The sequence below is a fragment of the Hyaena hyaena genome, unplaced genomic scaffold, assembly GCF_003009895.1.
Source record: "Hyaena hyaena isolate Hyena2069 unplaced genomic scaffold, ASM300989v1 scaffold_31, whole genome shotgun sequence".
Taxonomy (NCBI): Eukaryota; Metazoa; Chordata; class Mammalia; order Carnivora; family Hyaenidae; genus Hyaena; species Hyaena hyaena.
The window spans coordinates 2,938,145-3,166,570 of NW_024080664.1; the positions used below are offsets into that span (position 1 = coordinate 2,938,145).

At 50.1% G+C, this 228,426-nt stretch overlaps 3 protein-coding genes and 1 long non-coding RNA gene across 20 annotated transcripts in view; 1 reads left to right on the forward strand and 3 right to left on the reverse strand.

The window, feature by feature from the left end:
• Positions 1-2,476, reverse strand: part of RAMP1 (receptor activity modifying protein 1) — a 46,726-nt gene extending 44,250 nt beyond the window's left edge. Inside the window, exon 1 of the mRNA XM_039228603.1 lies at positions 2,399-2,476. Coding sequence (XP_039084534.1) covers positions 2,399-2,450 — 52 coding nt within the window. The 5' untranslated portion in view covers positions 2,451-2,476. The remainder of the gene's footprint in view (positions 1-2,398) is intronic.
• An 8,659-nt stretch (positions 2,477-11,135) lies between these two features.
• Positions 11,136-43,345, reverse strand: RBM44 (RNA binding motif protein 44). 2 transcript variants are annotated; one of them, XM_039228486.1, is made up of 15 exons: positions 43,273-43,345; positions 38,831-40,443; positions 38,491-38,549; positions 36,956-37,132; positions 36,285-36,468; positions 36,169-36,191; positions 35,952-36,036; positions 33,812-33,926; positions 32,477-32,605; positions 30,585-30,664; positions 30,408-30,478; positions 28,136-28,382; positions 18,763-18,908; positions 18,483-18,627; positions 11,136-11,675 (listed from the first exon to the last, which is right to left on the reverse strand). In XM_039228486.1, the coding sequence occupies exons 1-14, from the start codon at positions 43,343-43,345 to the stop codon at positions 18,498-18,500; spliced, it is 3,132 nt and encodes a 1,043-aa protein (XP_039084417.1). In that variant the 3' UTR covers positions 11,136-11,675; positions 18,483-18,497. The 2 variants fall into 2 exon arrangements, with proteins under 2 accessions (XP_039084417.1, XP_039084416.1); XM_039228485.1 differs by having other exon boundaries at positions 36,956-37,147.
• On the forward strand, positions 15,885-43,276 carry LOC120229475. 2 transcript variants are annotated; one of them, XR_005527745.1, is made up of 3 exons: positions 15,885-15,961; positions 33,504-33,652; positions 42,877-43,276. It is a non-coding gene; the product is annotated as an uncharacterized LOC120229475 (long non-coding RNA). The 2 variants fall into 2 exon arrangements; XR_005527746.1 differs by lacking the exon at positions 42,877-43,276 and adding an exon at positions 36,988-37,042.
• A 17,585-nt stretch (positions 43,346-60,930) lies between the features above and the next one.
• LRRFIP1 (LRR binding FLII interacting protein 1) lies at positions 60,931-198,925 on the reverse strand. 15 transcript variants are annotated; one of them, XM_039228636.1, is made up of 24 exons: positions 198,796-198,925; positions 129,538-129,624; positions 123,302-123,319; positions 120,032-120,079; positions 118,725-118,769; positions 117,722-117,772; positions 114,484-114,516; positions 109,289-109,348; positions 106,683-106,748; positions 101,348-101,413; positions 97,010-97,087; positions 89,127-89,162; positions 88,586-88,711; positions 86,322-86,393; positions 84,685-84,855; positions 81,712-81,804; positions 80,203-80,295; positions 79,031-79,123; positions 77,373-77,514; positions 67,431-67,480; positions 65,533-65,650; positions 64,619-64,698; positions 63,484-63,588; positions 60,931-61,801 (listed from the first exon to the last, which is right to left on the reverse strand). In XM_039228636.1, exons 1-24 carry the CDS (start codon positions 198,889-198,891, stop codon positions 61,691-61,693), a joined length of 1,938 nt encoding a protein of 645 aa, XP_039084567.1. In that variant the 5' UTR covers positions 198,892-198,925; the 3' UTR covers positions 60,931-61,690. The 15 variants fall into 15 exon arrangements, with proteins under 15 accessions (XP_039084567.1, XP_039084568.1, XP_039084566.1 ...); XM_039228635.1 differs by lacking the exon at positions 60,931-61,801 and adding an exon at positions 62,827-63,274; XM_039228623.1 differs by lacking the exons at positions 60,931-61,801; positions 63,484-63,588; positions 64,619-64,698; positions 65,533-65,650; positions 67,431-67,480 and adding an exon at positions 71,952-74,977.
• Between the last annotated feature and the right edge of the window lie 29,501 nt (positions 198,926-228,426).

Genomic DNA, 228,426 nt, shown 5'->3' on the forward strand with positions numbered 1-228,426 from the left:
GGAGAGCCCACCGTGCTGGGTGGCCTGGCCTTGAGAGGGATGGGCCCGCCTCCCAGGCGGGGGCACGCTGGCAGCCGAACCTGGGGGCTCCCCTACTGGGGGCTCAGTGTCGGCATTCACAGCTCCAGGGGCCACCACATCACCCGCTTGGCCAGACCCCCATCTTCACTGAGTAGGGGCTGTGGAGTCGGCTCATTCTGGGGGAAAAGAATCTGCATGAACAGAACCAGCTATTCGGCATAAGGAAGGATTCCACTGAAGACACCTCCTTGGCGGGAGGCTCACTACCACTTCCAGAGTGGACATAGCTCCCGCAACAGCTCTGGCCTGGGACCGACTGTAACGTGCACGACTGGCAAGGGCCTATGGAAGGGAGATGAGATCCAGAGATTTCTCCCTGCGGTTAAATGCATGGGGAGAGTAAACAAACACGCAAACAGTTTGATCAGCAAACAAGTGTCCTCCAGCTTTGGATTCCGGAGTCAGAACTGCCTCCAGGTTTAAACCAGCGTGACGATCTAAAACAGTCACATAGAGTGCATTTCCTGCGACACCCATCAGTCCCAAACATTTAGACTTATATTTATACTGTGTCATGTATTTCAATAAATACGGCAGCCTTGCAGGAGAACCCTCGATGCCCCCTTTCCCCGCCGCACGCCACGGAGGGCACCTGTTTCCCAAGTCAGGTGACAGACAAGCACGTCACTGAGGACGGCCACACCTGCGTGAAAGTGGGCTCACAGATACAGGGGCTTACAACGAACATGGCCATCACAGAATAACCCCGGCTCCTCAAACTTTTCGGTGGCTATCTATAAAATTTACGAGATGCATGTGGTCATGTCTGAGTCTTCTGCAAACAGAAGCGCACACACAAAGCCCAGGTTTAAGACTGCTTGATTGTAAAAGTGTTACAGATAAGTTCTTGAGCCTATGGATGAGCATACTTTAAAAAAAAAAAAAGAAAGAAATTCCACACTGCTATTTTGGGTAGCAGAATCTGCATCACCAAGGAGATCTGGCTACTGGTAGAAGTTGGGAAGAAAACACTGTGTGCTCTGTAATTCTACTAATGACTGCTGGTCTCCAACGACATTAATTGACTGATCACCTCGTGAAGTGGTGTTTACTTGGAAAATAAAGATGTAACATTAGCCAGGCCACTCAGAATAGTGTTAAGATTATAGGACTCTGGGCTTCCAGAACGTGTGTTACTTTCTTGGTAAATAAGGGAGGACTTCATATGTGATGGTGACAATCGTGTTTATTTGCACGGGCATTAGAGGGTGCAGCTTCTGGACAGCACTAAGGAGATGTAGTTAGTAGTTACGTTAAAAGAAAAAAAAAGACACATCCGGGCTTCCTGGCTCCTTAGCAGAGTCGTGTTCATTTCTTTGGAAGCTAAGACAGTAAGTTCCACGTCAGGCCAGATGGATCCCAACACAAGGAGAGACAAATACTCTAAGACTTTGCTTTACACATAACTTCGGCCGAAATACTGGGAGAGGCAAGATGGGTTTTCAGGTTACTTTGCAGGGAGGCAGACGCTAAGGGCTTTAATCAGTGCAGAGAGACTCGGTGGCCAGCCTGCAACTGCGAGGCTCCCCCACGGCCCTGAGTCCCTCTCGTCCGGGTGCCCTGGGCCACCTCGGGGGACAAGCCCCCACTGCCCCCAGCTGCCGCCCTCCCCCCTTATATAATCAGCGCGGGTCATCCCTCATCAGGACTCGCACTGCGGTGCTGCCCCCAACATCACCTGCTCTGGGGAGAGGCCGCAAGTACCAGCTGCAGGCCTGTGTCTCCGGGCCGCTGGGTTCTCGGGCTTCAGTGCCCTGCATTTAGGTTTTCGTAAAAAGTAACTCAGTACATGAAATGAGTCCAGTGGCTAAAGCAGTTTGGGAAGGTTTCTTAGCGCTGCTGAGGACGGCTTCATGGAAAACTATGCGCGGTCTGCGGGCGCCTCCCTGCAGTCCCTGGGTTTCAGTTTTATAATCTCTCTCCAAGCAGAACGCCCAGGACGTTCCGCCTCCTCACCGAGGGCCCCTCTTTGAATTCCCAGGAGGCAGAAGCGCCAAGTTCACAAGCAAACAGAAGAAGGTTTGGAACCGTCCAGAGGAAGGAGGCAGGTCCCATTTTCGCAGAGGACATCCTAGGGGGGCTTGTTTGCAAATCAGCAAGTGCCGCGCGTGACCGCCAGTCTCGGTCTTAACTAGTTTCTAGAAAAAAGGGCCGTGGACGCGGTGCCCGGTGCGAGCCCGGAGGTGCCTGCTACCCGCGGGGGCGGCGCGGGGCCGGGCAGCGCAGGTGCGGGGCAGTGAGCTCGGGCCGTGCGCCCCTGCCAGCTCTCCGGGCCCCCAGCCGCCCCCCTCCCCGGGGGGACCCCGCTCCTACTCACCCAGGAGCAGCCAGAGGCCGCGCCGCGGGAGGCCGCCGAGGCTCCGGGCCATGGCGCTCCGCCGAGCCGAGCCGGGCGCCCCAGGACTGAGGCCGCCGCGGCGCCGGGGCGGGAGCGGGGAGCCGCGCGCCTGGCCCTGCCCACCGCGGCTGGGGGCGGGGGGGGGCGGGGGGGGCGGGGCGGGCAGGTCGCGGGGACCCGGGGTGGGGGCGGCGGCCCCGCACCTGCCCGCAGCGCGCAGGGAGGGGGCCGACCCCGCGGCGAGCAGCCCGCCCCGCGCGCGGGGAGCTCTGGGTCTCCGGGACCCTCCGCTGGGACGCGCACTCGGGCTCTCCCGCAATGGAGCCCAACAAAAGGACAATTTTAAGCCAGAGGGGGTCTCCTAACGGGGTACCTCAGTCTCAACCCGAGCCCCGTCCTCTTCCTCGGTTCCGGGGGTGTCCTTTGCGAAGCGCCGAGACCTCCTTTCTGCACCTCTCCCCCCCCAGGGTGCGGGCGCTGCGGACGCTCTGGGAGCACAACCGGCCCCGGGGCTGGGGAGCCGCTCACAAACCCCCAGGACACACAGCGAGGAGCGGGGACACGTGCTGGGACCTGCGCTTCGAGCAATGGCGTGGGCGCGGGGGGAGGCGGGACCCGGCGCGTACGCCCGAAGGTCCTGGGGCCGAGGGAGCAGGGCTCTTGCGGGGCGGCCCCAGCGGACGGCCCTGCTGCCGGGACGGACGGGAGAGGCAGGGAGGCTGGAGAGCCCCCGGCGCGGTTCATCAGGCTCTGAACTTGAGTGGAAAGATGACGGCGTCAGCCTCGCCTTAGGAGGCGTCACTCCGGAGAGCCCCCCGGGCAGAGGACCAGACACTTGCGCGTATTCGTGGCGCAGGGGAGAAGGGCTCCGGGGATGCACAGGAGTGCCCCGGGGACGAGGTTTTCCCGCGCAGATGTGAGGAGTGGTTCCGACCCGGAAGAGCCGAGCCAGGGGGACCCCGAGGAACCCAGCAGACTGAAGCTCACGGCGCGAGGGAGGGAAAGAATCACCACCTGGAGCGCACTGGCCACATGTCCTTTGCGGCGGTTCCGCACACTCAGGTCCGGGGGAATCCGCTCCCCGGTCACACGAAAGGGAACAGAGCCACCTGCCGTCTGTCCAGGGAACAGGAGGCGGCCCACGACCCGGTGCTCACCCACCCGTTCTCCTGAAAACAAGCTGGAGAGTGGGGGGCTGGGGGGCGAGACTCAAGGCCGGCACACCTACACCTGGGGCACCCCAAGGGTCCTGAGAGTGAGGGGTTTGTGTCAGATGGGGGGAGGGCATAAACTCTCTTGACCGGATTAGCCTCTCTTCCTGAACCTTCGGCAGATACTCTACTGGGTGGCCTGGCCGCACATTATTCATAAGACATTGGATTCCCTACTATGTGCAAGACTGTGCCTTGCTCTTGAGCTTGTGACTCTAACCCGCCAACGAAGACTCCCAATTACAGGACCTGTGTTGTCCATACGGAGCGTGGGGCGCTCGGCTCACCTGTATTGGGAGTCTCGGGGGCTGGCTGGGAGGGCAAAGGCCAGAAGGCACGGGAAGGTGCGGGGAGAGGCTCCATGCGCCTGTGCTGGGTGACAGCAGTCCCCAGGGAGGGAGAAGGGCGAGCATCGCGGTCAGCCTTGCCCCCCCCCCCCCCCAGGTACAGCCGCCCCTCCCACTCTTGGCTCATGGACCCCCTGCGACTTCTCATTGGGCCTTTTGTCACCCAAGGCACTTGGGACTCCTGTATCATCGGCGGGCTGGGTAGGAGCCATGTGCCATTTCTCTCCGTTTTTTTTTTTTTTAATATTTTTTATTTATTTCTAGGAGAGAGAGAGAGAGACAGCGTGAGCAGGGGAGGGTCAGAGAGAGACGGAGATACAGAATCTGAAACAGGCTCCAGGCTCTGAGCTAGCTGTCAGCACAGAGCCGGACGCGGGGCACGAACCCATGAACCGCGAGATCATGACCTAAGCGAAAGTCGGACGCTTAACCGACTAAGCCACCCAGGCGCCCCTTTTCTCTCCGTTTTCTTGCACACACCCCCTAACGGGTGCATGGACCTAACAAGTCAGTGTATCTCTCAGGTTCATGTACTTTGGAAGTTCACATTTCCCTTGGGAATGCGTGTGTGTGTGTGTGTGTGTGTGTGTGTGTGTGTGTGAGAGAGAGAGAGAGAGAGAGAGAGAGAGAGAGAGAGAGAAAGAGACAAACCCTCCGGCACTTTCCTTCCCCGTGGTCTCCACGTCTGCAGCTCGGGTCTGGGTAAGAGACACCCAGTGATGACCGCAGGCTTCCTCCTGGAAGGGCAGGAAGGGGGCTCTGTTGGCACTTGCCCCACGGCCACGACACACAGCTGTTGGCAACTGCGCCCGGCCTCCCTCCTGGCTGGCGCATGGGGACACCTACTGGGTGGTAAGGAGCACGGGAAATCGTTTTTCTCCCCAGGCACCTCCAGCTGCGTGGACGTCACATTAAACAAAGGAAGGGGTGAGAAAACGGGCAAATGCTTCGCAGTGTGCACAGCTAGGGTTAAAGACACAACCTAGACAGGTCAACGAGAACTGGTCAACATTACCAGAAATTCAAAATTAACATCAGACTTCTGCTCCCAACTTTGCTCAAGTAACAGGGCCGGGGCTCATCCTCTCCCTTTAAACTGCAGACTGGACAAAGCCGATGAAATGACAGTGGTCGCACCAGATCACGGGCAGCAGGGGAACCAGGGAGGGAAGCCCCTCGTGTTCACGGCCAGCAGCTTCCAGCCCACAGAGCCCGGGGTCTTGGAGTCCAGGAGAAAGCTGGGAACCGGGGAATCCCAGGCAGGCAGGGGGCGGGGCTCCAGAGGGCCCCGGGAGTGGGGGTGGGGGGACAGCGCACAGGCCAGGTCTGCACGGGGCTCCTGGAGTCGCCGGCTAATGCCAGTCAGCACATGCACGGAAGGACCCTGCCCGGGGCACAGAAATGACAGGTCAGAACAGCCCTCAGAGCTCACACAGGGCCTGGAATAGCTCCAGTTCCCACCAATTATAGTGAGAAGCCCTCAGATAAGAGAACATCAGATACAGCAATTAGAAGGGTACTGCCTTTGTAGTCAGAAAAAATTATACAGGCTGCCTTGGGGCCACCCGACAAAGCTTCAAAGCCAGAACTGACAAAAACAAATGATGTCCAGGTAAGCACTGCATCTCAGAACAGAGACTTCAAAATAAAAGAACAAAGCACCAGAGAACCAGAGATCCACGCGCGATCGTGAGTCCTGCGACATGGGGGTGTGTGAGCTACTACGTAAACCTGTTCTATGAACCGGCACGGTCAAGAGCACTGACAAATCCTGAGCACAAGGACCATGAACACACATACACCAGGCACATCGCAATCAGATGGCTTAAGACCAGTGATAAAGAAAAAGTTTTAAAAGCAGCCGGACACAAAGCCCATTCCGTACAGAGGGACAGAGATTCGGGTGACGGGCGCTCACATGGCGAACAGCACAAACCAGACATCGACAGTGACCGTTAAGTGCTGGAAGACAACAATAATGAAAGTTCTACAGAGTTTTCAAGGATTTGCTGATACGAAGGGGGAGACTTTGCCGGTGTCCTCGCCACTGGGCCAGTCGTAGTGGTTAAGGCTGTAGCCCTGATCAGTGATGAGTTAGTGGCTCCAGAGCTGTTCATACGCCACAAAAAAGTGGTTCTATGCTTTGCCTGCAGCCCCCGACTGTTAACCACTGAGCGGCGGCGGCGGCGGCAGCTCAGGGGCTCTCGGCTCCATCCAGCTTGTCTTCAAACCCCCACGGGGCCGTGCTGGCGAAACCAAACACCTGGGGCCTGCAGGCGGCTGAGAACCGCTTGCGCATTTGGGTTCCCCCAAAAGCTCTCTCCAAAAAGCAAGGAAGCAAAGACAAGTGAAAAGTCAACTCCACACCGAGCACGCGGCCGGCACACCTGCGGGGTCAGAGCTGCGAAGCAACGGAGGCGGCCCGGCAGCAGACGTGGGTGTGAGCGCTTGCCCGCCCCGCCTGCAGCCGCCCCGCCTCGGCGAGAGCAGGGGCAGCTTGACCGGGAACTGGGGGCAGAAGAGGGGGGCTGCCGAGGCCCTAAGATGAAAGCTTAACATCCAAGATATAAAACATCCAAGAAATAAAATTTTTAAAAAAATCCCAACACTACAGAAATTAATAAGACAAGAGTCAGTCTCTCCAGAGCTACTGCATCAAATCAGGGGAGAAGATTTCACACACAGACTGAGGACCCCTCTACCCTCTGTGAGACTGTGTGACAAACGCGTGACATTACCACACGGGAGGGGATCAGGAATAAAAGACACACCTAATTTAGAAAATAGTATTTCTGACTGCGTGCTATAAGGCTAAAGACAAAACACCTGTATGCAAGTGCTGTCCTCGCAGGGGTGGCTGGGAAATGCTGTGACTAGGACTGAACAAACAGGGCTGTGTGCTTGTGTCCCTGGACCCGTGGGCACACGCACACCCCCTGTGTCCCGGGACCCGTGGGCACACGCACACACCCCTGGCTCTGTCTGCTGAGAGGACCTCCACCAGCAGGGAGCACATCGGCCGACCAGACCAGATCCTGGTTTCCACACGGAATTCTCCAGTAAAAGAAAATGGAGTTTGCTGGAGAAGTGATGGATCCCAGGGTTGGGGCAGGGATGGGTAAGATGAGCCTAAGATATCCCGTGGTGCCAGAAAATAAGCACCTGAAAAAGGATGGCAGTTTTTACAAAAGACCCAGAGCCCAACCCGACGAACTGCCTAATCACTAAGGGCTAATGGCTCCTGCTTCCTTATGGAATAACTTGAGTAAAAATAGTAAGAAATGATAGGATTGAAGTATAACTCACAGAACAAAATAAACCTCACCGAGCCCACACTGACACAAATAAGTGAATAAGCAGGGGAGAAGGACAGCTTTTCCTTGCAGGCAAATTCTAAGTAAAACATGTGGAAGGAACGAGAGACCTACAAAGTTGTCATCAGACAAACACCACAAGAATGATCGTTTCAGGCGAGATCTGCCAGTGGATGCTGAAACTGGTGAGCAAAAGTTTTAGGAGAAACAGGTGTTTTCACGCCTCCACAGATCCCCCCCAACTGCGAAGGAAAGGCAGTGACTTCTCAGTGGAGAAACCCAGCAGAGGCCATCGTAACTAAGTGAAGGGTGCGGCCTGTAGGCCGCAGATCCCGTACCCCAGATAGGGTGTACCGGGGACTCAACACTTCTGTGGGAACTCTTTTCCAACAATGCATAACCCCGTCTATTCAGGAGAAAACAGCTGATGAACTGTAACTGAGAAGGCATTCAATAGCCAATCAATCCTCATCAAAAGCAGCAAGGTCATGAAAGACCAGAAAATACTATGACGGGACTGTCATAGACTAGAGGGGACACTACACTTGATCTTAGCCAAAGGGCGGAGACTAAGAAAAAACACTAACGAATGCAGTGGGAAATACTGGATCGGGTCCTGAAACAGAAAAAGGACATTAGGGGCAAAGACTGGTGACAGCTGAGTAAGCCTTAGGGCAGTAGTCGTGTGCCGATTAGTGTCCCGGTTCTGATCATTAGGCACAGTTACATAAATGATCAGCATGAGGGGAGCTCAATGAAGGGCACACAGGACTATTTTGGAAGTCTAAGACTGATGCTAAGTGACAAGCCGAACAGTGGTATACCAAACCCGCCATCTGCACACCGCTTGCACTGCTTGTGCGCCTGTGTCCCAGATGGCCTCAGTGAACGCTAGTTACTTCAGGAGTGTGTGTACGTGTGTGTGAGACAGAGACACACCGAGAGAGAGAAAGAGAAAGAGAAATATGCAGAAGCCTCTTGAGCCAGTCACACCGGAATTCATTTCTGGAGCGGCCAATTACAAGCTGATTTTCCTTTTTCTGTGCTTTTGTTAGAGTTGTGTTTTTATCATTTGTAGTCAAGCGCCTTCTCGCTAACGTATTAACTGCTTCGTTTTAGAAATACTGAGGCAGGTTACAGCCATTCACAGAAAAGGAAAATAATACATCAAGAAAGTGAAATGAAAATAAAGCAGCAGGGGATACGACAGAGAGGGCGGGGCCACACAGAAAATGCATCACTGCACACGGCCAGACGTGCGGCAGAGCCTCACCCTCGTTTACGCTAACGAGCGCTGTGTTTCACTTCACGCCGTCTCTAGGAGGGCAGGTACTTACCTCCACTGTACACATCAGACGACTGAGGCACAGGGAAATTACCTCACTTGTCCAAGGCTAACCAGCTAACAAGACTGGAACAGGGATTTGGACCCAGAAAACCTGGCTTCAGTGCCTGCACTCTTAGACAGTACACTATTAGGCTTTCCGCTTCCTGGCAGCAAAGGCAAAGGCCCTTATAGCAATCAACGACCATGATATATATATAGTAATGATATTCTCTGACCTGTCAGGAGCTGCCGCTCTCAACCCTACCTGTCATGCTTGTATTAGGACACCGTCCCATGTAAGTAACAGCAGCGGAGGATTTATACAGCACTCACAGCTCAGACAGAACTGTTTTTACCCCCAACAGTCAAAATTGAGGCAAATACACAGAACCTGTAACCAATCTTGTATTGTTCCTGACGGTTTCCTAGACAACAATTACAGCTGCATTAGCTTCCTATTGCTAATGTAACACATTCCCACAAACTTGGCAATTTACACAGTACAAATTTATTACCTTATACTGGAGATCAGCAGTCTGACACAGGTCTCAGGAGACTAAAATCAAGATGTCAGTGGCCTACATTCCTTCTGGTGGCTCTAGGGGACAATCTGTTTCCTTGCCTTCTCCAACTTTCTAGAGCCCACCCCCATTCTTTGGCCCTGGCTCCCTTCTTCCATCTTCAAAGCCAGCAGCAGCAGGTAGAGATGCTTCTAGAAGGCTTTCTCTGGTTCTCTCTGGCCCACCTGGATAATCCAGGGTCATCTTCCTGTCTCCAGGGCAGCTGTTTAGCAATCTTACTTCTGCAACCTGAATTCCCTTTGCCAAGTAACACATTCAATGTTTGTGGGTGAGGTCAGAACAGCATGGAGGGTCATATCACTGTTGGCCACAAGAGCTAACACTTATTAAACATTCTATGTGCCAGGTGAATATTTGAAAATAAGTAACAATGGTAATAGTGAAAAAGCAGTGATATTAACATACACAGAACGCAGGCTGCAGAACTATTCCTTTATAAAGAAACTCTTGATTATACTGCATTTCTCAGTTACACATATTATCTCCTTGGATGAGAAAGAACACTGGTATCAGACAGAGCCAACTGGGAATTTCTGGCCCCACATTTTGGTGACAGTCTTAGGGTATTTGCAACATTCCAGACCTCTGGTGGCCTCCAAACGTAATTGTTGGTATATTCTAGATGGTACAGCTCAAGTGCCCTTTGTTGTCTCAATCATACAGCAAGAATGAAAAGAGATTATGAGCAATGACATAAGTATGAGAAAATTATCTGAAGCAGCCTTTTACTATAAATAACCATATGATTTAACACGGTTACTAACAGCAGTGATCACGGCTGAAAGCCTTTTTGATACAGAAGTTATCTGAGCTTTACCTTTAGTTTTTGAACAGGATGTCTTTATTTAAAAAACCTGAAACTTAAAACATCAAACGAACCTTCCTATATTTTCCCCAAACTGAACGTAGTAAATTGGTCTCTGTGTATTCTGAAAGGGGATTCCACTTCTTCAAATCCTTTTGGAAACAAATGACTAGATTACGGTAAGTTTCTTATTGTTGCCAGCATGTTGAAAAGAATGTCTAGTCCAAGTTCCAACTTTACTCACAGTTACCTCTGAATGCAGCATTCTAGTATAAACAACCTATGATTTAACATATGAGAAGAACTGCCACACTTCTCAGATTCCACTAATTTGATGTATGACCAAAAGCAATGATTCTCAAGTTTCATTTAAGAAACCTTTTAAATTACTTTTTTTACATTCTGAAGCCTAATTCCTGCTAGACATTTGGGGTGGATCTGGTGATACCTGGAGACAAATTACTATATGAAATAAAACCCAAAATCCCTTAAAAGAGAAAAATTTTGAAATCCAGTCGTTTGATCGTTAGCCTTCCCATCCATGTGTATCCCACATGGACACTACACTGGAAAGCTAATTCACACTTGGAAAATGCCATCAAACCTGAAGAAAGTATTAAATTTACAATGGCACTCTAGATTCTGCCTTTATTAACTACAAATATGTCAAATATAAATGTTAAATGAGCAACTTTTAACCAAGGATAGCTACTACTAAATGCTCTACAAATTTTAAACATTTGAAGAAAATGTATATTTAAATGTTCATCTCAATATTGGTAAAGCTGCAACTTTAAACAGTATGTTACTTTGTTGTGGGGATGAGCACTAGGTGTAATATGGAAACCAACTTGACAATAAACTATTTGTAAACCCCCCCCCCAAAAAAAAAACCCAGTATATTACTTTGAAAAAGTAACCAAATGTATATGTTATCAGATAAGGCATAAAATTAGGTTTGGAAAATTGTTGCAATTTACACTTTGACCACTAATAGAATTTACTACAAAACACAGATGAGGACTTTGGTGACTTCGTAAGTGCTTTACCAAGTGCATGTGGGCTCACTCTTCCTCATGGAAACAGGAAAAATACATCTGAACGTTTTACATTAAAGTCAGAAACACATTCAATGGATCACAGCATTAATTTAATTACCATGGAAGCTTAAAAACAGACACATTCTATACAGCTACAAATTCAAATTCAGTTTATTTAACTGTTATCCTGTGGCCCACTAGGAGTCTTAAACTAAAAACTGGAACTAAGAATTTCAGGCAAAGTATATTTTTCATGTATGGAAACCGTTTAATGGACTCTGAAACAATAAATCTTCTCATGGTCACTGTTTTAAAAAACAGTGATTTAACAAAGGTTTTTAAAATAGACACGACCATTTTTTCTAATCCAAAATATGAAGCTTGAAGTCTCTAAGTGACAAGTTGGAATATAAAGTTTATAAACATTAAAATTTTGTTTTTAATATAGAGAAAACCTTAATATTGCAAAACAACAGCTGCTAGATTTTAAGAGTAGGCCACAATGTCGATTATTACCACACAGCGAAACCCACTTACTGAGCCCATTTAATCACATCATCTTGCCACTACTGTGGTGTTTTCCTAAGTGCTGTAGAACATTCTTTGTAGGAGGGAACTCCTGCTTTCCAATCTATAGAGATGAAGAAGAGAAGGGAGAAATCAACAATAAAGCACACGGACTGCGCCAAACCCAACACGGCCGAGCAGCAGGCAGTAGCCCTGCCCCGGTCTGCGGCCTCCCTTCCCGAGGCTCCATCGTCGGTGGTCAGGGCGGCCAAGCACGCTGCAGCAGCAGACGGTCTTCCTTCTGAAGCACCATCAGGAGGGCAGGGGTGGCCCAACGCTCCATCCCAGTGCCTGCGCCACTCCCTCCCTCCGTCTCATCACGTGGGCACTGTACCATCTCCTCATCACAAGGAAGCTAGGCTACGTACAACGTGAGCTAATTTGAGAGGACCACATTCATATAACCTTTATTATACTACATTATAATGTTTTATTATTAGACTGTTGTTAATCTGACTGTGCCGAATTTGCAGATTAAACTTTATCACTGGTCTGTAGAAACAGAAGAAACACAGTGTATCGGGAGGGCCTGGCTGGTACTGAGGTCTGAGGCATCCACCGGGCATCTGGGCAAGTGCTCCCTGCAGATGAGGGGGGGCCACTGTCGTTATGTGTCAGTACACTCTAGTGCTAAACCAATTACTGTCATTAAATTCACTTACCATAAATGTGAATATCAAAACCATGCATTTACCATTAAATTCTATCATCACTAAACTCTACTACTCTATCAAAGCAGAAATAGGCCACCGGATATTACACACAGAGAACTATTCAGACTGTTTAACAGAGGAAACCAGATTGTTCTTGTGGTAGAGATGTGGCAATGTCTTGAACAGATCACTTAAGTGAGAGGTTACATCTATTCACTATGAAGCACCTCAGCTAGTGTCATAAAAGTAGAGTTGCAAACCGGCTTAGTAATGAACACCTACTACATGAAAATGATTACATGTCCAGTATAACAAAGATATCTTCCTCTATGACAAAGGTCTGGCAGGCTTGCCTGCAGTCCAAAATAAAATACCTGGGTTCCCTAAGCTTGGGGTTTTTCCTGTAATGTAACTCACTGTATGTGCAGCATCACCGGGCCCTCCTTGAGTTGCTTTATGAGAACTGAGGCTCCAAGAACTAGGCAAGAAAATCATATTCTGGCTACTGCTATTGCTGTGGGAAAAAACTCTTTTGTCTCTATCCCAGGAAGCTCATGTCTTTTACCAGCATTAATGAAATTGTGGCAAGTTGTTAGTTTCCAAGTACAATAAAATCTCAAGATCCTGGGATTCCCATGAAGAAGAAAAGATTTGACATTCTACTTCTCGTTTGTTCAGAATTTTATCACGTATGAGTGGTGAATTTTATCAACTGCTTCTGCCTTTACTGAAATAACAATTTTTCTCCATTGTTCTATTCAGAGAGTGAATTACACTGATTTCCAAATGTTAAATGAACCATTCCTGGAATGAGGTCAGTTTGGCCATAAACTATTATTCTTTCTACAAATTGTTGGACTCGGTCTGCTAATATTGTTAAAATAATTTTTGCATCTGTGTTCATGAGGTTGATCTGTAATTTTCCATTCTTCTAACGTCATTGGTCTGGTTTTGGTGTCATGACTATACTCATTTCTCTAGGAAACTTAACACTAATATCCCTTCTTCCTGAAATGTTTGAGGAATTTATTAATATAGCCATCTGAACCTGGATTTTATTTTGTGGGAAGAGTTTTATTTATTTAATAAATATAGAATGAGTGAGATTTTCGATATCTTCTAGAGTCTGTTTTTGTTAAGGCTGAATTGTCCTAGGAAGTTGCTTGTTTCATCAAAAATTTGTATTAGAGTCGTTTGCAGTGTCCTCTCACCTTTCCAACGACTGTAGGATCTGCAGTGATACTTTCTTCCTGAAAACTATTCTTTTTTTTTTAATAAAAATTTTTTTACAATTTATTTTTGAGACAGACAGACAGACCACGAGTGGGAGAGGAGCAGAGAGAGAGGGAGGCACAGAATCTGAAACAGGCCCCAGTCAGCACAGAGCCCGACACGGGGCTCGAACCCACGAACCGAGAGATCACGACCTGAGCCGAAGTCAGACACTCAACCGACTGAGCCCCCAGGCGCCCCTGTTATTTCTTTAAGTATTGTACCTACCCATTAATGTTTTCCTCTTATTCTGGGGCTTGTGTGTTAGATCTTTTCATTCTCTTCCATTTGTTTTTTGTATTCTTTAAAAAGATTATTTTTTTAATAGTTTGTGTATTTTTGAGAGAGAGACAGCATGAGTGGGGGAGGGGCATTGAGAGCAGGAGACACAGAATCTGAAACAGGCTCCAGGCTCTGAGCTGTCAGCACAGAGCCTGACTTGCAGCTTGAACCCATGAACCGAGAGATCATAACCTGAGCTGAAGTCGTACACTCAACCGACTGAGCCCCCCAGGCGCCCCTGAAAACTATTCTTTACCTAATTTGTGTCTTTCACTTTTTTGCTTTGTCGGTTTCATCAGGGGTTTATCAACTTTATTATATTTCTTCAAGAATCTTTTGGCTTTGTTAATCCTTCTTATTGTATATTTGTTATTTCAGTAGTTTCCCCATTTCTTGTACTTCTTTTGGATAATTTTTTTTCTTCTAAGTTGAGTTATATACTCTGCTCATTAATTTTGTTTCACTTTTATGACGTAGGAACTTAAGGTTATCCCTATCAGTCTACAAAGCTCTAACAGCTTCCCTCAAGTTTTAATGTGGAGGGTTTTATTATCATTCTTTAACTGAAACCCACCTTCTAGTTTTAGTTACGTGATTTCTTTGTTCACTCACTGTTTAGACATTTATTTCCAAACGCGAATTTCCTATTTATCTTTCCATTGCTGATGTCTGGTATTCTGAATTGTAGCCAGAAAGCACATTCTTTCTCAGTCCCTGGTATGTACTGGGACTTACTTTATGGTCTAGAACATAGCCATGCCGTGTAAACATTTCAGAAGCCCTAGAGACCTGACTTTGCAATTATCATGTGCATTACATTCTACATAATGTCGAATAGGTCAGCTTGGTTACTTGGATTATTCAAATCTTCTATACCATTACTCACATTTTTGCTTCGTCTATCAGAGAGGTATTTTAAAATCTCCCATTGTAGTTGTAAACTTGCCAATTTCTCCTGATAGTTCTGGAAATATTTGCTTTATATGGTTCAAGGTGTTTTACTAGATGCATACAAATTTCAAACTGTTACTTATTGCTGGTAAATTAAATATTTCTTCAGTAATTTTACTGAAATTAACCATATGGTCCAGAGCCTATTTTGTCTAACGTTACTATAGGGTGGTTCTTTTTCCCATCCGTTTATCTTCTGATATCCTGTTTTTAAGATGTGTTTCTAGAGATACTATACAGTTGGTTTTTATGTTTTAATGTTTATTTATCTTTGAGAGAGAGAAAGAGAGAGCGAGTGTGAGCAAGCATGAGTGGGGGAGGGGCAGAGAGAGAGGGAGACACAGAATCCGAAGCAGCTCCAGGCTCTGAGTTGTCAGCAGAGAGCCTGACACGGGGCTCGAACTCATGAACTATGAGATCATGACCTGAGCTGGAGTTGGACGGCCAACTGACTGAGCCCCCCAAGTGCCCCTTGGAGAAATGTCTACTCAAATCCTTTGCCCATTTAAAAATATGTCTTTTTAAATTTACTGTTAAGTTATAGATGTTCTTTACAAATTCTAAACATTGACCCTTATCAGGTAAATGATCTACAAATACTTTTTCTCGTTTTGTGGGTTGCCTCTGTTGAGAGTATCCTTAGATACACGTTTTTAATTTCGATGAAGTCTAACTTATCTGTCTTTTCATACCCAAGAAATCACTGCCAAGTCCAGCGTCATGAAGCTTTTCCCCTCTTTTCTTCCAAGAGTTTTATAGTTTCAGCTCATATGCTTAGGCCTTTGATCCACTTTGCATTAGTTTTTGTACACGGTGTAAGGTAAGACGCCAATTTCTTTCTGTGTATGCTTCTAAAAATTGTTCTTTTAGTAATGACACCACGGATTACAACATGTGTCCGCTATTTATCAAAGTCTGGTATAACTGGTACGTGTGTAAGAGGGGACTTAACGCACCAGGACGGGGACCGCTGTCCTTTGGAAGATGTGCTCGCAGGGGTGGCCCCTGGCTAGTGGTGCCAGAAGTGGGAACAGTGGCTCACTGTACCGGAACTGTAAAAACAATGTGCTTATGTTCTGAGAGTCTGGAACTTTGGTATGTGCGAGGCAGAGGATCCTATGTGACTGGTCACCAGTAAAAATACCGGGCACTGATTCTCTCATGAGGTTTCCTGGTAGACAACATTTCATAGGTGAGTCAGAACTCATTACTGGAGGAAACAAGCATGCTTGCGGGGCCCCGCTGGGAAAGGACTCTTGGAAGCTTTTGTCTGGTCCCTTCTGGACATCACCTTCATGGTTTTTCCCCTTTGTGGACTTGGCTTTGTGTAATTTTGTCAAATCACAGCCATGAGTACAACTATATATGGAGTCATGTGAATTCTCGAAGCAAATCACTGAGCCTCGGTGGGCGAGTACTGGGGACCCCCAACAAAGTACATTTTACCCTCTTCCTAACCTACAAGGGGTTTAGAATAGTTAACGGTACTAATCCTCTTTTAGCTTATATACTACTGTCCTAGGTTTATACTGGACGCCATAAAAATACCCTTATTCTTGTTTTACACAGTACTAATTGATATCTACCACATTTCGCTCTTCATTTCTCCTGCATCTCTGGCCTTTCATCTAAAATCATTTTCCTCCTTCCCAGAGAACACTCTTTAGCATTTTCTTTATTGTAATGAGTTTTCTTCTAAGAAACAAATTATCTTAGTTTTTAATTGAGTAAAAGTATATTTATTTAACACTTATTTCTGAAGGCTCTTTTTGGGAATAAAGAACCCAAGGTTTGCGGAATTATCTGATAGCTTCTGTTAAGAATCAGACGTCAATCTAATTGTTGTACTCTTGAGCTAAATTCTTTTTCCTCTAGATATTTTATACATTGTCTTTTTAGCTTTGTTTTATTACGTAGTTTTTCTCTGATTTACTGAAGTCTTTTTATTTTTCCTGCTTGGGATTTGAAAGGGTTTTACTGAATTTGTGGCTTGATGTTTTTCATCATTTAAAACTTTTCGGCCATCTTTTTTTTTTTTTAAACAAAAATTATGTCTGTTCTATTTTCTCTTCCCTTTTTAAAAGTTTCTTTATTTTGAGAGGGGGGATGGGGGGGGAGAGAATCCCAAGCAGGCTCTGCACTGTCAAGAGTGGGAACGCAATTGGGGTTCAATCTCACAAATCGCAAGATCATAACCTGAGCTGAAATCAAGACTGGGATGCTTAACCAACTGAGCCACTCAGGCGCCCCTATAAGCAAATATTTTTTAAATGTCTGATAACTTAAATATTTGGAGTCCCTGTGGATGATTATCTAGTGTTTATGCTGATTTTCATTCATGTGGTCTCACTTCATTTATTAGTTATTTTGGACTGTGCACTCTTATTTACAAAGTAACTGGTATGTGCAAAATTGTTGGCAGAAATAATTTAAAGCCTAAAATGATGCTGCTTTATTCCAGAGAATTCTTGTCTTCACTTCCTCTAGGTGCATGTCAGAAATAACACCAGATCACTCCAACTTAGGGAATAACTTCTGAAGCTGAGTTCCAGTCTCTGAGGAACTCTCTCTTTCTGGTTCATAGTTACTTAACCTGTTGAGGTTCCAACCCACTGCTGAGAGTTCACCAACGCCCCATCTCCCTGGCTTCAAGGCCATCAGAGGGTCCTTTAAACTAGCTACCCCTCTGCAAATATTACCAGGGAAACAGTGGTCCTGACTCTGGGCATGTTTCCCTGAGCCTCACCGTGCACCCTGGCCCATTACCTCGAGAGCTGCCCAGGGCCTTGTTTAAACAGATGTTCTTCAAATTTATTCAGCTCTTCTAGCTGTTGTCTATAAAAGTTGGCTTTAATCACCTAGATGGCTATAACTGAAAACAAATCCCCATTCCAGCTAACAAAGGATCCTATGTTTATGCATGTAATTAAAAAATACATACACAAATTCTCTGATATACTTTTCTGCAAGAGGGGAACTTAATTCCCCTCTTCTGGAGTGTGGATCGCACTCAGTGACTCATGTCTAAAAGAACGTGACAGAAAGCATGGTGTGTGACAGGTTACAGACACCGCAGTTTCCACCTTGCTCCTCTCTCTGGGGAAGCCAGTCCAGCAGCCCCAGGGAGAGCCCCGTGTGGGGAGGCCCATGAGGCCCACAGTCCCAGGGATGAGCCGTCCTAGCAGCAGGGCCTCCGGCGTCTGTCAAGCATCCCGCTGGCTTCAGCCTAGGGACTCCTGTGATGCCACAGCAAGGTGTTGCCTGGGCTGCCTAAGCCACTCTGAACCCTGACCTGCAAACTATGAGATAATAAACGTTGTGTGAGGCAGGATCTGGGTAACTGGGTTTGCACTGATATCTTGGTTTTTAATTTTATAATATTTTTAAATTTAATACTATTTCTATTTGAAAAAATCAACAGTTTAAAACAATGTGTTTTAATCTTAGAGAATGAATGAGCACGAGTGGGGGAGAGGGGCAGAGGGAGAGGAAGAGAGAGACAGAGAGAGAGAGGGAGAATCCTAAGCAGGCTCCACGCCCCGACATGGGGCTCGATCCCATGACTCTCAACATGGGGCTCGAACCCGTGACTCTGAGATCATGTCCTGAGCCAAAATCAAGAGTCAGATGCTCAACCGACTGAGCCACCCCAGCACCCCAATAGCTTACGATCTTCAAGTAATATTTAAATATAAAAGATATGCTTAATTTACCTCTTGTTGCTTCTTTTATTCCTGACTGGAATCAGGGTTTTTCAAAACACATGAAGTCATTTCCACAATAGTATTAATAGATAAGCCATTCAGAAAACCTTTATGATTTACTCTTACTTCCTGAAGAGCATCTATAATATGGTCTCTACGCAAAAGGAAAACACACATAAGCACATATCCTTTCCAAAGTAACACATTCTAAATATGGATAAGCCATTGCACTGAACCGTATTTGTCCATAAAAATATGACCCCACTGAAAACACCATTGAAGTCATTACCTGCTAACTTCTGGATGTAGTTCAGCCAGTCTCTTCATGATTTTGGTAAAGCTACGCAGATTCAATGTATTTGGAGGTATGAACTGAATAGGCGTATCAGGTAATAATTTAGTAGATTCGATCTGTTTACAATTCTTCTTGACACCCTAAATAAGCATTTTAAAGTTTTCTTAAAAGCAGTAACCATTAATTATATAGACACTCCAACGTATTTAATTAAAATAGAATTTAAAATTATAAATGGTAAAGTCCCAATTCCTAAGAAATTTACTTTGATGTGGTATTATTTATATCAAGCAGACTTACTTGAGCCCTGTTCAGAGTCATGTTAGTTAAAAAAAAAATGCCACACCTGTTCTCTAACAGCAGTGACAAAACATTTGAAGCTATGTCTAAATCAGCCTTTCTCAACTGGGGTGCTTCATCTGAACCACAGAACACAGATACTATTTTCTCAATCTTCCCAAAGATAGGACATAACTAGTTCCATTTTCAGTGCACAGGAGAAAGGTTAATTCACCACATACAGTGGATATCTTAGGCTTAGGGCATGGAGGCTTAATTCTCTTACCCAACCTGACAAAGAAAGGCTGGTTTACAGAGTAATTATCAATACTCTATATTTTACTTACTAAATATGTAGTCAATACACTCTATGCCCAGAAGTGGGCCACATACTATGGAGGGAAAACTAGTGATATAAAATTGAACCCCTTCCACTTATGAATTGTACAGTCCAATCAAACAGACAAAATTAAAATGATTATTTACTATTAACCAGGCAAGTAGGCTATAAACTGTATGACGTCACTGTATATCCCATAAAAAGGGAGGGCTGAGACTTTAAAGTCTAGATAAAAAGACAGGGCAAGATACATAAAATATCATATTTATGCCAGAATACTACCTATTTTACTTAATTGCTTAATATCGTATCTACTTCACTAGCTTTAGGCTGTATAAGAACACATATTTTTTGGTCTGTGTTGTTCACTGCTGCCTTCCCAGTGCCTAGAATACTTACGTATACAACGGATGTGTAGTAACATGAATAGATAAAAGTTTGGGACACAATTGACAGTTCAACCACAGAAAAGAGGAGATTTCTAAGAAACAGCCAAATTACTGGTAAACAACAACAGTAGCAGTTACACTAACTGAGTACATTCTCTGTGCCAGGCACAGTTCCAAGAATTTTTCTGTGCTAACCTCATTTAAACCCCACAACATCTGCGAAGTAGAACTATCATTCCCATTTCACGATAAGGAAGCTCGGACAGAGGTCAGGGCATGTGCCCAGTCACACAGCGAGTAGGCAGCAGAGCTAGGGTCTGCCTCTCGCCGTGGACGGTGAGTATCTTCTGCACAAATGAATGTAACGAATGGATCTTGAGAATCTGAGAAAAGAAAGGTGAGAATATCTCACATACTAAATAAGAATGAACTCAGAGGGAGGGGTTGAGACGGCAGAGTAGGAGCACTCTAAGCTTGTCTCATCCCTCGGACACAGCTAGCTAGTTATCAACTCACTCCGTCCACCCTAGAACTCAAGTGGCGGTCTGAGCAAACAAAACCTGTGAGTCTACAAGTAGGAAGAGTCTACCACCTTCTGGAAGGTAGCAGGTGTGGACAGTTGACTTGGGGGAGATATAACCGTGGGTCCGGCCGTGGGGAGGGAGGCTGCTTACAGAGGATACTGCAAAGTCGTATAAGCCGCAGATGGCAAAATCTGGATTTTCAGCATCCGCTATGGCGGGGGTCGCAAGAACAGGTGGTGACAGCGTGCTGCACTGTTCCAGGCACAGGGGCGGGACTCCGGCTGAGGGCAGCGAGCAGGGTGCAGGCTGTCTGCTCTGTTTTGCCATGAACTCCAAACCACTGGGGGTTGCGCCACCACTTTTCTTGCAAGGCAGGTCGGGGTGGGGGGGGGGAGGAGGGGTGGCAAATGGCAAAAGTGCGGGGAGACCCTCTCCCAGAGGAACAGTGCTGATCTGAGCTGCAGGGGTCCCTAAGATGTGGAGTTTTGAAACACAGTTGCACACCTGAGATAAAAAAGCTCAGACACAGGCAGGGTGAATGCAGGGTTCTGACGGAAACTGGGGGACGCAAGAAGGGTGGGTGATTACCCTTCCGTGAGGGTTCCGGGAAGAGCGGGGATGCAATCTTTCATCCTGGGGCTAGAGAGCAGGGCGTGGCCATATTCACCACACCCATCAGCCCTGAAAGCCTTCAGGGGGCAAGACAGTGGAAGACAGGGCCACTTACACCTGTCTGCCTGCACCCTGCTGATGCATCTCCACTGAAACAAGTCAGCCTGAGATGGGCACAGCAGCCCCTCCCCCAGACCAGCATAAACCCCTCTCCTGCACCAAGTCTAGTGACTGCAATGCTGCGAAGTTTCAGCCCTGAGGGAAACAGGACCTGACTTCTTGTTTACTTTTATTTTTTTTAATCATTTAAAAAATTCCTTTTTAATTTTTTATTAAGATTTATGTACATATTTTTAGATATGTTTTTGATTTCTTTATTTTGATTTCATTTATTTAATTTTTGGATCTAAATTCTTTTAACAAGCTGACCAAAACACACCCAGGATCTAGCTTTGTTTTTTCCTTTGTTCTTCTTCTTTTCTGGACAGAATGATGCGATGAAGGAATTCACCCCAAAAGAAAGAACAGGAAGTAGATCTCATGGCCAGGGATTTAATTAATACAGATATAAGTATGATGTCTGAACTAGAATTTAAAACAACAGTTATAACGATACTAGCTAGGCTTTAAATAAAGCATGGAAGACACCAAAGAATCCCTTCCTGCAAAGATTAAAAAAAAAAACCCAAAATCTAGTCAGATCAAAATTAAAAATGCCATGAGATGCAAACCCAAATGGGGGCATTAAAAAAGCATGGATGAAGCTGAGGAGCAAATAAATGATACAGGAAATGAAATTATGGAAAATGATGAAGCTGAAGAGGGAGAGAGCTAACAGATAACGAAGGTATATTTAGGGAACTAGTGACTTTATTAAAATGGAATAACATTTGTATCATAGGAGTCCCAAAAAATGAAGAGAAAGAAAAAGGGGCAGAAGGTTTATTCAAACAAAGTATAGCTGAAAACTTCCCTACTCTGAGGAAGGACATACATCTAAATCTAAGAAGCACAGAGAACTCCCACTGAATTCAACAAAAGTTGACAATCGCCAAAGGCATATCATAGTCAAATTCACAAAATACTCAGACAAGGAAAGAATCCTGAAAACAGCAAGGGGAAAAAAGCCTTAACCTATGGGGAAAAAAGCCTTAACCTACAGGGAAAGGCAGATCAGATTCACAGCAGATCTGTCCACAGACACTTGGCAGGCCAGAAGGGAGTGGCAGAATGTATTCAATGAGCTGAACGGGAAAAATATGCAGCCAAGAATTCTTTAACCAGCAAGCCTGTCATTTAGAATAGAGTTCCTGAGACAAACAAGAACTAAAGGAGTCTGTGACCACTAAACCAGCCCTGCAAGAAATTTTAAGGGGGACTCCCTGAGTGGAGAAAAAAAGACCAAAAGCAACAAAGGCTAGAAAGGACCAAAGAACATCACCAGAAACACCAACTCTATAGGTTAACACAATGGCACTTAATTTCTATCTTTCAAGAATCACTTTGAGTGTAAATGGACTAAATGCTCCAATCAAAAGACACAGGGTGTCAAAATGGCTAAAAAAACCCAAGACCAATCTATATGTTGCCACCAAAGCCTCATTTTAGACCTAAAGACACCTGCAGATTAAAAGTGAGGGAATGAAGAACCACCTATCATGCTAATGGATGTCAAAAGAAAGCTGGAGTAGCCATACTTTTATCAGACAAACTAGAAGATCTAACAATTATAAATATTTATTCCCTCAACGTGGATGCTCCCAAATATATAAACCAATGAATAACAAACATAAAGAAACTCATTGATAACAATGCAAGAATAGTAGGGGACTTTAACACCCTACTTACAGCAATGGACAGATTAAGCAGAAAATCAACAAGGAAACAGTGCCTTTGAATGACACACTGGACTGCATGGGCTTAACAGATATATTCAGAGCATTTCATTGTAAACAGCAGAATATACATTATTTTCGAGTGCACATTGAACATTCTTCAGAATAGATCACATACTGGAGCACAAACCAGCCCTAACTAAGCAACTATAAAAAGACGGAGATCATACCATGCATATTTTCAGACCACATGCAATTAAACTTGAAGTCAATCACAAGAAAAAATTTGGAAAGGCCTCAAATACATACAGGTTAAAGAACATCCTACTAAAGAATGAATGGGCTAGCTAGGAAATTACAGAAATAAAAAGCACTTGGAAGCAAATGAAAATGAAAACACGACAACCCAAAACCTCTGGGATGCAGCAGAGGCGTCCTAAGTGGGAACTGCAGCTCAGGCTGATCTCAAGAAGCAAGAAAAGTCTCAAATACACAACCTAACCTTACACCTAAAGGAGCTAGGAAAGGAACAGCAAATAAACCCTAAAACCAGCAGAAGGGAAATAATAAAGATTAGAGCAGAAATAAACAGTATAGAAACAAAAAGACCCAGTAGGACAGACCAACAAAACTAAGAGCTGGTTCTTTGAAAGAATTAATAAAATTGATAAATCCCGATCCAGACTTATCAAAAAGAAAAGAGAAAGGACCAAATTGATAAAATAATGAATGAAAGAGGAGAGATCACAACCAACACCACAGAAATACAGTTATAAGAAAACACTATAAAAATTATGTGTTAACAAACTGCACAATCTGGAAGAAATGGACAAATCCTAGAAACTCACAAACTACCAAAACTGAAACAGGAAGAAACAGAAAACTTGAACAGATCCACAACCAGCAATTAATTGAATCAGTAATCAAAAGTCTCCCAACAAACAAAAGTCCTGGGCCACACCACATGGCTTCCCAGGAGAGTAATTCCTATTCTTCTCAAACTGTCCCAAAAAATAGAAATGGAAGGAAAACTTCCAAACTCATTCTATGATGCCAGCATTACCTTGATTCCAAAACCAGGCAGAGACACCACTAAACACACTAAAAAGGTGAACTACAGGCCAATATCCCAGATGAACACGGATGCAAAAATTCTCAAACACTAGTGAACTGAATGCATCAGTACATTAAAAGAACTATTCACCATGATCAAGTGGGATTTATTCCTGGGCTGCAGGGTTGGTTCAATATTTGCAAATCAATTGCCATACACCACATCAGTAAAAGAAAGAAAAAGAATCATATGATCTTTTCAATAAATGCAGAAAAAGCATTTGAAAAAAATACAGCATCTGTTCTTGATAAAACCCCTCAACAAAGTAGGGATAGGAGGAACATACATCAACATCATAAAGGCCATATATGAAAGACCAACAGCTAATATCATCCTCAACGGGGAAACACTGAGAGCCTTTCCCCTAAGCTCAGGAACAAGACAAGGATGTCCACTCTGACCATCACTATGTAACATAGTACTGAAGTTTTAGCCTCAGCAGTCAGACAAAAAGAAATAAAAGGCATCCAAATCAGCAAGGAAGAAGTCAAACTTTCACTATTTGCAGAGAACATGATACGCTACACAGAAAATCCGAAAGACTCTACTAAAGAATTGCTAGAACTTATACATGAATTCAGCAAAGTAACAGGATATAAAATCAACATGCAGAAAATTCTGTTGCATTTCCACACACCAATAACAAAGCAGAAGAAAAAGAAATCAAGGAATCAATCCCATTTACAACTGAACCACAACCAGTAAGATACTTAGGAATAAACGTAATGAAAGAGGTAAAAGATCTGTAGTCCGGAAATTATAGAACACTTATCAAAGAAACTGAAAAGGACACAAAAAATAAAAAAGTATTCTATGTTCATGGCTTGGAAGAACAAGAACAAACATTATTAAAAATGTCTACGCTACCCAAAGCAATCTACATATTTAATGCAATCCCTATCAAAATACCACCAGCCTTTTCCTCTGAGGTAGAACAATCCATCCTAAAATTTGTATGGAACCACAGAAGACCCTGAATAGCTGAAGCAATTCTGAAAGACAAGACTGGAGCATCACAATTCTGGACTTCAAGCTATCTTACAAAGCTGTAGCCATGGGGACAATATGGTACTGGTACAAAAACAGACACATAAATCAATAACACAGATATAAAACCCAGAAATGGACCCACCAACTGTATGGTCAACTAATCTTCAACAAAGCAGGAAAGAATATCCAGTGAAAAAACGATGGTCTCTTCAACAAACGGTGCTGGGAAAACTGGACAGTAACATGGAAGAATGAAACTGGAGCATTGTCTTATATCACATACAAAAATGAATCCAAAACGGATCGAAGATCTAAATGTGAGGCAGAAAGCCATCAAAAGCTTAGAGGAGAACACAGGCAGCAACCTCTATGACCTCAGCCACAGCAACTTCATACTAGACACAACACTGGAGGCAAGGGAAAAGCAAAAATGAACTACTGGGACTTCACTGAGATAAAAAGCTTCTTCACAGGGAAGGAAATGATCAACAAAACTAAAAGACAACCTATGGAATGAGGGAAAATATCTGCAAATGACATATCTGATAAAGGGTTAGTACCCAAAATCTATAAAAAACCTATCAAACCTAACACCCAAAAACCAAATAACCCACTAAGAAACAGGCAGAAGACATGAATAGACACTTTTCCAAAGAAGACATACAGATGGCTAATAGACACATGAAAAGATGTTCAACATCATTCATCATCAGGGAATACAAATCAAAACCATAAGAGACCACCTCACACCAGAGTGGCTACAAGTAACAACACAGGAAACAAGTATTGGTGACGATGTGGAGACAGGGGAACCCTCATGCACTGCTGGTGGGAAGGCAAACTGGTGCAGCCGCTCTGATAAATAGTGTGGAGGTTCCTCAAAAAACCAAAAATAGAACTACCTTACAATTGAGCAATTGTATGAGTAGATATTTACCCAAAGAATAGAAAAATACAGAATCAAAGGGGCACCTGGACCCTGAGGTTTATAGCAGCATTATCAACAACAGCCAAACTATGGAGAGAGCCAAATGCCCATCAACTGAAAAATGGTAAAGAAGATGTGGTACACATACAATGTGATACATATACAATGGAATGTTACTGAGCCATCAAAAAGAATGAAATCGTGCCATCTGCAATGACATGGATAGAGTTAGAATGTACTATGGTAAGTGAAGTAAGTCAACCAGAAATAGACAAATACCAATTTCCTTCATATGTGGAATTTAAGAAACAAAACAGACAAACATATGGGAAGGGGGAAAAAGGAGGAGTGAAGAAAACAAACCACCAGAGACTCATTTTAACAATAAGAGAACTGAGGGCTGATGGAGGGAGGTGGGTGGGGGATGGGTATTACGGAGGGCACTGGGTGTTGTACTTAAGTGATGAGTCATTGAATTCTACTCCTGAAAATAATACTGCATTGCATGTTAACTAAAATTTAGATAAGACATTAAAAAAATACAGAATTAAAAATCTTTGTGACCATGGGTTTTGTAAAGATTTCTTAGATACGACACTAAAAGCACAAGTTAAGAAAGAAAGAAAGTTAATAAACCGTATGTCATCAAAATTAAAAACTTCTTTGAGAAAGACAGTATTACAAGAAAGAAAAGCCTAAGTACAGGCTAGAAAAAGTATTCCCATATTATGTATCTATTTTATAAAAGATTTGTATTCAGAACATAAAAAACTCAAAACCCAACAAAATAAGCAATCATTTATCAACTGATGGACACCTGGGCTGTTGCCATAATCTGGTTATTGTAGATAATGTTGCTATAAAAATCAGGATGCATGTATCCCTTTTATTTTTGTATTCTTTGGGTAAACACCCAGTAGTGCGATTGCTGCATCATAAGGTAGTCCTACTTTTAACTTTGTGAGGAACCTCCACACTCTTCTCCATGGCCGCTGCACCAGTCTGCATTCCCACCAACAGTGCATGAGGGTCTCCTTTCTCCATAACCTCACCATCACCTGTTTCTTATGTTGTTACTTTAGCCACTCTGACAGGTGTGAGGTGATATCTCATCATGGTTTTGATTTGTATTTCCCCGATAAGTGATGTTGAACATGTTTTCATGTGTCTGTTGGCCATCTGTGTTTTTTGAAAAAATGTCTATTCATGTCTTCTGCTCATTTTTTAACTGGATTATTCATTTCTGGGAACTGATGAATGGAAAAAGATGTACACACATACATAATGGAATATTACACAGCCAGAAAAAAGAATGGAAGCTTGACATTTGCAATGACACAGATGGAGCTAGAGAGGATTACATCAGGCGAAATAAGACAAAGACATATGCCATATGATTTCACTCCTAAATGGAACTAAAGAAAAAAAAACCCAAATGGGCAAAGGGGAAAATAAAGGGAGAGAGGCAAACCAAGAAACAGACTCTTAACTACAGAGAACAAAGTGGTGGTCACCAGAAGTGGGTGGGGGATGGGTGAAAGAGGTGATGGGGATTAAGGAGTGCATTCGCCATGATGAGCACCGGTTGATATAAGAAGTGTTGACTCACCATACTGCACTATACTGCATACCTGAAACTAATATTATACTGCATATTAACTAGATGGAATTTAAAAGAAAACCTAAAAAAGTAAAAAATCAAATTAAAATGGTCAAAACACAAACAGCAGTGAAACGCTATACACACAATATGGGTCCATCTCAAAGCACCTCAGACAAATAAGGTTACAGGGTATCATTTATATGACACTCTGGAAAAGGTAAGATCATAAGAAAAGGAACTAGAGCAGAAGACAATGTCCTGGAGCGATGTTCTGGAACGCCAGCCACTTTGCTGAGCAGTGGAGAGATGAGAGTGCCTGAGGTGATGTCATCACTGTTCATGTGATGAGGCACATCGGGGGCATATATAACATGATAACTTTATTTGGTGGTTTTAACAATTTTGAGCTAAGATTAAGATTAACTGTGTAGAAAGGATGAGGGTGTAACTAAGTACTTGCACAGCAATACTGCCCAAGAATCAAGAGACAAGAGAGACTGGAAAGCACTGGTGAAGGGCCTAATGCACGGTGTTTAAGAGTCTCTAGCCAGGTCCGCAGAGACCTACATTCCCCTCCCCCGCCAAGAGCAACTGGACTCGTACAATCAACAGATTAGGGTGGGCCCAAGGCTCAGCTTAACATTCTCATTCCCACGTCAAGATCCCTGCTTCTAGAGTTACCTGTTCTGCAAGCTCCTCATTGCAGGAGAGCATATACAAAGACCACGTAAGGGATCCATCAAGAAAACTCACCTCACGGTCTGGCTCGGACCCCAGCTGCCTTGGCCTAGTTCTGGGCAATCTCGAAATCAAGGAGGCTGAGCTACTTTCTTTGCTGGTGCCCCTCTCCATTCCATTTTTGTGGTAAAGTGATGAGGTATATTCTCCAGGAGTTTTCACAAGCCGCACCTTTACTGACTTTCCATTTATTTCTTTCCCATTCATTTCTTTCACAGCCATCTTTGCATCAATGTTTTTTTTAAAAGCAAGGGATGCATACCTAACATAAAAGCAGAAAATCAAAAGGCTGTTAATGACTTTAAATTGCCCCAACCCTCACTTTGATCTACTGGATAAATACTATCTTTTACAAGAGAGTTGCTCTTAAAATTAGAAAACTTACTATACTTACCTTGGGATTAGGAAGAACATTTATTTAGAGTAACTAAAAAAAAAACAAATTAAAGATGGGAAATAAAAGACAGCATTTCTTATGAATTCTCTATTAATTTTACATTAAAATTTCCTGTGAAACACTTGCAAAGTTGCCATCTGACAGACTAACACAGAACAGTAGTTTCAGGACAGCTGGTTGTCCATTCTAAAGACATTACAATTATTCTCTGCACACAAACATAACCACAAAGTGGATAAAAGGCTTACCTGTGAAAGGCAAATTTTAAAAACATTTGGCAGAATACGTAAGAGAATGTCCTCAGGACCTTGCTAGGGGAAAAATATGAGGACCAAAAAAGAAGTCAGAAAATGGAGCCAGAATTTTAACTGTCTAACTGAGAATGAGTCATCCTTCTGCAAGCACCAGCTCCAGACGTGTCAATGGAAGGATACACCTCAAATCTGAGAAGGAGTTGTTTTCAAGGGACAGGACTGTGGATATATTTTATCGCCTCTTGTATTTTTCTTTTTAAGTTTTTTTTCTAAATTTCCACACAAAATGTATAATACTTCAAGTAATAAAAAAAAAAAAAACCAAAGTTTTTTTTTTAAAAGGATGCAACAAGTACTAAAAGAATATTTCACATCAAGTAATACTTCCACGATTACAAAACTAATTTAACATAGTGAAATGTATTAACAACATATCAATAGGTCAAATTAAAAAAGCACATAATCTTAAGTGACTCCATTTAAGACAAAATTCAACTATTTTTAATAAATTTCAACCCCAACTACATACAAGATTTTTTCTTAACTGGTAAAGACTTTTAGATCTGATAAACAGCTATTATCATTACTGATAATACAGTTAAGGCCATTTCCACGAAGCTGTCACCATTATTATTTGATACTTTCGAATGTTCCTATAGCGATCACAAAACAGAAGGTGGCACGATACGTACTGGAATGATTATATGCAGATGATGTAAAAAATATAAAAGCAACAACTAAAAGGTAATTAAAATTAAAAAGACTAAAAGTACAATTTTCTGAGCAATTTTTTTTAGATGCTAGGATATCGCTTTACTTATTTAATGCTGGTTTCACAGCTTTGACGGTACTATTATTACGGTCACTTTACAGATGAAGAGCCTGAGGTACAGAAAAGTTACGTAACTTGTCCAAATATATCCAGTAAGCTACTGATGCACCTGCGAATGAAGCCCAAGCCGTAAGCCATCTAGCTAAACTCCTGCATTCTACCGCCCGTATGAAATGGTATGAAACAAGATTAAGTGTACAAAAATCAATAAGCCATTAACGGCAAATCAAAAAGTATAATGAAAGACTGGATTGGGAAGAGCACCAACTGATTTCAGCTCAGGTTATATGATCTCACAGTTCATGAGTTTGAGCCCCACATTACGCCCCATGCTGACAGTGTGGAGCCTGCTTGGGATTCTCTCTCTCCCACTCTCTCTGTCCCTTTCCTGCCCGACCAAGTAAATAAATAAACTTAAAACAAAACAAAACAAAAAGAACAGCACCAACTGGGGCAACTGGGTGGCTCAGTCAGTTAAGGATCTGACTTGGGCTCAGGTCATGAGCTCATGGTTTGGTTCGTGTGTTCGAGCTCTACAGTAGGCTCTCTGCTGTCAGCATGGATCCTGTTTCAGATCCTCTGTCCGTGCCCCAACCTCACTCAAAAATAAACATTAAAAAAAAAAGACCATCACCAATTAGTGACTGTAGCTATCTGTCGATATGTCTCCCTCTACCAGGCCGGGAAACCTCTGTGGCAATGGCCCCCTTGACTTTACCACCGCTGTGGCTGGCGTCCACTACAGGCCTCCTGGCACACAGCAGACACCAGCAGATGCACACTTACTGAATGTGGGAAACATACCTATAATTAGTAGAATCATAGACTGAAATTTCAGAAACTTGGTATTTCTGGAAATAAGACCTTAAATCAGCCTGAAAGAAAAATAATAGTTTGTGAAAGGTAGGAAAAAAAAAACCCAAAATATGAACAATTCATAGATTTTAAAAATGAAACTCAAAAAAATCAGTCCCGGCATACCTCAGACACTGAAGGGCAGAGACCACCAACATGAATCAAATAACCTTTATCTTTCCGTAAAGTTTCGGTATTTTTCGTTTCTGCTTGAAGAGAAACAATATAGAACAGAAGATGGCCATTACTGTTTTGATACTTGAAAAGAACCCTGAAACCTTTTATATGATTGTTATTACAAAGCTTACTATGACGTTATTACCAAGTATCAGCCCTAGACTGAAGACCAAGAGCCTAGAGTACAGTTGTAAGATTTTGGGGTCTTCCTCATGTCATCTTCAAAATAAAGAGACTGGATTGGTTGATTTTAAGTCTCGTAGCTCAAAAACAGGTCAATAACCTCTAATCAGATAATCAATTACATCATAATCAAGAAAGGTGTCTTTCACTGTCATTGGTTCAGAGAAGCGCTATCGAAGATGTTGGACGAACACAGGACCCTGAAGGCCCCAGGGTGATACTGTACATGTATCACGTATATTCCTTTGCTGGGGAAATATCCCACCAACAAACCCTTTAAATCAGAAAAATATCAGCAGGTGGCAATGGTAACGGCATATGATAAAAGGGGGGTACCTGATTTACGTAGCACTTGTTGGAAACCACAAATATTAGGATTATAGATACATTTTTTGTTTCAGATAATTCAAAACTCTTAGAATGTATTTTCACGATCTCTATTTTGAAAAGAACTTGGTCTGAAATCAAAAAGGATTTACTGAATTGAGATTCTTTCAACCTATCGCTGGCACATCAGTGGTCCACAACAAATAGTTGTTGAATGAATTCTTAGAGTAGCTTTACTTGTTTCCATGTTTGTATAACAATGGGAGAGCTATACGCTTAATTTCCTATTTCTCCTTCTCTAACATGCCCAGCACTTCACACGTGTCATCTCACATAATGCTCACGAGCGCCCCGTGACCCAGCAACTGCTACCATCTCCTTTCTGCAGAGGAGGGTGCCAAGGTCTTAGGCATTTAGGTCACGACTCTGGTTAAGTGGTGCTGCTGGGTGGGATTCAGGCAGAGTCCTTCATCTCTAGGCAACGATAACTCAGCCTTCTTCATTAACTTAACCTCTTTCAATCTCTTGGTTCATAACGTACTGTTTGTTGTAGACAAAACAGTGAAACTAATTACCTGTACAGTTTTACATTGGGGTGAGGAGGGAGCAAAGAGCTACAGTGAGCAAATTATCAGGAGACATACATTTGACTCATCCCCTCCTCTTTCACTAGTTCAGTACATATATGACCACCAAACACCCCACGGGCAGAACACTGCACATGGCACTGGGTATGGGTAGTGAAAAATACAGAAAAATCCGACCTCACTGAGCTGCTATATGATGTGGGAGGGCAGTCCACAGACCAAGTAAGCTACGTACACAGTGGGTGCCAAGTGATGTAGACAAAATTAATGCAGGGAAAGGAAAAAAAATTAGTTACCATAAAAGTAGATGAAATAATGTCATTTTAAGCTGCAGATGTGTATCATGTATATGCATAAAGAAATGCATAAATGAGTGGTAAAGTATATTGAGAGTGGTTAATGCAAAATTGGTAATTTAAACTTTCTTATATTTTATTTAAAAATATTAGTAAGCATGATTTACACAAGCAAAAAAACACACCCCCTGAAAACCACTGCCATTATGTCAAATAGAAGAAAAAAATCCAGGAATACATATAGGAAAAAAATAAAAGTATCGTATATTTAGAAATGATAGAACGGCAATGATGACAGACACTAGAGGAAATTACAACTGTTATAAGCAACTAAGACTATCCAAAGGTGCAATAATATTAAAAGTTTAGTACCCAGAACAGCACAAGAGATGGTTACAGAACGAGCTACAGTAATTCAGGATTTCTCAGTAAACCGTTCGCAACCAACCTTGTGTAAACTTGGGATCCCCTCTGTCCTTCTCCAGCTGATTTTCCTGTGTTCCTGACAAGTCAGCTCCGGTCAGGTTTTCTTTAGCATCAAACCAGTCTTCACTTACTTCTCGGTCATTTCTGCAGCCTGAGAAATTGAACAGAAGTAGCTATGAATTGTCTCTGATGTTAAACTCTCTGAGAAATTATCTAACAGGCTTCTCAGAATGAAATAGCATGACGGCAATTATTAGTTTTATGTAAAAATGTCAGCAAAATATAAACCAAGCATAAGACTCTTTGAGAAGGGGTTTTCAGTAGCCCCTGAATAAAAAGTACTATTCTGAGTGACCTGCTTCCCAGTACTTATTACTTTTTTATTTTTAAATATTTTATTTATTTCTGAGAGAGAGAAAGTGAGAGAGAGAGAGAGAGAGACAGCATGAGCAGGGGAGGGTCAGATAGAGAGGGAGATACAGAATCTGAAGGAGGCTCCAGGCTCTGAGCTGTCAGCACAGAGCCCAATGAGGGGCTTGAACCCACGAGCCTTGAGATCATGACCTGAGCCGAAGTCAGACGCTTAACCGACTGCGCCACCCAGACGCCCCTATTTTTTTATTTTAAAGAAAGCAAGTGAGCACGAGCAGGGGAGAGAGGGAGAAAGAGAATCTTAACCAGGCTCCACGCTCAGCATGGAGCCCCATGTGGGGCTTGATCTCATGACCTTTGTATTAGGACCTAAACCAAAGTCAAGAGTCAGACACTCACTGACTGAGCCACCCAGGTGCCCTTTCTAGATTTTTTTTTTTTTTTTTTTAATTTTAGAGACAGAAAGAGAGAATGCTTGAGCAGGGGAGAGGAGCCACTTTTCCTTTAATTAACAATGATTCCTTAGTTTATTGAAAGCATTACTTTTCTGATTTTTAAATTTTTATACACAGAATAACAGTAAACATTTAAAAAAAGGGATTAAACAATACCGCAGCTCTATTTCATAAAAACTGAATTAATGACCTTTTTGGAATGATTATAATCTTTTTTCACAGAGGGCAAAACTAAAACCAAAGTACATCTTATATAGAAGCAAACTGGACAGAAGAAAGAACCTTCAGATTGGAAAACACGAAGCAGAAGAGTCTGGATGCTTATTTGGCATTATCAATATCAAATAATCTATCAAGTAAACTTACAGATGGTAAGTAGATGGAACAAGAACGTACTTCACATTCATAATCAGACTGATGACGTTCAATAAATTACAAGTAGTTACTCTGATGTAATCACGGTCACTAGGAACGTTTTAAACTTGATTTAGTTTTCCGGCAATGACGCAGGACTACATCTTTACACTGACCTTTTTCATCAAGTTTCAGTTGACTAAAGTCTAAGTCTAGGTCACCATTTTTTAAGCCATCTTCCTTGGGTAACGTAGCCTGTTTAGGATGACTACTGTCCGACAGTAAGGACATCTGAGGAGAATAATAAAACAATAAATAAGGACCAACAGCTATGGATGCTGTGGGGCAGCAGGCATCCCCATGGGCACTCGCTGGCCTGCGCAACAGTGAGGGCGGCAAGTGCTCAATCATTTTCTCTGCTGAGCAACTGGACATGAGCGACCTGTTGCTCTACGTTGGTCACACTTAACAAGAATAAGGTTTGAAGTCAGCCTGTGTATGGCGACCGACACTATCGATATTTAGCAAAGTGTGGCGTGCACACACACGAGAAGTACTTGAGAGGCTTTTCAGAAGTGTACATGTGAGTATTTTTCACGTTAACAATTAACAGTAATAGATTTAATGTGTGCTTATATATGCCTTTTATTTATAAAAAGTAGTATTTCTTTCCCATCTATAACAGCTACTCTTTACACATAATTTTAAAAGAATCATTTAAAAAAACACAAAGCAAACAACATCATAGGTAACACACAGCTACAAAAAACTGTGAAGATAGTACATGAGTAGCTGAAACTTAGAAACACTATCTTACATTATACTGGTTTGCACACAGAACCTGTTAATTTAATTTCATCCTAACTTTAATAGGTATTGTCTGAAAGCCCAAACTAAGATTATAAAAACTGCTGTATCTGCATCTTGTATTTTTAAAGACATCTTATTGTTTTCCCCAAATAAGCAGGTTATATCCCTGTTATATATATATAAGATGTTCCTCCAGAACCATATATATAATTAAATGAACATGTTTAACAATCTATGTAAGAACTGTGAGGATGTTGGGGCGCCTGGGTAGCTCAGTCGGTTAAACATCCAACTTCGGCTCAGGACATGATCTCATGGTCAATGAGTTCGAGCCCCATTATCGGGCTCTGTGCTGACACCTCAGAGCCTGGAGCCTGCTTCAGATTCTGTGTTTCCCTCTCTCTCTCTGCCCCTCCCCTGTCTGTGCTCTGTCTCTCTTGCTCTCAAAAATAAATAAAACATTTAAAAAAGAGGATTAAAAAATGTTTTGGGGCGCCTGGGTGGCTCAGGTCATGAGCTCACAGTTCGTGAGTTTGAGGCCCGCATCGGGCTCTATGCTAACAGCTTGGAGCCTGGAGCCCGCTTCAGATTCTGTGTCTACCTCTCTGCCCCTCCCCCACTCACGCTCTGTCTCTCAAAAATAAATAAACATTAAAAAAAAAGAAATGTGAGGATGTAAAAACCTGGTTTTAGAGCTGTTAAGTTCATTTGTGGATAACTGAGATTTTGTTTAAACAAGTGGAACAATGGAACACATAATTTGCTGAAGTAATTTAAACACGTGTAAATAGAAAGTATATAACTCAATAATAAGTACTTAACTTTCAGCCTTGAAATGCACCCTTTTATGTAAGACTACCCAAATAATAACACGTCAGGGGTAAGACCAAAATCAGAGAACTAAAGTGGCTTTTCTGCCCCCTTGCCTCACTTGACAATGGACCACACCCGATGCCTCTGCGTCAGTCCCCAACTTGCAGAGTGCTCCCACAGACTGCCATCTGACAGACAATTCCTTAGGGGAACAAAAGAGATCAAGAAAACCTATGAAAGGCATTGAAAAACTATTTTTTATCATTTCACTAAAGAAGGAATTAAACCTCTGCCCTCTCTAAAGTGAATGAGACATTACTTTACCTTCAGAGACACAGGCAACAATTAGTTTTAACCGCACTGGACCAGGGGGACAGTGGTCACACGGCCTGGTACGGCTCGGGTTACACCTCCTGTCATGGGGGATTAGTAACACCACTACCTGTCACCCTCAGAGGTCTCCTGGTTTGACGCAACGTTACATGGTCACCCCACTAAATGTACACTATTGGCATCTGTCTGATCAGGACATGAAATTCCTTCTAATCAGTTACACTGTGTCCCTCCAATGGTCGTACACAAAGGGAGCTGAGTGAAAAGAAAGATGTGAGAGCATACGAAAACCATGGTTTACTCTGCCTGAGCCATAAAATTAAAGATTTACAGCAATCAACTACTTTTTAAAAATCTCACTTGAGAGAGTGTCTTTTTCAGGCTTGAAGAGACGTCAACATCACATGTATTTTGATTATCTAGTTCAGAATCTGCTCCTGAGAAGCTAAACAGATAAACATTTCATTAAGAAATTTGTCAACGTTCTGAAAAAAGGACCAAAAGAAAACTTAAAGCTAACTGAATTAAACAGTTTTTAAGATCTAACAATTCTACATTGGATGAACCAGTAACTTACACGTGTGGTTCCTCTTTCATTAGCTGGAAAGAGAGGAAAGGGAAGAAAAATCTTTTAGTTTAGAATGTATTTTGTGTAAATGAGGTAAAATCATCATTCTAAAACAACAAGCCTACCATGGAGGCCAGGGTAGAAAAGGTCGATAATAATTTTGACTCCACGGACAGCGGGAGCAGCTCCTCCAGCGGCTGGCCCTGGACTATTCTGTTCTTCAGGCTGTCGTACCGCACCTTCAGGTCTCCCAGCACAGACAGCAGCGCTGACCCCAGCTCCTTCTGAGTAGAATTTCTCCGTAAGTTCCTGTTTGGAAGTTACATTTACAAAACTACTTAGGTACAGGTCACCCACTGAATATGATTATGTTACATTACACACAGATCTTTACAGATTTTTCCTTTAAATGTTTAGTAAAAGCAAGTGAGCCAAAGAAGAGGTTTTCTAGGGGCAGCACCAAAACCCGCCATGTGTAAGCTAGAGAGACTGCGGCAGAATGTCGTGCCAAACTCTGCAACTGACTTCAGCCATACTTGGGACTTTATTTAAAAAAAAAAAAAAACCACCAACGCTATCTTTTGACTGGACTCCTCATCCTGACATACACTGCTGCCTCTCCATGAAATTGAAACGTGTTACTTTTGGAAGCCCTCTACCCCCAGGCCAGCTAACAAAATTAGTTACAATCTACCCCTCATTTTGCCTTTGGAAAATAAAAACTAAAGATGTTTTCTGGTATAAATTTAAAGCTTGTCGTAAACTTCCAAGACACAGATTTAAAAGGAACAATCACCTGTTTACTCCTTCCCTGTTGTCTGTTACAAGCTTGTAAATATCCCCGCAATGGCGCTGGCACATCTGGTAGTGAACGTTTAGAAGGTGCAGCTCTGCCCTCACTGCCCTCTGCATGACCTCCTCACAGCACCTGGAGGGCAGACTCCTCCTCGACTCTTTATAAAGTGGACATTCCCTTGAAAAGAAAAGACTGGATTCGGTAAGATTCCAAATATTTTTCTCTGGTTAATGACACGCCTTTCAAACAGATTTTAAAATTTCTTATATTTTCCCATCAAGCTTAAATCAATTTCTACTAAAGATGGAAAGGCTGTAGGAGCACATTACATCTTCTGAAAACAAGGATGACATGTAAAGTTCTAAAAGTCAGGGAAGTAAGAAATTCTCCAATGTATAGTCTCTTTTACCAAAAAGAAGGATTCCAAAGTAAAATATCAACTTCATTCACCCAGAATCAATAGATTTTCAACCTAAACCAAGCTTTGGCCAACATTTTTTAAAGTTGTAAGCATTCTGGATGGAAATGCTTCTTAAATGTGTTATCTCTTTGGGGTGCCTGGGTGGCTCCATCGGTTAAGCATCCGACTTCGGCTCAGGTCATGATATCATGGTTCGTGGGTTCGAGCCCCACGTCGAGCACTGTGCGGACAGCCAGCTCAGAGCCTGGAGGCTGGTTCAGATTCTGTGTCTCCCTCTCTCTCTGACCCTCCCCTGCCCACACTGTTTCTCTCTCTCTCTCTGTCAGAAATAAAACATTAAAAAGAATTTAAATTTGTTATCTCTTTAACAGAAAATAAACATAATTTACATGTTTCTTAATTAAGGGTTGTTACTATAAGCAGATATTTTACTGTAAATAGATCAAAAAGCCCCAAATCACTAGTGTTCTCTGAATGTTAATAGTTCCTCCCTTGCGGCTACTTGCCACTTCGTGCTGTTGTCAGTAGCCCCGCGTGGGAAACAAGCTCTTCCACTGAATTTCAGAGGATTGGACACCAGATTAAACTCATTAGAATGAAGAGCGAATAAAGGAAAAAGTAAATGACCTCATGCATGACAACGAACTTGGCTTCTCAGAGTCCTTCCCTTTCCTCTCCAAATCCCCATCCCAGTTCTCCATGGATGCAGAGTAAACTACACAATGAATTAAAATCAAGACTAAAAAACTCCAGTGAGAGTAGCTATTTACTTCTTCAAATGTGTAAAGTTTTCCATAGGTGCTATGGGTCTATAGGGGTAGAAAATGAAAGAAAATGGAGTAATTAAATTTGTATAGATTTGAGTTGAATCAACAGAGATAATAAGATGCTATGAGTTTCTGAGGGAATTACTGAGACTGAATTAGTAAGTGAAAAGCTTTAACACTATATATGTTACCCTAATGTTTATTTGACAGCAAATAGCCAAAGCAGATGGCCCCTTAAGGTCCCTTATAGCTATTTTTCTACGTGGTTAAACACCTTACAAAAAAGCAAATTATCATTTTGCTTCTTTTCCCCATGTACATCCGTTAAGCTTATACATCTGACTTACCTTTCAGGATGTTTCTTTAAGTCTGTGATAGCAGATGTTTTTCTTAATTCCAGGGAATCCTGGAAAACATGGTTTAACGTTAAATTAGAAATAAATACAAACAAATGCTGTATCTGGAGTTCCAAATTGGTCAAACGCAAAGCCCCACTTCTAACGGACTCTGGCAGCAGCTGCCTCTCAGGAAGGCCAGAGTTCGGGGGCACTCTGTTCTCCGTCTCCTCCCAGCCAGCATTTTCTCACAAACGCCTCAGGAACCCCCGTGATAATGTGCTGAGTTATAACGTATGCTGCCTTTCTAGAAGGTCAAATAAAATCTTATTATTAGTCACACTGGCTTTACCTTACTTAGGAAATCTCCATCAGGTTTTGATCTGTCAACTGAGAGAGATCTTCCCAGCAGCCCTCTGCTCATCGCCGCTGGTGTGTCTTCATGACCTTGGCCGTGTGGCCCATCTGTATTACAAGCTACACTTCTTTGTCTTGCACTCTGCCAGTCCCCAGGCCACCTTCTGTTCGTCATGGTTATGTCTGTATTGCTTGACGTGGATACTACAGACGGTCCCGCACTTGTTGCCCTGCTGGTTGTGAAACAAGCCCTAAAGTCAGTGCAAACGTCCACGGTCTGATTAACGGTGACTGCACCGCCTGCCGCACACATCCTCAACTCGGGGCGTGTTCCTTCTATGCTTTGAAAACATGGCTTACTTGTGGTGCTGCCCCGGACCGCTCTGAGGGGGGAGTCTGCTACCGCCTCAGGGGCTCGGACTGCAGTCTTCGGGACAGTGACAGCAAAATCTGAGGCTAAGCTGGGGGCATTTTGTCGGCTTGTGCAATGGGAATATCCACAGGAGGAAATGACCGAATCATCAAAAACAGAGGCCCAGGGAGGCTGACAATCTTCACAGGGCTGGAGGAACACCTGTAAAGCTCTGTCTTGTCGCAACGTGCTAGGATTTCTAAGGTGGTGCAACTTGCTGCTCTCAACGACTTCATCCTCACAAAAATCTTTACTTTCAGTTATCTGACATTTCACCTTGCTGGTATACATTTTGGTTTTTAGTGCTTTCTGAGGGTTCAAGAAACTGCTCTGAGATCGAGATGCCTGGTTTTCAAGGGGACTGCTCCCTAGTACAAGGTCATCAAATACCGTGTGGTACATCAAACTAGTCTCTTGTTCCTTACACCTTTCCGGCTCTGGTTCATGATACTCTCTTACCACAACGGAACTCTGAAACCTGGAGCCATGAGGTGCATCTTCTTGTCCATAAACATCAACTGAATCTAAAAAGATGCTAGAATCACTTGCCACTGTAACGTGATTTCCGTCTAGAGGGCGAGCACACGTAACCTCATGAGCTGAATTCCTCGACCCAACCACTTCCAGATCAGGTATGTGTAACAGTTTCGTGTGGTCAGAAGACACGCGGGCGCCTGCGCCTTCCTGCTCCTCGGCGCTGTGGTACTCCTGCTGGGAGTCCTCATCCAGCTCACGCTTCCGCGCGTCTCCAGCAGTTTCTTTACAATCGTCATCCGAGATCTCGTAGGCTCTCTCCAAGCTGATAACCTTCATACTGTGATGGTCCAAAATGTCAAAACACACCCCTGCTGTGCTCTGTGTTTCAGAATCCAATTCTGAAGGTAAGTGAGTGAGACTTTCATTCTTCTGTTCTGACTCGGAATAACGTATGGAGTAGGTTTCACTCAAGAAAGCAGAGTCCGCACTCTCCTGGAACTCAGTAGACTGGGAGTGAGCGCTCTCTCCGCTGGCGTCCAGGCTCCCAGCACAAGAGGGCTCCAGGAAACCCGCCATGTCAGGCCGGCTCACTTCTGGGCCATCAGCTCTTTGTTCTGCTGCCAAGGAATGCGAGTCGTCCTCAAGAAAAGCCAATTTGGGTTCATTACAAACATTGGAAGATAACAACACATGCGCTTTCTTAGGATTAGAAGGTTCATCTGATTAAAAAAAGAAGAAAATGTTGACAGCAGTAACATTACAAGTTCAAAACACTAGACGTCACCCTCAGACATGATCTAATCAAAGCTCTTCCCAACAGAGGGCTTCTTTTTACAACGCCCATGACAAATACCCCTTGCGGTTCTGCTGTGGACTCAATTTTGTCCCCCTCAAAATTTTAATGTTGAGCCTTGACTCCCAGGGTGACGATAACTGGAGATGGGCCTTTGGGAGTTAAGTGGGGCTACAGAAGGTCATGAGGATGGGGCCCCCAGGACGGGATACGTGCCAGAGAGCTTGCTCTTTCTCTCCACCATGTGAGAACACGGCGAGAAGGCAGCCATCTACAAGCCAGGAAGAGAGCCCTTCTGGGAACCTGACCATGACGGCACCCTGATTCTGACTTCTACCCTCCACAACTGTGAAAAAATGTGTGTTGTTTAAGCCGCCCAGTCCACTGTATTCTGTTACACCAGCCCCAGCTGCCTGAGGGAACAGCCAAGATGCTTCTTGAACTCGTTCAATGGCAAGGGGTTTACTATTTATAGGGCAGCCACTCTGTAATCTCTGGGTGCCTAAGGACACCTCAGGCATTGTAGAGACAAGGAAAGAAGACACAGGCACTGCACCCAGACACATCCGGCTTCCAGAAGGGACACAGATAAGAACCATACATGTGAGTGTGACCCAGCTGCAGGGTGCTGACAGAGTTGTGTTAATGAGCAAGCAAATGGCCGAGAAGAAAGGAGACACAAACTTCAGAGAAAACTTTACATTAAAAAGTGTTGTGAAACAAAACGGACAGTTTTTAGGCAAATCAAACTGCACGGTACAAAGTTAGCTACGTGAAAGACACGGCATTTTCGGGAAACCGTAAGCCACTCTGTGGGAGTCAAACAGCTCCGTGGAAATGACAGGAGCTATGAGCACAAAGAGGCCTTTCTCAAGGTGCTCCGGAGTCCGGCTCTCGCGCTAAGGCAGCAGACAACTCCGAAGTCAGTTAAACGCCGACTTCGGCTCAGGTCACGATCTCACAGTTCGTGCATTCGAGCCCCACGTCGGGCTCTGTGCTGACAGCTCAGAGCCTGGAGCCTGTTTCAGATTCTGTATCTCCCTCTCTCTCTCTGACCCTCCCCTGCTCATGCTGTCTCTCTCTCTCTCTCACAAATAAAAAACATTAAAAATTAAAAAAAAAAAAGGGTGGGCTCATGAATGGAAGTCGGTGGACACCCCTGGCAGCGTTAAGGACAGAAGCTTGAAGGGGGGATGGAGGCACAGAGACCGAGCAGAGGTGGAAGCGAAAGTGCCCCAGCTGCCACGATCGGCTCATCCACTAGGAATGGTCGACAAGGCAGAGATAATGGCTTTTAAAATTTTGTTGACGGGGATGCCTGGGGGGCTCGGCCAGTTAAGCGTCTGACCCTGGCTCAGGTGATGATCTCACTGTTCCCGAGTTCAAGCTCCACACTGGGCTCTGTGCTGACAGCTCAGCACCTGGAGCCTATTTCGGACTCTGTGTCTCCCTCTCTCTCTGACCCTCCCCTACTTGCATCTGTCTGTCTCTTTCAAAAATAAACATTAAAAAATTTTTTTAATTAAAAAAAATGTGTTGACTAAGAACATAATCGGAACCACGGTTTCTAGGAAGACCCAGTACACACACAGACACACATACACACACACCTATGTGCATTAGTGAAATAAAAATCGTACAAAACAGTACCCTATGTCTGATACATTTTGGTAGTTTCTGGTCTATTTAATATATTTCAAAAAAGCCCATCACAATCAGCTAAGCTGATTTCATGACTACCAGCTGGGTACCACCTGCCTGAGCACCATTCTGAGATAACGTTAAAGTTGACAGTGGGGTGCTGCAGTTGCGTGGGGGAACGCGGGGCTGAAGAGACCGGCACTTTATGAAGAGCAGAGCAAAAGTGGGGGGTGGGGGATAAGGAGGAGTTCAGTTCCAGGCAAGCAGAGTTTAAGGTTAGGGGTAAGACACCCAGATGTGAGTGTCTAATAAACTATTATGAACATGGGGCTGGAGCGAAGGACAGGGGGCTGGCCTCACTTTCACATTCCTAAGTTTTTCTGAGGGATGTGTTTAGGACTTTGCTATGTATTCTGGGTACTAATTCTTTGTTTTTCATATTTATAATAGGAGTGACTTTTTCCAAGTTTACTGCTTATCTTTTCATTGTCTATAAAATCTTATCACACCATGGTTTTTAACATTAGTTGAATGCATCAGTCTTCTGTGACTTCTGGGTTTTGTCTCTCTGGCTTTCTCTACCACATGGTTATAAAGGTATTCTTCCATGTTTTATTTGAATTCTGTGTGTGTGTGTCTGTTAAAGCCACAAATGTTCACAGGTACATAAAGCTTAATCATCTTGCTTTTTATGCTCGTTTTTTTCCTGTTTTCTCAGGTACCATTATGACGGAGAAGGAAGTTTCAGGTCTGTGTGAAGACAAAACATCCACAATCTGGGCGGCGGAGGCCGAGCCGCCCACCTTCCGCTCACGTCCACTCGGCACCCAGAAGGCCGCTGTGCCTGCCAGCAGTTCCCGAAGGCCCGCGTGCACAGACACCCCTCTGCCTGTCCACCTGGTCTTCCCTGACCCCTCCATTCACCGGAGCGCTCCCGCGTCGGCGGCCCACACTCCCCAGGAATCACCTGAGTCTGCCAAATTACAAACACGCGGACTCTCACCACCTTACTAGAAGGCAGGCTTAAAAAATAGCAACCGTGGAGAACTACCTAGCCCAATTACATTACGTACCCCTCTCCACCCACAATAAAGCCAACTGGCTGGCCCCTTACCTTTCTGGATGTTTCCTCCATCGCTGCAGTAGCCTTTCCCGGAAGCTACCTGCTTCATGGCAGAAGCCTGCATCTCTCAAGGGCTTGCACTCTGGGAGAGGCAGAAACACTGAACTATTATCATACTTGGCGTTACATTTAAAAACACTATTAGAAAATCAAGAATGTGACAAAATGCCAATTATAGGCAAAGATTCACATATAAGAGAGCTAACAAAGGTGGCAGAACACTTGAGTCACTGTTATAAAAGCATGAATTGACAGCTACATAATAGATTACACTATTTAAAGACACATGACACATTCTTTTAAAATTTCCAAGTGACGTTTAAGGGAAACAATATATTAGGCCATCAAAAAGTCGTAATCCAAAAAAACAGTGTTAAAAGCTATAGTATGGCCCTCTGACGTCAAACCTGGATCAAAAATGTTTGGACCTGGCTCAAAGTTATAACCAGAAGAAGCCACAGCTTTAGATGCTTATTATTAAGTCAAACTCAATGAACTCATAAGCAATCAACTCAAACCTCAGTCTGTAGAGCATGCAATTCTTGAGCTCAGGATCCTGAGTTCAAGCCTCACGTTGGGTACAGAGCCTACTTAAAAAAAAGAAGAAAAAAAAAAGAAAATATAGTAAAGATCTAAAATATTTAAATCAAAAAATAATTAGTTAAGACAAAAGCAGAAGTGACCAATTTAAAAAGAATAAAAAATAATAACTAAAACCACAAGCTATGCTTTGAAAAAATAAATAAATACCTGACAAATCTGAGAAAGGACTGAGTCACAATGAAAAAAGGAGCATTTTAATAAGAGATTTTTAAAAAGTTCTTTGGGCACTTGGGTGGCTCAGTCAGTTCAGGGTCAGACTCTTGGTTTCAGCTCAGGTCATGATCTCATAGTTTGCAAGTTTGAGCTCCACATTGGGCTCTGCACTGAGAGTATAGAGTCTGCTTGAGATTCTCTCTCTCTCGCCCTTTCTGCCCCTCCCCTGTTCATTCATATTCTCTCTCTCTCAAATACATAAACTTAAAAAAAAGTTCTCTCAAAAACAGATTGCTCAGGTGTCTGGGTGGCTCAGCCAATTAGGTGTCTGACTTCAGCTCTTGAAGTCCATGAGTTTAAGCCCCATGTGGGGCTCTGTGCTGACAGCTTAAAACCTGCAGCCTGCTTCCAGATTCTGTGTCTCCCTCTCTCTCTGTCCCTCCCCCACTTGTACTCATGCTCTAAAATAAACTTTTAAATAATTAAAAAAACCTGAGACTGCTATACACACTTCTGATGGATAAATGAAAATATAACCAAAATAGGCAATTTTTCTAGGAAAATTATATATATAAAAAAAACTTAACATAAAAAGCTGAATGGAGAACCAATCAGAAAAAAACTTGTAAGGCCACCAAAGATCTACCCTGTATCAATTCCTATCAAGTCTACTAAATTCTTAAAAAAAATTTTTTTAATGTTTGTTTACTTTTGAGAGAGGCGAAGACAGAGCACAAGCGGGGGAAGGGCAGAGAGGGAGACACAGAATCTGAAACAGGCTCCAGTCTCTGAGCTGTCAGCATAGAGTCTGACGCGGGGCTTGAACTCACAAACCATGAGATCATGACCCGAGCCAAAGTCAGACGCCCAACGAACTGAGCCACCCAGGTGCCCCAATTCTTCTTCTTTTTTTTTTTAAAGCAGGTTCCACACCCAGCATTGAGCCCAATGTGGGGCTTGAACTCATGATCCTGAGATCAAGACCTGAGCTGAGATAAAGAGCTGGACACTCAACTGACTGAGCCACCCAGTCAGTGGTACCTCAAAGCCTACTAAATTCTTATTTCATCAGTATTAGCAGGAAAATTCTAGGTCAAGTGAACAAAATTCTCACCTGAATCATAAAACAGAGTCCTGGCTCCTTAATCAAGTCCCAGAATTGTGCTAGTTTAGACCCAGAAGCCCTCGAATTTAGGGGAAGCAGGGTCCTCTTGAGGAAGGACCCCTAAAATACACTAAAAAAATCAGAACTGTTAATCTTTCTCCTAAGGGACTTACAGCCTTTTACTAGGCTAGCTATACATGGGCAAAAAGGAAATAATCAGACCTTTCAGGGACTACTGGCTCTGAATGGACACTGATTTTATGAGACTCAAAACGTCACTGTGGCCCGGCCCTATACTCAGAGTAGGAACTTCCGGGGACCAGATGATCAGTGCAGTATCAGCTCGGGTCCATTTTGTAGTGGGTCCACCGGGTCCCTGAGCCCATCCCGTGGTTATTTCCCCAGCTTCTGAATGCACAGTTGGAAAAGACATACTTAACAGAATCCTCACACTGCTTCCGTGACCTGTTGGGTAAGGACTATTATATGGGGGGAAAAGCCAAATGGAAGGCATTAGAACTGCCTCTACTTCGGAAGAAAGTAGTAAATCAAGGCAATATCACACCTAAAGGGACTGCAGAGATTAGTGTCACCACCAAGGACTTGAAAGATGTAAGGGTTGTAATTCCCGGGTCCCCACTGAATTCCCATATTTGGCCTGTGCAGAAGACACATGCATCTCAGAGAGGACAGTGGGTTTATCATAAGCTTAACCGGAGGTGACTCCAACTGCAAGGGAGTCAGCCAAGCGCGGTCCGTGGCCTGAGCACGCCTGCAACCAGCATCCTGCGTCCTGCAGCCAGTGGCGCAGGGTTTGAGGCTGCTGATCTGGCCAGTGTGTTTCAGGTAGGAAGCCAGACTTCCACAGGGTTCATGTGGTTTGTTTTCTGTCCTTCAAGAGTCATAGTCCTGTACTGCCTCCTGTCCACTGTTGGGAAGCAGCTGTTTCACACACGTTGCCTGATTTATGGTAACATGACGAATCTAGTCTGTTACTACATTGTGGCCAGAATCTTCCATATGCTTGAGAGTATATTTTCTGACTACAGTACAACTAAGAATAATTAAAATGATAACAATTTCCCAAATATTTAGAAATTAAACAAAACACTTGTAAATAATTCATGGGCAAAAAAACCCCCCAAAACCCAAAAAAAACCCCGTATCATAATGGAAATTAGAAAATATTCTGAACTAAAATGATTATGAAAATACAACATATCAAAAGTTGTTCTGTTTAGAGGGAAATGTATAGCTTTAAGAGCTTATATTAGAAAAGAAAAAAAGGTGTAAAATCAATTATCATTTTAAAATATTTGAGAGAGAAAGAGAAAGAGCAGGGGAGGGGAAGAGAGAGAGAGAGAGGGGGAGAGAGAATCACAAAGAGGCTTATATCAGCACAGAGCCTGACGCAGAGCTTGATTTCACAAACTGTGAGATCATGACCTGGGCTAAAACCAAGAGTCAGATGCTTAACCAACTGAGCCACCTAGGCATCCCTAAAATCAGTTATCTGTCTTAAGAAACTAGAAAAATTAGTGGTGTCTGGGTGGCTTAGTTGGTTAAGCGTCCGACTTTCGCTTAGGTCATGATCTCACGGTTCGTGGGTTCGAGCCCTGCGTCGGGCTCTGTGCTGACTGCCAGCTCAGAGCCTGGAGCCTATTTCAGAGTCTGTGTCTCCCTCTCTCTCTGACCCTCCTCTGCTCACACTGTCTCTCTCTCTCTTAGAAATAAATAAAAATATTAAAAAAAGAAACTAGAAAAATTAGAATTAAGCCCAAAGTGGGATGGAAATGGGAGGTAAACAAAAATAAACAAATAGATAAAAATGAACACATCCAAATTTTTAAAAAAGATTAATAAAATTCGTAAACCCTTCACAAAACATTTAAGAGCAAACACAAATTGCCAGTATCATACATGATAAAGGGGATGTTATTATAGAACCTATAGACATTAAAGCAATGGTGAATATAATGGACATTATCTGATAAATTCTACAATTCAGACATATTTCCTTGGAAACCACAACTGTCCAAAACAGACATAAGGAGAAATAATGTGAATAGTTCCATCTCTCTCTTTCTCTTTTAATGTTTACTTATTTATTTTTGAGAGAGAGAGAGTGCGCACAAGTGGGGGAGGGATGTAGACAGGGAGATACAGAATCCAAAGCAGGCTCTGAAGTGTCAGCACAGAGCCTGAGGCGGGGCTCGAACTTACAAACCATGAGATCATGACCTGAGCCAAAGTAGGGTGCTTAAAGAGCCACCCAAGCACCCCCCCTTTTTAAAATTAATGAATAGGCCCACATCTCTTAAGAAAATTAAGTCTGTAATTAAAATTTTTCCCTCAAAGAAAATCCCAGATGCAGATAGTTTCACTGATGAATTCTACTCATCAACTAAAGTAGAAATAAAGGCAGAATTCAATTTTAACCAGTCTTTTAGAAAAGCGGGGAAAAGGGAAGACTCCCCAATATGTTACAGATCCAGCATAACCCTGTTACCAAAATCTGAGGATGCTCCAAGAAAAAAATAAAAGGACTAATAGCACAGAGACTTCAATATCCTAAAGTAATTTTTTGCAAAACAAATTCAGCAACATAAAAAAGCAGTAAGTTACTGATCAAAGTAAGGGAATAAAGGAGAAAAATCACATGATTATCTCAATAGATGCAGAAAAGGAATTTGATGAAACGTGTTAAAACTCAGAACCTATTCATGGTAAAAGCTCTCAGTGAATCAAAAACAATAAGGACTTTCCGCAATCTAATAATAGGTATCTACAGAAAACCCAAAAGAATAAAAAACCATATAGACAACATACTTGATGGTGAAAAATTCAATAATTTCTGTCAAAAATGAAACACTTGTTCTCTTACCACTTATTTCATGTACCAGAGATATCAGCCACTGTAATCAATCAAAGGCATACAGACTGAAGAGGAAAAAAAAAGTAAAACTATCTTTATTCACAGACCACATGATAATGTACACACAAAAGCCAAAAAGATAAAGAAACTACAATTATTAAGTAAATTCAGCAAGGTTGAAAAATAAAAGATCAAGCGCAGGTCTATATTCTAGCAACAAACGTCTGGAAAATGAAAATTTTAAAAGAGTATCATTTACAAAAAACATGAAAAACTTTGTGGTTAAGTGCAATGCAAGATGCTAAGACTTTTATGTTGAAACCTACAAAACACTCCCGAGAGAAATTAAGGCAGAACTAAATAAAAGGAAAGATATACCACGTTCATGGGTCAAGAGACTCAATATTGTTAGATCTGTTTTCTACAGATTGAGCTACAATTTGCATTCAAAATTGCAGATGACTTTTTTTGGGTAGAAGTTGACAAGTTGATTATAAACTTATGTGGAAATGCAACAAACCTAGAATAGCCAAAATAATTTAGAAGAAAGTTAAATGACACATATTTCAAGACATATTATGAAGCTACAGTATTTGCAATGTAGTATGTTTGACTAATAGATTATGGGGCAAATTATGAGAGTCCAGAAAGCTACTTGATTTTTGAGAAAGACACTAATCCAATTCAATGTGGAAAGGAATGTCTGATGCATATTCAATAAATGGCGCTGACACAACCAGGTTTTTGAAGGGGAGAAAAAATATACCCAGACCCCTACTGTACACCGTACATGGGAACAGACGTGAGACAGATCCTATTTCTGAATGTAAAAAATCAAACCTGTGAAATTTCTCAATATAGGAAAATATATTCATGATCTGAAGTAGGCAAAGATTTCTTAGAATATTCTTAGAATACAAAAGATATTAATTAAAAAAGTGTTAATTTGAACTTCCACAAAATTTTAAAACTGCTGCTCATCAAAAGATATCACAAAAACAGTGAAAAGACAAGCCAAAGACTGGGAGAAAATATTTACAATTTATATATCCAACAGGGGACTGTTACCCAGATTATGTAAAGAACGCACATAAACAAAATTAGAAAAAAAATTCTTTAAAAAGCTTCACTTGGACATTATTTCACACACATAACGCAAGGCATATTAAATGTACTTAAATGTACGAGAAAGTGCTCAACATCACTAGTCATCAGGGAAGTGCAAATTTACACCACCAACATACCACTTCACACTCACTAGAATGGCAAAAAAGAAAAAAAACACCGATTAACGCCAAATATTGGTGAGGATGCAGGCAAACTGGAATTCATAACAACACTGCTAGAGGGACTGTAAATTGTTGAAACTTTTTTGGAAAACTGGACGTTTCTAATCATGTTAAACATACACCTACCCTATAACCAGTAAGTTATGTTCCAGTTTCAGGAATGTATGACCTTCTCTAGAGGATCATTCTTAAATACATAATTCAATAATATTTGAATTATGAACCTCTGTTTGCTACGTCATATGCTAAGTGTTGAGGATACAGAGTTGATCAGTCTCTGCCCATATTATGCCCAAAAGTGGGATGGGAGAGTGGAGAGGGAGCACATCAATTATATTATGGGGTCCCTTTTCTCAAACTTGCCCAAAAAGAGAATCACTTGGGACGCTCCTTAAAAATATACATTCCACAGCCTATCTGGGGCCAAGAAATTCCTATAATCTGGAGATTTGGAAAGACAGAAATTGCTGTGTGACATAAAAAGACCTACCCTAGTCTAGGAGTTAGGGAAGGCCTCCCTGAGGAACTGTCATTTAAATTAAGATCTGAAAGACATGCAAATAGGAGTCTGCTATCATACTGACCACTAGATCAATTTAATATTGATTTTGACATAAAGGATATAATGTCTTTCACACACACACAAACACATTTGGAATTTTTAAAACTGAGAGTTACATATTTTTTTAATTTTCTTAAAATTTTTTTAACATTTATTTTTGAGAGAGACAGAGAGAGAGAGAGACAGACAGACAGAGCATGATCGGGGGAGGGGCAGAGAGAGGGAGGGAGACACAGAATCTGAAAGCAGGCTCCAGGCTCTGAGCTGTCAGCACAGAGCCCAACGTGGGGCCCGAACTCATAAACTGCAAGATCATGATCTGAGCCCAAGTCAGACGCTTAACCGACTGAGCCATCCAGGTGCCCCAAGAGTTGCATTTAAAAAGCAATAAAAACTAATATTCTAGCCTAGTAAGAGAAATATAATCTAGATCTACCTTGGACTTCACAGATAATTAAGTCGACAATAATACAGCATGGCTGCACTGATAAAGGAAAACGGAAAGCTTATAAAGAAAGCGACATCCAAGAGAAATCATAAAGGTCACAAAGGGGCTAACCACTAAGAAAGAGCATCTCAAAGGGAAAAGAGCATCTCCAGTTAAAAGAACAAATATGGGATGGACCCCAGGTAAAAGATGGGTAAAATGAAGAGACAAGATAACTATACTTAACATGTATAAAAGTGAACTCATTATCACTGATGGTACACTCACTGAACTAGGAACCAAAGAGAAGGAATAATTTTATATTATTTTTCTTTTGGATGGGAAGCCACGGAGATGAGTTCATTTTATACACAGTAAGTTCTAAGTGCCTATAACATCTACAAACTGAAACAGATATACAGTCGTGAAGCTTATGGAAAATCTGGACTGGAAATATTCAACCTCTAATTTAATGTTTCAGAAATTCTTTTTTAGCTAGGAACATAAAAAAATTGGCTTAATACCAAGAGTTTAGTAGCCTTTTATTATTTTTACTGCTTTAAGAATAACTCAAGTTATTAACCTTTGGGGTTATGGAGTTCCCAAAGATTTGATAAAAATCACACATTTCCCTGAGAAAATGCACATACACACACATATAATTTAACAGATTTATGGGCTTTATGCTACATCTGAAAATTCCTAGTAACTCCTGGCTTATAGGATTTTACTTAAGTCATTAAAGATTCTACTCTAGAAATTCCAGGTAAATACTTAAAATAAAGAGTAAGATGAAAAGAAAGCTGGCTTATCAAAATAACTGACATTAGAATACATCAGTGGTTTATTTTTTGCACTCAGGACGTCTTCACATTCTTAAAAAGTATTGGAAACCTCAAGGAGTACTTGTTTATGTGGACAGTATCTATTCCTACTTATCACATTAGAATTAAAATAGTTAAATATTTAATAAATAAACCCAAACTTAACAAAACATTTTAGATGTAAAAATGTGTATTTTCACAAAAAAGGAGCATTAACATGTTGCACATCTCTTTAATCTGTTTTAGCAAGCTGGGATCTTGTGTATATCTGATTCTGCATTCAAATCTGCATTCGGTGTGCGGCAGGCTTCATTCTTAAATGTGAACAGATAGATACCCAACGTCAAAAACTTCGACAAAAGGAAAAAGTATAGTACAACAAAGACACTTGTAAATCATTATACCTGATAAGGGTCTACTATCCATAATATATAAAGAACTCCCACAACTCAGCAACAAAGACAACCCCATTTTTAAAATAAGCAAAAGGTCTGAATAAACATTTCTCCAAAGACATACAAATGGCCAATAAACACACGAAAGGATTCTCACTATATCGGTACTCGTTAGAGAAATGCAAGTCAAACCCACAGTCAGATACTGCTTTATATTCACTAGGATAGCTACATCACTATTATTTTTAAAGCGCACACAGAAAACAAGTGTTGGCAAGGGTATGTAGAGACCGGAAGACTCATACACTGTTGGTGAGAATGTAAAATGGCGCAGCCGGTTTGAAGAACAATCTGGCAGTTCCTAAACAAGTTAAACACATAAGGACCACGTGACGCAGCAATTCCACTGCTAGGTATATACCCATTTTTATCGTGTCCTCCCAGTTCTCATTTACCAAACGATTCCCTCCTCTATTTTCAATCCCAGAACCAAGCCAGAAACCAGAGGACTCGCCCTTGACCCCTCCTTCATCCCTATCAGGTCTTGTCACTTTCAACCTCTGACACCGTGTCCAGAGCCAACGGACTCCCACACGGACGGCGGCAATAACCTTTCCAAAAGGCAAATCCGATCAGTTCCACCTGTTGCTTAAAACTCAGCAACAGATGGTCGTTGTTCTTTGCGAAAGGCCTAAAGCTCCGCAGGCTCTCCCGCGACACCCTCCGAGCGCCCGGGCTCCGCGGCGGCCTTGCCACCTCTGTTCCAGACACGCCCGCCTCCTTCCCGGCGCAGACGGGCCACGTGCATCCCGCGGCCCCCTCCCCGCCGACTCCCCAGGACCCCCGCTCCCGCTCGACCTCTGGGTCCCCCCAACCGCGCGTTCTGCGGGGGACCCTCCCTGCCCCACCCCCGGGCCCCAGGAAGCCGTGCCAGGCTCGCGAACACCCCACACTTCCGGGGGCCTGGTGTCCGCCGCCCGTCTCCCTGTCCCGACGCGCCCCCCAGCTGCGGGGGCTCCACGCGCACGTGTCACAACCATGCGCACACGGGTGACTGTCCACCTGCCCCGGGAAGTAACCGCACCTGCGCGACAGGTGCCGTAGCTTCACTCTAGGCCCGCTTTTGGGGTGCAAGTGCGCCTTGGCGCTTGCCAAGTGGGGCTGGCGGGCCACGCCTGGAGCCGAATGTAAAGGTACCAAATTGGGGGATTCTGGAACGCCCGGGCCACCGAGCAACGCGCCAACCCGGGGCCATAGCGGCCGACGCGAACCCGGCCCCCGCCCCAGGCCCGCGGAGGAGCCGCCGCCGGGGCGCCCTCCTTCACACCTCCGGGCCATCAGCCGCGGAGGGTCCGCGCCACCACGCCCGGCCACCGCTGGGCTTCGCTGCTGCGGGTCCCCCAGGTCCCCGGCCGGTGCCCCGCGGGCTCGCTCCACGCCCGACGCACCTCAGAGCCGCGCCGCCGCCGCCGCCGCTACGCGAGGAGCACCCGACCGCAGCCCCCTGCCCTGAGCGAAGCCGGCTCCACGTGCGGCCGCGGGGCCCGTCGGGTAACGGACGCCAGCAGCCCGCCCACCGCCCGGCGGGCGCCCCCATTGGTCGGCGCCGGCAGGGGCGGCGCCGTGATTGGCCCAGCTTGTGGGCGCGGAGGCGGGAACAAGGGAGCCGGCTGGCGGCGTGCGGGGCGAGCGCGCGCGGAGACGGTGGCGCGCGCGGGACTTTTCCTTGCGCGGCAGCCCGCGATCGCGGTGTGGACGGCGCGGGTGTGGAAGCCAGCGATGTTGCCGACACTGGCGCAGTCGCTCCTTGGTGCGGGGCCAGAGCCCGCCGAAGCGCCGCCGGCAGTGGCGGGAGAGGCCCCCGTGCCGCCGTGGTCAGGCGTCCCTTCCAGGCACGGGACAGGTGTCGCTTCCCGCGCCTGGCACGCCTCCGCCCTCGGGCAGTCCTCGGGGTATCCCCGCCCGGCGGGCCTGGGTGAGATGCGCAGCACTGAAGGAAGCACCCAAACCCAGCACATTTTAATGCAGTCCTTTAAGGAAATCAAAATCCCGGGGCGCCTGGGGGGCTCAGTCGGTGAAGCGTCCGACTTCGGCTCAGGTCATGATCTCATGGTTCTTGGGTTCGAGCCCCACGTCGGGCTCTGTGCTGCCAGGTCAGAGCCTGGAGCCTGTTTCAGATTCTGTGTCTCCCTCTCTCTCTGACCCTCCCCTGCTCACACTGTCTCTCTCTCTCTCAAAAATAAAATAAAAAAATTTAAAAAAAAAAAAGAAATCAAAATCCCAAGTAGTGGAAAATCCCAAGTATGGTTCTGCAAGGCACAGCAGTCCCGTCTTTAAAATGGGCATATGTTTTCATCCATGGTGAATTTTTTGGCGTTAAATTTTTTTTAAGTTTATTTTGAGAGAGAGAGAGAGAGCACCAGAGGGGAAGAGGCAGAGAGAGAAGGAGACAGAGGATCTGAAGCAGGCTCTGTGCTGACAGCAGAGAGCTGGTTTGGGGGCGCGAACTCACAAACCCGTGAGATGACTACCTGAGCCAAAGTCAGACCTTCACGGACTTGGCCACCTAGGCGCCCCCTTGGACACTAATTTTGATTTTTACTTGAATCATTATGTTTTGAATTTGTTTATTTTTTAAAAGTTTTTATTTTGAGAGAAAGAAAGTGGGGGGGGCAGGCAAAGAGAGGGGAGGGAATCCCAAGCAGGCTCCACACTGAGCTTGGAGTCCCACGTGGGGCTGGAACCCACAGACCCTGAGATCACCTGAGCCGAAGTCAGATGCGTAACCAACTTAGCCCCTCAGTCGCCTGTCTTTATTTTTTTAAGATTGTTTCTTTTTGTTTTTCCTTAGGTTTTAAATTTTATTTTTTAAAAGTTTATTTATTTATTTTGAGAGAGAGAGAGAGAGCATCAGCAGGGGAGGGGCAGAGAGAGAGAGAGAGGATCCCAAGCAAGTTCCCCACTGTCAGCATGGAGCTGGAGGTGGGGCTTGAGCCCACAAACCCCAGGATCATGACCTGAGCCAAAACCAAGAGTCGGAGGCTTAACCGACTGAGCCACCCAGGTGCCCCAGACTATTTTTTCCTTAAAGATTTTATTTTTAAATAATCTCTATACCCAACATGGGGCTTGAACTTATGACCCAGAGATCAAGAGTCTCATGCTCTATAGACTGAACCAGCCGGGTGCCCCTAAATTTGTTTGAAATCATTTAAGATTGTGGGGGAGCCTGCGCGTGGCTCAGTCAGTTGAGCATCCAACTTTGGGCTCAGGTCTTAATCTCGTGGTTTGTGAGTTGGAGCCCCGCGTCGGACTCTGTGCTGACAGCTCGGAGCCTGGAGCTGCTTCGGATTCTTTGTGTTCCTCGCTCTCTGCCCCTCCCCCACTCATGCTCTGTCTCTCTCTCTCTCTCTTGAAAATAAACATTAAAATTAAAAAAAATCATTTAAGATTGTGTTAAAAGCTTAATTTTCTTTTCCTGCTTGTTTATTACATATGGAGAAAGTGCAAGCTGGGGGGGGGGGGCACGCAGGGGGAAGGGGCAGAGAGAGGGAGAGAGAATCAACTCGGAGCTCTATCCTGCCACCTTGAGATCACGGCCTGAGCCGAAATCAAGAGTCCCAGGCTTAACTGAGCCACCCAAAGGCTTAGTTTTCTGACATCATCTCCACATTCCCCACCGGCCCTGGGGCAGTGGGATCCTGGCTTCTCTTAATCAGAGAAGTTCTGGGAGCCTTAGAATGTAGCCTTGGTCACCACCTTCTCCGCCCGGCAGCTCTAAAGGGTCTGGACTCACATGATTGACTTGGGGCTTCGATTGCTGTGATGTGAAGTTTTATATTTTATGGACTCCGTCAATCTCTTTGTGATTTATTGCCGTAATTTTTTTTCACCCCATTCCGAGTTCAGGATAATGGTATTTATATAGCAGGTTCTACCCGCCTTTTGTGATTTGAATTTTTACTTTTAATTTCTTCCTTATAACTTTTCAATAGTTCAACATTATGGAAGTGACTTGTGGTTCATGTAGAAAATGCAGAACCGTGTAAGGAGGAAGCTAGAAATCCCGTGTCAAGTTCTCACAGAGCCTCACGTTAGAAGCTTTGGGGGGCACCGCACGGAGACACCGCTGAGATCCTCTCTCACGCCCCTTTGGGCCCTCGTGCTTGCTCACCTGGCCTACCGGGAGCTGTTAACACTTCTTCCAGAAACACCCGCTGACCTGCTGAGGATCAGGCGGGCTGAGGAGTACAGACCTTATGTCAGTCCCTCTGAAAGGACACAGTCTGGCTGACAGCAGCCTCAGTGGCACGGAGCCGTAGCCTGGGAGTCCTCCGGGAATGCAGCCAGTGCCCTCTGCCAGGCTGGCTGTCCCCCCGCGGGGACCTGTCTCTTCACGTCTGTCACATCTGTCGCACCTGGCAGAAGCCACTCACTGCCCCCACAGGGGCTTTTATCAAAGTTATGGGAGCTGGTGGTATTTTTTTTTTTTAAACTTCCACATGACTGTTAGAACAACTGTGAGATTCACACCCCGCCCCCCAAAAACCTCAAAGTGATTTTCCTAAGAAATGTATTAAATCTATACATTTGGGAGAAAGTTAACATCTTCATGATATTTGTTCTTACTACACATCTCTATCGTTTTTCATGCTGTGTATCTCATAGCAGGATGCACAGATTTCCTCTAATACAGGCTCCTAGGTATTAAAAGCTCGTTCTGGCAAATTTTCCTTGTCTTGATTCGGCTCTGTGGGTCACCGGTGCTGCCGCGGCCACCTTTGCTGAGGTGAGGACTCGCGTCGTCGCCCAGCTAAGTCAGATGCCCACATATTTTGTTTTCACAGTCACGTATTTACGGGCGCGTCTCCTGTGTCTTACTTTGCTAAACCTTAGCTGTGCTAAATCTTGGGGAATACTTTTCTGGGTCTGACCTTTTGTTTTATATTAGGTATGCAGAAGCAAGGCATCTTTTTTTTTAATATCACCCCACAGACTTGGAGGAGGGAGTAATGACTGTTTTGTTCTTTTTGTGTTCCTTTTTCACATTATAACTAGGCTTTTAAGATGATAAATTAGGGGCACCTGGGGGGCTCAGTCGGTTAAGCGTCCGACTTCGGCTCAGGTCATGATCTCATGGTTTGAGGGTTCGAGCCCCGCGTCGGGCTCTGTGCTGACAGCTCGGAGCCTGGAGCCTGTTTCCAATTCTGTGTCTCCCTCTCTGCCCCTCCCCTGCTCATGCTGGCTCTCTCTCTCTCAGAAAAAAAAAAAAAAAAGATGATAAATTAAAGTGTCTCGGCGTGGAAACATTAAACCACATGATCTTCAGCCCCACTTAGTGAAGTCTCGGCGGGTGAGGAATGACTGCTCTCAGGGGCTACAGAACCGCAGGCCAGGTGAGGTCGGTGAGAAAGGCCAGCAGACCAGAGTCAAGAGGCACAGGGGGCTTTGCCCCGGGGTAACTTGCACGAGAAGCCCAGGCAGCAGAAGCTCTCGAATTGGGAGTGAGGCAACAGTTCATTCAAAGCGGAAGAGCCCGACAGGGGTGCCACCTTCGGAAGGCAGAGCCGGGTGGGGGTGGGGACGGGGACGCCGTGTGTGCCCACGGTGGTGGCAGTGGCCCCCGAAGGCTAGTGGCAAGGGGCAAACACAGACCTAAAGACCCCTCCTCCCGTATCCTGGCACCCACATCTTGAGATTTAGGGAGTTCTTTTAGCATTCTTGGAACCAAAGTTTGTGCTGGGGTCTTCCCAACACAGAACTCCAGGCAACGTTGACACCAGCGGGCACGAGCTGGCTTCTCACACGGCCAACCCCAGATTGCGTCCACCGGAAGAGGGGTTAGTCCTACAAGACTCCCCGCTGCCAGCCCGCACCCCCCAGGCTGTCCCCCGTGCTGCTGACCAGCTGGCTACAGACTGGAGGGCTCTAGCGGCCTCCTCCTCGGGTTCAGCGAATTTGCTAGGGTGGCTCGTAGAAGTCAGAGAAACACACTTACCGGCTTATTAAGGGATATGATAAACAGTATACAGGAAGAGATACATAGGGTGAGGTCTTGAACAAAAGATCTTCTGTCCTTTGTGGAGCTTGGGGCCTAGGTTGGTGGCCACCCATGGGTACGGGCAGCTGCCAACGGAGACACCCGGCCACTCGGGATTAGCAGAGCCTGCTTGGCATTCAGTGCTCTTGGGGGCAGAGTAGGAGCCACCGGGCAGGTGGGGGGGGGGGCTATTCTGGCAGAGAGGGGAAAGGAACGAGCAGTGGGTGTTAGGAACCCACCGCAGAGATCGCACCAGCCCGCGGAAAGGCAGTGTGGTAGCACGTGGGGGGCTGCGGCTTGCGACAGCTGGGAGACCGGGAGCGGGGTGGACACCTAGTCCTGGACGCTGCGGGACACGGGGCAGTCCCCGGCCGCTGCGCTGGGGGCCTCGAAATCCCCAAGTGTCTGCACACCTGGCTGGGGTCAGGCTAACAGGTGCAGGAAGCCGGCAGGTCCGCAGACGGCAGCTCTCATTCCCAGACACCGGGCAGGCGCGCATGGGCCACACGCGGCCTGGCCGTTTGGAGAAACACCCCAGGTGCTTCCGCCCCAGGCTGAAAATCTGAACCCGCTGCCTCCGCCTGGCACTGCCCCAAACCCCATCCCCCGCTGCCCTCTCCTGCGGCTATCAGTGTGCGCGGGTTTCTATTCCTTGAGATGGGCCGCCGTCCGGTGCTTCCCAAGAGCTCAGCGCTGCGCAAAGCAGAAACCCGTATTTGCTATAATAACGTAAGTTTTCAAAAATATCAACAGTAAGTTTTGACTCTTTAGTTTACACTTCAGATGATCAAAATGGGAAATCAAAAACAAAAAATGAGGGGCCCCTGGGGGGCTCAGTCGGTTAGGCGTCCACCTTCAGCGCAGGTCATGATCTCACAGTTCGTGAGTTCAAGCCCCGAGTCGGGCTCTGTGCTGACAGCTCAGAGCCTGGAGCTGCTTCGGATTCTGTGTCTCCCTCTCTCTCTCTGACCCTCCCCGTGCTTGTGCTCTTTCTCTCTCAAATATAAATAAACATTAAGAAGAAAAAATGAAAAATGGAAAATAACACCTCACAGAAACTCTGAACTGCATTTGATTTACTTATTCATTTGTATCATCCACTTATAATGTCTTAATGGGTCTGTGTATATCCTAAATGCTGTTTTGTTTCTAAAAATGAGGGGCGCCTGGGTGGTTCAGTCAGTTAAGCATCTGACTCTTGATTTCGGCTCAGGTCATGATCTCACGGTTTGTGAGTTCAAGCCCCACATCAGGCTCCACACTGACCGTGTGGAGCCTGCTTGAGAGTCTTTCTCTCTCTGCCCCTCCTCTGCTCATGCTCTGTCTCAAAATAAATAAATAAAACTTTAAAAAAATAATAAAAATGAAAACACTTTGTAGGATACATACAATAGGGATCCTGGCCCAGGTTTTCAACCATCTCTTTTCTCTTTGCAATTTTCTGATGTGAGTCAAAGCTGTGGTTCCCATGGGGGGTGCTCTGCCCCCCCCCCCCCCGCCGCCAGCAGACATTTGGAAACATCTGAAATATTTTTATTGGTCACGACTTGTGGTGGAGCCTGTTTGCATCCAGTGGGCAGAGGCCAGAGGAACCGCTCAATAGCCCCTGATGCACAGAACGGCAGCCCAGCAAGCAAGCGCCATCCCGCTCAGGGTGTGGGTAGTGCGGGGTCAAGAGACTCCCGGGTGAAAAAAGCCGGTGACAAATTCTACAGCTGTATCTGAGGAAACGCTGCAGTACGTGAAATAAATTGGACAATCACGATCTGTCTTCCTCTGGATTAGGAAGCGGGCGTAAAATGCATCTGCTATTTCTGCAAAGAGGGGCATGCAAGGGAGACTCTGAAGGGTTGACCTGTGTGGAGCCGCGGTGCGGGGGAAGCGCCACCTTCCCGGGACAGGGGACACAGGGAGCCCTCCTGTTACCAGGTGCGAGACTTCCCGCCAGTCACCTCCTCAGGCTCTGGCCTCTCCATGTGCAGCCTCGCAGCGCTTTTGTGAAAATTAATTCAGTGAAAATGTGTATCTCACTGCCGGGCGTGTGGGAAGTGCTGTGTTTGCTATTTTTATTAGTATTGTCTGCGGTCTCTGTATGTGGGTTTTTTGCTGGTTAAGCATAGTTGTATTAAGATGTTGGTTGTGGCAGAAACCTTGAGGATAAGACAATGCAGTGAACATCTCTTCCTTGCCGGCTGGCCCCCTACGGTCTGAAGAGGGTGCTGCAGTGACCGTGCAGGACGCGAGGGCCCCCCCTCCTGGTTCCTTCTTTCTCGTTCACAGTGCCTGTGCTGTGCCACCCAGAGGTGCCCGCATTCCAGCAAAGGAAGCCCCCTTGTCCTGGCCCCTGGCCCCCTGTGATTGTCTGTCCCCTCATGGGAGGCGGCCTCAGGCCCTCCAGTGAGGTCTCAATCCCAATTTGTCCTCCCTCAGCTCCAGGACATTCTTTAGAGTTCTCTTCTACCCTTTCTCTGTAGCTAATGCCCTGTGGCGGTTGATCATTCTTTCTATTCAATTTCCCCCATTCAAATGACTGGGGGGGTTTCTGTTTCTGGATGGGGCCCCCGCACGTTGCATTGTTGAAAGAACTTGGAAGGCTTAACGCTTATGAGGTAGAATTTCAAACCTGGAAGTCTTTCGAAACCAATGTATCCTGACAAATTGTAGATAAACATAAAAACCATGTTGCTGCGGAGACTTGAACTTCCAGGGGATCAATGCAAGGGTAGATTTCTGTATGAACACTGGTCTTGAAGATGCATCAGGCAAAGCGAGTCTGTGGGCGCCGCCCTGCGGACTGGGGCCTGGATGAGCTTACCTGGGGAGCGCTCAGGAAGGAGGTCTGAAGTGTAAGCTGTCCTTGGCACCAGGAGATATGACCCCCCTCTTGTGTCCTAATGAAAAGTAACCTGGTGTCCTGGACCCAGACAGTGCGGGGGGACGGGCCCTTCTGACCTCCGACCAACCCACGCCCCCCACGCCAGCATTCTCCAGTGTCGACGCAAGCTGACACCATCTTGGTTTGCACTCGCTACTGTCCCGAAAAGGTGGCCTGAGTAACCAAGGTGACTGCAGGCCCAATATACACAGAGTAACGAAAAATCAGCAAGTAGCCAAACTTTCTCTACTATTTTTGTCCTTGAAGAAACTGTAGTTGTCTTTAGTCTGTAACTTCCTCAGTTTATTTTTTATTCTAGGGATGCTAATTCTTATAAGTGCACTATCCTTATTCCTGTGGATATACTCTTTGTTTATTAACAGGGAAAGAAAAATTGATTTGATATGCTTAAAAAAATAAACAGAGGACCCAAAATGTACAGAACAATTAATATGAAAGAAAGATCTTCTTTCTCGGAAAGAAAAATACAAACCACATTGCTAAAGTCTTTCAACATTTCATTTTTTTAATTTCTCTAATAGTACATTCTTTAAAAGAAGTTAACAACTTCAATTCCAAATATAAGGATTAAATAATGCAAATGAAAAGCTGTCATTTTTCAGTGGAGCTATTGCCTAATTACCCTGGAAAAAAGTATTCTTGTGATTGAACTGATGCAAAAATCCCTTAGAAAAGCTTCATTTGTTGCCTGGAAAGAGTCTTCTTAAGGTCACTTTTTACTTCAAGACCGTCCCCTTGTTTCGAGTGAAAAGAGTTTCGCTTGGTAATGGCTTGTGGTTCCACAGTGTTTTGCGTATGAAAAGCGTAGACTAAGAGATACTACTGAAGTCGCTCACATTTGTAGATTGTGCTCCCAAAGGCAGTCCCAACACTAACATTTTCCCTCAATTTTCAGCAAGACGCAGGAAAAGAAAACTCAAGTCCCATTTGAATCTTGACTTCGATTGCCACGTTCAAGGGCGTCGCGAGGCTGCTGCGCGTGGGACACGGAGCTCCCGTGGGCCCGGTGTGCTTGTTAAAATGACCTGCAGGTTGGAGCAGCGGCCCCAGCCCGGGGCGGGTCTGCAGACAGAGGCATCTGGTGGCCGCAGGGGCTCCCGGGGGTGACCCGGGAGCCGGGTGCCCGGCGGGCGTTCTCTCAGAAGCAGGGGAGGAAGCAGCGATCGTGGAGGGCAGCAGAGGCGAGCCCACGAAACCGCGCTCTCCGTCCACCGAGCGGCTTCGTGCGCGGGGCTGGTGCTCACTGCTGGGACAGCAGCGCGCTCCGATTCGCTTTCATTTTCTCCAGACGCTTGACTAGGTGGCCATTGCTCACCTCAAGCTCTTCTGTTTTGTCCAACGCGCAGCGCAGCTGGAAACAGAGAGGGGAAAAGGCTGCTTGGAGGAAGCTGCTTCCTCCAAACGTAAAAGGATCGCCAAGGGTCCAGCCTGCGGACAAGCGTGGTCGTGGCCCGGACCCGCCGAGGCCCCAGAAGTACATACACGCGGATCTGCGAGCAGAGGCACTTTCCTGAACTGTCCTTAAGGTACACAAAGGACAAGAATCTGGCCTCATGAGTCACTAGGCAACCGTCATCCTCTGAAACAACTCGACCCCGGACATGACGCGGTCTTGGGGGTCCTGATGGTCTCACAAAAGGTAAGGGAGGCAGAGAGAGCAGGGCTGAGCCCAGGCCAGCGGGAGGAGTCGGTCCCCACAGCCCAGGCAGCCAGGCTTCTGCAACCAGAAAGCGAAGCAGAGGCCGAGCCGGTCCCGCCCTGGAGCCACGGCCACAGAGCCTGGTGGTCAGAAGGGAAGCCACAGCGGCAGGGAGCCACGGGGACCAGCAGGCAGCGGGGCAGAGTGCAGGCGCCCTCAGGTGGGGGTGGGGGAGGGGACAGGGCAGCCCCGAGGTTGTGCAGACACGCATCACGGGAACAGGGCCTGCGGCTCTGCTGCTGAGCTGAAACCTCCAGGAGGGTGGCTGGGGTCCCGGAAGAGGTTAACCCCCCCCACCCCCCAGCCCCCTCTCACTGGCAGGGGCGGAGGCAGAGGCAAGCCCTCTTGGCCAGAAATTTCCCCAAGTCAGGCCTGGAGTACTTCCACAAATCCGAATCAAGTATAGATTCACAAGACACCCAGCCCACGAAGGACAAGCCGCCTGAGCCACAGAGTCAGACCCTCGAGGGTGACACGAGCCAGTCCTCAGAAGTGGGAAACAGAACAGCTGTGTGTGACATCTTTTTTTTTAATGTTTATTTTTGAGAGAGAGAGAGCGAGACCGTGTGTGCATGAGCAGAGGAGGGGCAGAGAGAGAGGGGGACAGAGGATCCAAAGCGGGCTCTGCGCTGAGAGCAGCGAGCCCGACGTGGGGCTCGAATTCATGAACCGTGAGATCATGACTTGAGCCGAAGTCAGACGCTCAACTGACTGAGCTGCCCCGTGTATGACATCTTTAAAGAATTAAGGACAATTTACGGTTGTTAATGAACAGTTAACAAAGAAGCAGGACCACGTGTGACCATACGACAGGAAAACATCAGGAATGAACACACTTTGAATAAACCAGAAAAGGTGAACGAGACGATCTGTCAGCAGTGCGGCAAGGAGATGGAAGTCCAAGGTCAGGTGGCTAAGAAATGCAGGGAAGGTCTGCCAGAAGGCCTCGGGTTAGAACCCGGGGGGAGGCGGAGAGACCAGGGAAGAGGGATACTTAAGGAGGTCATGGTTGAAAACTTTCCATACTTGATTTAGAATAAAGACTTCCTGGATCCAAGAAACACCACACGCTCCGAGCGAGCAGAACAAATAGAAGAAGCCAGCACTTGGCACGTTAGGGTGAAGCTGGAGAGAATCAAAGACACAAAGAACTTGAGAGAAGCCCGGGGACAAGGACGGACTCTCGGTGCAGCCTTGAGAAGGTGGCCCACCCAGGGTGGTGGCCGTGACAACCGTGGTTTGGCCTCAGATTTCCCCCAGGCAGCTGCTGCCTCTGTGGGCCAGCCAGCCAATCACTTCCCGCTCTTTCCCTGCAAACAGCCTAGAAAATTTACCTCTCTTTGGAGTTTCCGTTTTTCAGCCTTAAGTTCATCTTCTATCTTTTCGGCATTTTCAGCCGCCGATTTATAACGTGCTACTTGACTCTCTAACCTTATTACCTAAAAGGAAGGGAAACACCGCACATATAAATTCATAGGCCTGTTATCTTTCTCCAGCGGCTTTATCACCTGTGAGATCAAGGGGTGTGGCTTATGAAATGGGGAGGACGGAGGATGCAAGTCGTGATGACCTAGCATTTGGGGCTATCGTATAGGCTCCAACCAAGCAAGCTGTTTGAAGCAACCCCGTTCCCTCTCTGACCCCTGGTCCAGAAGGGTGGCTCACACAGTGCTGCCATCCCCGTCCCTGCGTGGGACCCTGCTGCTGGGGAAGGCAGGTCCATGCAGAACGATGCTGAGGCAAAGGACCGTGGCGCTGGTCCAGTGTCTCCTGGCGTGGCGCGGTGAGGAGGTGGGAAGGAGAAGGGACGCCCAGGAAATAGTAGGGGAGAAGACGGAGGGTTTGGGACGGCAGCCCACAGCCGGGTCTGCGGCGAGAGACAGGAGCAGCCACAGGCCAGCGGGGACCCAGGGTCCACGGAGACTCCAGCACCTCCCTCAACTCCTGCCTTCCCGGGGACGCTGCTCTCACTTCTCTTTCCCCAAACATCCCCCAACGCTCTAGCCGCGTAGAGCCACCATTTTAATCTCTCCCTTTGGTTAGGACACCGTTTGCCCCCAGTTTGCCCAGCATGCTCGCAGCGTGAGGACCCCACATCTAGAAACCAGAGAGAGCCACCTGGTTGGGAGAGAAAGACAGAAAAACCCAGGCGAGAGGAATATCCCCACGTGAAGTGCTTTGTAATTAAATAAATTATCTTTAAAGAACAAACTAAAAAACTGCCCGGCCACATTACCTATTTTCTACAACCAAGCGTTGTTTATAAAGGGTTAGTATCCATTATAATAACCCGAATCCTAATAGTGATCTTCCTTACTCTCCGCAGGAAATACACTGAGGACTTTTTTTGGTTCTAGAAATCTCTGTCTGCTTCTCTGTGCTCAGCCTTTCCGAGCGAGTTCTAGCAAGCACCACTTATTTAATCATCACCTTCACTCTGCCCAATGTTGCTTAAAGGCGTGCACGTACATTTTGTTCTAATGCAGTTATCTCTTGCTCAGACTTTGCAAGTTTAAATTTGAGGTCGCTGATCTGTCTGTTGGCGTCCCCTAAAGGGTGAAAGAGAAGGAGAATGTGTTAAGCTCTTGGGCTTTTTAAAGTGTTAAGACAATAGTTACTGGGAACCAAGCCCGTCCTTAGTAACTGGCATGCAAATCTGTGCGTGCTGGCCTGTGGCCCCACACCTGGTGGAGCCCAGACAGAAGGCGCAGTCCCTCCAGGAGCCCAGGTGGGCTAGTGCCAGGCAGGGGAGGGGCAGGGAGTGGGGAGACGGGGAGAGACGGGGAGAGACGGGGAGAGACCGGGAGTTAATTTTATCTCCTCTAAGGCTCTTTCTGGTTTACTTGTATAGAAAAATGCCTTTGAATTTTTCCATAAACAGGCTGATCAAAAGACAGTTATACTGGGGCGCCTGGATGGCTCAGTCAGTTGGCCATCCGACTTCGGCTCAGGTCATGATCTCACGGTTCGTGAGTTCGAGCCCCATGTCGGGCTCTGCGGTGACAGCTCAGAGCCTGGAGCCTGTTTCGGATTCTGGGTCTCCTTCTCTCTCTGCTCCTCCCCCACTCATGCTCTGTCTCTTGAAAATCAACCAACATTTAAAAAAAAACGGCAGCTATATCCAGCGTAGTCAATATGGTTTCTCACACTGGGTCGCATGGTGGTATCTTGGTGCACCAGTTCTCTCTCTTAGGCTCAGACAGAAACATCCTTGCTCTGCCCACCTGCCCGTCCTTGGGCACCTGCCTACTGTGCTCAAGGCTTTTGGGGGGCCACGGGGGATCCCAGGCTTTCTTTGCCAGGGTGGTTTTTCTCTTCCAGCACAAGTACCATAAAAATAGGACACGCAAAGCATTAACTTCTATGCAAGGGTTGACATTTACTTTGTAGGTCCATTACATGCATGTCTGTCCCGTTTTCTAGGAAGTCGTCTCCAGGATGCGGATTGTCTAGCTTGCCGTTCTTCCGTCTCTCTTCCAGCTGCCCTTTGAGTTTCTTAATCTGAAAACACCCACCGATAAAGTATGTGAATTTCTCCTTTCTCAAGGAGACTGAAAAGCTGAGCGCAGAGCCTATCAGGAAGGAAGTGGCGTGGAAAGAAACAACACCCCATAAATACAATCAGATGTTGCTCTGCAATTATTCTGGGTGTCTTCCAAGGTGCCAAAGAGATAGGGGTCACGTAATCAAGTACAAGAAAAATGTAGTAAGAGGTTACAATCTACCAGCCGCCGTAGGGAATCTCTCCCCTTTAATAACCCAACCGAATAAATAAAGGAAAAACTTTTGGCCGGTAACTGCTTGTCTCAGAAAGGAATAGTAAAGTGGGTGAAAATGGAACTGGATTTACAATATCAGGCACACATTATTTTGTAACTCTGGGTGAAAGGTTATTTCTAAGTTTGAGATTCCTCTTGAATTCAGGCGGAGAATGTGCACGGAGCACTTGAAGTGTTTATTTAAGAGTTAGCAGGTCAGTGTGCTGGTGACCTTTTGTTTATTTCGCTAAGAGGCCAGGAAGGGCCTTCTGGAGCCTTCTAGGCACAGAAATACTGTAATCATGTGCCCAGCAGAACTGTGTGGCCGCTCACAGAGCCTGGTCAAGGTGCAGGGGTGCAACCTTCAAGGAGCTGGGCTCTGCAGAGCTCTCTCCTCTCCCCGGGAGAGGCGGGTAAAGCCAGAAATGCAGTCAGCAGCCAGGACTCTAGAAAGTTAACGATGTCTATTGGGGAGTCTCCCAGCCCTTGTGCTGTTAACCTGTGGCCCTGGTGGCCCGGGGGGGGGACCCCGCTTCCCCGAGTGGCCAGCACCAGCAGATCAGACCCCCTCACCTCTACTGACCACTGGCATTCTCTGCTCTAAGAAAGTACAGAATCACGATGGATTCATGTTCTTAAAAGATCAAAGGAACCTCAATGCTGTCACCGCATTGAACGCTTTCCCCCATTCTGAGAGAAATCTTCAGGGTGCCTGGGTGGCTCGATTAAGCGTCCGACTTCGGCTCAGGTCATGATCTCACGGTTCGTGGGTTCGAGCCCCGCGTCGGGCTCTGTGCTGACAGCTCGGAGCCTGGAGCCTGTTTCAGATTCTGTGTCTCCCTCTCTCTCTGACCCTCCCCTGCTCATACTGTCTCTCAGAAATAAATAAAACATTGAAAAAATTAAAAAAAAATCTTCAACAGAATTGTAACAAGTAAGTCAAAATTACTGTTGATTAGGCTTATGAAGGCGAATGGGAGGAACTGAGTTTCCTTAGAAAGTGACTGTGAAATGATTTAATAACTATCCTGCAGAAGAAAGGACCAAAGGAACGGCTGTTTAGTGTTTCCTAAGGTGGACGAGAGCCATGGAGGTAAACCACAATTAAAACAACTTTGATCGGCTGGAACGAATCTGCTGGAAAGGGGTGCTGATTGCTGAGAGATCCCCAAACCGACTTCTCTGAGCCAGCAGAAGTGAGAGAAGCGGTGTCTGGGGTGGCTCTTGCCTCACGGCCTCAATGGTTAATCCAGGCTCTTCCCGTAAATATTTAAGCAGCAATTTGCATGGAGCGTCCCAAATTCAATGCCATGGCCTTGAGTCTTTGGGGATATCCTCTCTAAACCTCCCGTGACCCATAACGCCCTACTTGGATAAAAATATTAAGAACACAGGTTGGCTTGATAATCATTGCCGGGCATGATATGCTAGGGTCTTCCCGATCAAGGAAGAAGTATATGGAAAGGTGGTCAGTTTCAGGTGCCCCCGCTGGAGAACTCGTCAAGTAATGAAAAGATTGTTACCTGTTCCAATAAGCATTCCCGTTCGTCAAGAAGCCTTTTCAACCTAATATCTAAAGAAATCAAAAAGACAGAGGTTGAGGTGAATCCGTGTAGCGCACCTTTCAGCAGACCGCTAAACCGAGGAATGTGCATTGGGGTTAGTGAAACGGATGATGGAGGTGTTATACACGTACCACAGCGGATGAGGCCACAGGCAGGGCTGGGGAGGACGTCAGCCGAGGGAAGTTGACTTGGGTCAGCCTCCTACAACATGCTTATCTCATCAGGGACAGCATCCGGCTGCATGCAAACAGGCTAATCTTCCACTTTGGGCTACATGCAAGGACTCTAGCGCCAAACCACACTGCAACACAAGATCTCACAGGCTCCGTGGTTTAACATCATTAGCAAGGTACAAACACACCGAACATCGTGATACGTATCACCGGCATTTTCATGATCCTTGACTTGGCAAGTTTATGTCCCTGAAGAATTTATCACTCTCTTTTCTCTCACAGGCTCACCAGGGTCAGAGCTTTGACTACGTGTCCATGACTAAGTCTGCTGACAACACATCTGCTAACCCGCTTGTCAAGAGCGGATACTATCTCAAGAAAGACGCAGTAATGCTCTAGGTTTCTATCGCCCTCCCCCGACCCAGATACAGAAGCATCTCAAAATCTCCTTCCCCCCAAAACCTTTCTCTGAAGGGGGGGTCGAGGAATACGATCCTGAGTACAGAGGAGGGGACCAAGGCCTGGGTTTGGGCAAAACCCACCCTACACCTCGGTAAAGGACAAATCAGGATGATGTGATGGTGACAGTGATGTTAATGGGTCCCTCGCGGTCACTGCATCCCCGTTCGGCTCTAGCAGGTGCGCCTTCACCCGCAAAGCCCCACAGGTGAGCCTTGCCACTTTGTCCCTCTTCTACAGGCGAGCACCCGAGGCCCAGAACAGCTGAGAACTGTCCTCAGGGCCGCACCCCTAACCATGGCACTCCTTCCTCATTCCAGATCTAAACCCGGACCTTGGCGTAGAAGCCGGACTCCCGGCCCCAGACGCTTACTCCTGAGGGGCCACTGATCTCACACTGCACAGCTCTGACTCACCACGTGGAAAGGAAGTAATCTGTATAAAATGCAATTTGTTTTCATCTAAAAAAAGATCACCTATCTAACATGCTTACCCAGGTTACACGCTTTCTCTAAGTTGCTTTTCCAACACCCCAAGTTGTTATTTTCAATTACAAAAGACACGAAAGCAGAAGTGTCAAGCATAAATTTATGATCCTCTGGAGTTCTATTTTAATGTACGTAATCAAACTGCTTCTGATAACTTATTCTTTCTCTTCTGCAAGCCCACCCAATGCTGAAATGAAAACATTATAAGCCCAGATCTTTATTCAACATTACTTTTTATTTTATCTTATAGTTTATATAGGCATCATAAGAAGCACTGAACATACTTGAAAATGATCTTGAACCTCACCTACCTATGGCACAATTTTATTATGATAGTTCTTTCTATGAAGACTTCCAATATCATGGACGGCAAGTACAAAATCCATGTTAAAAGGTAACGATAGCACTAGGCAAACAAAAAATAAGGCTAACGTGACCTTCACTCTTATGGTGAGAACATGAAAATTGAGAAGTAAACTTTTAAGGAAGAAAAGTTTGGAAGCAGAATTGGAGAGGAAGTTTAAAACTAAATTGTTCAAAGGAAATGGAAAAAAGAAAGGAGCACATTAGTTTGGTATAAACTAGACGGGCCTCACTTTTTGCAGTTTTACAATTTTTTTTTTTTTTTTTTGCAGTTTTAAAAACCAAGTCTGATGTGGTGATTGCACGGTGGGGTATTGTCAGTATGGTGGCTACTATAATACTTAACCAGGGCACCGCACACCCTCCTTTACCCTGTATTTACTAAGTGCTACTGCTCATGGTTGGCCCATAATACCCGGTTACAAATAGGTATAAACTATTCATTTAAAGACCACACTTGCAGTTTTTAGAAACAAGGCGTCAAAGCAAATGAAGTCAGGGTGCTTCAACTCCAGAGTTCTCTCTTAAACTGAGAAATCAAAATGAGTTGCCTATTAAAGGTTTCACTTGTTTTAAAAGTCTTCTTTTTCTGTATTAAACTCCAATGAACTTTCCGGTACGTGTGTTAAGAGACCTGAGAAGCACTTGGTGTGACAGGGACTTGGGACAGGGGGCAGCCAGTGCAGATGGCTCCGGAAGCATCTGAACCCCCCTGGTCTTCCTGGTCATTCTTCTGGTCTGCACATTGTCACCTCATCGGTCCAGGTGCAGCCTGGTCACCCACCGGCGGCCACCACGGTCCCTGAGCCCTCCTTCTCTGCGCCGCCCTGCCCGGATCTGGCACACAATTCCGGAGGCCAGTTTCCGACTCCATTTTCAGAGAGCAAACAAAGACGGGGAGGGTGAGCAGCTTGCTCAGAATAATACGCCACCGGGAGCATAATCTTCCCTGTGGGGGGTTAATTTCAGCCATTGTGGGCCCCACGCCCCTCTGCCCACGGCAGAGGAAACGTCACCTCCCGTCTGCGTTTGCAAAGAGAGGCAGAGGCCAAGGCCTCTCACGGAATCCACTCCTGCCTTGCACTGACGTAGTCTGACTATAATCCACGTGGTCGGTTTTCACCGTCCCTGGGGCCAGCCCCCCACTCCGGAGAGCATCTCCTTCCTGCAGAAGGCAGAGCACGGGACAGGCCCTTCCCCCTGTTTATAGGGCCCAAGAAGTCTGTACAGATGGGGATTGTATACGTCAGCCACCACCAAGGTCATTCACATCTTGAAAAAACCTCAGTCACACAGTGGATAGGATGAAAAGGAGAGAAGGAGGGTTTTTTCTCCTAAAGGACAGTTTTTGCTGTATACGATCATCACACCGAATAAGCAGGTATTCTAACATAATATAACATAGGCACAAACACCCCTTCCTCTCCTTCCGGAGCCTGGACATTGGGAATGGATCTCTGATGTTCCGCATTTCGACAGTGGGCTGTACGAGGCGGACTCCTAGGAAAGGGGTCTATCTCTGCAAACCCCCAGAGCTAACACTGCAGGGTCCTGGTGAGAGTGGAAATGTAAATGTTCAGGTTTTCCATTCACTAAGACTCAGGGCCATACATCCTGTTCCCAAAAACTCTTGAAAAAACTTTTACTGCCTCTCAACTTCTGTACATTGTAACAAGCTGTCACTCAAAATTCCATTACCTTTCCCTGTTTCTCACATAGACTCATAATTAGACTTAATTATACTTTTGGAGGAAGGTTTTCATTTTATATACAGTAGTACATTCTGGTTTGGGGCTGGAAAATATCCTCGTTTTTAAATTTAAGGCATCAACGATCAGCATTCTCCTCTGTTTTGGATCCTGCTGAAATCTCAGGGGCCTGGGTGTCTCTGGGGATGTGGCTGACAGGAAGGCTTTCCATTCTTTTCTAAGTCAATCTTTTGACACAGAATCTTTCCAAATTGCCTCATATGCCTCTGTGCCTTCCTGACCTGAATTACCTAAGGTAACGATTTCTTGGTAACTTTAAGGGCCTTCGCGTGGACATCAATAACCGTGCTACAATGTCATTTCCCCGCTGGAGCAGAGTCACTGCTGTTCACACTGAAGGCTCTTAGATTATCAAGAGATGGGGTGGCTGTTCATAATCCCTTTTTTTCTTTCTTTGCTCGCTTGCTGATTCTCAGCTGCCCGCTTCCATGAGGAGCTGGTTCGTTTCTGCTTGTCCACTGGCATAGTGCCTCCCAGACATGAAGTGATCAAAAAGTCCATTACTTAAATGAATGAGTGGATAATTGAGACCACTGGACAGCTGGCCTGTGGGGTATGAAGTGTGCCACAGTGCCCTTACATGTGCTGTTGAGTAAGAGAGGAAAGAGAGACCTTAAAATGGTTGGATGATCTCACCCCTTAGTGGGTTTGGTTGCTGAATCACCTCCCCAGGGGCCTTTGTAGGTAGGAATGAAAGGGGTTTCCGAACGTGCATTCCAGGGTGGACGCGGCTTTGCTGAAGTTACGGGCATCCGCTGACCCCCTTTCAAGTCTTGTGCAGCCCTTGGACTCGATCTCTAGCAAGCCCCGTATTTGTCCGTGTAGGTAGCACTGGTGGAGAGGGTCTATCGGTCCCTGACTTCAGGACACTTACACAGGAAGCCTCAATGCTTATTTTCACCATATTCTTCAAAACATTCTAAGTATTGGGACAGGTAAGCTGAGCGACAGAACAGGGCTAGCTGGAGATAACGGGCTCCTCACCAGACTCACACATCACAGGGGACTCTATGACGGAAGATCTTCTCAATTCTCCCAACGCTAGCCCTGGCCTAGGAGCCAGGAGAGAAGCCGAGTCATTACTGACAGAGGGCATCAGGCCTGAGTCCTTCACACGAGGCTGACTGGGGAATCAGCAGCCTGGAGGGAGGGACTGCTTTAAAGATCACATCACGCAGAATAGGAGCCTGTCGGAATTCAGGCAGGCCAAAGACTGGAACCACAGGCTTGTCAAATGATAAAATGCTCTTTTTTTATTTCAGTTACATAATAACACGCTTGCCTCAAGTTTGATTGAGGTTCTGGTCTTTTTTGCACTCAATTATATCTTGTAACAGTGACATGAATTCATATATTCTCATAAAGTGTCCACGGCATTCATAACGTACAGTCCTTTGTAATCTGAATATTTTTACAGTTTTTTTAATTTAACTTTACAATTATTTTTTAAAAGGCTTCCGTATATAGAAAAGATATATTTCCTTCAGGAAGATCAAATCGAGAATTTTCCAATAAGAATATACTGAGAAACAGCAAATGAAAATATCTATACCAAAACACCAAAAGTGGATCTCTATTTAAAATATCCGGTGATAGTCCAATTAGCAGTTTGCATAAAAAATGGTCACCTCTCTTTTGAATAACAGTTAGACAAATAGAAAGAAGCAATTCTAAGGTTAAAAAAATAAATTTCAGAAATGGTCCCCCCACACAAATACTGCATTAGGAAGTGCAATTTCAACACGTGTCTCTTCCAGAAACAAATTAAAAAAAAAAAATCTTTGTATAAAAGGACTTTGGTACATAATCAGCACAGAGTGAGGTCGAAATCTACAAAACAAATTCGGGTATCATTAACAATGACATCAAAACGTACTGGTTTGAGAGAAAATATCTGAATGAGGTAAAGGGAAGTAAGATCTCCCAGTGCTGGAAGGTATTTATTTCTTATCCCGAACATGATGCGTTACTGTCCTAAGGTGCAAATCTTATCACTCAGTGACCTATACGCTATTTGGCCATTTATCTCCTTTTAAAATAAAATACCTCATAGGTTATAACGTACACATCAACATTAAATATGAAAGTACATATATCTGAATGAGACAAATCAATTTAAATATCACTATGCTTACACCATGGGCATCTCAGAATGCCACTTGGTCAACTGTATGCTGACAGATCTGGTCAAGAGTATCAGCCTAAGGCAAATGCTTAAGTCACTTTATTTTGATTTTAAGCAGAAATATGAAGTGTACGTTATGTCTGACTCTACTGGAATGCTCTTGGTTAGAACGTATACTGATTACAAGCATGTCTTTCTTTCTCATCGGGGCGATAGGCTTAATGTGGAAGGATACATCCCCAAGTAACAGTCTATAACTCGACGTGGTAGACAGCTCGGTGGTTGATTGTCACGTGGTACATCTATATCAGTGTGGGACGTTGTAGACAGAGAGTGGAGAGAGCAGATGGGCCTCTGACAGCCGGAGCTACTGTACAGTCCTCGGCCCCCTCGACGGCCGGCCTCAACTCCACTTACGACAGCGTACAGTCCTCTTTGCTTTTGCCCTTCTCGCTTCCGCCTCTCGGCTGGTCTGAATCGGAGGCTCCCAGCTCTCCTGTGGGTGCTAAGTCATCCTCATTTTCTACAACATTCCCGACTACCTCACTGGGACATTCTGCCACCTCCTGGTGCTCCCGGCTTCCTGTTTGAGAGGCATCATCGAAGTCCTCAAGGGGACTCCCGTTCTCCAGCAGGGTGCCGCCGGACGCTTCTCCACTCTCTGCTTCTGGAACGCTGTGAGTGGCGCCATCTTCGTTAGCCTCATCTCTTATAATGGCTTCATCCGGCTCCTTATTGTCGGCACTCGCGCCTGACGACTGGGTTGTGTCATCTCCCGGCGCCAATGTGTCGCCATCGGCTGCTTCTTTCCCTGCCTTAGTGTTTACATCATTATCTTCTTGGTTAAGTTTTTCATCCAACTCAATTTTAGAATTTTCTGGACCATCAACATTTTCACTGCTTCCTGCTGCACTTTCCTTCTCTGGGCTTTCAGGTACCTCAACTTGTGATTCTACAGCTGCTTTTTCATCGGTAAGCTTTACCTGCTCTTCTTCCTTACCTTCACTTAAATCTGGGTTCTGAAAGGTTAACTCTTTCTTAACATCTTTTAGGGTTTCCACAGGTGTCGGTGATTTTTTCTTCTTGTTTTTCTTCTTCTTGTTCTTTGTCTTCTTCTGAGACGAATCCAATGCCTCTCCCTGTTGGTCATTCTTTTCTTCCTCGGGTTCTTTTGTATCTAGGGGCTTGCTGTCTGTGTCTGCCACACTTGGGCCCGTCGCTCCCTGAGGGCTGCTTCTGGCTGCTGGGCAACAAGGAATGTTCTGCACTTCTGTCTGGATTGGTTTCTCATCCCTCAGCCCCCTTTCCTGGTCCTCCTTTTCATCGCTCTCCCAATCTACTGCTGTGCTCTCCACCGGGAGCTCTTTGGGCTCCACAATTCCCTGCATGGTGGTCTCTTTCTCTAGATCGTGCCCTGAGCTTGGGTCCAACTCTGTTGGGGTATCCACCGCGTGCTTTTCATCATCACTCACAGCGTCGCCGCTGTCCCTCGGAGGGCCGGAGGCTACTGTGCCCACCTGCTCTCCAAGCCCCGTGAGCCCTGCCTCCGCCACACCCTCTGTGGGGCTCCCACCTCGCTCCCCCACACCTATGCTGCCCAGCCCTCCAACTTCAGATATTTGTGGAGATGCAGAGTCTTGACATGGCTTTGTGCTATCTGCTCCCAGGCTGGTTTTCAAATCTTCCTGTGTTTCTGTAGATTCTTTACTCTGGTTTTTGACATCCAAGGCATTATAACTGTCCTGCCCGGCCACAGGATCTGGCATTTCACCATCTAATTCGCCCGCACAGCTGGACCGCTCAAGGGAAGCCCCAGTCCTATTGTCTGGTGTGTTTATGGCCTCACTGGACTCAACCTGCTCTGTGCTTTCAAGGAAGGGAGCGTTCTCAGGACTCTGGTTTTGAACCTGTTCCTCATCTGGACCATCTGCTAAGACTCCTGGTGAGGGAGCCCTGTCTTCAGAGGCTTTCTGGCCCTCGGCATTTCCACCAGGATGGGACACCTCTGTGTCCACACGCTCCCGGGCTGGGTCTTCCTTGTGCTGTTCTTGCTCAGTATTCTGCAAGATTCCTTTTCTCCCCACATTCTCCACAATTTCGCTTTTCACCTCCACTTCACTGGCTCTTCCTAAAAGACCATTGAGAAAATTGAAGGGACCCAGTGATGTGGCGACTGCTTAACACATATTACAGTGTAAACCCGCGTCCTCTCTCCCGCCCGACCCCAATCCTAAGGAGAGAGAATCGTGAGAGAGTCACATGAAACAGAAGCCCTTGGCCAGTTCTGTGCGGCAAAGCAGCCATTGCATCAGCCAACGTCTGATGGGCGAAGGCCACTGCCGCCATTGCCGAGGTAAGAGTGGCGGCCGGTGCATCTTTGTGGGAACTGATTTTCAAAGGGTGCTGTGAAGTTGTAACACAGAGCTCGGGACCAGGCAGCCAAACAATCCGAAATGAGGGGTTTGAGAACGGTCTACAGTTCCTGTTCCCCCTTCTCATTCCCAAACGCACATCTGGGCTACGCGCTTCCTCAGCTGTCTACCTGTGCTGCACACCGCAGGGCTCTAAACCCCCTGCCAAGCAATCAGAAACCTTCAGTTACCCTGAAGACATTTAGCCTTTGGTCAGTGGTAAGGGAGCTGCTTCTGAAATAGCTCATATGACGTAAAAGGAAATCAACCCCCCGCCATCTAATTCCTGTGTTTCTGAGAAAGATTTGTGCCCGGGACACCCCTGCTCCATTCCCTAAGGGACTGGGGGGTGTCTTAGCAGAGGCCATGCTCAAGGGCAAGGTGGCCACTTAATTAACAATCAGTTACTCACCAACTAAAGAATTACAAACTAAAAAAAAAACAAAACATGTTACGACTTTGGAACCAACGCGTATAAGTTTTAGATTCTCCAACAAATGCACCCCCAGCGTCTCAGACGCCATGTTGCTGCGAAGCGAAGTCTTGAAAATTTTCAAAGACCGTGGTCTCCACAGGTGGGTGCACTTCCCCCAGACAAAATGGGCAAAGTAGTGGGACTTCCAGTTAGTTTTGCTTCACACTTTAAGGATGTCTATCGGGCCACATGTTTTATAATACACACTTTGTATTGATGAAATAGTATGTGTCCACGAATAATTTGTGAATACATATGTATATATGTAAATTAAAAATATACATATTGGAAAGTTCCAATAATTATTTACTGATGGGGTCTGCGGTCAACAAACATTTGGAGACCATTTATAAAAGTGATATTTCTGGTTCTTGGAGGGTTGGTTTTGAATGGTTAACAAAGATTGATAAAATGTGTGTTTGAACGAGAGTGGCATGGCCAAATTCCCAGCCACTCGCAGAGCTTACATAAAGGTATGATGGAAAACAATCCAGTTCTCCTCTTTCAGGAACTTACGCACAATGGAAGCGCTGTATGTCTGTAGTGGTCATGGAGGTGATGAAGTATCTACCTAGGAAGTGGGTCCCGAGAAGCTCGGGGGTACAGGTTTCTATGTTTCCATAAATAAGAAGTACAGTGAAAGCCTCTATGGGGAACTCAAAGTCACTGGCCCCGGCTGTGTTCTGACCTCTCTGTAAATAGCAGGGGCCCAGCTGGTCGTAAGTGACGGGTGAGGCCCTATCTGCTGGCCTGCAACTCCGGGCAGCATGCCGGATTCCAAAGGCTTATCCAAAAGCCAAATATTATGACAAATCTCAACAGGTGAGTCTATTCAGGTGTTTGCAAACTGCATCAAATACTCTTACAATCTGTCGGATTTCCCAATTTCTATTCTTTCAGAAACAAAATGTGACCTACAGAGCGATGGCACCTTTAACAAGGGGAAAGCATATTCAGACTCTTGTTGGTAAAGTACAGCTCCCACTCTGACCACACTCACCCCCAGCCTGGGGCTGCCATCTCTCATGCTGTACCTGCCCCCCTACCCAGCCCCCAGCCTGGGGCTGCCTGTCCGACTTGTCCCCCACTTAGGGCACCTGAGTGGTAGCTTGAGAATGTCAACCAGGCTCTATGTCACAAGCCCCAAACTGCCGTCCGCAGGCACCTCAAGACCTTAGAACACTGACTGCATGGTGTCTAGAATGTGGAACGCTGGCTTGTAAACAGGGTTAACTAACTCGCTTTATAGCCTCGGTTGTTCTGACCTTTTGAGAGATCTGCAACAGGGTAAGTTAAAAGCCGTACTCGGCACCTGTCTGAGCAAAGGCAAACAGTAACTGCCAAAACGGTCCCTTAATTTTGAGACGATTTTCCTCGTATTTCAGTTTCACTTGGAGGCTTTGAGAAGCGAGAGAAACGTATTCTTCAGCCATCGGTGGTGAGCACAGAGACGTGTGCCAGCAACACACGCGGGTGATCGCAGCGTTCGGCAGGGAAATTCCCATGAAGTGACAGACGCATGGCATGCTGGGTGATTGTTAATTGATCAGTGATGATTACGCCAATTCAATAATGCATGGAAGGTGCAGCGATGCTGACCGGAAGATGAAAGAACGCAAAAGAGAGCCGGCACTTACCTAGCGTCCCGTCACTCATCGTCTTGAGAGCATTTAACTCCTCTTTTGTTATCTTGGTAGGACCTTGGTGTCCGATGCTGTTTAGGCTGTCGGAAGTCTCTCCGTTGGTGGTGATCTCTGAATTGAGGACAATTCCGTGTTTCTGGGAACAAAAACAGACTCGTTGCAATACTCGCTGACTGACAGTAGGTGACACTCTGTTTTACTAATAATTATTAAAAAGAAACTATTTTTTCCTGAAGTCGAGAAACTTCCACAGAGTCGGAGAAGCGGTAGACACCACGCTCATAAGTATTCTATCAACACTCATAAGCCTGGGACATCTTCCTCCAGAGGCTGCCTCTTTCTTACAGGCTCCAATCAATCCCATGTCTTAACACGCTGGTGACAAGACACTATTAATGGGCATCTGGTATAACCGCAGGCAGTGGCCTGCAGGCTGCCACGGAGGAGGACGTCAAGCCAACTACTGTCAAGTGACCTTACTTTTAAAACCCTGGGTGCATTCTTTAAAAAGAGAGACAGAGATAAAGAAAGAGGTTATGTGCGTGTTCTGCAAGGAATAAGCACAATTTATGCTAAAGAGGGAATAAAGAAGTGGCTGGAATGTGTGCTATATTCAGAGGAACTAGAATTCATGCTCACTACACAGCGAAACACTCTAAAGAGTTAACACTTGGCAACTCCAGGCTGTGCACGTCACAAGGGATTGTGGACTCAGTCGCTATGCCTGCTGCCCCCAGCTGTCTCCCCGAGTTGGAGGGGGCCCCCGCACCGGACTCACAGCCCTGGGAGGTGCACTGATAGGAGCCCATCCCCTCTGGTTGACTGCTCTGGCCTTGGCCCCTGACTATAAGCCGCTGACACTGATGTGCTCCCACTGCTGATGCAGGAATTTGCCTCGGCCATACCCTCTCCCAGCTCTGTCTCCTCCAATGCTGATAACCCACCCAGAGTCTGTTTTTCTTAACTCAGTGTCCAGCCAGCAGCTGGAGACCCCTTGACTTGGCCCAAACAGGATGTAGGACTTTCTCAAACCACTGGGTCTCAAAGTCTAATTAGTGTGGGCCTCATCCACACCGCTGTTCAGCTGGAGAAGTCCTTCCGTTTGAGTCTTTAGTATAAAGAAACACATACGTTCTCTAACTGAGTAATGTCCTGGAGAATTTATTAATGAGCGTGAGAAAAAAAAAATCTAGAAAATTCTTGGAAATCAGAGTTGCTTTCGAGATAAGATATACTTGTAAACAGACCCGAAGGAATCTACGCTCATTTGATGTGTCTCTTCAGTGTCAGTGAGCCTAAGATTTGTAATTAACAGGACTAAAATCTGGGGCGCCTGGGTGGCTCAGTCAGTTAAGCGCTCAGGTCATGATCTCACGGTTCGTGGGTTTGAGTCCCGGGTCGGGCTCTGTGCTGACAGCTCGGGCCTAGAGCCTGCTTCAGATTCTGTGTCTCCCTCTCTCTCTGACCCTCGCCTGCTTGTGCATGCTGTCTGTCTCAAAAATAAACATTAAAAACAAACAAAAAAACCCCACAACTAAAACCAATAACACAAAATTAACTAACACCAGTTCACACACACAGTCACTGTTGAGAACCCCAGAAGCCGCTGTCACGTGGGTGTTTTTGTTTTGCACTATACTGTGGCTTCATACCTTCAATTCCTCTTTCAGCATCACTACTTCTTCTCTAAGATCATCTCGGTCACTCCTTATGGAATCAAAGAACTCTTTCTGCCTCTCTAAAGCCTGAGTGTGAGCAGAGCAGAGAGAGAGAGAAAGAAGATTCGCACGGGTGAGCAGGTGACTGAAGTGGGGGTGAGGCAGCTTCCGCTACACAAACCACCAACAGAGTTAAGGCATGTGTAGCAGACGCTTAAAGACAGAGACAAAATGCAAGTAATAAGCTTCGCATTAATTTATGCCAGCCAAGAAATGTTGCCTCATGCTCCCTTTAAAGGCATGAACATCTGGAAGCTACTGTATTTGCAAAGTGTTCCAGCTCGGTGAGAGAATTAGCAGAAGCCATGCGCCCATTTAAATGAAAGATAAATGAGGCATAAGGATATGTGCTTAAGAAAACCCCAGGTGACCACTCTTTGAGCAACTTGGGGACTATTTCTGTACTTGATGCTCGGCGTCTGTGGTCCCGGATAAGCACAAAGTGGTCTGGAAGCAGACGTGCGTGCTCCCCAAGTCCTGATTGGGCATGGCAGCCCCATGAAGCACGTGGATGGACAGCGTGCTTTAGCATCAGAGCCCCACCTTGGCGCCATGGAGGCTGCCAGGTTCTGGAAGACGTTTGTCATTAGGAAGCATGGCGGTGGGTTCCTTCCCACTCATCATGCCTAAAGGCAGGTGGGTTGCCTGTCTCATTAAAGGAGGGGGGCCTGAGGCCTCCGTGGGCACATTTCAAGGTGGGAACACCCCGGTCACAGCACCTGCCACCTGGAGGCTTCCTCAAATGCCTTTAAGAAAAGCCCAGGCAACGCCAGACGGAGAACCCAGGAGGCCTCTGAGCCTCCGCGTGGTCGCCCTGCCCTCGCGTGCCTTCCTCGTTGCTCACATCTCGCGTGCTGCCCGCCTGCTCGGTGCAGGCCAACAGCCCGGGGAGTGTCAACGAGACGCCCAGCCCCCGTCCCGGAAGTCAGCTTCAAAGTCAGGGTTAGTGCCGGTTGGGGGAAGCCAGGGTGTTGTCTGTATCATGATTTTATGGCACATGGGGCGCATGCACGCTCCTCCGAGCGTTTCTGCAAACCAGAGGCGGAGAGCCCCACATCTGCTAGCGGACTGCCCGCGTGAGCGCTGCACAGACGTGGGAGCCCTACCCCTATCTTCTTGTCTTTCCACTCTATTGTTTCCTGAAGGTCAGAAATGTCCCTGATATAACCCGCCTGCTTCTGCTGTAGCTGTCGGATTTCCTGAAGAATAGGAACAGATAGAAAGAAAGCAGATATAGGGTTAAGCGAGAAGACAAAGGGCGGGGCCAGATAATCCGAGAGTTCTGACCACCAGCGAGCCTCAGTGATCCCCAGGGAGCCCCAGTGAACCCCAGGGAGCCCCAGAGAGTCCCAGTGAACCCCAAAGAGCCCCAGTGAACCCCAGGGAGCCCCAGTGAACCCCAGAGAGCCCCAGTGAACCCCAGTGAACCCCAGAGAGCCCCAGGGAGCCCCAGTGAACCCCAGAGAGCCCCAGTGAACCCAGGGAGCACCAGAGAACTCCAGGGAGCCCCAGCAAGCCCCAGAGAACCCCAGGGAGCCTCAGGGAGCCAGCAACACCAGCACCGGGCCCTGTATCAGCCCTTATCAATTCATATCTCTGCTCACTGGAGCCTTTTCCTCTGCCTTGTCCCCCAGCTGCCACAGCACAGGCAGAAGTCCTGCCTGGGTGACATTCTTACTGACAGGCACTAAAGTTTTGATCAAGTTAAAAAGTTAGAACCAAGCCTGTATCGGTTTTCCATGGTGAACATCATACACTACTGCAAATTCAGTGGCTTCCAAACAACACGGGTTTATGTGCTGAGAGTTCTGGAACTCAGGAGGGCACAATGAGTCTTACGCACTGGAGTTAAGGGGTGGGCAGGTCTGGATTCTCTTCCGGAGGTTCTAGGAGAGACCCTGTACCCTCCCCTTCTGTTTAGCTTCCAGAGGCCGCCATACTGCTTGGCTCATGGCCCTTCCTCACATGGCACCTGCCTCTATCTCCCCTCATACCTTCCCTACTGCTGCCTTGGGCTCTCCTGTCTCCCTGTACAAGGACCCTGTGAAAATACCGGGCCTCCAGATAATTTAGGGCCAACTCCCCATCAGAAGGTCCTTAACTTAATCACACCTACAATGTCCCTTGGACTGGGTAAGGGGTCACATCCACAGGTCCCAGGGATCAGGACATGGACATCTTAGGGGGCCATTATACTGTCTGCCACACCTCCCAAAACAAACACAAAGCCACCAAAGGATGACAATCTTCGGGGCACCTGGGTGGCTCAGTCGGTTAAGTGTCCGGCTTAGGTCATGCACGATCTCACAGTTTGTGACCCCGAGCCCGCATTGGGCTCTGCACCGAGCATGGAGTCTGCTTGGGATTCTCTGTCTCTGGCCCTCGCCTGCTCGCACATGCACACGTGCTCTCCCTCTCTCAAAATAAATAAACATTAAAAAAAAAAAAAGGAATGAAAATCTTCACCAACGAAAGGGACTGTTTTCCTCATGTTGAGGTACGATGAAGAATTAGCCTCAACTCTCAATTTTTGAGAAAACGATTAACTTTCATCATGAACCCAGGAACCACTCCCAAGCCATGGAAGGAAAAGAAAACTAGGAAGCGCTACCCACCTCCAGCATCTCCTCCCTCTGCTTCAGGGCCTCCTTCACTTTGGCGAACTGGAACTGCAGGATGCTGTGGGCGTGCTTTTCCCTCTCGAACTCCTACAAGGGAGGAAGAGAGCGTTCGTGTGTGGTGCGGCCACCCTCTCTGTCTTCCTAGTCCACGTGCCCGTGACTTACACTGACCTCAGGACAGACCACCTGTTACCATGGTATTGCAACCTTCAAGGCCTTTCTAGCAATGTGAGCCCACTTCTCTGCACTTTGTGATTTACTGGGAGCTCTCCCTGAGGACCCGGCGCCTCTGACGGGTGCCCCCACACTGCGCGGGCCGGCACGGCCCAGGGGGCGCCCCTCCCCGGGGGCTGCCTTAGCCCAGGCTGTCGCGCAGGAGCTGGCTGTGCCACAGACTTAGGAGGAACCTCTCCCTGATTTTGAAATGTGACAAGGAGGGGCGCCTGGGGGCTCAGTCGGTTAAGCATCCGACTTCGGCTCTGGTCATGATCGCACAGTTCATGAGTTTGAGCCCCACGTCGGGCTCTGTGCTGACAGCTCGGAGCCTGGAGCTGCTTTGGAGTCTGTGTCTCCCTCTCTTCTGCCCCTCCTCTGCTTGCGCTCTGTCTCTCGCTCTCTCAAAAACAAATAAACATGGTGACTCTGTACTCTGCCCCCACCCCAGGGACAAAACAGGAAAAGGTGGGGAGGCCAAAGCGCTCAGCAGCGCGAAGATCGCCCAGTCTGACCCTTCCCTCACCCCAGGGACCGGGCAGCAGGCTCTTCTGATCTCGCGAGAAGCTCAGACGCTGCACGGTGCCTGAGGACGACTGGGTACCCAAGTGACTGCCGACGGCTTCGGGGACAGCAGGGTGCACCTCCTAGGGCGGCGAGGGGGTTATTCTGGGAGGTACGTGACCTTCACTTCTCGCCCTGGCATCATTACTCGCCCCCGGTCCCCTCCTCGCTGTGACAAGGGCCTGCCTGCTGGGGGCTCTGCCAGGTTCGTGTTCCCCAGCTTGGGACAACGTTCCAGATTCATCCAAATTCTCTGGGGTTAGGTTTGGGGGTGCTTGGTCTACTTCCTGATGCCTAAGTGAGGACATCCTAGGGGTACTTAGCATGTGTTAGAACAGCCCCCCCCTGCATGTGGGGCCCAGGGCGTTCCCTCTGCTCCAAGATTCCAACACGACATAGGTGCCCATGGGAAGTTTCTCCTTCGCTTCAGAGTCTCGCTTCCAGAAACTTCATAAAGAGATTTCTTCTTTAGCTTTCTAACTCAATACTAACTAAATGCTGTAGCAGTCAAAGAAGGAGGCCTTGGAGCTGTTAATGGCGGCTGGTTTTGACCCTTGGGATTTGGGAGACAGAGCCAGTTAAAAAATATATATATAGTGACACATACAAAATGAATTTCCTGCTCATCTTAGCAACTCTGAAAAATGAGACACTATCCCAGGGTTTGAAAGACCAACCAATTCCTAAAAATATGAAAAACAAGTATTCCTTGCTTTATGTCCCACAAAGAACATCTAATTAGTCTCTCATCATTAATTTCAACATAGGCTGAGAGTTTTACTTCTATCATAAATTAACTTAATGAAAGTATTTAATGCTTTAAAGCTTTTTTTAATGTTTATTTTTGAGAGAGAGAGAGAGAGAGCCAGTGCACATGAATGGGGGAGGGGCAGAGAGAGAGGGAGACACAGAATCCGAAGCAGACCTCAGGCTCTGAGCTGTCAGCACAGAGCCCTATGCAGGGCTCAAACCCACAAACTGTGATCATGGCCTGAGCCAAAGTCGGACACTCAAATGACTGAGCCACCCAGGTGCCCCTGAAGATATTTAATTCTTCAGTGGATTGTATCTTTCTCCAATCAGTAAAGATTTGCAAATTGATATTTTCTTAAAAGACTGGATATTTGCAATGATTTCTCAGGGAGAAGAGGTAACAAAATGAAAAATCCAGAAATGTGGTTTAATAGAAAAACATTTTTTAAAGATTTTATTATTAAGCAATCTTTATACCCAATGTGGGGCTCAAGCTCACGACCCCAAGATCAAGAGTCGAATGTTCTACTGACTGAGCCAGGCAGGTGCCCCCGCAGGAAAATATTAAAGCATTCATTTATGCCCATCCAAACACGCTGCTTCATGTTTTTTCATAGTTATGACTTGATTTTACGTGCAAAACATACACATATTTTCCCAGTAAAATCGTCTCTAGTTTACAGATTGAAGTTGTGCACGATATTAATATTATCATTAACATTATAATAATGATAATTAATATTAATGTTATTTCAAATCCCACAGCAAAACGGCCTGGCATTCTTACTCTCAGATGTCTGGGCTTCCTGAAAAAGTGGAGGACTGTCATTAAAAAAAATGATCATGGGCCACCTTGGGGGTTCAGTCGGTTAAGCATCTGAGGTCAGCTGAGGTCATGATCTTGTAGCTTGTGGGTTCAAGCCCCGCGTCGGGCTCTGTGCTAACAGCTCAGAGCCTGGAACCTGCTTCAGATTCTGTCTCCTTCTCTCTCTGCCCCTCCCCTGCTCACAACTCTGTCTCTCTATCTCTCTCCCAAAAATAAATAAACAATAAAAACTTTTTTTTTAAATGATCCTAATGGGGCACCTGGGTGGCTCAGTTGGTTAAGTGTCTGGCTCTTGATTTCAGCTCAGGTCATGATCTCACAGTTGGTGAGTTCGAGCTGAGTCAGGCTCTGTGCTGACAGCGCGGAGCCTGCTTGAGATTCTCTCTCGCCCTCTGTGTCTGCCCCTCCCCTACTGGCGTGTGCGCCTGCACACACATACTTTCCCTCTCTCTCAAAATAAATAGATTTTAAAAAGTAAAAATAAATAAAAAACTGATTATATATCCAAACACACACACACTCACACATGTGCGCGTGCACACTCTCTCGCACACTCACACACACACACACACACTCACATACACACACTGCCCCGTCGCACGGAGGCTCACTTTGCTCTTCTCCTCGTACTGCCGCCTGGACTCAGCCAGCTGCTCTTCAAGCTCGAGCAACGTGTCCTTCAGCGTGTCGACCTGGTACATGAAGTTCGTCTTCTCATTGTCCAGCTGGGCGTTGGAAACCATGGCCTTCTTGTATTTCTCCTCCACTTCCGCCAGGGAGTCCTGCGGACAGCACGTCGTGTTTGAAATCACAGTAAGGAAACAAAAGGGAGATCAGGTTAGTGGTCTTTGAAAAACAATGACAACGAAAAAAACCCCCACAACCCCTCAGCCCTAATTCTGGACTTCATTTCTTAGAGCAAATGAACAAGGATAAGAAACACAGGATCATTTCAAATGCGTGGAAATTCTCCCTTTTCACTTTGGTCAATTCAGGTATGAACCGCTCAGAATATGAGCCATTCCCTCAGAAAGTCAGCTCTCGTCTCTGTCTGGGACGAAGACGGCACCCACGGCCGCCAGCGCGTGACGGGGAGGCTCTGAGCGCGGGCCGGCGTGCCCTGACCACGGCGTGGACTGCCGTGACGGCTCGGGGCCTCAACAGCTTTCTGAAGTCATCGCTCAAGAAAAGTGCCCAGAACCCCGGAGAGAGCCGGTGCGTGGGGGCTCAAGGGACAGAAGACCTGGCGCCAGCTGCCGGCTCCCCGTGTCCAGGCTGGCGAGGCAGGGAAGGGTTAGGCGGAGCTTTAGGTCTCGGCCCGCAGGCCGACTCCCAAATGACACGGGCCACACTGGGCCAGTCCTGGAAGGAGGAGGGTGTTCCTTTGGAAGTATAGTCCGGGGGAAAGAGGGCCGCAAAATCAACATGGCCGTGCTGTGGCCTCACCCCACCCCCGTGCTGGCCAGGCCACAGCGTAGGCCAGCACCTACATCCCAGAGCACACCTCAGGGGAAGGTGACCCCTAGCCCGGGGTGTGAGCCACCAGGGCTAAGGGGGGAGGGGGCGCTGTGTGGTTCGGTGTATCGGGTCCCGCGAGGGGGCTGTGCTGCCTGCACGTGCGAACCAGGGCAACAACCTTAGGTGGGGCCGGTGGCCCGTGGCTGGGTCAGTGACTCCCTCTTCACGTGCACTGAGGACCCATCATAAAATCCTTCTCTTTTCAAAGAGAGGTGACAAATAATGCCAGTGATTAATCAGTCATCTTAGAACCAACATGTCCTGTTGGGTGCGCTTAGGATACTAAACTCAACGTGGTGCGCATTCCGACACCGCTCCCGTCAGTGACATTTTACAGCATGCACATAATTTAGATGTTGGAAACTAAGTGAAGCGCTGTTTGTATGTTACGACTACGGAAAGTGAAGACCCAGACGCCCTTCCGCCAGCGTGCGGCACACTTCTGTGGGAAGGGGGGCCTGCGCTCACGCCGCGGGGACGGACTGAGTACAGAGCGTGCATCAGGAAGCGTGTTAGTCTGTCTACCGAGGGTTATCGTGTCCGGGTCTTGGCTCAAAAGCTGCATTTGGGAGAACGCTCAAAAGGCCCGTGGTGCCGGCCCACGCCGCGTCCCTGCCACTTTGGACTCTGGTCTGGAGGCTCCTGGGAGTGCGCATGCAGTCTGAAGGTCTTTAGGATTCCCGAAGGTTAAGTTGGTTAATACCGTAAACCCACACTTCCGAGCTGGTACCTTCATCTCTTTCAACCCTTGCATGTATTTGCCTTCTACGTCCTGAATCTGGTCCTTCAACTCATTCAGTTCCTAGGAATCCGCAAAAGAGGCAAATGATACGAAGGGGAAAAGGAGGCACGGCCATAAAGAAAGAGAAGTGGTTCTCGGGGCGCCTGGGGGCTCAGTCGGTGAAGCGTCCGACTTCGGCTCAGGTCGTGATCTCACGGGCCCCGCGTCGGGCTCCGTGCTGACAGCTCGGAGCCTGGAGCTGCTTCAGGTTCTGTGTCTCCCTCTCTCTCTGCCCCTCCCCCGCTTGTGCACGTGCTCTGTCTCTCTCTCTCTCTCTCAAAAATAAATGAACATTAAAAAAATTTAGGAAAAAAGAGAAGTGGTTCTCTAAATCTTTTCTACTTCTGGGGAGTTTCCCTCATTCAGGGAGTCCAAGCAAGTGATTTTCCTTTTTTTTCCTTTTAGAAAAGTGCTCAAAGAAAAATAAAATAAATTTCAAAACTACCAATATTAAAATTGAGGTGTATCTCATATGAGATTGTTACCAAATTTTATAAAATTTAGGTCTATGTGACCATATTTTTTTATGTTTACTCCTTTATTTTTTAAAGTTAATTTATTCATTTTGAGAGAGAGCATGCACAAGCAGGGGAGGGGCAGAGAGAGAGACAGAGAGAGAGAGAGAGAGAGAGAGAGAGAGAGAGAATCCCAAGCAGACTCTGTGCCGTCAGTGCAGAGCCCGGTGTAGGGCTCGAGCTCATGAACTGTGAGATCATGGCCTCAGCTGAAATCTAGAGTCAGATGCTCAACTGACTAAGCCACCCAGGCACCCCTATTTTTGCACAATTTTATAAAACAGGCAAAAGAGCTTCTGAAAATGGAACAACTTATTGTACTGATGTTTAACAGCTCATTCAAGCTTTCCAGGGTCCTAGCTCGTGCTGGATCCAGTAAAATACTACAGCTGGGGCACAGCCAAGCTCAGTCCCTGCGTTTACGAAGATCCGAGTCTCTGCCCGGCTGGCCTCATTCACCACCGCCTTCCTGGCACCTGGTGTCTGGTATGAACCAGACCCTCAACACATGCTCGCTGAGCGAATGAATGGTACCCTCTGGACGGAGAGCAGAGACTAATTATGGTTGCAGCAAACTCTCCTTGGACGTAGCCAAGGAAACGAGGGAGGAGATGCTGGAGGCCAGGGGAGAGTGCGTGGACATCTTAGGAAGACAGTCAAAAAACTGTTCTCACAAACCACAGGATTCTGAAGGCACCTTCAGGGAACCTAGATCAAACCCTGCCTGAGGCCGCATCCCTTCTCTGAGCTCCCTGGCAAATGGTTATCCAGCTGTAAAGACACCACTGGCAGCTGGTTCACCTTTTAACCAGTTTTTTTTTTAAGTTAATGTAGTTTGAGAGAGAGCCTGAGCACATGAGCGAGGGAGGGGCAGAGAGAGAGGGAGAGACAGAGAATCCCAAGCAGGCTCCAACCTGTCAGTATAGAGCCTGAAGTGGGGCTCGAACCCATGAACTGTGAGATCATGGCCTGAGCTGAAGTCAAGAGCTGGACGCTTAAATGACTGAGCCTCCCAGGCGCCCCCGAAACCAGTTTTAATTATTAGAAAGTTCTTCCATCGGCGAAGCCAATTCCGACCCTTTACGCTCCCCCTCTGGCCTTGGCTCTGCTCTCCAGAGAACAGGGGTGCCAGTACCTTGGGCTTCCTGGTTACTTTAACAAACAGCACCGCCTTTGTCTCACACACTCACAGTGGCCTCGCACTGAGTGGCAAGGATGCAGCAGAGGAAACTATTTATGTTCCAGCAGCAGAAGAAAAAAAGATTACCAAGGCAGCAGGACGAGATCTGATAAAAGCATATGATGCATGTTCCCAATAGAAAAGAGGGCGCGTTCTAGGCGGAGGTTGGGGGACCCTGAAAGGGGAAAGTGGTGTTGTTGGGAGCAGTGAGTGATCGGGTGTCCAACACGCTCCCAAAAACGGACACCAACTGTCTACGTGTGTGTGCACACGGAAGGGGCCAAGCACCGCGGTGTGGTGCGGGGCGGGGGGGGAGGCGGGGGCATGTCCGGGGAGCTAAGGGAGCGCAGAGGGCACCTGTCTGCCCTGCTGGCTTCCTGCCGGTGCCTAGGACACGTGTTTACAGCAGGCAGGGGAGATGGGACCAAGAAGAAAGATCCAGAACTTCATGAATTTATACTTGAAGACCGATTTTCGTCACAGGTTCCTCTAGGTCGTGAGTACGCAGGCAGCCTCACCTTGATCTCCCTAATGGATGCCTCGGTGTCCATGGAGATGGAGGTGTCCCCACTTCCCCTCCGCGACGAAGTCCCGCCCAGGGAAGCCAGCGTGGCGGCGGACAGGCCGGGCAGGCCACGAGACCCCTGCAAGAGCGCAAGGACAGAATGTGATTTCGGACGAACCAAACTTACTTGCGGGTCTACCACTCTGGTGCCTTTACTTGAATTCAGTTTTCAATCGGAAAACTGCCAGTGGCTCACGGAAAGCAGTAAAGAAAGGTTCTCTTTGAGGGGCACCCACGGACGCTGGGGAATTTGTCTGGATTAACCCTGTGCTCACGGTCAGGCCCACGTAGGACTCCTTTGCTGCTCTGTGGGGTTTAACACACACGCTGCAGGTGACCCCGGGACCCCTCGCGGCCGTGATGCGGCCGGTGGGCCACACACAATCCTTATTAATGATGAACCGACACACTTTCTTGTTAATTTCATGCGCGCGCGTTGGGCCCCTTCATGGTTCGGCAATGACACAACATAAAAGCTTAGGGAAATTCCTTACCTTCTCGGTGAAATCCTTTTCCGGTCTCTCTTCCACCTGTGGAGGGAAATGGACAAACACTAAATATGTACGATCATTGAGCGGATAATAGGGATTTAGAGGGCATGGCTGTAACCATAAAACATTAGCTTCCTTTGTGGTTTAAAAACCACTTTGCCAAGGAGACCCCGGGAGAGGGGTGCGGGCACAGCGGTGGCTCGCGGACAGCTCGGTGGGCCAGCGTGAACTTCACCGAGTGGGGTTTCGACAATCCTCATTTCCGGGGGGCGGGAGGCACGACGCTAAATGACACACACGTTGACCGCAGAAAGCCTGGTCGTCAGGGATCCGTTAAGCTTCACAGACTCCACAGTCGTGTGCGCTGGTCCCCGACGTGGGAGGGGATGACGAGCACCCAGCTTGTTCACCGCCCCCCCCGTTACTATGGTTACAGCGGGAGAGCAGGACCAGGAGCCCCTGGGGCTGGGAGACGCGACCAAACTGTCTTCATTTTGCCTCCCGCACCCTGGGTCTCTGAAGCGAGATGAAGCAGGAGCCGGTCGGAAGCTTTCCTACTTCTCATGAGTTACAGAGGCCACGTGAAAACTGGTTTATCCGTCTTGGACTGATGCCCAGACGTGGGGAGCTGGCGGGGGTGGGGGTGAGGGTACAGGAGAATCTGCCAGGTGAAAAGTGACGACACCCCCCCTCAAATTTGGCTTTTACGTGCCTCCTGTTTGCACGTGCCTCTGCGGCCGCTCTGCCCCTTCCTGGGGCAGGAGTCTCAGTGGCACCCGGGGCATCACCCCCAAGGGAGACCCTGCACCTTGAGTGCGTCTCAGGGTGAGCAGGCGGAGGCTGGCCCTGCTGCCACTCCTTTCTTTGCTGGGCGTCCAGCAACGGGCGGCTTGTTCAGTTTCCCGCGCGGTGAGAGCTTGCCGTAAGCCCACTGTAAGGTCACAGCAGCGAGAAAACCTGGGGCCCCAAACCTCGGGGCTTCGGAAGCTGACAAGAGATGGTGCCTCTCCTCTCACGTCTCCAATCCTCCTTCCTGTAGCTCAGATGTTCCTAAATTTGACCTCCAGGGAGCCAACTGCAGGCGCACGTGTGAGCACAGACCGCGGCTCTGACTCAGGCTGGACGGGTGACCAGGGGTTCGGCAGGTGCCCCTGCAGGCTCACACCACAGACCCCCCGAGGGGGAAGCCCAACGGAGCTGGGTGTGAACAGCCCGCCGAGCAGCCGTGCACGAGGGAGCGCAAGGGCGCGGTGGCGAAGCCCTGGTGGGGGCGCCTTCATAAAGGCCGTGAACTCTTGTAAAGACGATGGATCCCTGCCTTGTGCCCACCCTGGGGGCTGGAGGCCCAAGGCCTCACCATCCCGTCCCCCGCCCGCAAGGCTCACTAACGGCCACCTTCTCTCCTCCAGACCCTCACACCTTCCCCTTTCCCTTTGAGGGCAGAACACCTAAAGCAGACAGTAAAATAACGCAGCAAATATAAGAGGGAGCCAGAATACCAAGAGGCTGCAACGGAATCCTACAGAATACTCCGTCGATCCGAAAGAGGGAAGTTTCTGAAACCCGCTCTCAGCTCAGCCAAGCTCAAGGGTCTCCTGCTCAACAGACCCAAGTTCGACCACATCTGGTCTCCCCCACCAGGCTCACCCTTGGGTCCTCAGCAAGAACGTTCTATTTTCATCTTGCTGGTCTCCTTGCTATCTTGAGAGGAGGAGAGGAAACAAGAGCAAAGAGGCCACATCCTCAGGCCAGTGGGATGGATCCAAGAGCAGACTGGCCTCACTCCCCATCTGTTAAATAAGCCTCTTGGGTGGGGGTGGGGGCCTTCGGATGCCAGGCCTCCCCCTGGGACTCTCCTTTCCACTTGGCTGCAGCCGGCTGTGCCCCAAGGGCCAGTGTGAGCCTGTGTGTCTCACGGGAACCTTCCAGGCGATCTCCGCCCCCAAGGACCCTTCTCCTTGATGTGGCCGGGCACACACTCTCCCGCCGTGTGCCACACCAGCTGCCGTTCGCTGGTATGCGTGTTTGGTATGTGTACAAATGGACGCCTAGAATTATCACGTTTTCAGGGGTCCCGGGTGGTCTTCGATCAGGATGCTTCTCCCTCCCCCTCCCTGGCAGAAAGCCCCACGGAGCCCTGGGCTGATGTTCTGAGTTATGATGAGTGAGCATTTCAAGTGCGGTTCTATAAAAGTCTTCCTGACAACTTCAAATCACTAAAGAAAAGCTGACTCTATAGCAGCTGGTTTTTAGGGCGATCGACTGATTAAGTCCCGCTGGACCGGACGCCTTCATTCCCTAGAATCAGTTAGTTTGCAGAACAAATATTAATGAAAGTAAGGAGGGTAATTTAACTATTGGTTGAATGTGAAGCCCAGTTTAACAGACTGTCGAGGTACCGCTGAAGTCTGCTGCTTTTTTTTCTCTGCAGTTTATATAGAATCTTTTCCGGCCACTCACCAGCAACAGATAAATATCCTATGTATACACGAAACACCAGAAATCCTCTGTTCACCTATACCTGTGCCCGTAAAAGACGGACCCTGCAGTGTTTAGTATTTCCTGTGATAAAGAGAAGGAAGAATATATACCAGACCAAAACCCACTGGTTTTCTGGGGTCCTTCACACAGTTTCGTTCTGGATACCATTCACACAAAAATTATTTTTGTAATTTTGTAATTTGCAAAACATCAAATAAGAGAAAAAACCCCTAGAACCACAGCTAGCTCTTCAGTTTAAAAATAGTTTTAAAAAAGCCTCTGCTCGGAATACATAATGAACTCAGAACGTGGAAATTTAGGATGTGTCGGAAGTAGAGACCAAGCAAGGAAAAAATCAAGCCAGTTTCCGCTTAATTGTTGTGTCCAACCCCGTGTAGATGTCAGGGCAGGTGCCACTTTGTCTGTTTCTGAACGACAAAGGAGACGGTGTTTGCCTGCCTTCCTGAAAGAGAGGTACCAGGACCCCCGGAAAGCGCCACCCCAGTCCCCGCGGCTGCCACTAGATGGCAGGCTGTATGGAGCTGAGTGGGGCGGGGCCCCAGACCCTCAGAGCCTGCCCGCCCTCCCTCCATCCGGCAAACCTCACCTTCCCCTAAACAAAGGGACAGATAAGTCACCCAGGCCGTGTGTTTGATTTCAACATAAAGCACCGCACTTTACCTCTGGAAATAAGATATAAAGAGACGGAAGTGAGAAACGCTGTGAACACCACCCCAGCTGCTGCAGGACACGGGGGCCCACACCAGCTCGAGGCCTCCCTGGACCAGGGCAGCGGCGCTGTGTGTCCGGGAGGCCAGCACTTGGCTGCTCCCCTGTCCCGAGCGATTCTAAACATCCCAGGTCGGCGTGAAATGTTCGCAGAAACAGATTGAGGAAACGTGCCTGCCAGCATTTTATAATCACAGCCGAGTGTACACGAAGACCTTTTCTAAAATCTACTAGGAAGAGTCACTTCTAATAAATTTCCGTTGAATTAAAAATTTTTTACATGTTTTATTTATTTCTGAAAGAGAGAGCATGAGCAGGGGAGGGTCAGAGAGAGGGAGACACAGAATCTGAAACAGGCTCCAGGCTCTGAGGTGTCAGCACAGAGCCCGACGCAGGACTCGAACCCACGAACAGTGAGATCATGACCTGAGCCGAAGTCGGACGCTTAACCGACTGAGCCCCCCAGGCGCCCCTCTGTTGAATTTTAAATCATGGCAACCCTTCCTTTCACAAACAAGGGCTCAAAGTAGCATGTTAAATATTTTATTAGGTCCCGCCTTCCGGCACCGTGGCCTTACGAGCAGGTGGGTAAGGCTCGCTTAAATGTAATGTCTGCTGAGGTTTAAAGTTCCAGGCCTTCCCTGTCACCACCTGGCCTGCCCCGCTTCCTGGGGACGGAACACATCGTGAGGGCACGGACGGGCCTTATCAGAGCGGCCAGGCGCAGTGGAACTTTCCCCGTGGTGTCCCCAGACCCCAGCCGGGCAACCCCAGACCCCAGATGGGAAATATGACCACAGAAGCAATGTCAGCACATGGTCCCTCTTGACAGACGTGAGCCCTGCTCAGAAAACACCCATTTTCAGGGCAATTTTCCTTCAAATAGCAGTGAAGTCTTCCATCAGCCTGGAAATGTTTGCTTCCATCAGCCTGGAAATAACGATGTTCTCCTGAATGACTTACCCTTGAACTCCTGTATTCATAACGCATGACCTGTTTTTCCACCTGGGCCCCACCCCTGCCTCTTCATACAACACAAAACATGAGTCATTACAGCCTTTTGTTTCTCTGGCTCAAACCAGCAGGAAGCTCCTCACTCATGTTTTTTCTACACACACGGGGGCCGGGGGGGGGCGGGGAGGGGACGTGAATCGGGGCTCCACTCAGGATGTTTCTGATGGGTGCTTCAGGACCCGGGCAGCTTCCCTGGGCTCCTGGCAGGAATCGGGGGCCCCGACGGCACAGACGTGTGGGCTCCGCCGGGTGAGGCCCGCTGTCTGCGTGCGCCCCGGGCCAGGGCTCTCCAGGCTCCTGCCTCCAACTCTAAAAGGGCCCTGACACTGCCCCCGGGAGTTTTACGTTGTATGTGTGCCGTTCGCTGCCCGCCTGTCTCCTCCAGTCTACACATCCGTGAGGGCTGGAATAGGTGTGTCTGCTCACCACTGTAGCCCTGTGCCTGGAACATTCTAGGTACTCAATCAACACAGTTTCCTCGAGGGAAAGACCCCAGACTTGCTGGAGAACATACAGCTTATCTACAGAATGGGGCACATGAGACTAAGGTCAAATACAGATGTCCCGAGATGGGGCGGACATCCTCTCTGCCGAGAGCACCGAGAGGTGCGGGAGGTCTTTGGATTCTGAGGCACCTTTGTTTTCTTAAAAGGGGACAAGTGATCACTTCCTCCATTCTGGTCACTTTTGCTCTTTAAGAGTGCCCCCTCCCCCATCCCCTGGGGCACCAGCCTTTCTTCCACACCCAGCCTTCTAGAACTGTCCCTTCCCCCACTCCCCGTCCTATCTGCTTCCCAGAGAGACTCCTGTCCCCTGTCCTCCCTCACACTCCCCTGGCTCCACATTCCTGATGAGTCACCAGGCCACGGATCATTCCCCAGGGGCCATGGCCTGGAACCGCAGGGGAAGAAAGGGGCCGGCCCCTGGTTCCTTCCACGCCCGGACGGAGCGGCAGAGTGGCCCGGCCCACAGTCTGCGAGACGCCGACCTTCGCTCGTTGGACGTGCCAGCAGGTGCGACGGCCTGCTGAGCTTTGCGAATGAGCGCTTCACTCAGCGAAGGGAAAAGGTGGCTTGCGTGTCTGTAATGAACTGGGAAGTGAGCTCGGTCTCCCACACTGTGAGCTCTTCTGCCCGCCTGGCCTTCGGAGCTCGGGGAAGCCCCAGGGCAGCACAGTCCCGTCTCCCTGGCGTCAGCACAGAGAATGAAAACGAGGGAGCCTGAGGGTCAGAGGGGCCCTTGCAGCCTCGCTTCCTCGATGGCGCCTGGAGAGGCTCCCGAAGGCGGGGCTCCGAGTCTGGGCGCAGCTGGGGTACAGGGAGGCCATCCATCGCTGGTCACCAGGTCCCAGGGGCACGTTCAGTGCCCGTCTCTCTGGTCACGGTGACCCACTAAGCCCGTTCCACGTGGGTAACTTTTTCACAAACGTAGGAAGGCTATGGCACAGAAATCTGTGTCGGGTCCCAGTCTCCTCAGTGGAAGGGACTAGACAGAGCCCCGTTATTCTATGACTTCATCACGATGCACAAGAAGTCAAATAATCGTGGAATTTACAGCCCCACACATCCCAGAGGCCACCCAGGGGCGTGAGGAGGGAGCCAGGGACCCTTCACGAGCCAGGCCACGGCCACCTTCTGCCAACTGCAAATACTAGTGTTAGTTTCCAAAAGATGAGCGAGCGTAAGAGGGTATGTGCGACTCTCCGCTGTTTCTCGTGGACACGTTTATTCCCAAGGTTCGAAGGCTGCACGTGGCCAAGCCTGTATATGCTGCGCTGCCACAGGCCATGACGGACCCCACGGAGAGTGGATGTGAGGGCGGCACACTGTGACCTCGGTGAGCAGGGGTCTAGTTCGCAGGAAGTGCTCACCGGGCACTTATGGACTTTCCACGAAAAGCAACTTGCCTGATTTCAAAGACGGAAGCTACATGATCTTGAACGCGACCTTCCTGTCCCAGCACCCGGGCCCCGCCCCCTCCTGGCGCTCCTGCACAGTCCTTCCGGCCGCGGCTTCTCCTGTCCTCAGGCCCGGTCTCCAGCGTGGGGGTGCTCACGGGGCTGTGAGGGTGTTTGGCGGACGCCTGAAGCGTGTGCAGAGGAGGTACGGGGGCCTGTGTTTACACGGAGCGGGGTGTCTTCACTTCCACAAGGCAGCAGGCCCTCCTGCTAGAACCCTCGTCCCCTCGGTCTGTCTCGTTTCCTCCTGTTAGATGTGGACCTGGTGGAGAGGAGCCCTTCTCTGCCACCGGGAAAACGCCTGTGCGGGATGAACGGCTCTGGCCTTGGCCTTGGGGTCAGGGACAGCGGAGCGCAGACTCCACCACGCGCTCAGCAGCAGGGATGGTTTTACCTGCTTCCCCAGAAGAAGCGGAGATCTCTATGTATCTGTATGAAACTTCAAGGCTCTAAAAGGCTGTATCTCATTTAAGAAACAAACAGAGCAGCGCCCAACGGGCACATCTGTGCAAGCGGGAGACTCCGGCTCCATGGCCTCTTCTGCATTAGCACAAGCACTTCCTAAATTTTAGGCATCAACCCGCCTGATCATGGTGTTGTGTAAGAACCACACTGAAGCTTCTCCCTAAATGGGAGCAGAGCAAGGGATCCGCTTTGCCTGTTTTGCTTTCTTGCAGCCACGGTTTATCATGGGGGGCGCCACTGTCCTTTGATGTGGCGATCCTTGGCCGTGCGGGGCGGGCACGCGTGCCATCCAGGCCCAGCTCCGGCCACCAGACACTGCCTGCCCAGGTGCCAGGTGGCCTCTGGGCAACTGTCCCGCTCAGGCTTACTCTAAACAGAATGCATGGTGGCCTCGTACAAAGTGTCTGAATTTGTAAAGACCCTGGGAAAAATACGTAACAAGGGCACTGAGAGGGTGGGGACCAGTCAGTGAGGAACAGGAGGGCAGCTCTGTAGTTTTTTTTTTTCTTTTTAAGCATTTTAAAAAATGTTTATTTATTTTTTGAGAGAGGGAGAGAGAGACAGAGTGTGAGCTGGCGAAGGGCAGAGAGAGAGGGAGACGCAGAATTCTCTGTTAGTGCAGAGCTGTCAGCACAGAGCCTGACGCGGGGCTTGAGCTTGCGACCTGCAAGATCATGACCTGAGCCAAAGTCAGACGCTCAACCGACTGAGCCCCCCAGGTGGCCCCGCAGTGTTTCGATACTGAACACTGGAGAGTCAATGAGGGGGTGGGGCACTGGGCAGAAATAGGAACACCATGACCCTTCGAGGAGCTACTTGATTTTAAAAGACCGTCTGGGTCCACGAACAGACGACATTACAAACAAAATGTTGAAAGCCAATCCTTCCATCTTTTCACTCATAAAGCCACAATACCTCGGTGCACCTGGCTGCATTTCCCCCACTGGGCAAAGCTTCCCTCCTTCCCTGGAGGACCCCCAGCGCCGGGCACCGTTAGCTCCTTGGCAGCCGCTAACTCGAGCCATGTGGCAACGCGATGCTGATATCATATAACTATATTCTAAATTTGGGAGCATTTTCCCCAACTATGTTTTTGCTTAGACCTGAAATAAACCCGGGGAGAGCCCTCCTACTTTACGCCAGGTTTAGGTTTTCTGGGGGTGGAGGGCTCCTCTGCAGAACAGAGAGGCAGAGAGCGGAGGGGCGGAGGAGGAAGGGACGGCGCGGGGCGCACACTCACCACTGGGCTGGCCCGCGCCGAGCTGGCTCTGGAGGAGGCTCGGGAGCTGGAGTTGAGCTGGCCGCCGCGCTCCGAAGGCTGCCCGCACAGCCCGCCGCCGGGACGCAGGACAGAAACAAAGGGACAGGGTCAGCAGAGGCATAGCGACAGCGGAGACCCCCACCAGCGCCCCCCGTTAGTAGAGGTCAGCCACGTGCAGAGCGGAAAAGACAGGGGTGAGCACGGACAGCAGGCTCCCCGCGGGAAGGAAGGCTGCATCTCCAAGCTTCAAATAAATGCCCGAGAGGGACAGAAGATAAAATTAGTCATAATATCAAATGGACACAGAATTCCTGGGCATGGAGAAGAAAGTCACACAAAGCGTCCGTTCAGGTCGGGGGTGGAGTCGCGCCTGCTTTACGCACCGAAAGCCACCTCGTCCGTGTGGACAGGACCGTGTGAGAACATTAGTCCGTCCGTCCTTCCGCTCCAGACGGAAAGTAGAGAGCGGGGCAGGGTGCTTGGCATTTTTTTTTTTTTTTTTTTTTTTTTTTTTTTTTTTTAGCAGCAGAAGTTTGCCTTCTGTCTCTTCCCAAGTGAAAACAAAGTTAAGATTTAGGGTTGATACCGAATCGGGTATGGCTTCTTCAGATGCCAGATTGCCTGGTCTGGTTGCCTGAATGGAGGGGTCAGTCCATCTGTCTGCCTGCACTTTCTCTCTTCGGGTAAAGGAAAACACCGCAACTAACAGATCTAGAAGCTTCCCCCTCTTAACTTTGATTTGTATTCACATTTGTTCCAGTCCTACATACGCGTCCTGTGTTTTTGTTTTTTCAAGTCTTACTTTCCTCTTGAGCGAGGGGGGTGGGGAGACGGGGAGGGGAGGCGGGATTCGAACACGCACACGACAGAGGACCAGGCATCCAGCGGACTGTGGCGTGGCCTGAGGGGCGTCGTCCCAGAGGCCGCACAGCCCGGCGGTGGGCCCCTCCACCCAGCCCCCCGGACGCCGTGCATGCCCGGAGCTGCCTGTCGTCGGCCCAGCCCACACGGCCCCACCGGGACCTGCAGCCCTGGCCTCTATTGCACATCCTAGCAGGCACGGGACCTCAGAGGTCTCGCGATTCTCATCTTAAGCACCACCTTGCAGCTTGCACATCTTTCCACCAGAACGTAATCCCCTGAAGGCAGGGTCTTTGTTCCTTGCTGAGTCCCCGCAGGGACCGGATGAGGCCAGGCACAGTGTACACTCAGGAAATACTTGTTGAATGAACAAAATCAACTTCAGGCTGTAAGCAGCCAGACCCACCCTACCTACTCATCATCCTTCCCCTTTCTTTATCCAATTAATATTTATTGTATACTCACACTTACATGCAGGACATTGTGTCAGGTGCACAGAAAATACAGCCATACCTACACCATATGCAAGAATCACTACCGCATTTGACATTCACGGGAAACTTACCATGATTGCTAGTCTCACCTTTTGCTTTATTATTCAGCATAAAAGGAAACATGTAAGGTCAGTGCTTTAAGGCAGAAAAATTTTGCCTTTGGGTTCACAGACACGAGACAGAGGAAACCCGTCCCAGAGACGAGTCCCACTGCGTTCTATGTCCTTCGCGTCCTGGCTCACCAGGCAGAGATACAACAGGCTGCTGCGGACAGGGCTCTCCGCTGGTTCTCCCAACGCCCAGTCCAAACCTGCTCTCCTGTCGACGGACCTGGTCTTGCAGGGCAGAGTCAGTTTCAGGTCTGTATCGCCCTGGTCCACGTGCCCCCGTGGGAGTGGCTGGCGTCTGGGAGCCAGCGTGGCTGATGTAAATTATAAAGGTCCTGCCAGGCTCCATCTCTTACTGGCCGTGGGACCCTGGAAAAGCTAGTCGGCCTGTGACCGGGACGTGGAATCGTAAGGACACTGGCCACACGGAGGTGCCGAGGATTGTGCAGGTCGGTCTCTTCCCCGATTTCACTTTCTGCTGCGAGCAACTCGCACGCTCCTGGCTCAGAGGGCACCGGCGGTGATGACTGCCCCCCAGCGTGTCAGAATAACTCCGGCCATGAGTCCTTCCTACACCACACACACGCAGCTTAATAATGGTGAGGAAGGTATAAAATAGAAAGGTTTTCAAGCAAAACAGTGATACTTAAAAGAGAGCCAGTCATTTAATGGTTAAACTGGAATTAAGTCACTTAATTGTGAACATGTACTGCAGTGGGGCTACCTTCCTGGGGAAGCTGGACGGAAGCTGGACGCTCTGGAGGTGGGGGTGCGTGCTCCGGAGCGGGATCAGGACCACCCTGTGCAGGGGAGGGGTCAGCCTGGACTCGGGTCGAAGCACAGGCTCCTCCCCAGCTCCATCCTGCCCTGCAGGGCGGGATGGGACCCCTGAGCTGCAGCCTCTCACAATGTGGGCATATTTGCCAGTGACCACAAGTGCAAGCTGGACCGGAGCCTGAGGAAGCTCCCTCCCCAGCCACAGTCCTGAATGTGGGAAACCTGTTTCCACCCCGAGGGGAGGGCAGCGGCGGGGCTCAGGGAGCTGCAGAGAGGACGGAGCCCAGCAAACCTCCCTCCCACCCAGCCTTTGGCTACTTTGCTGCCAAAGTTCTCTCGTGAGGGATTTTTAACCCCAGGGTTCAATTTTTGTCCAATTTAATTCACCAAATGCGTGCTGGGCTCTTTCTGCGTGGGAGTGCAGTGCTAAGTGCAGAAAGACTTTGTTTTTATTCTCTTTGACTTCTGGACATGTGGCTGTTATTTCAGACGTTTCTGCTGTCGGGACAAGAAGACCTTTCACTTCTTAGGGGCAGCTGGTCTGAACGTCCACCTGCAGAAGCCGAATGGAGGCAGAGTCTATGGGACACGCATCCCGCCCGATCGAGAGTTCTACTTCAGTCAGGGGACAGCTACCCAGTGCTTGGGAAAAGTCTCATTCTCTTGAGGAATGAGTATGCTGTCTCTTTTCTGATAGAAGGAAATCATTTAGCTGCATTTTATCCGTCATCTGCAGGCCAGAGCTATCGCATCCATTAGGCATGATCTGTGAGCTTCTTAATGGCCTACAAAAATGTTTAAGAACTGAGAAAATGATTTAATATAGTGGGCTCCACCCCTTTAAAATGTTATGCAATAGGGGTACCTGGGGGGCTCAGTCAGTTGAACATCTGACTCTTGATTTCAGCTTGGGTAGTGATCTCATGGTTTGTGAGTTCAAGCCCTACATCAGGCTCTGTGCTGACAGTGTGGAGCCTGCTTGGGGTTCCCATTCTCTCTCTCTCTCTCTCTCTCTCTCTCCCCCCCTCCACCCTTCTCCCGTTCTGCTTGCTCACTCTCTCCCATCTCTCTCTCTCAAAACAAATAAATTAAAAAAGAATAAAATGTTACGCAATACAAAATTAACAAATGGTTAATTACATGTTAACAAAAACTAATGCTATGTCAATTAATTATTGGATTTTGATATTCATAAGAATTACATTCTAAATAAACCTGTAGGTTTGACTGGCTTTGCAAGAATTCCTGAATATTCATGAAATATAATAAACCATAGATTGGATTATTTAGCCACTTAAGTAACCAACCAACGCCAAAAGCAACATTATAAAAGCACTTTCAAGTAGTGGTTAGCAAGCCATTACACGTGGGGCCTGGGTGCACTTTCACAGGACCCGGGGGGACCGTGGCATCCACAGATTCAGTTCCCGCTCAGTTTCCTTCAGTTTCTGCTGCCCCTCAGGACGGGCCAACTGGTTTCCCCGATTCCGCGGACTGCCTCTGTTTTTCTACTTTGCTTCCCTCTTTCATTCATTCACTCATTTTTTTTTTTCATTCAACAAGTATCTCTTGTACAACTGACTTCTACATCCTTATGTGAGAGCCAACTCTGTCATTTCAAATCCTTTGAAGAGGTGGAAAGACAGCAAAAGGAAATTATGTACGTGGAACCTCCTGAGCCTTTAAATCTGTTCGTCTTCCTCAAGTATCCAGAGGTGAAAATAATTTGCTTGTGGAACTGCCCTCTTCCTCCTTTTATTATTTTAGGAGCACCTCACTCCTTCTTAGTACTGTCAGCGTGTTACAGGAAAAGAGCCAACGCAACTCAATTAAGGTGGGTCTCCTCCCTTGAACTCGATGTAAACTGATGTGCGAGGACACTAACCCGCCAACCAAAGGCTTCACGGTTCACATCACCCACGACCCACCCTTACTACAGCGGAAAATTGAGAGGAGACAAGTGCTTCCTCTCTGTAACTCCGGTTAGTTATCTCCAGGGGTTGGGACAGTGCCCAGGGAGCCACTCAGGGGCATGCAGCACACGGGAGAAAATTCCGGAACCACAGAAAATGCCTTACAGCATAGGAACCGCAGGCACTGCTCCGCCGTGCCCGGCCAGGGCTGCTGTCATCGAACACAGATGCCTGCGACAAAAACAGACTGTCAGGTCAGGGAGCCCCTCCCCCTCCACTGGTGCCCAAAACACAGGACAAGGTGAGCTAAGGAAGACTGACCCGTGAGAAGAACAAGTTCTGAACAAATCACGATGGAAGACAAGCAGGGAAAGCCTTACATCACCTACAGCGGCGAGGGCTGCGCGGGACAGGGCCATGCAAAAGTCTAAGAGAGAAACCCGTTGCCGTTAACTGGCATGCAATGCAATCCGCAGTAGCTCCTTGAAATGCGTCATTCTGAGAAACGTTCCTTGCCAAGTAAAAACCTGTTAATCCACATTTAAGTGAGCAGGTAATTCGCGTATCCTGAATTTTGTCATGGGACTCTCACGCTTGATGTTTAGGAACTTAGGCTAGTATGAAATGACTTCAGGATACAGCAGTATGAAAACGATAGTTCAATATTTTGTGATTCTTTAAAAACTGCTAACTAGAAAACAATCCTTGATTAACCTGGAAATCACACGTAATTCAGCGCTGATGGCGAAGAGGGGTTTACGGTGCCGCGCGAGGCCACACCAAACCCTGCCCGGCTGAAGGGAGCTGGGATTTCTGCTGTTTCCCCTTAGGGGTGAATCTGGACGGAAATTCGGAAACTTATTACCAAGTACAGTGTAACTGCTTTGCTTAGTGTAGATTTCCTGCAAGGTGTATCTTGTATTTAAAACTGGAAATTTCCAAAGTGATCGAGCGCAATGGGTTAACACCTGTTCAGGTCACCAAAGCCATAAAAAGCCACCCTTCTTTCTGCCCGCAGAGTACGTAAATGAGGTCTTTGCCCCATTCCTGGCTAAAAATCCTGTGCGAGCACGTGGCCTCCTGGGGCCCGAGGTGGTGTGACGGCTGCTGTCAGCTGCGGGGAGAGAGAACACCTGGACCCGCCCAGAGGGGACTGACGGGCACGGCTGGCACTTACAGGCTCCTCGTAAAGGTAATTCTCAGGCACTGAGGCTGCAGACACCAGCACCCGGGCTCCCAGGGCAGGTGTGGCATGAGGCCCAGTGCGCCTGCGCTGAGGGGGCCAGTGGGGCCGGGACAAGTTGGGGGATGGAGGCGGAGTCAGGTGAGGGTCAGGGGACTGGGGGGGATGGGGGCGGGGGTAGGGAGGGGGCTGTGGGGGGAAGGGGGGCTGGAGGCAGGTGAGGGTCCGGGGACGGCAGAGGAGGGACGGGGAAGGGGGTGGGGGGATGGGAGAGAAGGGGCGGCCGGGCAGGGGCTGGGGGGCAGCACACGCACCGGGTAACTGGCAGCAGGCCGGGCAGCGCTGTGCAGGTAAGAGAGCTGCAGGAGAGCAAACGGCAGGTTTTAAAAGCCTTGAAACACAGCAGTGAGTAAGAGAGACAGATAATCACGTCGCTTCGGTTATCATGACAGCCGGACGCCGTCCAACAGTTAGAAGAAAAAAAAAGTCGATGTGGCGATTTCGGTAAATCTGAGAGACGCAAATCCAACTTTAAACTAGCAAACGTCCCCAGGGTCTTTGACCTAGGGCTATGTTCTAGTCATTTCTTTTCAGGCGTTCCTGGAGGACAGGGTCAGGGAGTGAGACAGAACGGTGACAAGGTGAGAAGGCCACCAGCAGCAAGCAAACCCCAGAGCACAAAACCCCAGGTTAATAAAGCACTCGGGGTGTTAATACATCCATTTCCGCCCGGGAAGAGAGCGGCAGACGCAGGGCTTTCGTGTCCAGCAGATGATCCCAGATCCGGTGCTCAGGATCCACCAGGAGCCATGAGACTGCGCCAGCGGCCGGGGCTGGCATGTCCCTGTAATGGGGAGCCCACACCCACACCCCGGCCGGGGCTGGGCCGCGCCTGTGCGGGCATGTGCCCCGGTGGAGGGGCAGCTCCTGGCGCGGCCAGACCCTGAGTTCCAGAACAGGATCATGACTCATTCACGGGCAGAGGCCATGTGAGCCCGCAGCGCGGGGCCACCCAGCCGTCAGGGAATGTGCATGACCCGGGATGAATCACTCGGCAAGGCAGGGGGGCGGCAGTGCAAGGAGATATGGTTCAACCTCTGCGGCGGGAAGAGTGCGGGGCTCTGACGCCCAGCTCCTCGTATAGAGAGCGGGACCTGTGTACTTACAGCTCAGGGCCTGACCCGCACTCCCGCCTGGGGGGGGGCGGGGGGGGGAGACCAAAACAGGAAGCAGCGGGGAGGCTGAGCCAAAGAAATAGGGCTGTTCTCCCACTTCGCAAAGATGGAGGAGCCAGATTAGGCACAAAAGGCTTCCAAATTGCTTCCTGGACACATTTACAAGAGAAAAATATTTTTAAAGAAACAAATGAAACCCCAGATGGGGAACAATTACTGGAAAAGGAGGAGAGACCCAAGAGACCAATTCTTTGGACCTGGGCTTTTGGAAATGTACACTTAATAGAGCCTCCTTTTTGCTAAATCCTCTGTTTTTCTATATAAGGTCCTCGACGATTTTGATAATGTCTTAAAACATCGACCAAAGTCTTAGCAAGTTGGTCCAGCCGAATGAAACACCTGCTGAACTCTGCTCTCTGGACCTCACACGGAAGAGGTTGAAGCATCTTCGTACATTTGGTTAGAGGGTGAGGTGACCCCACAGAAGGAAAGAGGGAAGGAAGCGGGTGACGAGTAAGAGCACAGACCCGGTTTCCGCTCTGGGCAGACAGGGCAGCACGACCACCACCACCGCTGGGAAGCCCGAGGTCGGAGCAGGAGAGTCCCTGTAATCAGAGAAAATGGGCAGGAAGGGAGGAGGGCTCACAGCTTCGTCTCACCTCGAAGGTACGATGGTTTCGTAAATCCACACACAACCACCTTTCACGACAAAATCGGTTAAGGGCATGCACGTACGGAGGAGGGAGAAAGGAGGCTGATCAGAAGGAAAGGAGGCCGATCAGAAGGAAATAAAGACGGTCCAGTTAATTGACAAAACTAGCACACGGGACCAAACCAAGGAAAAATACATTTCATTAAATTTCAACTGACAGCAAGACCACAGGGGTTTTAAAGGTCTTTGTAATTTGAGCTCTAAGTTTTAAAGCTTGGAGGGAAACATTCAAAACTAAGACGGCAGAGATATCAACCTTTACTTTATGTAATGAGGTGTTTCGCTGGATATGCTCTCCGGCATTGCTTCCTTAGGTATTTACCTAACGATGCATGTGTATTCAGGATGTCCAGAAGACGGCATAGATTCAGTGATCTAATTCTGCGACCTACAGCAGTCTACACTGTTGGTACCTTTCTGGGGAGTGCTACCATATAAATCGTTTCCCCAAATAAAATGTTCTATCCAAATGGAAGGCTCCTTGAGGACGCCAGTAGCTTCAGACTGCCATCTTGGGGGTGTTCTACCAATTGTCCAAGCATGGGACAGTCCTTGAAGATGAAGTGGCTTCTTCAAGTAACCTGATGGCACCTGAAGATATCTCGCCATCCCTTCAAGGTCCCATAACTTGTGCCTAACATTCCTATGTCTTGCACAAGCTACATCCACATGACCTGAGAGGCAGGAGAGTGGAACCCTGGGGGTGGGGAGGGACGGAACAGGGAGAAGCTTTCTAATGTTTCACACAAATATTGAAAGGTGTTCCAGTGGTTGAGCGAACACTCTGTGTACACGCCATTTTGTCAACTCCTCTGTGAGACGTGGAAAGTGCCAAGGGGGAGAAAGCGCCCACGGCTGTGGCCGCCATGCTAGGGTGTGGGTCTGACAAATCTGGAAGACTGGAGAAGTACTTAGAGGCGTCTTCAACACTCCCTGGTACCTCAGCATCTTTCTGTTTTAGACTTAACTAAAATGAAACAAGCCCATGTGTTTTGCAGGAATAGATATAATACCTACAGAACACAGTAATTATCAGGAAGATTCTGTGGGTCAGTGAGTAAAATAGGACCTCAGGCAGAACAAGGGTGGGGATATGTGGCCTCTGGAAAGTTCTGACGTTTATGTTTTGAATGGTTTGGCTCTAATTTTGACTCCAGTGTCGGTTGTTTCTCTTAAATGAATTTAAGTGAGTCAGATACAGGCTGAACTTCGGTGAATAATTCACACCTGCATATTAGATATCTAACACCATCGTCTACTTCAGAGCAAGTGTCTCAGCTCAAAAAGTGAGGAGGAAGTCAAGTTTTCTGAATGACACGGTGCTCTCTGGAACAGCAAAATCTCCCACTGAAATACACACAATACGCAAGAAATCCAAGATGGCGAAACCCACCAATACTTGGGCGATTACAGCTGATTTTGTATTCAGTCAAAATTCACCTACTGGGGAAGAAGGGATGGAGTACTTAGTAATCTACGGGGCTGAGAGGCAGCAGTGGGAGTCTGGAAAGTGGACAAGCAAGCTGAGGGGGTATCTGGCTCCGTGTCTGGAGTCCCCTGCGCAGGAATGAAAGGAGGCAGGGGAGGAGGCACGATAGGAGAGCAGGAAGGATCAGGTATTGCTGGCTCTACTGGCTAAGTTTCTATTTGTTTATTTTTCCCGTGGACTCTTCGAGGTTCACTTCACATCCTTTGTGACGACACCCATTTCTCCCTATCGTCCAATTTACTGCTGTACTAGTGTATCTGGTAGCTGGGTCTGTCTTCTGTTCTAGAAGTAAATGCTTCCCTAGTACTGACCTATCTCACCCACTTATCTTTGTGATCGTCCTACCTAAACTAGTTCCCTAGTGTTTGCTAAGTGAGTATGAACCTGGTCGAAAACAAACAAGCCTTCTGTCTTAGGACTCTTGCATAATTTAGAAATCTTTGGGCCCATCGACACTGATGCATATCCTTAAACTGTGGGAATGAACCCTGCTGTGCAGACATTTGAATTTGGATTTGATGTGGTTTTCGTCCCTAGTCCAGTCGGTCCCTCAGAAACTGCCACAAAGTCCGCATGCACCCTGCAAAGCAATTCTGTTTTCAGGAACTCTCAAGGAAAGAACGATAAAGTTTTCTTATTCCGGCCCCCACCCCCCCCTGGATTTTGATTGCTTCTGACTACAAAACACCCACATGAATATTTTCTTTCCTTGTACCCGGCTGAATGCAAATAGGGACTCAAATGCAAGGCAGTGGGGTAAGCCTGAGTGAAATGCATCATGTTAATTACTGCCCCCAGACTGACTTTAGCATCCGCCCAAATGAAAAGTCGCAAAATAGACAGGAAAAATGAAAAGAGAGCTGAATTCACACACGAGATTGCATGCTATAAAACCTGTGGTTTTTGAAGACAGGATGTGAAAGATTTAAATGAAAACCAACCAACGTCTCCTCTCTGGCTGACGACAAGGTAGAGAATCTGCCCTCAGAGCCACTGTAGCTGGAATTCTGAGAATCAAAGAAGACACTGTAAGTGGTGCGCACTTCCGTACTGTCCCCCAGAGCACTGCCTGTCCACGTCAAAAGGCAAATAGAAAATCACCCATACATAGTCACACCCATATCTGTGCTCTAGGAATACTGATGTAGCTTAAGAATCAAGACACTCTGGGGGCGCCTGGGTGGCTCTGTCAGTTGAGTGTCCGACTGCAGCTCAGGTCATGATCTCACAGCTCGTGGGTTCAAGCCCCTCATCGGGCTCTGTGCTGACAGCTCAGAGCCTGGAGCCTGTCTTTGGATTCTGTGTCTCCCTCTCTCTGACCCTCCCCTGCTCACACTGTCTCTCTCTCTCTCAAAAATAAATAAAACATTAAAAAATTAAAAAAAAAAAAAAGACTGCTACAGGAGAACTCCTTAACGACTAGAGGTCCTGAGCCGTATTTTATAGTTCAGTGTTCCCGTCCCCACAGTGTCGCGTGGTTTGACTCTTACCGGTTTTTGCAATTTTTCAGCTCTAGAATTGTTCGTAATTACTCACTCAATCTCATGATGAGCCACCTGTATGTAACTTCCCACCGGGGACTTTCCTAATTACATACTTTGTTAGGTAACTAAGATGATGTCTGTTGCAAGATTTTCAATTTCCTTAGCTCAGCATACCTTAGGGCTGCAGCTCAGCCGAATCTGCAGGGAGGTGGCCACAGACCTGCAGCCGTCTCCAGAGAGACGCGGCATATACTTTATAAAGGTCATGGGGAGGCGGTATGTGTGCACGTTACACACGAGGCATAAAACGCTCATCAGAACGGTCAAAGTCGTTCTCCTACGGAGACTTCAGATCCCTTCACAGAGGAAAGAGGTGCCTCCAAACCCTTCTGGCCGATATGGTTATCTTAGTCCTCCCCACAGATGTGCTGCTGACATCTCTGAACTTTCCCTTCCAGTCTTTTCTCCAAGCTCATCCTCACGCTGCTCTGGGATCTCCCTACAGGACTCGCTGCGTTGCGTGTATGTTACGTGGTGCTTTAATCCGTCTGTTCCCTCATTGCTTATTAAATCCATTTTAAGTCCAATTTTACTCTGCGGTGAACACTTTTATAAGCAAGCTCTTTTGCATTTGATCTCTAGAGGCATTACTTAAATCTCAAACCAAATCAAAAGGCACCTTTTTACTGTTTTAACGGAAAAATCAAAGATTGAGAAATACGGACGTATGGAAGGCATAGAGCTCACCGACGCTACCTAGTACTGTGTGGGGTCTTCTAGGGAAGAAGGGGATGCTGGGTAGAAAGAGTGGATGACGGAACTTCTCAAGGAACTGCCAGCTCTAAGCAGTCATTCTTTATGATCGATTATGGTAAAGCTATGCCTCTAGAAGGAAAGGTTGCTCATCAGTCAACACAACCCAACAAGCAGTCTGGGGCCGCAGAGAGTCCCGCAGCCCGTCCTGTAAAGCCAGCTCCAAACAATGCGCAGGGGACAGAGTGGCATGCCGCTTGCTTCTGTCCCCAGACAGCGGCCTTACCTTAAAGGAACACGTAACAACTGGAGGAAATCCAAAGGCCGTCAATGTAAAAAACATAAATAGGAGGACGTAGCCTTTAAATGGGGAGGGTTTTTGCGGTCTGGAATGAGGACAGTTTCGATGAAATGGAAGCAAATGCAATCCTTACTAGGACGTGAGGCTAAAAACCTCATCAGCCAGTTTCAGAAAGCTAAAGTAGGCCTGGGTAACCCCACTGGCACCTGAAGATAGAATTCAAGTGTAGATAGGATCTTTCCTTATGTAACTGAGATAAATGAGAAGAAATAGTTACTAATTATACAACTAGTAAAATTAACTATAAGAAGAAATGTAAAGCAAATGTAGGACTAGGAAGATTTTAGATAATTTAGTGTACAACTGGTGTGGGGCAGGTCATGAAACTTCATTGGAATGTATGCAGTTCGACCTCGTGAAGTCCCCTGTGACCTCCCTGCCAGACCCAAAGCGCTCCCCACTTGTGTCCTGATGTCAGTCCGTCCCCTCTTCCTTTCTCTCACCACCGAGCACTCATGACCCTGCCCCTCTGCAGTCTCTGACCCCTGCCCTGGGAGCATTCCACGGCCACCGTTCAACAGAACGCAGACTCGAACATACGTGTCCTTAACATGACAAGGGAGAGGTGGGCACAGAGGGTGAGTATGTGGGATGGACCTATACTTGAAAGCTGAATATACCTAATATACACATTATGCATGTACACCCAGGACAACAAAATAACAGAAGAGCGAGAATTTAATCCTACAAGTTTTCAAGCTGAAGAGATTCTAACATCCATCTCTTACACTGGGACTTAGAATGTTTAGAAGACTAACATCCTAAGAATGTTTACCAGCTGAAAACTGTTAGTTTCCATTCTTTCAAGTGCTTGGTCGGGGGTGGGGAGAGACCCGTTATCACACAGAAAACACACACACACACACAGAGGCTAAATTTAGCAAAATTTTCTTTAAAGCTCTGCAGCGACCTGGTTGAATTCTGCGTCATGCAAATTTACTATACTAACCCTGCCAGATCTTCTATTCAGGGACTGTGATCCATAGAATTCTCCTTCATAACCATTTGTCTGTTTCAACGGAGAAAAGAAGAAAACGGCCATCAGGATACAAAGGAAGACACACGTGCACATCAGCAGGGATGTTGGGTATAAATTGGGCTTTCTTAGTGGAGCGAATGACCAACGAAACGAGGACAATGCAAATCTCAGCGTGCCCCTAGATGCTTCCGTGCTTCTGCTCTGCCCAGCTACCACTCGGGGGGAAGCGGACCCTGGAGCCAATCCCATCTGCCCAGTTACTGTTACTTGGAAGTACGGGTCACCTTCGGATGGCAGGCAATGCCCAGCCCTTCCTGCGGGGTGAGGCACGTGGCCACAGGTACAGCCGCTTTCCTAGGATTTCCTGTTTCTGGTTTTACGGTGCTGTCCACAAGTCCTAGTTCTTCAGCGGCCCGAACGCCATCGGCAAGAGGGGTATTGCCTCGGCCCACGTCAACTAGTTTTCAGTTTTTGGTTCTCAGGGTTAAGTCCTTGAAAATTACAGCCCACTGCGAAGCTATGTTCAGAAGATTCAGAAATAGCTTCTGTTCAATCTATAATTTAGTGCAGAAGTTCACCACGGAAAAAATGTTTCTCATGAGGGCAGATTCTCTGATTAGCCTGTTTTCTCCTTTTTTAAATGTGTGTTTATTTTTGAGAGACAGATGGGAGTGTGAGTGGGGAGGGGGTGGAGACAGAGGGAGACACAGAATCTGAAACAGGCTCCGGGCTCCGAGCTATCAGTGCAGAGCCCGATGAGGGGCTCAAACCCGTGAACTGGGAGATGGTGACCTGAGTTGAAGTCGGACGCTTGACTGACTGAGCCCCCCAGGCGCCCCTCTATATTAGCTTTTCATTCATCCTGTCTTCCCACTTTAATTTTCAGAATGAAATCTGAGGATCCTTTTCATGATTTCCTCATTTGTCCCCTAGAAAAGAGAAGGATTAAGTGTGTGCCCACCTCCCTTCTCTTCCCACCTCTGCACCCATGTTCCCCCAGCCAAAGCCCGGCCTTTCTAGAACAGCTCTCATTCTAAAAGGATGTTTCTGCTGATTTAAGACAAGAGCTCTCACATGTCAGATGTGACCAGCTCTCGAGACAGAAAAAGGAAAAGAGTCGAGGGGTTCAGTTGGTTGAACGACTCAGGTCATGATCTCATGGTTCGTGGGATCGAGCCCTGCAGTGGGCTTTGTGCTGACCGCTCAGAGCCTGCCTGGGATTCTCCGTCTCCCCCTCTCGCTGCCCCTCCCCTGCTGGCGTGTTTTCTCTCTCAAAAATAAACAAACATTAAAAAAATTTTTTTTAAAAAAGGAAAAAGAAAGTCCACACAACTGCTTAAACTGGACAGAAATGCCAGGGGGTCGTGGAGGTGAGTCCAAATTCCAGATCAATGCTCTATCATGTGACTGTAAGCTGGCTGTTTAATCCACTGCTACCCCTACTTCCTCGGCTGTGAAAATGTGCCTAGAAATACACACTTTATGAGGCCGCTGTGAGGGCTCGATCAGATTAAAATGAGTATCCCAAGTGTGTGAACCATGTGCCTACAGGATGGCAGAGTGAGCGCCTGTGGAAGGTACCAGCACCCACGATGACGGAGCCTAGTTCACAGGCTCAGGTGACGGCAGACTGGTTAGCACGTATTCTGCAGCGAAGACGGTAATGAAGAAGGGGTACATGGACTTCCAGACTGTGCTGACAGCTCAGAGCCTGGAGCTGCTTCGGATTCTGTGTCTCCCTCTCTCTCTCTGCCCCTCCCTCATTTGCTCTCCTCTCTCAAAAATAAATAAACATTAAAAAATACACTTGAAAACTCAATGAACAACATTAAAACATTTCTGAAATAAACCTGATAGTAAAAAAACTTTGGAGATAGGCAGGAATTTTACTCAATCTAATCTAATCCCTTTTCCCACCAACAAGATTTTCTGATATGGAAATGGGTATGAAGGACTTGGGTATTTCAGACCAAAGTCTTCTTCCTTTCATATCCACTTAGAAACCCATTCCTGGAAAAAATTAATATAACAATAAAGACTAACATCAAACAATTTTTTATGCCTTTTCCTTTACTAATAAATAAGAAAATGTATTTCTTATATATAAGTAAACATTAATACAAGTATATATAAGTATAAATATTAATGTAAGTACTTATATTAATATCTATTTATATTACTTATATTAATATAAGTAAATATAAGTATATTTCCTATGATATATAAATAAAATATATTATGTATATGAACCCTCTGACTTTCCGTTGCTGCTTATGAAATACATACTTCCCCCCACAAGCTCTTCCTTCTGGCCTTTTCATTTTCCAGTGCAGTCTGCAGCACAGAGCACGGGGTGGTGACAGGGGGTGGTGGGGAGGGCAATGCACTCCGTCTCGTCACCATTTCTGTCTTCACTTTCCATGGCAATGCAGGAAACACTCTCCCTTCAACGGCTCTGTGAACACCCGCCCTTTCTGTTGCAACGGAATTCTGCCATGGGGAATGTACTCCTGGGATGAATTCTCCAATCCACGGGACCTCATGGACACTCCTACAGTGAAAAGTACTTTGACTTCTTTTTTAGAAAAGTTTTTTTAATGTTTACTTTATTTTTGAGAGAGAGAGAGAGAGTGTGTATGAGGGAGGGGCAGAGAGAGAGGGAGACAGAGAATCTGAAACAGGCTCCAGGCTCCGAGCTGTCAGCACAGAGCCCGACGCGGGGCTCGAACCCGTGAACTGTGAGATCATGACCTGAGCACAAGTCAGATGCATAACCGACTGAGCCACCCAGGTGCCTCTAAAGTACTTTGACCTATTAAAGGACACCACCAACTTTTTCCTCTTGTATAGTTTTTATGTGTTGTATGTTGGTGAGGGGAGAAGTGTTTATGTAGCATATAATAGGCTAAGGGGAGTTGAAAAATAACCTAACACATCAGAATAAAAAGTCCATAGACGGCCTATCAGCTTCATCTTAAGTCAGGTCTCTGATGTTTAACTTTCTTTGCTCTACAGGGTGATTTTTCTTTTCTTTCTTTTTTTTTTTTTAATGTTTATTTTATATTTGAGAGAGAGAAAGATAGAGGATGTGAGTGTTGGAGGGGCAGAGAGAGGAAGACAGAGACTCAAAACAGGCTCCAGGCTTTGAGCTGTCAGCACAGAGCCCGAAGTGGGACTTGAACCAATGAACTGTGAGATCATGACCTGAGCTGAAGTCGGACGCTTAACCGACTGAGGCCCCCAGGAACCCGTACAGGGCGATTTTTCAGTGCTCCTTGCTGTGCAGACTGCCTGCATCAGGGTCCCCTGGTGAGCATCTTAGGACTGTGGGGTCCTGAGCCAGGCGGCCATCAGAGCACCGAGAGCTGGGGCCCGGGGTGTGTGTGTGTGTGTGTGTGTGTGTGTGTGTGTGTTTTAATAAGCTTCTCAGGTGGATGTCACACACAGCAACACCGAGGAGCACCGCTATCAGAGAGAACGAAACACAGAAGACATCCACCAATCGGCATTTCCTGAAAGAGTGTAAGTAAGATCCAAGAACAAACGTCCTATCACGGCCAGTTATTCTGGGGGAAACCTGTGATTAGTCCCGGTGCCACCAGCGACCGAGCCGGGCCATCAGAGCGTCAGCGCCCCTCACACGCGAGCGTGCAGAAGGCAACAGCTATCTTTTTTTTTTTTTTTAATTTTTTTTAATGTTTTATTTATTTCTAGGAGAGAGAGAGACAGCGTGAGCAGGGGAGGGTCAGAGAGAGAGGGAGTCACAGACTGAAACAGGCTCCAGGCTCCGAGCTGGCAGTCAGCACAGAGCCCGACGCGGGGCTCGAACCCACAAACCGCGAGATCATGACCTAAGCGAAAGTCGGACGCTTAACCGACTAAGCCACCCAGGCGCCCCAGCAACAGCTATCTTTTATGATCAGTGGTGTTAGATTACTTTTATAGCGACTCAAAAGACAGATCATGTCCAAGGGCATGGGAGATGGGAAGTAAAATAAGGAAGGCAAAATCAAAACTCTGAACTGCAATAGTTGAGGCACTCAATTGCATTTTAAAACAGAACAAAAACAGAAATAAAAATGAAATCGGAAATGTGTTTCTGACTCTTGGGAACACGTATATCCATTCATTCCCCCAGGGACTGGCCCTTACATCTAATTTACTTTGACCTTAGAATAAGAAGGCAAAACATCTAGAAATCTGCTGCTGATGCAATGAATTATAGAGAATGGAAGAGCTATGCGGACGGGCGTCACTGTGAACTGCTGTGGGACGCTGTGCGAAGAGCGCGTCCTGAACCTAATCATGTGCCCCCGCGCTTCCAGGCTCCCTGGCGGCTCAGGGCTCACTCGTGCTACGCAAACATGTGGCATTATTAAATTATCCTCTTAAAGGCAAAAACACATTTTAAAACCAGAGATTTGCCAAATAACGTTGAAATGCAGTGGAATGAATGAAGCCCAAAATGCTTTAGAAAAAGTCCTAAAAATGAAGCCGTGTCTAAATTGCTACAATCACTTTAGTACAAAATCACTTTATTGCTAATTTCTGGCGAGATTAAACCCCTCTCCTTTTTAATTCATCGTTGAAATTTACAGGTTTTCGGAAAGCATGGGGCGCAGACGGATGAAAGAGGGAAACGCCAAATTTAAGTTGAAAGGCTTCGTTTTTGTTCCTGGAACACAGGTCTTTCCCAAACAGCACTTTTTGGCAAAAGAGTCAGATCGCACATTTCATTTCAATGGACAGAGTAGAAAACAATGGATGACTCTGAACTTGATCTTTGAAAAGAAACACAGAGGCTTTCGGGATTCCTGATCTGATCTCCTCCCTACTGGTATCCACAGCTGTGAGCACAGCGTGTGGAAAAGAGCTGGTGCTCGAAGACTGCGTGGTGAGTGAGTGTATTCAGGCACCAACCCGGCCCTGAGGACCAGCGACACGCCCAGGGGGCCCTGGTGGGTACACCTGCCCTCCAGCCCATCGTGCCCCCGAGGGAGTCTGCAGGGTGGCATGTGTGTCTGTCTGGACAAAGACATACTTGACTTTCTGGTCAAACACAGCCATGAGGTTAGTGGCAACAGCGTAGGTTATTCAGGTTACTATCGGTCACACAGCACTGTTAGGGTCACACCTCAGCGTCTATCCCTATCCCGCCGTCTCACCCAGGCGTAAGGACCCCCGTACTCCAGGTCGGGCTGCGGCCATCGGCGTGAGAATGGAAGAGGAAAAAAACAGAAAACAGAGTTGCCAAAAATCAATGAGGAGAAGCCAACGGAAACATCACAAAACAGAAAACAAAAGGCAGGCGATCTTGAAATCTTAACAAAATTACATTTTTTTCAGGACTTCCCGGATCTCGTGTGTATTTACAAAAAGAATCGCATTAGAATGACGGACGTTATAAAATCCGGTAACGTTACACAAAACCTCCAGGGCCGATGTTGCTGTAATTCATGAAATCTGAGGCAGTGTGAGCAGTGTGACTTCGTCTGTAAGACCTATTCTATTTATATCAGACAAAAGGGGAACGGTGCATCACTCTCAATTTTTAACTAAGAAAAATTGAAATCTTATGGTACCCCAAATCTAGGTTTTCTGAGAAAGAAGGTCCATGCAAATCCCAGGAAAATAACATCTCCCCGCGTTGGGTTTACCATCACTGTCAGTGGAATGAAGAAGGCCTGTATTTTGTGAAAGTCGAGGAATAAAAGACCTGATGTTTGAACTCTGTAAATGGAGGGTTTCAGAATACTAAGATACAAACGCACAGCATGAACTGACCCTGAGCAGACAGAGTGAGATGAGCATCCTCTCAGCAGGCAGCTGGCCTGCCAACCAAATCCAGCCGGAGCGTCTGGGTCCCAGAGGACCTGGGGACTGATGTTGTCACCTCCTTGCTCATCTGGGCTTGGCCTGAGCCCATTAAAGTTACAAGGTCTGCCTCTTACCTCCACGGTCCAAGTTCTCAAGGTCTGTGGGGGTTTTTAAACATTTTTTAAATATGTTTTTATTTATTTCTGAGAGAGAGAGAGAGAGAGACAGCGTGAGCAGGGGAGGGTCAGAGAGAGAGGGAGACACAGAATCTGAAGCAGGCTCCAGGCTCTGAGCTGTCAGCACAGAGCCCGACGCGGGGCTGGAACCCTCAAACCGTGAGATCATGACCTGAGCCGAAGTCAGATGCTTAACTGACTGAGCGACCCAGGCACCCCTACAATTTGCTATCTTAAACACTTTTCAGTTTATGGTACAATAGTGTTAANAGAATCTGAAGCAGGCTCCAGGCTCTGAGCTGTCAGCACAGAGCCCGACGCGGGGCTCAAACCCACAAACCGTGAGATCATGACCTGAGCCGAAGTCAGATGCTTAACCAACTGAGCCACCCAGGCGTCCCTCAAGGTCTATGGTTTTTAAAGAGTGTTATTTCATTAGATCAAGCGTATCATGGGGAAGAGTGGTGTAGAAACCACCTGACTAAATGTGAAAATCCCATTCACAGCTGATTGTCCACTTTCTCCCCCTCTTATTGAACATCCAGATTGTGAGCCTCTTCTATAAAATTGTATACCTTAAAACGAATATGCTTGACATCTTGGCAAAGAATGTTTCCTAGCAAAGAAATGTGACTTGTGTAGGGTTAAAATCATTGAGAAGGATATGAAGGCTATAAACACCTGACGCTCACTAATACTGCAATCGTTTTAAACTCCTTGGGGTCAGGAGACTTCCTGAGAAGGTTAAGAAAGCGACAAAGTCATTTCCCAGAAAAATGCAAGGATACACAAAATCCTGAGTACCGTGTGTGGTGGATCAAAGACCTGAAAACGATGCTCTGAGAGATCTGGATTCTATGGCCAATTTCTCTGCTGTTCTCTCTTGAGCCTGCAGTAATCAGGTTTCGCTCCGCCCCCTTCCACCAAGAGCTTCCCTGTCGAGGTCGACGTCCTCCATGATGCTAAGGCCCTCAGTCCCGTGCTCACGGGGCCCCTCTCTTCCTCCTGGAAACAGTCTCTTCTACTCCTGGTTTCAAGGACTCACCCTTCTGCCGGGCCTGCTCCCTTCGGTTTCCTCCACGGATCCTGCAAACTGAGTTTTGCATGTAGAGTGTTCTGGTTACAAGAAAGTTACTTCCTCTAGCCTGACTCTTGTAGAGATCAGGTCTATGAGGAAGTGACCACCGTATGGCTAAGGGGAAAGTTACAGAGAGCACAGAAGCTCATGAACGGGCTTCGCATTTGAATTGTTACTTTTCTGGCCAAATCACCGTGGACCTGCTTCGGGTGCCTGCCGGGACACTGACGGTGGCTGCCTGAGAGCACAGCACTGTGTTATGTTCATAGTCGACTGTTGGAAGCAGCCAGCGCGATGCACACTCAGTGCACACTCAGGAGTCTGGGGGTGACGGCGCGCTGGGGCGGCTCAGTCCTTGACCATCCAAGTCTTGACTTCAGCTCAGATCATGACCTCGCGGTTTGGGAGTTGGAGCTCCGCATCGGGCTCTGTGCTGACAGTGCGGAGCCTGCGTGGGATTCTGCGTCTCCCTCCCTCTCTGCCCCTCCCCTGCTCTTGCTCTCTCTCTCTCAAAATAAATAAACATTAAAAAAAAAAAAGAAATCTAGGAGTGAGAGTGTAACTTAATTGTTAGGGGGGAACCAAGCTTTCTGCTCCAAACAGGCCCTAAGTAAAAAGGAGCAGCTGTACTGAGGCCTCCTTCTTACCAGCAGCGACAGCGACTGTAACCCTGTGGTCACAAAACGGACATGCTCGCGGTCACTCAGCGACTCAAAGCACTAAGCAAAACACAGCTTCTCTACTTCGCTTCCCCAAGCGTGCAACCTTCTCCAGTCTAAGTATGAAGAGTTCCGGAACGTTTAAGGAAAACTGCGTGTTTGTCTCTGCCACCCATCGAGCCTCAGCGACGAGGCAAGTCCCTCGCAGCTGACGGAAGGGAGGACTTGGGCGAGCAGACCCGGGTCTCACGGATCCAACCCGCTCTGCGCTCCCGCCGGGGAGGCCACTGCCGTTTTCAAGGAGCTACATGAGAGGAGCCCGGGGTGACAGGTGCCTGGGCGGAGACGAGGCCTGGCTGGGGGCATGCAGGCAAGCGGCTCCCGTCCTCGCACCAGCGCTGCGGACAGAGAAGGCGATGGAGGCGCGCAGTGCTGTGATGAGGAGGAGCACAGGGCATCGTGAGTCCCCACGCGGGAGAAAGACACAGACGGAGGTGCCTTCCACAACACAAGGGACATCCCGCCCCCGATGAGATTTCACACGAGCAGCTTCTCAGCGAGAGACTGGCGACAAGACTGCGGGGGAACGAACGCGAAATCTGAGTGCGGGGAGGCGGCGGGAGAGAATGGCGACAGACTGTACCGTGCGAACCCAAGCATCCTGGTTACCGACCCGCAGGCTTCCACGGCTACCCACTGACGTGCGCTCGTCTTCATCCGAAGCCTAGTGAGAGAAAGGATGAAACGGCCGTGAAGCACAATAGAACACACAGAAAGAAACCGACGTCCAGCCCTCAGAGGGGACGCGGCCGATCCGACACCGTCGCAGGTGGCTTCGGAAATCTCCGTGGACCTGAGCCTGTGTCTTCCCCAAACGGCCTCGTCCGTGCGCCTCTGTTTACAGAGGGCTGTTTCCGGATGACACCGCTTTGCCTTAATGTCATTACTTTGCTGGTAACTGATGGACACATAGCCTCAATGCATGTCACTCTGAAAATCATTCACGGGTATTCGATAGCAGAAAGAGCATTAAAACTGTCATGAATATGGCAATGAGAAAGAATGAAATCTGGCCATTTGCAGCAACGTGGACAGAACTCGAGGGTGTTATGCTGAGTGAAATAAGTCAGGCAGAGAAAGACAGATACCATATGTTTTCACTCGTATGTGGGTCAGGAGAAACTTAACAGAGGACCATGGGGGAGGGGAAGGGGAAAAATAGTTAAGGAGTGGGAGGGAGGCAAACCGTAACAGACTCTTAAATATTGAGAACAAACTGAGGGCCGATGGGGGTGGGGGGAGGGGAAGGGGGGATGATGGGCACGGAAGAGGGCACTTGTTGGGATGAGCACTGGGTGTTATAACACAATAAACTATAAATTAAAACTATAATTAAAAGCTATAATATAATATTATTAATAAAATATAATAAAAAACTATAATTAAAAAGCCATCATGAATATATTAATACCCAGACATTTTCCATGCTCCCCTCACAAAGTTAGGTCAAAATGCTAAGCCTTTGTTTAGGTAATAATATGCACATAAGTTAATTTCTTTCATAAGCATCGCTAAAAAAATAAACAAACAAATATACACAAGCACACACACAATGTAAGTATTTCAGCCACTACAACTACAAATTAGACTTCAATCAAAATGAACACAGTACTAACCGATGTGTTTCTTCTGGATCTACGTGAATAACGCTCACTGTCTTCCTACCAAAGCAATGGAAGAAACAGCATTAAAGGTCAGGTACAGACAGACCAGAAGCCTCAGTCCGCTGGTGACACAATACAGCATTTCTGATAGAAATGGCACATAAATATTTTCTTTGCTGTCATTAAAGGGCTTCAATGAAACCACTGAGGAAGAATGTTTTCTTTGGCGGGGGGAGGGTTGTAAGCACACAAGTAATTGGCCTCTTTCATTTTGGCTTTAAAAGCGTGTGTTAGGAGAAAGGCTGGCCTTAGTTTGTCCGCAGCCTCTATGAGGTGGTCCATTTAAACTAACCTACTTTCCCCACTACATTCAGAACCTTTTTCTCTTTCCTTTGGGAATCAGAAGATAAATCATTTCCGTAAAACATCCAATAAGGATGTCACCCAATCTTCTATATTTTGTGCATTCTGAGATACGCAGCAGTTTCCACATTTGTACATCTGCGGTTGGGCTATGTCTTATAAACAACGTTGCTCACATTATAATTAGCAGCACTTTTTTCTTCCTCGATGGCATACAAAGCAATGATGCACCTTTTAACTGGGTCTTAAGATTTGATAAAAATACACTTTTCTATGCCATAGAAGCCTAAAATGATGGTGTACACATAGTAAAAGTGTAAGTTAATAATTTTTTCAGTAAAGGACGTATATACTCCTGATATTTCAAGAACTCTTCTCTTTCACATTCTACACAGGTGTCTAAGAGAGGAGGCAATTTTACATTCCTTTGCATTATTTATCCATAAGGGACACTGAATGTGGCATTTCCACACTGGCCAGGCTCTCAGTTGCTAAATGTATGTATCGAGGCCATTCGATAAGGGGTCGAGGATGGGGGGACAGGGCGGGAATTGAGGTGGATGAATCCAGGAGGGAAGGAGTGGGTCCACGTTCTCCCGGGGCAAGGGGAAGCTCCCCTCTAGAGCATCACGCCTGAGCACCATCTCCTGAGCGTGCCCAGCAGAGAGTCCTTTGTCCAAGGCGACAGGGAGGTGGTGCCCCGGACACCCCCAAGCTGCTCGCCTGCCTGCAGACTCCCAGAGTCCACTGAACAGACCGGACAAGAATGCCTGGCCGGGACCGTTCCTGACCCCGCGTCACCGGGACGTAACAGTGAGACCGGACGCAGAAGCCCCGGGAAGAAAATCTCCCCGTATTCAATTACGGTACTGCAGGAATCTCTCAACATAATTAAACTGCATTAAGAATCAAATTATAAACCATTTAACTTTCTTAAAATTGTATTCGAGGCCTACCATCCACTGCTCGATGTCGCCCCACTTTGTATCCAGCCCATAATATTTCTACGGACAGAAGGGAAAGAAAATTAGGGAGGAAGGGAATTGGTGACCACGCAAGAAACCGCCCGACATGCATTTCCAAACGGCTGCCCAAGCCACACGGGGAGGGTAACGTGCCAGGCAGAGCGGGAAATACCAAGGTCACAGCCCCGCAGGGAGCACTCCCTAGCACTCTGCGGGGTGTGGGAGCCTGTGCAGAGGGACCTCCTCTCCCTCCTCACCCCACCCCTCCTGGGCGAGCCAGCAGGGCCAGGACAAGGCGCTCTGGACCAGGAACGGGATCTCAGCCCAGCGGCCCGTGGGGAAGGCTGTTGGAGCCTGCAGAGCGAAGGTACCCATGTGGTTGCTACAGCAGCAGCGAGAAGATTTTCCTCGATGTGGGGGTGAGGGTGGGGGGAGAGGGTGGGGGATGACCCCAGGCCTCCAGCGCAAGTTTCCAGCTATCCGATGTCTATGCTAAATTTAGGCCCAGGAGAATTATGTTCTTTGGACGTCTTTACAGCATGTCATCGATGGAAAGATGACTTAGCTGAGAAGAGAGCCTGGTGCAGAAAATAATAAAATTACGTTCACAGAGGTTATATTCGGCATTTTCATTAGCCAGTGTCTGCGGGACTTTACCTCGTGTGTCTAAGCCACGGTGGGTCAAGTTTAAATTAGAAAAGCAGACTCGGAATGGCTGTTACCGTTCCTAAATATAGTAATTCTAAAGAAAGATGGGAGCCGGAGTACAGGCTCAGATAGTGGGGTCCTGCCTTTCTCCTCACTTCTCCCTCCATTCCAACAGGAAGAAAACCCCACCAAACCTCTGTATCCGACAACATGTGGTTTTCCTCTTTATATGTGAAAACCTTATAATCAGAGAAAAAAAAATCAAATGCTGGAAGCAGAAGACAAGTTTTGAAATGGTTTTCCAATCACCCGAACATGCTGCTATGTTGGGCTTAGTTTCAGTTTATGTTGAGGGCTGGCCAGATTTCAAACACACGGCTCTGATGCTAGTGGCCTGTTCTCTTCAAGATGGCAGTCTGGAAGGGGAAGATACTGGAGCGTGCGGTTTAAGCAGGCATTCACATCCCACCCAGTACAGAACTGTGATATCAAACCCACAGGAGCAGTCTCTTCCTATAAGCCACTTTCCTTACTTTGATGTCTTAAGTTCAATTCAACTTAACAGCATCAAGCCGTTGTGCATTAACGCCGGCTCCACTCTCCCGGCCAGATTCCAGGTTTCTCATTTCACGTGAAATGAGATACCATCAAACCTCATCATTTCCTGGCTTAATTGCAAAGAGAGAAAAATATTTATTTTTTTAAGGAGGGAGGAGCCTATATCGATTTGCAAAAATTGTCTAAATTCCAAAAGAAGTTTGTGTTATCCGTTTCTCTATTTTCGTCTGCCAATTCTATACCTATATCAGACATGGCCCACCGTCTATTGCTCTCTTTTGTGATAAAAGTAAGAACTAGCATTCAAAATCTTCCATCTAGTTCACGGTGGCGTTATAAACAGCCGCTATGACCGTGGCTACATTTCCATGTCATTTCAGGGAAGGAGAACAGCCCCAGAAACGCTAAGTGTCCCCCTAAGTAGCAGTTCTGATGTTAGTGAGCAGGCCACACAGCCAAGTGCAGAAAGCAACAATGTTTCAACTGTAAACTACTATGATTAGCCAGTGAGTCATGCGGAGGAAGCGGGTGCCAAACTTACAAAAGCGGTTTGACTTTCAGAAATAGCTTTGATTCAGAAGAGGAGCTGTCACACACAAGAGCCAGAGGGGCCGAGAGACGTTTACTGCCTCCTTTCCGTTTTCTCAAATCGTAACAAGGAAAGCTTTCCCTTCCCTGGCACATCTTTATGACAAAAACGTAGACCTGCTTTTGCACTGGGGACTTCCTGAGCTCCTTTCTGGTTTTACTTTGTGTACAAGTTAATGTTCTGACAGAGTTCTAACACCCTATCCCTGGTGTTACTAAAAAGAAGGTAAAAGTGATCTAGAACTAGAAAGGAATGAACCGGAGTGGAAATCACTAGGTGCAGTTTCTTTCTCCGGTTCTGGACAAGTTGTTACAGTGAGGGTTCCCCTTAACCTTTGACTTGTTAAATTCTTACCAAGACTCTACAGGTAAGAGTAGGCATGTTTGGATCTAACCTCAAGATCCATTCCAATCCAGACCCCACAAAAACTAATAAAATGCAAATCGATTCTGGTACCTACTTATCTGCTTTCTTTCCACCAGATAACAGTTTTACATAGTGGAGGGGGGGAGGGGACAGGGTGCAAAGGCAGTCTGATATCATAGCAGACAAAGGACCCCATGGATGGAATTTTAAGTGTACTGACTGTGTTTAAAAGGGCTTATTCTAACCTCTGAAATGGTCATCTCCTTTTGATTGTCTTAGCTGCTCTAAAAGCAAAGATACACTCCTTTATCTATCAACTAAATATATTTATGAAAAGCAACTATTATAGTTGTCAGAAGTAACAAACCAGGTACATTCATGGGGAAGACTCAGGGTACACACACTCTCTGAATTCCCAACGAACCAACCACTCACTCTATCATCATTGAGGATGATTGAGGAGCCCCTGGCCTGGTTATTTCCTACTTTACTTTCTGCACCTGCCCTGCTAGTGTATTTACCTCTAAACCTTAGCTGGTTCTATGAAGGGTTAGGGAATAGACAGGCACGTTACAACCCTGAATGTTAGGGATGGGAGCAGGTCTATTTTAAGCTCTTGGGTTTTACTGTTGTATCATCATTTTCTTTTTTTGCTCAGATTTTTAAATCACTATTTAATACTCTTAGTGTATGGTAATCTGCATTGATATTTAAAATTTTTTTCTAATAAAATTATGTGGAAGGATAATTTTTTCTTTAAATAGCTGATTTCAAAGGTTTCCCAAATTCTGAAATGTGATTTTATTTTGTCTTAGAATTTTTTTTCTCAAAGAAATACTTTTCTAATTCCTTGAGAAAAGCAGAGACAAGGAAAGCCTTCTGTGAACAGACAGGTGTCTAATGGTTGCTTTTTACGGGGGTGTAAGTAGCGTCTCTGGCATTCCTGATCAAACCAATTCATAAACAAAGCAGTAAAAGAAGCAGTAAGAACTTCTATTTTCAATGAAAGGCATTATTTCTGAAAGGTGACCAGGCCCTTGGCAAGGAAAAAACTAGTACATGCAATTTAGAAAACAAAGAAGAAAGAAGAAAGAGCCTACCTTTTGAACCTGATAGATCTACAGAGAAGGGGAAAAGAAACAGGAAAAGAAATACGAAATCCAATTACAAAAGTAGAAACAGCAGAAAGAAAGTTTCTGTAATTACCTGGAAATGTGAATAAAAATCATACTGGAGGAAAAGCACACTGAATACTGGTAAAATATGAACTGAAAAGTATTTGAAGTCTCACTGAAGGGATTATTAATTTCCTGACTCATTTTACATTCTGTTTCACACACAATGGTGAAGCCCGGGCGTGTACACGGACCCCTACAAGAATCCTGTTACCATTCCAGTGCACGAGTCAGTATAACCGGTCACCAACTAGTGGGGAAAAGCACTTTGTCTTCAATTCTAAATTTCTTTGCACAGTGATAAAAGTTTCACTAGAAAATACAGAAACTGAGTTATAAAGTCGACTGGTGAAATTCACAGATGGGGAAGGAAGACACTTTCCTGTCCTGATTCTTGCAGACAGACACAGAATGCCAGGAAAGTTATAGCTCAACAGAGCGATCACTAGAACAGAACTGAAATATACATTATTGCACACGGACATACTCATTTGCTTTAGCTGTTTCTCCTCACGGTGTCGTAATCCCCAGGTGAGACAGAGATACCTGCTTCATTCCCTCAGTCACTCCCTCATTCATTCACAGAACAAAGCATTTGCCGAGTCAGGCTTTATTCAAGGTACTGCCAGCGCTTGGCGTTTCGAGGCGTACGTGGGTGAGCACAGGTGAACACATCCAGCGTTACGATCACATTAAACACAGTACTCTCAACGCACGGACCATCATACCAGCGGGTCATCTACCACCATTTGTTTCCTCTTAGTGAAGGTCCTTGTGTGAAATGAAAGGTTCCCTAGGAGTTCCCAAAGACTATCTACATCTCATTCTTCCCGAATGAATCCGTTAGAAAGGAGCTCAGAATCCTTCTCAACAGCCCCCAGCCCGGTGAATGTGGGCACAGTGGGCTCTCGCCATCTGCATGGAGGAGAACCGTGATGGGCAGCTCTAGGGGCCGCCAGGGAGGGCTGGGCTGGCCCCGGCGGTCCGGGTAAATCTGCAGCCAGCTCACGGCCCCACCTGCCCTTGAGGACGATCTGCACTGTATGCCGGTGTCTGCTGGCTCACCTCGCCCCTCTGAGCATTCTCCATGCCCGTCTTGGGGTATCTGGGGCCCCAGTGTGGCTCCAAACACAGCCCGTCTCTGGAACTCCCGGCCTCTGTCACCAGCTTCCCACTCTCCTGGCCCCCAGGGATGGTCTCTCCTCCTCCGCCAGGGACTCATGGGCTCTGTCCGCCGTCAGCGGGTCTGAGTTCCCGCTCAGGGAAACCCTTCCCGGCCCTGCTCAGAAACACCTGTGTAGACATGGATGGCTCGGGGATCGTGTTTCCCAATTTTTTGCACCAAAACATCAACCCTCCTTCCAAAGCAGATTCATTTCCACTTAATCAACAACTTAAAATGCCAGTACCCCAGGCTATCGGATTGTATAACCTCGAATTGTGTTAGCACGTTCTAAGAATAGTCCGGCCCAGAGATGTGATATGCAAAGGGCGGGCTGGGCCAATGTTGTGTGCACACCTTCCGGAATCCCGACTCCGCTCGCTGGCCTCGCCCTTCCCTCTAGAGGTGCACACGAATGCTCACGCATGCACGCGAGCGTGCGCGCACACACACGTGTCCAGTCCCCGCCCCCAGGACCTAGCTCCAATCCAGAAGCACTACTGCTTCTGTGTCGTCTGTAAAACTCTCGCTAACAAAGGTGCCTACTCCATGTTTATCATACTGGCTTCTAAGTCCACGCCGACGAAAAGGCTGGATTTCCAAGGTTTGCTTGTACCTGTGAAACGACTGGTTTGCTGTGGTGCCTGGCAGCCCACAGACAACTCCAATCCCGTGGACGCTGCCCCTCGTGTTTGTTTTTATTGTTAACCGTCTATTTGATCTTGGGCAGAGGGCACACGAGGAGGCGCGCGGCCGTGCACCGGCCAGCTCGACGTGTGGGCCTTGGCTCAGCCATCGCAGCCGTGCGGGAAGCTGTCCGTAAAGCACACTGTGACACTACCCAGGCGTGTGGGGGCCGCCGGGCCAGGGGCCCCAGGAGGTCCCTGCTCCTCCCCTCGGCCCCACCCCTGCTCTCTGACTCGCAAATACACACCTATTTTAACTTAAACCTTTCAAATCCCCTTTTTGAAGAAAGGGGGCATTAAACAGCGATGCTCCCCTAGCTCAAAGACCCTGCGTTTCTGGAAGCAAGACTGTCGTTTGGACGGGTCAGTGCTGTTGCGGAGCTACCCAGGTCAGTATAAACTGCAGGATAGACCGGGGGGTCCCCTCCACGCTTCACCCCTTCCTTGACCTGGCTGTCTCTGTTCTGCCCATCCCCACGTGCCCCTCCTTCACTGAGCGTCCCCACTGGCTGTGTGGACCAGGGATAGCGTCTCGGCTTCCTCCCCAACACGTACAAGTTGTCACGGCTCACACGGATAGTTCACACCGTGGGGGCCGGTCGTCAGGCTCGTGACCGACCCCAGACAAGAGTCTGAGTTCAGCACTGAAGGAATTCGTAGAGGCGCCTTCCCCCTTCCGTGAACCACTGCATCTGTGAGGTCACATGGGGGAGGAGGTGAGGACACGCGGGGAGGGGGTCACACGGGGAGGAGGGTGAGGACACGTGGGGAGGGGGGTCACACGGGGAGGAGGGTGAGGACACGCGGGGAGGAGGGTGAGGTCACAGGGGGAGGAGGGTGAGGACACGCGGGGAGGAGGGTGAGGTCACAGGGGAAGGAGGGTGAGGTCACACGGGGAGGAGGGTGAGGTCACACGGGGAGGAGGGTGAGGTCACAGGGGGAGGAGGGTGAGGTCACACGGGGAGGAGGGTGAGGTCACAGGGGGAGGAGGGTGAGGTCACGCGGGGAGGGGGTCACAGGGGGAGGAGGGTGAGGACACGCGGGGAGGAGGGTGAGGTCACGGGGAGGAGGGGGAGGACATGCGGGGAGGAGGGTGAGGTCACGCGGGGAGGAGGGTGAGGTCACAGGGGGAGAGAAATGAAGAAGCTAGTGTTCGCCTGAGGCCCTTTCTCACAGGTGAAGCCACGCTTGGCTCCCGGTGTGCTCACAACTCGAAGCCACACGCGGGGAGAGACCGGCTCCCAGGCTGAACGCGCCTCTGCCGTGTGCGTACCGACAGGACCCCAATGACACCTGCTCCCAGGTGAGACTTTCCATCAGACTTGAATCATGACAAAACTATCGCGTCTTGGCAGTAAATACGAAACATGCTGTTAAAATGGAGAGTTTCAGAATTCTGACGCGTGTGCTACTCGGTCGACACCTGTGTGCAGGACCAAGGAAGCCGACTGCGGCGTGGTGGTCAGATCGCTGGTTCTAACCGGCTTTCCTCTGCAGAGCCCAGCTCCTCGGCGGGCACGGCCGCTGCCCTGTCCCGGCGCACCGTGGGGCTGCTGGTACGGAGGCCACTCGGAGACGATCCGAGGCTCAGTCCTTCTCAACTTTCATTTTCTAAATCGAGAACTTGTGCCAAAGCACTTTGCGGATGACGGTCCACATCTGTCAGCACGCGTGCGTTTAAATCGACTCGACCCCTAATTCGGGAGAGGACCCGGTTCATCTAAACGTGTGACCTGGAGACAGACGGAAGGCACGCACTGCACGGCCCCTGCGCCTGGGGTCGCTAGCACCCTCCCGTCGTACTCTCGGGGGGCGTTAACTCTGCCCGAGACGCGTGGACGGGGACAATACGATCAGACGCCCTCCTCCCGGCCCCCGAGGCGTCACAGCTGCCTCGTCCCTAGCGTGCCGTGTCAGCTCCAGCCACGGGCCACCGGAAACACCCACGGTGCCCAGATGCCAGCGACTGTGGCAGAACCTGGCGGAGGTGCAAGACACGCCGGGAAGTTGTTCTTCCGTCTCTTACGACCTTAATATGACGCCTGGGGCTCCAGGGGAGAGCTAGGGAAGTTGCTTACCACCGATGGGCCCCCAGAGGCGTGAGGTCACGGCCGGGGCCCCGGGGCGGGGGGGCAACTGTGTCCTGCCCTCGGTGGGCGTGCAAGTTCCACTGAACGAACAGAGATATCCTGGAGAGCAACTACAGCAGGCAGTTTGAAAATGGCATCAGAGGGGCGCCTGGGGGGCTCAGTCGGTTGAGCATCCGGCTTCAGCTCAGGTCATGATCTCACGGTTTGTGGGTTCGAGTCCCGCGTCGGGCTCTGTGCTGACAGCTCGGAGCCTGGAGCCTGTTTCAGATTCTGTGTCTCCCTCTCTCTCTGCCCCTCCCCAACTTGTTCTGTCTCTCAAAAATGAACGAATATTTTAAAAAGTTAAAAAAAAAGAAAAAAGCATTTGAAAAAAGAAAAATACCTATTTTTTAAAACCAGTGCAGGCTAAGAGAACTTTTCCATTAGGTGGCCTCTGATTACTATTAATCCCGGTGTCTGAGTGTGCAGATGGCGCCTGGTGTCAGGATGGGTCCTAAAGCACGGGTGACGCTGTCTCAGGTCTGTGACAAAGTGTACCAGCGACAACATCTACACTTTGTCTCCACCTCTCATTCAAACGCTCTTTCCAGAGATGGTCCTGAAAATGCTTCTTTGCATGATCGTCAATAGTCGCTCCTGGTATGACGGGTACCTGGGGTTCACGGGCGGGTGTCAGTCAGGTCCCCGTTCCGATTGGAGCCGAAGCTCACCCCTGAGGCAACGGCAGGGGAGGGGCTTCACGGTGGCCATCAGCTCAACAGTCGAGTCCAAATAATTAACATGAAAATTCAAGCGGCCCCATATCCAGTTTTAAAATTACACATGCGACTCTTGGGGGAAGGCACTGTGAAAGGGGCAAACCCGTGCTCTGCATAAATTAACAGGAAAAAAAAGTACAAAAAAATAAAGTTAATTCTGGAGGCAGACTCACAACTGAATTTGCCTTTTTGACGAGGAGAGAGAACGTGGTGATTTGCTTTCAAATATTTGTTTAGTCTTCATTCACGTTGTAAACACAGGACGACAGCTAAGTTACCGCCAAAGTGTGACGGACACTCGGCCTCCTGGGTCACTTGCCAGGAACGGCTCGAGTGGCCCTTCCCTGGGGAACCACGTTCCCGCCTGTCCCATCACTGCGGGGACATCGGCCTGTGGCTGGACTCTCCTAAGGAACATCCTGGCCTGGAGTTTCTGGTCACCTTCCATCTATTCTTCAACCTGCACGGAAGAGATTTCTTCCCCAAATCCAAGTGTGGCCACGCCCCTGCCCTGCTTCTGCTTCTGCATCCGCACCACGTGACTGGCACACCCCACGGGCAGGGAAATGACCAAGGGCACCTGGGGCTGGTGGCCAGGGAACGTGAGCCTGGGTGGCGGAACCTGCGGTGATTTTAGGAGGAACTGGAAATCCGGGTTTTTATCTGAAACTTGTCACGCCTTAGAACACAGGCTCCGCTTTGAAATGCTGGCTCTGCGCCGTCGGCCTGGGCAGAGCGCCCGGCTGCCCCCCCGCAGCACAGTAAACCCACATCTTCTGAACAAGAAGAGCCCTCGAGCGGTGCCTGGTGTGGATGTTCCCGAAGGGTACGACCCACAGAGGACGCCGGTCTGGGGGACGGGGACTTCCTTCTTTCACGCTGACTTCAAGGTCATGGGAAGGCTCCCTGCTCTGACTTCAAGAGTCCCCATACGGCCCACACGACTCGGGCTCCAGCCCAAGATCATGAAATAAGCGCATAACTGCATTAACAGGTGTGTACACACGTGACCGTCTGCTTTCCCGGGCGGGACAGGACTGTCCGCTTCCCTAGCTATTTCCCCCGCCCGTGGGCTCCAGTCATCACGAAACCTATTAAAACATGTAAAAACCACTGGGGAAATGTTTTTCAACGCAGTTTGGTTGGTTTAAACAAACAATAACCCGTTCTTTCATATTTTAATTCAGAGGCAGCTCGAGATTCTGGCTTGACCGTTCCACCCGCGGCTCCCGGCCGCTTTCAGGCAGCAGGCCGGGCTGGGAGACGTCTGCAGGCACCGGGCGTGCGGGGCGCTGCTCGGGACCCAGCACGCCGAGGCCTGGCACGCCTGGCATCCGTGCTATGCGCGCTCCCTGGCCTGACCTTGAACCAAGTCACAGGCACGGCACATTCCGATCGCGGGCAGTGTCAAAGGGACAGGTGTGTCAACGGCAACAGGTGTCAATAAAGAGCGGGGCCGCATTACCTCCTTCTGCTGTCGCTCCAGCTCCTTCATTCGGATCTCCCGGGCCTCGGCGCGGGCCGCACGCTTCGCAGCCAGCCTCGCCTCCGCCTGAAACACACAGGAGTTTCATTAGACGACAGACCAGCGCCTCCTTTCCAGTAAATGACGAGGCTGGTGCAAGGGACTTTGTTCAGGGTTTAATAAACATCTGGGAACACATCGCAGACTCACAAGAGTGAAGGGTCAGCGGGAGTGACAGTATCGTAACACGATGGCTACCGTTTAGGGAGCCCTTACTGAACGCCGAGAGGACGCTGTTCCGCGGATTTTACATGATCATGCCGTATGCTCCTTGCAAGAGCCCTGTTAGGTAGATAGCGTTACCATCCCTGGTTTATGGGTGAGGGAACTATGGCACAGAGAAGGTGAGTAACTTGACCAAGGTCACACAGCCTGTAAGTGGCAGGGCTGGGCCCTGTGCCTTCCTCCGGAGCTCTGACGGACTATCGCAGAGAGCAAAGCATTAGCGCTGGGCACGGCCACAGGCCGCTAGTTCAACCCCGCCCTGTGCAGAGCAGGAAGTGGAGGCCTGGAGAGGCTGCCAGCCCCGTCCGCAGGCACCGGGCTGCGACTCCGACGGCTGCTTTCCAGGACTCCTGTCTAGTCGCCTCTCAGGACACGCTCTGCCCTCAGCTCCCCCCAAACACCTGCAGTGCTCTCTTTTCCATCAAGAGAACTAAGACCACAGCAGGACTCTCTCGCTGTTGGAAGAGTTACATGAAAAACAAAACAACCTCCATCTAACTACGTATCAACTATTTAGCCGCACTGTACTGAAGATGGGCTGACCAACACCACGGAACTTGCCACTTGAACACCGTGGCCGATTTTACAAATCGGACATTTATGCACCATTTTAGCAACACGGCGAATGGCTCAGTCAGGTAACAGGTGCAGATGCACCGGAAGTCAGGCTTTTCGGAGCCAAACACATTCCCCCTTCTTTCCACTTAATTCTTCTTGGGGGGGGGGGCGGTTACACTTGTAATTTTTCCACCAACAGCTCTGTAGATACAGTTTCAGATGTTAAAATAGGGCCAGGACAGACGGCCAAGTACTTGCGGTGTGGTGTGGGGCCAGCAGGCAAGAGGGGCCCGAGTATCACCATCCAGCGTCTCCCAAAGGGCCAGGCTCACGTCAGGCACACCCCGCCCCCACATTTGTATTGAATTACAAGTTTATCTTCTGTGCAAATCCTCATCTAAGTTGGAAACGAACCACCACTGACCCATCAGAGGTCGGCCGGTGTGTGTCCTCATAAGGAATCTATTCTAACTTTATTCATTCACATGGTTCCTTAATCAGCCCAAGCCCAGGCCCCTCGAGTCTGCGGCGTCTACAATCACAACGGCCTCAGACCTCTGATACCTCGGTGCCATTTGCAATTCTGTCAACCACGTGACACTGCGTGAAGGGGCGCTCGGGGTCTATAAAAAGATCCAGCAAAGCTCAAGGGGAGGGGCAGGGAGGGCTCATTCGACCAACGTCCGGCCATGCTGGGGTGCTGCGGCCCCTCGCCGGGCCAGCGAGAGGGCGAGGCTCACACTGGGTGCAGCCTGCCTCCCTGCCTTCCTGGGGGCGGGGGGGCTCCGCGCTGCCCGCTCCCTGTCTAAGCCGGTACAGGCCAGACGGCTGTGGCCCCAGCCTGGGTGGGAGGAACAGGCGAGGGGTCAGGGAAACAGAAGGGAGGTCGTGGAGGAGGGCAAAGGGGACGGGCAGAGTGCGGATGTGAGAAGCAGGAAAGGGGACAGAGGGAAGACGGGCACTCAGGCAGGGAGGAGTGTGGCAGGCCCAGTTCTGGCGGGTCCCCGAGACCCCCGCCCTGGAGTACGGCTCAGCATCATCCTCTCCCCTCGAGTGGGGGCAGCACTGGGAGTGTGATGGACGCCACCCCTGTGGCTGGGTTACGTCTTACGGCAAAGAGAAATGCAAAAACAATCAAAGTCCCTCAGCTGATTCAGGAGACAATCAAAAGATCATCCTGGGTGGGCCTCACCTGATCAGGCGAGCCCTTTACAAGAGGGACAGAAGTGAGACAGATGCTCAAGCTGGCACGTGGACAGGGCCTGTGAGGGGCCACGTGGCCAGGACCTGCAGGCAGGCGCTAAGAGCTGAGAGGGACCCCGGCTGACGGCCGGTGCCCGCAGCCACGGGAGCGCAGGGGGCCGCAGGCTCCAGAAATGACTGCACCAGTGAGGCCCTGAGTGCAGGACCCAATAAGCTAAGCCCAGACTTCTTTTTTTTCTTAAGGGTTTTTTTTTTAAGTTTATTTATTTTGAGAGAGAGCGAGTGTGGGCGGGGGAGGGCCAGAGAGAGGGAGAGAGAGAATCAGAAGCAGGCTCCACACACTGTCAGCATGGAGCCTGACGTGGGGCTTGAACTCACGAACCGTGAGATCACGAGCTGAGCTGCAATCAAGCGTCCTCTGCTGACTTCTGACCAGAGAAAGTGAGATGAGACACGTGCGCTATTTCGGGTTTGTGGGTATTTATTACCAGGTGATACATGACGAGCACGGGGCGGGTGGGGGGGGTTCTCAGATGACTCCTGCTCTCACAGTGCTAGTGTCTCTGACCTGAGGGGTCACGCACCCCCATCCCACCCAGCTTCGGTCCAGCTCTGCTTGGGACCCCAGGCCGAAGATCCCTGAAGAGCCCGGCGATGTGGACAGACCCGACACCTGGGGTGGCCGCCCCGCCAGATGGGCAGCTCCAAAAACAGCAGCTACTCTCAGGAGCCGCCCTCCACCCTGGAAAAGGCTCCCATCATGGCCAACCCACCCATCATGGCCCCTCACGTCCAGCCCAGGAAGTCTGTCCCGGCCGTGAGGATAATGGCACCAAGGGACTAAAAGCCACCAGCCACCAGGGACTTGAGTTTGGGATGATAAAGGAAGCAGATGAATGAATCAAATTACAGAGTAAATTCCTCATGAGGACGCAACCAGCCAGGCTCAAAGACACAGCGACTGTAGCCAATCTACGTTTTAAAAATAGTATTCTCTTTGGGGCGCCTAGGTGGCTCAGTCACTTAAGCGTCCAACTTCACCTCAGGTCATGATCTCACAGTTCGTGAGTTCGAGCCCCGCATCAGGCTCTGTGCTGTCAGTATGGGGCCCGCTTTGGATTCTCTGTCCTCCGCTGCCCCGATCCGCACTCTCTCTCAAAAAATAAATAAACCTTGGGGCGCCTGGGTGGCTCAGTTGGTTAAGCAGCCAACTTCAGCTCAGGTCATGATCTCACGGTTCATGGGTTCAAGTCCCGCGTCGGGCTTTGTGCTGGAGCCTGGAGCCTGCTTCACATTCTGAGTCTTCCTCTGTCTCTGACCCTCCCCTGCTCACACTCTCTCTCTCTGTCTCAGAAATTAATAAAAAAAATCTAAAAAATAAACCTTTAAAAATAGTATTCTTTTTTTTTTAGTTTTTGTTTATTTTTGAGAGAGCGTGAGCAAGCAGGGAAGGGGCAGAGAGGGAGAGAGAGAAGCCCAAGCAGGCTCCACGCTCAACAAAGAGCCCGATGCGGGGTTCGATCTCACGACCATGAGCTCGTGACTTGAGCTGAAATCAAGAGTTGGACGCTTAATCGACTGAGTCATCCAGGCGCCCTTCAATCTATCTGAGTAGAATTTCGAACGGGGGTGAATTTGTAAGTCAGTACAATTTCGCATCCTGGCAATCGCCGCCTCATGCACACGCACATCCCTCAGGACCCTCCTGGGACGCGGACGTGGGAAGCAATGCCCCCGTGATACAGGAAGTGCGCACAGCCATGCCTGCTGCTGGGAATCCGGCTGATTACACACCCACAGACCTGCGGGCCGACATTTAAAGTGGTCCAGAGCTGCTGCACAACCACCTCTGTGAGCTCAAAACTGATCAACACAATAACCCTGACCCTGGCCAGAGACACCGGAAGAAGAAATCACAGGGTTTTGACACCGTGATTCATCCCCAAACCGCTGACTTTGCCAAGAACACGCCAGGGCCTGACCCGCAGCCTACGAGATGGTGATCAAACAACCAGTACAAAGTCATCAGAGAAAAAGCATGAGATGGTCAACTCATCAAATGAACAAAAAACACCAGACAGCTATAGTCCGCCACGTGATAAGGTAAGAATTCATTTCCCTCCAACGTTTCCCGTGAGGCCGGGCCCTGCCTCCCAGCTGGCCCGCATCCGGCAGACGGGTCTGGGGCTCCGCGGGCCTCAGGTCAATGCTTCCGTGGTTTAGGACAAACCCATCACCACCCACGCTTTTGTGATATATAAACTCACAGCCAGGTCAGACGGCCTGAGTTTCCAAACGCTGACTTTCACTTCTTGCGGGGACCGCGGCCACTGGTGATGGCCAGCCAGGGCCACCCAGTCACGTAGCACCCTCGGACGCAGCCAGGGCAGGATGTGTAGGCTACAGTGCGGGTCGCCGGGCTCCGGGGGAGAAAGCCAGGAGGAGGGAGAGGGGGTGGAGCACGGTGACGGGGGAATGGACAGTGAGGTGGAGACGCCCGAGGACCCGGGGTGCAGGTCCTCGCTCTCGGCTGCTGTGTCTGGAATCTTCTCTCGAAAGAATGTGGATCCACAAAAGGGTTTTACGAAGGGGCACAGTGGGGTCGACTACTGTTTTAGAAATACTGTGCCCGCCGAAATGTGGGGACCAGGAAAGGGGTGAGGAAGGCAATGTGACACCTAGGAAGCGAGGAGAGGCTGCTCGTGAGCGAGCGAGCGAGCCTGTGAACGTGAACAGGTGTGTCTGGCAGAGGCATGAAGGATGGACCAAAGTTGAGAGGCCAGAGGGGCTGGAGGGGTGCCAGGAGCCCAAGGTCCTGGGAGGCGCCTGTGTGGTCCAGGAGCCAGAGCCAGAGCTCCCTGGCGGGAATCCCCACCCAGCACCCGGCAGACGGGCGTGGTGCGCAGGGCGCGCACCCAAACCCGGATGCGCCGCGCCACTCGTCTGCTGACCCCTGCGGGCCTCCAAGGGCTGTGTGGGTTTTGGAATTGGGGTGTGCCTGCACACCGATCCCCCAAGCCCCCAAACTCAAGGGAGAGGACTGTGGTCGATCGAAGCTGGAAGGATGGAAAGGATGGGAGAGCAGAGGGCGGATTTGTGGAATTTAGGGAAGAAGGTACAAACCGCACGGGGCTTCAGAAAAGCAGGCTTGGGCAACGAGACCGCACACACCGCCCAGCGAGGGGTCTGTTCAGCCCCTGGGGGGACCTCCGCGGGTGCACCACCGACTGACCTGGGACCACACCCCTTCTGGGACCTCAGGGCGCCTGCTGGGGCAGAGGCAGGGCGAGCTGGAGCCAACAGGAAGGGGTGCCAAGCCCTCGGGGGCTCCAGAAAGGGCGGAGCCCCGGGCCCCAACCCCCAACCCTCCTCCTGCGCCCCGGTGTCTTTGTTGAGATACACAGTAAAATGCTTAAGAAGAAATGATATGGTCTCCCTCGGACTTGCCTTCTAAAAACTGGGGGGTGGATATGGGCGGGGCCTAAATGGCCTTGAGCTGACAATGCTGGGGCTGGCTGGGCCCTGGCGACCCGGCGTCCCAGCCCCCGCCCTCCAGCACACCTGGGAACGCTAGAGAGGCAGAGCCCCCGGGTCAGGGGTCAGAAACTCTCGGTGGAGAATCAACACGTCCGGGAGTGGGGGGGGGGGAGGTGTGGGCACTTGCTCAAGTGTGGGGGCCTCTGCTTTCTGTTATCCCGTCTGTTTGGGTATGTTTGACAGTTTTCAGAATAAATAGCACAACTTTTAAAGGAAGGAAGAAAGGGGGAGGCAGGCAGGGAGAGAGAGCAAAGAAGGTAATGAAAGGGCCAAACCATGCTCACTGCGGCTGGGAGGTGGCCGGCGGCCTGTTCCTGACGCCCCTCCAGAGTCAGGGGCAGGGGAGGGGAGGCTGATGGGGCCAGGCATGGGATGAGATCCAGGCTCCTGGCCGGAATGCAAGTGTCCTCCCCGCTCCCCGCCCAGGGGCCGGCTGTGCCCTCCCCCCAGGGACCCCCTCCCTGGCCAGGAACCCCACATGGAGCTTTAGAAGCCCTGGCTTTTTGTTTGTTTGAAGATTTAATTTTTAAAAAAATTTTTAAATGTTTTATTTATTTCTGAGAGAGAGAGAGAGACTGAGCGTGAGCAGGGGAGGGTCAGAGAGAGAAGGAGACACAGACTCTGAAGCAGCTCCAGGCTCAGAGCTGGCAGCACAGAGCCTGACGCGGGGCTCGAACCCATGAACTGTGAGATCATGACCTGAGCCGAAGTCGGACGCTTAACCAACTAAGCCCCCCAGGCGCCCCTGAAGATTTTACTTTAAGCAATCTACAACCAACGTGGGCCTCAACTTCAACCCCCAGGTGAACAGTCGCAGGCTCCACCCACTGACCCCCCCCAGGCACCCTGAGGTGCTAGGTTTTAAGTGAGGCGCCCTCTGACGATGGAGACGGTCACAAGCCTCTACTCATCGCCAGAGTGGCCTTAGAACGATTCTAAAAAGCTGAGCTCTTCACTCTGAATTCCACGTTTACCTCTATTTTCCCACAGACAGGACCGGGCCCGACGGTGGGCCCGACGCTGCGGTGCCGCGAACAGCAGGGGAGAGGCCGCGCCCCCGCCCCGCACGCCTGACCCCGGGGCCTCCTAACAATCAGCTCACACAGCCTGGTCTCCAGGAGGGGTCCCCCGAGCCACAGAGGCCCCTGCCCGGGGCTGGCCGCAGGGGCGCACGGGAGGCAGCGGGGATGCTTCTCCCCTGCAAGTCCCGTCCCCACAGCACAGGCCGGCCGGGCTGGGGGCAGGTGACCAGCCCTGGGGCGGGGTGGGGGGAGGGGGGAAGCAGGATACTTCAGTGCGGAGTCACTACGCCATGGGATCCGGAGCGGGCCAGAGTGCAGAAGCGGATTCCGCCCGAGCAGGACACAGAGGCCGCGGGGGGCGGGGGGGGGACAGCCGGATGTGCCCCTTCTAGGCGGACTGGGCCATGGGCCAGGCCTCCGGCCCGGAGCATCGCCCCGTCGACGGCGTGACATCTGTCATCCCAAGGTGCCACGGGAGCTCAGTACTCAGGGGGAGCTATACAGGGCGTCGTGCAGCAGGACAGGAGGGGGAGGGGGCACCGGCCTGCCCTGCCCCCCGCCGACCTCACCTGCCCTGCGGCCGGGGAGGGGGACGATGCTGCCCAGAGTGCGGCAGCCACACGCCAGCCCCCAATACCTGCACCCCAATGCCGGTGGCATCTGGGGGCTCTAAGGCTCCGTGGCTCCTCCCCACTTAACGACCTGGAGGACCCCACGTGACGATCTTCGAGGAGCAGGCGCGAGGAGCACCTGCCAGAGCGAAGCCCTGAGAGCCGGGCCTGGAGCAGGGGGAGGGAGACCCTGTCACCTGCAGAGCCGGAGCCGCTTCAGGGAGCCTGGCCCTGTCTGCACGTGTCCCCAGCTTCGAGGCTTTCCTGGGACTCGAGCACAGTGTGGAATTGGGCCCCCCCCACCCGTCTCATCCAGCAGCCGCAAGGAATGTTCTTATTCCGCTCTTCCGCCCGCGGGCCCTCCCAGGCCTGAAGCGGGAGCAGGAAGGGACTGATGAGCCACAACTCTGGGCTGAGCTTGAGAAAGGGGACTGACACGCGCATGCGTCACTTCCTCCAGCTACGCGAGGAAAGCCCTGGGGCCTGGACAGGCACCGGGGTGAAGGTTCCGGAAGCTGGCGGCCACTGCCTCAACACAGAGCCCAGGGCACGCTCGCACACGCTGACACGCGAGGCGACCGCGTGCTCCGTGACGCTGGCTGCTGCCATCCGAGAACAGGTGCTTGGCAGGAGGCTGTCCCCACACCTTAAGAACACCGCTGGGGTCCGTGGAGGGGGGCCGGGCCGTGGCCACGCCTCAGGGACCCCAGCGACTGCCACCTCCTTGGTCTGTTTCCTTAGGTGTAAAGTGGAAATGAGCCGCACGGGCTGTTCAGAAACACAATCTGTCAGCTGAACAGCCTTCTCCAAAATTAGGAAGAAGCTTTAGTATCGATTGTACACATTCATTTTGGCCGTTAGGCTTTAGAATCAAGCCAAACTGAAAAACCAGACTCTTTTTTTTCCAGGCCACATAACGTAAGTATAGCTCACAAGTCCTCGGGGGAAGGTTTAAGGATGTATTTAAAGTTCACTCATGTGAGTGTATTAGGAATGTAATGCAGCTGATGCCTGACACGGTAAGAAAGAACCAGTTCTCTTTAGAAATAAGCAGAACAAGGGGCGCCTGGTGGCTCAGTCGGTCAAGCGTCCAACTTCCCGGGCGCCGACCATCCCAGGCCCCTGCGTGCCGGGCACCCACTACTGCCCCGGGCCCCTGCGTGCCAAGCACCCACCATCCCAGGCCCCTGCGTGCCGGGCACCCACTATCTTGGGCCCCTGTGTGCTGGGCACCCACCGCCCCAGGTCCCTCAGCCGCCATGTGCATTTTATGTCAAAAACCATGCTCATCTTCCCCAAACCCTTGCTTACACAATTACTGTACGTTCCCAGTGTGGGGCCTGCTCTTCAGGGCCATGTCTGTAACTACAGTCGCCACGGAGGACGATGTTTTGGCAAGGCAGCTGTGGACGGGCGTGGTGCCCACCCCGTAGACGGCATGTTGGAAACCTGGGGGGTGTCGTGGGGGTGTCACAGTTAGTGGAGGCAGGCACTGATGGCATTTAAGGGGCACAACAGTGGCGCCTAGGTGGCTCAGTCGGTCCATTTCAGCTCAGGTCATGATCCCAGGATCGTGGTGAGCCCCCCATGAGCGTGGAGCCCACTGGGGATTCTCTCTCTCCATCTGCCCCTCCCCTGCACGAGCAAGCATGCACACACGCACACGTGCTCTCTCTTTTCCTCTCTCAAAAAAAGTGGGAGGGGGCAGGCCATGGCAGACCAACATCCTGCGCTCGGGCAGGCCTGCATGTTGAAGAACTTTCCTATTGTCTCTTCAGGCAGATAGCAAAAAATGACTCTCTCAATTTCATATCTACAGACTGATTCCAACTGATACATAAACTCAAAGTATGTTTTGTGCAGCGTTAACGTTCACTGGAGAGCCCGGGAATGTGATCAGCATGAGAACTGAAGAGCTTTGTCCAGAGCTCTCCCAAGAGCTGCTGACCATTTTGGAATGCCAAGCCACCAACAGCAACGTGACGTGCGGCATCGGGGGCTGAGCACACCTGTGTCAGTCGGCCTGCAGCTGCGGAGCTGGGCACGGCTTTGCACACGTGTGACTGCTCCAGCATCTTCTGGGACGCCAGGGCCGGGGCACTTCCATACGAAATCCACACTCTGTGACTGCAATTTACCTTCACTTTCTTTCTTTCCAACACTGCGGTTAAAATATCGCACTGACTTGAAATTATCTGTATCGGATTTTATCACCTATGAGCTTCATTTCAGGTGAGCAATGAGAATGTTAAGAACGTGTTGTACAAAAGGGGCACTGGGTCCGACAGGGCTGAGGACACAGTTTTGTTTTGTTTTGTTTTGTTTTTTTCTCTAAAATGCAGGAACAGGGGAGCTGGATCCCTCTCCGGCAGGGCCGCACTGTCCAAACAGCCCCGCTACGAGTCAAGGGCACGGGCCTGGGGACCGCTGCATGAGCCGTAAACAAAACAAAACGCCCTTTGTCAATTTTCCTTGAAGGTTTGGAAGACAGAAAGCTAAAGACTAAAACACCATGTTTCCATCAAAACCAACTCCCATGGGTTCTGGAGTAGACTGTAAAATTATCACGGAATTTTATGTTAAAACATCAGCCTTCAGAGAAGCCTTCACCTTGCAAGGCTGAGGGGGCTGGGCCATGGGCCTCCAGGAGCCCGCACCAGGGGCCCAGGTGGAAAAGCCCAGAACATCGGGTGCCGCCTCTCCGCAGGCGCGGCTCCTCAGCAGGGCTCTGGGTTCCTGCCGGCAGAGACACCCAGCCTCCGCCCCGGCTCTTCGGCTTCCCAGGTATGTGGGCTCAGACAAACTCTGTTGTCTTTTTTTTGTTGGATTTTTTTTTTTTTTTTGGTATTAGTCATGCAGTATTTCTTTACTTACATTATTTTATCCTATCTCCAGGGTAATTAACATACCGAGCAACCCTCGTTTCGGGGGTACAGCATAGCGACCCAGCACTTGCACACGCCACCCGCGGCTCACCCCAAGTCCTCTGAATCCCCCTCACCTATTTCCCCCACCCACCTGTTTGTCTCGAGTTCAGAGTCTGTGTTTTGGAAACCACATCACTTCTGAACAGCGGCCCTCATTACAGGGAGTGGGGGGGGGGCGACTCTGTGACCTCCAGGCGCCTCCTTCGTTTCTAAAACCCGAATCTCGCCACCAGCGGTGAACTGTTTCTACAGAGAGCCTGTCCCTTCTCTCTCCCCATCTGGCTACCAGGAATCTCGACTTTGTTTTTCTGAGTAATAAACTTCTTAAAAGCACTCTCAGGCCACAAATAACAGAGTGGGGTTATCCAGGAACAAAAGCGCCCATGTTACTTTATCGACAGCGCGACGTTAGTAACATTTACTCAGGCTCCACATCAGCCTCTGCGGTTCGGAAACTGCTTGTGCGGTGCCCGTGAACAAAGGTGCCGCACGGCACCCGCCGTGCACATAGGTTTGCCCCTTGCCGCCAGCGCTCCTGGATTGTTTTCTGAGATGAGAGAACGTTCACATGTCCTTCAACAGCCTCAAGGTGCTGGGATGACAAAGGAAAGCATGGCGGCCACCTGGGACTGGCAGGTGACAGCATCCTGGTGGCCGTCCCGTTGCAGCCAGTGCATCACTGCATCGGGGCCCCAACTCCCTTCACCTGCTCCGCTCACGGTCTTCCCTGCAAACCCCATGTCTTTAAGGCGTCACAAAACACTGAAACTGGGGGTGTCTCAGTAGCTCAGTCGGTTAAATGTCCGACTTCAGCTCAGGTCATGATCCCCAGGTTTGTGGCTTCGAGCCCCACGTTGGGCTCTGTGCTGACGGCTCGGAGCCTGGAGCCTGCTTCAGATTCTGTGTCCTTCTCTCTCTCTCTCTCTGACCCTCCCCTGCTCCCGCTCTGTCTCTCTCTCCCAAAAATAAATAAACATTAAAACCAAAAACAGAAATTGTTCCTTCTCGGAAGAAGGCTGGGCATGCCGGAAGCACCAGAACTTCCCTACGTCAGGCAGCACACAGCCACTTACACCCGTTCCTACATTCAAGCGATACGCCTGGAGCCAGCCCGGACAGAAGCTGGAGCCATCACTTCAATCCTCAGCGAGCCTGTCTCCTGGGTGGGGGTGGGGTGCAAGCACACAGCACCCAGGAAGGAGGCTTCGGGGCAGATACAGACACCGCCGCAGTTACAGTTAGCGCAGGATGAAAGCAGAAACACCGAAATTTCCGCAGCTCTCATTTCTACCGTTCGGTTCCTTATTTAGAAAAATAAAGTCTATTGAAAGTTCTTTTTGTCTGAAAACTACCAGGAAGAGAAAGGAAAGGCTGCATAAAATGGAGATGTGTTCGGGAGCAAGGGCCTGTGTCCTAAGAGGCTCCCTTAGTAAAAAGACACGCTCCAGGCCAGAGGCTGCAAACAGAAGCTGAGAGCAGCCACGGAGCAGAGCCTTCCGGGAACTGTATACACTGGCGACAGTGATCAGCACCAGCTCTGAGTCAGGCCTGGCTCTGAGCCAGCTCTAGGGCCTGCTGGCTGCGTGCACTTGGGAAAGTCCCCTGACTTTTCTGAGTCTCATTTTCCCCTTTATCTGTATGTGGAGATAACCAAACAAGGTTCCGGCAGGGGTGAGGGAAGATGTCTGCAGAGATCATTTAGCAAGGCTGCCACCGCAGGGCTCAGGAAACGGTGCCTGCTAATACTTACACAGCATCTCCCACAGCGGTGTAGACCCGGCAGCGTGAACGCAACTCAGGTTTAAAAGCACCCAGAGAAGACAGGCAAGGTCAGGCGCCCACCAGGAGACTGTGCAGGGGGGAGTCTCAGAGGAGGGGGGAGAAGTTCCCAGCTTCCACCCAAAGGCCACTCCGTATTTCTCTTCCCCCTGGATGATTACACACCCACTTGCCACAGATAACAGAAAAAGACGTGAGGATCAGATACGCTGTGGCTTTGTTTGACAAGCCCTATCGTAGCACAAGCGTACAAGTGAAACATTTTGGTTAAAATTAAAAGTCCTCCTCAGACTAACTGAGGATAAAATACTTTCCTACTACAAAGTAGTTGTACTTTGGACTCCAGGAAACACCACTTACATGACTTTAACATCGTCCAGTTACTGTACCAAGGAGGAGACAAAAAAACCACTTGAACTCTCGCCCCAATGAATGGAGAAAGTCTCCGAAGACACCTTTGTGTTGCTCTTTGTTTACTGGAACCCGGTCAGGGGAAGGGGATTTCTCTGTAGTGGTCTGCGGTCAAATGCGTGGCAATTACTGCATCATGGCTATAACACGTGGAAGAAAGAAGCTAATCTATTTAATTTTACCCAGAAAGCGGGAGTAATGGAAACGTAGTAAATCCATTCCATGGAAATGAGCTTCTTTATTAAAAAATAAAAACAACAACAACTTTTGGTGGCCCCGAGTAAAAAGCGGAAGGTAATAAAAACTCTTCTCCTACCCTCCGGGTCCAGCCTACAGTGGGGACTTAACAGGCTCATCTCGATAACAGGTTAGTAATTTGAACCTTATGGCCTCCGAGGCTCCAAGATTAATACTCTTAAATATGAACAGATACTTGGAAACCCTGAGTAACCAGTTGTAAACAATGCCTTTGCTGAGTCACCTCGCCTGATTTTTCAGGGATAACAAATCCCTCTCGAACATTGCCTTTTGAGGAGCAAACATATTACACTGACATTCTGGAGAATGCAATTCTGGAGAAACCAGATAAGGACCTCTCTAATCAGGTAATACTCCAATCAACTTCGCCGAAGACCAGTTCTGCAACTATAAATAACTGGATTTCCTGTGCTCGGTGTAAGTGGCAGTTTAGACTGCGGGCTTTTCTGCTTTAAAAAAAAAATTTTTTTTTTTTTGCTAAGGAGGCTTCCGCTATGTCGTATTAGCCTGGGCTGAACAGAAACTTAACTCTTAAAGCAAAAGGGGAATTTAGTCTCTATCTTTGCCCTAGCGGGCTACTCTTAACCCTATGAGAAAAGCCCTCACTTAACTATTTTTATATCTTAACTGCTTGGGAAAATGGCCAAAATGGCCAAAATGGGCTCAAAATCTCAGGCTGAGCAGGGGCGGGGCCTACGGCCTCTGTACACGGACTCGGGTCAATGCCCGCACTCCCCAAGGCCTGGGGGACCTTCGCACAGGTGGCCACGATGATGAGATGGGGCTTGGGAGATGGTGTCCACGTTCTCAGGACAGGACTGGTGGTCGGCCGATAAGGGCTTGGTGCTCGTCAGTATGTGGAAAGACAACAGAGGTGACACAACCCATCGGAAACATGAGGAAGTTACAAAAGTTCAAGTATGGTTTCCAAGCTGGCCTCTGCTGCGCTCCGGCCAGAGCTGACTTGTATAAAGAGCCCCCTACTGTTCATGCAGCACTTCCTTTTAACCAGACCACTGACCTCATAAAACAAAGACGGGAGTTTCATTTGTTTCCCCACGCCCCACTCTAAAATACTTTGTGCTTTCTTTAGTAAAAGCAAAAACAAACAACAACAAAAAAAACCCCAAAAAACAAAAAACCCACATAAAACAAAGAAACGACTCCTATAGGTTCACAATTTCTTGTCGGAAATTCCTGGGACCAGATGCTTTGTTTCAGAATTCAACACTTTGGGATTTCAGAAGGGTAGTAAGTTGCAAACACTGTATACTGTGGCCATCCAGAGAGACAGCCCTCAGTCAAGGCCATTCACAGGCTGCAGAGACAAGTGTGAATATTCACAAGGACAGGGAGGGAGGCAGGACCAGCCTCCCATCAGCCAGGGTAGGTCTCCCTGTCAGATGAATTCTTTACACAAGAAAAACTTTACAGAATACAAACTTTACAAAAGAAAAAGCGACAATTTCCGAGCGTATTGGGGGTACAATGGAGCACCTCAATCAAAGCCCACAGCACCTCTAAGAAGTGTGCGTCTCAACCAGATCCGATCCATGCGGCGAGGGTTGGGGGGCTCTGGCAGCCAGCACCAGGCCGCGAGGGTTCTTTCTCCTCATTCCTCTGCTGGCTGGTGCCTCCCGTCCCCACATCCTGACTCTCCGTGTTTACTCTTTTCTCCTTCGAGGGCTCCCTGCCCAGCACCTCGTCCCTCTGAGCTCCATTCTTGCCCAGGGTCAACATCGCTCCGTGCTTGCCATCTATGGTTTCCCCGCGGAACACCACCACCTCCCAGCAACCGTCGCCTCCATCCTTCTCCCTCCCTGACGGTGATTCATGAATCCCTCTGCAGGCTCCCAGAGCCCTGGAAACCAGCCAGGTTAACGGGTAGGAACCAGGTCCAAATGTCTGGCTCATGGCAGAAGCTTTAAAGTGAGGCCATAGGAAGACACTAAACCGGACACTGAAAACATCCACCGGATGATACTCACCAAGGAAGGTAAGTTTCAAGTGTTATCCATCAGAATCTGTTTCTACACCTCGCCCTGGCTTACCATAAACTCTCCAAGGTCAGGGCAATCTTATCTACCTTGGATCCTCCACAAATTCCCAGTAGATGATTAATTTCTGCCTGATGAAGGAGGGACTGTGTCCGCCTCCCTTTTTACCAAGGCTTCCAGAAAAGCCCAGGGGGTGGAAATCTAGGGTCTCTCTAGAGACCTGTAGCACTGACGCACCCCTTTGCCTTCCTGTGTTCCCATTCGAAGTCAACCACAAGCTGTGAAAACGCGGAATAACAAACCTTTCCCACCTGTCCCCACATACAGAATCCCAATCCTGGGTACCGAGCCGGGTAATCGCAAACTCTGGTGGAGAGAGGGTCCTGCCCAGACCTGGAGACCCCAGGAGACCAGCCAGAGTAGATGTGGTGACCGGGGTCCTGGGTACTGGGAGGGAAGGGGCTGAGCCGCACTGGTCCTGAGGTCCAGAGCAGGATAAATGGCCCAAACCACCCCAGCCACTGGACGTGCCAGCCGCAGGGGGAGGGCACCGGCGGCTCTGGGCACCAGGTCCCAGGTGCCGGATTTTGTAAACCACCAAACCAGCAGCTGAGCCCCAAAGTCCCAACCACGCGCAGGTCTGAGCCCTGGGCTGAGTCCGCCGGCCGCCGTCGCAAGCGGGCTGAGCGCTTCGAGAGAGGGGTCTCGGGGAGGGGGGTCCCAGGGAGGGGCGGCCCCGTCCGGGAAAGTGCGTTGAGGAGGCACCGGCGCCGGAGCGCACCCCGACCGCAGCGCCGCCCCGGCCCGCACCCCGTCGCGCGGGGACGTCGGTCGCAGGGCGTGCCGGCCCCGCCGAGCGCACCCGCAGCTCCCCGCGCACAGAGGGCGGCGGCGAAGGTGCCCCCCGCCCGGGGCAGCCGGGAGCAAACCCAGAGTCTCGAGGTGGTTCCGTCTTACCAGCCTCTGGGCTTCTGGGCTCAGACAGTCTATTTCCTTGTTCTGCGCGGCCGCAGGGTTGGTCATCGTGCCGGCCTGAGGTCCGCGTCTCGCACAGCCGGGGAGGAGCCCCGGGCACGTCCTGGGGGCCGCGGGCCGGCGGGCTCTCAGCGCGGCCGCATCCCGGGCGGCGGACGGCGGTCCCCGGACACGCGCGGCGGGAGCTCGCCCTTCCCGAAGCCCAGGCGCCTCCGCCTTTCCCGGGCGCGGCCGGGGCGGGGCGGGGCGCAGGTGGCCGGCGCCGGACGGGCCGGGGGCGGGGCAGCCGGGGCCGAGGGGCGGGGTCCGGCCCCGTGCGCGCCCCGCCCCGGAGGGCCCCCCCCACCTCCCGCGGCGCCCCCAGCCGCGTCCACCCGGTGCGCCCCGCACCCCAGCTGCGCGGCTGTCAATCACCACCCACCCCCCTCGGGGCGACACCGGAAAGGCGGAGGTGGGGGGGGAAGGGAGGAAAAGACCCCGCCGGTCCGCCCGCAAGCCCGCCCGGTGCCCGCCCAGAGTCCGGGGCGCGCGAGTTCGGGGGCGGCGGGAACAGCGGGCTCGCGGAGGAGCGCTCGCGGGGCAGGGGTCTGCCTGCGGGGGTGCCTGAACCGGGGAGGGGTCCTGGGGGGAGGAGCCAGCGCGGAGCCGGGTCCCCGCCCCCGCCCCGCCCCCCGCGGCTCCCGCCCCACGACGTCCTCCAAATTCGCGCCAAACTGAGCTTCTGAGTTCTTGGCCCCCTCGGCCCCGAGCAGGGCAGCACCTGCCGGCGGGGGCACCCCGTTACCGCGTCACTCCGAGAAGGGGCTTCCGGAACCACGAAACTGCGTCGGCCGCGCGGCAGAGCGGGCGCGCGCGCGGATCCGGGGGCCGCGCCGTCGGGGTCCGGCCGCAGGGGGGTGCGAGGGGGGCGGCGCCGTCGGGGTCCGGCCGCAGGGGGCTGCGAGGGGGGCCGCGCCGTCGGGGTCCGGCCGCAGGGTGGGGCGGGGCGGGGGGAGTCCCCTCTGTCGGGGTCCGGCCGCAGGGCGGTTCGAGGGGGGCCGCGCCGTCGCCCCGTCTCCTCTCCTACCTCCTGCCCAGAAGGTCCTTTTCGGAGAGACCACCTCCCCGCCTCAAAACGGGGACTTGAACAGAACCGCCGGGCCTAATTCTCTAAAAAGGCGGCCCCAGAAAGTGCCGGGGGACCGCGGATGCGCACTTCGGGGTCAGCCCAGCCAGTTGTCGCCGGCCCTTCCCCGGGCGCACCAGGCGTCAGAGGAGGGGCTCGTGAAGGACGGGGTTAGCCCGGAGGCTGGGTGGGCACGGGAGGTGCTGAAGGACCCGAGGACCTGACCGAGGAGGGGGCAGGGGCCACCGAAAAGGGAGGCGAGCGGACGCCTTGACCGACGCAGTGGGGGACGCTCCCCAGGCCTCCCTCTGACGGAGGCGACCACGGCGCCAACTCTGATGGGTGATGTCAGGTTTGGCCAAAAGAACTTTGAAAGGGATGGAAACGCCTACCTTCTCATGCCCGTTTCCTCCTTATCCTGTACCTCTTTCTAAATCCGTTAGTGTGCCACAGTTCTGGATTCTCGAAAGTTAAATTCATTGCAGAACAGCATTTTAAACTGTTCTACATAAACAAGTGTGGACACAAACCAGTGTCGCTGCTCAGCCCGTCTCTTCCCAGGGTCCCCAGAGTCCCCACCCAAGGCACCCAGGACTTCCTGTCCTCCTTGAAGGCAGGAAGGAAGCAGGGCAACAATGAGTTGGGGCGCCTGGGTGGCTCGGTCCGTTAAAATCCTACTTCAGCTCGGGTCATGATCCCACGGTTGGTGAGTTCGAGCCCCGCATCGGGCTCTGTGCTGACAGCTCAGAGCCTGGAGTCCACTTCAGAGTCTGTGTCTCCCTCTCTGCCCATCCCCTGCTTGTGCTCTGTCTCTCTCTCAAAAATAAATAACCGTTAAAAAAAAATTTAAAACAGACGAGTTGAAACGGCTGAGAACTGGGAGGACCAGAGAAGCCACAAGAGGGGGCTGGCTGCAGACGTCCTGGGCCGCAGGACACTGTCCGGGAGGCAGAAGCAAGGAGCTGACTACTTTTCCTCCTAGGAACACACTAACAACACCAGCAGTAAAATAACACCAGTCTGTGCGCAAGAGATTTCTTATTCCTATTCTTATTCTCTAAGTGGTAGCACATCAGAGAAAACTGCTGATCCAACGTCCTTACAGGTGGGAGGCTCCTCCCTTCTGAGCGTGTCTCCGTCCAGGAGTCCTGTGAGGGGGCAGGTCCCAGGCCCGGGGCAAACGTCAAAGTCTATACTGTAAAAGGAGCCCTGAATCCATGCTTCTTGATATTATTATGCAGATCCTGGAGCCCAAGCATAAAGTGCAAGGGGTCTAGTCGCCTTCTGTTGATTGTGATTATAAATAGGTCTCTAATGAAAAGGCCCCCCACTGAGGCCTCCTTTCCAAGCAGGACATTTTTTTTTTTATTCTTAGCGAGGCCACTTGGACTGAACTTACAAACTTGTTTCCGGCAATTGCAGGAAAACGTGGAGGACAGGGGTAGAGCTGTGCAAAGTGACGCTCTGTAGAATGGGATGCACTCCAAATACACATTTCTCCCCCGTGCTCACAGCTCGAAAGACAGCTTGGCAGAGTTACATACGCTCTTTCCCTTGAAGAAGACAAAACCAAAACCACCTGAGCGTCAGGTGGGAAGAAAGCAGACAAGAAGCCCCAGGTTTCCATCCTCTGGAAGGTGGGCAGGAGAACCCCGGGGTGTCTTTGAACGGGGCGGAACCGCATGAGGCGGGGGTGGCCATCAGTCTGGACTGGGCCAGGGCTGCCCCAGGGTCCTTATAAAAGTAGCTGTAAAGGTTAAGAACGCAGGTCCCATTTCCCCCCAGTTCCACAATGTTTTGGTCAAGGTGCCGCTTCTAACAGGTGGACTCTGGATTTCAGGCCCCTTCCCAGCTGCCAGGCAGTTAAGGGCCTGCACGCAAATGTGCAGTCAGGACTTGGGCCCGGGAGCTCTGTGCTGAGGGCTCATGGGCGCCCTGGACTGTCTCGGGCATTCCCTGAAGCCGCCAGGCTTGTGGTCCTCTGTGCCCCCTCAACGAAAGTTAAATGTCTGAAATCTAAAAAGCTGTTCTCCGATGTACAGTAAGATTATAGGCGGGATTTAATTTCTGAAGGGACTCCTGAGAAATGAGGCAAAGGTAAATAGATCAGCCTCACTTTGCTCTGGGAACAGCGAAGCAGAGCTAACCAGCAAATGCCAGGACACTTAACCGACGTGGCCACACCCAAACTAGTTTACTCATCTCCATGGTGTTGGGTTTGTTGCTAAGTTCGCGAGCTTCGCCTCCAGCTGCGGTTTGGTTCTAAGTGCTGGAGCCACAGCGACCAGCCCTTCCTGGGATCCTGGCACAAAGCAGAGAGCAGATGGTGGGGGCGGGGGGTGCTCTCGGCCTCCCCTCGAGTCAGATGACTGACACAAAACCAACTTTCTCAGTCAGTCAGCCGTAACTGCTGTTTTTTGCGAACATGAACCGCTATTCATATTGATTACAACAAAATGAACATCTCTAAGTCCTTCTATAAACAATGAGCTTATGTTTTTGTTATTACTTTGCATGGACCCTTTTGATGACTATCAGAGAACACTTTGTATTAAAAAGCTGGCTTGTGAAATGATTACCCAGACTTGCATAGCATCGGCCAGTTGATAAAGCACTTTATATGCACACCGAGGCCCACAAAGGTTGTATAACTTGTCCGTGGACCCACGTTGGAAGAGTGAGGCCAGGCTCACTAACCCAAGTCCCCACTAAAAGTCCGAGTCCTTAGCATCCAGCCCACAGCACAAACCAGCACAAACAGAGTGGCCCCCCCTCCCCCCCACCACCCAGGGGTCCTCACTGGGAACAGACAGTCAACAGCCACGGTGAATGTCCTTAGTTGTCTCCCTGGGCTTAGCCTGGACCAGTGACCCCAGCTTCCGCTCCAGGGGTGCAGACAAGGCAGTGCACACACCCAGATCAAAGGCCTCATTGGCTCTCCCAGAAAGACTGAGGGCATCTGATGGAGGCCAGACCCTGCCTGTCATCTGCAGAGAAAGCTGCACCCCACTGTGCAGCAAACATAGCTTGTGGGCCAGAATGTCGACTGTCCGCTGCGGTGGACAGAAGTCCAGCACAGGGGCAACTAAAAAGAAGAGTGAGATTGTTTCTTGCATCGAAACGGCTCTTGCTTAGGGAGCACTCACCTGTGCTGGGTGTGATACAGCCACACGCTTCCTTCTCTCAGCTGCCTATGACTTGGTACTTAGCCTCCCCTTCCCTGGGAGTGGGCCCTTCCGGAATGGGAGCGTGTCCTCACCTTGGAACACGGTGGGCACTTCCTAAGTGATGGGCGCTGGGTGGATGATTCTCCTGATGAAATGGAGGACTTTCACAGGTTATCATTAACTCTCATAGATCTTTTTAAAAAAATTTTACTTAATGTTTTATTTATTTCTGAGAGAGAGAGAGAGACTGCATGAGCAGGGGAGGGTCAGAGAGAGAGGGGGAGACACAGAATCTGAAACAGGCTCCAGGCTCTGAGCTGTCAGCACGGAGCCCAACGCGGGGCTCGAACCCATGAACTGTGAGATCATGACCTGAGTCGAAGTAGGACACTTAACCGACTGGCACCCCAACTCTCATAGATCTTAAGTATCTTCTATTTTCATAGCAATTGGGAATAGAAATTCCCTTTTAAAAATGGAATGTCTTTAGAAATTTTTTTAAATAGCTACCTAATACCCAGTGATTCATCATACTTCCTCTTCATCCAATGCATCCTTTGGATTTTCTAAGGCAGGAGATGAGTTTGGGTTTTGGGTGGACGGCACTGGAGGGGCAGAAAGGTGACAGACCCCCCGGTACCGTCACAAGTGTGAACGGGTTAAAGGTGACGACGAAAATGGGACCCGGCACAGAAGGGGAAGGAGGCTAGAGGAAGGGAAAGGGGCTCCAACACGTAGGAGGAGAGAGATGTGTCAGCAACGAGCCAGGACAGACGGGGGTGGTCAGAGAAACAGAGAAAGAGGCGTGTCCTGAAAGCCCTGTCCGCGAGCTTCCCCAGGAGGCTGGTGTGAACACACCCGCGGTACACGAGGCGGAGGGGGTGAGAACACGGCGAGGAAGCCTTTAATTTCCAGCTAGAAAAACATCGGTATCACACGCTGTTGTTAAAACTCTACGATTAAGCATTTTCAGCGATTTGGGCATGTGTGAGAACAGGCAGCTTGCAGCCTGGGAGGAAGGAGGAGGGCTCAGGGGAGGGCTCGGTGGGGACGCGTGTTCATTTGTCCCTCTCTTTTTTGGGGATGGGAAGCTGAAAGGTGGGAGCCAAGGGAGGCTGGGGGGGGGGGGAAGGGGGTGGGGTGGGATGGGCCTGAGAGACTCTGGTCCAAAGGGTCATGTATAGAGACTTGGGGTTTGGCCCTGATTCTGAGCTGAATGGAGATGAGACACCAAGTGGCCAGGGACAGATGACAGGGAGTACAGTCCCGGCGCAGGGAGCTGAGGGGGAGGAACCGCAGGAGGAACAGAAATCGGTGGGCCTGCCGCGGAGCTGCCTCTGGCCCAGCCAGGTCCATGCTCCTCCCAGTCCTGAGCACAGAGCCCTTCCATGAGCTCCAGAGAGCCCAACAGTGCTGTCACAGGGTAAAGTCTGACCCACACTTAACATAGTATCTAATTTATTGTACTCTGGAATTAAGTTTATGTCCCAGAGTGCCCAGGGATTTTCCATAGCAATCCTGGGGAAAAAAAAAAAAAGTATCAATTTTTCCATTCCATCTCTCAGAACTGGTGATCCTGAGGCCAGACCAGGGACGTGAAGGATCCCAGAAGAATCTCCCATCTATCGTAACCAAGGAAACAGCCACATTCACCTTCAATGAAGTACCTCTTAGGAAAACCAGTTGTGTCTTTCGTGAGCACAACACACCGCGAAAATCAACTGATTCTTTTCTTTTTTTTTTTTTAAATTTTTTTAATGTTTTTTTATTTATTTCTAGGAGAGAGAGAGAGAGAGACAGCATGAGCAGGGGAGGGTCAGAGAGAGAGGGAGTCACAGACCGAAACAGGCTCCAGGCTCTGAGCTGGCAGTCAGCACAGAGCCCGACGCGGGGCCCGAACCCACGAACCGCGAGATCATGACCTAAGTGAAAGTCGGATGCTCAACCGACTAAGCCACCCAGGCGCCCCTCAACTGATTATTTTCTAAGAATATTGAAAACAAAACAACCAAAATCCATTCTGTGTTTCTCAGCTATAGAGGGATAAATTGTGAAAAAGCCCCTAAGTTAACTCTACAGAAAAGAAAAAATATATCTATATACGCTCTCTGAATAGTCCATTTAAAAGGCTTTTGCTCACAATAAATAGTGACGGGAACTGCTTTGCTCTCGAGAACTGCGTTCACCAGCTAATGGAATACCCCACCAATAAGAAATAAACCAAATGCTTCAATATATTCTTAGGAATAGAATATGGTGATTAAATAAATGAAGGCAATGCTTTCTCTAGATTCTCACTCATTTATTTGGCTTAGACCTTAGTATTCCTGCCATGAGTTTACTGTGCTAGAAAGGCCAAAACGTAACCATAGGCAGATGCACAGAGCAAATCTTTCCCCTCCAGAAATCCATCAGGCTACAGATGTGACTGACAAATGTCATTCACAGAAAAGAGGTGTGGGGGACACAGGACTTTATGATCTGAATTTAAGCAGTACCTATGGCAAAAGGGGAAATTTAAGGGCAGGTAAGATGAATTCAAAGGTTTAAAAATCAGGCATTCCCACTAATAAGCAGCTTGGCTTAAAGGCAACCTGACTTAAAGACAGACAAGAACATCAGAAGTGAGCCACCTTCTACCCCAAGGTACGGAAATTCCTAAAATAGCATCCCTAAAGTCATCTTTCTAAAGAAAGGAGTAAATCGTATATAATAAAGACCATCTCACACACTTCAGCATGGCACTAAAAACACAAGCCCACACCCTAATATAACACGATTCCCCTCTGCCCTCAAGTCCCTGAAATGCAGTTCAGAGATAAGTCATCAACTATTATATTCCAGAAAAGTACCAGATTATGATCGACTCCTTTATCATCATTCTACATGAACTGTGTATCTTTCCAGAAGACTTCAACATAGAATCAGAAAGTCTTACCTTTGGAAAAATGAATATTTTAGATGAAATTCAAGGGACGTTTAAGGAGGAGCCCAGACCAGCAGTCTGAAGAGGCATGTTTGGCACAAGAGTGGAAATTCTGGAATAACTGGAGATCAAATAGCCACTCCTGACCACGTCATCTCCGAGTACCAGCGAAGAGGTCAATTAAAGCACCTTTATACCTAACATCTCATGGGGCTGCTTAGACCCGCCTTTGCATAATGGGGGGCGTGGTTCTCTGAGCTCACTGGGGCCTTTTGAATTTTTTTTAATGTTTTATTTATTTCTGACAGTGAGAGAGAGAGAGAGAGAGAACGTGAACAGGGGAGGGTCAGAGAGAGAGGGAGACACAGAATCTGAAACAGGCTCCAGGCTCTGAGCTGTCAGCACAGAGCCTGACGCGGGGCTCGAACTCACAAACTGTGAGATCATGACCTGAGCCGAAGTCAGATGCTTAACCGACTAAGCCACCCAGAAGCCCCTCACTGGGGCCTTTTGATATGCTTCTGATTTCAGCTACTCAGATCATATTGAAGCCCCCTCCTTTTATCCCCACTTCCATGGAGGCATCCAGGATCAAATGTGGGGTCAGACTCTGAGGAAACGCTAACATGAATAGAGAGCAGGGCTTCTTAGCCTCGACACTAGGGACACTGGGGGCCACGTCATTCTTGGTGCGGCATCTGTCCGGTGCCTCACAGATGTTCAGTGGCATCCTTGGCCTCCGCACTAGATGCCAGGAGCACTCTCCGCCGTAGTTGTGACAACCCAGAATGTCTCCAGATACTGGCAAATGTCCTCCGGGAGGCAAAATGTCCCCAGGTGAGAATCCCTGATGTACAGGGACTTGTCCCTTCGCCAAAGGTGCCCACACTCTAGAAGCACATTGACTTATCGACTTACACAGGGGAGTCGCGCTCCAACAGATTCAAACCGAACACATACAGAAATCACGGTCAAGAACAATTTCAACTCGCCATCTAAGATCTAGGGCCCTCTGTTTTCTTTAGGAGAGAACTTGGAAGCGAGGCTAATTGTTGTAGCGGGAAGAGCAAGGCAGCCCGCACCAGACACCCAGAGACAGAAGGCGGGAGCTCCCCAGGGGCGGGAAGTCTGAAGCTGAGACCTCAGAGGTGGTATGGTCACACCAAGGTCAAGGGGGTGACAGTGGAAGTGAGAGCCTTGCACGGGGGAAGGTCCAAGAATGGGGCTTGGCTTCTTGGCCCCTCTGGGCAGGCGCCATCCATCACAGAGGGTGAGAAGGTGCTGAGGGGTCAGGGCTGGGGGGGGCGGCACCAGTGACTCGCAGCCAGAGGCCACAGTGACTCCGGCAGAAAGCCCTCAAGCTCTGTTTTGGCTCCATCAGGAATCCCTGGTCTGCTGCTTCTTGGCGTGTAGTTTCGGGCCCTCTAGGGAACCCCCCCCCCAGCTTCCTGTGTAGAATGGGGGTGATGCAGCCACCATGCAGAATGGCAGGTCACGGTGGGCCCCCAGGAAGGCATGAAGGGCTTGCAGCACATTGTAGCACATTCTGTCCTTTCTAGAAGCACCCAGATTATTCTTCCTGCAAGATAAGGGACTCCAGAATTGCAGTTTATCTACAGGTTTAGAGAAGCCATGGGTCAGTCTCTGCCACTTAATTAGTTCGGTTTAAGGCTTTAATCAGCTTTTCTGGAGCTCTCAGAGAGCTGTGCCCCCTGGCAGGCAGCTGCCCCCCCCCCAGAATTCTGGCACGGCCTTACAGTTCTTCCCACAGCCAGGCTTTCGGTGCTCTTGGCCCTTAGACAAGTATATCATGAATACGGCTAAGTAAAAACGTACACATACAGACAAAGACTGGAAGGAAATAGAAAATAAACAACACAGCCGAGCCACTCTATTCAAGTGATAGCATTGTGGGAATTTGATTGCTTCTCAGAATCCCTTTAGATATTATTAGAATGTTCTTCTTCTTCTTCTTTTTCTTTTTTTTACATAATAGGTTAAGGAACTTGAACTTTATTCAGGAAGCAGTAGAGGACCTACTGAATGCATCTGATCTCAAGAGGGAAGAGGGAGGTAGTAGGATTGGACAAAGAAGCTGCAGGCTATCGAACAACTTGAAAAATCACCCTCATTATTCCGAAAATGTCTTCGTTGGTCTATTTACTCTTCAAGATTAACTTGAGAATCACCATCAAACTTTAAACCAGTCTTGTCCCCTAAACTGGAATTTTATTTGAATTACATTGTATTTATAAATAATTTAAGGGGATGGATTCACATCTTTTCAACACTGAGTTTTCTCTTTTGGAAAAACAGGTACGTCTCTCTCCATTTCACAATCTGGTATGTCCTTCAGCAAACTGTAATAGGTTTCTTCACCGAGGTCCTGCATATTTCCTTGTTCCTCAATACTACTTTGAATTTTTTTTCAATGTTTAGTCATTTTTGCGAGACAGAGACAGAGTATGAGATGGGGGTAGGGGGGCAGAGAGAGAGGGAGACACAGAATCTGAAGCAGGCTCCAAGCTCTGAGCTGTCAGCACAGAGCCCAACACGGGGCTAGAACCCATGGACCGTGAGATCATGAGCTGAGCCGAAGTCGGATGCTTAACCAACTGAGCCCTGCAGGCGCCCCCTCAATACTACTTTGGATGGGCTCTGACCTTTTTGCCATAATTGAAAAAAATTACTATTGTGGGATATGCCTATGCTGTTTTTTTAAATATCATGATGAAAGACTTCATTGAACTCTCCCCATTAGACTGATTTTTTGGATTAGATGTACACATAATCCACAAGTGGTTACAAATTCTACCTTCTTCCCGTCGTTACACTGCAGATTCCTTTAGCCTGTCTGAATGTCAGAAACGCCACCTTAGGAATATTCCAGCAGCCCTGGTTTACTGGTGTCCTCTAGGCTTAGGGAACTAGTAAGGACAGAGCAGTGTGTGAATCACTGCTTTTGCGCTGTAATAATACAGCCAGACTCTTGTTAGAATTTAAACAGCATTAAAGTTGCCAATAAAGGAGCAGAGAATCTGGTCAGTCACCTGCTGAACCACCTGAAAGGAAGCAGATGACAAGTCTCAGAACAAGACACTCTTGGCTAAAGGCTGGAGTCTAATTTTGACCAACAAAAGATAATCAGGCAAAGCAACTTGAAGAAGGCGTAGCACTGAAGCTGGTGTGAAGTTAATTACTCTTGTCATTGGTGTCAGAATACAATTGCTTTCTGCAGGGGCGAGGCCGGGGGAGGAACACACCAGTTCAGGTTCTAGGGCAGACTCTGCGTGGGAGGGAAGCTTCCCCTAAACTCACTGCTGGTCCTGGGCCAGTTAGCCAAACCCCTCTCTGTGCCTCAGTGTCCTCATCTGTAAAATAGGAGTAATGATGTTACCTACTTCCTATGGTTTATAAGTAGCAGATGAGTAATTATTCGTGATCAGTATTTAAATACATAAAACACTAGCCGTAAATGCAGTGCGGATGCCTGGTCTGTGTAATGCACGATGTTACAAAATAATTCAGGGGGCGTGTAATCTAAATGTTATGTATCCAGTCACTATTTACCAAGGGGCATGGGCGTTAACTCTTGTCCCAGATCAACCGCCTCCTCCCTACGTGCCTTCCCGCTCCGCACAGCATGGCTCTGCCCTTGGCCTTCAGCTCAGAACGCACACGTGACCCCTGGCGCGGGGCAATGTGTAAGCTGGCTAAACCCTTAGAACCACACTACTCACTGGGATCTGAAGTCCCGGGGCTCCCCCACGTTACCTTCCCGAACAAGAGGCCGGAACTTGGCCACAGTTACTTTCTTCGCAGTACCCGTCGCTTCCTACTTGCGATTCTGATCTAGATGCGCGGCTTGAATTTCACAGGCCAGATAAGGAGGTATGAGTGTGTCTCCAACGAATGGTATTATGCAAGAGAAGCCGATGAACTTATCTTTTTGGGTAAAGGGGCTCTCCTATCAAATAGGTTTTTGAAAAAGAATAAGTTATCTGCCAGGGTGGGGCCACTAACAGTGTTAAAAAGATAAAATATTCAGAGATTTCAGCTCTAATATTCTACGATTGTTTGAAGTATACATCCTACGTTTAGAATAAAACATCACGGAACTATCTTTATCTTTGGAAATCGTTATCTCTGGAAGAAGGCAAAGGGTGCAATGTAGTGAAGACCAGGAGAAATCTGGGAGAAAAGGCTGGGAGAGGGGCTGTCCAAGTGCTGGCGGCCACGGGTGAGCATTTCCAAGGGGCCTGAGCCAAACGTCCATGTTGGCTTCATAATATCCAGTAAGATAATGATAACAAGGGACTTTAGTGAAACCTTGAAAATAATATGTAAAGCCAAGTAAGCCACACGCAGGAGGACAAATAGTGTGTGATTCCACTTACACGAGACCACCCCCAGAATGGTGAAATTCACAAAGGCAGAAGGTAGATTGGGGGGCGCCAGGGGCTGGGGAGGGGCACGGGGAGTCAGTGTTTCATGGGGACAGAGTTTCAGTTAGGGGAAGATGAGAAAGTTCTGGAGACAGATGGCGGCGATGGCTGCACTTAAGAGTGTGAATGCACTTAAAAACAGTTAAGATGTGGGGCGCCTGGGTGGCTTAGTCGGTTAAGCGTCCGACTTTCGCTCAGGTCATGATCTCGCGGTTCGTGGGTTTGGGCCCCGCGTCGGGCTCTGTGCTGACTGCCAGCTCAGAACCTGGAGCCTGTTTCAGTCTGTGACTCCCTCTCTCTCTGACCCTCCCCTGCTCACACTGTCTCTCTCTCTCCTAGAAATTAAAAAAAAAAAAAAAATTAAAAAGGAAACAGTTAAGATGTGAAACTCCATGTCATGTGTAGTTTACCACAACCTAAAAAATAATGCCAAAAAAAAAAAAATCCTAGTTACTGTGTTTATGCAGTATCACAAAAGGAGGAAGAGGAACGTTGAGTGTGGAGTTTTTCCCCAGAAAACAGAAGTAGGATGGTGTGAGGTCCGGCCGTCTCCACGTGAAACTGGCCATATGAAAGATCCGGAAATCCACGCGGGAGAAGCTTCCAAGTATGTGACCAGGCACGTCTGTCTTAAAGTCATCTCCCTGCCACGCGCTTTCCATGTTTGCAGTTCATGAAGGTAGAAAGGGTTAAGTCATCATGACCCTACATGAATGTTCAGACACCATCAGTAAAATAGAACAATCAGGGATGGGCAGGTTGGCTGTCCATGTGGACAGCTGCCAATTTGATTTAAAAAAAAAAAAGGCAAGGGGCACCCGGGGGGCTCGGTCGGTTAAGCAGCCAACTTCAGCTCAGGTCATGATCTCACGGTTCGCAGGTTCAAGGCCCGCATCGGGCTCTGTGCCGACAGCTCAGAGCCTGGAGCTGCTTCAGATTCTGTGTCTCTGTCTTTTCGGCCTCTCCCAGGCTGTGCTCTCTCTCTCTCTCTCAAGAATAAATACACATTAAAAAATATTTTTTAAAGACAGGCATCAGGCAGATACTGCTTGCATTAAGTCTCACATTTAAGCCATCTTACACAGGAAAGCAATGTGCAATAGTAAAAATTTACATTAATCAAATTCATAGAAACAGAACGAATGGCAGGTGGGTGCCAGGGGCCGGGGGAAGGAGCCAGTGGGTGGCTTAGCTGGGATGGACCGTCAGTTTGGGGAGCGGAAAGAGTTCTGTGGAACGGCAGTGGTGACGGCTGTATACCAGTGTCAGTGTACCAAGTGCCGCTCCACGGGACCCCAGCAGGAATTAGATGGGGCATTTTATGTTAGGCATGTTTCCCCACGTTAAAAAATAATTTACGTTAACATTTTACATCAGAAGAAAATGGCCAAGTCAGCCTTGGTCCATCTACTTTATGTCCAGCTATACAAATGGTGTTTATGACAAGTATGAACAAAATGGGAAATGCTCCGATAACGCTGAGTGTGCACACACCTGTGCACACACACACCCGTTTGTGCACGCACACACCCACACACCCATAGCAGTCATGAAAAAATAAATCACCACAAAGACCTTAAGGAAATACATCGAAATAGAGCCCTGGTTGTCTTTATGTTATCAGGAGGATGCCGATAACTTTTGTTTCCTTTTACTCTCTGATTTTTTTTTTTGATAAGCACGTACTACTGAAAACATCTTTTTAAATTTATTTATTTTTTGAGAAAGAGAGAGAGAGAGTGAGGCAGAGACAGAGGGAGTGAGAGAGAATCCCAAGCAGGCTCCACACCATCAATTCAGAGCCTGATGTGGGGCTCGGACTCACAAACTGTGAGATCACGGCCTGAGCCAAGATCAAGAGTCAGACACTCAACAGACTGTGCCACCAGGGGCCCTGAGCACATACTACTTCTTAAAGGGGGGAAAATAACACCAAGTTCATTTTCATCTGTAAGTTTGTTTGAAAAGAAAGGAAGGAAGAATGGAAAGAAAAACCTTTCTGTTCTGTGACTCAAGAGGCTTTTAAACCTGAGGGAGGGAAACCGTGATGAATCAGGCTGCGGCCACGTTGACTTCTTCTCTGCTTTTGTGTGATGGACGCCTCCGGCACGCTGGTGAGGGCCCGTGGCCATTCTCAGAAGCATATGTATATTTTTAATTTTAATGTTTATTTATTTATCTTTGAGAGAGAGACAGAGCACGAGCAGGGGAGGGGCAGAGAGAGAGGGAGACACAGAATCTGAAGCAGCTCCAGGCTCTGAACCGTCAGCACAGAGCCCGACGTGGGGCTTGAGCTCAGTAACCACGAGATCATGACCTGAGCTGAAGTCAGATGCTTCACCGACTGGGCAACCAGACGGCCCTCAAAATAGATTGTTAGATCGTGAGGCAGCGTATCAGCCGGGGCCCAGTCATGTTAACACAACACTGAGTGCAGGGGCCCCTCTGGCCGGGTGCTGGGGGACTGAGGAAGGGAAGGGGCTCGGGTAACACAGGGCAGCGACCTTGGTGACGACACGGGCTGGCTGACCCGCTCCAAGGCCAGGCAGACCCCCCTCTCCCAGCGGGGTGTCTTACAGTCCGACAGGGCTGAGAGCCAGGCTGACACACACTGTGGGCTGCGCCCTGGGGCCCGTTGCTGGGAGACACACCGAGAAACAGGAAGCGGCCGGGAGGAGCCGGCGAGCGGGCTGGGGAGGCCCAGGGGCTGGGGAGGAAGCGGTGGGGGCTGAGGGGCTGAGGCTTTGTTAGTGCTCTCGGGGGCACGAGTTCACGTCTGTCACAGTGTCGTAGGTGGTGTGTCCTCTCCCCAGCCGCCTGCAGCCACTGGGAAGTGAGACACAAGCATCCCGGGTTTCCGTGGGTGACAAAGTCACAGACACTTGTGATTCGAGCGAGGGGTCCGGCCTGTATTTCACGCCGGAGGTAACACTGCTCTTTCTTCCTATCCAATCTCGGGGGTCACTGACATCTAACCGAATGCCCTTGGGGGATCTGTGGGCCCAAGGTTAAGTAAGGACCTTTCTGGGTCTACCAAGAGGTCAGTCAGATACAGTTCTTTGTCTTCTGTAAATTTGCTTTAAAGAAATCACATAGTTGATCACTGATACCAGCTTCCTTTTATGCTTTGAAAGAGAAAATAACAACAACAATAAAAATTTGATTTCATGCCTTTGTATTTATCTCCTGTGTAGCTGATACCATCAACCATTCCTGCAAATAGTAAATAATAATCTGGCATTTTATTGATCATATTATAGCTATTCCCGGACGCCACGGAACATGAAGACAGAGAACGCGACGGGCACTTACATCCCTGCCCAACGCTCCAGGCGGAGGCGGGCAGTTTTGGATTCCTGGGTGGTCTCCCCAGTCCCCGGGCTCCGCCGGCCCCACCACCTCGACTGTGACCGTGACCCTGACCGTGACCCTGACCCTGACCCAGGCGTCCCTGGCTCCGGGGCTGTACTCCTACTCCTGACTTCCCCAGGCTGCCGCCCACCCGCCGGCCGCCGGCGTCCCAGAGGCGCCGCAGACGGGTCCCACCCAAAGCGGAAATCCTGGGTCGCCTAGAAGGTTCGTGGCTCCTCTCCGTGGGGGCGTGGGCGTTACCCGCCGTCTCGGAGCCTCGGTGCCCCGTCTGTAAAGGAGCAGCGACGACGGCACCGACCTCACGGGGTCGTCAGGGGACTTAGGGGGCATCACCCGCAGGGTGCGCGCCCCCCACGCCCCACCCCTGCGCGCGGCCCACGCTCTCCCCGCCCCCCTCAGTTCCGGCACCGCCGCTGCCATGTACGTCAGGCCTCAGGGGCCTCCGAGGCGGCCGGTCGCCCCGCACAGCCCCCCAACGTGGCCGCGGCGCCATCCCACCCAGTCACTCGTTCGCTCGCTCGTTCCGTCCACGAAGGCGCGCGGAGGGCCCACGCGGTCACCTCCAGGCCAGCGGTGGGCGTGGCAGTGACAGCGGGCGACCGCGCCTTCCAGGGGGGCACCGGCGTCAAATGACCGCACGAGTAAGGAACTGACTCCAATTGTGCTACGAGCCTGACGTGACCTAGAAATGTGGATGAAGCGGGAGGGGCTACAGTGAGGGGCGCGCGGCTTCCCTTGGGGGAGGGGCGAAGCCCAGACTCCACCCAGGTGTGCGTCCAGCCCCAGCCCCCCCCCCCCCCGGGGCGCAGCCCGGGGACGGGTGAGCCTGCGGCGCCCCCTGGTGGTGACTTCGAGCCTCGGCCAGTGCATACCCGAGTTTCTTTTTTGTACTTAGAGCAACTTGCAAAAATTTAAGTGTTTGTAATCAAAGAGGCCCCAACCCTGGGCCGAAGAGTTTTAGTTAATCCATGTCAGAGTTTTATTTAATATACAAACAAGATCACTGTTTTTCCATCTTGTGCACTGAACATACCTGCATTGATTGATAAGTCTATTTAATCTGAAAGTTTGAACACTTCCACCGTGTTATAACGGAATCCCATCATGCTCTACGAAGAACTGAAAAATATCGCCGCTACTTATTAAAGATGCTGAAAGTCAGTGTTTTGTGGCTTATCTACAGCAATACTTGAAGAGACAAGAGGAATCTCACTGAAGGGTTTAGAGCTTTAAGCTCCTAAAGGAAATAGTTTAAAAACATATATCATCCATTTTTAGATTTTTGTAATATCTTATTTCAGAATATGATAGTTACTCTCTTGGAATATCCAGAATAATAAACCAAATTTTGAACAATTAAACTTAAGTCAATAATATTTTTCAAGCACACTGCCCCTAACGTGGGGCTTGAACTCACGACCCCGAGGTCAAGAGTCACACACCAGGCAGGTTCCCCAAGTCAGCATTGTTTTAAGGGCAAGATAAAATTTGTCTTTCGGGGGTGCAGAAAATTCTCTGCTTTCCTATTTTGAACAACTAATGTGATATCAGATACCTAAGAATTTAATCTTTTATTACACCCAATATTTTAGTTTTCAAATAGTCTTCATTGAACAAAAAAGTCTAACTCTCTTGCATAAGGACTCCATGCTCCATCTCTGTTTTAAGAAGCTTTATCTTGGGGGCGCCTAGGTGGCTCAGTCAGTTGAGTGTCCGGTTCTTGACTTCAGCTCAGGCCATGATCTCACAGTTCACAGATTCGAGCCCTGCGCTGACAGTGTGAAGCCTGCTTGGGATTCTCTCTCTCTCCCTCTCTCTGCCTCTCCCCTGCTCACAGACACACACACTTTCTCTTAAAATAAATAAACTTAAAAAGAAGCTTCACTTTGTGGTCTACTGTATTTAAAAAGTCACTAACAAAACAAGAACAGTCCCTCCTCTGTAAAGAGGGTCCATCTGTGGCCGTAGGGACCAAGGCTGAGATGGTGGGCTGTGTGCACCCACAGAATTCTAGAAACTGTGAGGACTTACTGCAATATCACTCCCATCACTTAGCAAAAGATGCAGGTATCATAGTGAGGGAAAGAAACGCTCCATCTGCGGAACAGTGAAAAAGTGCCAAGAAATATGCTGTCCCGGGGCGCCTGGGGGGCTCAGTCGGTTGAAAGTCCACTTTGGCTCAGGTCACGATCTCACGGTTTCTGGGTTCGAGCCCCGCGTCGGGCTCTGTGCTGACAGACCCTGGAGGCTGCCTCAGATTCTGTCTCCCTCTCTCTGTGCCCCTCCCCTGCTCACTCTCTCTCTCAACAATAAACATTTAAAAAAAAAAAAAAAGAAGTATGCTGTCAGACTGATTCGTTACATCACTGAAATATAATTTGCTTAGAGAAGTGGTCAAAGATATTTCACAAGAAAACCAGGTACACATGCGCTCACACACACGCATGCACACACATGCTTACACGCACACACATGCATGTGCGTGCACATGCACATCACGCTGGTACAGTGCTGACTGGCATACGGAGCTGCAGGGGGCTCCAGCCCCTGGCCGGCCTCCCCCCTGGGGCAGGGACACTGGGGGCGGGCAGAGCGAGTCACTGCTCATGGAAGCCCCCGGGCCTCCGCAAAGCCCTCGCTCCCTGTGCTCCCCTACACTTCCTACTACGCTTCCCTTTAGTCGTTGCTAGAATATACAAGACTCATCATAAATTCTGTCATTCAGGGTCACCTCTGACTGCAAAGCGTCCGACTCAAGTGTCCAACGGCACCTGCAGCCAGCGAGGACTTCCTCCGTGCCGCCCTGGGTCTCTGACATGTGACAACACATGTGCTTGGGGGGAGCATGGGCTATATCTGGGCTTGTTCCCAGAGGCTGGGGTGCAGTGTTTCAGAGCCTTAAGTGGTGGGAAAAGCCCTGGCTCTCAGGTCGGTGCCTCACGGTGGCAGCGTCTGTAGGATGTCTGTGCAGCGCAGGTCGGCCCGACGTGCAAGCTCGCGCGAGTTCGCCGCTGGGCACCTGAGACGCAATACTGGTGCTACACAAACAGTCCACGTGAACCTGAGGGGCTCCCTGGGTCCCGAGCCCTCGGGCCCTTCTCGGGCGCAGCCCTGTGGACGGCTTCTCCGCACGCGATCTGGAGATACCGTACAGGAGGGTGGGATGGAAGGGGACCCGCACAGGAGCGGGCGTGGGGCCCCTCCCCAGCTGGGGACACTCTCCGCGCCACGCGCCCAGCGCCATGCTGTGCTCGTCACCTCTGCTGGACACCTCCCCACACGAGGCTGGACGAGAACGAGAGCGGACACAGTGTGCCAGGTTTACCTGAACGCCTGACGTGCCTTACTGGGGTTATTTCCGCCACCGGCTCCACTGAGAGGAGATCACGCTGTCTGACTGGGGACAAGGCGACCGAGCACAGACCGGGCGGGCGGCTGGTGGAGGGCGGTGGAGGCCGACCCGAACCCGGCGTGCGGAGTCCGCGTGGACGCGCTGCCCACGGCTGGCCGGACGCTGGGCGCCGGCTCACGCGGGTGCTGAGTCTGGTCTCACTGACGCCTCGGCAGCCCCGAAAGGTCACCGTCACTGTCCCCGTGGCATCACGGTGGAAACGGAGGCTTGGCGTTGACGGACGGCCTCAGGCTGGACTCTCCATGGTCCTGAATCTGTCCCACCCCATCCCTGGCGGCTGTCGGATAAACGTTTTTCCCTCTTTTTTTTTTTTTTTTAATTTTAACATTTATTCATTTTTGTGAGACAGAGAGAGACAGCACGAGCAGGGGAGGGGCAGAGAGAGAGGGAGACACAGAATCCGAAGCAGCTCCAGGCTCTGAGCTGTCAGCACAGAGCCCGACATGGGGCTCAAACTCATGGACCGCGGGATCGTGACCTGAGCCGAAGTCAAAAGTTTAACTAACTGAGCCACCCAGGTGCCCCTTTCCCTGTTTCTTAAAACCACAGCCGGAAGGGGCCTCCAAACACCATCCGGCCTGGTCACCGCTCCCATCAGGCGGTGTCATTATTTCAGTCCTGACAAGCGACCCGTCTACGGCCCCACGGCCAGGCTGACCCACAGTGTGTCGGGGCACAGGCTCCCCAGAACACAGTGACCTCCATTTCAACGACACTGCTTTTGCCCCCCAGCTGTGCTATCATGACAGCAAACCGCTTCATTTGGGGCATTTCAGGTTTTTTCCTTTCTGTGGAAAACCCAGTTGGGAAATCCTCCTTCGAGGACGTGTTACTTTTTCCCCTTTTCGGATGATCAGCACCCAGCGCCTTCGCCACACGTCCAAATGCAAGACAACCTGCCCCTCCCGGCTGGGCCGGGTTAAATGATCCGGTGCCCAGTCTCCTCCCCACTCCCCTGCTCTTCTGCCAGAGGCGGACTCAGGCTGACGCTCAGGGCGGCACGTGCGGCACCGAGTCAGGGGAGCGCAGCTCGCACGTGGTGGGAATCAGGGAGGCCCAGAGGGGCTTCTGTCATCAGCAGCTGGGCCCCGGGGAGCCGTGTGCCAGGTCAGCCAGCTGCGTTTCAGGAGCGCGTGTTGCTTTTCATTTGTTGTTCTCGTTCATTCATTTTTGAGGGACAGAGCACAAGCAGGGGAGGGGCAGAGAGAGAGGGAGACACTGAATTCGTCAGCACAGAGCTTCACTCGGGGCTCGAACCCACGAACTGTGAGATCATGACCGGAGCTGAAGTCGGACACTCATCCAACTGAGCCCCCAGGTGCCCCTAGATGGTGTTGTTTTTAAAGAGAGGCGTGGGTTAGCACTGACCCAAGCTGGAGCCCGCAGCTGGGTGCTCAGCCCCACCCTCCAGCTCTCCTTCCCCCGCTCAACAGGCTGTGACTTTCACATCTCACAGGGTAACGCCCAGGGGACAGTCTCTTGTAGGGTCCTCAAGCACCTGCTTAGGCTTAGTTCTTTCAGGAAGACGTTCGCTTCTTAATCTGAACTGAGAAAAAACACTGGCCGCCGCTAGGAAGACGTAAATAAGTAATCTACAAACCAGAGCAAAACACCTCACGCTCACGACATGCTTTGACAACTAGAAAAAGAACTTCAGACCCGAAGCATCAGAGCTACCAGCTACCAGTTTGTGGCCGTCGAACTCACAAGACCTAAGAATGATCACAGCGCTTGACCCCGCGGTGAGGAAGCCGCTTTCAGACACGGGGTGAACGCGGATCCGACCTCTCGGGAAAGCAATCTGGGAACGAGTATCAGGACCCTCACACGTGTTTACGCTTCTTACATTTGTCTTTGCTCGTTTACTATTCTACTTTAAGGAAGCAAGTTGAGGTACAAGGAATTATTTATTCGTGAAGACACTTACTGCAGCGTTACTCACAACTGAAACAAACACAAAAACCCGTGAACAACGTCTTTATGTCCAACCATAGGAGAAAAAGCACGATGGGATGTCCTCCGCGCTATATTCTGTGGCCATGAAAACGTTTTCCAGAGCATTTGATACAAAAGATGGGCTTCTTTCTTTCCTTAAAAAAAGGGAATTAAAAATGCAGTATTTCCAGATATACAATTGAGACTATGTTCAAAAACATCCATAGGCAAAAAGCCTCCCAGAAAACCCAGAGGGGAATAAAATAAAATGTTAATAGGTCTTATGTTCGGTCACCGTACGGGGCGTAATTTTTATTTTCCGTTATTGTCTGAATTTTCCTTATTATTTTCTATAATAAATGTGTATTGCAGTTAGTATAATAAACCAAACATTTCTTTTCATCCATAGTATTTATCTGTTTTGGTAATTTCTTCATTTATCCAACACAAACCTTGTTGTGAGCCAAACGTCAGGATAAATGCTGTGAGAACAATATGCTCCTATGCTACCCCTGTGAAACCAGGGAGGGCTTCCTGGAGGAAGGATGGTGAGTGGCCGGAGACACCGATGCTCGTGACATGGATGTCACATATGTGTGTCTGCACGTCAGCATGTTTGGAGCTGAGGCGGGAGAGGAGGCCAAGATTTAAATCTCTCCAGCCAGCTGGGGGGAGTCATTAAGAACGATGGTAAGAAGGAGCATCGAGGTTTGTGTTTTCTGGGGATCAGGGGACACTGGGTGAAGACGGATTTGAGGCGGGGCCGGTCTTGCAAGCAGAGTCTAGAAGCTGTGAGGTGACCAGACGGAGGAGTTCCCACTCAGGTAGCTCTGAGCGGCGGGGACGGGACGGGAGACCCCGGCAGGGGCGGCTGGGAGGCTGGGGAGGGGGTGAGGGCCGTCGGGTCCCTGGGGGGGGGGTCCAGTGCAGGGCTCAGGGCAAAGAGGAATGAAATACCATCAGCAGGGGCTGCCCGACAGACATCACGTGGCGGCAACGGCTGTGTGACGTCGGTGCGCTCTTGCAGGGCCTGTCGGCGTCCCTGTGAAGACGGCGCAGGTGCTGGATTTAGGGGCGAGGAGGCGGCCCCAGTGCTCGCCCCTGCTCAGCCCGGTCCATGGACGCGCTGACTTCATTCTTACAACACGCTTATGAGTTAGAGCGTTTTCCCAGCAAGGACACTGAGGCACAGAAAGGTGACATCACCTGGCCCTCGTCGGCAGTGCGGCCGGGACCCTGGGGCTTCTCCCCGGGTGGCTGGGAGCCCCTAGGAGTTTTGATTTTGAATCAAAGATGCGCGGGGTATGAGGTCGCTGCGGCAGCATGGACGTTGCCATAGAAACCCTCCTGCGAGCCCAGCCCGCAAGGAAGAGGGGCCCCAGAGGACCGCGTGTGAGCTGCGGTTTCCAGCGACAAAGAGCATCCGTCTGTGTCTGTCTGTCTGTCGTCCGTCCGTGCTGCAGGGAGGGGGTCGCCCAGCCAGGCTGCAGGGGCCTCCGTCCCCTCCACCGGCTCGGCCCTGCTGGGAGACGCTGAACAACACCCTCCCCACACACAATCCCACTCCGGCAGTGCATCCGGTTTTCACACTGATCAAGTTTGTAAAGCACATGTATTTGTTTTGTTTCTGTAAACGAAACTACCTTCTGGCAGTGTCAGGCCGTGAACTGAGCCACTCAAGATAAAGCCCCAATGTTAACTATCGTGCTGCTAATAAATGCGGCGTCGTATGAAGACGTTCTGGCTTGTAGCTGCTTCTGGGAGCCAACTCATTCTCATGTGAAGAGTGGATGCCAGACACCCAGCTCTCAATTCAAACCTGAAGGGGGTGTTTTTGGGGGGCTCAGTCGGTTGAGTGACCGACCTTGGCTCAGGTCACGATCTCAAGGTTTGTGGGTTCAAGCCCCGGCTAGCTCAGAGCCTGGAGCCTGTTTCGGGCTTTGTGTCTCCCTCTCTCTCTGCCCCTCCCCCCCCACACAAAATCTCTCTCTCTCTCTCTCTCAAGATAAATAAATAAACTTAAAATACAAAGACCTGAGAGAAAAGTCTGGATCTCTATGTTTTGTAGATTACAGATTACTTCATTTGTATATGTTTTGTTCCAAATCACAGGCTCTTAGAGTAAAATTACTTTAAAAATATAAACACATCAGGAGAAAATCCACTCTGGTAAATAAGAAAATCAGGGTTGCTTCTCTTAAACTAAATTAGCATTGTATTTTACCCTAACATGTATCTGGAACTCTTAGACTTTAACTTTATTAACTTCAGAAAGCATAAGTAGATAACTTATTCCCACAACACAATGCTGTATTATTTGACATGGAGTAAAAAGCTTATTTAAGTGCTTCATGAATAATTAAAATCGTAGTGTTCCTTAAGACATGGGAGAAACTCAAAATCTTTTGGAGTCAGCAAAGTGCAATGGCTGACAAGGCTGAAGTCATTGATTAGCTTCCAGAAAAATCCCTACACTCAATTTTACAAACAGAAGTTCTTGGCTGTCGTGAAATTCTGCAGAGTAATGAAAACCAAATTAGGGTGGCATGAACATCGGTCCTCGAAGCAGCCATGTTAACTTCTTCCAGCGGCAATCAAGAGATGCCTGCACGGGCATTCATTTGCGTGTTATTTACAGCAGAGGGAAAGGAGCTTCTGCAAATAACTGTGATAAAAATACAGACAGAATGCGATGTCGCCACGGGGCAGGAAAGATAACACGTAGGATGCTGACTTTATCGAATGTTATTTCCTCGAAATTCCAAAATTCAAACGGAGAGGTTAAAAGAAAGTGAAAACACACTTCCAGGGACCAGACCCTCACACTCTCGCAAGGAAGCGCCTTCAGCTTCCGAGCGGTGTTTCTTAGTGCAAAGTTCCTTTCTATCTGGCATAACGCCTCGCCTCCTTGGAGCGTCTGCCGTCACGCGGACGAGACGTGGTTCTTCCCAGGGCACCACCCGGGCACACGTGCACACCGCCCCGCCTCCAGACCCCTGTCCCCCCGACACAGGCTCCCGCTGGGGTGTCCGTGCCTCCCACCTGCCTGGTGTCCGATGCCAGCGACCTCACCTGCCTGCTTTCCCCCGACCACACCTGTGTCACAGCCCTGGTGGAAGGTGCTAGCAAGGGGCCCGTATGTAATAGGCACTCGGCAAATCACGCTTCTGGGTTTTAACAAGATGGAGCTCCTAGATCAGCCTTCCTGCCGGGACGGGCAGCCCAGGGGTCCAGCAGGAGACAGGCAGCGGCCCTGGGGACGGGTAGCACAGGGGAGACCCGGAAAGCAGCGGGCGCGCGTGCAACGCAACTCCGCTGAAGAGGAAGGCGCGGGTCACGCCATGAACTCAAGCCGGTCTTGGCAGCTGCATGCCCACCCCCCCCCTTCTCCCTCCCTCCCACCCAGGGCTTCACTGAAACTGCTCAGGCTGAGGCCACAAGGGGCCTCCTCACCGCAAAGTGCCAGTGACATTCCTCCACTTGTGTCCCTTTGGTCTTTCTGCAGCACGTGACATCGCCCATTTCCCTCCCGTCTGGGTGACTCTCGCTGGCCCCCGGCTCCGGGCGTGACCGTTCTGCTCCTCTTCCTCGTCCTCCGAGAGCGGGTGCTCCATCCTCGCACCCCGCCCTGTGGTCTCCTTAGGAGATCGCACAGGCACACACGGCCTCCCCCAGCTCTGAGCTCGGACGACTTCCCTCTCCTCCACCAGCTGGGCCAACGTATCTGGATGTTTGCTAGATCATTCCATTCGGACGGCCCTCCGCTCCCTCTAACACAACACGTCCTGAGTGCACCTCCCTCTCCCCGTGCCCCCCACCCCCGCCTGCCCGCCTGCTCCCCAGAATCTATAACCGGGGCCGGGACGTCGCACCAGCCTCCCCAGGCACGCCGGACGCCTCTTCCCGTCCTTGTCCTGAAGAAGGGCCACTGTCTTTGTCAATAATTTCTTAAAGCCAACAATTTCAGCTATAGTCGTGAACGTTAATCAACGTATTTAAGTCCAAGAAATTGGGTTTCGCTATAAATAGCCAGATGGAGAACGGGAGCAAACACTGTCCTAGTTACGAGGTGTTATTAACGGACGGTGCTGTGGGACAGACAGTATGATGGATGTCACACATCTTCACGACCCCAGAGAAAGGAAAAAAATATACGCAAGTAGCTGGCATCTTAGCAAGTAGCTAAGAGCACGTGGCACACACCATGTATTCCAATCCCGAAGAGCAAAATCATACAGGAGATGCTTAAGAACGCGGTGCCAGGGGGGCCCAGGGGGTTCGGTCGCTTAAACATCCGACTCTTGGACTCTTGATCTCAGCTCAGGTCATGATCTCATGGTTCATGGGTTTGAGCCCCGCATGCTGTGCTGAGAGCGTGAAGCCTGCTTGGGATTCTCTCTCTCTCTCTCTCTGCCCCTCCTGCACATTCTATCTCTCTCTCTATCAAAATAAATAAAGTTAAAATAAAAAAGAGAACACTGTAGAAGGTTGAATATCATCCCCCCAAAATTCATGTCTACCCTAAACTTACAAATATGACCTTATTTGGAAATGGGCTCAAGCTAAGGCGAGGCGGATCGGGTTGGGGTGGTCCCCCGTCCGATGTCTGGTATCTTTACACCAAGAGAGAAACTTGGACACACACACTCAGACACACAGGGAGGACGCTATGTGAGGACGGAGGCAGAGGCTGGAGGATGTGTGTTCAAGCCACGGACTGGCACGTGTTCCTTCCGGCAACTGCCAGAAGCCGGGAGAGAGACAGGGACAGACTCTCCCTCAGGGCTTCCAGAAGGAACTAAGCCCCCTGGCACCCGAGTTTTGGATTTCTGGCCTCTCGAACTGGGAGGTAGTAAATTTACGCTGTTTCAAGGCAGCCAGTTTGTGTAACCTGTGACGGCAGCCCCAGGAAAGGAATCCAAACACACAGTCATGTGTCATGCGAGGCACACACAGTCTTCAGCCAGAGTTTACATTTACTCATCTTCTGGGGACTTCCTGGGACCTGGGTCAGGACAGCCTCTGCCACGCAGCCTGGCCAGGTAACCGCAGACGGCGGACTTGGCTTTCTGTCCAGACTGTGCGCTCACCTGGGTCAATGGGAGTGACGTTCCTGCGTTCTCGTACTTTCAAAAGACGGAATTCTATTTCCCTACTCATCCTTTCAGAGAAAGTCTACGCATGTATAAATAAATACATTTTTTTTCTCCTTTATGTTTGAATGGCAGTTTGGGGTATACGATTCTTGGTCGTTCCTTTCCTTGGCTTTGCTGGTGTTGTGCCAACTGTTGTGTAAGTTGATTGTTACCACGGAGAGATGTGAGGCCAGTGTGAACGTGTCCCTTGTAAGGGACCTGATATTTTTGCCGGCTTCTCCCCAAAATCTTTATGATGGTTGTCTAGAAACTTTGCTAGGCTGTCTCAGCATTGACTGTGCTAAGAACTATGTTTTCTGGGATACAGTGTAGATTCAAACCTCTTTTCCTTTCTGGAATGTTCTATTAATTTACATTTTGAAATATTCATTCTGTTCTATTCATTTTACTTTTCTCCTTTGGAGACTCCAATTTTGCATATGTTGAATCTCCTTTGCCTGTTTTGTTTATTTTTACTTTTTAGTATATTTATTTTTGAGAGAAAGAGACAGAGAGAGACAGGGCGCGAGTGGGGGAGGGGCAGAGAGAGAGGGAGACACAGGATCTGAAGCGGCTCCAGGCTCCGAGCTGGCAGCACAGAGCCCGATGCGGGGATGGAACTCACGAACCCTGAGATCGTGACCTGAGCCGAAGTCGGACACTCAACTGACTGAGCCCCCCAGGCGCCCCATCTTTTGCGTGTTTTAATCACAGTAGCATCTACAGAGGCTTAAACAGCACAAGTAGATACAGATACAAGGCGTGTTTATTTTTATTCCTACTTCCCCAAAGTGAAACGCGCGCTCTTCCCGTTAGACTTTCCGTCCTCTTTTTAGTTTCTATTTCTATTTGCACCACACAGTGCGCCCATCTTCGTTGTGCATCTGGAACCCCCACATCAGTAACCGCGCCTGTGTCCCGCGGTGTGCGTGCATGAGTACCGCACAGCGCGGCCCTGGGGACCCCAAGACCCTCCGCCAGGAATCACTGTCTTTACGATTCAGCCAAAGCCTGGCATAGACAGCTGCTCAGTAAATATTAGATGATCCACTGGCCTCAGAAGGCAATTCAACAGATGTAAAAGCCATACGGCTTCGCTGAGCATAAAAGGGCACCAACGTCATTGAGTAAATCTATTCGAATATCCGAAAATGCATGCCACATGGCTCCCCAGAAAAATAGCTGTTACCTTTCCTTTAACTTTTCTTACAATAAGTAACCTGAAGCTGCAGAAAAAAAGAAGTCTGTAATTCCAAATAAGGGAAAGGGAGTTACATGGGTAGCACCGATTTGCTTAGGCAACATTTGTTTTATGTTGTTTTGTGATATGTAATACAAAGTGCACCAAAGACCAGTCTTTTTTTTTTTTTTAAGGCTACATTTTGTGATTTCTATCAGATGGACACCTCCCAACCCGCCATCTCCCAATCCCAACCCCCCATCTCCCAATCCCTATGCACAGACTGTAATCCCGGATCAGGGTCACAAATGAGATGAAATAAAACAGAAACAAGCTTAATGGCAAAACCGACAGTTGATCCCACAAGCACACCCCAGACCCGGGACCTAGAGCTCACAGTTCAGAAAAGAAGAGACCAGAAGGAGACATCTACACTGTGGAATAACCGTCTTTTTCAAGAGCAATCTAATGAGAAAACAAGTAGCCTCTCTCTTGATTTGTCATTTGATATTTCAGCTGAGGGTCTGGATATTTTTGGACATAAAAAGATAGAGTGCTCGAGGCACCTGGGTGGCCAGGCAGTTAAGCTTCTGATTCCTGATTTCGGCTCAGGTCAGGATCTCACGGCTTGTGGGATCGAGCCCGGCGTCGGGCTCTGCGCTGACAGTGCGGAGTCTGCTTGGGATTCTCTCTCTTTCTCTCTGCCTCTCCCTCTTCCGTGCTCTCTCTCTCAAAATAAATACATAAACATTTTTTTAAAAGGTACAGAATTTCTTTGGATATTTTTTTTTTTTTGCGTTCGTGTGACTGGGCTTCAGCCAGTGCTGACCTGCTGTGTTGTTCTCCACGGGGAATACACAGGGCTGGTTGGGGTTAAATCGTATTGTGGGGTTAAAAAGACGCACTACCCACATCCGATCACAGCACAGCCTCAGCGGATCTGGTGGGTTTAGTCAACCTGCCCAGGGGGCTTTCTCGCTGCTTCAAAGATGCAGAGATGCAGCTAACCCAAGAATCAACGGGACGTCACTTGCCACTTATCCAATTGCCACCGTGAATTCAGTTTCGCTGAAAAACTGTAAATGTCTGTCTTCCTTTTTTTTTTAATTTTTTATTTACTTCTGAGAGAGAGAGAGAGAGAGCAGGGAAGAGAGAGAGGGAGACACAGAATCCCAAACAGGCTCCAGGCTCTGAGCTGTCAGCACAGAGCCCGACGTGGAGCTCGAACCCACGAACTGAGCCGAAGTCAGACGCTTAACCGACTGAGCCACCCAGGCGCGCCATCCACCTTCCTTTTAAACATAAAAAAACCCTCTCTGTGAAAACGTGAGTGACGCCAGGGTGGCCTCAAGAGGTCTCTCGAACGAAAGCCCAATAAAATCAGTGCATTGGACTCCACCGTGGGTTCAAAGAGTGATTTCTCTTGTCGTGCCACAGAACGTAGCTCCGCGTCAATCTGTGCACAAGGACACTTCTGTCCACCAGGGGAGGCGCCCAAGCCCACCACAGCCGGGGGCGGCATCTCCCAGTCCCCATGTGCTGCTTTTCTCGTTAGTGACTCACGTTGTGAAATAACTGTTAACATTTAAAAATGTTTTCTGTGCGCCACACACCCTTAGCAGTGAAAAAAAAAAAAAGTCACTCGTAAACATCGAAACCAACAGAATACTCAGGAGCACTAAAACCATGCGGATAACAACTTCATCTGCTCTCTGGACCAGACACGGTTTGATCTAATTTCATTCTAGATCAAGGTTTTACTTCCCCTGTGAGTCACAGCCACGCCCGGGGCTCCTTAAAACCATCAGGTTGCTGGGGAGCCTGGGTGGCTTAGTCGGTTGAGCGTCCGACTTTCGCTTAGGTCATGATCTCGCGGTTCGTGGGTTCGAGCCCCGCGTCGGGCTCTGTGCTGACTACAAGCTCAGAGCCTGGAGCCTGTTTCAGTCTGTGACTCCCTCTCTCTCTGACCCTCCCCTGCTCACGCTGTCTCCCTGTCTCTCTCCTAGAAATAAATAAAACATTAAAAAAAAAAAAAAACCATCAGGTTGCTGTTAGCACGAATGTGTACACTATGTCCTCACAGCACGGGCCGGGGCCTTGACGCCGAGGAGGAAGGGGGCATGGTGAGGAGGTGAGGAGCCCACAGACCCGCCGGGGAGTTCTCAGGCACCACGGGCCAGGTCTGAGTCCTGACGCTGGGCTTAGTGTAATCCCCGGGCAAGTGGAGGGCCCACCGAATCTTTTTTTTCAAATCAAGGAGCTGGGGCACAGATGAATAATCTCTAAGACCTTCCAGCTAAGTTCTTACAGTCTCTGACTGAATGCCATTAATCTAGGAGCGAGTGCACTTGGCAGCTGTGTCTGCTCGGTCTGGGCGGGTGGCTCAGCGACGCTTTGTGACATGTGCCTTTTATGGAGTTGGAGCCGAGCGGGAGCAGCTGCGCTGTGTCCAGTCGCCGAGAGGCCTGAACGTCGCCCCAGGAATAAGCGCCCTGGGTCGACACGCCCTCAGCGTCCGCGGCCAAGTGACAGAATGGAATGGAATGGAGTGATGCCTGGCTCTAACACAAAAGGCCGGCCTCAGAGCTATTTGCAGACAGACAGTGTCTCAGCGAAGTTCAAGCTCAAGGCGGCAGGCCTGCCTTGCTGAGTTCCTATCTGCTGAGCCAGCTGCTGGCTTCTTGGGCTGAGGCCTGGGGTGGGGGGAGGTGGGGGCCGCGGGGGGACACAACGGGAGCCGCGGGCGGTCCCGAGCCACAGGCGGGGCATGGGAAGCGGGGCCACCCTCCAAGTCCCCGCAGAGGTGGCTACCGGGGATGTGGCTGGCAGCCAAGCGGGTGTCCTTGGTGGGAGTCTCTCTGATGACCCCCAGCTGTGGGGAAGGCTTCATCACGGAGCCAGAAGCAGGCCGGGGCCCGCCGGGCTGCCCGGGGTGTCCTCTGATTAGGCGGGCACGTCCGATGAGACCACCTTCCCGCTGTAACGCTGCAGGGGGCCGGCGGTGCAGACGCCTCCCCAGGCGGCAGCCCTGGCGTGGGCAGAGGGGGACAGCGGCCAGGGCGCCTGTGTCTCAGGCACAGGCTCGGGATACCGGCGAGCACGGCGTGCGTGTATTTTCACAGCTACAGGAGGTGTGATCTACACGCCGTCCAGCTCAGCTACGTTATGTGCACAAGACAAGGAGTTTCAGTAAATTTACGGAGCGGGGCAACCACCGGCACGAACGACACCTCCACCCCAGGGCTGTCCGTTCATATCCGCGGTTCCATCCAGTCCCTGGTGTAGACGTGCTCCCCAGAAGCACCTTTAATCCAGCCTGAAATACGTGGTATGAAGACTTGACTGGAGTTTTTACTGCCTCCAAGGCCACCACGGAGAAGTGGTCGAAAGAAATCACTTCCTCTCCTTTATAACATTTTTATGGGTCGCCCTCGGTCTACACAGCGGAGCCCCCTCACAGAATGACACCCCTGCCCACTGTTCTAATTCTCTCTGGTCCCCACATTCTCATCCCCGCCTCCCATCTGGCCCCCATGCTCCCGCTATCCACGTGCCCCCAAACCGCAACCCTACCCCCACTGCCCCTCCCCCCATCTGCCGTGCCCTATGCCTTTTCTTTCGTGGGCACATACAGCCAGCATAGAACTTTCCATTGCAGCCATTTTTAGGTGTGAGGTGCACTGGTGTTAAGTACACTCACGGTGCTGTGCAACCACCACCGCCACGGTCTCCAGAACTTTCTCTTCCCCTCCCGAAGCCCCTGGCGCCCACCCTTCTGCTCTCTGTCTCTGCGAACTGGACTCCTCTAGGGCCTTCATGTGGTATTTTCCAGGTGACTGGCTTATTTCACTTAGCACAGTGTCTTCAGGGCTCATGCATGTTGTGGCAGGGGACAGGATTTGCTCCTTTTCTAGGGCTGACGAATATTCCCTTGTGCGGCCAGACCACGTTTACTTAGCCATTCATCTCCTGATGGCCGCTGAGGCTGCGTCCGCATTCTGGTTACAGGGGACAATGCTCCTATGAACGTGGGCATCCAGATATCTCTTCTAGATCCTGATTTCATTTCTCTCGGGGATGCACCCAGGAGCGGGATGGCTGGACCATGTGGTAATTCTATGTTTAATTTTTTGAGGAATCTTCCTCTCTCTCGAACCTGCTTCGGTCAGGGGCCCACCCCCCACGACTCCACTGAACTAACTCTCGTCAAGGTCACCTCCAAATCCACTGGGTACCTCTCAACCCTACCCTTCGCTGGCCCATGGCTGCTTCCTGACACCGGTGCTCCCTTCCTTCTCCACATGCCTCCCTACTCGGCCCAGCGTCCCTGACCCCTCAGCGCCGACCCTTGTCCCCTTGACCCCACCCGGTCTTGTCCCATCGGTACCCTGGCGACTCCCACGTCTATATCCCCAACCGGGAGCTCGCTCTTCCATTCCAGACTCCTGTCCGTCTGCCTCATTTGCTTCTGTCCTTAGAGGTCAAGCAGGAGCTCAGATACTGCACGTGCCAAATGCCACTCCTAACTCCCCTAATTTGGGGTGGCTTTGAAATGTTTTACATTAAAATTCATGCTTAAAAACCCCCAGGGGCACCTGGGGGGCTCAGTCGGATAAGCATCCAACTTTGGCTCAGGTCACCATCTCACGGTCCGTGAGTTTGAGCCCCGCGTTGGGCTCTGTGCTGACAGCTCAGAGCTTTGGATTCTGTGTCTCCTTCTCTCTCTGTCCCTCCCTTGCTCACACTTAGTCTTTCTCTCTAAAATAAATAAACATTGGGGCGCCTGGGTGGCTTAGTCAGTTAAGCGTCCGACTTTCGCTTAGGTCATGATCTCGCAGTTCGTGGGTTCGAGCCCCGCGTCGGGCTCTGTGCTGACTGCTAGCTCAGAGCCTCGAGCCTATTTCAGAGTCTGTATCTCCCCCTCTCTCTGACCCTCCCCTGCTCACGTTGTCTCTCTCTTTCTCTCTCCTAGAAATTAATAAAAAATATTTTAAAAAAATAAATAAAATAAACATTTAAAAATTAAAAAAAAACCCTCCAACTAAGGAATGTGAAGCACACTGTAGAAATCAACGGTGATGTGCATCTTTGAGACCATGACTTTGCTTCTGAATTCCCCTAACCCAACATCCACTGGAGAGCAGAGATGCCAAGAGCATTTAGGTTTTTCTCCGGAAACTGACTTTATTCCACACCCGGACGGGCGTGTGTCAAACCCCCACACTGACTCTCCCACAGCTCAGGGCAAAACCCCGGGGTCGTCTCCGGTGCTCTTTCTCTCCCATCTCACGTCTGATCGGTTATCGGGTCCTGTGGGCCCTCCGGGCAGAAGGGGTGCAGAATCTGACCACGTCTCACCACCGCCACTGCTCCATCAGACCCGGGGACTCTCAGTGCTCGCCAGGCCACTGGTCCCCTGCATCTGCCCCAACCCCCGCCCCTTCCAGGCTGCTCCTCATGCACCGACTGGCTCAGGTAGTGATGGCCGTTCACACAGGGGTCAGTCTGAAGGCTGTGCTTTTTGGCTTTGCAGTGCACAACCTACACAGCCATCCGCAACGGCCCTACACGTGGCACTGGGGAAGAGCCCTCTGAAAACAGAGGCCAGAGGAGACCTGTCTTCCACAAAGTGGTCCATCGGCTGCTCATTCCCCAGGAGATAAAGCTCAAGTCTTACAGAGGCCTAGACGGCCCGACGATGCAGCGCCTAGGGGCCTCTCCCCGTGGGTCCCCCCTGCCAGCCACACAGCCTCCCTGCTCAGGTCTGCTCTCAACCAGCAGCCTTTGCGCCCCTATTCCTTCTGCTGGGAATATCACCTTATCAGGGCGCCCTCTGCTGACATCTCATTACAACAGCACCCCCCCCTTTCCTCCTTACAGCTCTGCTTTTCTTCCTGCACTTTTCAACACCTGACCTGTCACAGAGCTGCCCGTTCAGAAGTTTATCTTGAGGGTTAACCAGGGGTGGGAAGGGCCACGATGACTCTGCCTTGTGCACTGGGACCCCGGCACAGAGGGTGTGGTCGGTAGACATCTGCCCAGTGGACGGATGGAGATGGAAAGTAAGGTTGTTTGAGGGGCGCCCAGGTGGCCCAGTCAGTTGAGCATCTATCTTCAGCTCAGGTCATGATTTCGCAGTCTGTGGGTTCGAGCCCCGTGTTGGACTCTGTGCTGACAGCTAGCTTAGAGCCTGGAGCCTGCTTTGGACTCTGTGTCTCCCTCTCTCTTTGCCTTTTCCCCGCTCACACTCTGTCTCCGTCTCTCTCTCAAAAATGAATACATATTAAAATCTTTTTTTTTTTTTTTTTTTTAAAGGAAGGAAGGTTGTTTGAGGTGAGGACCGCATCTCACCTCTGGCCCCAGCATGCAGCTCCCTGTTGGGGCGGGTCAGGGATCCACTGACTTAGAGGAATGACTACATGAACGAACAGGTAAAGGCACAGACAGGTGACCCCAGACCCATGAGGCGGGAGTGATGCCAGCCCCCGCGGCTGTTCTGAACCACGAGAGGTAGGGAGGGGGCAAAGACCAGAGAAATAAAGTGAAAAATAAAACAATGTCGAGAACCTTCGCCGTCTACTATCAACGGCAGCCTGAAAAGCACCGTCTTCTTTTTAGGAAATGAAACCTAAAAATACACTGAGTGCCCTCGGGTTGGCCTATAATTGCGTCTAACATCATCGCGCTCTTAGCTGAGTGCAGCTAATTAAACAGCGCCCGCACTGCGGGTGCCGGAGGGAGAGGGCCCGCTCCTGGCAAGCCCAGGGCCGCCACGGTGTGGAGGAGCCAGCACCCCGCTCCGCCTCCTGTCCCTGCAGAAGCCGCCTCGCTGAACGCGGAGGCCAGGCGTGCAGAATTCCCCGGCGCAGCCGGGACAGCAGCACGGACCTGTCACACCCACAGGGCAAAGCGGAGAAAAGTCCTGAAACGCTCAGAGTCTTCCAGGAATCTGAGAAAACGAGGTCAGAGGTCATAAGCTGCTTGATTTCAGTGCTTTTTCCTTCCTTCCATTGAAACTGACATCACTTCTGCTTTGTAGGGGGGAGGGGTGACGCTCTCCTAACCATGACACAGGCTCCCCTTCCTCCCGGGTCCAGGCTCCGGCGCTTTCTAGGAAAAATGGTTTCAGCTGCTCAGCAGAGAAGCAAAGAAAAGCTGAGCTCCTGCGACTTGCCCAGGCTCACGAAACACACATCGGGAGACGTGGAGTGAAATGTCAAGTCCTCGGACGGAAGGCACCTCGTAGGGCGGATGGCAGCGGACAAGCGGCCACCGGAGAAACATCGCTTTCGTGCGCTGCCACACAGTTTCAGAGAAGAACGGTCCCTGAACACGGGGGAAAGAGGAGCACTCGGCCGCAGGAGGGTCGGCAGCGGCCGGGAAGGTGCGCCGGGCAGGGAGGTGCGCCCCGGCTCCGCGTTCTGACGGCACGAGTGTGTCCAGACACGTCCAGGGAGGGTCGCGGCTCCCTCCGGCCCGCCAGGCCTTCCAGACAGCTCCAACCCGGAACAGAGTGGGGGTAGCCCCAGGACCCGAGCAAACGCAAGCAGAGAGACCAGTGCGTTTGTGCGCCGTCTCAAGTGCAGGTTTAGACGCTGCTGGACTCAGGAGCCGCACTCAGTTCAGAACAGCGGAGAAGAGGGGACATTCTTCCCCAGACCCTGGAGACGCCCGCCACCAGATGCGGCTCCTGCTCCGGAACAGGCCCCAGGTCCCCGCAAAGTCACTCCAGAAGGCAGAATCCTACGTAAGGCGGCCCTCGCCCCACCTCGGCCGGGGCCGGGGTCTGGGGGAGCCCCCGCTAACTGGAAGCTGGCTGAGGGGCTAGAAGAGAGCGTGGCCGGCTTCCCCTCAGGGCAGCGCCAGGCTCCGGGGCCCCTGCTCCCCGCCCCACACAGCCCCTTTGGGGGGCTGCCCCGTCTGAGGGAGGGGGCACTCTCCCCTGCTCAGCCCCCAGCCTGTCGGTGGGTCTCCTTCCTTTTCTACTTGGCACACTGTCCCCGCCCTCTGTGCTCGAAATGATGTTGCTTCAGGGTGTAAGTTCTGAGAGCCAGGGGACAGGTCGGTGACCTCAGCCCCAGCTGTGGCGACAGCAGAAGTCCTTGCAAAGGAAGTCGCCCGGCAGGACCCCGCGAAGCTGCAGCGCACTGACAGAACGGGCGTGATGGGCGCCCAGCATGGGTCCCCCAGGCCCGGGGAGACTTTTCTCCCCAACCATCACCCAGCCCGTCCTGATGACGCAAGGGTTTCAAATACCAACACTAAGGAAAAGAGAATCCAGAGTGGAAAAAAGTCAACCACGGCAAAGCCACGCGGTAAGTGAGTGGGTTTATAGGAAATGACCGGGCAGGTGATTTCTCCCTGCTACGAGGGAGCAACAGCATCTACCTCTCACAGTCTGCTCGGCGGCTGTGCATTAATGCCACCGGCTGGGTGCCTTACCCAACGGCTCTGGAGCCTAGAAGTCCAAGTTCAAGGTGCCAGCAAGTGTCGTTCAAGGTGAGGGCAATCCTCCTGGCTCGTGGACAACCACCTCCCCGCTCGCAGGGCCTCTCTGTGGGCTCGCGGCGGGCAGAGCGCCACAGGCCTTCTGATGAGGAGAGAAGTCTTACTGGGTCAGGGCCTCACTGTTACGACTCCATTAAAATTTTTTTTAATGTTTATTATTTATTTTGGGGGGGGCTTGAATGGGGGAGGGGCAGAGAGAGAGGGAGACACAGACTCCAAAGCAGCTCCAGGCTCTGAGCTGTCAGCACAGAGCCGGACGCGGGGCTCAAACCCATGAACCGTGAGATCATGACCTGAGCCGAAGTCGGATGCTCAACCCACTGGGCCCCCAGGTGCCCCTGTTATGACCCCATTTAAACTTAATTACTTCCATGCAGACTCCATCTCCAAATACAGCCACACTGGAGATCAGGGCTCCCCCACGTGAGTCCGGGCACCCAAGCATCCAGTGGGCACCCTACCTCTGTGAGGACTTGATGAGCACAAAGGGCACAAGCCACTCGGTACGTGTTCACTGCTGATGCCACTATTTTGGTTGTTATTTTTGTCTTATCTCCAAGGGTGCCCACAGGGAGTAATCCAGCTAAGAAAGGGGGGGCACAGGTAGCCCAGGCCAGCACTGATGCAATCTGTAATGCTCTCGGAGGATCCTGCGAACCCAGCAGTGAGGGGAAAAGGTTGGCCACAATCAGGCCGTGTCAGGCGCCGCAACACATTCGAGGGCTTCCCAATCCCTGCTCTCGGGCTCACTGGTCTCAGCAAGCAACCAGCTTTTGACATTCACACGTAACAAAGAATCACTTATCTGCTGATGGGCTTCAGGGTGGCACAGGACCTTTGCACAGCCTCAAAATATCAATCTGAAATTTACTAATTATGGTGAGAGTTTCAACCCAGGATCACACATTCTTTCAGGACGTGGAGCTGAAGTCCCCTCCCCAATTGGGGCTGGACTTAGGGACTCGCTTCCAGGGAACAGAGCTGGGGAGGAAAAAAGTACCTCTACCGTGGAAGAACCTGGAAGACCCCTCCTTAGCCCAGCGGTCCAGGTCAACATCGTCAGTGATAAGTTGTGCGACATCACACATCCCCTGATGTGACGTGAGCGAGAGGCCACTTCACCTCCATGAAATTCTTCCCTCAAATCCATAACTTCAGGCTAATCAGGCAAATCCAGAGAGAGCACTTTCCATAGGATACCTATCTGCTACTTCCCAAAGGTGCCCCGGTCCTGGAAGACCAGGAAAGTAGAGAAACCGTCACGGACCGGAGAGGACAAAGGAACAGGGTGACAAGATGCAACGTGGGGCTTCGCATGCATGGGTCCTAGGACTGAAAATATTCTTTGCTCAAGCAAACTGGGAAATGTGTACCATGTCTGCGATTTAGTTAACAAAACACACTGCTCAGGACAGGTCATGGCTTCTCTTAAAGATCAGTCTAGCTCAGCTTTCCGGGGCAACGAGGCGCGTGTCCGCGTGTCCTCACTGCGATTTCCACCTGCGTGCCCCCCACTGCCTTGGTCACACCTCCAGAGGTCTGCAGTGGCTCCTGGTGTGCACACGGCTGCTCAGAACCGTGGCTCCTACGTGAGGTTAAGGTCAGGCAAAGACAGCTATTTTTTGCACCTGGCAGGGTGTATGAACAATACACCTAACTTCCTCCCGTCCAAACCCCATGCCCAACAGGCAAGCCGCACAATAGAATGTTCTACAAACACGGTCCAAGTTTCCTCAGCCCCTGGCAGGGCGCCATCAACCTCAGGAGCGCTTTTTAGGGCACGCGGGCTCACTGTGCTGGCAATGCGCGGAGCCCTCGATCGCCCCCCCCCGCCTCCGCCGGGACCAAAGCCCCTCGCCTGCATCTCTCGAAGAGTTTCCCCCCGCACACACGTAACTCGGAGAGTCAGCGGGGAAACACAGGAGACAGGAGGTCACAAAACAGAAGGAGCCGGAAAGAGGGAGCAAACGTCAGGTGGCGGGAGCAGGGACACAAAGCCGCCTGCTTTACCGCCCCTTCCGTGTCCTCTTATGTGAAGGGGACACGGGGGCCCTCTGTGCTGGCCTAGGCACCCTGCAGGGCCCCGACCCCTGGCCGAGTTCCATCCTGCCAGCCACCGGTTTCGGTAAACCTCCGTTCTCGCAGAGATGACCGCGGGTGATGGAGGAAACCCGGCTCTAGCTTCAGAGTAACTGAACTTTCAAATGTTACTGACGCAGGGCTAACGCGACGCATCTGTTCATGCTCCACGAACTCGCTCTGAACCGAGTGTGTGCTGTGCGCCCGGAGGTGTCCCCCACCCCCCCAGACCCTCGTCTGGGGAGCGGGGAGGCCTCTCAGATTCTCAACAGCAGCCTCAGCAGCCTGGGCGTTGTGATAATACTCATCTTTGTCACTGAAACACGTCATCCCGCCCTCGGGCACTTGGGCAGGAAAAAGCCACTGTGTTCTAATCAGGAATGTTAGGGTCACTATTCTGTCATCAGACCCCCAGGGGCATCCGCTTAGCTGAGGCAGACCTTCCTAAACTTGGGTGGGCTGAGAGTCACCTGCAGGGCGGGCACCCCCAGAGGCTCTGATTCCTGACGCGCTCCAAGCGGCACGGGCACTGTGTCTGGAGGCCATTTTGACAGTCACTGATCTCAGGTACCATCAACCACCCGCAGTTCCAACCCAACGTGCTTTGTCTTCTCTAAGTTGGGCAAGCAACTCAACAACTACTGACTTCAGAGAGGCTACTGTGAACATCCCTGAGTGATTAGAAGCATCTAGGTGATAGGCAGCCCTGAGCTCCACCCCCACGAGGGACCCGTGGGCTTTGCAGGTTTGCTATATGGTTAACATCTACAGAACACAAGAGAAGGCCATTTACTGCAAGGCCCAAATAAGGGTGGAAGGGTCCAGGGTCTTCCTTTGCTCTTGAGGAAAGGGCTGTCCCTTCGTAAGGGTCAGGACTCTGCACATGCAAAGAATAGAAGCCGCTCTCGAATGAGATGGAGTCTTGTAACACTTACGCCTGTCTGGCACTTTCGAGGAGGGACACAGGACCAGACGGTAGGAAACCTGAGGCATGAGGAGATGCCAGTGAAGACTGGAGAAGGCTGGGCTCTTGCTGCACCCTCCACCCCCCAAGTCTGTGGTCGCCACGGTGATGGCGATCCCAGTTTGTTTCCTCCTCACCTTCACAAGGACCTGAACGAACCAGAGGTCTGGAAGGCCAGGGGAGGGCCACCTGCGGACACGGATCAGGCACTCCCCCTCCACGCTGTACCTCCCGCCTTTCCTGACTCCCACACTAGGCTTGGACCTGCGTCCTTCCCTACTTCCTAGAAGAAAGTGGCATCACCACCAAATAGAAATAGAGCGTGCCCTGCATGAAGGAAAACGCACAACTCCCGAGGCCAGTGCGCATCTGCTCCAAGTTCAGAAGCAGCTACAAACCAGCCTGAAGCATCTAGGTGTTAAGGATGTTCTTTGCACTTTTCTGACACCACCACCACCTACCATCCTACATTTGCAAAGCCCTTGAGGCTTCGTGTGCATTATCTCAAGGGTTGTCTCCCGTGGGCCCCACGTGAGTGTGGTGAGACAGGCAGCAGGTGCCATCTCTCCTTATGGTCAAGGAGGCCAAAGCTGAGTGGGGTTTGTCTCCGGGGAACCCTGCGCCCACCCATCTCTCAGGCAGCCTAGAACTGGAGCCTAGAGTCTGGAAGAAAGCCTGGAGCCTGGAGCCGGAGCCTGGGGCCGAGCCTGCAGCTGAGGGCAAGAACCAAGCCTGTGTCTCTCAGTCCAGATCTCTTTTAATGTGGGCGGCAGGCAGGTGGCCACGCGGCCCCTGCCTCATGTCAGGGGGGTGTGTGGGGGAGACGCGGGGGTCCTGATGAGCGGCAAGAGTCCCTGTCCCAAGCATCACGTGTGTATCCCTTCATCTGGTCCTCGTGACCACACGTCATCACCTCCACTTTACAGATGGGAATGCTGAGGGGCCCTGTGGTTTGTCCGAGGCGCCAAGGCCAGTAAATGGTGACATCAGACCCCAGACCCAGGTCTTCTGCCTCCAAGTTCAACTCTGACCTTCTGTGTCGTATTTTCTTCAGGGCGGACAAAATATCTCCACCATGACAATCAGGAGGGCAGTGTATTTCGCTGTTTGGGGGGGTTTCCCATAATGCCATCCACCTTCCTGCCAAGAAACCCAAAAGCAACTAACACAGACCCGGCCTCGGGGGCAGAGTTCAGTGTGGCCTCTGGCACAGCTGTGGTTCTGGGGGCGCTGGTCTCTTGCTGATGACATCTGACCAGCTTATCAATGTGGAGACAGACCCGTTCCATCTCCTGACCTACGGTGGCAGCTGATGAGGCTCGGGATTTGGGAGAGTTACGGGGAAAGCCAGTGCGTGTCGTCCGCACGTGAACTCTGACTGAGGCAGTCCAAACTACCTGGACGTAAGGCCACGTCCAGAGGTTTTCCTGTTAGTGAGAAGACCAGTCACCACCACACTTCCTGCTTATGCTTCGACCTGCATCCATCCAGCTGGTGGCTCTTGAGTGACTCCCGTGTGCAGAGTTTGGGGGTCCCCCGGAGATGCAGCCTGGTGCTGGGCGACTAGAGCCGCTAAAAGGAAGCAGCGAGCCAGGGGACGCGTGTGGCAGGAGGAGTGGGGGACACTAGCTGCACATCTCAGGCCTGGGGCGGGAGCCGCGCAGGCCGTGAGGCCTCCCAGGAGGAGGGGAGCCAGCCAGGTGAGGGTGGAGCGTGTTGAGCCCTGAGCACCCCCTTCTCAGTCCCCTCCCCCACCTGACCCCATCTTCATCCTACAGAGGAGGAACTGAAGCTTCCAGACAGCGAAGGACCGCGTCCAAGACCCGGTTAGCGGCAGAGCCGGCTGCTTCTACGTATCCGTACTCAGAAGAAATCAAAACTTTTAAAAGCTGGCTACAAAACCGAATAAACCAGAATTACTTACAACTATACACAAGACGGCATTTATTACATGTGTCACAAAAGAGACAGGAGGCCCCAAATGGAGTCACATGTGCTAAGCCCCACATCACAAAGCAAGACCCAGGACCCGACCGAACTACGGTGCCGGCCTCCGTCAGGAGCGCAGCCTCCGCTGGTCAGCCTGGGCTTGCGTGCTCAGCACCGGGGAGGCGACCAGCCAGGTAGAGCCCTCCCGCCTCCATGCGAAGGAGGCCTTGCCTGAGACGTTCCACTGTTTGCCAGAGACTTCCCTTCCCCGCCCCTTCTGCTTGTTCAGCTCTTCAGAGCTCCCTTCCAAGTCTAGAGGGCGCTGCCCGTTCGTGAACTGTAGCATGAAGCTGGTCAGAGCTTTGAAGAACTCAGTTGGATTTAACGTTTATTTACTTTTGAGAGAGAGAGACACACACAGAGGGCAGGTAGGGGAGGGGCAGAGACAGGGAGACACAGAATCCAAAGCAGCTCCAGGCTCTGAGCTGTCAGCACAGAGCCCGACGCGGGGCTCGAACTCATGAACTGTGAGATCGTGGCCTGAGCCGAAGTCGGACGCCCAATCGACTGAGCCACCCAGGCGCCCCCACCCCCACCCCCCGTCCCGCCATTACACTTTTCTATATGACATCATTTTAAGAGGCAGCAACGGGGGGTCTAGGGTCCGGCATGCCACTCGGCAAGGCTGTGCTCCCACTCTGTTTACCGCTCAGTGTAATTATGAACCACCACGTCCCGTTCAGGGAGTTGGAAAGATCTTTATGAAAGAAAAAACACATTAAAGTATTGACACTTCACAAACCAACCCCTTCTCCCAACCCCCCCTCCCCCAAAATCCAACTGGAAAAGATCTATTAAGCCGAAAGGGATCCTAAGGCTGCATTTTCAGTTAACGAGAGGGACAGCATACCAGGTCTTCCTTCGCAAGTCGTACGTAACAGTGGAGGTCTAAGCCACAGAGGGGAATGTGACCGACACAGAACGTTAACATGTTAAGTTACTCCAGCTTCACCCCTGCAGCCTCAGGGGGCCCCACACGCCCTCGGGCCAAGGGAGCAGAGAGGGCGGAGGGCGAGAGAGTGTTGGGACACTGCTGATTTTCTGCCCCCGGGAGAATGGAGACGTGGAAGCTGCAGGTGTTGTGCTGAGCGCCGGGCACCGGGCAGGGACCCCGCACAGGACCCTGGCCTAGGGGTTTAGTTGAAGCAGCTCAGCTGTGAACAGCAAAAGCCACGTGCCTTCTAGGAGACACGGGGACAACTGTAATCCGGCGGAAACGCGCTGTGGCTGGCCTTCCTGCTGTCCCACACCAGCTCCCCGTCCGCAGGGACCCTGATGGGCCACCAGCACCGCCCTCGCTGCAAGGCCGAGGTCCGCCCCCCCCCCCCCCCCCCCCCCCCCCCCCNCCCCCCCCCCCCGCAGCGCACCTGGGATTCTGAGCGAGCGAAGGGGTGGTGCAGGCAGGTGCACTGGGGAGGCCTGGCTCCCACCGGACCCTGTGGCGGCTTGGGGTTCCTGTCCATCAGGGGACCCGGGGCTGGACGGAGCGTCATTCCAGGCCTGGCCACTTCCCGTGCGGATGCTCCTCCCAGGCTCCTCTCCTCCTCCCAGCCAGTGGGCGACCGTGGAAACGCCTCAGGTTCAGGGACGACGGCAGATTCGCCAGTGGAGGCGCCTGGCTCTGTGTCCAGGCGGCTCCTGGCAGCGATGATCTCGTCCCTGGTCTCCCCGGCGTGAAGCCAGCAGGCACAAGGCACAGCCGGTGTGGGATGTGACCCTCGATGGCCGGAACGCCGGCCCTGGCCCTGCCTGACCTCTGGGCCCAGCTGGCTCTCCGCAGCGCCCTTGTGGGCACCACGCTATTCCAGGCGCACCTGGGCCATGGCCTCGGGCCTTTTCCTAGAGGGAAAGGCAAGTCTCTGCAGCCCCAGGACTCAGTTCCTGCATCCCCCTCCCCCCTCCCCATCCCCCCCCCCGCGGCCCAAATGAGCCAGGCCTGACGTGACTTTTCACTCCAAGATCACTCTCACCAGCTCCCGCCTTCATGCCAACCCCCCCTCCCTGGGCAGCAAGTCCCTGTCGAAGGAGGAGAGAACTCAAGGTCTGACCCAGTGCTGCACCCTCCGGCCTCGAGCGCACTCGGGAACACAGCAAAGAGGCACCAAGCTGGCAGCTGACGTCCTAGCTTCCTGAGTCTGCGGCTGCTCCCGGAACCTTCCACGCGAGCCCTCTGGGGCATGGCGCACCTGCTGACTTCGGGGAGCGGGAGCTGGGAGCCAGCCCGAGCTCCCCGCCCCCACGGAGCTGCTGCACCCAGGGTCAGGGCTGAGCGAGGGCCAGGTTTGTGGGGCTGAGGCGAGCAGGGCCCAGCTCTGCTGCAAAGCTGGGGTGGCCGTGGGAAAATGCCAGAGGCGCTTCTCCACGGGGCCTTCTCGTCTCCGGGGCACCTGCCAATGTTGGGCGCACTTTGTTTGTCGCCCCTGGGGAGAAGCCGGGATGCTGTTGAGTCTCCCACAACGTGCAGGGCAGCCTTCCCCCCAGCGGGGAGCCGTCCCCCCGAATATCTGAGCGTCCACAGCGCAGAGGCCGGAGACCCTGATGTACAAGAAAAGTAAGAGGAGGAACGTGGGAAACTGAGACGGGGGTGGGGGGTGGGGGCGAGGCCACAGCTTCATGTGACAGACGGGCAGGTGATTCAGTGGCTCCCAAGAGGGCAGGTAAGCCTGGAGATAAACCACGAGGCCTGGCGTGGTGGGGGGGACACAGCCTCCAGCGTGGGGACCGCGGCCCCGAAGAGTCGCTGCCTGACCACGAGGCAGCTCGCAAGTCTGATGGCCTCTTACTCTCGATCCTCAAATTCAAAGCCAAGAAGCAGAAACGCTGTTGGAAACAGTCCTTCCCATCCTGCTGGTCAGCTGCACACGTTCTCTGGACTCCACGGGAGCCACAGGGTCATGGTGCTGAAGACGCGCGCGGTGCTTAAGTGGCCGATGTCCGTGCGCTCACGCAGTCATGAACCTGCCTCAGAGCCGTCCGTGACCCTGCACGTGGGGACCCGCCTTCCGGGGGTTTCCGTTCCCGCAGTCCGCTCTCCCTCCTCTCGGCTGCCTCCGGGGAGGGGGGCCTCACCCCTGCCCCTGGAAGAGCGGTTCTGGGCACATCCTGACCAGTCAAGTGCCGCCACAGCCTCTTTCTGGAGGTGGACGGGGCCACAGAGGCAGAAAACCACCAGGGCTCGTGAGCGCCCTCCGTATACCAGGCCCTGCTCTGTGTGTCCCGGGCACGACTCGTGACTGTAGCCACCCAGGGAGCCTTCTTCCTCTTGCACAGACAGAGGAAAGGGGGTCGGATACAATGACCTGCCTGTTGTCACCCAACTTAAGGTGGCTGACGGTGCTCCTTCCACGGAGCCACGTTTTCCCGCGGCCCCCGTATGCTCCTCCTCTGCGCCAGGCCACGGGTGACAGGGAGCCGTGTTCTGCGTTACGGAACACGCCTCCAGCACGGTGTATCACAACGAAGCGTAAATCACTGCTCTGAGCTTCTGCTGGCCACCCAGTGGCCGCGAGCCATGGTGGCTACTTAAATGTACACGAATTAAAATTCAATAAAATTTAAGGTGCAGTTCCTCACCAGACTGGCCACATTTCAGGTGTCCAGCAGCCACGCAGGGCTAGAGGCTGCCACGGTCCCCAGTGGGGATACAGGGTGCCACCATCATGGCGGAAAGTCCTAGAAACCAGGCCTGCTCTGGATGGTGTTAAGATGTGTCTGGGGTAACTTACAGCAGTATCCTCGGGCTCCCAGGGTGAAGACACAGTCCAGATGGAAACTGTATCTTTGTTTCAACCTGGAAGCCTCCACATCTTCCCCTGTGCCAAAGAGACATCAGGTGAAAAATAAAAATAAATCAAGGATAATGGTTAAAAAAGTGGATATACTTAGGAGATGGGGCTTAAAAGCAAAACAAAAACTTTAGATACCCTGGGCTCCTTTAGGTTTCCATATCGTCACGACCACCATGTGATTTTTCATTTACTCCCCCAAGCCGAGAAGTGGGTGGAAGAGTCGCAACTTAATACGCCAGGGGAGGCCCTGAGCGGCCCTGGCTCTTACCTATTTGCTGATCCACGAGCTTCCCCACTGCCAACACCGGATCACATTCTGCCTACCTAAACTCTCCAGGTGTCCTGTATTCGTTTCATAGCTCAGATTTTAGAGAGGTTTCCAAACAAATGAGTGAATTATCCTTGGCGCGTGAAGCTATAAAAATTTTGTTTTCATAACTCCCCATGTTTGCTCATCTAATTTAATCTCTTATTCCACTCTCAGTGGAAGAATATCGTCATGACCAGCTCCCTCGTCCAGGCTGTAGGGACGTTAGAGATTATTCGGTCCTGTTACAAATCTCGGATCAATTCTCAGTGTTCTTCGCAACCCTCGCCACCGCTGACTCAAAACCAAAACTGTACCTACACGAGCCAAATGAGGGAGGTTTGGTCTGACAGCATGAAGCCGCATTTCCTTCCAATACTGACTCTGTCCAGGGCACTGGCTTCGCAGACGAGGGACCTGGATTCCCATCAGGCTGCGCCTGTGCCCTGAGGAGCTACTTCACCAGGTGCGAGCACTTCAGCCGCGCCCCCGGGGCTGCCCTGTCCCCCCTTGTGGCACGCCCCCTCCTGGCTTTGGCCAAATTGTTCTCATAGTGTTTTAGTGCCTCGTTCTCAGATCTGAATGGAGAGCCAAGGATCACCACAGGCCTGGAAGAGGCTTTAAGATAACAGAGGCTGCAAGTGAAAGTGTGACTTCTTCTTTGCCAATTCTGATGCCTTTGATTTCCTTTTGTTGTCTGATGGCTGATGCTAGGGCTTCCAGCACTATGTTAAACAGCAGTGGTGAGAGGCGACATCCCTGTCCTGTACCTGATCTCAGGGGGAAAGCTCTCAGGTTTTCCCCGTTGAGGATGACGTCAGCTGAAGGCTTCTCATAGATGGCTTTTATAATGTTTAAGTAGGTTCCTTCTATCCTGACTTTTTCTAGAGTCTTTATTAAGAAGGGATGCTGTATTTTGTCAAATGTTTTTTCTGCATCTGTCGACAGGATCATATGGTTTTTATCTTTTCTTTTGTTGATGTGATGTATCACATTGATTGAATGGATCAAGAAGATGTGGTTTATCTACACGATGGAATACTACATGGCAATGAGGAAGAATGAAATCTGGCCACGTGTAGCAACATGGATGGACCTTGAGGGTGTTATGCTGAGCGAAATAAGTCAGGCAGAGAAGGACAGATACCATATGTTTGCACGTATAGGAGGATTAGGAGGAACCTAACGAAGGACCATGGGGGAGAAGAAGGGGGGAAATGGTGGGGGAGAGGGAGGGGGCAAACCATGAGAGACTCTGGAATGCTGAGAACAAACCGAGGACTGATGGATGGGGGGGAGGGGGGAGATGGGCATGGAGGGGGGCACTTGTGGGGATGAGCACTGGGTGTTATATGGAAACTAACTTGACAGTAAACTATTTGTAAAAAAAAAAAAAAAAAAGAGGCTGCAACAAAGAAATGGAAAGAAAGAGACCATAAAGCAGCAGACCAAAAAAAAAAAAGTTTTGGGGAAAACAACAAATTAAGATCCTCAGAAGGACAAGAAAAGGTGCTACATTTGAGAAATCAGAGACGATGCCATAAAAAAGGAATGAAGGATAACGACCAAAAAAAAAAAAAGACAACCCCACCTTATTGAAATGAAATATGGAATAGAAAAGTTTGGTAGAAGGAGTGGAAGATACAGTTGAATCATCTCCCACAAAGTATCACCAAGTGAAGAAAGCGAGAGAATGGGAATGAAGAGGAAGTTATTCTCCACAAAGGAGCTGCTGTAAAAGAGACAGAGAAAATGATGGAGAAAGAAAAATTCAGAAAATTCCCCAGAACTTTAGGATGCATGTTTCTCATATCCAATGAACCCAACGAATATATATGGGGGAAAAATCCAGAACACTAAAGATCAAGAGAAGGTTCTAAAAGCTTCTAGGGAGTAAAAGCAGAGATCATACAAGATACTGAAAATACACAATGCATCAAAATTCTCAAAGCAATCCTGAAAGCTGGAATAAAATGGAAAAAAGTCTTAAAATGATGGTAGAAAATAGCTTTTAATTTTATTTTCTTAAGAACTATTAGTTTATTTAACTGACTAGGCATTATGGTCACAGGAGTCAATATCCAAAGAGCATGAAAAGTTAAACCTGGCAAAGCTGCTTCCACTCACATCCACACTCCACGTGCTCTGCTGGGCTTTCTTCTTGCAAATGCAGAGAAATCCTTGCCCTTCTCACTTAAGGGACAGCGGGCTATTTTCCTTTTCTGCACATTGCTTCTTTCACTGAACAATGCATGCTGGAAATAATCTCAAAGAATACATAGAAATCTTTGTCATTCTTTGGAGAGGTATTTTTAACCTGGAAGGCTACCGTCAGCCTAACTATCAGTCAAGTATGAGGGTAGAATAGTCATTTTCAGACAGGCAAACGCTTAGGAAGAGCTACTGAAGGGCCAAGGACATGTTCTAGCAAAACGAGACAGGCAATAATTCAAGGAAGAAGACAATCCAGAATCTGACAAAGGGGGTCCAACCCAACAGAATCGTGGCAGGCAGAACTCGCAGAGTCATGGCAAAGGGACACAAGGAACAAGTCCCGGGAGTGCCCAGAGCAGACTGGGGGAGGGGGCGGAGGAGGGGGGTCGAATCCCAGGAGGGAAGGAAGGGGAAATGGTAGATGGCCTGGTTTGCTGAATCACACAGGAAACAGTACTGTGAGGGGCTCTGTTGACAAGTTTTTGAAGAACTCGGGGCGCCTGGGGGGGCTCAGTTGGTTAAGTGTCCGACTTTGGCTCAGGTCATGATCTCGCGGTCCGTGGGTTCGAGCCCCACGTCGGGCTCTGTGCTGACAGCTCAGGGCCTAGAGCTGCTTCCAATTCTGTGTCTCCCTCTCTCTGCCCCTCCCCTGCTCATGCTCTGTCTCTCTCTGTCTCTCAAAAATAAATAAATGTGCAAATAAATTTAAAAAACATGAAAAGTTTGGGGCGCCTGGGTGGCTTAGTCGGTTGAGCGTCCGACTTTCGCTTAGGTCATGATCTCGTGGTTCGTGGGTTCGAGCCCCGCGTCGGGCTCTGTGCTGACTGCCAGCACAGAGCCTGGAGCATGTTTCAGTCTGTGACTCCCTCTCTCTCTGACCCTCACCTGCTCATGCTGTCTCTCTCTCTCTCTCCTAGAAATAAATTAAAAAACATAAAAAAAAACATGAAATGTTTTTGAAGAACTGGACATGACAGACATGTAGACAGAAAAACAATTGAAAAACAAACAAACAAATCATTCACTGCAGAAAAGGCAGAGAGCTGTCCGAGGACAGAAACGTAGGTGTTCTCTGCTCCGCAGACACATGGCGCGTGATGTCCCCGTCACCTCCAGCCTCTACAGGCTCATGCTGAGTGAGGTCTTCTCAGGAAATAGCTCGTGTGCCCTCCTGACCCCCGTGGGAAGTGCACTCAAACCTTTCCCACCGTACACGTGGGGCACCTGAGCCACAAAGTGAAGTAACTCCCCGTAGGTCACGGAGTAGGTGGTGGAGCCGGGACCTGAACCCAGGACTCGGACCCTAGGGGCACCATCCTCCTTCGCTGCCCGTTGTTCTACTACGTGACCAACCCCGAACCACGTCACGACCGTGGAGGGTGGGAGGGCGGGAAGGCGGGAAACGGGGCCCCAGCGCCCCAGCCCCCCAGCCAGGAAGCCGGCACTCAGTGTCCACGCTTGGAAAATCGATTGAGTGCACACGTGTATTATTTATAGACACAGAGCTGATCGCCACCTCGTTCCGGGTCTTGTCAGGCCATTGAGAACTTGGCCCTGATGGAGTGATATGAGAAGCCGTTGGAGAGTTTTAATTAGAGAAGTGACATGATCTGACATATCTTAAAAGGATCACCCAGCTGCCGTGTGGAGAACGGCCTGAGAATACGGGACAAGGGGAAAACCTCTATTACCTTAAATAACATTACAGTTTAGAAGTCGAGAGAACGCGAAAGGACGGGGCCGGGGGGAGGAGCACAGACTCTCCCCTGAGATGCCATGCCCGGTGGCCAGAGGTCAGCTGGGGACCAGAGCCCCAGAGATGGGAAGCGAGGGGCTTGACCGCAGGATGCCACGGGCAACCGGGCCTGGGCCGGAGCTGAGAAGTTGGTTCCAAAGTGGAGGCAGCCTGGGCGTCGAACCGGCACCCTCTGGGTTGCCTTGGGCCAGTCACTTCGCACCTCTGAGCCTGCGTTGCTCTGTCAGACAGAAATCTACTCTAAACTCTGCTCCTGGGTTTCCATGTAATTACGGGGGAAGCTTCTGGAATGCTGCAGGCCTCAGAAGCGACCTCAGCTCCCACCTCTGCCCTGTCCGATCCCGTCCCCCGACGAGGCTCACGATCGGCAGGCCCAGCGGGAATCCGGGCCCTCCGATTTCCCACCCGCGGGGCCATCTCTGCGTGTCACCCTCATGCAAGTCTCAGCCCTGACCACGAAACCGGTGAATGACAAGAGTCGCCCAGAAAAGGCCGAGGGAGACAGCTGGCTCTCTGACAGAAATAGCCGAGGGCGGGGCCCGCAGGACTGTCCGCAGCTGAGCTCCTGACCCCATGTCCAACCAGAGCCACCTTGCTGGGACTCACCGAGACAGCCCAAGGTCACAGGCTCAGTGTGCACCCCTGAGGGCCCAGACTCGGTGACAAAAATCCCCTCGGACGCCTGTCTTGTCACATTCCTAGTGCCCCCTGGCGACACATGGAGATGTGTGTGTCCGTCTCAGGCGGAAGGGGCCGGGGAGGGTCTGGGGTGTGAGGATTTGGGGCTCTTCCTGCGGAACGTGCGGGGCTGGGCCCCCTCGCCCCTTCCCACGCCCTGGAAGACGGAGGCACGGCCGCGTCCCAGGTCCCACACGACCGACAACGCTGGAGGACGCCATCCAGTCCGCGTCCCAAACAGTTGTATCTCCAGGCCGAGCTCAGAAGGGCCAAGGTCACCTGGAAAAAAGGCCCGAGGGCCACAGTTCAGATGACGGGACACGGGCCACAGCACAGACCGTGTGCGGGGAAGGCTGGCTCGGCGCCGCCTCACCTGAGGGCAGGGCGCCGGGGCCGGGGACCAGGGTGCTGTCGGGCTGGCTGGGCCCGCTCCCGGGTGGGAGGCGAGGGAGAGGCTGCAGGCTGAGCCCCGTTTCCAGGACGTTCTGGAATAGACCTTGTGCGCCCCACCCCCGCCTGGCTTGAGGCTGGAGGACAAAAGGGGCAGCCCCCCTCCCTCAAGACAAGCTGACTTAGGACGGCTACTTGGGGAAGGAAGGGGTGAGGGGGGCCCGGGCCAGTAAAATGAAAGGGAGATTTAGGCTGAGAATGTCCTCTATTTACAGGACCACCCAGAATGCAGCGCGGGGTTGCCCTAAGCTGGGGTCCCCGGAAGCAGAGCCTGAGGCAGGGGTTCGTATGCAGGTTCATATCCAGGGAGCAGAGGCAGCAGAAGAGGGGTGAGGGGGGCGGCGGGACAGGGGCAGGAGAGGCCTCAGCGGAGTTTCCCCCGCCCCCACCCTGGCCCGCAGGGGCTGGACCAGAGTTAGCTCCACCTTGAAGCAAGGGAGGGGACATTTCATCTCCTCACACCCCTGGGTCAACAGCTGCAGGCTGCCCGGGGGGGGGGGGGGGGCACACCCCTCCCCCACAGCGACTCCTGTGTGGCCAGGGGCACCTTTCCAGTGAAGGGGCAGCTGTGAGCCTCCAGGACCTGCACTCACAGGCCAGGGAGTCAACACCGCAGAGAAGAGGGATCCAGGCGTCCTGTGTCCCAGGGACAGGCACAGGGGGTGCGGAGCGGCCTCAGGGGGGATGACTCACTCACGGCCTCTGTTAAAGGGCCCACAAGTCCACTGCTAATGCAGCTTGCATGCGATTTTAAAAAATATAATGTTTATTTATTTTTGAGAGAGAGAGAGAGAGACACACAGAACGTGAGTGGGGGAGGGGCAGAGAGAAAGGGAGACAGAATCCGAAACAGGCTCCAGGCCCTGAGCTGTCAGCACAGAGCCCGACGCGGGGCTCGAACCCACGAACCGCGAGATCCTGACCTGAGCGGAGGTTGGACACTCAACCAACCCAGCCTCCCAGGCGCCCCGATCTCCTTTTAAAATTTTTCTGCTGCTGTTCTCCTTTCGGGAGGAACGCTCTGGATTGCCTCCGGCCCCGGGAGAGCAGCGGCAGGGCGCGGGGAGAAACTGGGATGCCACCCAGCACCTTTAGCAGAATGTCAAACGTGGTGGGAGAGGAAAATGCATCTGCTTTCAACACACCTTTCCCCAGGGTGTGAGAAACAGCGCCCACGCCTTCAGCGGCACGAGTGTCTCAAAGTGCTTGCTGGGCCTCGTTCCCGACAACAGCTTGCCCGGACCCCACGTCAGGGACCAGCTACTGGTGCCGACGCAGCTGCGGCGTTTCACAGTCACAACCGCATTTACCACAAACCTGCCGCGGTGAAACCGTACGGCACTGCGGGAAGAGGAATGTGTCCACTTCCACTGAGTGCGGGCTCCGCTTCCCGCACGTACCCGGGAGGGTCCCAGCCCCTGGGCAGACCCGGCCCTGCCCGGCCACTCTCCTTCCTGCTCAGCGACCCCGCCAGGGGGCTTCAGGTCACTCGGCCCAGAATGCTCCTTATTCTCTAGAGGGCACATTCCTGGACACCCGCCCACGTCCACCTTCTCAAACACGCCCCGGTTATCATTCAGCCCCCCTCACTGCCTCCCCCCCCAAATGCTGCAGAGGCAGCCAGCGTCCCCCATTTCCAGGATGGGCCTGACAGGTCCCAGGGGAGGACTCCCCCCACCCCCCACGCCCACACAGGGACTGGCGTGGGCTGCCGAGTCAACAGTCCCGGTCACAGTTTGGCTCAGGAACAGCCAGGGAACCACGTGGAGATGTGTCATGGAAGATGCTTCTAGATCCCAGGAGAGAGGCTGGGGGTGGGCTCATGGGGGGCAGTGTGGGAACACGGCAGCCAGTCCGCGGGGGCAAGGGAGCCTGGAGACGAGGCCGTCTGTAGCCGCAAGGTGCCGTGGAGAGAAGGGGCCAGTGGAGGGGCCGGCCAGGAGCCCCCACCCCAGCCAGGGTATTCCTCGCGGAGGCCAGGCCAGGTCAGGGTTTCCGTCCCTTCAAGAAAAAACTCAAAATGCCATTTCCTCCAGGAAGCCGCCTCTGATTGCCATTCCTAGTCCCACCGATAAACGGGAACTCTCTCCTTGCCAAACTTCCAGTGCACAACACGCACGCCCTTTCAACATCAGCTCTTTTCCTGTCTTCTGTTACAGTTATTGATCTACAGGTCAGACCCCGTTCTGACCCAACTCTTGGAGGGCAATCCTCTTCAGGTCCATCACTGTGTCCCACTCTCCCGAATCGATGAGCAGATGAGAAGGCACCTAACTTAGAACAATTTTGTTGATTTTTATAAGAAGGCTCAAGAACTCCCTGGTGAACAGCTACTTGCCATTTGAATGGTGATTTTAATTTTCACAGTTGGGCACTAAATTCAATTTGTAGCAATACATAAAATGTTGCACCTGCTCTTCTCACCATTACAGATAATGCCACCCAGCACTTGTGACAGCCCCATCTGTGGATGGTTTTCACGGGAGGCCAGTGGGTAGATCTCACATTTACCTAGTTACTCGCTGCCTGTATGCTGCTCCTTGGCTCTCATCCTGCCAGCCAAAGCGGATTTCTTCTCCCCATTTCAGAGACCAGAAGACAGAGGCTGAAAGGGGTGGAGTAACTCCTGTCCCTAGGATCACAGAGCCCGGGACTGACTCTCAAGTCTGAATCTGTCACTGCCATCTGCATCTCCCTGGCTGGGGGGCAGGGCCTTGGGTTCCCGGTCCTCAGGACCTCAAGGATGTCATCCCAAGCCTTTCCTCCCAATCCAAAGCAGCAGGTACCAGGCCGACTTAGCGGGTGCTCAGTCTTCTGTTCCTTTGTCCATAAGCACCCGCGGAAAGACAAGGCCACCCGTCCCCTCTGGCCTCCCAGAGAACACTTGCTTGGTCTTTTCGTCAAATACATGCATAAGTGACTGTTCTCACAGCGGTGGGGATTATATTCAAGCTACTACTTTTAGCCAATGTCTTTATTTAGCCAAATGTACTTTAAGTTCCCGGAACTTCCTTTGTTTGTTCATTAATGCAACACACTTCGGAGCACGGACCACAGCCTGAGTCTACGTGGAGCTCTGGGGATACACCGCTGAGTAAGGTATTCCTGCCTGCATGTCACCTCTTCCAGGGTGAACAAATCACGCTGAGGCACAGAGACGCCCACACCGGGCGCAGGGAGCGAGAGCTAGAGGAGCCGGGGGGAGGCGGGGAGACTTCTGCCCGGGGCGATCTGGGAGGTCTCACAGAGGACACAAATCGACAGTGGGTTTTAAGGGATGAATAGGAGTTTGCCTGGAAAGCCCTTTTATCCAAAGTCTTTATCCATTTCAGGATGCAACAAATACTGATCGACGGCCAGGTGTCCCTGAACGCCAAATCGAGTACTTGCGACTGAGGACGCCGGAGAGCGGGTTATAGAGTAGACCTCAGTAAACAGCCGATGGGGACAAGGAGAGCCCACGGCCAGACGGCCTGGGAACGTCCCCGCGCGAGGCCAGTGCTGTGCAGGCTCACTGCTCATCACAACCCACCACGTGGAAGGGAACTCATGAGGAGGGATGAACTGTGTCTGCAGAGACGTTCTTTACAGTTAGCCACACAGGACACAACTCCCAAGGTACAAAAGGGCGCGGGGACCAAAATCAAGCCTCCTTTGTCACTGGGGCCCAGGGAGCTGCGGCCAATCTGCTGAGCAACCTTCAACGTCATTGGTTAGTTTAACCCTAAGGTTGGCCCCCTGCGGGGAAAGGCTCCGGACAGGGAGGCTCACACTTAGAGCTCATCACCAGGTTCAGATAAACCGCCCAGGAAACTTGGAGGAAACCCCCCGGCGCCCTGGACCGGTCCGGACACAAGGTTCCCGGTGACCCCGAGCTCATGCCCAAGCTGCACCTGCGTGACAGACGATCCATGACCAATGGTCACAGGCATGAACCAGGCCGTTTTGCCAGGGCCATGTGGCCTCCGGGGTCGGCCTACTCCACCCCCACGATGCCGCGCGACAAAGCCGGGCGCTCGCCCCCCGACCCCGCGGGCCCAGGCGGTGAAGGGGGGCGCCCTGAGCCGCCCGCGCCTGCTGCGCTCCCCGAGGGGGACTGCGGCCCCCGGGGAGCCGGGCGTGGGGGAGGGGTCGGCGTCGCTGGCCCGTCCCCGGGGGCCGAGGACCCGCCCGCGCCGCCGGCGGACAGAGACGACCGACCGAAGCGCGACAGCCGCGCGACCGCCGCGGCTGCGCCCCCGCCCCCCGCCCCCCGCTCCCGCCCCGCGGGCCCCCGGCCGCCCACCTCGCGCGCGATCTGGTTCAGCGCGTCGTCCTCCGCCGTCAGCCGCTCCCGGTTGGGGAGCCGCTTGCGCCCCGAGCCCTGCGTGCCCATGTCCATCGGCCGCGCCGCCCGCTGCCGCCGCTCGCGCCCCTCTCGGGCCGGCCCCGCTCCGCCCCTCCCTCCGCCGCGGCGTCATGGCGTCAGCGGGCGCGGGCCGGGGACGCGGGGACACGCCGGAGGGGGAGGCGCGGGGGCCGGGGACGCGGGGACACGCCGGAGGGGGCGGCGCGGGGGCCGGGGGCGCGGGGACACGCCGGAGGGGGCGGCGCGGGGGCCGGGGGCGCGGGGACACGCCGGAGGGGGGCGGCGCGGGGGCCGGGGACGCGGGGCACGCCGGAGGGGGCGGCGCGGGGGGCCGGGGGCGCGGGGACACGCCGGAGGGGGCGGCGCGGGGGCCGGGGGCGCGGGGACACGCCGGAGGGGGTCGGGGGCGCGGGGACGCGGATACACGCTGGACTAGCGGGAACCGGGGGCCGGGGACGCTCGTGGATGCCGCGCATGGAGACAAGCGGAGGTTTGGGATGGATGGTTGGGGGTCGCCGGCGCAGGGACGCCAAGGTGACAGGGCTGGGGGCGCCGGTGGGTAGAGGGGCCGAGGGACCAGGAAGGGTTCAGAGGCTCCGGGAGGCCCAGCGACACTGGTAGTGGAGTCGGGGAGAATGAGGTTGCAGAGAAGGGTTTGGGGGCAGAGGAGTGCAGGGCCGGGGGTGGGGAGGGGCGCCCGGATGAGATGGGGTAACAGGCAGGCTCTGGGGTCAGGCCCAGGGGCGCAGCTACTAGGCTGTGACCTTGGCCAGCCTCCAGAGCCTCCCCGCACGTTCAGAATCACCGAGTTGAGGTATGCGGCTCCTTCTTCACGGGCATGTCCTCTGTGACTTCCCACTTCACTGCATGTCCCCAGCTGTTGACAGAGGACAGAACTTCCCTGAGCCTTACCTTCCACACCCTAAAAAGTGGATTTTAAGAATCTCCACTTGGAGAATCAGAGAAGGGTTTGCAAAGCCATTGCCTTCTTGTCCACGGCAATGATGCCAGTCACTTAGCTGTCGGCACCGCCTTAGAAAAGAAAGGCGCTTGTCCAAAAGTTACTTGAACGTTTGCATGTTTGGGTGTGGGGGAGATCTTCAGTGGGGCTAGGGAAGAACGAGGGGGTGGCCGTGCGGAAGTCACCGTGTCCCTCCCCCACCCAGAGCCCCACAGATAAGTACAGTTAACATTCTGGTATATTTCTAACCAGGTGACTGTGACCAGGCTGGTCCGGGTTCTTGAAGTAACTTGGAAGTTGGATGGAGCAGGGACAGAAAGGGGACTCTGCAGTAGCAGGGGAGTCGATGAGGTCGCATGGCCGGGGAAGCCAGTGGGGGGAGGGCACAGCAGGAGCGGGGACCGGACCCAGGGGCTCAGGACACCTGAGTGGACTTGGGCGGGGTGAGTGCACAAGGCAGGCAAGGCAGCTGTTAGGGCTATGACCTTGCTCTTCACTGTTATTCCCAGACCTTGCACACACCTGACACACTGTAGGCGCGGAGGGGGTGTGTGTTGATGGATTCTCCTGCGCGGTATTACGCCACTCAGGACCCCGTACGCCTTGGGTGGCATGAACCTGGTTGGAGGAGACTCTCTCTTGCGTGCACTCAGCCTCGCCCGAGGCGGCCTCCAGTCCCGTAGCCCATGATGCATTGTGATAACTCTGTGTCTTTGCTCAGGCTGGTTTGCATCCCCATCTCTTTACTCATTCGTTTGCCCACACCGGCTGCCCGACAGGTGTTGCGCTGCAGGCTGGGGCGTGACCGCCAAGGACACAGACGTGGACTCAGGCATGTTTCTGAGGTACCCGGAACTCCTCATCCCAAGCCACATCACGGCTTCCTACGTCTCCTTTCTAGAGGAAGTCTTCCCAGCTCCCCAAGGCTCCCCCTACTTTCCTCACCACTCTTCACCAGAGCTTTGAGCTACTTTTTATTCCAGCACTTAGATTCTTCCCTCTTGGACTGTTGACCACCAGTAGGGCAGGGACAGACCGCGATGCACTCGGCTTTCTGTCCACACTGGGGCCTGGATGTGCTGCTGGTTCAGTTATACTGGGAGCGTATGGCTGAACCTGGAGAATGGAGTCTGGTTCCCAACCCTCCTGCTTCATTGTCCCAATTGGCTTTTGCCCAGAGACAGAGGACTCACTACCTTGGACTGGCCAAGAGGTGTTTCTGCGCAGTCCCTGGATAGTGCTTGTTCTTAGAGCCTGGGGTGAATTTCGTCCCCCACCTTCCCTCCTCACCCCCACCCCCTACCCCCACTCCTGAGAAAGAGCCATCTTTTAGGAATCTTCTTCTTTTTTTTTTTTTTTTAAATGTTTTTATTTATTTCTAGGAGAGAGAGAGAGAGACAGCATGAGCAGGGGAGGGTCAGAGAGAGGGGGAGTCACAGACTGAAACAGGCTCCAGGCTCTGGGCCGGCAGTCAGCACAGAGCCCGACGCGGGGCTCGAACCCACGAACCGCGAGATCGTGACCTAAGCGAAAGTCGGATGCTTAACCGACTAAGCCACCCAGGCGCCCCCCTTTTGGGAATCTTCTGAACCAAGGTTGCTGGTCCTCCGTCGTAGGACGTCATGACCCCCCAGACCGTAGTCCATGCACTTTTTCCAAGGCTCTGGTGATGTCGCTGTGGAATCCGTTTTTTAACCTTTAAGTGGAAATGCTTTGTCATGGTGGGGCCGTCCATGTAAAGACGTATTTCAGCGCTTGACACAGGCAATCGATAAATGGTCCCTTCAGCTCCTGGGCCCGGAATGAATGGTGGGCAGAGGCGGCGACATCAGGCAGCTGAAGGGTCTCCCCTGTTCTCCTGGTGCCTCGGAAGGAGATAGAGAATCAGGCTGAGCCCCAGGCTCGCTCAGAAGCTGAGGCTTTCTCTCTGCCCTGGACCCTTGGCTCTCCTGCGTGGTCATCCGGGAGCCTGTTTCTACCCAGAAGGTGAATTCTCCGTGGTTGGGCCACTACAGCCACCTAACCCTCCCCGGCGATGCCTTTCCTATTTTCCTGCTCCGGGCGGTCTCCAAGCCCGGTGCCGAGGCCCTTCACAAAGAAACAGATGCCACTTTCAGGAAGGGTCCGTGACACAGTGCCTGCAGCCAGGGCAGCTCTGGGAGGGGCATGACACAGTGGGGCCCGCAGGGAACCCCCATCCTGGGCACAGCGTTGCCTTTGTTTGGGGCCTCATTGGGCAGGCCCGTGGGCCGGCTGGAGGAAGAGTTAACGAGCACCTATCTCCGGAGGCGTCATCCGGCCCGCAGGGCCCTCCGTGGGAGCTCACGTGGGCTGGGGTGACTCACTCGGCTCCGTTGAGCAAGACTTGCCTGTGGTTCTGCCCCAAATTTCTTTTACTTGGATTCCGGCCTTGATCATCCAATGAACATGGGACAGAATGACCTCACAGCTAGAGAAAGGCTGGGGAGAATTCCAGCCCCTGACAGGGATGGACAGAGCTTGGAGCGGAACTCCTGCCCGGAAGGGAGGCAGGCTGAGGTCAGGAGCTCCATCCCACGCTTGGGAGGTGGCTGGCTGGTCCCCAGGGGCCGCTGGCCTTGATCTGTTTCCTCACTTAACAGCCCAGACACAGCATATCCGAAGTAGAGCATTGGAGCTATACCACTTTCCAACCCAATTTTGCCATTTCCAGTTACTGTTTTGTGTCTCCTGGAACCCTTTTTCTGTCCTAAGCTCAGATTTACCCCTTCCTTCATCTCTGATGGTTTCCATCCCCTTCTGCACCTCTGCTGACGCTTGATGATCTGTCTGTACATGGGCTCATCTGATCTCATGTGTGGATTACTTGCAGTGAATCGTTTCTTGGACTCGGGGTCTCCAGGGTGGGGTGCACAAGACAGTTCATTGAGGTACAGGAGGAATATACTAGAACTTCTATAAATATGTATTTTTTATGTTTATTTATTTATTTTTGAGAGAGAGAGAGAGAGAGTAAAAATATGACCAGAGCAGAGGCAGAGAGAAAGAGGAAGGGAGACAGAGAATCCCAAGCAGGCTTCACGCTGTTGCCCCAGAGCCTGACGTGGGGCTCGATCCCATAAACCCATGAGATCATGACCTGAGCCAAAGTCAAGAGTCAGACACTTAACCAACTGAGCCACACAGGCGCCCCTATATGTATTTTCAACTAAAAATAAAAATGTTATGTATCAAATATTAATTTGGTTTTATGGCTCACCTGAATGGAGAGCCCCTATATATTAATATTTGATATGTAACCTCACTTTCAGTGGCCACATGCAGCGTCTGGTGACACACACAAGGCATCCCCAGGTACTAAAAGTGGCATTCTCTCTACTCGGGACCATTTTCAGAGGACTTTGATGTATTTGCATTAGCAAGGTGAAATGAGTTTATGGATTACACAGCCTAGTTTTAACAAAGACTCGGTAGATCAATGGCTTCAAAGGATTTACAAGATTCTTCAAAAAAATCCCCCCAAATCACACACAAATAAGAAGATGAGATACATGTTTCTTACTCCAAAGAGGAGCTGTTCATTGGCTTCAATATAAGGTTCTTAGATATGATGGGAACAGTTCATTGTCATCAGAAACGACGTGAGATGTGAATTTACATTTCCTATCGTTAATGATGAGCTTCATATTTAAGTGATATTGCTCCTTGATTTATGAACTAATGGTGATAGATTATGAACAGAATTTAGACAGTAACAATATATAAATATTTATGGGAGTATTTAATGATTGAAATCATAGTTTAAAAAAAAGCCTCGATTCTAAACCAGTGCGTCTTAAGTTTGGGGGGATTGTGAACTCCTTTGAGAATCTGATGACAGCTGGATTCCTACACCCCCGCCCCCAGGCATGTGAAGAGGAAATTTGAATACAATTTTAAAGTATGGTACTTTGAAGTCATCCTGGGCCATCTGACCCCCATTCTGTACTGTCCCCATTCAAGCCTTCCTTCTACTAGAGCAGAATGATCTTCCAAAATACCTTTTTGTCATGTTGTACGCTGCAGACTCCTGATGTACGATTACTGATGGTAGAAATGCCAAAGTTCATAAAATTATTTGCTCCAAGTGGTAGTACCATAGTGATGGCATCCTCACTGAGTGCTACCCAATGGCAGGAAGGTCGCACAAATGAGCGCTGTGGTAGGAGGAAGTCATGCCTGGGATAATTACATGCCATGTGTCTCGTGTCTACGGGGAGGAAGCTGAGGGTGGCTGTCCTGCGCACAGTGCCAGCTCCTTAGCCAGCCCTTCGAGCAGCTCTGCCAGGAGAGTATTCCTGAGACTTGGGACCAAGGTTGCTTTTTTGTAGCCCAGAGAGCCTTGTCCAGGGTCATGGACCTGTGGGTGCTCAGATACTGTTTATGGCTTGACAGTATAAAGAGCCCTCTCATAACGGGCCATAGTAAGAGGATGAGAAGACCGATTTCCTTTCGATTCGTGGAAAAGCAGCACCACAGATGCTTGCTGATGTGCAGTGGACTCAGTTTCCTCCTAGCAGGGGATTTATTCACTCTAATTCAGTTGCTTTTACAAATAGGTGTCAGAGGACTTTTAGCTTCTAGCAATGGGGACGTACCTCGTATCAACTAACCTTCCTGCCGACAACAATCACAAACCTCCAACAAAATATAAAAATCAGTCATTCTCAGGCACTGGGGAGTAATCCAAGCAGAGAGAGGCTGGAGGGGTTACAACCCTTGAAGTAAGGGAAGTGAAGGAAGGGACAGCACTCCCCAGGGACATTCTGGGCGTCCGGGTGCCCTGGGGGTCGAAGTGAAAACCTGCGGGACTGAGGAGCAAGGTGGCAGGGGTTACAAGACAGTGGGGGATTTAGCGAGGAAGCCCCCAAGAAGGGGGCGGCGGAGAGGCTTGAGCCTCAGGATCCCCGTGCTGACTTATTCAGAACCTGCGGCCGGTCCTGAAGGAGGTGTGTGAGTGAGACCACGAGACAGCCCGGAAGGAAGCAACTGAAAGCCCGAGTCGAGCAGAGGTTTCTGCAGCCGCCTAGCGCTGGGGAGGTGAGGTGGGATCTCAAGTCCTACAGAGACAGAGGGGCGTCGCAAGCCCCTGGAGCCTTTCACTGACTCCCCAGAGGGACTAGTCCTTAACAGTAAGGCCGCATTCTGGACTAAGGAGTACGACAGGAAAATAAAAATAGACATACCGGGCCAAGCACATCAAGGTGATATGTGGGATCAAGGTAAGTGCCTGGTAGCACCAAATTCAGGGCTCTTCAGAAGAAGATCATAGAATCCAGAGTCACTGGTGTCTGGATTGCCAACCGTGTCCAGCACAAATGAAAAGTTACTAGATATAAGAGGAAGCAAGAAAATGAGACTGATGGTCAAGAGGAAGAATGACCAGTCAGAGGGGACTCACAGGTGACCCAGATGATGAAATTAGCAGATGAGTCATGTAAAATAACCATGAGGAATATGGATATAATGGATGAAGCGAGAGGGAATTTCAGGAAGGGGTTGGGAATTCTAAAAACACACCAAACTGGAAAATATAAGATTTGCAAATATAAGATTTGTAGAACTAGAAAATATAAGATTTGCAATTAAAGATTCATTGAATAGTATTAAGAATAGATTGGATAATGTAGAAGAAAGGATATGGAACAGGAGGAATGGTCAATAAAATTACCCAAACTGGGAGACAGAAAGAAAAATATATTTAAAAAACAAAACAAAACAAAACAAAACATGTCCCAGGGTCAGGCCACCACAGCGGCCAACTGATTTTTGACAAAGGCACCAAGATAATTCAATGGAGAAAGGAAAGTCCTTTTTTAGTAAAGGAAGCTGGAGCTCCTGGATATCTATAGGTAAAATAAAGTTTGACTCTTACCTCACAATACACACAATAATCAAATTGTAGTAGATTTTTGACCTAAACTTAAAAGCCAAATCTATAACATTTTTAGGAGAAAAATGGAGGAGCGTTATCTTTGAGACTTTGTGGTAGATGAACATTTCTTAGGTAGTACACAAAAGGCACTATTCATCAAGTACAAAATTGATAAATGGGATTTCATCAAAAAATTAAATCTTTCTGCTTATTTAAAAATTCACTTATGAAAATCAAGAACAGTCCCCAGGCTGGGAGAAAACATCCACAATGCATAGAGGTGACAGAGCACTTCTATCCAGAATATATAAAGATTTCCTACAAATCAATAAGAAAAATATATGTAAGTCGTTTAAATAACGGGCAAGAATGGCAAAATACCATATGGAGGTTTCTCAAAAAACTAAAAATAGAACTACTCTATGATCCAATAGCTGCACTAGTAGGTATTTACCCAAAGAATACAAAAACCCTAATTTGAAGGGCTACACGTACCCCTGTTTATTGCAACGTTGTTTACAATAGCCAAAGTATGGGAAGATCCCAAATGTCCACTGATTGATGAATGGATAAAGAAGAAGTGGTATATATTATATACACGCACACACCCAATGGGATATTACTCAGCCAAAAAAAGGAATGAAATCTCTCCATTTGCAACAACATGGATGGAGCTAGAGAGTATTATGCTAAGTGAAGTAAGTCAGTCAGAGAAAGACAAATACCATATGATCTCACTCATAAGTGGAATTTAAGAAACAAAACAAACGAGCAAAGGGAAAAAAAGAGAGAGGCAAACCAAGAAACAGACCCTTAACTATCAACAGTAAACTGATGGCTGCTAGGGGGTGGATGGAGGAAATAGGGATGAAGATTAAAGAACACATTTTAATGATGAAAAGAAGAAAATAAAATGATTTTAAAAATAGATAATGGGCAAGAGATTTGTAGATTTGCACAGACACCTCACTTAAGAACATGTACACATGACCAAAAACAAAACAGGTGTTCAGTTTCCTTATCAGCAAGGAGATGCAAAATAAAACCAAGTAATATCCACGTCGTACACACTGGAAGGTCCACAGTGGAAAGATCTGGCAAGAGCAAGTGTGGGGGAAGACATCGAGCACATGGAACTCTCAGACGCTGTTGGTGGGAGTGTGAAATGGTGCAGCCACTTTGGAATGCTGTTCTTAGAAACATCGCCTGCCCTGTGATCCGGTCATTCAGCTCTCAGTGTTTGCCCAAGAGAGATGAAAACACGTCCACAAAAAGACATGTTCCAGAACATTCCTAATAGTCAAAAGCTGAAAGCCAACACAGTGCCCATCGGCAGGTGAATGGATAAGCACATTGGAGTTACAGAGGTGACAGCAGTCAGCAGTGAAAGCTGACAGACCACATAGGCAACACATGGGTGATTCTCCAAAACATTACGTCGCGTGAAAGACGCCAGACACAAAAACATCGACTGATCCCATTTCCGTGAAATTCTAGAACCGCAACATTGAGCTATGGGGATAGAGGTCAGAAGAGTGACTGCTTTCTGAGGGGCAGGATGGATTGACGACAAAGCGGCACAAACAGCGGCACAAACTTTGGGGGTGATGGCAATGTCGTGTACCCTCACTGAGGTGCTTGCTTCGAAGGGTGACCAACAGTCCAGGTACCCCTGGGAAGAGGGGCTTCCTGAGACGTCAGACTTTCGGTTTTCAAACAGGGATAGTCCCGGAAAAACTGAAACCAGGCGGTCACCTGCCATGACATACACGTATACATTTGTCATCAAATTTTTGCACGCACATCTACATGCATGTAGAAAGACATCTATGCTTAAAACTTGTGCATCTTATTACGTGTAAATTATACTTCAGTAAAAAAAAGAGTGTTTTAAAAGGGAAAACAACCAAACCAATGAACACAGAAGCTGGCGAGAGAGGAGATCCCTTGCCCCTTGGACGTCAGATCAGGGGCGCCTGGGTGGCTCGGTCGGTTAAGCGTCCGACTTCGGCTCAGGTCATGATCTCATGGTTCATGGGTTCGAGCCCCGCGTCGGGCTCTGTGCTGCCAGCTCAGAGCCTGGAGCCTGTTTCAGATTCTGTGTCTCCCTCTCTCTCTGACCCTCCCCTGCTCACGCTGTCTCTCTCTCTCTCTCTCTCTCTCTCTCAGAAATAAATAAAACATTAAAAAAATTAGACGTCAGATCAAACTCAGTTTTAATGCAGACTTTGCCCAAACACATCACTTCCTCCAGGGCGTGGGAATGCTGGATAAACAAAGGGACGGTTGGTGTTCAGCCTATTTGATACCCATCTTGGGGAGAGTTTGGGAGCTTGGATAGTTCCATCTATTTCCTTCCTACCGTTAGTTGTGGGGTCTCATCCCCACGGCACGTAGTTTTCCTGCAGAAGGACCACTGGTAACATCAGGATGCCAAGATAAGCAGGTGACTGGCCCACAGTGTACGCTGGCTTGTTGAACCTGCCATGAAATGAATCAGACCTCCCTCCCCCCACCAACCCCCAATTAACCAATTAATCCCTGTTAGCTTTTGCATCTTCAGGCAGAGCCAGGGGCTTCTGGGCTGTGTTTGGACTTGCTGTTGTGTTCCGTTTGGCACTACTGTCTGGGCGATCTTAGATGCAGGCTGGTACTGTGCAGTTTGATGGGCTGTACGTGTCTGCACATCTGGGGAGGCGCTTTGAGGGTGAAGTCGCCGTGCCCCTCCACTCCTTACACGCACTGTGAGCTAATGCAGCCTCTCCCCTCCAAGGATCACTGTATTCCTGAGCCAAACACCGTCTTTATCAACTACTCACCCCCAAGCCTCCAAAGCGGAAATTGAGCACAGCTGTTTCAGCTCTTTTTCATTATTACGAGACGATGATTGCCGTATTTTTGGCAGTGGCTTTCAAAGCACTCCGTGTTCTCAATCTGCCAATTTTTAAACCATATAAACATCTCACCAAGTTTTTGTGATGCTGAATAATGCTCTGAAGACTTTCTTCTGAAAAAAAATCAGTGGGCATTTCTGCGCTTGAAGATGGCACTGATCAATTGAAAACATTCTGAAGGAGTTTATGCTCCGCCTGGGCTCACTCTCAGCGGTAACAGCGCTCAGGGCTCTGGGCCAACGTAAAGCCTCTCCCACCAGCACCCAATCTATTTTAGGAACATCAGGAAAAATTGTTTGCCACTTACTCATTTGCATCCTGTGCTCAAGGTGAATTCTTTACATCCATTTCCCCAGACAAAGAACAGCTTCTAAAATCCAGCTCTGTTGAGCAGAACAAAGGTGATATGGGTTTTCTTCCTGGGAAACATTTTTCTTACTCCCAGTGAAATGCAATCAGCCATGTGAGATAGGGTCCTCGCAACGATCCCCTGCAGTAGCCACCCCTGCTGACGGCTCGGGGGAGTCCAGGGCCCACGGCACAGGTGCGGCAGAGAAACTACTGTGTGCAGGGCATGCACGGGAGAGAAGAGAAAGGAGTGAGACCCACTTCCTGTCCTCAGTGGGTCTCAAGGCAGCAAAAGGAGCTAAGGCACGAGTCAAGTGCATCACCACCCTGCTCCAATGCAGCGTCTCACTGGGAAATCAGGAAGGGACACCTGCTTTGTGGATGCGTATGGTTTATTCCCAAAGGAGGAAACTGTAGCCAAGGAAGGCCCAGGCGGGGAAGCTGTGCACGGTTGCCTTGCTGTGCCCTGGGCCTCACGGCCCCGATTTCACTGCCCTAAGGACGAGAGTGTTAGGCTATGAAGGGTAGCAACTTCTGCCACCCCCCAAGTGCCTCTTTGGCAGGAGGATTATTCTGAGCTGATTATTTTAAGAAACAGTAGGCACAAGAGAAGCGCAGAAAACAGGGTAGCAGTTGCTCGTTTGTAAGAGAAATTTGCATGCGCACAGGACAGTTCTGGGTGTGGGGGTGGCTCCCTCTCCAGCAGGAAGAGAAGATGGCGCTAAAGACCATGAGAAACTCAGATCGGTGGAGATGGCGCTGCTCAAATCTGCACAACCTTATCCTGCTTTGCTGTGCTTTTCCTGGTAACCTCCCCGGAACTGGACCACCACACCTCTCTGCCTTCTGTCTCTAGCTGAGGATGGTATTTCAGCCAGTGGCTTGGGCCACTTTTTTCTGGGTGTCTCCCATGGATGCATGTTAATCAACTTCTGTTTGTCTTTCTCTTCTCATTCTATCTTTTATGACAGGGCTCCCAGCCAAGAACTGAGAAGAGTAGAGGGAAAATTTTTGTTTCTCCCCCACAACTCTCCGGAAACACAGTCTTGTCACTCTGAGAAGGGGACTCCGGATCCTGGCTCAGCACCGGAACTGAGCTATTGATCAAGGCCACTGGGGCTCGAGACACAGCTCCCAAGAGGGAGTATGGCCTCTGGCCTTGGGGAGGAGAGTCAGGGTGGAAAGGGCAGGGACTGGGCCGAGGGAAAGGCCAGGGCTGATCCCAGGAAGGAGGGCCACCCTCCAGAACAAGCCCAGAGAAGGGGACAAAGCCATGTCAGTGCCTGAGAGAGGCAAGCAAGAAAGAGGCAGTCCAGACCACAGATCGGCAGGTAAGCATGTGCGTCCCCACGTGTGTGTGTGCACGCGTGCAGGCATGTGCAAGCAGAATACGTCAATACCTTTCCACTTCCCAGTCTTGGGCAAGAGCTTGCTTTTGCCTTTCTGGGTGGTTGATGAATGGATTGTGGGGGAAACGATCAGCATGCAGGGACCCACATTATTTCAGTTCCTAAAGGACATGTGTCTCATTCATTTACTCACATGGCATTTAACTCCACTGGGTTTTCTTTTTTTCCCATTTACCCCCCATGCACATATTCACTCACCAGTTCAGTAACTATGTACAGAAGGTCATCTGGGAATAAGGCAGGTGGGTAGCCTCCTTTGGTGGAATCCAAAGGGAAGCAAAGCCTTGCCTGGCATCCTTGAAGAGCATCTTAGTCACTATTGATGGTGGCAGCTCCTGTGGTCATTGGGGCTTTTACAGTCACCGGTCCTGATGGAAAGAGCCTTCCTCTGTGGAATCTCACCCCAGCCTCTGCTTTCTGTTCTGCCCCCTGGGAAGGTGTCTTCTTCACCTGCCATGTTCTGGGCAGGATAACCACAGGCCACAGTACTTAGGAGAAGACCTCTTCACAGCAAACCTGGAGAGGAAGAAAGGCCTGGAATGGATCAGGTAGCTGCCTTCCCTTGCCTGGCTTCCAAGCAGCATTTCCCCCAGTGCCTTCTGCACTCTGGCCAGGAGGGAGGGCACTGAGTGCTTTGGGGGTTCCGATTGTCCTTCATGCTCTCAGGGGCTCACCATATACCGCTACGGCAACATTTCTCGTATTGCTGTTGTGAATAATGGAAATTTATATTATTTACTTCTGTGAAGTTTTCTTTGGCCTTTTCAATCCACAGGAGGCTCCCTGGGCATTTTCTTGTGTCTTCAGGGCTCTCTGGCACAGTTCCGGGGGCGCGGGAAGGTTTTTGATAAATATTTAATGAAAGACAAGTTTTGAGATCTCTTGTGCAAAAAGCAATGATGTGCTCATTACATTCTTTGTTGGTCAGACTGCTCCTGGGGCTTTGGTCTCGTTCCTGGAGGACATTTATGTTGGGTACGGACAGAGTGTCCAGAAGGGCAGGTGGAGGAGGGGGGTTTGGTGATGTGAAGAGGCGGAGCCGAGTGGATCGCGGGGAGAGGGGCAGGCATCCCTCACGCAGCATGAGCAAGGACTTTTTTAGCGCTGGGGCCTGAGGGGCACACGGGGCATGTCCAGGAGCGCCCCTAGGAGGCGCTGGCACCCGGTCGGATGGGTTTCCCCCAACACGGGCTTCCTTACAGGGCATGCTAATGGCAGTTCATCAAAAGTGCACTTAGGATCCAGTAACTTTGGGAAACGCGGGTTTAAAGAAAGGTGAACAGAGGTGAACAGGGGGTGCACAGCTCCCCCATGGGACTCCTCAGGCAAATGGGGTTGTGCATTGACTCCCCAAGAAGGGATTGCAGGGAAGGGTCATGCCACACACAGCTGGCCATACAGCGCCGGTCCTAGGATTGTATGACACGGGTCTAGAATTCGCTGAGCCCACTCTCGGAGGCGACAGAGTACAGGGTCTGTCGGACAAGACATTGGTCAAGGGCCCTTCCGGCTGTAAGACTGCCTCAGAGGGACTCAGCCCCCATGCAGGGCACCCCGCCTGGAGCTTTCTGTGGCTGACTTAGTGCATTCAGGCTGCTATAGCAGAATAGCACCTGCCTTTCTCACTGGGGTGCTGGAGGCTACGGTGTCCAAGATCAAGGTGCTGGCGGATTCGGTGTCTGGTGGAGGCCCACTTCCTGGTTCAGGGACTTGCTGTGTCCTCGGTGGTGGGAGGGGAGGAAGTCTCTCTGGGGTTTCTTTTACAAGGGCACTAATCCTATTCATGAGGACTCGCCCTCAGCCCTCATGCTTAATCTGCCCCCAAAGGCCCCACTTCCGAATGCCATCAGCCAGCTGGCGGTGGGGGGAAGGGGAGGGGGTTGGTTTCAACCGATGGAATTTGCAGGGACGCATGAGCTGCTTTGGGAACAGCCGCCGGTGTCTGTCCTTTCTGGGATCAGAATGCATTTTAGGTACATTTGCCCTGAGAAGTTGGAACAGTATAAAACCAGACTGGTTGTCATGTTTTAGTATCTTGTGGTCCGTGTGTAGCACGAGTAATAATTATTACATGATAATCATTCGAGTAACAGCCATTCCTCTGAGGACTGTCTGCTCTGCTCATGAGGAGCGAACCCCCTTTTGCTCAGAAGTTTATTCACATTTCCCACACTCCCACCTCCCTCCCCTAGCTTCCTCCGTAGTCCGTGGATCCTGGGGATGGGAGTGTGGAGGCCTAGTGATTGACAGCTGGGCAGGGCTGGCCCCTCGTCCATCCCAGATCTGAGGGCTGCTGTGAGCACAGAGAGGCAGGGATGCCGATCGATTCCAAGCTCTGGGCTTCAAGGAGCAGCCTCAGTGGATGTCTAATAAAACCCCTTCTATTCCTGGGAGCTCGAGTTAATTTCGTAACTTACGGCCGAAAGAATGTTTTCAAAATACACTGGAGACGGCAAGGGAGCATCGGCCCCCTGCCCCTCCCTGGCTTCTGGTGGAATCTTTGGCGTACTCTGGCTTCTAGAAACGTCTCCTCCATCTTGGCCTAACTTCCCCTTTTCATAAGGACACCTGTCGTGCTGGGCTAGGTCCCACTGTGATGACCTCACTTTAACCCGATTACCACTCATCGGCCTCTATGTCCAAATGAGGCCATGTGCTGAGGTCCTGGACATTAGGACTTCAGCGTATGAATTCTGGGGGAGACACAGTCCAACTCGTACCACCTTGGGTGTCATTCCTGACATTCCTGAGAAGCTCAGCCAACATGCTCTTGGGTAGGTCTGCCTCTGTGAAAAGGGAACTGGGTGTTTGCTCAGGCCTAGTCCTTTGAGGGTTCCTGAACGGAAGAGGTCTCTGGACACTAGGCTGAACGAGGTTGAACTGTACCAGGTTGAAGAGTGTCCCCCAAAATTCCTGTCCTCAGAGAACTAGGGATTGGCAGAAACCACCAGAAACTAGGAGAGAGGCATGGAACAGCTTCTCTCTCAGGGCTTCCAGAAGGAACCAGCCCTGTGGAAACCTTGATTTCCAGGCCTCCAGGGCTGTGGGGCAACACATTTCTCTTGTTTTAAGCCTCCGGTCCATGGTGATTTGTTACATCAGCCCCAGGAAAGGAGTGCAGAACCGAATCCAACCAGGGCCCTCTGAGAGGTCAATTGCCCGACACAGAATATCAGACCGAGCCCAGGTCCTTCAGAGCTTGGCCCCGCGTGGCTGCACGGATCATGCTGTGAGGCACCCCCATCTCTTTCTGGGCCCCTACTGATAGGGGCACGGAGTTTACCCAACAGAGAGAGTGGTTGTAACACAAGCACACACTCACTATGTCACTTGTTAGTTCCAAATGACTAACTAGGATGGTCATGTTCTCTTGTGGGCACTTGGCCACAACAGTAGAGACCAAGAAGGTGGACAGAAAGAAGGAACTAGAAGGACAGTGGTGGGACTCTAGAGAGATGGCAGCTTATAATTTGGTCCCTAGAACTGCAGCAAGTCCTGAATCACTTCAGCCCAGCCCCCACGAGACCTACTGCATGGCCAGAATCCCCCCACCACTGAAATCCCTTATGGCTAAAGAGCTGACAACATGGCGGCCTTGTGCCCACTGGCTGGGCAGGGACTGGAGGCCCTGCAGCGGGGGGAGGAGGGGCTGAGCTGCTGCTATGGAGGCTCAACGGCGATGGCACCACCAGTGCCAGTCAGGGGTCCCCATCTGGATGTCACATCCCCACCCAGCAGCTGGTGCAGGGCTCCTCACCTCCTGGCTCCTCTCTTCTCCTGCTTTGCTGAAAGGACAGGTTTGGGGGCAGCTCTCGGAGGAACCGGCTCTCACCTCTCACCCCTGCAGCTGGAACCTCCAGCACTACTCCCTGTAGAGGCCAGGTAGGGCCTGCCTGGCCCCTGCCTGGCCCTCCCTGACTGAGAGAAGAAAGCGTGGGTGGGCAAGCACAGAGGGAGGGTTGGATGCCTTGGCATCTGACAGACGTGAGTTTGGAGCCCGCTCTGTCCTTTGCAAGCTGTGGGACCTGGAGCAGCTCACTGACTTCTGGAACCTCAGTTCCTACGTCTGAAAAAGATGAATAAAGCCGGGCCTGGAGCACGGGAGGTGTGAGCAGTGAAGGACTGGGGTTGTTCGAGACTCAGCACAGAGCCTGAAGGGGTGTGAAGCAGCGGGGGGTGATTTGGCCCTTGAAGGAAGGGGCCTGCTCTGGGTGAGATCATGTTGATGTGACTTCCCTCTGAGGGCGTCCCCACTGTGCTCAGGGCAGGGCAGCTGGAGCTTACAGGTCTGAGGAGTCAGAGAATGCAGTTCAGGCCGCCAGAGTGGCTGGAAAATAAGAGGGGGTGGGGGGAATCTTAGTTTACTGAGAGTTTTTGTCATGAATGGGTGTTGGATTTTGTAAATGCCTTTTCTGCATCTAGCGATATGATCATGCGATTTTTCTTTTTCAGCATCTAAATGTAATGGATCACATTCACTGATTTTTTGAATGTTGAACTGGCCTTGCATACATGGGTTAAATCTCACCTGGTCGTCGTGAATAATTCTTTTTATACATTGTTGAATTTGATTTGATAATATTTGTTGAGGACTTTTGTACCTGTTCATGAGAGATATTGATCTCTAGTTTTCTTTTTTAATGTTTATTTATTTTTGAGAGAGGGAGAGAGAGAGCAAGTGGAGGAGGGCAGAGAGCGAGGGAGACAAAGAATCCAAGCAGGTTCCAGGCTCTGAGATGTCAGTGCAGAGCCTGACGAGGGGCTCAAACTCATGAACCACAAGATCATGACACGAGCCGAAGTTGGATGCTTAACGGACTAAGTTACCCAGGTGCCTTTCTAGTTTTCTTTTCTTATAATGTCTTTGTCTGGTTTTGGGTATTAGGGTAATGCTGGCCTCATAGGATCAGTTAGGAAGAATTCCCTCTACTTTCATCCTCGGGAGGAAATTGTAGAGAACTGATTTGATTTCTTCTTTAAATGTTTGGTAGAATTCACCAGTGAACCCATCTAGACCTGGTGCTTTCTGTTTTGGAAGGCTTTTAATTATTGATTCAATTTCTTTGATAGACATAAGCCTATTTAGATGATTTCTTGTGTGAGTTTTGGCAGATTGTGTCTTTCCAGGGATTGTTCCGTCTCTCCCAGGTCATCACATTTGTGGGCATGGAGTTGTTCACAGCATTCCTTCATTACCCTTTCATTGTCTGTGAGCCTGTAGTGTTGTCCTCTTTCACTTCCAAAAGTAATAATTTGTCTCCTCTCTCTTTTTTATCTTAGCCTGGGTAGTGGCTCATTCATTTACTGATCTTCTCAAAGAACCGATTTTTGGTTTCTTCGATTTTCTCTGTTGATTTTCTGTTTTCAGTTACATTGGCATCTCCTCTAATTCTTATTCTTTCTTTTCTTCTTACTTTGGATTTAATTTGTTCTTCTTTTTCTAGTTTCCTAAGGTGGAGGCTTGGGTGGTTGATTTTAGATCTTTCTTCTTTTCTGATATGTGCATTCACTGCTATCTATTTCCCTCTGAGCACTGCTTTTGCTGCATCTAGCCAATTTTGACAAGTTGTATTTTCATTTTCATTTAGTGCAAAACATTTTCAAATTTCTGGTTAGATTTCTTTGCCTCACGTGTTATTTGGAAGTGGATTGTTTAATCTCCAAGTATTTGGGGATTTCCAGTTATCTTTCTGTTCCCGATTTCAAGGTTAATTTTGTTGAACTGAGAGCAGACACTGTGTGATTTCTATTTAAGTTTGTGAAGGTGTGTTTGATGGCTCATAAGGTGGTCTATCTTGGTGACTATTCCACAGGAGCTTGAGGAGAATGTGTATTCTGCTGTTGTTGGGTAGAGGGATGAAATCTTTTCTTTAAAATTTTTGTATTTCTCTTTATGCATCAACTAATATATAATTTGGGAGAAATACAAAACAGAAAGCAAAAGGAAGTCATAGAAAGGGTATCCAAAATTTGAGTTGTCCATGAATCCCTCACATCGTTATTATTCCTCTAAATGATGCCATCCATTTTGGGTAGCAGGTGGATCTCCTTGAATTTACATTTGGAAACCCTGCATTATTTTTCAGCAACTTTCTTTTCTTTCGGGTGCCCCAGGAATCACCGGTTCAGTGTGGTATGCTGTTGATGTTTATGTAGAACGTTCTTCTCTGGTTTCGCACAATATATTTCTTGGCATATATTTCTTGGCAATATAAACTTGATTGGTGGTGTTGGTTTGGAATGGCTGGGTCTCTGGGTTGCCTTATAGCTGGTACTGTCCTGACATGCTGCTTCTACCTCTTCAAAGGTAAGAACAAAATAAAATAGCACACATACTTGCCTCCATTTTCAATCATGGAGGGATGAAATCTTGAAGAGAAGGGAGCCACAGAGGAGAGAGCCCCCAAATGCTGCATATTCACTGTCCTTAAATCCTTAGCTGAACTCTCAATGGTGCACATACAAGTAGAACTGCAAGAAGCTTGGTGGCAAGAGTTGACTGTAGGGTGTTAAGAGATGTCAGAGCCTCAGCTCCTGCCCACCGTAGGGGAAACAGAGTGTGGAGTTCATGTTCTACCACATAAAAGATCTAGGTTGACTCCTTAGACTTTCCTTTGAGACTCCAGAAGGGGCTCAGTTTAGGAACCAAGGCTAAGGGCCAGGACTATGATTCACCCTAGGATTCATGGCAAATCAAAATAGGTCCCACCCCAAGCAGGTATAAAAAATTTCCACAGGCTCATAGTGATCCACCAGTAATTGAACTGGCTGCTGGAAACAGGTCAACACTCTTCAAATGTAAACATGTCATTCACAGTATTCAGTACATATCAACAGTTCCCAGACATATGAAGAAACAAGGAAATGTGATCCTTGGTCACAGAAAACACAAAATAGCACCAATCAATAAAAATAGACCCACAAACCCAACCAAATGTTGACATTTGTAGACAAGAAGTTTAAAATACTCTGACAAATATGACCAAGAATCCATATGAAAAGAAAGCTCATATAATAGGCAAAGAAGTGTGAATTTCAAAAGAGATTTAGAAATTATATTAAAAAAGTACCCAATAGAAATCAGAGAACTGAAAATTATAATATAATATACTTAATAAATCAGTGAAAGAGAGAGAATGGAATACTACAAATACTTGATGCGCTCAAAAGGAGATGGAAAAGAAGAATGAAGGAAGAAGACAGGTAGCAAATGGAAAATGAACATCAAGATGGTAGACTGAAGCAGAACCGTATCATTGATTACGTTAAAGGTAAATGGACCAGATACTCTAAATTAGAAGGCAGAGAGGAGAAAAATGTTAATAGTCAACTCCATAAACTGTTTTCAAGACATGCACATGAAGCATGAACATGCAGACAGCCTTGTCCACTTTGTATTTGGGGGTCTGTACCCCCTTTATCTCCTTTCCAGCTTTATCCAGTGTTACATGCACTCCCTGTAAGGCCTGCAATGAGGCGAAGGAGAAAAAAGAGAAAAAGCCCCGTGGAAGGCATGGAACAGAGAGCAAGCAGAGAAAGTGAAGCTAGAATTCATTTCAGAAGGCAAGTGGTGGGAAAGATGGAGAATGTGTTCATGCCAATGAGTTTGCCCCCGTCATGGGCTGTGCCCAGAACATTTATTTATAAGTCGTGTACTTGAAAGTTAAAACATGTTATTCCACTGAGACAAGATATGAGGCATAGATTCTTAAGCCAGCCTACAGCTGTTGATGTTTGACAGGTAGATTGCTCCACGCTTTATCAAGCGTGCTAATGCAATGGTAGCTCATGTTGCATTAAATTAAGTTGGGTTAGAGGAAGTGTCAAGGTCATGATGCTTAATCTCTGGGAACATACTGAGTGTCTTCACGTATCCAGTCTTCTGTGTCTCTCATCAATTAATATTTGGTAGTTTAATTCATTTTTGTCTAAAAGTCTATCCTTAATAATATTATAGCTGATGTCCTCTTGGATTTTCTAAGTATAAAATTATCTGTAAATGACGACATCCATCCTCTTTCTTGTGTTAATTCTTTCTTTCTTTCTTTTTTGTTGAGTGTGTGTGTGTGTGTGTGTGTGTGTTTTGGTTTTACTATCATAATGTGTGAACAAGGATATATAATGTCATGGAAAATAATAATAAAAGGAAAATTAATACAGGGAATACTTGTTTCATCTCCTGTGTTTAATTAAAATACTCCTACTGCCTTTCCATTAAGTGTGATGTTAGTTTTGGCTTCAAAAGCAGGTCTTCCTGTCTTCAGAAATCCTTCCTTCTAATTCAGGAATTCTTCACATTAGGCTCATGGATGGTTTGATCCAGGAGTATCCTGAAATCGTGAGTTCAGAATTTTCTCTAAGCACTTACATGCAAAGACTGATTCAACGAATACTTGCCTGATGACTATTATGTGCCAGGCTTTGTTCTTGGCCCTGAAGTTACAACAGTGAACAGAACACTTAAAAAATCCTGCCCTTAGGAATTTATAGTGTAGTCAGGGAGACAGCAATAGACAATAAGGAAAATATAAAGCATGTGAGCTGCCGTGTCATGGAGAGAAATACCACAAGGCCGACAAGGGGCAGGGAGTGGTTGGGTAGGTCGGTCAGAGAAGGGGTTGTGGGGCAGATGATATGCCAGCAGGCCCTGTGGACTGAATTGTGTGGTCCCCTGAAAGATGTGCCCACGTCTTAACCTGTGGTACACGTGACTGTGACATTATTTGGCAAGAGTTTTTGCAGATGTCATTGAGTTAGAGATCTGGAGACAAGGTCATCCTGCATTAAGCGGTGGGTCCCAAATCCAAGGTGAGCATCTCTGGGAGAAGAGGAGACTGTGTGAGGCCAAGGTGGGGATGGGCCTGATGCAGCCACAGCCACGGGAGCTGGGGGCTGTCAGCAGCCACAGCGAGTCAGGAGAAAGGCCAGGGACAGATTCTCTCTCAGAGGTGCCGGGAGGAAACACCTCCGTGAACTCCTTAATTTCAGCTTCTAACCTCCAGAGAGTTAAGTCTGTGTTGTTTTAAGCCACTCAGTTTAGGGTCATTTCTTACAACGGCCATAAGATGTGAACGCGGCCCTGAAGTGTGTCCATCTGGGAGGAGGAATTTCCGGATAGAAGGAATAGCGGCAGTAAAGACCCTGGGTCGGGGCCACGTGTGGCCAGTGGAGAGCAGTAGGGTGAGGGGAGAGGTCATAGACCAAGGACGGGGACAACGTCCGTGGTGACGCAACTGTTTCCCTTCAGAAAGCCCTTCCTCTTCCTGCCGCTGGGCGTTTCTGGTCCATCTTCAGTGAGTCCAACGTTACCTCCCTGGAGGGTCTACCTTGACCCTTCTGCTTCTGTCTGGCCGGGTGAGCCTGTGTCTTCTGCCTGCACCCACTGCTCCGTTAGGACTTTGTACGAGTCTGGAGTGGCCGCCTCTCGCTGGGCAGGCCCCTGTCCGGGCCGGTGGGGTCCTGGGTGCCTCGGGCCGGACTTTGCTTCATTGCTTTGCTCCGCTCCTCTCCACTCTGCTCAGGCTGGCGGGCAGCCAAGCGCCAAACTGATTGCTGAGCTGAGGAATTTCACTTGGTGTTCAGAAATCCCTGCTGGAATTTTCCATTGAGATAAGCAAGGGTGAAGGTTTTGAGGCAAGGCAGACGTCTGTTTCTGCTTATCTCAAAAGGCCTCAGGAGATAAGAACATTCTGGAAGACCTGTACATCAGCCATCTACCACACTGGATCTGATCCTTAACTATAGGAAGCCCAAGGAGGAAGGGGACATCCCTCTTCCCCACAAATCCCCACAGCAGGGTCACTGGGCATGCTTCCCGGAAAGGAGATGTGGTAACGGTCTGGGCCACACCGGTGGCCTCTTCACAAGGAGCAGGGGGCCAGAGGGTCCAGGCAGGTCGTTGGCAGTGTCCGAGACAAGCCCTGACAACTGCTTCCAAAATCTCAGAAATGTTTCTGTGGCGGTGGGTCAGGCGTTCGCCACATGACACCAGGAAGGCAAATGGGTGGGAAGTTACAAAAGGCTGATATGGATGTGAAAGAGCCCACGTGCAGGGGCTGCCCGGGAAAGAGAAACCCCCCACCACATCACTGCAGATGTCGGAGCAGAGACTGAAAAATCAGTTGGCCGAGGTGTTGCAGACCGTCGTCAGCCAGTAGCTGGGTGCTCAGACCAGATTATCCCTGGGAGCCCTGCTGGCTTCAAAATTCTATGATTTTGTATTTCTTTCCAAAGGGGAACACAGTAAAACCTTGGGTTGCAAATAACTTGCTTTGCGAGCGTTCTGCAAGACGAGGAAATGTATCCAGTATGTTTTAACTCGATGAACCAGTGATGTCTTGCAATACAAGTCGAACGTGATGCCAAACGTCACGTGATCACAGCTGAGCCAATGGTCCTTGAGATTGGCTTTGAGATGCAAGTGCTTTGGATGACGAGCGTGTTTCTGGAAACGCTTCCAAACCAAGGTTTTACTATATATGCCTATGAATGTGGATGCTCGTACGTGTGGCCCAATTATGCTGCGTAGCAAAGATTCTCTCTGTCTATGCGCATACGGGAAAGTTGATAAAATGCCAAGAGAGAAAGCTCAAAGGTTGGTACAGCTCCACCAAGATGAGATCAACAGTGGTCACATAAGTGGACAACTTAGGTGCTATTTTTCCCTGATTTCCACCACAACTGGCCTTCATTTCGGTGAGCACAATCCGGTATTTCAATGGGGTTTTGGATCAGAATGCGCTCTAAGTCTTGCCCCTTCCTGCCAGGGAGTTCCTTTGCGCCTGAGCCTGCCTGCGTGTCCACGTGGGAGTGCATCTTCAGATTTAAACATGAGCACGCTGGTTTCTCTCTCTCCTGGCAGAAGTCTCTCTGTGGTGAGATCGTACTACAGAGATGAAAGGGACCATTTGGGGGCCACGTGGAGAGGGCAGGAGGGACTACAGACTGCAGAAGACCTGCCAGGTTGTGAACTGTGCAGACTAACACTGAGACCAGAAGAGTAGTGAGGCCCTTGGGCCTCACAATAGCTGGGTCCTGGCCTCTCACGGTCTTCCTGGGCCTTGTGTGATGGGAAGGGGTCAGCTTGTTCAGGGTTGGCTTGAGCCCTAGGACCAGCCAGTGGTTACCACTGTCCACCAGCAGTGTGCTAATGGTTAGATTTACTCTGGGTCAGCCGGATAAGGCGTGCAGCTTTAGCTCAGGCACTGGGGCAGGCAGGATTCTAAGCTACTGGTCCATGGTGTCCACACCCTGTACAATCCCTTCTCTCTGAGGATGCCCCGGGCTGTGAATAGGATGGATGTCACTCCTGAGTTAGGTGATGTTCCACCGCAAAGGTGAAGGGCTTTTTGCAGATGTGATTAAGGTCTCTTAGCAGTTGACTTTGAGTTAATGAAAAGGGAGACATGCCTGGTGGGCCTCACCTAATCAGGAGAACTCTTTAAAAGAGGGTCTGGCGGTCAGAGAGACTCTCCTGCTGGCCTTGAAGAAGCAAGCCAGCATGTGTGACAGGGCCTGAGGGGCCACATGACAAGGGCCCGCAGGTGGGCTGTAAGAGCGGAGATGGGCCCTGGCTGACGGCCAGCAGGAACATGGGACCTCAGTCCCACAACAGCAAGGAGCTGAATTCTGCCCACAGCCAGCTCGGAAAGGACCTTGGGCTCCAGAAAGCCTGTGGCCCAGCCGACACCGTGACTGCAGCCTGGGCGACCCTCAGCAGAGGACCCGGTCAGCTGTACCCACACCGCTGACCCACAGAGACCAAGAGACGATAAACATGCTTGTGGCCGCCTGTCACACAGCCCGGGATGAAGACCCGGGCCCGGAGCCTGCCACTTGGGACCCTCAGTCATAGAATCTCCGGGCAGCTGGATAGTCACGAGGGAGCTGAACAAACTCTGAAACTCTGGACAGGGCCTGGCTTTGAAATCTATTGTCTGACCGCAGGCACAAAACTCCCCCTTCGGGATGCAGGGTGCTGGTTATCAATGACCTTGTCTCCGTAAAACTGCCATTGACGACTCCCTCTCATTGTGCGCCCCCCCCCCCCCGCCCCGCAGGAAGGCCGATACTTCACCGCAAATGGGGAGGAGCCCATCCGTGCTAAAAAAGAGAAGAAAAGCACCTTCATCTGTTTCCAAACCGGACCTCCCCCGTATGGGTCACACAGGCGGAGGGCACATCCTCCCTGGGACATTGGTTACTGGTCTGCGGGGGTCGGGGGGGGGACGGCACCGTCACAAGTGGGGGAGCTCCTGAGTCTCCAAGGTGGCAGGGCCCGGCCACGCTGGGGTCCAGGGAGGTGGCCACACCCCGGAGGAAACGATTATGCGCAGGAAGGCTCCCCCTGCCCCAGAGGCGGCGTGGGCTCAGCAGAGGGAAGCTGGGCCCGAAGGGGCGGCGTGAGGGCATCCCCGCAGGAGCCTGGCATAGACGGCCCCCCAGCACCCACCCCACAGGGCGTCAGAGTGTCTCCCGGCAGCTCAGGGGGACGGGAGACTCCTTCCATTCGTCCCTCCGGTGGCTGGGTCTTCCCGCCCCCTGGGACGAACACTTGGGCTGAAGGGTGACAAAGCGGGGGGGGGGTGTTTAGAGAGACACAGCCCCTCTCCCCACCCCCATGGCGCCAGGAAGGATCTGGTTGTTTGGCCCCAGGACCAGCCCATGAGAGCTGGCTTCCAGCTGTTTGTGGCAGGAATCAATTCATTTGACCAAAATACAACCCTCCCCACCCCCAGCTTAAAGTTTTGAGAGCAACAGAGATCCCCACGGCTTCCGGAAGGAATGGCGTGAGGGGTCCTCAGCACTGAAAGGAGGGACAGGGAACAAAGCCTAGACGCTCCCCTGAGCTGAATGACAGCGAACACCTGCAGAGCCGGCTTTATAGTCGGCCTCTGCCCCGCGCCTCCCCGGTGACGCCTGGCCCTGGCGGACTCTGCCCTGGGAGCCTCTGGGAAGCGGGGAGGAGGCTTGACTTTGGGGCCTGAGCGGGGGCTGCTCTTCTGCCCTGCTTTCTGTTGGAGCAGGACCCCCCCCCGTCCCCGCCGCCCCAGCCCGCCCGATCAGGGAAGCAAGCCTTGCCCTGGGCCACAGGAGGGAGAGAGGGGAGGCAGGCAGAGGCCCCGCAGGACCCTGGGATGACAAGCCGGCAGGCTTCCCGGAGGTGACCAGGCCCCAGGAACACGTGAGTCATCGTTTCAACTTCTGTGTGCTTTGTAGAGTGTGCGTGTGCACTTGCATGCATGCGCAACCTTTGTGTCTGTGTCTGTGTACTTCAGTGTGTGTATATACATGTATGCGTGTGTATGTACCCATATGTGTGTGTCTGTGTGTACCCATGTGTCTGTGTGTACCCATGTGCGGGTCTGTGTGTACCCATGTGTGGGTCTGTGTATTTCAGTGTGTGTATACATGTATGCATATGTGTGTGTGTACCCATGTGTCTCTGTGTTTGTGTGTACCCATGTGTGTGTCTGTGTGTACCCGTGTGTGTCTGTGTGTACCCATGTGTGTACCCATGTGTCTCTGTGTTTGTGTGTACCCATGTGTGTGTCTGTGTGTACCCGTGTGTGTGTGTCTCTGTCTGCATGTGCCGATGTATGTCTGTGTGTTTTGGTGTGTGTGTGTACATGTATGCACGTGTGTGTGAGTGCCTGTGACCTTGTCCTCGTGCACACCATCAGAAGGGCAAAGAGCGGGGTGGCGAGCTTGTTCTCCGGCGGCGGAAGTGCCATGTTGGAGCCCCTGCAGCTGCGAGGTCGGGCTCCCAGCAGGAGGCTCCTGGCGAGGCGGTGGCTCCCCGGGAAAGCCCCCCGCAGGCGGTCACCCGGCAGGCGGTCACCGTTCGCTGCTGGCAGGCGAGAGGAGCCCTCGGAGGGACTCGCTGCCGATGACCTAGGTGCTCGGGGGGCACCGACGGGCGACAGCACGCGCGGCACGTAGTCCCGTGTCCTTCACGTTCTGGGGCAGGGATGACGCTCACGAGTGACGTGGTTCCGCACGACACACTCAGCAAACCGGACCCTTCCCCCAAATGCCCTCTCCCACCCCAGAAAAGGATGAGTTTGGGATTGCAATCCTTTCTTTTTCCCTTTTGTGGAAAGGAGATGAGCTTGTAGGACTGAAAAAAAAAGCCCTTAATCAGGATGGTACAGAGAGTGTCTCTCAACCCTAATCACGAACGTTTCCTTCCTGAGAACACCTTCGTATTTAGAAGGACTTCAAACAACCCCGTCTCGATTAAATTCCAGAAGCTGGGTCATAAGTTCTATTTTTAATTTTCTGTCTGAACAGAGGGCTCTAGTCTCTATTAGAGGCTTACAACATATAATCACACAGAAAGGAGACATGAAAGTGCTTTCTGCAGCCTTATTCATTACAGAGAAGACACTTGTGACCGAAAAAGAATCTAATCGTTGGGAAATGGTTCAGCAAAGTGGAAAAGCTGTAAGAGTGTTCTGCAGGTCATTAAATGTCTGTAGGCTGAATGCATATAGAACATATACAGCAATGGGGAAAACTGCTTTTAATACATATTGTTTTGTTTAAAGGGAGGATATATAATTTTATGTTAAAACTATGGGTTTTGGTTTGCTTGTTTTTAAGATTCATAGGAAAGAAAAACAAGAAGAAAATAGGCAAATGGCACTCCTTTTTATATTAAGGATGTGGGATTATGAGAGATTTAATTTTTTTCATATTGACAATGATGTGTCTATATTTATAGTGAAATATTTTTATTTATTTTTTATTTTTTGAAGTTCTCATGTATTTATTTTGAGAGAGAGACAGAGCGAGCGAGGGAGGGACAGAGAGAGAGGGAGAGATAGAATCCCAAGCACTGTCAGCTCGGAGCCTGATGTGGGGCTCGAACTCATGAACCATGAGATCATGACTTGAGCTGAAACCAAGAGTCAGATGCTTAACCAACTGAGCCACCCAGGCCCCCCCAACCCCCCGTGAAATACTATTTTTAAACAAAGAGATGCATCACTGCTGAAGAAGTAGGACGCTGGAATGTGATTATCATAGCAATGGTGTATTCATTCATATTCCACCTGTTTTGATTAATGCGGATGTGTTTTGGGCTGAAGATTTCCTCGACTTAAGAGCTTTATTAATCTGAGCGCATAAATAGCAAGGCAAACTTGGAGGGGTATCTTCACATATTTGAGAAGACATTGTTGCAGGTGTCTTAGAACTTTCTCCGTGAAAAATTCCGGTAGAAATCAATAAGAGACCTACTTCTAAGCAGCAGCCCTAAGTACTTCCGACTAGAAACCAGGGAGTAGCTGGAGGTGGTGCAGAAAGCTCGGAAATTCCATCCTTAAAAGTGTCTCTTTTTTCCGGCTTTGTTGAGGTGTGACTGGCATCTGACGTGGTGCAGGTTTAAGGCGTGCACCCCGTTGACTTGATACACTTATGTATCTCGGCCGATGCCCGCCATGGAGTTAGCTGCCCCCCTCCCCCTCCCCCTGTCTCCTAATTACTGTTTCTTTTTGGTGCTGAGAACATGGAAGGTCTACTCTCTTAGGGACTTGAGAGTGTGTAACACAGGATCAGTAGCTGTGATCTCCATGCCGTGCATCCCATGCCCGGCACTTGCTAACCCTGCGGCTGGAAGTCCGTACCCTTGACAGACATCTTCCCCTTGCCCGCCCTCAGCCTTTGGTGACCACCTCCCTACTCCGTGTGTTTCTGAGCATTTGCTGTCAAGCTGACTGTCCTCAGCTACTGTCCTCAGTGAGTCCAGGCTGGTGGTTCCCCTGGGCAGGCTCAGTGCACCGCTGTTTTTTCTTTTTTTAAATGTTTATTTATTTTGAGAGAGGAAGAGAGCAGGGGAGGGGCAGAGCAAGAGGGAGAGAGAGAGAGAGAGAGAGAGAGTGTTCCAAGCAGGCTCTGCACTGTCAGCGCAGAGCCCGACATGGGATTTGAACTCGCAGACCGTGAGATCATGACCTGAGAGCTGAGATCAGAGTCGGATGCTTCACCGACTGAGCCCCTTCCCCTCCTCCCCGGGCACCCCTGCACCGCTGTTCTCCCCGTGAGAAGTGCGCACGGGCACCCTCTGCAAGTGGCTGAAAGCACACCAGGGCCCAGGGAACCCAGTGTGAGTGTGAACGCAGCCCACTCCGGCTTCAAATTCTGCGCCTCTTTCTGAGAAAAGCTGCCGGGCCTCTCTGTGCAGTGGGGTGACGCCAGGTCCCCCGGAGGCTCCTGGCTCAGCCTTAGCAGGAGGCTCGGTGCAGCCTGAGCAGGGCGGGGGCCTGTGAGCATGTCCACCCGCCCCCATCCATACCCCCCCTCCCAACGGAGGCGGCCTCTCTGTTTGCTTGGTCCCGTTTCCAGTCACAGCCTCCTCCAAGTACCTGCGTAGGGTGACCTTAAAGTGAGCAACGGTCAGCTTTTCTTGGCCACTCGGGGCTGAGCCCCCCCTACGGATCTGCTTCTCTTCTGCCTGCTTGCAGATCCCCCAGGGCGCTGCTTGGCAGGCTGCTGGGGGTTTGACCGGCCTGTGTGTTCAGCAAGTATTTCTTGAGCACCTACTATACCGTCAGTGACCACAGGGAGGTTACGGCCTGGCGCATGCGGGAAGGTGTTAATAAAATAATCCCATAAAGTGCATCTCAGAAGTTACAGTCCAGCAAGAGAGAGAAGTCATTAAAAAATAATTCTTTGAGTTAAGGCAGCGTTAAAAACCGAGGTTGATTCAAGCAAGCAGAGGGACAGGGGACTGCGGGCCAAGTGACGGCAGAGACTTCTATCTATTGTATTTAACTGTTCTTGATGGGGACTGGATGAGACCAGGGTGGCCGCTGGGGCGGGACAGAGGTCTGCTTCGGCTGGGACGCAGACCTGAGCGAATCTAGCAGCTTTACCAGAGGCAAAGCGCCCAGTTTATCTGACAGCAGAGAGGGTGGATGATAGTCCGTGTCAGGAAGTATCTGGACTTCGTGACAGTATCATTTTGTTACCTTCATGGTGATCCCATTCAGAATTCTGGACTCTGATTTTCCGCTTGCGGAGCTGGAATCAAGGGGCTACAGATTTTATTCCCGGGGGGCCAGCTGACGTTTCAGGGGTTTTCCTATTTGTTTGTGTTTATTTTGCGTTGGCTTTTGAGTTTCTTTTTCTACCAATGAGTCCGAAATCTGTGGAAGGAGCTGCATGGGCGCTGGCTCCCTCCCAGGACCCTCTCGGGCACGGCTACCGTGGGTCCGGGCGTGAAGTCGTCGGGCCGGCGGGGCAGGCTGCTCTCCGGAGCACTGTGCCCAGAGCCCACCCCTGGCTGACTCTCAGCTGAGAGCCCGCTCCCAGCCCAGTCGCTCAGGTCCTGCCTCAAGCCCTACGAAGTTGTCCTCCGTTCAGGCCGGTATTTCAAAGCACTGAGGCTTTGATGAGCCACTTGCGCCTCCTGTGTGTTTGGACGGTACACGTGCTTCCCTTCACGCATTCAGTTATTCATTCCTCAGACGCTCATTGAGCACCTACTACGTGTGAGGCACAGCTCCCAGCCCTGAAGAAAAAAGATAAAAATCACAGCAGCAGCTCTCGGCCTTGGCAGATGCCGGGATCCCTTGGGGGGGCTTCAAAAAAATAGACAGAAAAATTAAAACGCTTTATTTTTCTAAACCTTCTCTGAAACATCATACATTGGCCCTATAAGCCTCATGCCTGATGGAGGGACTCGTGAATCCCGTATAAGATGGCGCTTCTCATGCCTCCGACGGCCCCGTGTCCGAGGGGCAGAGCACCAGGAAACCCTTCTCTGCAGACCCCGTACCCCCACGGTCACGAATGCCTAGAACAGCCTTGTTCGTATTTCAGACTCAGCCCGGCTTGTTCTGAGACATGGGCTGCAAACTGCCTCTTCCGCTCCTGTCCCTGGGGGCCGGCCAGGCGGGTCTGGGGCTGTGGCCGCTGGGACAGCTCTGGGGGCAAGCGGGGGGGAGGGGGGGTGCGGGACACGCTTTTCTCCTCCTTCAAGATTCCTTCCCTTCCTCCATTCCCATAACCCTTGGGGGCCTCCCCTGCCCACCCAGTGGGGAGGGAGCAGAGGCCGTT

Coding starts and splice junctions, on each gene's coding strand:
- RBM44 (XM_039228485.1), bottom strand. CDS start 43,345: ATGCAGGCTTCTGCCATGAAGCAGGTAGCTTCCGGGAAAGGCTACTGC. Junction 38,550..38,830: donor ATGGAGATTTCCTAAGTAAG/GTAAAGCCAGTG, acceptor CATGTTTTCCAG/GATTCCCTGGAATTAAGAAA. Junction 30,665..32,476: donor GGATCCCAAGTTTACACAAG/GTTGGTTGCGAA, acceptor CTCTTCAAGCAG/AAACGAAAAATACCGAAACT.
- LRRFIP1 (XM_039228623.1), bottom strand. CDS start 198,891: ATGGACATGGGCACGCAGGGCTCGGGGCGCAAGCGGCTCCCCAACCGG. Junction 117,773..118,724: donor GATCCAGAAGAAACACATCG/GTTAGTACTGTG, acceptor TTCTCTCACTAG/GCTTCGGATGAAGACGAGCG. Junction 97,088..101,347: donor GTGCCTGCGGTTCCTATGCT/GTAAGGCATTTT, acceptor CTGTGCGGGCAG/CCTTCGGAGCGCGGCGGCCA.